At 41.8% G+C, this 210,781-nt stretch overlaps 2 protein-coding genes and 2 long non-coding RNA genes across 6 annotated transcripts; 2 read left to right on the top strand and 2 right to left on the bottom strand.

Annotated features, from left to right (window-relative positions):
- Positions 1 to 7,212: 7,212 nt before the first annotated feature.
- On the bottom strand, positions 7,213 to 56,129 carry DNAAF5 (dynein axonemal assembly factor 5). Of its 3 annotated transcripts, none has more exons than XM_065560042.1 (13): positions 56,039 to 56,129; positions 49,330 to 49,514; positions 47,240 to 47,364; positions 46,645 to 46,760; positions 37,846 to 38,078; positions 35,254 to 35,466; positions 32,405 to 32,548; positions 26,256 to 26,424; positions 21,994 to 22,141; positions 16,969 to 17,119; positions 13,944 to 14,100; positions 11,117 to 11,308; positions 7,213 to 8,598 (listed from the first exon to the last, which is right to left on the bottom strand). In XM_065560042.1, the coding sequence occupies exons 2-13, from the start codon at positions 49,501 to 49,503 to the stop codon at positions 8,468 to 8,470; spliced, it is 1,953 nt and encodes a 650-aa protein (XP_065416114.1). In that variant the 5' UTR covers positions 49,504 to 49,514; positions 56,039 to 56,129; the 3' UTR covers positions 7,213 to 8,467. The 3 variants fall into 3 exon arrangements, with proteins under 3 accessions (XP_065416114.1, XP_008162884.2, XP_005289213.2); XM_008164662.4 differs by lacking the exon at positions 56,039 to 56,129 and adding an exon at positions 50,069 to 50,719; XM_005289156.5 differs by lacking the exons at positions 7,213 to 8,598; positions 11,117 to 11,308; positions 56,039 to 56,129 and adding an exon at positions 50,069 to 50,719 and having other exon boundaries at positions 13,951 to 15,937.
- A 1,732-nt stretch (positions 56,130 to 57,861) lies between these two features.
- PRKAR1B (protein kinase cAMP-dependent type I regulatory subunit beta) lies at positions 57,862 to 185,925 on the top strand. The gene is made up of 11 exons (XM_005289159.5): positions 57,862 to 58,605; positions 59,990 to 60,173; positions 76,069 to 76,239; positions 82,021 to 82,112; positions 123,788 to 123,849; positions 124,634 to 124,680; positions 135,440 to 135,598; positions 145,702 to 145,762; positions 149,450 to 149,571; positions 182,811 to 182,892; positions 183,294 to 185,925. Exons 2-11 carry the CDS (start codon positions 59,997 to 59,999, stop codon positions 183,464 to 183,466), a joined length of 1,146 nt encoding a protein of 381 aa, XP_005289216.1. The 5' UTR covers positions 57,862 to 58,605; positions 59,990 to 59,996; the 3' UTR covers positions 183,467 to 185,925.
- A 1,671-nt stretch (positions 185,926 to 187,596) lies between these two features.
- LOC101939898 (uncharacterized) lies at positions 187,597 to 188,905 on the bottom strand. Its single transcript, XR_255425.2, has 2 exons — positions 188,578 to 188,905; positions 187,597 to 187,756 (listed from the first exon to the last, which is right to left on the bottom strand). It is a non-coding gene; the product is annotated as an uncharacterized LOC101939898 (long non-coding RNA).
- Positions 188,906 to 191,275: 2,370 nt separating this feature from the next.
- LOC135974069 (uncharacterized) lies at positions 191,276 to 207,093 on the top strand. The gene is made up of 4 exons (XR_010591197.1): positions 191,276 to 192,138; positions 195,170 to 195,255; positions 204,879 to 204,997; positions 206,998 to 207,093. It is a non-coding gene; the product is annotated as an uncharacterized LOC135974069 (long non-coding RNA).
- Positions 207,094 to 210,781: the final 3,688 nt, after the last annotated feature.

The raw sequence follows: 210,781 nt of genomic DNA, 5'->3' as shown, positions 1-210,781 counted from the left end.
TGTGCACCAGTGGGGTTTGATTCTGCCAATATACATGTGAGTATTTTTAAACATGTAAATAATCCAACTGAAGCCCATAGAGCTATTTATACGTTTTCAAGATAGGTTTGAAATGAGTCTGACTATTTGAATATTTGGGGGAAGGACTAGCTCAGTGGTTTGAGCATTGGCCCACTAAACCCAGGGTTGTGAGTTCAATCCTTGAGGGGGCCACTTAGGGATCTGGGGCAAAATCAGTACTTGGTCCTGCTAGTGAAGGCAGGGGGCTGGACTCAATGACCTTTCAACGTCCCTTCCAGTTCTCAGAGATGGGATATCTCCATTATTTTATTTATTTTTATTTATTTAGTAATACATTTTCATAAATTAAAGATGAAATCTGCATTTGAGTCACAACTTTAAAATCTTTAATATTTTCAAATGTTTATCAAAAATCAAAATAGCATTCTTACAGGCATCTCTGGGTGCACATTATCCCTTACCGGGAGAGATCAGAATTCTTTCAAGGCCATCCAAATGGAAATAACTGATCAGAAAAAATAGAATATGTGTAACTTGTATTTCTTGAGGAAGGGTATAATTAGGCCAACATTATTATTTACCTATGTGCTCAAGGGAAAATGACTCAGTTTGTTGAGGAGAGACTCACTAGGTGATAAATATAGAAATATGAAAGAAAAGAAAAGCAGGGAGAATCTGTTTCCTCCCATCCTAAGCAGTTTCAAGACGCAGAATGTTTGGATAAGAAATGGGCAAAAAGTTCATCCTGGAGAAACTGAGAAGTAGATTATGAACATAAAGACACTAGGACAGGCCAGGTTCATCTTTGGTGTAACTCAATTAAGTCATTGCAGATACACCCAACAATGAATTTGGCCCATTGTTGTTCCTTTCAAAAGTGCCTTGACTCTAGTCATGTATTTTATTTTAAAAAGTTGCTGTATGTAATATTGACATGATCCCATTAAGGCTCTGAAGTTAACACCTAGTTTAATAAAAAATGGAGCAGGGTATTAATAGCTCCCCTCTGCAGTCTGCTGAGGTACCTTTCAGAGACCCACCTCCAGCTCCTCACTCTTTCGACTGTCTTCTCGCTCTTCTTCTTATGTGACACCTGCTTCCTTCTCTTTGTGGGGAAGGGTAGTTGGAGGTTTAAGGGTATTAGACAGTCAAGACCTGGTCCTCAGCCTAAATCCCATGGGAATCCTCTGGTAGTGTAGAGCTGGAATAGCCAGCTCTATTACACTCATTCCTTCCTCCCAGGGGGCTGTGGCCAGGGCTGATGAGAGGGGAGACAGTTGTACTTGGGTCCCAAGCTCAAGTAGGTTCCCAAAATGTGTGTAATATCTGTGTAAAGTGGGAAGGAGTGGGGCCACAGTGAACACGAGGTACCAGGGCCCCACATATCTCTGGATGGGCTTGGACTTCGCTGTGCTCTGGCAACGCCGAGTGTAGAATGGGCCTTAGGAAACTGTTCCAACACTCATAGCTGCACTAACTTGTGCTGGGGTCCCTTTTGGCCACTGGCCAGCACCAACATCAAGGGAACAAGGGATGGTGAAGAAAGGTGACTCAGCACCAACTTTGCCTTTGCCCCTCAGTTGTGCGGGTACAGCCCTCAGGTTTTAGGGACATTGTTGAGTCAATTTTGGCCAAATATTTAGATTTTGTTAAAGATTCATAGATTCTAAGACCAGAAAGAGCCACTTTGATCAAAAGAAGCTTGTATATATAGTCCATGATTTAAAAAAAAAACAAACAAAAAAACTGAATAGAAACAGTTTTAAACCAAATAAACATTCCTCTGAAGTTTTTTGCATCTAAAACAATGCAGCAGTGAGTAAAGTGAAATCAAATGCAAGTAAAAGTGAAACTGACTGAGGAAGCCACAAAATAATCGACCAGAATAAACAAATAAAGTAAATCAGAAAGTTGTTAGTGATACAGGCAAAGAACTTTCTTTCTGACACCATATGATTAAATTGACAGGGTCCCCTTCTCTGTGCCATCAGTGAAGTCAGCCAAAGGTAATGCTGCTTCAGACCCTGGAATCAGGTCATCAGTGAAATGGGGGTGCATATCCCTTCCGTGCTATTTTACTATGAGATCCTGCCATCATCCTGACTTAAAGGGGATTTCAGATGTTAACAAGAAAAGCTGATTACAGATGATGAAGGCTGGCAGAGCAGCCTTGTTCCTGATACCTCTCTTCTGCTACTTCAGCTCAGTTACTGCTATTGCTAAACTTCCCTGGGGAATTGATCTCAGTAAGTGGACACAAGCCTGTTAACCGACTGTAAGTTTCGTTGATCCTTCAGCTCCCTAATAATAAATTCAGTGATTCAGAATAACTGGGGAAAGGAGGAGAGAACCTCTCCCAGGTTTCCATTTGAAGCTGGCAAACCTTTTAAGTTCCACATTCTGAGTGAGACAGATCATTTCAAGGTAGCTGTCAATGATGCTCACTTGCTGCAGTTCAACTACCGGATGAAGAACCTGAATGAAATCACCAAACTCAGCATTGCTGGGGACATCTCTTTCACCAGCGTTACTCCTGCTATGATATGAGTGGGGGTTTGTAGTGTAACCTTCACACCAAGGAACATACTCTGGCCATTTCTTGAATAGCAGTTAACCTTTAAAAAAAATTGCTGGCTTCATTTATCCTTTGTACAATAAACTTAATAAAAATACTTGTACTAGAAAAAATAATAATAATAAATACACATTCCAATGGCCATGCTTTATACTCTGTCTTTGTTTTCCATATAATTAAACACGTAAGGGCTATGGCTCCAATCCATCATGTGTCCAAAAGCTCAAACTCAAACCTCCTTTAGAGAGGCTAGCAGTTACTCACTTCCCTACTCTGTAGACCCCCTGGAAAGATTCTATGGATGAAATCCTGGCCCTACGGAAGTCAATGGCAAAACTTCCATTGATTTCAGTGGGGCCAGGATGTCACCCTTTATCCCGGGCAATGCTTTAACTGGTTTATTTTGTTTACAGTTAAATGGGCTTTATCTGTGAGATAAGGCCTGCTAGTCAACCAATAAGAACACTGGCATTCAGTTTCAGATGTTCCAGTAAGTTTTTAACTAATGGTTATATTTAATAAGACCAAGGTTTGCTCTTTGGGGAACTTATCCAACTCTCCATGAAGCCAATGGGAGTCTTTCCTCTGACTTCTGTGGGAATTGGATCATTATTCAGAATCTCCTTTCTGAAAGTGAACTTCACTACGTTATAGAGAAATTTCTGATTAAAAAACCCCCTTTTCATTTAAAAATAAAATCAAGAGAAGTCAACACCCATCTGTGGTTATAACTAAACAGCTAATAGGCAAGGTGTCAGCAGATAAGGCAGACAAAGCCAAAAATGCAAACAAACAGCTTCAGAAAATCTGCATTGTATCACAATAAACCATCAAAAATATTTAAGTGTTCAAGAAGAAGTCAGAGTCTGTGGGTAGGTCTATACTTACCTCTGGGTCCGGCGGTAAGCAATCGATCTTCTGGGATCGATTTATCACGTCTTGTCTAGACTCGATAAATCGATCCCGGATCGATCCCGGAAGTGCTCGCCGTCAATGCCGGTACTCCTGCTCCGCAAGAGGAGTATGCGGAGTCGACGGGGGAGCCTGCCTGCCACGTCTGGACCCGCGGTAAGTTCGAACTAAGGTACTTCAACTTCAGCTACGTTATTCACGTAGCTGAAGTTGAGTATCTTAGTTCGAAGTAGGGGGTTAGTGTGGACCAGGCTGTGGTAACTGCCACTAGGGTTATATTGTCAAAGGATGGGGTGGGGACAGAATGTGGCAACACTTCAATACAGCCATTTGACATCATAGTACTTGTCATACATGTCCTGTGTCTATAGAGATCAGCACCAACAGGGGCTATGCTACTGAAGTCTCAATGTCTGTCTGGGGTTCTTTACTGTCACTCATTTAATGCCCCAGTTCCTATTTTTACTTCAGATAGCAGGCAAACGTTTAGAAGACATCACATCCAGTGAGAAAAATGCATGCCACTTACCGAATATTTTCTTTCTTTGCGAATCCAGGTCCAAAGATTCTTCCAGACAGGTCTTATAGCCAGCACTGCAGAAAAATGCAGAACCATTGCTCTCCGTCACAGGCAGTGCAAGGGTAACCACACCCTCCTGAAGAGTCTGCCAACTGGAGATAACTTTCACAGCCAGGAAAAATTACTCTTGATTGAAAGTTACATGATAAATATTGCCATAAGAAATATCCAAAAATCCCCGATAAACCCGAGCAGGTAGAACAGCTGAACTAGCCAAACAGAAACATTGAATACATTTCAATTGCATCCAAACCAACACAATAAAAGTTGAATCTATAGACTAGGATTTTCTAATAAATTAATTTTTCAGAAAAGAGGATACATTTTCCCATTTCCCTGCAAATCCAGGTCTACAGATCCTCCACTATGGGATTTTAATAGCAGGATCTGTTTTTAGAGAGCTTTGGAAAAATTGGGATAGATAAAACTAGTAGCACCCCTTATCTCTGAAGTAATCATTTACATGTGCATTTCTCCTCACTGAGGGACCATCGCTTGGAGCATTCACCTAGGGTTACCATACGTCCGGATTTTCCCGGACATGTCCGGCTTTTGGGGGCTCAAATCCCCGTCCGGGGGGAAATCCCCAAAAGCCGGGCATGTCCGGGAAAATCGGGAGGGAGGGCTCGGCCGGGGCCTCTTTGGCCGGGGCCGGTGCGGGGCCGGGCCGGGGTCGCGGGGCCGGGGGCATGGTGCCGGGCCGGGAGCCGGGCCGGGCGCGCGGTGCCGGGCCGGGGTCCAGGGGCGCAGTGCCGGGCCGGGAGCCGGTCCGGGGTCGCGGGGCCGGGAGCCGGTCCGGGGTCGCGGGGCCGGGGGATGCGCTGGGCCGGCAGCTGGGGGGCCGGGCCGGGAGCCGGTCGGGGGGCCGGGGTCGCAGGGCCGGGCCGCCGGGGTGGGGCGCCGGGCCGCCGGGGGCCGGTAGTGCTGGGCGGGTCGGGGGTGGTCGGCCGGGGCCGGCACCCCAGGGCCTGAGCCGACCCCGGCTGGAGCCGCCGGGTGGGCCAGCCTGGGCCGCACCTCCTCCCCCCACACCCCCCCTTACCTGCTTCAGGCTTCCCGCGAATTAAATGTTCGCGGGAAGCAGGGGAGGGGGCGGAGACTTTGGGGAGGGGGCGGAGTTGGGGAGGGGGGCATGGGCGGGGCTGGGGGCGGGGCCGGGGCCCCGTGGCCCCGTGGAGTGTCCTCCATTTGGAGGCACAAAATATGGTAACCCTAATTCACCATCCAAAGGACACACTGGAGGATATGAGGATGTCCAGTTTGTGGAACATGGTGAGTGTTATGCTGGGAGGATCTAACTGTTGCTTTAAAAATTTCTTTATAAGGAACATAGGCATGTTCAGCTCATGAAGCCACCATGGCTCAGAGGGAATAAGTCCAGAAACTAGATGGAGGAATCAGGGACTTAGCTCGTTACGCTTGCAAAAAGGCTCTCCTGTGGAAGCCTTGCTAAAGAAACATTTAACATTTGTATGTACAGCAAACCTTTCCCAAATACTCAAGATGGGTGATCAGGCTGACGCTTGAGCTTTCGAAGTGGCTACTTTGGACACCAAGCTTTGGACATCCTGGAGAAACTTTAACTATATTTCACTTCCATCAAAGAAGGTACATCTCTCTCTCCCCCTAACCCAGCATCTCAAGTGAAGCCAGGTCTCAAAATACCCATTTAAATGATACAGTGGTAAAAATACCTGCTCAATATCTACACTATCTACATGGTTGCTGCCACTGGTGGAGATAAAGAAGTATGAATTTTGCCATTGTAGATGCTTTCTTAAGAAGTTGTGTCTTTGGCACAGAAGTTGCAATGTGGTTGCATTATCTGGCAGGTCTTTAAGAAAACTTTACAGTTAGAATTTGGGTCTGTGCTGATGCCTGGGGAACAGAACTTGGTGTACACTGCAGTAGACTAATGTTTGCTAGTAGTTCGTTGATACATTTCCTTGGCTTCTGAAGTTTCAGTATGGTACACAAGTGACATATGCTTTAGTAGGATGGTTGTATAACTATTTCACAACTATGTGAAATATGACATCCCACGTACATCACACCTCCCTTTCCACCTTTAAATAGCATCTGATAACCCTCCTGTTCCACAATGTCTCACCACTCACTGCTCTGTGTTTGTAATAAACTCATTCTTTTAGAATCTAAGCTTTTCAGTGCAGGACTTCATTTGACACATTTTACTTTTTATATAACACAAATGTATGCTTACAGCACTATGTAAATAAGAATAATAGAGCTGGGCAAAAGTATTCCCAGAACAATAGTTGGTGTCGGCATCAGGAAAAATCACAGTGAATCATCACCAGTCCTCCTGCAAGAGGAACTCAGATACTACAGCGATGAGCATGGTATAAGAACCTATTAAGAATAGTTGGATCAACTGTTTAATTTTGAAGGCAGGTTCCAGAAGCCGGGGGAGGAACTAAATTTTGGCTTCTGCAGAGGGAACTCTAGTGGATGGAAAGTGGCCCATAGTACAGGGAATCTGGTCTATAGCTCAATTCGGTCTGATCCAAACCCCCTGTAATTAACAAAAGTGCAGGGGCGGGGGTGTGTGAACAAAATCTCTTGGAAGCAAGATGGTCAGTTTCCCAGTTCCACCTGCTTCCTGGTCTTGTTCTTCACTAGGTTGGGAGGATAAGGAATAAGAGAACCTTCTGTTCCCCCGTGGGGCTTTCCCCCAGCCTTATGCTGCCTCCATGGTATAGACCTGATTCAAAGAGATTCCCACGGTCTTCAACGGATTTTGGATCATACCCTACATCCTTGCTCTAATGAGCCCCTAGTTAACCCCTTACTTGCCTACATTAATCATAGGAAAAGCCCCTCACAAGCTGTTTTAATTATTTTAGTAATTTCCACACTAGCTACTCCTTCCTACCTATCCACCCCAAAATAATAAAAATAAAAAGGCACTTCTCCTCCAGGCCAAGAAAATAATACAAATGTGGAGTGTGTAAGCCAAGCCGTTTTGGGAGATGAGCCTAATAATGTCAGAAAAATCTTCAGTTAATAACAGGAACGTTTTTAGAAACCAAGGCCACCATGGTCTTGCACTTTGTTAATTTCCCTCCATGGAAAAGGAACACCACTCTATAATAATTCACAAAGACACTGTAAATATAGTTTTTAATTATACAGCTCAACATACAGAAAGAAACCATACAGTATACACTAAAAAAAAAAAAAATCTTAAAAAAACCCCCAAACCGGTTACCTGAAATCAGATTCAACACGATACCCAAAGACAAAATTCTTGTTCGTTTAAGGCACTACAGTGTAAACAATAAAAAATACAGATGCCATGTAATTAATGAGTACAAAAATAAAAATACTATTGATCTAAGTATATTTTTGTAACAAAAGAGCATTGTTTTTAATGTCATGTAAAATCCTTAATTCCTTATCTTATATTTCTAAATATATTCTCATTAAATTCTTCTCTATTCAGACAGTGCAATACCGTGACAATACGAAGCATTTTTTAAAAGACATATGTGCTCAGAATAGTATAGGCTCATTTTATATACTGCAAGAAGTAAACATAGTAGAAAGAGATTCACTCAATTTACAAGTACTGTGGAAAAATAAACTTTTTCCCCTCTGGGTTAATGGTTTTATTTTAAAAATTGCAAAATGTGATGCCAGTTACAACGGAGGCATGTTGGAAACTAAGGGTCCTATTCTGCAAATGCTGTCAAGTATGATGCTTATGTGACTAATATACCTTTAATTTGAATAGCGCTGCTCTAAGAAATAACCTTGTCACTCTGTGGTGTTTGCTGGGTCAGCTGCTCTGCTTTTAACTAATCCAGTACTTTAAGAGCATCAGTACACAAAATGGTGTAAAAATTCTGTTGCTTGATGCAATTTAAATTGAGCATGGGTAGCAATGGCAGGGCTTGATGCTGTGCAAGGTGTTGAGCAATTCCCAGAGCTTGAGGTACTCAGCAGCTTGCAGGATTGAGGCCTACATGAGCTTCACTAATACAATTTTAGGCCTGAGGGTACATTACACAGAGGTTAGTTTGTAAAATAAGTTAGCTTTCTCAACAATAAATATTGATGGATAAATTCACAAAGAGCATTCTTGCCCCAGCCCAAAGACTTTCAATAAGGAATTAATTCAATTAAAACATTCTGTTTTGTATGACTAATTGTAAGTATGCACAGTCCTGTTGAAATTGCAATGCAAGCGGTCAGACTGTGTTGATTTCACTTTTAAAGAAGACACTATTTGCAAAGGAGCCACACATCTATTGCTCAACTTATTTTAATTGTAGAGTTGAAAATGAGACAATTCCAGTTCATATAAAGTTCAAACAAGGCTCTTTAGAGACAACGTTGCCACTCCTGATTCAGAAATTCTACTCCCCGCTTGACTGAACGTGCTGTAGTAGCTGATTACAGTACGCTGGAGTTCGATGCTTATGTTCAACTGCTTCTATTTCTGTCACCAGTAATTCTGGATATAAAACACTTCCTTCTTTTAAAACTTCTGTAAAACAAGAACATACATTCATAATGATCAAAAGATATGTCCTTCTCTACATATGCTTTAAAGTGCCTGAAACCTGACCTGGAAGGACAACATTTAGAGGTGAGAAACCAATATTCAGGCTTCATGCTAATTTAATCCCTGTACTCTTTGGGGCTGTTCATAAATTACATAACACATTTTCTGGTGATTTTCAAGACCCATTCCTACCCCTTGTAACACTGAAACAAACATGGAAAATTAAGGACTCCTCCAGTGCATGATGTAAATTATGGATAGCCCCTTTGCTGATATTGGTATTTGCAATGTTGATAACCATCTGCTTGAAAATGGACTGAAGGTACCAATTCATTTCATGTAGACCATGAAACAGCTATCATACGGTAGTATATTGCAGTGACGACTAACTTCTGACAGATCTGAGGCAGTGACTTAGTGGTGAAAAAGTTCTATACCCCATTACATTTCCCTACTCTATCGAGTTATTGGAAGGTGTAAGCAAACAAGGGAAACATGGACAAGCAACTATTACAGGAAAAGCGTAAACAAGGCAAGCCTGCTGGGAAAGCAGAAGAAGTTAAAGAATTGTGCAAAATGGAGAAGAAATCACAAAGATCGGACAAGAAAAAGTTCTGGAAAGAAGAGGCTCAACAACTAGAGGAGGTGTCAACAAAACAAGATCTGAAAGTGATATACAAGAACGTTAAGTTGTCTGGAAACAATTAGGCCAACGATGTGAGCAGTAACCAAGGCTACCACTGAACTGACAGCAAATACAGATTATGTGCTGGAAGTACGGAAGGAGCATTTTGACAAAATGCTGAACCATGTAGTTCATCCAGATACAAGCATTCTATACAAGCTAGATGAACAGGGCAGCTTAAAAGGGAGAATGGATATCAGTATTGAACCACCATCAGAAGGAGGACTAGAAAGTGCAGGGAAGCGGTTAAAAAATGGGAAAGCTGAAGGAACAGACAATATAACAGTTGAGCTGCAAAAAATGCCAGCCGGACAAGTGCTATCACAAGATTTGGAAAAATATACCAGAAGCTATGGGAACAAGAGGAGATACCGGATAACTGGCTAAAGACACTAGTTGTACCAATCCTGAAGAAAGGAGATCCCACCAGTCTGAATATTTATAGAGGTATAAGCTTATTATCAGTGCTGGGGAAAATCACGAGGAAAGTAATTAACAGATTAAGGCCAGTTTTAGAGGAAGTAGTAGGTGAGGAACAGTGTGGCTTCAGACCAGTCCAAAGTTGCATGGATCAGATATTCATGCTCGAACAGTTGATGGAAAAAAAGCAAGAATGGGGACTAACAATGTTTGCTGTTTTCATCGACTTCAAGTAGGCATTTGATTTGGTTTGGAAGAAAGCACTATGGAAAGTAGTAAAACCATATGGAGTCCCAGATAGGATAATTTCAATTATAAAACTTACGTAAGAAATCTCCTCTTGTGCCGTAAGAATTGGTGAAAAATTAAGCAGCTGGTTCAAGCTGAAGTTTGGTGTAAGACAAGGGGGCATGGAATCACCAAGTTCTTAAACTGGGAATTAAGAATGTTTGACAAATTTGAGGGTGTGATATTGGGTGATCTAGAGTTAAGCTCTTTAGCTGATGCAGATGACATTGTACAACTGGCAGACACCTCTGAATTCATGATGATACTCTTCCTTACTTTGGAAAATTGGTGTAGTCGACTTGGACTTACAATAAATGCTAAGGAGATTAAGTGGTTGCATCTTGAAAAGGGACAATAGACAAAATGGTGAAATGCAGCAGCAGTGAAGCTATAGAACAAGTAAAATCATATGTGCATCTAGGAAGCTTGATCAGTGCCGATGGTTCTATCAAGGACGAGGTTAAAAAGAGATGTGCTTCAGCTACAAATGCTGCACAGAAGTTGATGAAATTATGGACTGAAAAACATCATGTTGGTACCAAAGTGAAAATTTATCAAGCCAGTATATTAACAATATTACTCTAATGAAGCAGCTGCATTAAATGAAACAGACATCAGAAGGCTGGAGGCAGTAAAAATGAGAGTTGTTTGGAAGATGGCAGGTGTAAAAGTGGAATGATTTAAAAAGAAATGATGAAATGATGAAGTTAGATGGAGAGTAGGGTGTAAAAGCAGGGTATAGGATTGGCTGCAACTGAAAAGATTACAATGGTGCTGACACTGTAGAAGACAAACTGAAAATATGGTGCCAAAGAAAATAATGCAACACAACCAAGGTCAGTCTGACCGAAGGTCAACCACTGACTAGATGGTGGAACATTGTATGCAGAGGTATGACCAGAGTGGGCTTAAAGGAGGAACAAGTAGTGGACAGGAATGAATGGTGTCACTAGTGCTTCCTGTGTCTGTAAAGATGCTTTGGGATGAGAAGAAGCTATCTAGTTTCCAGAGAGGACAAATACAAATACACTCACCCACCTATTTGTATCCAACACTGAATATTCAATCTAAATTGCTCATTAACCTCTAGCTCATTAAATGACTTACCTAAGACTGCCCGTTGGATGTTTTGGTCAGGGTCATCCAGATGAATCAACAGTTCTCGGTAAAGAAACTCAATATTACTTTTAAGTACAGTTTTTTCATCATCATTTCTTATACATTTAAACCAGTTAGTTAAGGCTTGAGCAGCTGCCAGTCGTACATCGTGTGCAGCATCATCCAGCCGCTTTAAGAGTTCTAAAAAGAAGCATATACATAATTGAACAAGTAACATTGGACAGATGTGAGAAATCATAAAATAAAAGACAAATCTTCAAATCTTCAAATGGTTTCTTCTTCTTTTATATTGCGAGACACTGCAAAATACAAATGAACTTCATGATTGTTAAAAGCTAAAGTTTATAATGTTGCTTCTGTCACCATTCTTTGAGTTCCTGGAATATATCAAATATACTGCATGATTATTAGGTACAGTGTATCATTATTCGATTGCTACTGATTTAGCTGATTTTTATTTAAAAGCAAATCTCCATAAAGCTATTATGAATTTATACTCAGGCATTACAAAAATACAGATGGAAATTTAATTAGAACTTGAAGCATCAACACTTGTTTCAGCAAAATATTTCTGTCACTTATTGTTATTTGAGCTAATATTGTATATTAAATTACTATGAGTTTGAGACTATCTAAATGTGTACAGGACTGAGGTACTGCATTCACGCAGTCCAGTAGGATGTGAAGAGGAAATCCTTTGATAATTGTTCAGTGATAGTACTGTATATTTATGCCTATAAAATGAGTTGCTGGTTTCCTGCTGTGCTATGTGGCAAACACATTAATGACTATAGCGCCCTACTTGGGAAAAAGACACATTTAAAATCACCATTCCCGATACCCACTCCCCAGCAGATTGTGCTGAGGACCACTTAGTTCAGCACTTAGCTACTATGCTGATGGGTGCTATAGAAAATCCTAAGAAAGTCAAATAGTAAAGCTATTCGACTGTATGGAGTTGCAGATTCTTTTTTAATACAAATGCACATTATCCATTCCTTCTGGCTTTTTTTTTGCATGTACATCTACACATTTGTCTGTATAGAACAGTACTACCATTACTCTTTGAAGTGGAGTCTATTTATAGCATTACCTCATGGTGTGCTGTCAGCATGATTTTGAACAGTATTGGCAAGAAGCAGAGCATAGCTACTGTTTGCATAATGTATTTCTATTCTGCCTGCTCTACAGTTAAAATTAGGGTTGCCAACTTTCTAACTGCACGAAACTGAACATCCTTGCCCCGCCCCGTTTCTGAAGCTCCACCCCTGCTCACTCCATGCCCCCTCCCTCCTTCTCTCTCTCTCTCCCTCCCACCCTCATTCAACAGGGTGGGGGGAGGGGTTGGGGTGTGGGAGGGGGTGAGTGTAGGCTCCAGGGTGGGGCCACAAATGAGGGGTTCAGGGTGCGGGAGAGGACTCAGGGCTGGGGCAAGGGGATGGGGTGTGGGCTCCAGCTGGGGGTGTGGTCTCTGGGGTGGGGCTAGGGATGAGGGATTTGGGGTTCTGGACGGGGCTCAGGGCTGGGGTAGGGAGTTGGGGTATGTGTGGGGGGTGGATTCTGGGAGGGAGTTTGGAGGCGGGAGGGGGCTCAGGGCTGGGGCAGAAGGTTGGGGTACTGGAGGGCATGTGGGGTGCAAGCTCTGGGATGGATTTTGGGTGTGAGAGGAGGTTCCGACCTGGGGCAGAGGGTTTTGGGTATGGGCTCCGGCCAGGCGGTGCTTACCTCAGGCAGCTCCCGGAAGCGACCGGCACGTCCGGCTCCTAGGTGGAGGGACCAGGGGGCTCTGCACACCGCCCCCGCAGCTCCCATTGGCCTCGGTTCCCGGCCAATGGGAACTGCAGTGCTGGCGCTCGGGAGCCTGCCTTTAGCCCCACTGACCAGACTTTTAGCAGCCTGGTTAGCAGTGCTGACCGGAGCCACCAGGGCCCCTTTTCGATCGGGCATTCCGGTGGAAAACCGGATGCCTGGGACCCCTAGTTAAAATGCGCACTATTTGATGCCATCTAAGTTGGGAATGATGCAGATGAGGAGCAGGCAGGTCTTGAAGAGGAGAGGATACTATAGAGTAAGGTTCCATCTAGTGGGCAAACACACAATAGCACTATGATACATTAGGCTTTGATTCTGCAAAAATTTTATGCATGTTCTTCACTTTACACACCATAAGTAGACCCAGTGACCCTAAGTGAAACTATTTAAAGCTGATAAAGTTAAGCACATGTGCAAGTCTTGGCAGGATCAGGACATTAGAGTGCATCCTGTCAAACAAAAATGCTGAAAAATGCACAAAACTGTACAGCCTCTTCCCAAAGTTTGTATGTTTATGAAATTATTAGAGGAAAAATGTTACCCATGAGCCCTGATAAAATACCAGATCAAAGAATGTAGAAATTGGCTTCCTTTAGATAGTGCATGTGTACAGGACAGTGAAGGAATGAATGGCTGGGAAAGCAATTTATTCACTCAGGGTAACACTTACCTCTATGTAGAGAACCAGCACAAGATCTATGCACTGTTTAAATTTCACTTAAGCCATATCTGGGCCTCATACTGGCCCTGTACAGAGGTTCAAGGCTGGAGGACAGTGATAGAAACTGCAGAAGGGCTAGACAGATTGTGAAAAAAGTCTTAGGGTCAGCCTGTGACCTGCCTAATGCACCAGTCCCATATTTTTCATGCTCAAAAACTCTGCTTTAGGTGAAAAAGCAAATGCAATGTTAGCTATGGAGTTGCTGACATCTCCTCTATAAGGAAGAATTAAAATATTATTTTAAATTCTAAGAATATTTACAGCATTTAAAAAAAAACATACCAGGATAAATGTTGTTGAGTTTATCTAGATCAAACTGCTTCCCACAGATATTTAAAATAACACTGACAATGCGACAAGCCATTAATCGAGTCATTTTAGAATCTTCATCCAATGTGGCGATTACCTGAGGCATCAGTGCATCTTCTAGTTTAAAAATCTACAATCAATAAAAAAGTCATATTAAAATAGTAGCTTTTCAGTCACTTGCAATCCGCGTACTAATTAGTTATTTTAACATTCAGGAGATCTGTCAAAGATGCTATCTGCTTTAAAATCATTTTTGAAAAGCCAATTGCTAGCTAATATTTATAATACTACTTAATTTTTGCTGTTTTATTTTTTGCATTTCATTCAGCATGGAGAATGAAAATAGACTAGCAGACCGTCTTTTGATGAGCACTTTCGGGGAAACATGCAGTTGAATCTTGTGTAAGGGGCAAAGGCATATGTTTAACTTACTTTCATGTATTTTAAAAAACATTTTGATAAGACTTCCATATTTTGGAGATGATTATTTTTCTACACTAGTAGATAATGCTCATGATCTAAATGGAAAATTTAAATAAAGGCCTTTGTAATACAGCATGCTTGTAGTTGAATTTCATATTTTTGTCTTTTGTAATATGTATATTCTGTACTGCATATTACTGTAGCAAGGTACAATGGTCTTGATACAGCAAAACACTTAAGCATGTGCTTAATTTAGGCATGTAAGTAGTCCCTTCGAAGTCAGTGGGAGCAGGAGTGGCGCCAGGGTTTTTGCCGCCCTATGCGGCAGCACGCCTCCTCTGAGCATTCAGGGGGCCTGGGGTCTTTGGTGGCTCCGCATCTTCAGGGCACTTCGGCGGCGGGTCCCAGAGCGAGTGAAGGACCTGCCGCCGAATTTCCGCCAAAGACCGGAGCGGAAGGACCCCCCACCGCCGAATTTCCACCGAGGGCGGCAAAATGCCCCCCCCCCAATCCTGCCGTCCTAGGCGACTGCCTAGGGTCGCCTAGTGGAAGCGCCGGCCCCGAGTGGGAGTGCTTATGCATGTAGTTAAGTCTGTGCTTAAGCATTCTGCTGAATCAGGGCCTATCACAGACACCTCTCCCCCCAGATTAGGTAGTTTTAATAGCACTTTTAATGTCACTTGTTTCTTTATTTTAAAAAGCAATTCTTTATAGTTAATTAAATGTTAAACAGAATGAGGGATGATGTTAATGAGACCAGTAGATTAACTGTGGCCCATAGTATTCTCAATGTGACCTGCACCATAACCAACCTCATCTTACAGTGAGCTGTATAAGAAAAAACAATATGATTCAAAGATGCCACTTGGACCTAGATGAAGCTTTGCCTAAACCTGCTCCCTTTTCCCAGTATTCGTCCACAGGTGATAGAAAAATAATAAAAGACAAAAATACTCTATGTGAGTTCATTCACAAGCATAGTTATTGTTTGGTTTCACCCACATAGTTGTTACTGGGACATTTGACATACTGGATGAGGTACACCACACATTTTGATAGGCATGGGTAGGACCCCAGAATCTCGAAAGGTGTATTGTGGAGGGTATTGATCATCGTAGCGGTGGAGATATGTCTGCAGATTTTTTTTTCTGTTATTCAGGCAGGGTCTGGTGTCACTTTGACTTCTTGTGTCCTGGTCTGTTGGGAGCTTGCTTCTGATGATGAGCTTGGTGAGGCTGGGGGTTGTTTGAAGGCCAGAAGAGGAGGATCAGTAAAGATTTCTTTCAAGATGTTGTGCCCATCAAGTATAGGTTGTAATTGTTTGATGATAACCCATATGGGTTCCAGTGTGGGGTGACAGCTAGGGATGTGAGGTTGGAGGAAGGTTTCTGTACAGAAGCAGGTTCTCTTGGGAGTATTTGGGTGGCCCGTTTCATGATATGATCTATTTCTCTGGCAGAAAGTGTCCTTTTTTGGTGAAGGTGGTTTTAAGTGAGTTAAGGTGTGTATCCTTTGCAGATACTCTGTGGTAACTGAGTGCCTGCCTAGAGACAAAACATTTCTTGGTTACCCCACACTGGAAGCCATACAGAGTCAAAACAATTACAACTCATACTTGATGGGGTCCACTTCCTGAAATAAACCTTTCCCGAACCTCCAATCCCCCAACCTCACCAAGTTCAGCATTAGAAGCAAGCTCCCCACACAGCAGGACACAAGAAGTCAAAGTGACACCAGACCCTGCCTGAATAACAGAAAAAAAAATCTGCAGCCATAGCTCCACTCTACGAAGATCAATACCTCCCCAACACAGCTTTCAAAATTCATGGGTCCGATACATGCCTATCATAACACGTGGTGTACTTCATCCAGTGCATCAAATGTCCCCAAACAATTATGTGGGTGAAAACAAAAAATCACTATGCTCTCAGATGAACTCACATAGGAAAATGGTAAGAGACCAAAACATCATATCACCCATGGGTAAATACTTTTCACAAAGTGATCATTCCACATTTGACCCCTCAGTCCTTGTCCTCAAAGAAAACCTGCACAACACCTTCAAAAGACAAGCCTGGGAACTTAAATTAACAACTCTGCTGGACACTAAAAATCATGGACTTAAGAGAGACACTGGTTTTATGGCTCATTACAATGAGTAAAATACCCTACTGCCTACTACCTTCCTTTGCCCTAAGTCTGTAGCAGTGTTAACAGCCCACTTCATTTTAAGTGGTCTCCTACAATGAATGTGTACCCCTTATGCTTACCAATCTGTCACCCTTATATTTAGCTGGTTACCTTCCCCTGAATTGAGGAAGAACTCTGTCAAGCTCAAAAGCTTGCCCTTCTACCAACAGAAGTTGGTCCAATAAAATATATTACCTCACCCATCCATATTACCTCTCAGTCACATCCTGGGACCAACATGGCTACAACAATATTGCAAACATCTTAAAACATTACATTTTTTAAAGGATTAATTTTGTAAAGGGTAAGTTTGTGTTTACTGTGTGTGTCCTGTGTTTTCCTGCCTTGGTTTTAAAGTACATTCGTTGGGGAAGGAGGAGTTTACCTCTTTTGATGAAAGCATTTCACTGTAAATAAGAGCCCAAAGGCATGATACAGCTGTAGTGCGGATGGCAGCTGCTGTTCTTCCAGCATGCCACTGCAGATTAGGAGCCAATATGTCTTTTATCACGATCTCAAGGTAGCTAAGAAACTGCCTAAAGCCCAAAAAAAAAAAAAAAAAAGCAAATAAAGGTTCATGAGAAAGTGGTAAAGAGATTTAAAGGCTGAAATGGAGAGTTTTCAGTATTGGAAACGAAAGAGAGAGAATAGGAAGAACATAACATAAAAAAATTAAAAATATATGTATCCAATATGATTATATAAATATATTAATATAATTTAATTGCTTATCTTTTTTCAGCTAAATATCTGGACTTCCAACAAATAACTAGCATATTCAGGGAAAGAGGAGTCTGGACATTTTTCCATTTCAGACTCTGCTAATGACTTGCTGTGTTAATCTTGGTAAGCTGTTTACTTTCTCTGTGTATGAATTTACCAACTGTGGAGATAATACACGCCCAACTCACACAAGTGCTGTGAAGGTTCATTAAAGTTTGTGCAGCCCTTTGAGATAGTCCAATGAACGATGTTATATACAGTGAGAACTGTATTTGCTACTGATGAGACCCATATTACTGATATTACACCAAATCCACACTGGAATAATTCAACTTTTCCTTCGCTCAGAAGCCACTCTCCCTAGGATAAGAGCTTTGTAGGATTTTCTGGTGGTGCCAGCATCAATGCAAGGGTTTTTTTGGATTCTGGGGATGTCCACCATGCTTGTGTGTAGTGGGTGCCACCTACATGCAGTACACCCATTTCATTATACAAATGAATGAAATTATATGTAAATCAGTGATGCCTTTGATCATGAACAAGAATTAAACCATTTCTTCCTCCTTCTCCTCTGTTGAATAAGCTCTTAAAATACCCAAAGCTGTTGTAAATCTAAACAACTATACCTGATTGCTCATCTAATTCCAGCTAAAACAATCCTCATTTTAAATTGAGTATAAAAAGTGTATAGACTTTGGACACCAGCCCCCCCCCCCCCCCCCTTCTCTCTCTCTCGCACACACACACACACACACGCCGCTGCTGACCTCCCCAAAAGTCCCTTTGGCTTCAGGGTGAAGTAAGTGGCTCCTATAAAGATAGGACATGGATTGGAGGTACACAGTGTGCAGATGTCAGTGACAAACACTAATCCCCAAACATTAAAAAAAAGTGACAAAGATTTCCTTAGTGGCCATGTATCAGTCCAACAGGGACTGCTAGTGACCTTTTGCCACAGGAATGTAACTATTACTGCCAGTCCTTACTAGATGGATAGGAAGGGCCTTATCAGGTAGGTATAATCTGAATAGAATATGGAGAGTTGATTTAAATAATCTGATTGGCTAGCGTGCCAGGCATTAATTCTCTAGCACACTGATTCTCTAGTTCTCTATACATACAAATTGGAAATCTATATCTTCTATATGATTAAAAAAAAAAACGTGTGTGGATTTTAACTGTTTCAGTTTATAATAGCAATCAGAATTAGAGACATGCATGATTATGTTCTCATTTCTGCTTCTTGCCCAGCAGGTGGCACTTAAGAATCAGCAATAAAAAAGAAACATAACCTCTAAAATCAAATAAATATCTGACAAAAACCTTTGATTTACAGTTTCTACAATTTACACATTTTAATGCATTTGTAAAGTTTTTTCAAAAGATAATTGTCATTTTCTACACAACACGTTACTAGGAAAGCCCTAAGTGTGGACCATTATTACTTCAAATTTCCTTTTAGCTCTAAGGTGGTCTGTGCTAAGTGACCCTTAGCTACTTTAGTGTTTTTGGTAAGGCCTTCTTTAAACAGTTAAAGAAAATCTGTCAAAACATAAAGGTAGATTCCAGCAGCCTTTCCTACTTACTATAATGGCATGCTATCTGTGAAGAATAATTTCTTCAAAAAATGCCTTGTATTTGGTATCAGTGAAGCAAATCAGGGCTAATATTGTAAGACTTTTAGACAAAATGAGATGGCCACACAAAAGCTGCTATTAAGGTACATGTCAATCTGAATAATTAAAATGTGTAAGAAGAAGAAAGCAAATTACTTTCACATAATGAATGCTATTATATGACTGAAAGAAAGTGAACACCATTTTCTAGGATGAGGTAGTAGTTCAAACATTGGACTCTCTCTGGTTACTTCTACAATGATACTACGTATTTATGCATTTTCATTACTATATGTATAACAGTAAGAATGTACTTTATACAATGCTAAAATCTCAATCATATTTGTACAGGCCCACTTCTAAATATGAGCTATCTCCATTCAATGAGATTTTTTTTCCTCTTTGTTGATAGCATTCACTAATTTGAGACTTCGTCTTCACTTGTTTATAAAACTAACATGATTCTATGTCCATAATAATACCTAGCTCTTACATACCAGTTATCATCAGTAGATCTCAAAGTGCTATTACAGAGTAAAAAAATCATTATTTCCATTTTACATATGCAAATAGTTATACTCTACCCTTATTTTCTTTAGATGTCAATTATTTTAATACTTTTTCTTCTAGATTTATCCTTTTTCTCCATTTTCTGCTCTACAACTGTAATTAGCAAATTCAATTTACTATTAAATTGAATTATTTACAGTTTATTTTATAAACAATATTAATATGCTATACCCAAATCAATTTTAACAAAATACAAGTCATTTCCATATGAGAGGGCAGAAGCATATCATCGTAATTTCCACAGTATCCACCTGAGGTGGTGGGCCAGAAACTCAAGAAACATTGCTGGCGCTAACTACAATCTAAGACGTGAACTGGGGTGCAGGTGGCTGAGAAAGTTTCAGTAGAGCAGTTTATCCTGATCATCCCAATATGGGGGAAGAGACTTAGTGGTATGTCATTGGCCTGAGATACTGGCCAAGTCCCTAAGCTTGATGGGCAATTACATGGCTGCAGACAGACCCCCTTCCAAGAAAGCAGGTGGTAGATATACTGGGTCCAGAACGCTCTGAAGCATGTGCCAGACAAGGAGGCTAGCCTAATTGGAACTAGGCCTCTGAATGTTTCCAACGGCCCAAGGTCACAGCAAGTCTGCTGGTCCCAGGTCCAACCTGGAACAGAAACCCAGAGAATATTCGGGCCTACAGAGAAGGACTTCTGGGGAGGGGTGGGAGGAGAGAGAGAGAGACTTTCCCTGAGTAATGAACAGGCTATGACCTCTACTTTAGGGAACACTTCTGCCTTTGGGAAATAGGGTCACTTCTGCTGTGACTGCCCCTTTACAGAGTGTAACTATGGGCAAGTCCGGACAGCTGAAAACTGGGCAAAAAACGAGGCCCTGCTAAAAATGGTAGTCTCTGTACAAATTAACAGGGTGGAAGTGTAAGGGCCAGGTGAGTCAGAATGCAGCCAGACATGGCTTAAAGAACAGTTGATGGACAGTCGGGGTATCCCAGGAGAAGCTGTCTTCCTCCAGTGTGTGCACGGAGATGTACAACCATTACAGAAGTGCAGTATTGGTGGGGAAACCTATGGGAAACCTCTTTGTAGCACTAGCATCTAACCTGACATACCCAGTAATCCTAAACAGAGACTGGAGATATTTTAGGGAAGTCATAAAGGAGTGGGGCATTCACTCACTTGAGAGGATTACCCTGATCACAGAGACCCAAAGATCTGAGGGTCCAAAGGAATTGGTGGGGTTAGGTGAAACAGACAACCCCAGGGAAGGGACTTCCCACCAGGCAAAAGACTCTCTGGTAAGAAGTGAGGCAGGGAGGCAGCTGCATAGCATCCTAAGGTGCAGGGCTTAGCTGCCAACCATTACTTACCTGCCCAGATGGGGCCCAGGCTCCCCTACCAACACCTAAAGAAGCTCAACTACTAAAGCCTAACCTTTGGCGGGGAACCTAATTGATGGAAGACCCTGAAGATACAAGGATCTGGACCACAAGGCCCTAACCCAAGAGAGAAGCCCTGAACCTCCTAGTTGATCCTGAAGACCTCATTACTGGACTTTTTATTTATACCCTGAAAGGGCTGGACTTGCAAACATGACCTGGCCAGAGGGCTGAGTCATTGAGGACAGACGTCTGCAGGATAGAGCAGTGGTGAGAAAGGGGAACACCTGGGAAGAAACAATCCACCACACCCCCGCCCAACCAGTAGGTGGCATTGGCAGTGAGTGTTTCCTGTCACATGGGGTGCTGGGCATTCAGAGTTTAGCCTAACAATAAGTAACTAATAAAGTTACTAAGCACCCTGAGAGAGCTAAGGACAGTATAAAACAAATGGAAGATATGGTACTGGCCCCAAGGACCTTGCACTCTAAATTACAGGTCAGGGATGTAGTGCATCAGCATACAGCAAATGGTTAAATCTCAGATCAATGCAAATGCTTTCCAAATTGCTTCTGACCTCCCTTATTTTTAGCGGAAAAAGACTTACAAATCTTGTGCCTGATCCTGTAACCACTCATGGGAGAAGAAGTCCTTATTCACATAAGTAGTCTCACAGACTTCAATAGGATTATTCACATGATTAAGTGTTGCAGTTCAGGCCCCAGAGTGGTCTGAATATACAACGTAGGCAGAGATGTTTAGAAACATGGCTTAAAACCTTTCAGTTCAAAAAGGAGGGTATAAATCTTCAGTCCTTGCTTGTAACAGCCAGCCAGTAAGACACAGTTCCATTCCTAAAATTCTCATCTCAGCTCTCACAGCAACCATAGCCTTTCTACAGTAGGTTTTTGTTTTTAAAAACAAACAAAACCAAACCATCCACCGTTGCCCAACCAGAGTTTTTTACTTCTGTGTCATTCCAAACTCTCCTGAGCAGGGTTAGATAATATGACAGTAAAAATGTCAGAGAACTGTAGTACACGGTGAGAGTTCCCCTGAAACGCTAATGCAGCCACAGCGGTTAAATAACTACCATGAACTTGATTTTTGAATAACATTGTACTGTTCAGGTGGTACGTGTGAAATCAGAGCTGTACCTACCCCTGAGAGTTGATGGTCTCATTTGCTTTCTGGAGCAACTGTGATAAAATTGTGAAAATCTTTAAGCGCATTAGTGGGTCTTTGGTTGGCTGAAGACACGTCTTAAGGATGAGAATGAAATCTTGAAGGGCTTCACCTATTATAGGACCTAGAAAATAAATATTTAAATCTTGATTGAATTGTATTGAAATATTTATTTATTTTAATCTTGCATTTAAATGTTTAGCATATAAATCCAGTAAAATCTGTAAGGTCAGCTACTTCTTTTCTTTTCAACCCTTAGCCGAATAGTCGGCTGTAGCAACAGTTCGCCATTTGGTCTGTTCCTGTGCGGCCGAAAGGGCTTGATGGGCCAAGAGTCCAACATCGGAACAGACTTGATGCACCCATTTAATAAGGGGTCTCTGGTGTTAAATTAATATTTTACTTTGTGTACTGCATCAGTCCTTGCAAAATAACTATGACACAACGTATCAGTTATCAGAGTCCTGAGTGGGACAGAAGAGTGGCTATGTTAGAAAGCCCTTCCACTGCCCACTGGAATGACAAAGGTTACAACTGCCAAGCCACGAAGCAGCTGGAGCCTGTTAACTATCCTGATTTATTTGTAAGAAAGAGGTCAACTCCTGGGAGGGTTTTAAGCAGCTAGTGTGACCAAGCCACTACTGACCTGGTTGTAAACTTCCAGTAGGTTTCAATCTGTATTTGATTCAGACTATTTACAGGCTGGGCTGTATTTTGTTTTACATTGCTCTGAGGAAGAAAGAGCAGAAGACTGTTTTTAGGTTGCCTAGAAGCCAGGTGATACTCTACTCTGCTCTGGCAAAGAAAAAAAAAAATCAAAGAAATATTATGGTTCACGAGCAGCCTTATTTTTATATTGTTTGGAGCAAGTGAAAGCTTCCAATGACTATTGTGAGGAGGTTAGCTGAGAACTTTACTACACCTTGGTGTTGAAGACCTGGGGAAGAAGTATTCTCATGAAGGTATTGATGTTTGGTGGAATCAATCCTGATGGCTGGGTAGCTTTCAGAGCCTGAGTGTAAGCTGCTGGGGCATGGGCAGCCTACCTAGTGGGTGCAGCAATTGAACAGCGCTGTTGCCCAAGTCCCACGAACCGGAGTCAGCTGACATGGGCCAGTTGCGGGTGTTTAACTGCAGACTGAAATCAATGATAATATTACCACTGAATTCAATGGGGCCATGATTTCATCCCAAGATTCCAGACAGCAGGATGGTCTGGAGTCCCCTCTTCCCTGAAGGCCCTCCTTTACAGAAACCAAGAAGATCCTTAATGTCTCCTGTCTCCAAAGTATTTATATAAAAGGGCTTGTTCAGGATGGTGAACCTCAAAACATTGGACAGAACAATTATAGAAGTGCTATTTCTTCTCTTTTCTATCTTATCTCAGGCTTTTTGCATTTTGAAGATTGTTATGAATGTTTTAGTTTACTATTCTATTTGAAATAAGTTCATACTTTTCAAATTTTCTAGTCTGTTAATACTTTAAAATTTCAGCATGGGAGATTACATAAATAATCTATTCTTCACTCCTAAACAATACACAAACAGTGTTAACCCAGTATTTTTAAAGCTAGCCTCCTCAAAAGGGAAATTAAAGTTTGTGCCTATTTTTGATTCATTGTGATGATTAAGACCAGAAAGGTTTTGGTCTTTTTATTCAAAAGAATTCTTCCTTCTGCATCTGTGTTCACCTCAGAAATACTAAGGCCAATCTACACTAGAAAATTAGGTCTGTTTACCTACATCAGTCAGGAGTGTGAAAAATCCATACCTCTGAATGGCTTAGTTAAACTGACCAAAGTCCCTATGTAGATAGTGGTAGGTCACTGGAAGAATTCTTCCATTGACCTAGCTATCATCTCTTGGGGAAATGGATTACCTATGCCAATGGGAAAAACCCTCCTGTTGGCATAGGTAGTATCTACACTGAAGCGCTGCAGTGGTGCCTTTGCACCGCTGTAGCATTTTAAGTGTAGACAAGACCTTAGTCTTGCCCTCTTTGTATTTGCAGAAGAACTAGAGAACTACAGTAGGAGCTCCCTCAATCCTACCTGAAAGGAGAGAGGTATCTGCATTTTTAGCAAGAACCCTTCTCCCAAGTGATTATCAGGAGCTTGTTTATGTCTGCTTTCATTAACATTATTTTAGTCACAGGATTGTGAACAGTCTGACTAAAATCTACTTTCCCTTAGCAACTGCTCAGGTTTTAGTTTCTTGCGGATGTCTATCCCAATAATTTTCCAGTCATTCAAAGAATCCTCCAGCAAACACAGGTTCAAAAATACCGGATATTTCTAAGGCCAACATAAGCAGAAAACACTTTGGAAAGGGGTTTTTTTAAAGAAGTTTTTCATTATGTCATAATCAAGAAATTCTTTTTCTGTATAGGTCAAGTTTAAACACTTGTGATGCAGTCTTCTTCCAAAGTAGCAGTTAAATCTCCACTATTATCCAAGTGAGAGCAACAATATTATGTCACATGAAGAACTGCCTGATTAAAGTATTCAGGCTCCAAAAGAAGTTCAGCACCACTTAGTATCTGGAAGTGTGTTGTCTCAAACTTGGAACAAAATAATAATCTCAGATGTCTAGATTTAAACACAGGGCATAAAAAACACCTTGGTAAGTTTCCATGCCCTAAGTAAGGTTTTATTTATGTAACAATTATTCAGATGCATTGCTCTATGCTAGACCTGAGGTATTGTTATAAACAATGCCATTACATCATATTTTGATAATAGCAAGTTAAATAGACGGAGAACAAAATAATCTACACCACTTATTTCAACAGAAATTCCAATTCCAGCAAAGTTAAAAAAAAAGGGTGGAATTGGAAAGGAGTAAACCTCATTAAATTGATTAAATGCAACATTATGTGTGGGAATGAAAAGAAAATGGGAATAGTACTAGGAGTTGCTGTTTTGGACAAGACAGAAAACACAGAAAAGAGCATATCACCACTATGGATGAAAGCCAAAATATTTGCCCAGACATTTTATGATTTATTTTTCATTAAGCAAAACAGACAAATGTCTAGAAATTCCATAAATCAGGGAAAGGAGGAGGAGGACTGTTGGCCTCTTGATATTTGTATTGGACAGTTGTTGTTTTTCTCGAAGGGCTAGTCTACATTTTAAAGTTAACTAGGATTAAGGTAGATGTGAATTCAAAGCGCAAAAGCTATTATGGAATAACTCCATGTGTAGACAAGTCCTAAGAGTGAGGAGAATTTTTAGTGAGGCTGGTCTCTGTGCAAAGCAAAAGAGGTACCTCAGGTAGGCTTCTTGAGGCACTTTTGGAGATGAAGGGAGATTGAGTAATTTATCACTGGAAGTCTTAACAGTTAGGATGGTGCCACTTGTCCCTAAAAGACCATAGAGGATTTTACCAGATATAATAGGGGGAATTATGTTGGGGTACCTGTTCCAGCAGGAGACTAGAAAAATCATAGATGCATGACAAGGAGAAATGGTGATAGAGAAGGCCTTATGACACATTTAAGGATGGCACTGTGAGAAGGTCACTAAGTAATTCTTCTTCCATTGAGGAATGTCCACCACTCCTGTCTTTTCAAGCAATTTCAGTTGAGATAAGCAATTAGCTTATGCATCAGAACAACAGCTAGAGCAAGGAACTGGTTATATTTTATTTTTTATAAAATTAAAATACTGAGATTCCCTTCTACAAAATGCCTGAGTGAGTTTATTTATACAAGTTTAGATAGCGATTATCCAAAATATGAATTTGTAGGTAATTTTTTTATAGCTGCATTCAGGTAAATAATTATCTGTGTTAACAAGAAAAAAATACTTCTAGAATATCAGATTTTTAAGGCCCCAATCCTGCGAAGACGAAGGCATGTGTTTAACTTCATACATATGGGTAGTCTCATTGACTTCAGTGGGATTATTCAAATGCTTAAAATTAAGCACCTGCTTGCATGCTCTGCTGGATTGGAGCATAAACGTAAAACATACGGTTTAAAATAAGTACACAAGTTGTTTCATTACACTAAAAATTCAAGTGTTAAATGAATATGTTTGTTATTCTCCGGGCGGACCACACATTCTGAAATGCTCCTTAAATAATTCAAAACTTCATTCCTTTTCTTGCATCATGAACTTGTGAAGTTTCTGAATGTTAAACTTATAAAATACAGCATGTTCGAAAGGCATGGAGACTGTTGTAGAACATAAGAAATCTCTACCATCACCATTACCTTGGTTAATGAGTCATACCTGAATGAGTGGCAATGACATCTAACTGGAATACTTCTGGAGAATAGCAGTTCCAGCGATCATGCGATACAGATACCCATTCCATAAGCTGATCTATATGTTGTTTATAGAGATCAAGAAAACCACTCAAATGTTGCACCTGAGCTAATGAACACATTGATGCCTCTACCTGTTTAAAAACAAACAAAAACCAAAGTAGGTGAAGTTAACCAAAGTGTCGGTTTTAAAAAAACTTTTTTGGAAATTTTTGATGAAGCTGACCATAATGTCATCACCATCAAGAATTCAGAGAACAGCATAGGCACATATGTAAGTATCAGTTATTTTTAGTTTTTAAATAAAATATAAGAAAATTCAAGAGACAAAAAAACCCTCACGGTTTCTTAATAGGGCAGTCATGGTCAATATTTAAACATCGTTTATCACAGTATTATACCAGTTAACTTCAGTTTTAAAATGGAATTTTTTTTTGACTTCCCTATGACATCACACAGAACACTGCAATGCAACATCAAAACTGATGAAACTCACAGTGTCACATAAAAGGACCTCACAGCCAACCAAAATTGTAAAACAGTTATTTTTCCATGCAGGTAAGTAGTGGTTTCCTCCGCAACTCAATAATGCTTAAAACACTTATATAGGTGACCTCTCTCCAGCAAAAATAGCTGGATGTGGTTGCCTCCAAAGCCTATCACTACTACTTCTTGGCTCAGCCAGAATGTTTTTTTAGAAAAACATGCTAGGTGCTCCATCTTCCCAGAGGCTGAGCATGCTGATTTTGCAGCACTCCCAACTCCTGCCAGTTTGGGGACAGTATTGACATTAACCTTCTTCATTTTTACAATTCACAATTTTTACCAATTCCATTAATTCAGTGAGGAAAAAGTGAAACATGTAAATAAAGAAACACCAGATGAACATGCAAGCTACAGTTATGTGTTTTGCAAGAAAGCATAAGGATTTTCATAGTAATCTATAACAGAGGTGTATTCATGCATAAAATTGTTTGCTTTTATAGCTCCTTAAGTCTCTTATCCAAAGTACATGTCCACTAAAGATGTGATTCAAAGCTCACTGAAGTCAATGGATACACTCTCACTGACTTCAGTAAGCTTTGGATCAGGCCCTATGGGCCAGATTGTGATATCCTCACATTGAGCAGTACCTTAACTTCACAAGGAGCCCCACTGACTCCAATAGGACTACTTATGGTGTAAGACTGAATTCATTGTGAATATGGGTGACATAATTTGGCCTTAAACAGTTAACTGCAATTAAAATTACATGCATTTGTTTTGCTGTTTTTAAACTGTACTCAACTGTTCTGGTGTCTGGCCCCTTTAGAATTTTGAAGATAGATCGCTGGCCTGACAAGTCATTATGGAAGTGCCAGATGTGAAAAGATTTTAGAAAAGGCAGGATTTGCTAAGTACAAAGATTATACTTTAAGCGACTTTGCCTGCACCCAAGACAATGGATTGCTCCTTTCTGTAGGATCTTTGCATTCTAGTCAAAATTATTCAATACTTGTGTTCTAAAGTATTTTTGTTGATCTGTAAATAAATCATACCATTCCACAAGACTGAGCTGTGTATCTGAGATCAAAACCGTTGTCTATCATTACGTATATAAACAATCACAATAAACTTTTCCTTTTTCCATGAAAAAAAAATAAAGTACAAAATGAAGTAATTCCAGTCAAGGATACAATAGAAGCATTGTTCACAGGTGGTTTACAATAAACTGTTCAAACTTTCCATTTGTGCTAGTAACATAGGAGGGTACACGTTAAATCCACAGATAGGCAAATGTGCAGCATTAGCTTCACAGCCTTGTAATACATTTGACTGAGTCTCTTAAGAAAACCGGCAAGGGTTTTAATTTCTATAAATATTCAAAGAGATGAACTTACAGTACTGTGACATAGACCTACCTGTAAGTACAAATACTGAATTATCCTCATACCAACAATCAAAATGGACCTGATGAAAGGACTAGATGACTCACAAGAGTGGTAAAGGAATATAAAGCCTTTAAACTGCTATATCACCAGTTCAAATCTGGACAAGTTCAGTATTGATCTGACAGAGCTGCTATCTGATGGCTGAAATGAGTTCCATCCATCTAGAAAATGGAGGACTACCAACTAAGCACTGTGCTTAATATAGTGCTTAGTAGGTGGTCTTACCCCATTTTCATGGTGCTTAGTTGATGGCCTGTCTCCATTTTCTATAGGACAAGTAAATAATGTAAAATCTAGCTCTTATTTAGTGCTTTTCATTGATAGATTTTAAAGCACTTTACAAAAGAAGCTCAGTATCATTATCCCCATTTTACAGATGGGGAAACCGAGGCACAACATAGTGACATGGCTTGCCTGAGTTCGCTCAGCAGGCCAGCGGCAGAGCTGGGCATAGAATCCAGATCTCGGAGTCACAGTCCAAAGCTCTATGCACTAGGCTTCACTGCCTCCTGCAAAGAAATCAGTGCCATCGCTAACTGATCAGCAGAGGAGCTAAAATCGAGTATGAAGAGTAGAATGCACTATTCTCTTACAATTAGAAGCACATGAGAGAATCATTGATGCCCCACCAGTGTCTCTCTGCAGCCTCCTTAAATAATAACCTGGAGGTTTAGTAATTCAAAGGTTCAGGTATATTCACAAGATCTTTTGATCCTGAATAAGGAACTCTTCTCAGAGCAACATATTTCTACTTTTAAGCTAGTTGTAAGCCATTTGTATTCTACGGACAAACTATTTCAATAGGGTATTTTGCTTTTTGGAGTTGTTTATATGGATTGTATAGCAGCCTAGGGCACAAAGCATGAAATGCATTATGTAAAAAAAGCATTTTATTGTCCTTTGTGGAGGTTTTGGAAGAAATACACAAGAAATATATTGAAATTCTTAGATCATTTAAGGTAGAATTTATGGGGCTTCACAAAACATAAGCAATGCTCTTCCTTTTAAGTGTGGAACAGATTAATAATGAGGGAAGAAGAATCTGAAGATATACAAACCACAGTTGAATAAATTCTTGACATAGCCTTAAGCATTATGAGGCTGATATTTAGAGATACTGAATGCGGCAGCCCATTTTGAAGTTGTTGGGAGTTAGGTACTCAGTAACTGAAAAATCAGGCTATATTTGTCTTTGTGACAAACCTGAAATATTGGAACTACCCAATCTCATCTGTCTTGCTGAAAAAAAGCTAACGAGAACAAAGAATTTCATCCAAAGTAATGTCAACTGGAAAAAAAAATCTGTAAATATAATATCCAAAGCCTTTAATAATTGTAGGGGATTTTCTTTGTTTTATGCAAGAACCAGAATTTATCTCCATGAAACTGCTTTACTTCTAGGACTATGGATTTGCAAAGTTTGGAAAGTGGGCGTGTCCACACTATTGCCCATTCTGTAGCCAAAAACTGCAGAGATGCGTAACATACAAGTATTTTTGTTTGGGGACTCACCCATTCACAATTAAGTTTATAAAAATGTATCCCAGATTAGTTCCTTGTGTAATTTGACTTTGAGTTTGAAAGAATCTCTTGCACCTTGTTTCAATACTTGTGTAAGCTTTGTTTCATTTCTCCCTTTCAGATTAACTTTCAAAGGATATGTCGCTTTGGAAGAAGACTGCTGGTAACAGGACCATAATTACTGGTAAAACACAGGTCTTTGGACTATAATGCCTGAAAGCAATACAAGAGGAAGTAGAACAGCTATCAAATTAAGGAGCAGGTTAAACAAAAAACAGACTTGGGTAGGCCACCACGGAGTTATAGTGAGTAAGGATGGCTTTCTGATTTAATTGGCATTTAACTTTTTGGGGGGAGGATTTGAAGGAGGGGAAGAGAATGAAGGAGATGAGATAATGGTTAGAAAAAAGGACTACTTATTATCACAGCCTCTTTAGATGTTGTCCTTGATGTTAGAGAATGACTGCAACACCTCTTAAGATTTCTTATGAGAGGTGAATAGGTCAACTACTGTAAAAGCCTCAATGTTTGGTGAAGGACAGAAAAAAAATCCATTTTGAAACTCATTTTTTTGTACTAGTAGTTTGATTGTTCTTCTGTGGCCAGAAGAGAACTTGGGTCCAGTCTCAAAGGAATGTATTGTTAAGCAGGGCCCCCCTAATGCCACATGATTGATTGCCTTAGACCACACTTGGGGGTGCCCTGCTTTCAGCCTTCACCAGGATGACTCTCTGCAAAACTTCTTTGCTTTTTTCATCAATATCTGGTCTAGAAGACTAACAATCTTGGATTTGAGGTCCTTTTTAGGGGTTACCTTTTCCCTTCAGATGAACCCCTTCTCCCAACATTAAAGGTTTGGTTCTGTAGTTTCTTTATGACAGTGGGTTATTCAGAACACCTTTAAAGGAAAGATTCCTGTTCATCTCACCAAAACAGAGTCCTTGATGTGGCAAAATAAAAAGCAGCTCAAGTAAGGCATCTCTCGACTAGTTCATGGTTCTCTACAGGCAACTTTGGAGATTTTGCAGTTGAAGCCGTGAAAGGATATGAAAGCAAAAGGCCACCATAATCAAATGGTACAGCCCAAACTTCCCTTATTTAGTTCTCTTCCCCTTCCGGGATGCAATTATAATGCTTTACTGGCCACTTGTACATATATAGGAGAGCTTGCTTTGAGTCAAAAACAATATTGCGAGGAGAATATGTTTAGACGGTTTGAATTTCTTTCTAGCCTGGTGAAAAAATTGTGGCTGAATCAAGCTGTTATAATCTTCTTTAGCTACACATTATAGTAAAACAGATTTCTGAACGTTAGTCTCCAGGCCAGACAGTATTGCCTCATGGACTCATCAGTTTAGGCATACAATTGAGAAATGTTGACTTTTTGGGAATAGAGATACAATGGGGAAAATTTGTTCCTGGAGCATCTTTGAGAAGGACTTAGATGAAACAGGAAAATTCTGAGGGATTTTCACTGCTATCTTTAAAAGAGAAAGTTAGATTAATTTCTAACAGGAAGAGTGAACTGGGTGAAGAGTCTAACCTGTGGATGCTTAACTTATGATGCCTAAAATAAAAAGTTGTTTGATCTTATAAGATATTCATAGTCAGTAATGCATCTTCTGATAAGAATTCCCCTCTTTAAAAGTGTTACATAAAGTGGTTATAATACCTACCTGTCTTGTAATAAAATAGGATTTGGCTCCCTCACAAGGGTGTTATAAGACTTTAATTGAATGTTTGATAAGCAATTTGAGATCCTGGGATGAAAGGCACTATATGACTATAGTGTACTACATATGATGATAATAATTAGGGTTTTTTTAAAAAGAAAAACAAAACAAAAAACCTCTAGAAGAAGAGCACAGCAGTTATGAGGGGCTTCTGGTAAGAGAATCAGGAAATAACAGAGTTACAGAACACCTTAGAGCTGCTTGATATATTAAAACAGGAAATTTCAGTGTCTGGACTGGTGACTAACAATAATACTCTCTTATACAGCTGTCTTAAATCCTCAGAATGCTTTCAAAACATTAGGCAACCTTAGCAACAGCCCTGTGAAGATAGCTGGGAACAGAAAAGTTTAAGGACTTGCTCAAGACCAAAGTCCTAAATCAGAGCTGCAATTAAGAACTAAGGAATTCCACAGTTTCACTCCTATGCTAAGATAATTAGTCCATGCCAACCTCTCACTCTTGCAACAATAGACAGAATATGCTGAACTTGAAAGAACTGTAAAAATAAATAAATAAAACCACTACTGTCCTACGGTTCAGATCCTCGGCTGGTATAAATCATGTTTTTAATTGAGCTATAACGATTTATGCCAGTCAAAGATCTGGCTCTAGGTATTTCAGTAAGGGTCTTTACTCAAACTAAAACCAAAGGAACTTTTGGGGAAATGAATGAGCAGACAGACAGCGTTTATAGCATTCTATGTGCGCCCCTGGGGCCACACATTGACTGAATCTTCTGAACTCTTTAATCTTTACTGCTCAGCTCTGAGTTAAGCGCTTGCAAGGCTTGAAGCCTAAGAGCAGGGAAATTTATTGAGGTTACTTACATTACATTTAGACAAAATCGTCTTACCAATAGTAAAAACAAACCAACCAACCAACCAGGATTTTACTCATTTAAAACACCCATTCACAGTTAGTGTCACCTTTTCATGAAGATGTTCGATGCGTGGTATTGCCATTATTGTCACCAAAACTTTCATTAGCTGCAGGCTAATTTCTTTGCAGTCTTCTTGGCACACTTCAGTTATCGCTTGTACGCAACAAAGCAATTGTTCCATATAAAAGTTCTACAAACAAAAAGCATTAAATGTGTGAGTTTTGTTAGACAACGTTAGACACCCTTTCTGTCACAGGCCAGTAAAATGGACACAATCCTCTTTAAAAGTCAGGTATTAGTAGATGACAGTAATAAATAAGATAAATTCTACATATCCTGCTAAATCGGATGCCTATTTATTGTTCCAAACATAGACTCCACAATTCACTCCGTTTTATAATGATTGATGGGGCATTTTTTGTAGAGCAACAAATTAACACTCTCTTCCCATGCTTTTTGCTTGTAGAAGTGGTTACCTTGTCCTGTTAAGAAAAAATAAGGATCATCCTGCTAGCCACACAATGACTGCTATATGCTGGATAAATACATTAAAGAATTTTGGGGTTCCTAGGAAGATGTTCATCTTATCCTGAAATGGAACTCTAACTTCTAATGTTTCTGCTGTGCCAATTTCAAATGTTGTTCAAATTTCTGAACATATCAAGTAGCATAGTGATATTGAAATACACAGAAACAAGGAAACCTGAAGGTCTGTCTCCCACCTAATTATTGCAACATACTGCATAAAATCCTGGCCTCACTGAAGTCAATGGGAGTTTTGCCATTGACTTCAATGGGGCCAGAATTTCACTCAAAATTCTTGTCAGTTTGCAAGTCTTCTGTAACAAAGCATAGAAAACCACAGTAGGCAGACGTTCCAAGATTTGCTATACTCTATCAGTGAGAGAGACCATTGTCATACGACTGGTTGGCTCCACTTCCAAAAAGAAAATAAATAAAACTGGAGAATACTCTTACCTATAAATGGTATTTATCTGATGTAATTTATATAGCACTCTCTCACGATGATAGAGAAGAATTATTTCTCAAATAGAAAAGTTAGGACAACTCTGCCAAAAGCTGCACTGACAAATGAACGTGGGTGTGTCTACTCTCTATATTGTCTAATAGAGAGAATTTATAGAAGATCACGTGGCACTTTTTGCAGATCTGTCCTATGGACTCATTGCTTGAACACCCGGAGGTGGTGCTTCCAGTGAAGTAGATCCCTAAGAATAATGTATTTCAGTGTGATTAAGGCCAATTCTGAGCATTCTAAGCATCGTTCCATTAAAACAAGGACTTAAAGAACTACACTGTCTCAAAGGGAGAATTAAACAGATCCTGTAACACTAGAATAATCTTCTTAAAAGGAATTATAAATCTGACAATAGGCTACAAAATCTTCTGGAGACAAGGTATTGGCCAACTGCATATCCCTGAAGATCCCCTGCTAGTCATTCTAAGGGCAGAGACTTAACATTTCAAACTCCTGCTGGAAAGAAAGCTAGAATTTTAATTAAGAAGGCTTGGTAGACTGTATGGATTTTTCTTGTATACCAATAACAGAACACGTTGCAGATCCAGAAACAGAAGAAAGGGGTGAAGAACTCCTGAATTTCTGTAATTTCAACTGTTACACTAGAGAGCCCACTCCATATTGGAGAAAGAAACTGTCATACACCAAGCTGAAAGGGTCAAGATACTGAGATCTAAGGGTCCTTTCAGCTGAACTCTTTCAGGTGAACAGTTACATTTCCTTCGCCTGTGTTAATTATTCTGTATGTAACAGGAGAGGAAGTACACCAAAGGAAAAAAAAAATACATGCAATGCCTTAATGCTAATTAATTGTACACATCACTTTAACTATATGGCTCACAAAGAATACAGGCACTTCAAAATAGTATAGTAAGAACTGCCTTCAGGCTCACATCCCATGAAATCCATCTACTGCACGTTAGTTATGTGTGTGCATAAGAGCAATTTTATCATGTTGGAAGTGTCTTCATCCTGCATTTTTAGGATGAAGGAACCCAAACCTAGGAAGCTTAAATCCTAAAGTTTTTTTGCAAAGAGTGTTCCTAAATGCACATTTAAACATACTGACCATTGCCTTTTAAAAATCAAATATTAATATCCAAAAAAACTAGCATTAATAAAAGGAAGCACTTCTCTTTGTGAAATATAACATGCCAATCACTATTGCCAAGAAAATGCTTTGTATCAATCATTTTTATTTAGCTGGACTGCAGGGCTGGGAAGGGTCAAAGTACATTCATTTGTTTGGATTCTGTACACGATGAACTTATCAAAACAAGGGCCAAATGGTGCTTTCGGAATAATCCAATTGACTCCCACTGCAGTACATGGGAATGATGTTCATAGGTTTAAAAGCAGAAAGTTAGCCTAATGTAGATAACTTGAAGTTCTGATGTCAGGGAAAATATCAATATCTTATAACAATATTAACTAAGACCTAAATAACCCAGTGTAGTTTGAACTGATCATATGCAAGACTGTGTGCAGACTGACAATCACAAATGAAAGACTTGTTTGCACAATAATTTAAACAGAACTTCTATTATTTTGGTATTTCCATGGTACGAAAAGGGGACTTGTCACTTTAGAAAATTTTACACACAATTTTGCAGATTGAAAAAAATAAAGTTATATTAAGGTAAGGTACAGTCTAACTCAGTGGTTCGCAAATTATGGTATGTGGGCCACAATCAGGAGGCACCCAGGTGGATTTGAAGTATAGTATGAGTACACTTAAAAACAACAAAAGTGGTTTGCCAGTCACTTTTGGCTTTTAGATTTGGTATGCTAAGACTTAAAATCTGAGAACCAGTGGTCTAAGTCCTGGCTGTTTTGGATTTTCCATTTATCCTTACCTCTTCAGATCGCTGACAGATCTCAGGTTGTGAGAGTGTGTTGGCAAGATAAGACAAATGAGGCTTTAAGACTTGTCTTGGGCAACCTCGTATCACTGCAGCTAGAATCATGAGATAAGAAGGCATAGGTGTTTTTTCAAGGGCTGACATCAGTAACTTCAGAGATACCTTAGGGCTAACAAATGTTCCAATCAACTCTGCTGCTTTCACACACTGTAAAAGAGAATAAATATAACTTGAGGATTATTTTGAAAACACAAAGACCATTCATCATATCCTGGCCCTTCCTCTTTTTATGATTCCAGCTGTTTTTTAAATACTTCAGCAATTGGCTTATAGGCCTTTCCGCTCACTCAGTAATGACTACATGCTTGAAAAAATTTTCTTGACATGTGTTCAGAAAGCTCATAATAAGGCATGCAAGCACCCTTCTCAGCATCAGACTCAAACTTTCATGAGAAAGTTGTAAAGCACAGTGTAATAGATCTCTAGCTTAGGGTGACCAGATGTCCCAGATTTCCTGGTTCAGGGTCCCCCCGACCTCTGCAAAAACAGGTCTGAGGCACTGCCCCCACCCTGATTTTTATTTTTATTTATATTTATATATATATATATATATATATATATATATAACCAACTCAAAAAAGAAGTAATCCATTTTTTGTTGCATTCACACTCTTCTCAAAACTGTGTTTTAGAGAAGCACCTTTGTATCCCTCTCTGGCATGCGGAGGAGTCAAGTATACGCGGCAGCCTAGTGATAGCATTGTGTACTCCATACAGGAAGAGCCTGCTGCTTTCAATCTTTCATTCTTGTAGCTAGCAGGGCTGCCAAGTACTATGTATCCCTCTCTGGCATGCAGAGGAGTCCCAGGATCCAGGCTCCAGCACAAGCCTGAACGTGTACACAGCAACTGAACAGCCCCGCAGCCCGATCCCGAGTCAGTTGACACAGGCCAACCATGGATGTTTAACTGCAGTGTAGACATACCCTTAGAATCCCCTAACCCAATGCTCAGGCATTGGTTCAGTGATGACTCACAGGGCAGAGAATGCCCCTAATTGAATTACCAGTACTGCTTCCTACAGCATTCTGAGTTTTGCTTCCTCCAAGTACTGATCAGGTGCACCTCTGCTTAGCTTGTGAGAACAGACTCAACTTCAGCCTAAAGTGGTATGGCTCAGGACCAGACACGTGGAGAGAATGGGTGTGAAGAGATCTAAAATCTAGTATATGGGAGGAGGGTGCAGTCTGTGAGAAGAGAAGGAATGCAGAGGGTGCAGAGAGAAGTAAGGATAAGAAATGGGATCCAGACTCCATTTGGCTTCAATCATAGCACTAACCCATATAGAAGCTTGATTTGGAAAACCAACCTTTGTTGACATTGCCTGGACTATCTGCAGCCAGTATATGTGAAAGTAACAAAACCTGGAAATTGGCAATGGAACTTTTTGCTACAGCTTATTTTTCGTGTGTTCTGGTGGCAGTAAAAAGAAATAAACGGGAACAAGATTTAGTTCTTAAAATTATTAAAAAAATCTGTCCTTTATACCCTTTGAAAAATTTGGTTTAATTATTTTGTAAATGCGGCCATGACTGTTAATCTATAAAAGTTTTGCCTGTTGATAAAAATCAATAAGAACTGTGTATTTTAAGGCACTGGCTTACATAAATCTATTAGAAAAAGTGTTCTATTTCTTGTCTAAACACAACAGTGGGAAGGAAGCATTTACTTGTATAACTGATGTATCTGAACACTGATGGCAATCAGACGAAATAAACATACCTTAATGTTATGGTTAGATTATGCACTAAGAGATAACAAGTGAAATTAACTAGAAAGGGCATGAACTGCACATATTTTTAAAATGGAATGTGTTGCCCCAAGGCATTGACACTTAAATCTGCTGCTTATGATTTTTAAGAGGCTGTTAATGCTTCACTTGTTGGCATCAGAGGTGAAATAGTCTCAGTTTTGGTCTTCACACGAATCATACAAAAATAAAATTTATTTTAACAAATACACATAAAATCTACAAAATGTTTAACATCCTCCCTAAAAACATTTAAAACTACTGGGGGTCTTGATCATGCATCTGGCAAAACTCTTACTGAGTTCAACATAATCACTAGCATCATCTTTTCCCATAACAATATTTCTTTGAAACATTTTGTAAAAGAAATTCAAAGCTCTATTAACAAGTGGCAATTGTAACATTATTTTATATCCTGTGGGAAGAGTGAGATGGCAACTCATCAGTTTAGGACCCTTGAAAGAAACGAGAGGGGAGAGAAATTATAGGCCCAGTTCACTCATGTTGTTAATTGTTTGTGTGTCGAATGCTCCTTTGAGCCCAATTACAAGATGGGGACTTTTCCCAACATGTTAAATTTTAAAATATCATTTTACTTATTTTCAGTTCATTAAAAATAGTTTAATTTAAGCCATATGGACCCAATCCTGAGCACTTCCCTCTCCTCCCCTAGACTTCAGTGAGAACTGAAGGAAGTAGCCCCATACAGGACACACTCAAGACTATTTAAGATTGGGTCTCTAGGGTATTGTAGATATCTAAAAAAGTCAAACTTACATTTCTAACCACATTATTCTCTTCATCTAAGCATACTCGGTACAAAGTTCTAAGCAGTAGCTCCATATGCTGTGTAATGTGATCCTCTGCATGTAGCAACAATATAAACAGAAGCTGAGATGCTTTTATTCTGGTGCCTTCAACCCAGTCTGTTACATCGTGACAGAGACCTGGAAGAATTTTGGAGAGGTTTCTTGTAACAAGCTCCCGACATCCCAATTCTGGTCGAACCACTAGAAGAAGAAAAGAAAAGAAAAAAACAAAACAAAACAGAAGAAAAGTTCAGGAAAAGCACTACAAATGCTTTGCAGAAAATTTTAGAAAAAGTTAATGGTGTTGATTCATAACAAAAGTAATGTCTTCTCTGCTTCTACGTGAAGTACATGATTCAAAGCACTGCATGTGGCTTTATCTGAGAGAGTGCCATTGACTTCAGTAGCATTGCTCAATTAAAAACTCCATTTTACACTTTGAAAATGTAGTTATTTAATAAGTAATATTAATACCACCCAGGTGTTATATAGCAATTTTCATTAGTAGAGCTCAAAGCACTTATATGATTGGAAAGTTGGTGTTTACATTACATGCTTTATTTAAAAAAAAAATTATAAAGGAGAGAGGAAGGAAAATAAGAAGCTCACCACCCAACATGGCAAATGCATTTTAGCCAATCTCAAAGCATATAACACAAAAAGATAATCTCCTTTTTACTGTTATAATGCCAGAGAGGTTTGATTTTAAAAATCAAACAGAAGCAAACAAAGAAAAACAAGAAAAGCTGGACTTTTTCAAAACAAGCTTGGTGGTGTCAGTGGCTCAGACATAATCTGAGACAGCAAGCAGCAGTCAGAAGACTTTGAAATAGCATGAGAAACATTATATACAGGTTTCAAAAAAGAAAAAAAAATTCTTTTCAGGGTGTCAGAACAGAGCAGGAATTGGCGAATGTGCCTCCTTGTACTTCATATTACTGATATCGTAATCATGTCTAAACCCCCTAAAATAAATTCTTCAATTGTCTCAGGGCATTTTGCTTATATGGCTTTAAAAAAAAAATGCTTATCATAGGTAAACTGCATTGGGTATAAAAAAAAGATTGAAATCGGACAAGGTGAAGAAAGGTTTATTAAAAATGCCTATGAAGTACCTATTTAAAATAAAATTCTTTAAAACATAAGAGACTGTTTGATTATTGCTTCTTTTGTGTATGGAAGAGAGCACTTGGGATTATAAAAATTGACAATGAATAGCAAAGGTCAAATGAAGAAATCTGCTTGAGAAAACAAATATGGAGTGGCATTCTATTTGACCTGAGGCAGAAGGTTTTTTAAAGGATTCTGACCATTCCTTTTCAATAGTTCCTTCATTTCAGATGTTCAAATGCAGACATTTAATCCCTGTAGCTACCTGCTGTCAAAGAATTTTTCCCCTTCACTATAAACTGTTTGCACCTGTATCCCAAGGCAATGGTTGCTCAATGGAAAGTCATTCAGTTGTTAAGATGGCATTGAATATTAGGGCAGTCTTCAACCTCCCTCCCGCCCCTCCCCCTCCCGCACCTGCAGTGTCTGTCATCATGAGATCAAAGCACAATAAGGCTGAGGTGTCAGGTTCATTAGCTTGCGAGTACAAAAGGGTGGTTAAAGAAAATGCATTATAGCCCATAATGGAAAAGGAGGAATTCTAGATGTTGAAATATAGATTTACAATGAATCACTCATTATCATGGAATTCTTTTTAAAATACGTTTTGAAAAGGAAGCAAATAGAGGCAAGTGTTAAAACATAATTACAAAGAATAAAAAGGAACTTAAAATACCAGAAACTGAAATATAAAACATATGGTACAGATACATAGCTAAATACAAATCTTGCAACAAGACACCACAAATTCCTAATCTTATTTCAAGACATACATAAGACTCAGTGGTAAATCATCCTTTTCTCTTTTATCATGCATAGCTAGAGAGACACTATCAGATGCAATTTGGCAGTAAAAGTAAATGGCAGGAAGGAATCTTAAAGTAATTATTAACTTCTTAGGACTGAAGTACAAAATTACTAGGTAATTTCCTCAGAATGCTCTGCAATTATCTATTAATCTTTTCATTGAAGACTTAAATGCAAAACTTTAGCAAGCAAGATGAATACAAAAACTGATGCAACTGGGCAGCATGGGCGGTGGGGGGTGCGGTTTGCCCAACATTGCGAAACACTTTTGTTGTGATCAGAACATTGTCTCATACAGCTCTGTAGCAAAGACTGGCTCATGAAGTAGCTCACTTTCCTACCAGTGGTAAATGCCATTAAAATAATTCCACTAGAAACAAGTTAAAAAAATGATGCAATTAAATACTAACAAAAATGTTATTTTAACTAATATGTTGCGCCAAGGTTCCCTCTTGTGGTATGTTTTATCTTTCATGGTAGGAACACCAAAACTGATCCCGCTTTGCTGTTCCCCCATCAATCTCACTCATGAGATGCTATACTATAACACATTTCAGAGTAGCAGCTGTGTTAGTCTGTATCTGCAAAAAGAACAGGAGTACTTGTGGCACCTTAGAGACTAACAAATTTATTAGAGCATAAGCTTTCGTGGACTACAGCCCACTTCTTCGGATGCATCCGAAGTCCACGATGCAGTAGTCCACGAAAGCTTATGCTCTAATAAATTTGTTAGTCTCTAAGGTGCCACAAGTACTCCTATCCTATAACACATATCCCTGACGATATGCATTAATTCATAGGAGATGCCTGAATTTGCCCCTTATCTGAAAATGGTGTAGGTAAATACAACACTGAAGAGGACACCAAAGAAGGTCCTGGAAACAGGACCAGTAATGTAGATGGTGCCAATATTGAATGGTGAACTGCTCTTAGTACCAATTTTTGAAGGTGCATCTTCACTGATCTTGGCATTTTAAAGATGTGTTGCCACCCATTCTAGAATATAAAACATTCGTGAAGATGTTGCACATAGTGTAGGAGGAGGTTATTTCCTAAAAACAGTAATCTGGGATGATAACATTTGAAGCAAAGTCTGATCCGGTTCAAGAGTTTGGTGCAGATTCTGTGAGGTCTCCAGTGGCTGTAATGGTTCCTAGAATAGCAACTTCTTTTTCTCAGGGAATTCCTAGATTCTTCAAGTGAAAACTATCAACGTATCAGAGGGACTGAGTAGTATAAAGGGACCCATTCCAGAGTTGTTGAGCTTAACAATAGGATAAGAAACCTTAGTATGTTTGAATGCTTCTGAAGGAAAATTTAATAGCCTCACTTTCACTTATTTAAGTTTTCAGGAAAAGAGATTTGGGAATCCAGTGCTAAAGAGAAGGCAGAGGAGAAAAAAAATAAAACAGAAGCCGATGAATACTATTCATTTTAGCTCTGGAGAACATTTTGGACTATATTCTGAGATAACATGTAATAACTCCAAAAACGCAAGGCTCATACAAAATTCAACTAAGGCCTTTAATAAGAGAGCAAGCAAGAGGAGAATTAGTCAGGCCTTGGCTACACTGGCGCTGTACAGCGCTGCAACTTGCTGTGCTCAGGGGTGTGAAAACACCCCCCCCCCGCCGAGTGCAACGAGTGCAGCAGTGTAAAGCGCTAGTGTAATCAGAGCCTGCAGCGCTGCACGCTCGCTCACAGCACCGCAAGCTACTCCCCTCGGAGAGGTGGAGTACATACAGTGCTGTGAGAGCTCTCTCGCAGCGCTGCCGGGGCAGCGCTGTGAATTCCCGAGTGTAGCCAAGGCCTCAGACTCATCAGGCTTTTGGAAACCAAGCGATAATAGGCAGGATGTGCTGTCATGGTTATAGTTTCTTTTCTGATTCATGAACCATTGGATGATAAAGTACCCACAGGTATTCAATAGGGTGCTAAGCATGATGTGCTGTAATGCAAAGTAGGCAATGGCCTCTGCATGGAGACTCAAGGACAAAATTCATTGAGCAAGCATAAGTACTCTTTCAGAGGTATGATCACCTTTCATGCCAGTGGCAGCTCCTTCATTCAAAATTGTGAGGAAGTTGCAGACTGCTTATGTGACTTGAGACAGGTCACTTACTTTCTGTGTCTCAGTTCCCCCTTTGTCAAAGGATATAACACATCCTTTCACCCACCTTTTGTATATCTTGTCTATTTATATTGTAACCTTTCTATGTGTTTGTAAAGATCCTAACACAATAGGGCTCTTGTCTCAACTGTGGCCTCAGGCAATACCATACCACAAATAACTACTTATAACAATGAGGATAAAGTATATCCTTTCCATGACAATCCTTTCCAAAGGTAAATTAAAATGTTTTAGAATCAATTAGGAGAAAAGTCATACTAGTTTCTGTTATTCTTGTTTTTATTACTGAACTTTCTTCTTCCTCCATCCTACCCTAATTTTAATATGGATAACAAACAGCAGCCTTATTTCACAACTATTAAGATTGCTTTAGACTGCTCTTTTACATTCAGAATACCGACCACAACATTCATGAAAAGGGCAAAAATTTCCCTCAACCTTCATTGCAGATATTTTTAAAAACCTATCATGATCTTTACAAAGGAAAAATATGAGTGATGGGTAATTATATAAAAATTCATGAGGTTGACCATCTATTAATATGAACAGCCTGTGACACGACAAATATTTCTCTTATCACTAGAGGAAGCAAAAGCATTCTTTACCATTTACATGTCCCAAAGCTAATATAACTTACATCACAGAAAGAAAAAATAAAAAGAACAACAGATCAACTTGACTGCCTTGAAAGCTAAGCAGATCTGTCAAGTCAGTTACCATTATGAAATGTTTCCCCTTTCATTCAAGCATTACCAAGTAAAACAATTTGAACAAAAATATAATTTCAAAAGAGAAAGAACTCCGGAACCCACTGTCATCGAAAGGATTTTGCTGCTGGGGATTCTGTGACGTGATTGGCAGGTAGGGACAAGTCAAGCATGATCTTGTTCTTTCACACCATAAGAGCGTTTTGTTCTGTTAAATCTGAGTGTACAAATCAATAAATTACCCACTTTAACCCTCTCTCTCACCAACATCCATATGCATAGTATTAAACATTAACTTTACAAACCTAAGACAGGAAACAAGCTTCATATCACAACAGAAATGTTAAAGCTACCTATAAATAACTAGGTTGCACACCTAATTTTCCTTGGAAAATAGAGAAGGTACAATAGTTTCCCTTAACTGCTTCCATTTTCTCCCCTTCTGCTGGCCGACTTTACATTTGCTTACAAGTTTCATATAATTTTGAAGCCAGCTTTTCCTCCATTCAATTTCTTTTTGTGCTTCATACTATTCCATGAATGCTGTGTCTCAGTCTCACTGTTCAGGAAGGATATATGCCATCATGTGCCAGCAATGCCCCTCTGCCATGTACATTGGCCAAACCGGACAGTCTCTACGCAAAAGAATTAATGGACACAAATCTGACATCAGGAATCAAAATACTCAAAAACCAGTGGGAGAACACTTTAACCTGTCTAGTCATTCAGTGACAGACCTGCGGGTGGCTATATTACAACAGAAAAACTTCAAAAACAGACTCCAAGGAGAGACTGCTGAGCTAGAATTGATATGCAAACTAGACACAATCAACTCCGGTTTGAATAAGGACTGGGAATGGCTGAGCCATTACAAACATTGATTCTATCTCCCCTTGTAAGTATGCTCACACTTCTTATCAAACTGTCTGTACTGGGCTATCTTGATTATCACTTCAAAAGTTTTTTTTTTCTCTTAATTAATTGGCCTCTCAGAGTTGGTAAGACAACTCCCACCTGTTTATGCTCTCTGTATGTGTGTATATATATCTCCTCAATATATGTTCCATTCTATATGCATCCGAAGAAGTGGGCTGTAGTCCACGAAAGCTTATGCTCTAATAAATTTGTTAGTCTCTAAGGTGCCACAAGTACTCCTGTTCTTCTTTTTGAAGGACTTAATGTTTCAGAGTCTCTCACTCCCCCACCCGCCCTTTTCATCTCTTCTCCCTCTCTCCACATGATTTCTGCCTTAAAAACAGCTTAACATAAATATAAGAATGGCCATATTGGGTCTGTCCATCTATCCCAGTATCCTGTCTTCCGACAGAAGCCAATGCCAGATGCTTCAGGGGAAAATGAACAGGACAATTACCAAGCGATCCATGCCATGCTATCCAGTCCCATCTTATTGCTGAGTGGAGGGGATTGCAATATCGTTTCATCCCTTTTTCAATGTGCAGTAATTGCAAATGGTAATGAGTCCTACCCCACTCTCTTCAATTATTTTGGGCCAGAGTTGTGATAATTTATACTCCGTGTGAGAGAGGCTATTTTATGTGACGTCCCATTGAGGCCAACGGGACTATTTTCAGGGTAAAGTACTACCAAACGTGAATAAAGGTATCACAATTTAGCCTTATATGACTATATCCCTCATCATCTACTTTTATTTGTGATAACAACAGAACAGCATTGACTCAGGTGGAAAAATATGACTCCTGAGGTTACAGGAAAACCTGAAATGATGCCATTCAATAAATCTGAATTTTGCAAGAGAGCTGCAATACTGTGGATGTACATCTAACCATATGGCTCCTGGGACTGAGAAAGAGCAGCACTACTTCTAAATTCACTGAACTGCAACTAGTGGATGGGTTTTATTTTTAATTAAAAAAAAAGAAAATGGCTCCTATATTATAGGAAAATATTAACAGATGTTGAAACTGGGTCTAGGATAACACTTTTAGGAGAAGATGGAAATGTCTATATTTATTTATGAATTAATTCTAGCCATCAGCCCAAGCTGTTGTGCATTCTGACCACGAGATGTGCCAAGAATAATTTTGGCCTTATCTTCTGACTTTAATCCTAAATTTTTCTGAAGTGTAGATATTCCCCAACCACATTTTGCAAGTATGTAAGTCTCCTTACTAATGAAAACACAATCTGGGTTTTGTTTATTTTAAGGTTAACAGTACAGTTTACTTATATATTCTCATTTTCAGGTACTGCCTCTTCTTTTTGAGAGTGTGGGCATATTCTGCCAATGACTGCAGCGGTCAGAGTAAAGGTACTAGCGTTGTATAATACTTCTGAAATAGTCTCAATTATTAACAGATTCCTCTTCCTCCAGCTCAGGGAAGATGAGGGATCCAAAATTCTGGAGGCTGAGGAGAGGGTAAAGAGATCCCTACGGCTGATTAAGGCAGTGATTATGGTAACTAATTAAAACGGAGATGCAAGTCTGAATAGATGAATAGCAGTAGAAAAGGTAAGCGAGCAGGAGACAGAAATGCAGATGACGAACAGGAATTCCCAAGGCTGGATTAAGTGCCTCTCTGAACCCTCTTCTACAGAGAGAGGGAAGTACCTTTTATTTAGTGAATAAGATCCAACTTACATTTTCATAGATGTTTACTGAAATAACATCTAGTTACTAGTCATCATTGACGCTCCTGTTTGGAGGATCATGCAAGAATTAGATTACCGGAAACACTCAAATACACCAGACTTGGTCTTTGTTGCATTTTCTTTCCTCCTCTTGTACTAATTTTAGTTGTTACCCTGGGGGAGTTGGCTATGTGATGAATGGCAAACCCCATTATATCTGAAAGCTACTGTTCAGCAGTGGTTGAGGCACTTGTCATACAGACTGACAAGTCTGAAAACTACTTCATGTTGACCTCATATCTAGCTCAAACCATAAAATTCAAACCAAGAAAGTATATTCAGTAAACCAGATTAAACTACTTTACACACAGACTTGGCATCCAGGAGTCATTTTAATATCACAGCCTAGGGCGGTGGTAGAAAGACTGCATCCATGCTAGAAAAGTATTCAGTTTTCCAAATCATCCACAGTATTGAACAATAGCCCATAGCGGTCTTTGTTTTCATAGATGCTATATGGCTATGTCCGCACACTGTGTCACAACACTGCTATTTATGTTCATGCTAACTCTCACAGAGCTAGCACAAGTATGTGTACTTGAGCCTATAATTTAATGGTTTAGTTTTCATTAGATGTGATAGCTTGGTAGACCAAGGTATTTTAATATTAAGAGATATGAATAGAATGTTGCAAAGACATACACTACAATAAAACATGACAGACTGACAAAAATGAGTTCTGTATCAATACAGAACAAAGGAATTGTTGAAGTTTCTTTATTAAAGTCTGCATAACCTATGAATGCTAACCAAATACAAAGTCATGTGGTTTTGTTTTATTTTTTAATTCAGGCTGATATCTAGGGTATTTTTTTCATGGAGAAACAAGTTTCTTATTGGGGGAAAAGGAAAAATATCTTCTGTAGTAAACTTGTGAAGCCTATCTGTGCACATGCACCAATTCTATACGATCTTTATAGCTACAAGTAAGATTTATGTAAAGTTTGTGGTTAAGTTCATTAAAATGGGATTTTCTAATGCACTCAGTGTAGGCCTAACTCTGCTTTCATTGAAGTCAATGGGAGTTTCGCCACTGAAATAATGCTCTAATTGAAACCAATGCTGAACAGCTTCTAAAAATCCTACCCTTAAGCAAATATATACATAGAGCTTAACTCTGAGTGCCTTCAGCTCCCATTTAACTTAGTGGGCGCTGAGGGCACTCAGCACCTCACAAGATCAGCCCAATAGACAACTATGACTGCTTCAACTGCCTTCAAGTACTTATTTTTCACATCCTCTTCTTCCCTTTTCTTAATATATTTTATGCAAACATAGCTACTGAAGAGGAGCTTCTTGAGCCAGTTATTTTGCATCCTGAATGCTTTTCTACGATACTCACCTCCTTCAGGATAATGAGATGGTGCTGAATAAAAGTCAAGCTTATCCTTAAGGTCTTCTTCATTCTCTTTTTCCCACTGCAAGCCTATCCTCTCCCAATAGCTCACAGCCAGTTGCCTAAAGTGTAAAACCAAAGTGTTTGAACCACCATCTTTACATACATACAGAACAAAAGCATTTTTAAATGAGACAGATGGAAAACGAGAAGCCCCTCTACACTCAACTGGAAGACTTCTTTGAATACACTGGGATAAACACTAACTTCAGATACATTTATGCAACTGTAATGGCTAGAAGCTTTTTTTTTTTTTTTTTAATGAAGCTTAAGTTCTACAGAAATAAACAATGTGGATCTCAACTAGCTGGGGAAAAAACCCTTTTGTTTTGAGAAGAATACAACCTCCTCTACCCTTTTTATAATCACACTTATTTGAATGCAGCACTAACCAAAAAAAAAAAAATTACTGAAGAGTTGTGTATAGAAATAAGCAAATCAGCTAAATAGAAGAGCAGGACATTTTCCTGAACTCCGACCTGAGCGTAGAAGCACTTTAATACAAGTTATCTATAAAAACTGGATCCTTTGTTCTGCTTACTTGTTCTCAGGCATTTCATCAGTAAAGCTGCTGAGTAATAAAGGAATCAACTTGTGAAAGTAAGAATATCTATCCCGCAGGTGCAATAGCCATTCTCCAACAACACTAGTAACAGCTCGCCGAACCTAGGAAGGTGAAAGAAACAACACACTGCAAATTTTACTATGAAGTCCCATAACTTGAAGGGAAAAACTCTGAAAACAAAAACCTTAGAGTAAACTTTAGCAAAGTGTCTAGAAGATCCATTTATGAAATGTATTTACAAAAACAATAAAACACACAAATAATGAACTTTCATACAAGACAAGTAAGCTTTGCGGGAAAAAAAAAAAAATCAGGCAAACTGCGGTAGTAGACTGCCTACATTTCCTGCCTACATGTCCTGATCATCATTATCTTAGCTCATCATTACCTGAAGTACAGCCCCAACATAGGATATATCTTCACTAGCAATGTTAAAGTGCTGCCGTGGCCACTTTACAGGGCTGAAACTTGCAGCACTCAGGTGTGTTTTTTCACACCCCTGAGCGAGAAAGTGGCAGTGCAGACTAGGCCATAGAGTATTTCCATTTAAATGGTAGATAAAGTCCAACTCATTCTAAATCACAGTAGTACTTAGAGGGAGTACATTATGAAATTAGGTAAAAACATGGCACCCTTTGCTAATAAAAAAATATTTTATAAAATAATATCCTTCATTTATACAGCACATTTTAAGCAAGGCTCTCAAAGCCTAACAAATGTGATGTAGATATGGTAAAATCTAGATTTTATGAAACTCCATTTAACCTAAAATGCTTGTGATCCCCCATCCTGAGATAACATTCTTCACAGGCACTCAGTCCTGCTAGATGGCCAATCCAGCAAGTACCGTATATATTCATTCATAAGCCGAATATTTTTGGTAAAAATGTGACACAAAGAGTGGAGGTCGTCTTATAAACGGGTCTACACCAAAATTTGATGATTTTAAACTCTATGGAATCATTGAATTGAATATCTAATACACTGTCATTTTGTTTACTTGGAACATTTGCAGGCATGGAGCCCCTCAGCTCCCTGTGTCCGCAGTTCGCCATTCCACAGGGAGCTGAGGGGCTCCATGCTTGCAGACGCTCCAGGTAAACAAAACGTCCTGACCCACCAGCGGCTTACCCTGACAGGCTTGGAGCCAAAGTTTTCCAATCCCTGAAATATAGGGTCGGCTTATGAAAGGGTCATACAGTTTTTGCTATTTTTACCTATCCATTTTGGGTGGTCGGCTTATAAATGAATGGGCTAATGAACGAGTATATACGGTACTTAAGGGTGTGCTTAACTTTATGTATATGAATAATCCCACTAAAAGTCAATGGAACCAATCATATGCTTAAACATTTACATATGTGTTTTGCTGGAACAGACCGGAGTGCTCAGTCCCTTGCTGGATCAAGCCCTAAGAGTGCAGGGAGAACATAAATGCTATCATTCAACTCTGCCAACAAACACTTTAGATTTTCTGGTTTACATGGTCTTCAAATATCCTATCTGCTAAATACTACTGTGCTGAAGGATTATTGCAAATCCTTTTGATATTACAAAGATTTCTGTCCGCCCCCTGAAAGACCTTCATAAAACAAAACAAAAAGAGTTCTCTTCAATTATACACATATTACTGAGGGACAAAAGAGCTAAAGGACTAGATTTTTAGAAATATTTAAGCACCTAACTCCCATAAAAATCTGGTCCTAAGTGACTTCTTCAAAGTTATGTAGCTAGGAGTAGCACAGACTGGAACACAATCCAGAACTTCTGATACTAGACTGCACATCCTTCCCCCAAAAGTTGAGTATTACAGTTTTATTCACAAGAACATGCCATCCTCCCTCGTTTTTGAGGATCCCTCCTTGGTGGCTAATTTTTACTTGGTCAACTTTATACATTAATGTACAAATACTTATATTCAGCTGAAGCCGAAAATCTTAATGAAGCTAGGAACACAATTTTGCTGGTGTTAAGAAGTGAACAGATATTTTATTACATTATTTTTACCCCTAGACATATGTTAATGAAGACAGGGGCAAAATCTAGACAAAAGAAAGTAGAGTTACCTGAGGAATCTCATCAAAAAGTCGCTGGGCCAGATGAGAGAGAACATCATCTACAGACCTTCCGTTGCCAAACTGTATCACCGTTCCTGTGGCCTGAATCACAGCAACACGGACTCGGAAGTGCTGGTGTGAAACTGTTTGCATTAAGGGTTTTATCAAAAATTCTGACTGCATATGAAAGTGTTCTGTTAGAGGAGAAAGAGAGAAAGCTCAGCTCTGTCTTCATATATATGCATACAGCAGACCTTATGCAAACATGCATTTATGTAGCACCTTCTGGACATGGGTCTGATTTATATCACTATGTTTATGTATATATATGGTCTCATTTGGCACAGTGTGTTAGACTGGGATAACAACACATTTACGTCTCTGCCACTGTCGTCCCAGTCCCATGACCATCCCAGCACCCTCCTCCTGCTGCAGCTTGTTCCCTGTAATTCTGATCCCATTCTTTCTACCCTGCCCTATACTCCCCCATGCCCAGTTAGGATGGCCAGAGCAGCACTGTCCACATACCTGCAACTCCTTCAGCCAGGTGCCCGGCATCCTGAGTTCCACCCCCAATTCACCCTCTTCATCCTCAGGGCCACTAACAACGCTCCTGCAGATCCCTCATCCTCCCTGGCTTCCTCCCCCATCTCTCTCTTCCCCAGGCACTAACCCCGAGCACAGGACCCTGTGCACCTGCAGCTCGCAGCCCACTCCAGGCCCCCTGGCTCCCTTCCCCGGGTCCCACCTGGCATAGCCCTGGCGCTGGCGGCCGCACACCTGCAGCTCTCACGCTTGACCTCGGGGTAGGGGTCGAGGAGGGTGGCCTGCAGGATGCGGATGATCTCGGGCAGGTAGGGGGCCAGGGCGGCCTCGCAGAGCTCCAGCAGGAGGCTCAGGAGCTGGATCAGGGCCAGGCGCAGCTCCTCGCAGGGCTCGTGCGATTGCCCCTGCGGCGAGCAGAGGCGCTGGGCCAGGGCCGGCAGCAAGCAGGGCAGGGCCTCAGCGGGCCGGCCGCCGTGACGCAGGCCGTGGCAGGTGAGCTGGACGGCCAGCTCCCGGCAGCGCTCGGCCGGATCCCCCACCAGGCACCGCACCAGCGGCCGCAGCAGCTGCTTGGCGAAGACCTCCTGCAGCACCAGGGCCGAGAGCGGCCGCTCCTGCACCTCGGCCCGGATGGCGCGCAGAGCCCGCAGCCGCGCATCCCGGTCGGGCTCCTGCAGGCCGCGCAGGTGCCGGCCCAGCGCCTTGACCACGTCCGCGGCCAGGAGGTGGTCACCCGAAGCCCCGTCCTCAGCCATGCTGGATCGTCGCTAGGGAGGCTCGGGCCGCTCGCTGCGGCCCGTTACTAAGGACTCTGCTCGTCTAGCGGCCGCTTTCACGGCAGTAAACAAATGCTTTACGGCAATTTCAACATGCAAGAAACTTTATTGGCAGGGGGCTCTGCCGGACACTGGCACTAAGACTGGCGTGGGTCTCACCCAGCAAAGCGCTCCAGCGCCGCAGAGACAGTTTGAGGGAGTGATACGGGGTTATAGAGGGAGTATGGGTCAGTGGTTAAAGTGCACAGCAGAGAGCCAGCTCTGCTGGGTTTAATTCCCATGGGGCCTTGGGCAAGTCATTCTACAGCTTCCCTGCCTCAGTTTCCCCATGTTAGCTGGCGCTAACAGTGTTTGCAGTGCAGTTGATGCCTCTGATGCGGTGCAGCACAAAGGCTGCCCCTTAGCTAGCTGTTGCCAGCCCTCTGGGATTGGCCTGGAGACTCTTGGAATCGGCATTGATCTCCCGGTGACTATTGAAAGCAATCCAGGAGATTTTAATAGGATATTTTAAGAAAATGATATTATGTCACGGGAGGAATCTCCCGGAATAGCTTCAGTCAGAGTTGGCAACCCTACCCTTAGTTGGTGCCTAATATTCAGTCTCCTGGGTGAAGGGCTTGCTTTGTGTTAGCATACACCACTAATCAGAGTGAAATACTGATTGCGTAGCTTAAGTAAATGTAGGGTACAGTTCTTTAAAAGTAAGCATCTGAGAATTAAAAAAGCCAAAGCTCTGTCCTTTGCTTGTTCATATAATTACCCTATCTTTGGATGGAAGGTACTATCAAAGTGCAGAGTATCATTACACCAGTGTATTGATATTAATCCCCAAAATAACTGCATCACCCATATCCTGAAAGGGGATTGCTGCTTTAAATGTTAAAAAGGACCCCAAAGGAACTTTTGGAGACTTGGGAAACTTTGCAAGGTGATGTTGACGAATGTCAAAGCTTTTAAAATTGCTTACTAATTGTTGGCCCCAATACTGTGATTAGACCCGTGGGGGGTGATTCAAGTGCAGGTTCAGGGCCTTTTTTGTAGTGTTGTACAGCAGTGCTTGCACGGTGCTTTGAAGATGTAAAGTGCTAATTAAAAGGTGAAGGCTACATGCTTCAGAAATTGAGTGTGTCACAATAGGTATCTAAATCCCCATAATCTCGCAGAGATCTGGCCTTCCTCCAATCACTCGCTGCATTCAAAAGCAGCATTGCATGCTCTTTGGCCATGTCACCAGGATGGACAAAAATACCCCAGCATGCTGCTCTCAGACTCTACATCAGGGGTCGGCAGCGTTTGGCACGCGGCCGCCAGGGTAAGCACCCTAGCGGGCCGGGCCAGTTTATTTACCTGCTGATGCGGCAGGTTTGGCCGATCGCGGCCCCCACTGGCCGCGGTTCGCCGTCCCGGGCCAATGGGGGCGGCGGGAAGCGGCGCGGGCCGAGGGATGTGCTGGCCGCCGCTTCCCGCCACCCCCATTGGCCTGGGACAGCAAACCGCGGCCAGTGGGGGCCGCGATCGGCCAAACCTGCTGCGTCAGTGGGTAAATAAACTGGCCCGGCCCGCTGGGGTGCTTACTCTGGCGAGCTGCATGCCAAACGTTGCTGACCCCTGCTCTACATCGATGTGCGAAGGGATATATGCCTTGACCCTACCTGGCATCACCCGTGAGGCTGTCCCAGAGATTTGTGGATTTGCAGGATTGAGCTAGATCTGGGAACTTCATTCTATGATGCCTGGTACAATGTCATCATCTTGGTCACTGTGGCTGGTGCATCGGTCCTCAGACTATGCACATTTGAAAATTAGGGCATATACATAATCGAAGATGCCGAGTTACCCACCTTTGGGCATTTTGGCCTAAGTGTGATGTAATTAAAAAAATATGACAGTGATCATATTGTCTTCCTCCAATGATCAAGTGGTGCTAGGCAGCTCTGACTATTGAAGCATGAAACATTGGGGAAATGTTTATACTGGCTCAATCAGGGGCTGCCCAAACTTTGCCCAGTCAAGGGGCTGCATTGGCAACTTGCTGGAATTAGTGGGAGGCATCTCATTTGTATGATATCAAACAGATTGAGATATATTCACACTGCCCCATCCTCCATGCAAACTCCCAACAAATCTCCGTGGTCCCTATGCATATCTCTCATTTGACCAATTAACATCCACTTTGTGGTGGCATTACAGTAAAACTACAATTGGGCCACAGTTCTGCAGTTTGTTGCTCACCAGCAGACCTCTGCACCTGTGTTGAGCCCCATTCACTACCACAGGACTCTGCACAGATGTAGGGATCCACCCACGCACAATGGCTTGCGGGCCAGGAGCAAAGACTGTAATGTAAAGGGATAATGGTTTCAATGTATGACTTGATTTTAAAGCCAGGGCAAAGCTGTGGCTTACTGAGGCAATCATCAGTATACAAAGACAAGAAGCACAAAGTGCAGTTAGGAGTTAGTATAGTCAGCTGGCACAGTAAGACTTATTTCATTGCGTATTCTTGGGATGCTGACAATTTGGCTTAGTTTGAAAATCCAGCAAACAGGCAGCATGAAGTGGATTCAGACCCCCATGAAAGCTGAATTTCCAGACAAAATGCCTTACACAAACCATTAGAAAGCATCACAAAAAAGCCACTGTAAAATGCATTGACACAACTACAGCACAGGTTATTGGGACTGCAATGCTTTGAGGTGAGTATAAGGTACTGCCCAGGAAAGTCACAACAGAGATGGCTCTGGGGAATAGAACAGTTTCTTTCTGAGGCCCCCCCAACATGCTATAGAAACTCTATGGCCCCACTGTGCCACAATAACTGTTTTTCTGCATATAAAAGCCAGGGCCAGCATTAGGGGGTAGCAAACAGGGCAGTTGCCCAGGGCCCCACGTCAGAGGGGGCATCATGAAGCTAAGTTGCTCAGGCTTTGGCTTTAGCCCCGGGTGGTGGGGCTTGGGGCTCCAGACTGCAGTCCTGCACAGCAGGACTTTGGTTTTCTGTCCTCGGCCTTAGCAAGTCTCACACCAGCCATGCTTGACGGACCCCCTGAAACCTGCCTGCGCCCTCCCCCAGGGGGCCCCGGATTCCTGGTTGAGAACGACTGGAATAGGAGATAGTCTATCATCATGCTACAATACTTTTGCATATCTGGTGGGAGGCTCCAGGCAATCCACCACCAAAGCATTGAACAGGATGGGATGCTACCGGGAGTAAAACAATACTTCAAGGGTGGCCAGATTGCCAGGCGGAAGAGCCACAGGAGGTTACCCTCTATCACTGGGAAAGGATGAGGTATGTGTGCAAGATGGGATTTTGCTTAAAGGGGACAAAGCAATAAACCCAGCAGATTTAAGACCTAACATCATGAGACAGATACATAATACACTCTTGGATATTAAGCATGCCTGAGATGAACCCAGCAGTGGATCTACTGGCCAGGCATGAATGGCTATGGAACAGTGCGAGCTGTGCAGAGTGTAGTGATCAACAACAGAAGGAGAGTACATACAGCCTAACCTGATCCCGAGAAAAGGCCAGAACAGTCCTGTCTGTGTAGAGGATAAAATTTTCAAAAGTGCCCAAGTCACTTAGTGACTTTCAATGGGACTTTGGCTCCTTAGATACTTATGAAAATGTTACCTTTAGTCTTTTAATTGTGTCTATCCCATACTCTAGGCACATTACACACATTCAAAAAATAAACATGTAAATAAAAATTTACAAAATGCATCAAATGAAACAGAGACCATAGGATCTGCCTTATTAGGTAAGAACAGTTGTCTATCTAGTGTATTATCTGTTTCTAACAGTAGCCATTACCAGATGTTTCTAAAAGAGTTGCATGATATCCCATAGTGAACAGTTATGGAACAACTGGCCCATAAGGGAAAACAACGAAAACACTTCATCAGATGCATGGAGTGGAAAATACAGGTATAAATACATGAAAAGATGTGAGTCCAGTTTGCAAATTAATTCCAGTTCTGCAGACACCATCAGATTAGGCCTGAATAAAGACTGGGAGTGGTTGGGTCATTACAAAAACCTAAACCTAATTTTCCACAATACTAATTTCCCCCTACTGTTACTCACACCTTCTTGTCAACTCTCTGAAATGGGCCACTCTCATTACCACTTCAAAAGTTATTTTTCCTCCCTTGGTAGCCTGCTGTCAATTGAATTGTCTCATTAGACTGACCTCACACTTGCTAAGGCAACTCACATCTTTTCATGTATTTATACCTGCTCCTGTATTAGTGTCTCTTTCATTCTTTATGCAGCATAGTGCTTGTCTGACCACTTCTGTGCACTGGGAAGATGTGTGACTGGTATGAACCAGATACCAAAGTATCTGAGTGGTTGCAATTAATTTAGAACCTAGCAATTTTTATGAGTAATTCAAATTACTCTTTTCAAATGACCTTGCATTTACTGATACTGAATTTCATCTGCCATTATGCTGCTCATTTGCCTAGCTTGCTTAGGACTCTGGAGTTTTTTTTAGAGTCTTGCCTACTATTGACTAGCCTAAATAATGTTGTGTTATCTGCCAGTTTTGCCACTTAATTGTTGTTGCCTTTTTCTAAACCATTAATGGGTTTATTAAACACCAGCTGTCCTAGTTTATATCCTTGAGATATCCTCTTATTAACCTTTTACCCTGTGATTATTGAGGGTATGTCTATACTGGGAAAATGGAGGTGTGTTAGAAAAAGTGTTCTCACATGTTTTAATTAGCATGTTGTTAACACCACTTACTGCCATCCATTGTGGACAAAACACATTAGCTGACTGTGGCTAAGCCTCCATCACAGCTTCCTTTCACCCCCAATTAATTGCCCTTCCCCACACCTCCCAAAAAGCCTGGGAGAATAGACTGCATGTCCTGCAGGTTACCAAATCTGGTCTTTGGAGACAGAGCTTTCTCAGGGTCTGGTTTGAGAGACTGGAATTAACTCCCCCAGGGAATTGAGGACCATCACAAACATTCCCACCTTCTGTTCCAAGTGCAAGACACACTTTTCTGACACTGCAACTACATAGCAGCACATATATTTAAAAGACCAAAACAAAGCCCTACCAAAACAAAATCCTATTGTGACCGATGAACCCTTCACTGTCAGCTGGCAAGATTTCTGGTATGTGCATTCTGGTTCAACAAAATATGGCATGTGAGGTCTTAAAGAAAAGCCATGTATGTATCGATACTATGCAAGGAGTTATGTATGTCTACTGAAAATTTGCTTTAAAGTGTGTATCAAGGCAGAGTTGACAAACTGGCTTTCTGTCATGCAAAAGAAGTTTATTCACCTGTCTGTTGGCACGTAAATTAAACATTGTAAGTTAACAGCATAGAGAGTCATTTACAGGGGTGAAAGTAACTTAAAGGACTTACCAGTACGCTGGAGTCCTGAGCAGGGGTGTGGCCTCAACTGGAAGAGGCAGGGCCTCAACCAGAAGAGGTGGGGCCTTTCAAGATTTAAAGGCCCTGGGGCTCCGGCTGTGGCTGTGAACCCCAGGGCCTTTAAATTACACCGGAGCTCCGGCGGCGCTTTAAAGGGCCCAGGGCTCCCCACAGCAGCGGCGCTTTAAAGGGCCCGGGGCTCCCCACAGCGGCTGGAGCCCTGGGCCCTTTAAATCACCGCCATGGAAGCCGGTCCTGTCCGGTACGGCATACTGGCTCTTGCCGGTACGCCGTACTGGACAATACCGCCTTCTTTCACCTCTGGTCATTTACATATAAAGTCAATGGGAGGAGGTGAAATCAACTGAGAGGCAGCACAATGGAAACTAAGCCACAGAGGTTATCTTGATTCTGGTACAGACAGTGAACTTTTTGGGATATAAGGAGAAGGCAAGTAAAACACCAGATCATTCTCCTCCTAGGAAGCAATCAGGCCGTGTGATTACGTTCATGAAAACGGGATCACAAAGGGCCTTGGTTAAAAAGCTGCAAAGGACATTTGCGGTGAGATAAATTCCTTTAGACAGAAGGTTAGCTTGTTAAGTTTAGTCTCTAGAAATCATGTTATGATTTTGTTCTATATGTAACCTTTGGTTTTCATTATTCTTACTATTTCTTAACTTTGATAATAAACATATTGTTGTTTTCACTATAAATATATCCAAGTGTTGGGATATTAAGCAGGGGCTGATCCCGAGTTGAATCATACAAGCTGGTGTGTACACTTTCCTCTTGGGGACAGCAGACCTGCTGTTTCTGGGAGTGTTTGGTGGATAAGGAGCTGGACGCTATAGGGAAATGCTTCAAAGGGGCTCTGGGATGGGATGCACCTATTGTTAACCTGCAAGGCAAAGTAAGGGCTGGCATAGTCCAGAGGAGAGTGCTTGGGTGGCTCACAGGCTGGTAGCATCAGGGAGCTGACACCCAGTTAAGCTCAAGCAAGTCTCTCTCATGCTTGGGGCAGGGGGTAACAAGGTGATGTCCAGGCCTGGGTACCCCAAGAACCTATACTGTGCACACGGTTCCACTCCTGGAAAGAAAATGTATCTCATGACACAGATTAGTCACGTTCCTTATGGCACTACTGGAAGGCACTCAGGTACTATGCTGATGTGGGTTGTATAAGAAGTTATGTAGAGCAGAATGGTAGCACATTGGAATTCTGAGCCAGAGCACCTCACAGGATGACAACTGCTGCAATATCACAGGGTAGAGAGGCAGTTTCTGAAAGTGACAAGCCCCAAACCAGGTAGAGCTTTATAGGTCAAACTCAGCCCCTTCAGCTTGATCCGGACATTAGCTGGTGATTGTGGAGCACAGGTGTCATGTGCACATCGAGGGTGACAAGTATCAGAGGGGTAGCCGTGTTAGTCTGAATCTGTAAAAAGCAACAGAGGGTCCTGTGGCACCTTTGAGACTAACAGAAGTACTGGGAGCATAAGCTTTCGTGGGTAAGAACCTCACTTCTTCAGATGCAAGAGAATAAGCAGCCCCCTCCCCTGCCTCCACCACTAGCACCAGGCTTTGTGCTGCAATAAACCCATTGTTGCTGGGGAGCAGCTCCACAGCCGGGGGGAACTGGGGGGATGGAGAAGAAGAAGTGAGGTTCTTGCATCTGAAGAAGTGAGGTTCTTACCCACGAAAGCTTATGCTCCCAGTACTTCTGTTAGTCTCAAAGGTGCCACAGGACCCTCTGTTGCTTTTATCGAGGGTGACGTTGCTGATAAGCCACCGCTTTCTGCACGAGAAGTTTCAAGGCGTAACTCCAAGTCAAGGGCACTACTGTAATCTAATCCGGGGTGACAAAGGCACAGGCAACCAAAAGGATGCAGCCCCGGTGCCAAGAGCAGCTCATAAGCACCCCTGGCAACTGCTGCTATTGGGGCAGCTGGGGATGCAGCAAGACTCCCAGGTTATGAGCCATAGAAACAGAGGATGGGTATACCTGTCACAGAGAGGCCATTTCCTCTGGCCCTTTTCTCCATCTCCTAAGCACCACCCCAAAAATCAAGATCCAGATGTCCAGGGCACTTTGACAATTAGGGACCGCAGGCTGGGGGGAGGGGGCGCCCCTCCCCGGACGTATCTGTCTGCCTCTCCCACACACGCTGCGGCCCCTGGGGCAGGCTGCGTGCCCCTCCTTTGGTGCCTCGCCCCCCTCGCCTGCCCCCGAGCCCCCCAGAATCAGAGCCTGCTTTGCCTGCAGGAGGTGGGGAGGGAGGCTGTGCTTAGGCGTGACTGACAGCAGACGGGACTTCCTGCAGGGGAGCTGCTGCAGCGCCCTAACGCTTTGTAGGCGAGCTCTCTGGGTTGGGGGGCAGGGCGGTGAAGGGGAACCCTCAGCTGGAGACCTTCCAGTGCTGTCAAGGAAGAGGAAGGGTAGCAGCAGCGGCCAGGGAAGGAGGCGGCGACTGCACCGCAGAATAACAGGAGCCCCCACCCCCCTGCGTAAGGGAAGAGAGAGAAGAGCCGCTGCTGTCACTGCTCCAGCCACTCAGGTATTTATATAGGGCCCTCTGACTCCACATCCTTCCCCCACGGCTCCTCTGGTCCCCTAGCCTGGTTTGGCACCGTTCCTCGTCCTCCTTCCTCTGTGGTTTTGACAGCCCCTTTCCCTCTCCATCCCCCCAGTTCTCCCCGGCTATGGAGCTGCTCCCCAGCAACAATGGGTTTATTGCAGCACAAAGCCTGGTGCTAGTGGTGGAGGCAGGGGAGGGGGCTGCTTATTCTCCCTCCCCCCCATGGTGCCATTCACAAAGGCTGGGAGATGCTCTGAGGGAGGGGATGTCGTCTCTGGCACTGGGACAATTGAAAGGAGAGGAGATGCCCCCTTTTCTATCCCCACCCCCATCCGAAAACAAATCCCACTCCAGCATGAGATTCTCCCACTTCATTGTAAAACGCACAGCTAAATTCTCTCCCATTGGAGGGAGATGCTTTAAAATGAATTCTTGGGAGGAAGGGGTTTCCCTCCAAATCAGCTTTAAGACATAATCCCCAACCTTAGCCCAAATTTCAGTTAGTTAGAGGGAGAATTGTCTCGTTTCAGATTCATTTTGAGCCAGGTTTATAAGAGCATCTGGCTCTTGTGATGAAGGATTTTGCTGTGTCGTTTTTGTTCCAAGGGAGCATTTAAGCATCTCATCTATTGTTTTTCTTTTTTTAAAAAAATCCCTCTTGTTTGAAATTGTCCCCTCATGAAACATTCCTGCGGGTTGAAAGTAAACCTCAAAAGATGCTCTGATGCTGGGAATTGAGAAGAGGTGATGAAACTTAAATTATCTTCTGATATAAGTTAATATAAATCTAATAGACCACAAACATATGTCCTTTTCTTTTGTAGTGGGTGAACACACATTAATTGGAGGAATCAAACATGTTTTTCCTTCGTCACCAAACTCCTCTTTGGTGCAAGAGAGCTGCCCCATATATATTTTTTAAAAAGAGTGTTAAAGTATTTTACTAGAGACCGATGCCCCTCCATCTTCTACAGAAATCTAGGACCCTGAAGAGAGGGACCTAGACTCCATTTGTATACCGACGGGGACAGTACTCTAAATTGTCATCTGGCAGATATCTTTAAAACTCATATTGTACATGATTTATTGCACCATTGTTTTCAAATGTTAAAGAATGTCTAATAATTTGAATGCTCTCTTTGTAATTCCTGGTATGTTGATTGTGTAGAGATGACATGATTCAGTATTTGCATGTGAAGTGCCACAACATTGAAATGTGCTGAATCGTTAGCTTGTGAAGAGAAGATGTACAATATTAAAATACTTTAGTTCTCTCAAATTGCTTTGACAAAAGACTTCAGGAATTCTCTTTGATATCTTAATTGCACCATTTTCTTACCTACGTTTGTTTTCTGTTTACAAGCCTGAAGATGGCTGCTTCTTCCTCCTGCAATGTGGAAGAAGATGAGAGTCTGAAGGGATGTGAACTCTATGTTCAGAAGCATAACATCCAACAGATTTTGAAAGAGTGCATTGTAAACCTTTGCATCGCAAAACCAGACCGGCCAATGAAGTTCCTCAGAGAACATTTTGAAAAATTAGAAAAGGTCAGTGACTTTCATGTGGCTTCTATTTTCAGTTTCCAAGTGTATGAATGTTCTTAAAGTTTCGTATATTTGGGTGCATTTTTTCTTAGCATTCTGCTTTAGTAGTTACCCTTTAAAAAAAGCTCTTAAGAAACAAACTTTTGTTTGCATACGTCCAGTGCAGTATCTGATATCAGGCACAACTTCTTTTTGTGGGATAAGGGTTATAATTTCTCAGCAGATTGCAAGGACAATTGCGCTGACTGGTAAAATTGATCCAGAGATTTATAAAAATTTATAGCATTATAACATACAGGGCCCTTTTCCCCCTTCTATCAGAAGGACCTGCAGAGCAACGTGTGGATTCTTCCTATTCATTCCGATGTCAGGAGGTGTAGTTTGCCCTTACCCCCATCATGGAGTCTCCAAGTTCTGGGTAGATCTTGGGAAATGTGCAGGGGCCAATCTGCTACTTGACCACACTGACTCGTGTCCATACTGGAGAGCACAAGTCCCGCAGGAGTGGTGCTTATAGGGACTGTCTATACTTTGACTGCTCTGAAAAGGCATGTTGCACAGTGTAGAGGCATGTCATCCTGCTAGGCTGATCTGGTGTGTCCCCTCACAGATGAACCCTTACTTGATTTTTCCCACGCGCGTGGGAATCAAGAAGTCCAAACAGACTGTTGGATGCTAAGAAGCACCTCCTTGTGGAGGGTCTCATTTATTAACAGAAAAGCCAGTACAGAGCATAAACAAAACTTTCACCCCAACATCTCAGCTGCATGACTGGGTCATTCTTAGTCAATCTGTCTCTCACCTGATTCTAGTGCTCACCTTTACCCAGACTCTTCAAGGGTTCTCTCAGTTCCAGTCTTTGCCTCTGGAGTTAGGACTCTTGTCCCTACCAGAGTAAAAGCCTTCTCTGGAGTGAGGGGAGGTTAGTCCACTGTGACTCTTCCCCAGGGACAGCAGGTGATCCCTGCCAGGCGAACCCTCTGACCACTGTCTAGTAGACCCTGGCTGAGACCAGGCCCTCTAGGATACCTGCTGACTGCATCCCTCTTCCTACAAGGCTCCCCTCTCTAAGAGCACCTCTTACAGGTTCCCCATTCTGGTGGGTTCCACAGACAGCTCACCCTCTAAGCTCCTCCCTACTAGAGCTTCCTGTCTCCATTTAGAGTTTTCCTCTAACTAAGCTTGGATAATCTTTAGTAAATGAGCACCTGGACCTAATAATCAGCCACCTGGGGTAGACAGTTACCCCCTGATAAGGCTTTCATAAGGTGGTCACAGGCAGACTTGGTCCTAAATTCCCATAAAGGGCAGTTGCCCTTTATGTGGAAAAGCAGCACTGATAAACACATCCTCAGCTGGAACGCAACAGAGCTTGCCAAAAGCTATCTTGGCATGAGAAGGAAGAGTGGAAGCATGTTGCAAAGAACTTTCTCCTCTGTGGAGACAGGATTCCCTCCAAGCATAGATGCAGAAGGGAGCATGGGGCCCTGGATCTTTAAATGTGCAATCATCCTAGATCCAACTGAGCTGTGTGGTCCCTCAGTGATTAGAAGCATTTAGGGTGATCAGGTCCAATATGTTATTAGCAACATAAGCTTCTCAGCCCTGCAATGTGCACAAGTGCATAGAATCATAGAATCATAGAATATCAGGGGTGGAAGGGACCTCAGGAAGTCATCTAGTCCAACCCCCTGCTCAAAGCAGGACCAATCCCCAACTAAATCATCCCAGCCAGGGCTTTGTCAAGCCTGACCTTAAAAACCTCTAAGGAAGGAGATTCCACCACCTCCCTAGGTAACCCATTCCAGTGCTTCACCACCCTCCTAGTGAAAAAGTTTTTCCTAATATCCAACCTAAACCTCCCCCACTGCAACTTGAGACCATTACTCCTTGTTCTGTTATCCGGTACCACTGAGAACAGTCTAGATCCATCCTTTTTGGAATCCCCTATCAGGTTGTTGAAAGCAGCTATCAAATCCCCCCTTATTCTTCTCTTCTGCAGACTAAACAATCCCAGTTCCCTCAGCCTCTCCTCATAAGTCATGTGCTCCAGCCCCCTAATCATTTTTGTTGCTCTCCGCTGGACTCTTTCCAATTTTTCCACATCCTTCTTGTAGTGTGCGGCCCAAAACTGGACACAGTACTCCAGATGAGGCCTCACCAATGTCGAATAGAGGGGAATGATCATGTCCCTTGATCTGCCGGCAGTGCCCCTACTTATACAGCCCAAAATGCCGTTAGCCTTCTTGACAACAAGGGCACACTGTTGACTCATATCCAGCTTCTTATCCTTTGTAACCGCTAGGTCCTTTTCTGCAGAACTGCTGCCCAGCCATTCGGTCCCCAGTCTGTAGCAGTGCATGGGATTCTTCCGTCCTAAGTGCAGGACTCTGCACTTGTCCTTGTTGAACCTCATCAGGTTTCTTTTGGCCCAATCCTCTAATTTGTCTAGGTCCCTCTGTATCCTATTCCTACCCTCCAGCATATCTACCACTCCTCCCAGTTTTGTGTCATCTGCAAACTTGCTGAGGGTGCAGTCCACACCATCCTCTAGATCATTAATGAAGATATTGAACAAAACCGGCCCAGGACCGACCCTTGGGGCACTCCGCTTGATACCGGCTGCCAACCAGACATGGAGCCATTGATCACTACCCATTGAGCCTGACGATCTAGCCAGCTTTCTATCTACCTTATAGTCCATTCATCCAGCCCATACTTCTTTAACTTGCCAGCAAGAATACTGTGGGAGACCGTAACAAAAGCTTTGCTAAAGTCAAGGAATAACACGTCCACTGCTTTCCCCTCATCCACAGAGCCAGTTATCTCGTCATAGAATCCCTATCCCCATATGGAACCTCATTAAAGTAGTGAGGTTCCATATGGGTTCGGGGCATCACATGCAGAATCAGGACCCAAGAGTGCAAAACTGGTGAATCCTGCACTTTGATGGCTTGTGATGGCTCGATTTATAATTCGTAAACAAAAGTCAAGAGAATTACTTCAAAAAGCTTCTATCCTGTTTTTAATACAAACTAGAATAAAATAGCCTAACCAATAATGAGTACAGCCCCAAACAGTCCATTTCTTCCAAGCCACCTCCTCCCCAAATGCCCAAGGGAAGAAAAAGTGGACTTTGCAGCATTCCTGGAATGTAAACAAATCCTGGGTCTGTTGGATCAAAGGTGCAGTTGTCTAAGCCAAACATTAGTCACAGAGAACACACCTATAGTGTTGCTAAGGGAATATCTCTTGCCCAACAAAGGATAAAATGTTAATAAAACCCTTGTTTACTGTTATAGTATTAAACCGTTAAGTGTGGTCTGGGGTTCCATGGAAAGTTCTTGCTGACTTATTCACATTGAAACAACGGCCATTAAAAATTTTTAACCTTTTGTTAAACACACAAGCAAGGACAGAAAACAGTTAAAGCATTTGGAACTTAAAGAATTAATTAAGGTTTTCATTTGAACAATTTCCCTTATTCCCATTCTCTTTAGCTATATAGAATCTTTTACAGGGGGATACCTCTGCTTGATGGACTTTTTAGATGGTATTAACTGTCCTTTTTGCGGAAAAGAGAAATAACTTGTCTGGTTTCCTTTAGGACAAAACCAAGCAAACACACACACCAAGGAAGAAAGAAAGGATACCAAAAGAGCGAACCTAGTTTCTGTCTCTAATGTTCTTTCTTGCTTGCATCCTAGCTGCTGGAAATGGCAGGCAGAGCATACTATCTTATCAGCCACTCTGTGTATGTCTACACACTGCAATTAAACACCAGAGGCTGGCCCATATCAGCTGATTTGGGCTTGCAGGGCTTGGGCTGCGGGGCTGTAAAATTGCTACGTAGATGCTCGGGCTGGAGCCTGGGCTCTTGGACCCTCCCCACTTTGAGGGGTCCCAGGGCCGCCCGGGGGGGGGGCAAGTGATGCAATTTGCCCCGGGCCCTGCAGGGGCCCCCACGAGAGTTTTTAAGGGCCCCTGGAGCGGGGTCCTTTACTCGCTCCGGGGCCCCCGGAAAACTCTAGTGGGGCCCGGGCACCTGGAGCTTCTTCTGCTCCAGGTCTTCAGCAGCAATTCGGCGGTGGGGGGGTCCTTCCACTCTGGGACCCGCCACCGAAGTGCCCCAAAGACCCGCAGTGGAGGGTCCTTCCGCCCCAGGACCTGCCGCCGAAGTGCCCCTGCCGCCGAAGACCCCAGGCCCCCTGAATCCTCTGGGCGGCCCTGAGGGGTCCCAGAGCTTGGGCTCCAGTCTGAGCCCAAACATCTGCACTGCAGTTTTACAGACCCATCGCCCAAGTCAGCTGACCCAGGCTGTTTAAAGGCATTGCTTTTAGCTTGCGTTTCTGGTCAGACTTACAGCAATGTTGCAAAGGATGGAGTTGTCTTGTCTGGCTAAGCAAGGCTTTTGTTAAACAGAAGGGGGAAAAAAAGAGGAGAAACAAGATGGGGAGAAAAATGACACATTTAGAAGGGGGCAGCTGTAGGAACTTTGGGGCTTACTTTTTAGATATGATTAGGATTTAGGTGAATCCCGTTTCTACCAATATTTGTCTCTAACTTTTTCTTGCTTTCATAAACAATTTTATATAGCTGGCTGAGTTGCACTTTTGTTACCTTGGATAATTTAGAATATGGATAGTCACTGCACAACACACTCTTTGAAATTGAGGGGGCTCAAGTTTGAGCATGTTAACTGATTGCTGCTGTGGCAATATCACACAAGGAGAGAGGAGGTCTCTGTTAAGTAAAGCAATACATATTAGTTGTAGTAATTTATTTTACTTGTTAGGAAAACCTGAATCTCTGAAATTGTGCTCTTAAGAACCATGTGTCAGAAATAAATTAGAGCATCACTTAACTCCCTGTCTTAGTTTACATTTGTCCTTGTGACAATACCTTCCCAATTCTCTAAGTGGGGAATTGCTAGACCGGAATTCATTGGCAAACTCTGAGGGAAAGTTGCTCATTATCTGCCCTTACTTTGAGATGTATCCTTTGCTTTTAGTTTCTGATTATCAAGTGTTTTAAAGCCCTAATACAGAACGGTGCTTAAGCACATGCCTATCTTTAAGCATGAGTAGTCCCATTGACTTTCAAAAAACATTGACTTCAATGAGACAAGCATATAAGTAACTTGAAGCACATGAGTGAAGTACCTTGCTGAATTAAGGTAATAAAGTCCAAAAGAAATGCTGGATCTGTCATTGTCCAGTGGCAGAATTTCATCAGTTTGTGATAGAATTTTAAGACTTGTTTAAATATCTTGCCAGCTCCTGATTCCCTCAGTGGCCTCTGCTATTTTGAAAGGGGTTTACAACCTCATGTGACCCAGCTCTCTTCAAGTGTAGTGATTTCATTTTGGGGTTTTAATTGTTTTTCGGCATTAGCACAATGGTATTTGCAACATCTTCCCTATTCAATGGCCCTAGCAGTGCCACCATAGCACGGATTAGAAAATGATTTAATTTCTAGTGGAAAACTGGATTGGGGGTTGGCTAGCTTGATAAGGAGTAACATCACTGTTGCTTGGGGTAATTTATATCTGGAGAAAAGCTACGGCAATATTTTTTGTTAATTCTTCAAACAAAAGATAAGCAGCTATTGACTCATTTCTCGAGTATACAAAATTCTACCTAAACTAAAGTGCCTCAAAATAAGCATTTTAAGGGCACAAGCATCAGTTCAGAAATATCCACGGATCTGACAAGAGTCATTCATACTCAAATTAAAGTAATAAGAACATAAGAACGGCCAACCTGGGTCAGACCAAAGGTCCATCTATCCCAGAATCCTGTCTTCTGACACTGGCCAATGCTGGGTGCTTCAGAGGGAAGTCAGCTGGTCGCAGCTCATAGTCTGCTTGAAACTGTTTAAATGCAAACGTACCATTGTTAAAATTTATAGGGCAAGTTCACACCTCTCTTGGTGCTATTCCTTCATTCTGTCTTGTTGCAGTCTCAGTAAAATGGCAGTAATTTGATTTACATTGCGACAGCTATTTTTGCATTCAGAACAGCTAAAAGCTTCAGTTTTTTTAAAAAGAAAGCTGAAATTGAAGAGCATACAGCAAAATATCTGGGAATTGCATAAGCATGCAGATTCAATGCAGGCCTAGTTTGCCCTAAGTAGTGGATGAGATTTTTAATGTTTATAATCGACAGTCTTGGAGACTGTTGTCTTTTATTTATCTATAGCAAAGGCAGAAGTGGTGCAAGCACTCAGAATGCCCCCCCATTGTTTTAGAGAGACCACTTCTAAGGTCTTGTCTACATTAGGGAACCTCACACCCATTTTTTAGCTCCAGTATAAGCTCTTGCATAGACTGGGCAAAGGTATTTTTACAGCCATGGTTAGATGTTACAGTGGCAAAAATCCCTATGCTAGGTTTATGCTAGAATTTATACCACTGGTAAAAGCATTGCATGATTGCTTAAAAACTGATCAAGGATTCCTAGTATAGATTTATCTTGGTACAAGGGCAATTCAGTCTTTATTCTAATTCAGTGCCTGGTCTGCCTGCTGTGAATACCAGCACAGGTACTGCTTGTGATAATTAATTTCAAAAGAGTTCAGCATTGGTCGAACACTCCTCTTATTGATGTCACTGGTGCTAGAACTACGCTGATTTTTCTTGTCAAGGATTTGGTTCTGTTACTTTACATGGCTTAGCTGTTCTTTCACTAATTTGGTTTGCTGTTGCATGTGAAATGCCTGTGACTATATAATACCGACTCTTCATGTAAGGTCAAAGTTTAGGATGCAGACAGATGAAAGATTCCATTCCTTTCTCCTGTGATGCATGTTAAATTGTCTTTCCCCATATCCTTTCTGTCAGTGTGTTGGGCAAGGCTTCCCAAGAGCCTTTTAAGTAAGGCTGCAGCTAGTTTAGTCATGGCCAAAAGATCATTGTCTTTAATCAAGGACACTAACCTAATTTCTAAATTACTTTATTTCATTTTCTTCTGGTTGTAGAAGATGCTTTGGGAAAAGTCTGGATCAGGCTATTAAAGCGGTGTCAAACAGCTTTGCGCATATTAACCACTCTAAATAAAGTGCATGGGAGATAGAAATAATAACAAATAAAATGGAAATGTAAAATTGGTATAAATTGGATCTACCTTGAAACATGTTTAAGAAACTGGGCAAGACTGAGAGAGTTTGGTTTTAAAGTAAACAGACACTATCAAGTGCTTTTAAACAATATTTCTCTAACCATTGTGCCAGGTGGTGTCAGCAGCAACAAGAGACAGGTTTAATATGTAGGGGTTCCTCTTAAAATTACAAAATCTACCCCTCTCTTGAGTTCCCACCCAGAAATCTAACTAACTGCCTCCACTCGGTGCCTCTAATAGGCCGTACTTGCTCACTTTCAAGCACTGAGTCTGTGTAAGAACAAAAAAGAAAACTTTTTTTCTGGTTCACCAACATCAAATCTACTCTGGAGGAATATTGTTTAGCTATAAGAATAGCATTTAGAGAAGCACCAGAAGCTTATGACAGTTGTGCTTTAAAAAAAAAAAAATTAAGTAAATCTGGATTTTTCAAAGGAAAAATCTTAAAGACACATGGCACCAAATTATGTCTGTTTTGATCAGTGACATTTTAAAAGAAAGGTCTGTTGCAAAACCTTGTGAGCTTAATAGTTTGCAGCCTTTCTGGGTAAATATTAGTGATAAAAGGATATTAATGAAGAACTAGGGTTACCATACTTAACACATAAAAAAAGAGGACCCTCCTTGGGGTCCTGGCCCCGCCCATTTCCCCACCCCCAGCCCTGCTCCAACTCCGCCCTTCCCCGCCCCAACCCCGCCCTAACTCCGCCCCCTCCTCCCTCCCACTCCCAGCCACACGGAAAGGGCTGCCCGAGCGCTACCGGCTTCACGGTTTGCCGGGCAGCCCCCAGACCCTGCGTCCCTGGCCGGCGCTTCCCCAGTGCAGTTGGAGCCCGGGAGGGGAAGCGCCCAGCCGGGGGCGCAGGGTCTGGAGGCTTCCCGGCAAACCGTGAAGCCGGTAGCGCTTGGACTTCGCACAGCCCCTATGCCTCTGGACCCTGCGCCCCCAGCCGGGCACTTCCCCTCCCGGGCTCCGGCGGCGCAGGGTCCGGAGGCATGGGGGCTGCCCAAAGCCCGTAGTGCTCGGCTCTTAAACAGAGCCGAAGAGTCGGGGAGGAGCAGAGCCACCGTGGCCGGAGGCTCTGCTCCTCCCCTGACTCTTCGGCTCTGTTTAAGAGCCGGGTTGCCCGAGCGCTACCGGCTTCGGGCAGCCCCCATGCCTCCGGACCCTGCGCCCCCGGCCGGGCACTTCCCCTCCCGGGCTCCGGCGGTGCAGGGTCCGGAGGTATGGGGGCTGCCCAAAGCCCGTAGTGCTCGGCTCTTAAACAGAGCCGAAGAGTCGGGGAGGAGCAGAGCCGCCGCGGCCGGAGGCTCTGCTCCTCCCCTGACTCTTCGGCTCTGTTTAAGAGCCGAGCTGCCCCAGCGCTACCGGCTTCGGGCAGCCCCCGTGCCTCCGGACCCTGCGCCGCTGGAGCCCGGGAGGGGAAGTGCCCGGCCGGCGGCTGGGGTCCGGAGGCAAGGGGGTTGCCTGAAGCCCATAGCGCTCGGGCAGCTCGGCTCTTAAACAGAGCCGAAGAGTCAGGGGAGGAGCAGAGCAGCCGCGGGAGGGGAAGTGCCCGGCCGCATTTTCCCGGACATGTTCGGCTTTTTGGCAATTCCCCCCGGACAGGGGTTTGATTGCCGAAAAGCCGGACATGTCCGGGAAAAACCGGACGTATGGTAACCCTAGAAGAACAAGTCTACTCAACCCTGACCCCATTTAAAGGCCCCTGGCACCTTTACTAATTACTCTTTTTTTACTGATCCATCTCCCATCTTTATGTCTTCTTCCATACGGCCTACTATTCATGAATCCTCAACCCAGCCTACTGTGGGCCAACAGCCTCCTACTTTAAATTCCTTCTTAGAATTCACTTAATCCAAAAACCCATTTAACCCTAGCTCCCTTCCCCCTACACCATGAAGTGATAGTGAATCAGAGAGAAACTAAACCAACCTGTGGAACTATTGAGATGTTTTTAAAGCAAATGGTGAAATTATCAACTTACTTTTCTTGCATCCTGTCCGCCACATACCTAGTGTCTATATGTGAGTGCTATATAAATAATACATGATAGTAATTTACTGTGTAATTTTGTTTCTAAAACATTCTGAAATGCCACAGGGACTTGGGGATGGAGATTATCTACAGAACATGAAAAAGAAATTTGTCTCTAAGCCTGATGAGTTTCCAGGAAGTAGTGTCACAGACTTAATGTGTCATTTTCTATCCATAATTTTGTTTTTTTCTCTCCATTTATTAGTCTTCGCTTTTCAGCAGTATCATTTAATCAGTAAACGCAAGCAAAGAAATTTAGGAACTGATTTTTCAGGATGCCAATTTGATTTGCAGAGTGTTATCAGATCAGAACCACATCTTTTTGGTACCTCCATCATTTACGAACGCACTGTAAATACATCGGAAGCATGTTGGGGGAGAACAGTGAGGTGTCGTGGAACATGGATAACTGAGGAGCGATACCACAAATAGGAGTTTTTGAGGCGCCCTCATAGTTTACCTCACAGAAATTATCATTTTTTCTTCCTGTGCTCTAAGGGCCAATTTCTGCCACCCTTACACTAAATAAATCCTTATTCCTCAGATAGTCTCACTGAGTTCAATGGCGTTATTTGTGGATTTAGGTATTCCCCAGTATAAATGAGAATAACAGAATTTGGCTGTAAGTAAACAGCTGTGGATTTGGCATTGTACATCCTGTAATATTGGCAAAGTTGAAAACTTTCACGGAGAAGCATTGATGTTGCTGAAAGTGCAGCAAAATATCCTTGCAGTTCAGTCTGAAGTGATGTTTATCTATTAGAAGTGAAGCTGTTTTAGGTGATTTTTTCTTCACATACTAGATATATATACAGATGTATACTTGGCTTGGATTTTAAAAAGCAGAACCTTTGGCTACAGTTCTCTCTGTTTCGTAATATGAGTTTTTAAACATTGAAAATATCTTCTGTCTTTTGTAACATAACCTTGCTACTTTATAGTGAAGTATATATAAAAAACTAGGGCAATGGTGGTGATGGAATGAGATTCTGCAAGGCATTGAAGTGGAAGACAAGTTTTAATGCGATACAAGAGGTAAGAGGAAGCCAGTGAAGGGATTCAAAGATGAACGGGATGTAGGCAGAATCAAAGAAGAGAGTATCAGAGGGGTAGCCATGTTAGTCTGAATCTGTAAAAAGCAACAGAGGGTCCTGTGGCACCTTTAAGACTAACAGAAGTATTGGGAGCATAAGCTTTTGTGGATAAGAACCTCACTTCTTCAGATGCAAGTAATGGAAATCTCCAGAGGCAGGTATAAATCAGTATGGAAGATTTCCATTACTTGCATCTGAAGAAGTGAGGTTCTTACCCACGAAAGCTTATGCTCCCAATACTTCTGTTAGTCTTAAAGGTGCCACAGGACCCTCTGTTGCTTTTCAAAGAAGAGAGGAATGTTTTGGCAATAGTATTTTGCTTAGATCATTGTATTGGTACAGCTGCGCCTCTGCAACGCATCTGGTGAAGACGCTCTGCCGACGGGAGAGCTCTCTCTTGTTGGAATAATAAAACCACCTCCACAAGCGGCAGAAGCTATGTTGGCGGGAGATGCTCTCCCACTGACATAGCGCTGTGCACACAGGCACTTGTGTCGGTGTAACTTATGTCACGCAGGGAGGTGGTTTATTCACACTCCTGAGCAACATAAATTCTGCCGACATAGGCTGTAGTGTAGACATAGCGTAAGAAATGGATAAGGACATTAGTGGTAGGGGATGGATATTAAAAGACAGATTTCAGAGATGCCATAGAAGAAGAAATGACAGCATTTAACAGCCTGGCTGTAGGTGGGGCAATGCTAAGGATTGGGTCAAAAAGCCCCACTAAAGTTACAAGCCCATATGATGGGGCAGATAGTGGAGTTGTCTGTGGTGATGATGACAGGATTGGATGGGAAGATAAGTTCATTTTTCTCCCTGTTGAGATGTAGATGGAGGGGGGACATCTGTGAGGAGCTGACAGAAAGGCAGTCAGAGACGTGAGGACTGCAGAGTCAGAGGAATGGGGTAGAGAACTCCAAAATTCCTATCAACTTCAATAGGCTTGGAATGAATCCCATAATGAGATCAATCCGCACTGCCAGCAAAGTGAATAGTTTGACCTAATAAGTCTTTTGCAGTTCTAATCTTTATAATTCCAGGTGGCAGTCTCTAGCAATAACTGAATGGTCATGAAAACTGAATTACTTTCTCCTTCCTAGCGGTGATCACTCCGGGTCAGTTCTGGGGGCAAAAATCAGGAAGATTGATCAGTCATTAACAGTGTTGTACATTGTCTGTGGATAAATAGGACACAGACTTCAGGGCCATCAATTAGGAAACTTTCTTGAGGACTAAACTTGGAAAACGAGAAAATATTTCAGTTGGAGAGCACTCTCTGTGGGTGGCAGTTTTAGAACGAAGTGAATAACTTGTGGGGAGCAAAGTGGAAATCACTTAATGAAACTTAATGGGCAGCGTTGCTTTTGAAAGTCTTTCTGGAATGTTATTGTAAAGCTATATACTGATTTGGACCTTGTCAAGTGTCATAGGTCTCTATGCTTTCACATTGTGAGTTTTCAGACAATGACTGAGCATGAAAAGCAGATACAGGAGGAGGAACTACTGAAAATGAATATCTCCTTGAAAATGTACCAACTCAGAAAGAAGAGAGTCTGTGGGTCAGGAAACATACTCTTGAACTGAAGTATGAAAGGAAGGAACTAACTCAAACACTTGTTCAGCATTGTGACTAGTTGCAATGCTTTGGCTCATACCCTATGAAAACACTAATTGGAGAACTAAATGACCTATTATTTTGAGGTCAGCACACTAAATTCTTTTGTGTCATGCTCCAAAACCTCTCAGGACAAGTTCCTTAGCTACAGTCACACATACATTAGATAAACAGGCCACTGCAGACATTTACATTTTTATTTTTTTAAATTCTAGGCAAGGATGACATTTCTTGTTTCCTTTCCAATTTTTGTTCCTAATCCTACATCCACCCAAGCTGCCAACTGCAGTACTCCAAGTTCACAGTCCAACTCCCTTTGAATTTGCTGGCAATATTATGGACTGCCTTGAATTTTATGATATTTGATCAGGACCCAGATGATTTTGGTGGCAGTAGGATCACACTCCTTGTAGATGAAATGGTTTATATTATTGTAAGGCAGTGATGTGGATTTGTAACTTCTGGGTGTGTTGATGTGGTTCCACTATAGTCGTGACTTAACACATTTCAGGCCCAAGTCTCCTTTTGCTACCTCAGTGTAAGTTTGGAGTAATTCCATTGAAGTCAGTGCAGTTACTAGTGTAAAAGTCAAGAAAATAAGGTGCTTGCTATTGGATTTGATCCTATACTACCACCTGTTATACAGTGGTCTAGTGTGTATGCCTATTTTCTCCATAGACTATCATTTTAAATTGGAAATATGATTTCCCTGCTGTTGTGAATTCTCTGTGCCATTCCAATAGAGAGTGAGAGAGCCTGTTGTCATGCCAACAAAAGAATGGTGAGGTGTTTACTTGAAAGTGAGTTCTGTACAAGCATTCATAGCAAGCTATGTCTGATGATCAGTGTTTGAACTAACCTTAAGAGAGTCTGTTCTTCCTTCAAAATATTTGCTCTGTTTATGTAGTTTTACCCCAGGATATAAGGAAGATGGCTATTTGAGAGCAATACCCTGGACACAGTGTATGCTTTTGTTTTCAAAAAGCACTCTTGAGTTCAGTAATGGAAAGCATACCTAGACTACAAATAGCGGCACATGGAAAAGCCAACCAGTCAACTGTCTGCTGCTTATATAAAGAGAGTTTGTAGCGAAGAGACTTCTTTTTAAAACGAATCCTATGGTAACTCACTTTTATAATTATTTAATATTTTTTGTTGTATACTGTATTTGGGTTTAAGAGGAGTGTGAATTGTGATATTTTACCTCACTGAGCCTTTTACGAATTTGTACTGTACTAGGGGACATATTAGTTATTAATTCTTCACAAATGCCTATTATACAATATACAAAAAACAAGAAAAAGCATGTGTGTAATATTCAGACATTGCAAATAAATCATTTTCTGTAGTAATATATGTCATGTATGAAAAGAAAGTGTAAGTGCAAAGTAACATTATATAATTATTTACCTGACTATCTGGTTTTAATAGTGTACCTTTTATTGTACTTTCAGAATTAAAGTGTTTACTAGCAGAATATTGTCTTCTTAGAAGGAGTATGGATTTTTAGGTTTGCAATCAAGTGTCTGGAGAAACTGTATATAGTTTTGGCCACTCTGAATGAACAGAGTTTATTATACAACTGAAGAATTACATGAAGTTAAAAACGCAGTGTGGGTTATTAATATTTGAAATTCTGCAAAAATATATCAGTTTGATGTTGGTAAACAGGTATTAATTAAAATTAGAGATGCACAGAACTTTTGTATGTTCTTTAAGAATGTTTGCTTTGCTGTCACTGGATACTTCTACTCAATAAGACAGTGCATCCAGACCCTTACTGTGTGTGTTGTGGGGAGGAATCTGGTGAGAATGTTCTGTATGATTAATTGTTCTGAGAGTGTATGAAAATCTAGTCTAGCCATCCTCTAAGCACATGATTTATAGTTTGAGATAGAATTGAAGAAATTTTCATAGCTTGGAGCTCTATTTTGCAAGTTGGTGAATACTCCCATAAAATCAGTTTGTTCTGTGCCTGTACAGCACCAAGCACAATGGGTCTTGCAGTAGTGCCTAGGATTCCAAATAATAAAGGGAGCTCGTCTCCCACAGGAGCACACTCGGCATGCTGCAGAATCAAGCCTTTCGTCAGCCCAGAAGTTGTATTTCTCTGTTGGTCTCCAGAAAAGTTCAGTAATCTAGATCTTAAAAATTATCTTTGACCAAAACAGGGATGTGCTGGGAGCTGTCATTTTGAATTATGCAGCTTGAGAAATAATAATTTTATGCCTTAACCCAGCCACCAGCAATATAATCAGTGTTGATGTAAAAAGTACTTTTGGATTAAGAAAGGACACCGTATCAGTGAGAGTGGGGAAAGTGACTAGCACAAGACCAGAAATGATAAGCAGCATAGCTGGATTTGTCAGACATTCATAAACATCGATGGCAAATCATGTATTAATCATCTGTTTTTCTTACAAGCTTTAAAGTTGTGGACATGTGCCAGTAAAACAGGACACATTTTATGTAGCACACTCTTTTCTGGTGTCATACCTGATGAGCTAACCGTAACTCATTTCCTGTGTCAACAAAACCAACTGGTTAAGATGGTAATTAACCACATGTCTATCACTGGTACCCTCATCCTTCCTCCTCCACTCCCTCCATGTGTTGCACACAAATTAGATAAGAATTTCCAAGACAGGGGCTGTTTTTTGGTATCCCCATCCAGCACAATGGGGCACTAATCTTACTGGGGACTTTGAGTGCTACTGTGAAAGTAGTTTTGTTAAATTAAATTCTGGGGAAGTTAAACAAATTCAGTGGATCGGGATACATTTTGATAAACATCACTGACTGCCACACACATTTGTAACTCCCAGGATTTCTCCCCCATACTGTTTCTCTCCCCTGTTAGTCCCTCTTCAGGGATTCCCCATCGTTTTCTATATTGTTTTCCAGGAGTGGCAATTTGGAACACAGCCTTTCTTTTGGCCAGCTGGCGCTAAACCAGCCATCAATTTTCATTGTACTCCAGGGACTGACTCAGATCTCATTTATTCAGTTTTTACATGGATGTAACTCTATTGACTTCAGGGGAGTTGCTTACACTGTCATAAATCAGGAGTGAGATTAGAATTGGTCCCCAGCAGTGGAGATTCCAGAATATGCAACCTCTTGAAAAAGGTCAGCCAGCATTTTTGCTGTGTTCTGGTGAGAGAGAGAGAGTCAGGTCTAGCAGTATGGCACTTTATTATGCATAATAGAGTCCTTGATGGGTTAGGTGGCCCAGTGGTTAGCAAACCCAGTGCCACCTCCTGGTACCACCCCTTCCCAGAGGCCACGCCCCCCACACTACATTCCCCCCCGCTCGGTGGCTCGCTCTCCCCCACCCTCACTTACTTTCACTGGGCTGGGGTAGGGGGTTGAGGTGTGGGAGGGGGTGAGGACTATAACTGGGAGTGCAGGCTCCAGGGTGGGGCCAGAAATGAGGGGTTCAGGGTGCAGGAGGGGGCTCCGGGCTGGGGCAGGGAGCTGGGATGGAGGAGGGGGTGAGGACTCTGGCTGGGGGTGCATGCTCTGGGGTGGGGGTGGGGATGAGGGATTTGGAGTGTGGGAGGAGGCTGCAGGTTAAGGCAGGGGGTTAGGGTGTGGGAGGGGATGAGGGCTCTGGGCTGGGGGTGATGGCTCTGCAGTGGGGCCAGGCATGAGGGGTTTGGGGTGCAGGAAGGGGCTCCAGGCTGGGGAGTGGGGCCGAGGGATTTGGAGTGTGGGAGGGAGCTGCGGGTTGAGGCAGGGGGTTGGAATGGGGCCAGGGATGAGGGGTTTGGGGTGCAGGAAGGTGCTCCAGGTTTTGGGGGGGAGCTCAGGGCTGGGGCAGGAGGTTGGGGCTTGGTGTTGGGGCGTGGGATTACCTCGGGCAGCTCCTGATCAGCGATGCAGCATGCTGCCTGTCCTGGCACCACACTGCGCACGCCCTGGAAGCAGCCAGCAGGTCCGGGTCCTAGGCAGGGGGGCCAGGACCCAGGAGGCACAGCCCCCCCAGCTCCCATTGGAAAATAAATCTCTGTCTTCTTTTCGCTTACAGGAAGAATGCAAACAAATATTGGCTCGGCAGAAATCTAATTCTCAGTCAGATTCTCATGATGATGAGATTTCTCCTCCTCCTCCAAACCCGGTGGTGAAAGCTCGACGCAGAAGGGGAGGTGTCAGTGCTGAGGTGTACACTGAGGAAGATGCTGTTTCTTATGTTAGAAAGGTAACGTGTTTGTAACATAGACTTCAGAATCAAATAGTTGCTATCAAGTGATCTGTTTACATTTTACTCTGTAAAACATCATTTGCAATGGTTGGGTCATTTTATATTGCCACTGTTTCTGAAGAAATGCCAAGCACAAATTAAGAATAAACAAAGCAAGAACTAGAAGTTTACAGTCTGTGGAAGCCCTGGACTCTACTTCATGGAGCTCTTTCAACCAAATCAATTTATGTTTATAAAATTGAATGTGTTTAATCTTTGGCTGGTGGTCCCAAGAGCATGGACTTTTGCTCATCTTGCCATTAACAGACATAGGCTTTAGCCCCATCATAATCTTAAATTCCCCTCCAGCCATTATTTCAGAGTGCCATGAGATGTGCATGGCAATTTGTAGGCTAATCTAAGACAAGGAGATCAGTCCCTGCAGAGCTTTCATGAAAAAGCAGATAAGATTTACCACACCAGTGCTCCTGTTTGGGTCAGTTTGCTGTGGAAATTCCCAATGGAAGCACCTGAGGGTATAAATAGTGCTTAACCTAGTCAGATATGGTGGTTCAGTTCTGTGATCTGTAATCAAGCAAGACTCCTATTGGGCAGAATTTGACTCATATGAGCTTTCCCCAATGCTTTAAACTGAGGATGTATCTCAACGTGCACTATTCAGAAGTTATCAGCCCCCTCTGACATTTCCTTCAGAAATTTTAAGGTCATTTCTACAGAGACAAGGTGGGTGAGGTAATATGTTTTATTGGACCAAGTTCTGTTGGTGGAGCAGATAAGCTTTCAAGCTTCACAGAACTCTTCCTCAGGACTGGAAAAGGTAGCCATAGTGTGACAGCTAAGTACATGGCGGGACAGATTGTTGAGCATAAGGAGTTTGCACATGTTATAGGAGACCACGTAAAATGAAGTGGGCACTTAAACACATTTGCAGTCCTATGGCAAAGGAGGTGTGGTAGGCAGAAGAGTGCATTACAAATTGTTGGCATGGGCCATAAAACTTGCGTCTCTGTTAAATCCATGGTTTTTAGTTCCCAGGCTCATCTTTTGAAGGTGTTGTGCAGATTATTTCTGAGCATGTAGGTCAACTCTTACATCACTGGCATGGATTTATTTTTATTTTCATTAGATGAGGTCTTTCATTATTTAATTAGACTTCCCACATTAATCTTCAGGTATTTCTAATGTTATATTAGAGATTCATAAAGTATTAAACTTGGCTTTGCAGAAGCTTTGCATATCTTAGATGAATCAATAAGTGACACCAGAAATACTGGACATTATGGGCCAGATTTTCAAGCGCTCAGTCCCCACAGTTGGGCTCAGGTGTACAAAACAGCTCTGCACCCACCATTTCCTATTGTGACATTTATTGACAAATTTTAAGAATAACTGAGCATCCAGTGTGTAGAAGATCTGGCCCTAATTGTGGATTCTGAGCTCTCTAAAAACCATTGGCCTATAATACATAGTACGGTAGTATTTTTAATTAGAAATATTAACTTGTTAAAAATCAACATGAATATTTGTTGTCCTGCAAGGGATCCACATAGGCTGCCTGGCTCCCTTTCCAGGATTGGCCCATGAATGCCAATTTACACATGTGCAACTGTTTCAATAATTTCATTGCTTTTGGGTGTCAACATTATTGTAGGCATCTGGTGTCAATGGGTGGAAAGATTTTTTTTCTTCACTAGCAAATGTTGGCTAACAGTTACCTCCAGCAACAGCTGTTGCTCCAATGTCTGAAGTAGCTCTCCCACCAAAAAGAGTTTATTTTATAGGAACACATTTTGTCAACCATTACTTTTGGGCAGAGTATTTTTTTCTGTTCGTGGTTGTGCATGCCTTTGTCATCCTTTTATGGTATGAGCTCACTGCCTGCTATTGCATCTTCCCTCACAAGAAACAGACACCTGGGAGAGCTTTCAGCCTAAAGCCAATTAGAGAAGAGTATTCTCCCAGCATTTAAGTCAAATAATGCTGGCAACTATCCAGCACATTTTATCCAGTACATTTTAAAAAACGCTATAGTTAAACTGTTAATGCATGGTACTGTTTAAAAAAGCATTTACATGATATTTTAAAAGGCACTTTCAACTACTTAGTATTTTCTCTCCACAGTTCTTAATATCTCCTTTAGAAACTTTAACCCCTCCCCCCACATTTATCTCTGCTCATTACGGGCCCAATCCAACTCTTCTGAAGATCAGTGGAAGTGTTCCTCCATATTCCTTTGGATTGTTTTCTTATGTTCCTAACTGAACCTGAAATTAACACAACTTTGTTTGTTTCCTTCTATCAACAATGATGTCAGGACAGGCTCACAGTGAGTCTTGACAGGCAGTTGCTGCAAAGCTTGAAGTACAGTACAGATTATTTACTGTGTTCTGCATAGAGATGATATGAAATTAATTTCTTAGAAGCAGACTGTGTTTAAATAATATTCTAGGGGGATATTTGTAATGCTAAGAAATAAAGAACTAGGAGGTTGTGTTGGAATACTTTCTTCAGTGTCATCAGCACATGAATCTACTCAGGATGGGTGACAGAGCCACCTACAATGCAGATATGAAAGGAGAAAATGACATATGGAACATCCAGGATGTTTCCAGCCTCTCTAGAATCATGCAGCAAGAGACCAGGACTAGAACTCACACCAGTGTTTCTCTGGCAGGATAGGACACTAACAATAAGCTCTGAGCTTTTCTCATAGTGAGCTAGCTTGCGTCTAACTCTTATTTTGATATTAGGAATTCTGACTCTCTACTCAAGTGAAGGTGAAATGTTGCCCTCTGGTAAGTATATGTGCTTCCATTGACTTCTCTACACCTTTGACTAGAGGAAATCAATGGGAGCTGAAACAACGAGGAGTCCTTGTGGCACCTTAGAGACTAACAAATTTATTTGGGCATAAGCGTTCGTGGGCTAAAACCCACCTCATCAGATGCATGGAGTGAAAAATACAGTAAGCAGTGTATATATCACAACACAGGAAAAGATGGGAGCTGTGTTGGTGAAGATAGAATTCAGTCTTTGAGCCTTTACCAAGGTGGCTGTCACATTATTCTGTACCAGATATGTACTGGCTACAGAGCTTGCTTATACAGACCAGATGTGTTCATCATAAGATCCTTTAATGCTCTGCCAGCTATGGCAGAAGTTTGTTTAAATAAGGTATTTTACACATAGTGCCACCTAGTGACTAAACCATATACTATAGAAGGGGTCGGCAACCTTTCAGAAGCGGTGTGCCGAGTCTTCATTTATTCACTCTAATTTAAGGTTTCGCGTGTCAGTAATACATTTTAATGTTTTTAGAAGGTCTCTTTCTATAAGTCTATAATATATAACTAAACTATTGTTGTATGTAAAGTAAATAAGGTTTTTAAAATGTTTAAGAAGCTTCATTTAAAATTAAATTAAAATGCAGAGCCCCCCGGACCGGTGGCCAGGACCTGGGCAGTGTGAGTGCCACTGAAAATCAGCTCGCGTGCCGCCTTCGGCCTGCGTGCCATAGGTTGCCTACCCCTGTACTATAGTTTAGCATACCATTATAGCAGGCTCTCAAACTTTTTTACTGGTGACCCCTTTCACATAGCAAGTCTCTGAATGTGACCCCCCCTTATAAATTAAAAACACTTTTTTATATATTTAACACCATTATAAATGCTGGAGGCAAAGTGGGGTTTGGGGTGGAGGCTGACAGCTTGCGACCCCCCATGTAATAACCTTGTGACCCCCTGAGGGGTCCTGACCCCCAGTTTGAGAATCTCTGCATTATAGACAATGGCACTTTTCCTTAAAATAATTCTAGGGTTGTTCTTTGTTCGACACCTCAAGAGGGTTGTCATGCATCATTCCCCCCACTGGAAATAGCCTTCTTCTGTCTGGGTTGGCAATATGGCTCTCTGGCCTAATCAAGATCCCTTCCCTGCCAGATTAATAAGGGAAGGGACGAACAGCTGAAAACAACCCTTTCTCCCACTGGGAAAATGGCTTACTTCTGCCTAAATTAAGGAGGGGTTAGGGAAAAAACAACAATAAAAGCCCCCAGCCCAAGGCCTGCTCTTCACTCTTGTCTCTTGGGATTTTCCCCCCGCGCAGTTTGAAAGGGATAACAAAAAGAAGTTGTTCAGTCTTTTTAGGCTTCCTCTCACTCACAGCCTCTGTGGGGTCAAAGAGATTCTAAACTAAGCAAAATAAAGCTCATCCCTTTTGAGTGGAGGAAGGACCGTACAGAAGCATATCTCCCGTCCTCACTTATTTCTTCCCCTGTACTCCCTTAAGGGCCCTTTTACATGGAATGAAAGGAAGACTTCCCGTCTTCTCACCTGTCTCCACCCCTCCTGAGTGTCTGTGGCTCATCCTATGGCAAATTGTTAACCCTTTCCCTGCTAGATCAGGATAATGTCTGTCTGTCACAGACACATCCTAAAATACTGTCAGATGCTTTACTTTTCAGACTATAGACTTCACTGGTGATATGAAGGCCAGCTCTTTGTTCTGTGGGATTTCTGCAAAAATGTAGATTGCTCTTCCTTTTGATTATACTCCAGAACTCAAAATATTTTCCTTTTGCTTAATTAACTTCTTTTCTTTAATTAATTTTTTGGTGGGAGATTGGAGACGCTTCCGACATAGGAATGTGTACAGTAACTGAAATAATGCAGGAGTTCTGTTTGCTTCATAAGATTGTGTCAATTGCCAGAATATTTTTTCACCATTATTCATCCTGGAGCATCTTTAAGACAAGGGGAGCAGTAAAGCATTGCCATATATTCCTGTCTCTGACTTGTCTTTCCATTACACCCAGTCTGGTCCTGTCCCTGCATATGATGTCCCGCATCTAGTCAGTGGTCAGCCCGTAGGTCGGACTGACCTTGGTTGCACTTGCATTATTTTCTCTGGCATCCTATCATCTGTTTGATACGGTGTCTCCACCATTGTAATCTTTTTGATTGCAGCCAATCCCAAACCCTGGTTTCACATCCTACTCTCCCTCTAACTTCTTCATTTGTCTTACAATCAATCATTCCATGTTACATCTGCCATCTTCTGAATATCTCTACTGCCTCCAGCCTTCTGATGTCTGCTTCCTTTAATGCAGCTGCTTCCAGACCATACAGTAATACTGTTAATACACTGGTTTGATGTTATGGACTGATAAAGAAAAAAATTTCACAATAAAAAATGAATAGGTCACATGTTTGTATTTTGTAAGGCAGAGAAACATCACTCACGTTTTATGTTTAGAGGTAGACTGCTTCTGATGTTGCTTTGGGGAGAGGAAGTGTATGGAAAGTGTTTTCCTCAGTCTATTAAAAAAATACATGAAATATGAAAGAAGTCTGCGTAGCTACTGTCAGTTCCTGCTGAATTTTTGCCCTGTACTGTATAAGGATATTTTATGAGGTGAGGAGGGGCAAGAGGAGGAGAGACTACCATACATATCTGTTCTCATTGTTATATTAGTAACATTAATTCTTGTACCCAGGCTGTCGAAATTGGAATGTATTGCTTTCTTGGTGGTTTTATATTAAATTATAAATTTGACTCAGCAATGTGAAACAAGCTGCATCCATCATATTGACAAGTATCAGGGGGTAGCCGTGTTCATCTGTATCCACAAAAACAACAAGGAGTCCGGTGGCACCTTAAAGACTAACAGATTTATTTGGGCATAAGCTTTATTAAGTAATGCAGCAATCTTTTAGACATCAAGATATATAATGAAACAAATCCACAACTGTAACTTTGTGTGTTTCTTTTCCCCCACAGGTTATTCCAAAGGACTATAAAACAATGACTGCTCTGGCAAAAGCCATCTCCAAGAATGTGCTCTTTGCTCACCTTGATGACAATGAGAGAAGGTATGAGGAGGTGTTCTTATTATCTCAGCTTTTTGGATTAGTGGAATACATTACTTGAACTAAAGACAAATCCTCCATAAAACTTGATGCATATGCTATTGCAGCCTAGAAAGCTTTATGGGACTTAGAGCCTCTCCCATGGGGTATTGGTGGATTTGGATTGTGGCCAGAGTCTACCCAGCCCTTATGCAGGGACATAGAGGGGGTGAGTAAGGAGGGGATGGCCAGTGGAGCTTCTCTCCCTTCCATGAGCCGTGTAAGATCCATTCGGAATAGCAGTTCCTGAATTCAGGGGGGTGCAGGGATTGCTTTGTTCCTACCTTCTGGGAGAACATGGCAGCCTGGAGGGGCAGGGAGCATAGGAAGGAGTGAAGCTATGGACAGGTGCTGGCCAGGTATACAGGGCAGAGAGTGTGTGTGTGTGTGTGTAATGCTGAATCACAGAGCAGCTGCAGAGCCTCTCCCCAAAGGGTCCTTCAGGCTCCAAGCCCCTTCTATGGTTTTGCCAAAAAGTGGAGAATTGGATCCCCTTTTCCACACTCTGCCTTTTCCTCACCTTCCCAGGCAGGGAAGCCCTACAGATCGTGTGTGCGGAGGGTGCACAGCTCTCTCAGATTCAGTGAGCACTCCCTTCTCCTTTCAGAGCAGACCTGCTTCTGTTTCCAAGGATTCTTAGGATTTGCCCCTCAGTGGGATTTCTTACTCTGTTTTCTTTCTAATTCATATTGTTTATCAGTAAGGCTAAGACTCTGGCGTGATTATTTTTAGTAAAAGTCATGGACGGGTCACAGGCAATAAACAAACATTCACGGAAGCTGTGACCTATCTGTGACTTTTGCTGCTGCGGCTCCATGGTTTCTCACCACGGTGGTGGCTGGGAGCTATGGGGTTTCCCCTCTGCCCACAGCAGCTGGAAGCTGCACGGGGTCCCCCCTCCACCCACAGTGGCTGGGAGCTGCAGGGATATTTCCCAAAGAGAAAATGGGACACCCCAAACACTCGCCCGAGGTGTCCCCCTTGCCTCCCACCACCCCACATGGCTGTCGCCCATCGCTGGAACCCTGAGGAGGGCCCCCTCAGGAGTCTGTCACCTTTCGCTGGAACTTGCAGGGGGGCCCCCTGTTGCTGCTGTCACCTGTCGCTGGGACCCTGCCAGGACCCCGCTAGCTGCCAGCTCCAGAGTCCCGCGGCCCCTGGGGCTGAAGCAGAGAATGTCAAGGGGGTCTCTGGAAGTCACAGGTCTCTGGAAGTCACAGATTCCGTGGGGCTCCATGCCACAATCAAGCCCCGTAGCGTGTACGACAAGCTCTCATCCACATCCAAAGAGATGGAAGTCTCAGAAGGACGGATACATTCTGCTTTTTTCAGACAAGGCTGCTGTCTGCAGTTGGTTGGTCTTTGAATCTTAATGAATTTCCTCTTGACATCATACCTCGTTGCTCTAGTCCGGTCTCATGCTGTCAAGTGCTGAGATGTCAGCAAACCGGGATACACTACCGTCATTGCTGCCACTCTGCATCTTACTGATGCAAGCATGTAGCTAAGCAAAAGCAAGAGTGTATGACTTGTATTTTGTCCTCTTCAGAAATATCTATGTTCCTGAATGACTGGCCATCTTGGGGATAATATTTCCTCTCCTACGCAGCAGTGGGTTTTTTTTCTGCAATCAGCGTCTCATCCTGCGGTGTCTGTGATCACTGGATCATTATTTTATTGTCATCCCTCTTCCAGAATTGGGTGCTAGATAACCGTTGTCACCCACAAAACAAACCAACCAACAAATACAGTGTAGAGCTGTTGGTCTCTTGCACTTTTCCTTCTTGTCAGAATCAATTCTGCAAGAGAACTTTGTTTTTATCTGCTTCATGGCTGAGTAGTCGAGGAGACCTGTGGATTATTCATTGGTCAGAAGCTGTGGAGGTTTGATGTAAGACCCCAATTCAGCATGGTAGTGCAATGTACATTTTCCCATTTCTCATGTATACTTTGACTTCTATGGGACTACTCACATGCTTAAAATTAGGCATGTACCTTGCTGAACTGGGGCCTAAAATAGCATCATTCATGACATAATTGTGGAGAATCTGTAATAGCATCCTTTCCCAAATATGGTGCTATGAGTAACAGGGATCTACCTCACCCCTATACACTAAGTAATGTAATGGTATACAGAAAAGGGCTACAAGCAGCAGATAAAATGCAACTGCATTGGTATTAAACGGTGCTCAGTTTAAAATCCAGGGGTTGGTTTCCCAGCAGTGCTATTGGTGAAATGTTCTGACTTATCTAGACAGCCTACAACAGGGGTGGGCAAACAACAGCCCGTGGGCTGGCTCTGGCCCGTCAGGGCTTTGGATCCGGCCTGTGGGATTGTCAGCCCCGCTCCCAGAAGTGCCCAGCACCACGTCCCTGCGGCCCGGGGCGGGAGGAAGAGGGGAAGGGCTCCACGCACTGCCCTCGCCTGCAGGCACCGCCCCTCGCAGCTCCCATTGGCTGGGAACAGAGAACCGTGGCCAATGGGAGCTTCGGAGGAGGTACCCGCAGGCGAGGGCAGCGCATGGAGCCCTCTGCCGCCCCCTCCCCCAGGGGCTGCAGGGACGTGGTGCTGGCTGCTTCCGGGAGCAGCGCGGGGCCAGGGCAGCCAGGGAGCCTGCCTTAGTCCTGCTGCATGCTGCTGCCACCCCAGAGCTGCTCAAGGTAAGCGGCGCTGGGCTAGAGCCCCCTGCCGCACTCTGCACCCCTCTTGCACCCCAGCACCCTACCCTGAGCCCTCTGCCGCACCCTGCACCCCTCCTGCACCCAAACACCCTGCCCTGAGCCCCCTGCTGCACCCCGAACCTCTTCTGCACCGTAACCCCCTGCCCTGAGCCCCCTGCTGCACCCCTCCTACACCCCAACCCCCTGCCCTGAGCCCTCTGCTGCACCCTGCACCCCTCCTGCACCCAAACACCCTGCCCTGAGCCCCCTGCCGCACCCCGAACCTCTTCTGCACCGTAACCCCCTGCCCTGAGCCCCCTGCTGCACCCTGCACCCCTCCTGCGCCCCAACCCCCTGCTCTGAGCCCCCTCCTGCACCCCACACACCTCCATCACCCCAACCCCTTGCCCTGAGCCCCTTCCTGCACCCCACGCCCCCTCCCATATCCCGCACTCCCTCCCTCACCCCAAGCCCTTGTCCCAGCCCTACATTCATGGCCCTGCATGCAATTTCCCCACTCAGATGTGGCCCTCGGGCCAAAAAGTTTGCCCACCCCTGGCCTACAAGCTTAAAATGACTAAGAGCTTGGTCCTGTGTCATTGGAGTGAATGGGAGAAGGATTTCACCCCTAAGTGCGCTGCTGGTCTCACTTGGCACAGGAGGACTACCTCAGCATAGAGGCTATAGCAGGATTAGAGGAAAACGAAGATTAGCTTTAAACCATGTGTGCACATGCACTCATACACACTCATATTGTGCTACCTGCACATCATCCTTAGCCAATGATCTGGCCTATTAAACACACAGCACGACCCCACATACACTTACTCTGATGTCCCAGAGACCCATTACTGACTTCTTGTTAAATTGGCAAGAAAATTAACAAACAGTAAAACCTAAAGGTAAAGCAATGACAGTGCTTCACAAAACACACTCATTACACCTTGACAAGTGTTGTCTAGTTTTAATTATTTATCAGAATATTGCATAATGAACTAGCAAATGCACTAGGGTACATTTTTATAAGAATAATGAAGTCTTAGTAATGTGCAAACTCATCACAGGCTAACATCTTAAATCTTTGCTGAGACTGTTTTTTTGTGTGTGAATTATAAATGAAATAGATTAGTGAGTTGCTACAGACACATGGAGATTAAAATGAGAAAAAGGTTCCTTCCACCGTTAACAGATGATCTTTAGTTGCTGTCCTGTCACTCCCATGTTAAAATATTTGTTGAAATTTCTGTTGATTAATGGATTTCAAGGGAATTATGACTGTTATAAACTTTATTCACTACTGCATAAGATCATAGTTTATTAAAATACTGGTTGCAGTCCAGCTGGAATGCTTCATAGATGTTGAAGAAACCTAATACAGCACCGTTCAGGAGCAAGGTATTTAAGCAACAGGACACCACAGCTATGCTGTTTTCATTACACACCCTGTAGTTTCATTGCATTTGTAACTTTACTCTTCGTTAAAAACAAATAAATAGAGGGCAGATTTTGCTTGGCCAGTATACAGACATGCAGTGAACAGGGTGGTGTGAGCAGGGCCAGTGCAATCCATTAGGTGGCCTACGCGGTCGCCTAGGGCACTACAATTTGTGGGGCTACGACTGCGGCAGTATTTCGGCGGCGGGACCTTCCACCGCCTCTGTGGGGGGCAGCATTTCGGGGCGGGACCTTCCGCCGCCTAGGGTGGCAGAAAAGCTGGTGGCGCTCCTGGGTGTGAGGAACCTTTCTCTCCCTTGATGGTCCATGTAGAACCCAGGAAGAATTGTTATTATTTATATTACTGTAGTGCCTAGAAGCCCAAGCCACGACTGTGGGCCCCATTGTGCTAGACATCACATGGACACATAGTGAGAGACTTTCCCTGCCCCAAAGAGATTACTGTGCAATCAGACAAGACCATCAAAGGGTGGGAGGGGAAAGAAAAGCATAGGGAGGTGAAGCGACTTGCACAAAGTGACACAGCAGGTCAGTGGCCAAGCCAGGAATGGAAGCCAGGTCTTACAATTGCCCATTGAGTGCTTTATCCAGTACACAACACTGCTTCCTCAGAATTGCAGGTCATTCGCTCAGGGAAGTGCAGGGTTTGATCCTGTTCTACTCCTTTGGGATTAATAGTGCATCAAAGAGGGTGGGGAAAGGCAGGACCATAGCCCTGACCCATCTGCATTAGCTTGAAGAGTATAACTGGTAATTAGGAGGAGCAGGCTGCGTCTCTAAAGGCATATAGTAATGGGTGTTCTCTCCCTACATCCGGAGAATTTTGGGAGACAGTCCGCAGACTATGGCAATTTGGAAGAAATAAATATATGCATTCCCAAATTCTCTCCTCTGAGTTGTACTATGTGGTCAGACTTGGGTGAGACTGCAGCTTTTAGTCATGTATCTGACGTTATTTTAGAACATTGCAGCTCTCACAGTTTATCACGACTTCAGTTCTTGATTCCCTTTTTAAATGAAACTACGAAGGTTGAAATTGATGCATTGCCTGATCTAAAATAAAACTTGCCTTTATTACTGGACTGGCTCTATCCCTTTGTATTGTGATGATGCAGTTCACTGATGTAGCCTACTGAACTCATTTGGTGTTTTCTTTTATTAACATAAGAATAGCAGCATACAATGATAACCTGAAACTGAAGACACAGTGATTATACCCATAGCCAAATGTAACACATTCTAGTCTAAAAGTGACCAATATTGAACTATGATGAATGGGATGGATTTTGTTCTTGGAGATTGGTCATTTTAGATAATTAAAGGAAGCTGGCTTCTTCCCATGAACACAAAGTCTGGCCTTTGAATTCCACCTGTAATCTGCCAAGAAAGAGGAAGACAATAGTCAAACCTATCTCTCGAAAGCCTTCTGTGAACTAAACAAAGCTTTTATTTCTTTTGAGTAATGCTGAAGGTATTGTCCAGGTAGATACCAACACTGGCTCCCTTATAGTCCAGCTTCTCAGAGTTTTTCTGCTTGATGAATCCTATTGGTGGCCCTGATTCAGCATGGTACTTAAGCATGTGCCTAACTTTAAGCACAAGGATAGTTCCCATGTCTTCCCACTGATTTCAGTTGAATTATTCACATGCTTAAATTTAGGTTTGTGCTTCAGCATCTTGCCAACAAAGAATACTTCTTATACTAGGAAAAGTTTGTGGATTTTGGAAACCATAGCTATTTGGCAGCAGAAATGGAAACGGAACGAGGTGGAATTGCCCAGCCATTTGGAAAATAAATTCTCCAATTCTCCATTCAAGGATTAGACACAAATTCAACAATGACATATTTTCAGGCATATCCATCTTGTTAACCCAAGCACTATTGTCTTTTATCAGACAGGTGTCTGGAGGCAGTATTTTCTGGGTTAGTTTGCAGCTTTCAGGAGATTCTATCAACTTCGCTATCTCTGTCCAATCAAAACTTTTGTGATGGCAGGTTTTTGGTTTTGTAAGACAGACTTTGCTCCTAAACATAACTAAAGTCTCTGACATTTGATAGTCTCAGTCTTTCATCTTTAAAGAGAAGTATTCTCACACTGAAAAAAATAATTATAAGAACTTAGTTTTTACTTTCACTGTTTTGTTCAACAATTCATATTCTTCATCACAAATACTGGTGATTCTGAAGGCAGACTTTTAAAAATCTGTATCCATTATTATCCCAGTGGTTTACCAAAAGGCAGTCTATCACCCGTTCCTCGTAAGTATTTCAGATAAACAGAGTTTAAGTAGAGCATTAGTTTATCTGGTTTCTTTCTAGAGTATTTGATTCAAAGAATGTAGAGTTAGGCTGTTAACATTCTTGCACACGTAGGATGGTATCTTCATCCTAAACTCAGTGTATTGCAGCTGCTGTACAAGGATATTTTAATACAGCGGCGTTTAAATGTGAAATGATTATTTAAATAATATAGAAAAAGAATAAACTCCTGTTTACTGCTGAATTTATTAACTATTGTGAAATCTTTCAGTGTATATTACAGTACCTTTGTGTGCTTCTTCTTTACACAGCAATTAACTGGCAATAATTCTGTAAACATAGCCATTCCTTGATGTAAAGGAGTACAAAATTTAAAAACAAAGGTTGAGTCTTTATTCAATATCCAGTCTTCTCAGTGTGGCAATATTTTGTCTTTGTCTTTCTCATTCAAAGTGGATGACAGCTTGTTGGAAGTGGTAATTTGTCTCTGTGCACTGAAGAACAATGGCTTATTTCAGAGCTGCTGAAAGCAGTGTTTACCTTTTTGTTTTTAGAAAGGAGGTATGTAACTTGTTCAGTTACTCTTACTGTAATATTTCTTGATTTGGGAACAGATCTTGCAGTCCTTCATAGGCAAGATTTCTTCAAGTGGGAGTTTTACCTGTGCCTGGGTTGAAGCCTCAACTATCTGAGTTGCTCAGTTGTTGGTTTAGGTTGGGATTTCCAAAGAGCTTAAAAGAATTAGACATCCAAATTGATTGAAATGTAATGGGATTTGAACACTTAACTCCCTTAGGTTATTCTGAAAATCCCAGTTGTATATTTTGACATTTAGGCATACAAATGTGCATTACTAAAGTACGTCTGCTTAATAATCTTACCATTTTTGAAAGAAAGAAATTAGCTTAATGGCAAAAAGCCTTAAAAACCAACAACAACAAAAAATCTACAATACTCTGAGTTCAAATGTTATTTTAGAAATAGAAGATCCAGTTTAGTAACCATACGAAGTTTCTCTGTCACTCCAATGCACTAATGGAAATTCTGAGTGTAAATTATTTTACTGTTAGGCTCCAAAGACTGTTCTAATGGGAAAAAAATCTGACAAACCCAAACAATGATTTAGTTCTTGTTTTACAAGTTGGTTACTAAAGAATATGACCTGAACTACATTGCATCTTGTGAGGTAACAGCTGGTCTATCATTGTCCTTGGAAAAAAGTAACAGTTGCTAATATTTCAAGAAACAAAGATGGTCTTTGAATCTACTGGAACAGCTGTAAGAGACTGACACACCATGCACTGTCAGCTGCTAAATTCATATATTCAGACTGACCGAAACAGAATACTTTAACCCTTTGGCACCACCAGATTACTACTTTCTTTCTTTAAAATTTAGTTTAAATTTTAAATTTAGTTTTCAATTGCTTTTTGCTTTCTCCTCCCAGAATTTTTTTTTTAAATTTCCATACAATTTAGAACAATTTGACTTTTCTATTTATCCAACCCTTATTAACACTTGTTTCCCAACCTGCTATTGTACAGTTGAAGTTTGTATTAGGTATGTATTACCTGATTTTCTGCGTGGTGTACAAAACTGGACAAACACAATGTTTTAGACTGGGTGAAATATCAGGGTGAAAATGTCAAACACAATGTTAAAGCCCTTAGCATCTGCCTTTTCTTTCTTTCCTCCCAACAGTGTAATAGAAGCTCAATAGATACTTAGCTTATCCAAGTAGACTTAGAGGTGGCTTGATCACAATCTAGAAGTACTGATGCAATGAGAGAATATCTGATACCAAAGGTCTCTTTAATCCAGACAAAGGCATAAGGGATCCAGTGGCTAGCAGTACATGCGAGTTGGAAAAAGGTGATTTTTTTTTTTTAGCAATGTCAGCAAATTAACCCTTGGAACAATGTAACCAAGGATGTGGCAGATTTACCATCTCTTGAAGTCTTCAAATCAGAGTTCCATTGTTGCCAGCTCTTACAATCTTATCACGAATCTTGCCATGTTTGGTGTTTCCCCAACTCCTGGAGTCAGGTGATTACATGAAAATCTCTGCTTTCATTTATTAAAAGTACATTTCTAACCCTCGTGCTTGTTTGGAAACACTTGAAAACATGAAGTGAGTGCACCCTAAAGGCTCAAAAAGCAGAGGCAAACAAAAAGGGTTTAAAATTTACTATTTTAAAACACCTTATGAGTTCTAAGCCAATATTATGATTTTTGGGGCCTGACTTAAGGTTTTTGAATTCTTGGGGTTGGCAATACAGGATGTCTATAACCTATGTGCTCTAGTGCAGCTACAAGTTACTGAGCTTGATGCAGGAGTTATTTGGAGAAAATCTGTGGCCTCTGTTATGCAGGAGTTCTAGGAGGTCATCATGCTCCCTTCCCTTAAAATCAGTTAATCTATCTACTCCTATTACCTTCTGCACAGCAAAGTCACCCCTATTACTAAGGAGAAGTGTGTAAAGCCTCACAATATTGCTGTTTATTTGGCTAGAGGGCTTATGGTTGGCTGAGTGATATGAGGTACATACAGAACACTGATCGTTCTTACATATAGGAGATTTATAAGCTACCTCATTGTAGTTGAATACAATACTGCCCCAAGTCTAATTTTGCTCACTCTCTTCCCCTCCTCCCCCATTATTATTTCAACTCAAGATGAATTCTTGTAATTCTTCTACTGGTGTGAAGGGTTTTCTCCTAGTACAATGGTGAGTGTCCTTCCCTCTAAACAAATGGTACCCCATGATCTGCACAGGGGCAAAGGGAAACTATGGTGAGTCCCCTTGACTCTGTATCATAGCTTCCCACAGACCCTGGGTAGCACAGTTGCGGCATGAGCCTTGCTGGGTCAGGGGTTCCCCCAGCTGAGGTGGTCTATGGGACCCTCACTAATAACAATTGCAATATAACAGTGGGTCAAGTCATTACAGATTCTATTTGCTGTAACATGCTCTAACTTACCCTGTACCTTTGGGTGCTGGGTGGGGGCCCCTGCTCCTGCTCTCTCTGCCTGCAGGGCTGAGAGCACTACAAGGGGCATATGCTGTGGAATCAGCTTCCCCACCCCCAAGTCTGGATCTGCAATCTCAGGTTCCTATGTGCACTCCGAAGTAGAGGGAAGCGTGAGGCTTTAAACACTGCATGGCTTGGTAGTTTAGTTTTTATTTATGTCCTTACAAGTGATTTGCAAAGACATTCGTATGCACTGGAAGGCCCTCTGAACCCATCTGGGCCCTCGGCAGTAATGTGTCGTTTTAATTGACCTCTTCTCTTCAATATTCTTAACATTATACCTTATATGTAAAGGTAAAGCAAAGACCAGAAAGTCTCAGAGAACCCCTGGCTATAGAGCAGCGAGGGTGGGGAGCAATAGGCCTGATCCCCATAGGCCGACCTTCCCCAGAGTGGTCCTACAGGGTTATGACACTGCCAACACTATGCATAGATGGGAATCTTATCTAAGATGCTGTGGTTGGGGAACAGGCTGATTTTTCATGGTGCTATTTCCTCCTCCTCCACCCCTTTATTTCTACATTAGAAGTGTTGTTTCAGTATTCAGCTGCTAATGCTTAGGGATGGAGCTTTTTATAAAAGAAAAAAATCCCTTTGCAGATCACCTTAAACTTTTCGGATTGTGTTCCGTGTTATGCTTTTAAGCCATGACCCTTCACTGTTCAAGTCAATGGGAGTTTTGCCTTTGACTTGAGTGGTTGTGGGATCAGATGCTTACAAGGTTAATGTACTTATTACTGATTATTATTATTTTATTATTTATTAATTTGTATTATCATACAGCGCCTATGAGGCTCAGTCATGGACCAGCCCCCCATTGTGCTAGGTGCTGTACCAACACAAAACAGAAAGACCGTCCCTGCCCCCAAAGAGCTTACAATCTGTGCTATTATCATCAGCTTGGGAAATATAACTCAAATCAGGCCACCAGAGGATCTGAGAGTGCTTTGCTACTGTTAAGGTATACCTTACACATGAGGCAGGTGTAATTATCCTAATTTTTACAGATGTGAAAACTGGGCATAGAGAGATTGGCCAAGGCCACACAGGAAACTTGTGACAAAGTCAGTACAGAATCCAAAGATTTGATTCTCATTTATACTAAACCCACTTTACACCACTCTGGTAGGGCCAGATCTCCTGACTTACAGCCCTGTTCCTTTTATAACTGCTGCATTTAAGCACAAGACGCACCTTGCTCTCTTTGGATCTAACTTCACCTCAAATTTCCACTGTCTTGTTTTTCATGTTTTCCAAAAATCAGCAAGCTGAGGATTGAGAAGACGTCAAAAGAAACAAAATTAAAACAGCATTCTGCTTGTTTCATACACTTTCTGGATTTATTTTCTTCTCTGATTCCTTCTTAATAACAGTATCCACAAAACATCATAATATTTACATTTTTGTGTTCATCATCTTTTTCCTTTTGCATTGTCCTCACCTGAAAGCCTCTGGTCCAACACTTTTCCTCAGACAGCCATGTGCATGCTCCACTGAGGTCAGTGGGAGCTGTATTTGCACGTCTGAGGTCAGAATTTGGCCTTTTGACATCTTAATAATTCCCACAACAGCCAACAAATTTTGGCTCCCCTATTCTAATACTGTAATGTCATTGTGTTCTTAATTCATGATCACAGTTTATCAGCACAGTGAATCTGTTCCTTTTATAACTGCTGCATTTCAACTTTTTTGGTACAACATTCAGTGCAGCACATTGAATTTTTCTTTTTCCAGAAGCTAGATTTAAAATAATCAGAGCATAGTTTGTCTTTGGTCCAGCTTTATTTGGTATTCCTTAGTGGTATGGCTTGTCCTATCTTTCTCTCCTGCTTGTTAATTTCTGTAATTCAATAGATAAGTACTTTTTAAACAAGAATTTGAAAATATCGCTCTATTACAGTTATATTATTTGAACACAGAACTTGATTCGGTGAAGTGCTCAGAGGAGGTTCTCAGCATCTTTGCAGGATCAGGCTTTTACAGTCAAAACTGGACCCAGTGAATTCAATGAGCGTTTGGCCACTAACTTCAATACCAGGACTTTGGTCCTAAAATGGAGGTTAAATAAAACTATTCAGTTGGCTAAGCAATACATTGTGGCATCTGGGTTTTAATCTTTCTCCTCTACAAACTTTCTCTGCATGCTAATGCTGACATGCTATTATTCTAGGGAAGTAGACTTTATTATGTCCGACTCCTTATATACAATACCTGACTGTATTTCTTAAAGATTATAATGTGTTCAATGGAGCAATTAAGGTTTTCTTGACCATGCTAGGCCATATCAAAAAATTACCTGGTTGTACTACCTCCTGACATATTTTGGTGTTAAGTAAATTTGCATTTATTATAAAAAATACATCTAAATTGTTTGGCTTACCTTGACATCCTCCTTGTGCCTTATATTTTAAATTCAAATGTACTAAACCTTAGAGGAGCCCATAGTTATTAGTACAAGACCTATGTGCTAACTTCTGAGAGCTTTCATTTAGTGTGCTCTTTGGTTTTGGAACTCCCTTCCTGTTATGGTTAGCCAAATCCAGCCCGTTAAATCTGGAGTTTATTTGAATTTGTTTAATGTGGCTTGGTCTTAATTACCTGGTCTGTATAGCATTGTGTCACAAAATTTAGATTTCTTTTGCGGCAACTTCCTATGAAAACAATTGCCTTCTGAATACAAATATGGTGAGAGTGAACGGTTTATATTTAGAAGGCTGGTTTCATTTTCAAATGATGCTTTCATGGAAAACAAGGTTTAATTGTGTGGGAACAATGGAGATTCTGCAAACAGCTCTAATAGGTACTGCTTCTTTTTTCTCTCCAATAGTTTTATAAATTGGATTAGCTAGAACACAAGAGATACAGTGAGAAAAAGAAAAAACAAAGCCATATTATTCTCAGAATCCATAACTGTTTTCTTAATGGTTCAAATTATGAACAATTCATCCAAAGTTTACTTAGAGCTTATTTCTAGCACATAACCTCACACTTCTTATTTATCAGTCTGATTTGTTTTGCTGCTCTTTCTGGTGCCGTAGTGACACCCTCTGGCAATGGCAAGATAGCAGAACTCTTTTACAGCGGATCAGTGATGTAACTATAAGGGTACTGTGGCATATCCAGTGATTCCTACACACTCAAAGTTTGCTTTGTCTAGTGATTAAAGATCATATATACCTTTGTATATGAGTGTAACCTGTTAAACTGCTGTGAGATAAACCGTGCAGTTAGCTGGGTTAGTTGATGAGTGAATTTAGTGCTCATGGAAGTGAGGGGCAGATAGCCTTACTTTGAATCAAGCATGATAGGAGCAGGCATTGTGCAGAGCAAACATGTAAACATATATAGTCAAACCTGATCTAAAACCAGGGCCGGTCTGGCTTTTTTGCCGCCCAGGCAAAAAAGCCTCCCGCTGCCCCCCGGCGGGGAGCGCGGCAGGGTAGGGCGCCAAGCCCGGCCGCGGACCCGCTCTCCCCAGCCAGCCGGAGCGCTGGGAGGAGGCCGGAGCGCAGGGGGGCGGCCCCACTCTCCCCGGCCGGCCGGAGCGCCGGGGGGAGGGCGGCGAGCCCGGCTGCGGCCCCACTCTCCCCGGCCAGCCAGAGCGCCGGGGGAGGGCGGGGAGCCCGCCGCGGCTCCGTTCTCCCCGACCGGCCGGAGTGCCAGGGGAGGGCGGCAAGCCCGGGCACGGCCCCGCTCTCCCCGGGTGAGCGCCGCCTCCCTCCAGGTGCCGCCCCAAGCACATGCTTGGAGGGCTGGTGCCTGGAGCCAGCCCTGTCTAAAACACCCCCTGCCATTCTAGTAGTAAGCCTCTGAGCAAAGTCTTACAGTTGTGCCAACTATGGTAGGTTTTGTGATATGCACCAATAAGGACTAGAATGAGAACTATCAAACTCATGTTGCTTGTGAACTAAATCATTTTTTTGACTCATGTTTTCAAAGGTGAAAAGCCTAGTATATTAACCTCCTGTGCCAGTTACTCTCATACTGCCAGTTTATACTGTAACTGCGTAATGCTTTTGCCTCCAGTGTTTTGCATGATCATGTATGGCTCACATAACTCAGACATTTATGGAGATGCAAGTTTTTCAAGAGATACGGGAACACTGAGAAATTGTTGGAGTAAAATTTTCAAAAGCACCTAGGTGACTTAGGAGCCTAAGTCCCATTTTCAGAAGCAACTTTGGCAGCCTCTATCTTATTGAGAGTCCATGGGAATTTTGGCTCCTAAGTGTCTGAGTTGCTTTTTAAAATGGGACTGAGGCAGGTTTGAAAATGTTACACACTATCCCTTTGTCATCTCTATATTTAGTTATAAAACTTTTCCCACAAGATTTTTGAGTAGTGATTCTAGTGGAAAAAAAATCTTTGTACAGTCTGCATATAGGCCATCAATGTGACTGGTCAGACTGTCCTTGCCACTGTGAAATTCCCACGCATGGTGGAAAATAGCTGTGGCAGATCAGAGAAAGGGATGATATTTATTTTCTGCAGTGATGAAGAAGAACCAGAGCACAGTTTTATACAGACCAGGCTGTAGTTTAGACTGTTAGCAAAACTTTTGCATATCAATTAGGGTTGTGGTTCTCAACCCGTACCATACCAGGACCTACTTCTCTATCCCCTGAGAGCTCTCTCCTATCTAGTTAGAATATGGCTCGGAGGGACCCTGAACCATTTCACAATATATGAAGGGTGGTCAAGACTTCAAGGCTGAGAACCCTTCAATTATGGAACTGGGGATTTTGAGCCTATTGTTTGTAGGAGAGTGTAGGTTTAACTCAGATCATGAGAGCAGCCATCATGGTACCTGCCACCTGGGGTCACTGTGTTCAAGGTTATTAAAGGATGCATAACAAAGAAAATATAATCAGCAAATAACCCTGAGGCTAACATTTTGATTGCCAGCGATGCACACATTATTTGAAATAGAAGACTGTATAAAATGTAACTTACTTTGGAAGAAATAGAAAATCTGTATTTTAATGCATAAAAACACATTTGCATTAACACAAGGTTATTTTAGAATAAACTAACACAGGGAAAGCACTGGATCTCTCGAACTTTCCCATAATACACATTTTCTAAGCTCTGTGCTCATTTGTGTTTAACACAACAGAGTATGAACAATTTGAAAGACCCACTATCTCTCATGTAATTCAATATGTATTTTGAGGGTGAAAAATGTATCCTGGCTTGATTCTGATCTTGAACTGGTTTCATATACTAATATTGCTACATTGACAACAGCGGAGTTATTGTTGATTTACATTGGTATAGGTGAGATCAGAATCAGACCCAATATATATATTTTTAATTGTATCTACTTTATAACATCTCTTAAATCTACTCTGTATTAAAATCTGTGTCTTAGCTAAAACTACAATACAGTAAGCCTACATCCTCAGGCACATGAAGACCATGCACTTTAGTTTTCAAGTTGACTGGCCTAGAGTAACAAAATTGCTTCAATAGAGTTGATTGCATGTCGGAGAGAGGACAGGGCTGATGTGCTCAGGAGAGCATTCTGCCCCAGCTAATGACATGCAAAATACAACCCCCCCGCCTCCCCACATGAAGCAGTATCAGCAGCTTGTGTGTTTGTAAGGGCTGGTCTACACTGGGGGTGGGATCGATCCAAGATATGCAACTTCAGCTACGCGAATAGCGTAGCTGAAGTCGAAGTATCTTGGATCGAATTACCTGGGGTCCAGACAGCATGGGATCGATGGCCGCGGCTCCCCCGTCGACTGCACTACAGCCGCTCGCTCTGGTGGAGTTCTGGAGTCGACGGTGAGAGCTTTCGGGGATCGATATATCGCGTCTTAATGAGACGCGATATATCGATCCCGGATAAATCGATTGCTACCCGCCGTTACGGCAGGTAGTGAAGACATACCCAGAGGAGCACAATATCTCTAGTGCTCTCTCTGGGGTATTACAACTCTGCACCACTTATGGCATAGTATAATTGTCACATTATAGCCTGAAATGTCTTAGATATAGCTTTCATAGCCTTAAAGCTAAGGTGGTTGGACACTGAAACCCTAATTCAGATATTTTTTTCTATTCACAGGCAGTGATTCATGTATAAAGACCTTATAGTTGACCAAAGGAGTATATTCCTTGCAACCTTTTTGCTGTAGTTGGCCACAGGGTGGCCTCCGTAATATATGTCTATTTCTTTCTTGTCTAAATATTCTTTAAAGTTGCTACACAGCTGCATTATACGTGATATTCCCCCATTAAATCCAGGATGTTTTTTAATACTGAAAATTGGCATCTGAGTATTAGGACACTCTCTGACACTGATAATTAGAGTATATGCATGATCTATCTTTCATTTTGCTGTTGGTATATCTTTTCACTGAACTACACTCAGAAGTACTCCAATTATAGGAATAAATGAAAGAGAAAAGTACACTGAAATTATTATTCAGGTGCTTCACAATACTTGCTCTATGGCTGTATAAACTGAAAAGCGATACAACTCAGGCAATGCACAACAATTACCAATTCAGTAGTATACTGTAGAGTCCCAAATGAACTCTGCATAATCCATCAGCATCTCAAACTAAAATTGGTGTCCACCATCCTTTGTGTTTGAACTAGACTGTATGTGCTTTAAAACAGACATACAGACCAGGTTCTCTTCTCCGTTGCACCAGTGTTATACTGGTCTAACATCTTGGATTTCATTGGAGTTCCTCATGATTTACACCAGTGTTAATGAGACCAGAAGCAGGGTCTGTCTAGGTTCTTAAATTACATTCATCACTGGTGCATCTGAATGCTTTGCACACAGTTGGTGCTGAATAAAGAATGTAAATTAAAATGTTAGTTATGACAGAAATGGCTCATGGGGTTAGAAAGACATAATGGATAAGTTTAATAGTGCAAATATTACTCTTATTTTTTAACTTCCTTCACTCCCTCCCTGCCACCATACAAATTATTGAGCTAAACATATGGCAGAGGTGTCTTTTTTTTTTAGATGTAAGAAAATGTCTGGACTGTGGAGCAGTGGAGAAAACTGAGCTCTTTTCGGCAAGAATACGTCACCTTTAGTTGCCGCTCAGTGCTTAGGGTCTCATCTTGTGAGCACTTATAGCAAAGTCTAGTGAGTTCAATGGTATTACTTGCAGTCATAAGCACTACAAGGTTCAGGCCCTCAGACACCCCAATGATAGGTATGTTAGAGATAGCATAGATTTGATGGGTAGGTTTTGTTGTAGCTGAATGTGCACTGAAGTTGTACTGCTCATCACAACTGGACAGTCTCCTTTCCCCCACTATTGTCTGGGTTCTTTTAAACCATGTTGATCAGTCTCTAAAAGAACATTGTCTTGCCATCAGCTAACTGTGATACTAGAAGACCAGAGAGCAGATATGGACAGAAGTAAAGGGTGTTGTTGAGCTAACTCAATATGAGTGGTTCATTGATAACACCTGCCTGGTTTTAGACTCAGTAGTAGAAGAGGAAACAGCTGTGTGAATTGTAGGATGACTAGAGACACAGCGCTGGAGAGTAACAAAATGTCTATGACAGTGACTTGGTAACTGCAAGGTAGATAGTAGAGGGTTTAGTAAAGTACTTGTATAATAATAATAATAATAATTAATACTTAGGTCTTACATAGTGCTTTTCAAAAGTAAGATCTCTTGGCTCTTTAAAAAGGAGGCTATTTATCTTTTGTTCAACCAGTTTCAGATATTGTATGGCATTGGTGATGACTGATAGGATAAAATTACAAACCAAAGCCCCAATCCTACAATTGGATCAATGTAAAGTTGCATGTGGGTGAAATTCAGCTGACTCCATTGGGGCTTTGCGTGGTTGTGAGCATCCATCCAATTCCATGGAGATTCGACTGCAGAATTGGTGCCAAATGGATAAAGAAGCTGTGAACCATAAAACAAAATTAGAAAAATATTGGTAGAAGAGAATTTAAAGATGCTCTCTTGCGATAGCCGTTTTTGTAAAACAAACCGAATGAATAGAACAATGATTAGATTTCTCATTAGTCAGCCACAATTCTAAGTTGGCCACATTTCACATTTACTGAAAAACTTACATAGAATAGTGCATATGTGTAATGTGATCAAGTTAATGTTGCTGTTGGAATCTTTACTTTTGCATTTCCTGACTTTTTACGATTTCATCTGGGCAAAGTTAATCTTGCATCGGCACAAAGCTTTTTGTGTTTAATTTCCTAAATTTTAGCCCTGGTAGATTGCAGGATACTGGACTGTAAAATCAATCTATAATTATACATAGAAAAGCTAGGGGTTTCTAAAATGTAACTAGTTCTAGAAAGTAGTTTCTATCTCTGAGTTGGACTCCTGCTAGTAAGAGGGCCTGGCTTTGCAATCAAAAGGGTATGAAAATCAAACCAATTTTTTTCCAAAGCTGTTTAGAACACATCTAAAGAAGTGTTTTGTAAGTCTGTGGCATATGCACATTATACAATATCGATGTGGTATAAGGGCCTGATCCTCATCTGATGTAGTCAGTGCTGCTACACCAATTTACACAAGCCGAGAGTCTGATTGGCATAAACTACATAATAGTTTTGCAGCTTTGCCACTTGTGAGTAATGTACCCATCCCAACTTATGTTGATAAAACCTTTTTACCACCCAGGCCACTGTATTCACTTTCTCTTTCTCTACTTTATGTGAGTATGTGTGTTTACCCTTATACCACAACTCACTATACTATATATTTGTGTGTGGGGAATACACACAGACACATGCACATGTCTGCACAATCATACACAAGTTCTTTTTGAGTTGGGATGAATTCAAATACCTGAACTCCTTACAGTCTGATAATGTACAAGTCTGATGCCTCAAATCTGAGTCAATCCTTAGGGGTTTTGGTTCCAGGCCAGATTCTGGAAAAAGATGCAGGCGAAATCTCTTGAGAAAAGTCATTCTAGCAATATTTTTGACCAAGATGATGAGAATTTTATGAGAATTCTCATGAATTTTTTTCCATTGAGGTAAAAATCTTAGGAAAATAACTGTGATCCCACTGAGATATTGCTGTTCTCTAACTGTTGGTAGCTGTTCATTAAAAAAAAAATATAGCCACAGTATGTTGCCATTTCTGTAGCTTTTTCCATCAGTGGATCTCAAAGCACTGGGGGAGGTAAGTAGATGAGGAAATTGAGGCAAAGAGAGGTGAAGTTACTCACAAAGCATTTTTTCTTAAACCAATAAGCATAGAAGAACTTTAATCATGGGACATTCTAATTTTCAAAGACTCTGATTAGTATAACAGCAACACACACAAAACTGGCGGTGAATATGTTTCTAGGGATTTTGCAAATGGCTGGTTTATACATTTTCTTTAGCGGCCTACACAGTTGGTGATAATTCAGAATTTAACTGAGCCAAGCATCAAGAATATTTTGACCACATTTAGGGATGGGTGAAATGTTTTGATTACAAGAATTCCACCAATGCCCGTACCTTTGTCTGCCCCTCAAACTGGTCAAAGAAGGAGATAGGGAGAGTACCCCAACTTTACTTCCTATCCCTCCTGCCAGTCCCTCTATCAGTTGGGTGTTAATCATCTCTTGCCACCTACCCTGCCTCATAATCTTCTCCCTTCCACATATATCTTGTTGCAGAGCCCACTCCTTTAGCAAGCATTCTATTAGTTCATGATAGTAGCTTAACTTCACTATTACTTGATCTTGGTCATGCAAGACACCTTGTGGCATGTGATCCTACGGCATTCTAGATTTGAGTTAAGCAGCATCAGGCACTAGCCAAGAAGGTTCTGGGCCTTGCCCCAATTGTGTTAGTTTTTGGAAAGAGGAAAAGTAGAGTGGAGAAAATCAGGAGATTTGCTGCTGAAAAGGCAAAGATGGTGGCAGCAGTTAGGTCTTGGATTTTCCTTCTTACTGTCCAGAGTAGCAGAAAGGCCACTGACCTTCCCTATCTTCCATCATTGCCTCAAGCATCTTTTCCTACCTATATGGCACACTGGTTGGTGTACAGCAATGTCTTTGTCTAAGTTTGGAATGTGCCAAATGCAGTGTGGGTGCTACTGCAGTTTAAATAATAACTAATAATAGATGAAGGTGAATAGTGGAAGGGCTAGAGAAGGACATCCAGGGAATGATGAGAAAGGCAGTCTGAAGTCACATCTGTAATAATAGAATTCTTACAATAATTGTAGACAGTATGTTCCCAGTATGAACCATGATACACAGTGTTACCCGAGCATGTGCTAAGGGACTGGAATTACACATTTCCTGAGATGCTGCAATCCAGTTTAATACATCTAGTTGGATGGGTCCCACAACTCTGATTTTTAGACATGAAGGTTTTCTAGAGAGTGTTAGGAACATTGCTAAAACAGACAATACTACAGAGCATTCTGAAGTGCTTTTGTGACTTCAGAGACATAGGAGATGGATTATGAGAGCTGCCAGTGCAAAATGGAAGGTTGTTTTTGAAGAATGATATGTCTCCTGCCTGACCCCTTTACCTAACATGCAAGCCAGGAGAAAAACAGTGATGCCAATCTAATAGGCATGCTCAGCAGAGAATCTCCAAGTTTCTGTTTTATATCAAGTGATGCTAAAGGTTGTTTATAAAGGCAAGGCATTATTATTTTGAATTGTTGGCACCGCCTCACATCTTTTAAAGTTGACAGAAGCAAGTCTGATGAGGTTTCCAGCTCCTTGGTCTCAGTTACAAGAGTGTGCTGTTGGAGATCATTTGTGCCTTCTTTGACAATGATCTTGCACTTGCTGCATTCCTCTTTGCCTTGTTAGGAAACATTTATTTTCTTGTCTTTAAATTACTCAGCCTGGCATTTGGATATAATCCAGAATAGTAGACTGAACTGGTAGAATGTTAAATGCAGTAGGACCTCACTTAATCTAAACGTTGCTAATCTCCACACTATTGTTTTTCCAAGGAAAAGTCACTCATCCCACTTGTCAGCAAAGATGCAATACAGTAGCAGTGTAGAGTAGCGAGTTCAAGATGTGCATATTTCAAAATTTAGGACTTGTCCATGTCGGAAGTTAGTGTGAAATAAGCTAGTGTGGAATTTAAAGTGCGATAGCTATTCCGCACAACTTCCTGTGTGGGTACTCTTATTCTGTACTAGAAGTTCCTTTGTGCAGTTTAGCTTAGTCTGCTAAGTAACTGAATGATCTTATTCTTGTAACACTTGTCCTTCCCTTCTCCATTCCTCGTATTGCTTGTTACTTTCCCTTGTCCTGTTTATATTGTAAATTCTTTGGGCCAGGGAACATGTTATGCCTTTCTATTTGTTGTGTAAAGTGCCTAGCACGTTTTTTTTGGTGCTGTATAATTAATAAATACTAATTATTACTAATAGTGGGGTTTCCTATTACTAAGACTTCATTACTTTTGCAAAATATTGTACAGATATTCAGTAATATGCAGAGAAATATGATGACATCAATATACAGCTGTCAAGGAACATGAACAAAGTGCATTTTATGATGCAGTATCCTTGCTTTTTATTGTTTATTCACTTACCAGCTGATTCATAAAAAATCAGTCATTCACAAGGATTCACCCATTCATTAGTTCATATTAGCAAAGTTATATCATCAATAGATTTTCTGTATGTGAATTTCAGATTGTGTAGCTCATTTTAGGTGTTCAAGCAGATTTTACTTTTAACCTACTTTCACACACAAGTGTTTTCAAGTATTTCTCTACTTCTCAGAGGAAAGTGTTTAGAAATTATTTTAACAATGGTTTTTCCTAATAACAAAATCAGATTGAATTCTGCTTGTGCTGCTCCATCTGTCTGAAAATGCCTCTCCTATCCAGCTACTGAGTCACCTAAAAACTTTCCTCTTTGCATTAAACAACTAACTGGAAACCATAGTCACCGTTCCCTCTCCTCATTATTACATCCTGACATTCGTCCCTTGCTGTAAGTAGTCAGCAAGAATAGTAGAATCTTTACTGTTTTTAAATTTCAGCTCCCTTGTTTATTTCTTCTCCTTTCATTATTTTTTGCTTTCTACCTTTGAGATTCTCTGTATTCAGCTCTCTAAAGCATTTTATAAGGCAATGTCCTATGAAGCATGTTACATAAAATATACATTATATTGTACAGACCTTCCCTGATGACTGCATCTTGACATGGTGGAAAGGCTTGTGTGATCCAGTGACCCTAAGAGCTATGCCAGGCAGGGAATTTTAACTCCTGGTAGGGTCACCCAAGCTGGACGGGTCAAAGGGTAGTAACCAGATGAAAAGCAGCCCACTGGTCCTCCAGATTGGGGGGGTTGAACAATAGACTAACAACCTATCCTTGTAAACAAGATGCGGAAAACACAACAAGGTAGCCATTCCAGCAAAAAGCATGGTAGACAGGGATGGCAGAGCCTTATTCCTGTCCTCATCAATGTCTGCTAGTGTGGGAAGGATTCAGATTCAGATCTTGTACTGAGCCCTCATTACATCTCTTCACACCAACCAGCAGACTTAGCTCTTAAGAAATTATTTTTGAGCTCTTTCAAGTTACCTCCCTGGTTTGGTTTAGGAATGACACTAAAGGACGTGAATACTCTGAATATTGTGAACTGTTATCACTGTTATTATCCTGTAAACACATCCTCTTTGAACATCCCAGATGGGATATGGTAGATGTTTCCATTCAAGATATGAGCTTTCCCTAACCTCCAGAGATAGACACCATATCCTAGACATAGATTCCCATTCTGGGGGGGACAACACTCTGTTTAACTGGCATTTCAGGGCCACTTTTCCTGAGTCACTCCATTTTGACATATTTTTCTTCACAGAATTATCCTGAGGTGCTCAGCACTTTTGAAAATCCTAAAATGGATTTAGGAGCCCATTAGGCTTCTATTTTTGAAAATCTTGGCAATGTTTTATATACCTAGTTCTGTGACTTGAAAACATTTAACTCCTAAATCTCACCTAGATCCTGAAGACAGTCTGCTAAAGAGAGCTTGCTTTTCTGTTAGCCAGTGTATTATCTTCCTCCTTTCATCCCATTTTTATAAGGTCTCAGATCAACTTCTCTTCTTTGTGTTTTAGGAAATAAATTCTACCGAAGAATGCAGTAATACTTAACATCACTGATTTACTAAGAGGGTTGCTTAAAATAGTTCTAGATAAACTGTTCATATTAATGAGGTTTCTAAAACTTAAGTATTTGGGACCGTAATGTTTTGACTGAGTGTTCTGCAGCACTCGCCACTGAAATCAACAATATGATCAGAAGAGATTAACAGTAATAAGACGGCCTTAGGAAACCAGTATAAAAATAAACCCCACAACTTTGATAGTAAGAGTAGTAAACAGCAAATTGAGGCAGAACCATTCCATTCAAACCCCAGAAAACCATAAGTGAAGCCATTAAAACAAATAGTATAAATAAGCTTGAGACAGCTCTAAGAGAGAGATAGGGTGATTGATGGCTCTAGTGGCAAGTTGGGGGCACAGAAGTGGATTAGAGATTGAGTTAAAGGTAATAGTGCTAACACACCTTTTCCTGTCCAGCAGTTCTAATTGGTCTTCCTTCCTGCGAATTCAACATACAATAGTATATATAGCAATATTTCCTTACAGTTTTTGGATTGGTAGATCAATGGGTTTTGTCCGCTCTGTTCTTTCAGTAATAAAGTTTAGTTTTATACTGGATGCATGGGGAAATTGAGGGGTGATGTGTAAACTACGCTTTACATGAACTTAGACTCCCATAGTTCAGTTAGACTCCCTTAGAGACATTTGTACACCGACTATACAAATGTCTAAAGGAGTCTAAATAGGTGTGACTTGTGCTGAGGAACCAGAAGGAGATGTAAAATTAAGATTACACATTTTTCTCATGAGGATTTCCAGAACAATTGCACAAAGGCAAAATAACCCCTCCCAGCAAACCATTAGGGCATAGTTGTGGCATATCTACAACCTTATTTGCAGAAGGTTTTAACACTTGACCTGCAAAGTCAACAAAAGAATCACCATCTCCCATCTTAATAAATTGGGTTCTATCTGCTCTAATCACATCCTGCAAATACACCAAGTCATCTGTTTCCTTTTTGCTTAGATCTTGCATACTCTTTGGAGGAAGAAGGTCTACTGTTGTCAGCACTCCTGTTAAATTTATTTGCTTTTGTAGTGCAGGGAAGATATGTGTATAACTCTAAAGGTCACATTCTACATTTATTTATTTATTTGATGTCTTTTGATTTATAGAAGTGTCCCTGTAATCTTTGTGCGAGAAACATGTACAAAATTTACCAGAACAACAATAAAATGGGAAGTGTATCTTGAACAAAGGCCTCCCAGAATATTCACTAAGGTCCTGATCTTGCATTTGTTCTCTGTGAGCAGAACCCTACACTCACTTCACACACTGTGAAGCCCCAGGTGATGCTCTTTGCAGGATCAGAACCTAAAACCTTGAGCTTTTACCTTCCTTCTTCACTGCTATGTTTCTTGGACAATTATTCAGAATGATTTAATGTATGTAAAATTACAGTTTAAATTATAGCAGTCAAAGGTTCCAATTCAGCAAGGTACTTAAGTATATACTTAATTTTAAGCAGGTGCTTAAATCTATCTCTGTTCAGGAAAGCAATTAAGCATGTGCTTAAGTCCCATTGATATCACTAGCATGAGTAAGAGTTTGCAGGACTGGGTGAAAAAATTGGGTGAGGTTTAATTTGGCTCTTCAGTCAATTTTTTTAGAAGTATAAACCCCAAGTCAGTCTGAAGCGTCAGAAAATTATTTGCTTCCCATTAAAATTTCAGGATAGTATGAAAACAGAATGCAATTTAGCTGATTGGCTTTTCCATTTTATTTCTAAAATAATGACAATAATCCCTCAGCAGTTTTTCTTTAATCCAATTAGAAGCTTCCTGTAAATATCAACAGCCTATCAATATATATCTAACCATCCTTTATTCTTGAGAACTGAAAGTAATGCATTTAACAAATGTATCCCTTTAAGAAATTATGAGTTTTACATACAAAAAGGAAAAATGCAGGGGGGATACTTTCAGAACACAAATGGGAATTAAGCACCCAATTTTCAATGACTGAGTTAGGGCCCTACCTGTCATTTGTGCCTTTGAAAAATCTTACCTCCGACTCATTGGGTGAAAACAGTCCCATGATGAAGCATTACTGTTGACTCCAGAGGTCAGTAATGCTGACATGCTCAAATGACTAAATTGGCTCATCAGTGATCATCAGATTTTTTTAAGCCGTTAACTTTATCTATGTCTTAGAGAACTACGTGTTTCTTTTAAAAGTTATATGTAAGAAATTCATGGTCAAAAGGAAGACATTTGTAAGCATTTCTGATGAAGAAAGAATGCGTGTAACAATATATATATAAACTGACTTCGTGTTTCACTGGCCATCTAGATTTATTGTCTTTGGTGGTAAATATTGACCTTGGATTTATCTCAGTCAGTGTTTACCTCTTAGGTCAATAAATCTGAGGTTCACCTCAGCAGAAGTCAATATCTGCTTAGTGTTCTGTTTCATTATTAATATAAATATTTTGGTGACCTTTACATGTATTAAGTAGTCTAGTTTTTTTAAAGTCTTTCTCTTGATATGCTTATTTCTTGAAGTATATTTTTACACCATCTCCCATATTACTTTGAAATCTGTTAATGCAGAGAATTACTATCCTTTTTTTCTAAGGGGATCTCAGATTTTCAATGTGTTTTTCTGGACATAACAGGTGCTCCATAGTATAATAATATAAAATTGACTACATGGATCACCATTCACTTGTCTACTAGTAGGGCATAATGGTTACTCCTTTCTCTAGTTTCCTTATATGAGAAATCTTTTCTATGATAAGGTATTTCCTTTTTTCCTTATATGAGAAATCTTTTCTGTGATAAGGTATTTCCTTTTTTGCATCTTTCATAGAGTTTAGAGCCAGAAGGCACCATTAGACCATCTAGTCTGTCCTCCTTTATCTCCTGACCATCTTTATCTTATTCATCGAATAAACACTTCTTTCAGCTTTCACAGAAATTAGTCTGGGGTGGTTTTTTTAGGTTTAGGTTTAATATTTGCTTTGTGTGTCTGCCTTCCCATGTAGTCTCAAACTGAAGCACCTCAGAAATTTCAAGTTCTGCTTTCATGACTCTCTTTGGACTGTCTCAGCCATAAACATATACAAATATTGCCTTTTCTGCTTCTGAATAGGTTGTGGATGTGAGAACTGCATCTGAGTATTATCTCAAGCCATTAGATAATAGATGGAGTCCCTTAGTTTCCTTCCTTAGTTTCCTCCTTTCCTTCCCCAGAAAGCTTCCTAGAAGTAAGCTGCAAAGTTGACACAGACGGCTTCATGAATCCTCCTTTTTATTCTCATGGGGGGCAGGGGAGCATGCAAGGGAGAGCATACAAGCCAGAGCTTGAGGGTTCAGAAGCAGGTCCACAGCTACTCAGCAGACTTGAGACAAGATTTTCCATTGGGCCCTTACAGTATCTAGGCCAGCTACTTGAATTGGGTGCTTGGCTCAAGATTTTTTCCATTATTATTGCTGTATTTCAAAACGTTTATGTAATACTATAAATTACGTGGCATATCAGAGACATAGATAAGATACATCTTCCCCCCCCCCCCCGGCCAATCTCCGAAGAGAGTTCACAGTCTAAAGGCCTGATTCTGCCAACCCATTTTCATGAGATTAGTTCTTACGCTATTACCATGAGTAATGACTGTTCACATAAGTAAAAGATTATGGGGGCTGGTCCTTTGTGATCACATAAAAATCAGTGTTGACTGTATGAAGATTTTGGGTTATTCATTGTAAGGGTATGCTGGGTTTAAATGGTTTTAGAATGTTGTGCTATGGAAAATTCTGATCCCTGTCACATGGAAAAGCATAAACCTAAGCATATGGATTTATATGAATATTTCTTACAGAGACCCAGATACAAGGTATTTATAGTTCTCTTTTCCTGTTTATTCCTTTAATTGGATTTATTTTAAGCGGGCTTTAGTGTAGAAATTTCTGCTGAACTTCTTTCATATATTCTGGTATTTCACATGAGCACAAATAAAGGCTATTGACCCCTACATTAAAAAAAACGTGTATTTACGTGAATGGTAGTGCTGTACTTAAACAATAGGCAAAAACTTGTTTTGTCCATCTTTTCTTTATCCTAATGTATACCAATCCCTTCTTCATTTAATGGGCACAATATTTTAAAATTGCTTTGTCAAAAGCAATCCAGAGTAATATATCTAGTTTGGATTTAAGATTCTGTTGAGAGGAATTATACTTGGTGATTTTTCCATCATTTCAGTATATTCAGAAATAAATGTCAAAGCTGTGTTTGTGTTGAGATAATTTGGCTCAGCAATATATCAAGTCTTCAGCATTTTTTCTTCCTAAAGTTATCATTTGGAGGGATTTGAATGCTACAGGCCATGTAATAGCTGGCTTATATATAAGGCCTGATAGAGCAAGTAAAGCGCTTGGCTGTTTTTCTGTGATGCATACCTTTAAGTCAGATTGAAGAGCAGCTTACTGTTGTCAACTTTTGATTCATAGAGTTGTGTAAATGGGGAAAAAATTCCTTTCTGACATGCCAGAGGCCAAATTAAACAGAAATCTGTGAACTGGGATGGTTATGTGGTTGTGGGGAAACAACATGGATTGTATAACACATTTCTGCATGTTTTTGTGATTTGTTTGCATTGAGTTTTGATCTTATTTTATTTAACTCCATAAAATATAATTCTGCCTATTTGTTAAACTGCTGTAAATATGATTACTGCATTAAGGAAAACATGTAGTCAGCAGAGATAGGCAGAAAAAGTGTTAACACTACATATTATGTGTAGGCTGAATAAGAGTGACTTTAAACATTTCAGTGTTAAGGATAAGGAGTACTTGTGGCACCTTAGGGTACATCTACACTACAGGGGGGAGTCGATTTAAGATACGCAAATTCAGCTACGTGAATAGCGTAGCTGAATTCGACGTATCGCAGCCGACTTACCCCGCTGTGAGGACGGCGGCAAAATCGACTTCTGCGGCTTTCTGTCGGCGGCGCTTACTCCCACCTCTGCTGGTGGAGTAAGAGCGCCGATTCGGGGATCGATTGTCGCGTCCCAACGGGACGCGATAAATCGATCCCCGAGAGGTCGATTTCTACCCGCCGATTCAGGCGGGTAGTGTAGACCTAGCCTTTGAGACTAACAAATTTATTAGAGCATAAGCTTTTGTGGCCTACAGCCCAGTTCTTCGGATGCATATAGAGTGAAACATATATTGAGGAGATATATATACACACACATGCATACTCTATATGCATCCGAAGAAGTGGGCTGTAGTCCACAAAAGCTTATGCTCTAATAAATTTGTTAGTCTCTAAGATGCCACAAGTACTCCTGTTCTTTTTGCGGATACAGACTAACACGGCTGCTACTCTGAAACCAGTGTTAATGATGTTGTCGTACTAGACTGCCTGCAGAGTTCTCCATATTCCATTTCAAAAAAGCATTTAAAAATGTCCTATAGATACTCAGTAAGGCATATACAATAGTGCTTTTTTCCTCCTCTCAATGTTAATGAAAGCCCAGCATATTTGAGACTTAAAGGCACTTTGGAAACCCGAATCTTAATGATTGTAGCACCGTGGAAAGGTGGAATACACTAAGGCATGCAATATCTAAAAATGGTCTTTCTTTTTTAATTTTTATGGCAGAGTGAAGAAAAAGCAAGATTAGATTTGTGACATGTTTACTAGGCAGATTTTTAAAACACCACAAAATCACAGAAAACTAGTGCTCTGAGGTTAAAAGTACCAGGTGTTCCTGCTAGTAATATTATAGGTAGGGCCCTACCAAATTCACGGCCGTGAAAAACGTGTCATGGACCGTGAAATCTGGTCCTTTCTGTACTTTTACCCTATAGTATACAGATTTCACCAGTGTTTCTCAAACTGGGAATCCCAACCCTAAAGGGGGCCACAGGAGGATTGCAAGGTTATTGTAGGAGAGTCGTGGTATTGCCACCCTTCTGCACTGCCTGCAGAGCTGGGTGGGCTGAGAGAGGCAGCTGCTGTTCTAGGTTCCCAGCTCTAAAGGTAGTGCACCGCCAGCAGCAGTGCAGAAGTGAGGGCGGCAATACCATACCTGCCACCCTTACTTCTGCGCTGCTGCCTTCAGAGCTGGACAACCAGAGAGTGGCAGCTGCTGGGCTGGAGAGGGACCAAGCTCTGAAGTAAGGGTGACAATACCACACCATGCCCTCCTTACTTCTGCGCTGCTGCTGGCAGCGGCTCTGCCTTCAGAGCTGGGCTCCTGGCCAGCAGCTGCCGCTCTCCAGCTGCCCAGCTCTGATGGCAGTGCTGCCATCAGTAGCAGCACAAAAGTAGGGGTGACAATACCATGACCCCACCCCCCAATAACCCTGCAAACCCCCACCCACCCTTTTGGGTCAGGACCCCTACAGTTACAACACTATGGAATCTCAGATTTAAATAGCTGAAATGAAATGTTTGGTTTTAAAAATCCTATGACCATGAAACTGACCAAAAGGGACTGTGAATTTGGTAGGGCTCTAATTATAAGGTGTCTCAAAGATTTATTTGATGTTCATTTTAATGGTTGGTGAAGGTTCTGAACCACAGTGACTGAGTAAGAGGGAAGAAATAATGCATTATGTGTCTTAATGTATGTGGATATTTAGGGTGAAACGATGCATTTAGCTCTGTATATGTACATTCTATAAAGGGAACAGCTTGTGTTTCTTCAGACTTAACCCCCCACTCCTCCAATCTGTCCAAATACTGAAATACTGACCTCCTGAAAGACAAAGATGCATATCATCTGATCGTATTGACCTCTATTTTCTAATTGAGCTACTGGAGCTTCGAAAAGGGGAACTGTTTAACTCAAAATTGATGAGGCACAACACGCAAGAAACAAAACCCGGAAGGGACCATCTGAAAAAAAATGGATCTCTAATTCATTTTCTGTTCCAGAAGTGCAGGAAATTAGGGGGAGAATATGAAGCTCTAGGGAAAAATAAGGAAAATGGGTGGGTGCATGAGTTTGCACATATCTGTCAGCTACATTGGCTATGCAAATATAAAATCAAGTGCTTGCTGATGTGTGGTTTTGTGACAGTTATGGAAGGATCCTCAAATTAGTGGATAAATTAGACTCATCTAATTTTAAAGAAAAAACCTGACACTTTTTATAGATAACCTGTATCAGAATATTTTATAATCATTTCACTGATCCAAATATAAATTATAATTGAATCTTAGGTACTAATACATCTTTTTATTGTGCTTAGCTGTTTGGTATCTCCAAGAGTGGTAGAACACAACAGAATGGAAAGACAAAATCTGGGAGATGGTTGCAGCCATATGTAACATGCCTGTCAGGAAAGGGAGAGGCATGTCAAACATTAGTTGATCAGTTGCAACATACGTTTCTCTGACATTCATGATGCTTGCCACAGAAATCTGTACTACTCTCCAATCTCTGGATGACAGTAACTGCAATTTGATGGAGGATTGTTCTATGGGACAGAGGCTATCTCTTCCTCTTTGTCTTTACCGAATCAAGCACACTGGTGGCAAACAATAGATAATACAATTAGTTGATGATAATCATGGGAATTTTCTGGCACACAAAACTACTTTGCAGAAAGCTAAAAACAAGAAATGAGAGCAAATTAAATTTAAACTCTGAATCTAGCCAATGCTTCCTATAGTAACCTAATTTTTATAGTAACGATGCCTCAGACAAGAGCTATCTGGCACAGAAAGGAAAAAGTTAAAAAATATTCCCTGGTTCTTCTTATTTTCTATCTTTTTCTATACTATCACTGCTGCCTGTGAGAATCATCAATCTCTGGTGGCTTTTTCAAACCGTCCTCCTGATTATGGGAGTTACATTCATGCAATCAGGAGAGGGAAGCAATACCATGTGATTCATCTGAATGATCACAGTTAACAAACATAACTCAAATTTTGAATACCGCATATTGAATGTTTGTGACAAATCCACAGAGTAAAAAAAAAAATTGTAAACAATGTTTCTGAGTGAGTATAAATAGATCTGTACCAATTGCTTGTTTGTTCACCCACATACCATGAGTAGAAGAACAGGTTTAAGTCTGTAGAGTGAATTCTCTATCAATTGTTTATTCATCTTTAATATTCATAGAAATATCCGGCTGGCAAACAAAAATCATTTATTTTCTATGTAATTTGTCTGTCTCATTAAACAATTTCATCTAAACTTTCACCTCAAATGTTAATAAAGTGCTAACTGAAAACATTAGCAGGGGTTGAGGGGGATCTACTTATATGTACTAAGAAAAAAGAACAGGAGTACTTGTGGCACCTTACAGACTAACAAATTTATTTGAGCATAAGCTTTCGTGGGCTACAGCCCACTTCTTCGGATGCATAGAATGGAACATATATTGAGGAGACATATTTACACATACAGAGAGCATGAAAAGGTGGGAGTTGTCTTACCAACTCTGAGAGGCCAATTAAGTAAGAGAAAAAAACTTTTTAAGTGATAATCAAGATAGCCCTGTACAGACAGTTTGATAAGAAGTGTGAGAATACTTACATGGGGAGATAGATTCAATGTTTGTAATGGCTCAGCCATTCCCAGTCTCTATTCAAGCCTAAATTGTTTGTATCTAGTTTGCATATCAATTCAAGCTCAGCAGTTTCTCGTTGGAGTCTGTTTTTGAAGCTTTTCTGTTGCAAAATTGCCACCTGTAGGTCTGTCATTGAATGACCAGACAGGTTAAAGTGTTCTCCTACTGGTTTTTGAATGTTATGATTCCTGATGTCAGATTTGTGTCCATTAATTCTTTCGCGTAGAGACTGTCCGGTTTGGCCAATGTACATGGCAGAGGGGCATTGCTGGCACATGATGGCATATATCGCATTGGTAGATGTGCAGGTGAACGAGCCTCTGATAGCATGGCTGATGTGATTAGGTCCTATGATGATGTCACTTGAATAGATATGTGGCCAGAATTGGCATCGGGCTTTGTTGCAAGGATAGGTTCCTGGGTCAGTGTTTTTGTTCAGTGGTGTGTGGTTGCTGGTGAGTATTTGCTTCAGGTTGGGGGGTTGTCTGTAAGCGAGGACAGGTCTGTCTCCCCAGATCTGTGAGAATGAGGGATCATCTTTCAGGATAGGTTGTAGATCTTTGATGATGCGCTGGAGAGGTTTTAGTTGGGGGCTGAAGGTAACAGCTAGTAGTGTTCTGTTATTTTCTTTGTTGGGCCTGTCTTGTAGGAGGTGACTTCTGGGTACTTGTCTGGCTCTGTCAATCTGTTTTTTCACTTCAGCAGGTGGGTATTGTAGCTTTAAGAATGCTTGATAGAGATCTTGTAGGTGCTTGTCGCTGTCTGAGGGATTGGAGCAAATGCGGTTGTATTTTAGAGCTTGGCTGTAGACAATGGATCGTGTGGTGTGTCCTGGATGGAAGCTGGAAGCATGTAGGTAAGTATAGTGGTCAGTAGGTTTCCGGTATAGGGTGGTATTTATGTGACCATCGCTTATTAGCACAGTAGTGTCCAGGAAATGGATCGATTGTGTGGATTGGTCTAGGCTGAGGTTGATGGTGGGATGGAAATTATTGAAATCATGGTGGAATTCCTCAAGGATGTGCAGGTGACCCATTCTTTTCCATGGGTCCAGATGATGAAGATGTCATCAATGTAGCGCAAGTAGAGTAGGGGCGTTAGGGGACAAGAGCTAAGGAAGCGTTGTTCTAAGTCAGCCATAAAAATGTTGGCATACTGTGGGGCCATGCGGGTACCCATAGCAGTGCCGCTGACTTGAAGGTATATATTGTCCCCAAATGTGAAATAGTTGTGGGTGAGGACAAAGTCATAAAGTTCAGCCACCAGGTTAGCTGTGACATTATCGGGGATACTGTTCCTGATAGCTTGTAGTCCATCTTTGTGTGGAATATTGGTGTAGAGGCCTTCTACATCCATAGTGGCCAGGATGGTGTTTTCTGGAAGATCACCGATGGATTGTAGTTTCCTCAGGAAGTCAGTGGTGTCTCGAAGATAGCTGGGAGTGCTGGTAGCGTAGGGCCTGGGGAGAGAGTCCACATAGCCAGACAATCCTGATGTTAGGGTGCCAGTGCCTGAGATGATGGGGCGTCCAGGATATCCAGGTTTATGGTCTTGGGTAGCAAATAGAATACCCCTGGTCGGGGTTCTAGGCATGTGTCTGTACAGATTTGTTCCTGTGCTTCGTCAGGGAGTTTTTTTTAGCAGATGGTGTAGTTTCTTTAGGTAATCCTCAGTGGGATCAGAGGATAATGGCCTGTAGAATGTGGTGTTAGAGAGCTGTCTAGCAGCCTCTTGGTCATATTCCAATTTATTCATGATGACGACAGCACCTCCTTTGTCAGCCTTTTTGATTATGGTGTCAGAGTTGTTCCTGATGCTGTAGATGGTGTTGTGTTCAGCATGGGTGAGGTTATGGGGCAAGTGATGTTGCTTTTCCACAATTTCAGCCTTTGCATGTTGACGGAAGCAATCTATATTGAAGTCCAGTCTGTTGTTTCAACCATCTGGAGGAGTCCATGCAGAATCCTTTTTTTTGTAGTGCTGGTACGGAGGATGCTGTTCAGAGGTATGTTGGAAATATTCTTTGAGTTGGAGACGTCGAAAGTAGGATTCTAGGTCACTGCAGAACTGTATCATGTTCATGGGTCTGGAGGGACAAAAGGAGAGGCCCCGAGATAGGACAGACGCTTCTGCTGGGCTAAGAGTATAGCTGGAAAGATTAACAATATTGTTGGGTGGGTTACGGGAACTACTGTTGTGGCTCCTTGTGGCATGTAGCAGTTTAGATAGTTTAGTGTCCTTTTTCCTTTGTAGAGAGGCAAAGTTGGTGTTGTAAATGGCTTGTCTAGTTTTTGTAAAGTCTATCCATGAGGAAATGTGTGTGGAAGGTTGTTTTTTTATGAGCGTATCCAGTTTTGAGAGTTCAGTCTTAATCTTTCCCTGTTTGCTGTATAGGATGCTGATCAGGTGGTTGCGCAGTTTCTTTGAGTGTGTGTGACACAGTCTCTCAGCATAGTCTGTGTGGTATGTAGATTGTAACGGATTTTTTACCTTTAGTCCTTTTGGTATGATGTCCATCTGTTTGCATTTGGAAAGGAAGATGATGTCTGTCTGTATCTGCATGAGTTTTTTCATGAAGTTAATGGATTTCCAGTCCATACGGCTAAATGCAGTGCCTTGCATAATGACAGGTTTCAGAGTAGCAGCCGTGTTAGTCTGTATCCGCATATCCTGAACAATAAGTACAAAGCTAATGCACATAGTACAGTATTTGTTTGTGTGTAAATTGTAATTTATTTAGATAGTTATTTAAAATAATGTGCAAGGTTCCTATTACTTTCTTAACATGTAGGATATTTAGCCCATGCAACTGGCTAGTAGTGCATTTTGTACTTAATATTAAATTGAAAAACTGGCAAATCGCAAATGACCATCTTCAGATATGTCACTTATAAAGAGTGTTAGCCTACCATCTGAGTATTGAACTATATCTGATTGGCTGAGGGGTGAAAACATTATATAGTAACTCTTCTTACTTAGTTGGAATAGTCCAGAAGAGGGAGCTTGGAATTAAAGAGTAAGTATGCTTAAAAGTACATGAAGAATAAGATGCTTAAATATGGTAACTTTTTATGGTTGCCATTTACCATTGGTGGAACCTTGTTTTATATTAAATAAATATAAAAAAGATTTGCTTTTAGGATGCTATAATGTTTTTATATTGCTGTTCCATCATAGTTTTAAAGCAATTTTCTATTAGAGATTCATTCTAAATATTTTGCTTTTATTACACTAGCAAGCATCGTTTCTAAGCGTGTTTGATAAAGAAACAAGGAAAGTAGTAAACGCATGATGATGGTTAGATCATAAAAAAACAAATCCCATATACTCATATACAGCGCATAGGACTATATTTATCTTTGGTTGACTCAAATCTATTGACCTCATTCTAGTTACACTAGAGATGAATTTGGCCTACTTTGCCTAAACTATATTATTTTTCATTCCGATAACATGTCCCCGGGATACTTATAGAATGCCGATGCATACCAACATTGGCTTTGACTTTGTTACAATGTCCTTCTGTGCATCTAATAAAAATGTATTTGGAGCCTTCTCTAAATAAAAGATCCAGTACTGTATGCCTGCAGCCAAAATGAAGCTGTAGTGCATTCTTACAGTATATAACCTCCATCTCTAGAGTGTGGTCACTCTTTATCTGACCTATCAGTTCTCATCCTCAAAGGAAACCTGCACAACACTTTGGAAAGATGAGCCTGGGAGTTTAAATTCATAACTCTACTAGACACTAAAAATCATGGTCTTAATAAAGACACTGGATTTATGGCTTATTACAACAGTCTGTAAACTAACCCTCCCCTTTTGTCCTATGACTATATGGATGTTAACTAGCTAGTTAGGGTTGCCAACTCTCCAGGATTGTCCTGGAGAGTTGGAATTAAAGATTAATCTTGAATTAAAGATTATGTCAAATGATGAAACCTCCAGGAATGTGTCCAACCAAAATTGGCAACCCCAGGGCCACTTCACCTTAAATGATCCCTTAGAATACGTGCTAACTACTTATCTTAAACGATCTGTTGCATCTTGTATTTACTTGTGACAACTCTTAGGGTACGTCTATACTTACCTCCGGGTTCGGCGGTAAGCAATCGATCTTCTGGGATCGATTTATCGCATCTTGTCTAGACACAATAAATCGATCCCGGAAGTGCTCACCATCGACACCGGTACTCCTGCTCCGCGAGAGGAGTACGCAGAGTTGATGGGGGAGCCTGCCTGCCACGTGTGGACCTGCGGTAAGTACCTTGTAGTTCGAACTAAGATACTTCGACTTCAACTACATTATTCACGTAGCTGAAATTGCGTATCTTAGTTCGAACTGGGGGGGTTAGTGTGGACCACCCCTTTGTACTTTTCCAGACCTGAAGAAGTGCTCTGTGTAGCTCGAAAGCTTATGTCTCTCACCAACAGAAATTGTGCCAATAAATGGTTTTACCTCACCCACCTTGTCTCTCTAATATCCTGAGACCGACATAGCTGCAGCACTGAACAGATCATAGAATCATAAAATATTAGGGTTGGAAGAGACCTCGGGAGGTCATCTAGTCCAACCCCCTGCTCAAAGCAGGACCGACACCAACTAAATCATCACAACAGATCAGCACAACACTGAAGCCTGAACAGATCAGCACAAGACTAAAATAAATGGCAGAAACTGGTGAATGCCTGTAAAATCTGAGGGTGCAAGAAGATAAACAAGAATAATTAAAGAATAGAACGAAGCCTTATATTTAGGTGGTTTGCTGCACAGGGCAGGAACCTTCACATTTTATTTGCTTGTAAAACACTGTCCAAGTCTGCACTGTATGAACATTAATGAGACGAGCTCAGAACTCTGTCTTACAAATGAAAAAATAAAATAAGACAAAAAACCTACTATAGTACTTGGATATAACAGAATAGGACTAAACAAAGAATTTGAAATGCAGGATTCCCATGGAACATGTTTGCTCAACTCTTAGTACACCTCTACTTCGATATAACGCTGTCCTCGGGAGCCAAAAAATCTTACCGTGTTATAGGTGAAACTGTGTTATATCAAACTTGCTTTGATCCACCAGAGTGCGCAGCCCCACCCCTCCGGAACACTGCTTTACCACATTATATCCAAATTTGTGTTATATCGGGTCGCGTTATATCGGGGTAGAGGTGTACATGAAAACAGGGAGGCTCAACACAACTGAGTAAGAAGTGATACTGGTTTTTACAAGTATTATGCTGAGAGAGTGTTGCAGAGTTTTTATGGAACTATGCCGGATCAGCTTAATATTTTTTCAAACCTACCCTCAACCATATTGATTTTTTGGTAACGTGATAAAGGAAGAGAAAGTAGGTATAGCACACGCACACTGAATGTTTTCTGTTTGCCTGCACAATGAAATAATTCTGATTGAAGTCTGACAATACCTGAAGGTATAATAAGGATTTTCCATTTGTGTCATGGATTCTCTACAATGTATACATTTGATCTATCTCCATCTTCCTTTTGTGTGATCTACTCACCATAGTAAGGGCTGAAAACAAATCTGATTTTGAAACTGATAAATTTTGTTCCATAGTTTTCTTGTATAGCCATTGCCATGTCTGATTTTGAAATCCTGTTCTCTCACTTGGCTTTAACAAGCTTGTTCTCAATTGTCTATTGCCAGAATTGCGTTACCTACAGTAGACATTGCTTTTTTTTCCCCTTTCTCACTTTCTATGTTGATTCAAAATAACCTCATTGCAACAGCAAATGAGATTATTTATTTTTACCATTTTTTTTTCATTATATAGAAAATCTCTTAGGCCTTCCTGCCTACTGCCTTTCACCTTGTGTTGTGCGTTACACCTGGGCCGGCGGATGTGAAAGACTACCAAATCAAAATGGTGTAGTGTGTTATACCCACCTGGCATTCACTGGGCCAAATTCTCTGCGGGTGTAAATGGGTGCAGCTCCAAAGACTTCAGTGGAATTTTGCTCAGTACAGCAGCAGTGAAATTGACCCACCTTGTACAGGTGTAAATACTTATATAAGGTGGAAGCCAACAGAGAAATCAGGCCCTTTGGTCTCAGAGCTGACTTAAGTTGTTTGCAATCCTCTTGTATGCTTTATGGAAATCCTCGACATGTTAACACTTGCTGTGAGTCTTTGAAATTTGCAACCCTTAAAAAAAATCCTTTAAATTTTGATATTCTGAGACAAGACAGATGGCATTTTTTGATGGAATAGATAGAGATTTCAGGTCTAAACATATTCCTCAGTTTCACCTTGTTGGACTAGTTAATAATCAAGTTTTATATTATGTGCAGCTCAGAATCTTTGCTTGTAATTTCATTTACTGTTTTAGATTATATTATCACAAAGTTACTAAAAATTAAATCTGCATAACCCTCTGTGGAGTTTATCATTGATGGCTGAGTCCTGCCAGTCTTTCCCTGAAGCGCCAATGGGAGCCTCAAGTACATAGAGTCCCATCTGCATCAGTGGTTCCATGCCAAAAACTGCCCCCAAAGCCTTTTGATTGGAGCACTGGTTTTGGCTCCAACTGCCATAGCAACGAGAACTCACCTTTTCAAGAGGTAGCCAGTAGAGACTGTGGAAGATCAACTGAATAGACCTAAAGCTTTTCCCCCTCGGGACAGGGGAGTAAAAGGCTGAGGAGAAGCAGTATTGACATTAGAGTTGAGTGAACTAAGAAGCTTTGAGGGAAATATTGTGTAGGGAGCTGAGGCAGCAGTGGTGGAGGAACCCTTCAGGTGTAGGTGCCTGGATGCAGAGGCACTGGGCATCCCTCTTCCCTCCCCCCATCTTAGGGGTTGTCCATAAATAACATAACACATTTTCTGGAGATTTTCAAGACCCACCGGCCCCTTGTAACTCTTTGTAACACTGAAACAAACATGCAAAATTAAGGACCCACCTACCTTCTAATGTGTTATGTAATTTATGGACAGCCTTGTAACTCCAACCACCAATATCAGCAATTGAAAAACCCAAACATAACACGGCTGCTACTCTGAAACCCTACATCCTGATTCCATCACCTAAATAACACATTACAAAGGATACATTTAAAAACAAGTAATACCCCGTGTTAGCAATTCTCCCACACCACACACTGATACACAAAGGCATTGAGTAAAAATCTACCCCATGCACATTAACCATCTACTTCAGCATTCCGTACCATTCAAAAACTTGGTTGGAGTCAGCATTTGGTGGAGAGGTGGTGAGTGGAGTCGTGTGCTGTAGAAGCAGTAGATAGGGAAAGACTGTAATATGGAGAAGATGAAATCATGGTTCAGGAGTAGGTTTCAAAGTTTGGGTGAAGATTTAGCTAGTGATTTCCTAGCTTTTTATATCATTGTGTTACTGTGCTTCAGTGTCTGCACTTAAACAACCACAGACTGTTTTTTTAATAAAAAATTTTGTTTGGAGAAATTTGTGTGTGTATGTTCAATATATATAAATAATAGCAACTTGGAAACAAAAATTCAGATCCCCTCCACACATCTGTTACAATTCTACTACACAGGCAGGGCTGTTTATAACACTTCTATGTTTATGCCTTTCGTGGACAAAAGACTCTTGTGAACCATTCTAAAAATAACATGTACATTTTGTAGCAAAAAGAAGAAGGTCAAAATCTGGGCCTTGACCATATTATCTCTTTAGTGAGTGCCACTAGTTTTCCTTAGTCCATCTATTTTTTAAAACCGGCTTTGTTTCCTACACATCACTCCTACTCAGGTTTTCTAGCATGAAATTGTATATTGAACATGAAAATATATATTGATAGAAAATTAGTGTTGTATTTTCAGATGCCAGCTTGAACAGATCATGACCAAACTTTTTAACTTAAAAAAATAATTGGCATGCTCTCTCAGGGAAACTTTTCTTTTTATTTTAGTCTATTTTGTATGTTGTAAATCAAAATCAATAAATTATATCTGTCATTTCAACATCAATTCCATAGTAGCCTAAATTAAATCAAAGGTCAGTTTTGGTGCAATGAAGGTATGAGTTTGGTAGGTTATTAGGCCAAGATTTTCAGAAGGGCTTTGTGAGGTATTGTGTACCTCAATTTTGGGGGTCCCAACTTAAGACGTGTTAAAGGAGACTGATTTTCAGAGGGTGGATGTTCAGCATTTTCTGAAAATCAGGTCCATTTAATGTGTCTTAAATTGGGGATCCAAAAATTGAAACACTTAAAATCATAGTCATTTTTGAAAATGTCAGCCTTTCCGTATACCTTAGGAACAACAGTTCCATGATGGACCAGAAATGTAAATAACTATTTTCAGTGACATTCACATAATGGTTGATCACTTAAATTTGTCCATCAGTTATACCCACATATTGCTGTCTGGAAATGCAAATCAATATCAACATTGGTTTTGTTGACTTGCTTGCTTGCTTGCTTGCTAACATTTACCCCACAATTATGTGTGTTTATAAAGTTTCTGTTAAAAAATCAAAGATTTGCTTTAGTAAAGAGAAGATCATGTTAAAATACACAATGTATTCCTGTATATTTAAGCAGGGCAGTATTAGTTTAGTAATGCTAAACAGTTATTTCTGAAAATCTAATTCATTACTTCTTTGACAATCTTTGTAGCAGTAGTTTTTAACCTAGGAGTTTGAAAACATTTTTGATAAAAGGAAGAGATGTTCAGAAATCTGTTAACAAACCATTTTGGAGAAGGGTGCAGTGCTATACATAATTTATCAGCCACTATTTGTACAGTCAGTTGTTAAGATATAAATAAAACACAACCTTCAAACAAGAGATAAAAAGCTGACATAGTGCGTGGTTATTTCTCTGTATTTAGTCCAAAAATGGTTTCCAAATCTGTTCAGTCACATTTTCTTTTTGATTATTTGTGTCCACGTTCTGATTTCTCCATTTAGTGGCATAATCTTTCAGGGCCTGATCCTCTGAAGCACAAAGTGCCTTCAATTCTAGTGAGAGCTCTCCACATCTTGCAGAAGTGGGCTCTTAGATCTCTGCCTGGGCACACAGGAGGGGGTAACCCAGGGAGCCAGTTGACGCTCCGTGATCCCAACCTGGCCCCAGCATAAGACAGAGCTACTGAGAGTACACCACCTGTGGGCACACTGGGGAGCTCCGAGAGAGGCACAGTCCCTGCCAGTTCTCCCCTAGGTGTGGTGCAGTTCTGCATTGCCCCCTACACAGGACTGCATGCTAATCACATCATCTAGCCCTAGCAGTGGAAATGTACTGACTGCTCAGGAGGAAAGATATGCCCTGCTTGAGTAATGAGTGAACATTTCCTATAACTGCATCTGAGTGGACTGTGGAACTGTTGGACAGGAAATAAGCTCATAATGGGATTTTACAATGTGCATTTCCCATATAAGGGATTGAAATCCACCACAGGTTTGTTGCCGACTTCCTGGCTATTTTGATGAACCTTTTAAATTTCTTCATTGTTTTCACTTATTTGTGATTGAGAGGAATTTGCTCCATTTTATGGGCTAGACAGAGAGTGTATGTCTCACTCTGTGGGAGGGGCAGTAAGTTGATGCACCACTCCAGGAGAAGCCAGTCACAATTCCTCCCCTATGCTGGTGGTGGGAAGTGGTTTCCTTCAGCCCTTTACACTGATGAATTGGTGGGGGGGAATAGTGCAAGCTCTACCCAGTCCTTGCTCCCCATCCTCCACCTGTGTGGGGAGGGGAAGCAGTGGTTCTGTGGAACCTGCTCTCTCTCCAACATGGGCAGGCAGCCTAAAGTGATTGTGGAGGGGGGGTTATGTCCCTTACCGCCCAGCCTGGACGTGTAAGGGCAAGTGACAAGCGTGCCTTATATGTTTAAAATCATGGTGCTGTGTAGAGTTCGGGAAAGATGAATTAGTGCAGTGCTCTTGTATTGCTTGAGTGTTTCCATAGCATTGGCCGAATTTTCGTCACACTAGTAACTCTGCTAAAGTCACGGAGCGTAACTAAAGTCAGAATTTGGCTTCATATATTTACCTCTGCACTGGAAGTGTAATCCCTTGCCAGCTCTTATGCTGTCTTAATTTAGTCCTTTATATTTCCGAATGCATCCTGCTTTGTTCAATGGGCTTTGCTGGTAAAAATGGAGCCTCATTTTCAAAAGGTGCTGTGGTTCTATTTCGGGCTTCCAACAGCTTCCATTGTGACACACACTGGGCTGTTTTGAAAATCTGACCACTTTACGGTGCCTAAAAGGGAACTGAGGTCTTTTGAAAATTCTTAGAGAATAAAAAGCCTGAGCTGACTAGTTTGTAGAATGCTTTAATTTAAGAATGGGTCTGTACACATAAATTTTGGAAGTTCTTTCAAAATAGCATGAGTGGGTTGAGTCACTGTCTGACTTAGTTTTAAACTATGGCTTCCACAGAACTAGCTTTTCTGGTGTTTTGCCAGCTGGGGACTCCATGTGCTGCTGCAATTAACCTTTTTCTTTTTTTTTTTGCAAAATCTGTTAATGAAGGATTAACAAAGCAGAGTGACTTCAGTACTAGTGACTCAATAAGGAACAAGTTTGACTCAACAGTGGATGTTTATTTTCTTTTATAGTGACATATTTGATGCCATGTTCCCTGTTATGCACATTGCCGGAGAAACGGTCATACAGCAGGGTAAATTTCCATACTTTTTTCCTTATAAATTTGCTCAGATTGTGTAATTTATGCCACTCTTTCTGATGTTCAGAAAATTATAGGGCCAGAGATGTTACCATCTTTGCTGACAGGCAGCAGTATCTTATACCACAAGTATCTAAGTATTTATTTATATTGTAAGCTCTTTGGAGCACGGGAATGTCTTATTCTGCAGAATCCAGCACCTAGCATAATGGTGTCCTGGTCCATGACTAAGGCTCTTAGGTGCTACCACAATCTAAATAAATAAAGATTATTCTAATAAAAAAGTATACACATTGATTTAAATGGGGGCTACTCACGGAGTAAAGTACTACTCAGCATGAATAAAGGGGGCGGACTCTGGCACAGGGTAATAAAAGGTGGAAAATATTTTCAATGGTCGTTGAGAGTGCTCAGCACCTCACTATATTGTGTCCATAGTTACCAGACTTGGCAACTTACTTGCAAGCTTAGAGCAAGTCAAGCAGGACTTTAGTATCCTGAGGGTATTCAAAGTTTCTAATGTGTTTGCCTTCATTTTAAATAAATCAAAATGGATAAACTAATACAACTGAGAAAAAAATATAAATAATCACTCTTGATATTTCTGTTCATGAGCGAAACGAGGCATGGATGTTAAGGACATGATTTTCTCTTTAAATAATCAGCTCTGCAAACCTGTGCAAATATGTGTAGAATCAAATATGGGGATTGGAAATTATTTGTATAACCATCCACCAGACATTATGAAAACAATCATCATTTATATTTTTGCTTCCAGGTGACGAAGGAGACAACTTCTATGTAATTGATCAAGGAGAAGTGGATGTAAGTTTTAATTAACTTCCGATTTGGAGTTGCTTCCCCTTCTTATTTATTTTAATCAGACTGTTGCAATAGGATGCTCATTCTAAGTTTACATGGTAAAATTTCATGCTCATGATACTTGCTCATGCTCATGAAAGGGATCTGGGGGTCATAGTGGATCACAAGCTAAATATGAGTCAACAGTGTAACGCTGTTGCAAAAAAAGCAAACATCATTCTGGGATGTATTAGCAGGAGTATTGTAAGCAAGACACAAGAAGTAATTCTTCCGCTCTACTCCGTGCTGATTAGGCCTCAACTGGAGTATTGTGTCCAGTTCTGGGTGCCACATTTCAGGAAAGATGTGGACAAACTGGAGAATGTCCAGAGAAAAGCAACAAAAATGACTAACGGTCTAGAAAACATGACCTATGAGGGAAGATTGAAAAAATTGGGTTTGTGTAGTCTGGAGAAGAGAAGACTGGGGGGGGGGACATGATAACAGTTTCCAAGTACATAAAAGGTTATTACAAGGAGGAGGGAGAAAAATTGTTTTTCTTAACCTCTGAGGATAGGACAAGAAGCAATGGGCTTAAATTGCAGCAAGGACAGTTTAGGTTGGACATCAGGAAAAACTTCCTAACTGTCAGAGTGGTTAAGCACTGGAATAAATTGCCTAGGGAGGTGGGGGAATCTCCATCATTGGGGATTTTTAAGAGCAGGTTGGACAAACACCTGTCACGGATGGTCTAGATAATACTTAGTCCTGCCTTGAGTGCAGGGGACTGGACTAGATGACCTCTTGAGGTCCCTTCCAGTTCTATGATTCTACTTGCCTAGGGCCTGATCCAGCAATGTTCTGTGACTCTGCACTCCTGTTGAATTGAGGGAGCTCAGCATTTCACAGGATTGGTCACCTTGTTAGATTTTGTTGCTTTAGGTCTTTTATGTATAATATTATAAGTGGTATATTTACAGCCACATTTATTTGTCCATTCAAAGCAGTATAATATGGTATCATAATCAAGCAAATTACTTTATCTCTAGAACCCTACCCACACCTGTAAGTGTGCTGCCTTTAGTGGAGCAGGCCACCATGACGGAATGCACCTGAGGGGCCATATGAAACATAAAGAAAATATTTTCTTTAATCACTTATCTGAGCTCATGTGCATTTCTTTTCAAATCAAGGGAGAGCCCCAGGCTGCTAGTTTCCATTTTGAAACCTTAATTTGCTTTTTAAACTAGATCTGAATAACCAAGCAATGCATTGTATTGATAAAGCAAGGATTCCTAAAAAGTATAAATTGAGTTCTTAAATCACAAAATGCCCATCAGAGTTTGCAATGGTTTTGTCAGGAAGTGTTTGAAAGGAAGCTACCCTCTGAATCTGGTTTCCAGTTCTAATCTGTACATGTCTGATCAAGGAGTGGTATGAAATCAACCCCCTTTGCAGCTTTCATTTGGTACAGTCTTCTCATCTCATTGAATTCTCTGGAAGCCACGTCTTACATATCAACAGTTGTTAGATAGGACAGGCTGGCTCATTAGCAGTGTTGCTATGCAGACTCCCAGATGAATTCTGTTTGGATTATTTAAAGAAGGCAGTGATTTATTTTGAATCCAGCCAGCAGGCATACAGTTATTTTAGTGAAAGTTGTTTTTTTTTTTTTTAGAGGTTTGTTTGTGTCAGGGGACCATCTAATTGGTATTGTTGGGAATCGAGAAACCTCACACTCTGCCTCTGGAAGTTACTCCTCAGGAAATCCGTGTGACTCATTGTTCCTATCAAGCGGGGTAGCGTGCCTCAATAGCAAACATTGCCACATCGGCAGTGCCAGAAAATAACAAGTGCAGTATTTATAGTGTGTGGTAAAAATTACTTTTTAAAAATTCATTTAGGGCCTGATCCAAAACTCACTGACTTCATGATGATATGCAGAAAATAGACAGATATTGGAATCTTACCGTAGTCCTCCTTAAAAGTACCGTGCCCGCCTTTGGAAGTTTTAGGGAATAGTTAGCTGCATTTTCTGTCACTGAAGATGGTGTCTTAGTCCCCGTCCTCCCACTACCTCCCGTGATCCCCCACCTTAGCAGCTCTTTTACACAACATTAAGCAAATTCTTACTGAGAGAATGACACCTTTTCATACATAATCCTGACTATAGGTAGTCCAAGGAGGGACCTAAATGCAAAGATTGTTTTGACTGAATATTGAGTACATGAAAGCCTGATTTAAAGTAACCTCCATGTGCAGGTACCAGATGGTTTTATGGGCAGTTACAGCTTCTGGGGAGGTGTACAATTTTCAAAAGCAATTTAGTGGCTTAGGAGCTGTGAGGGGGTGTTCTCCTCACACCACCCCTGAAGGGGGATACGGTGGCTCAGAAGGGGCTAATTAACCCATAGGCTGCATCTGGAGAGAGACTTAAGCTTGAGGACAAGGGAAGTGTGAAGACCCATAGTAGGAAAAGGACAGGAAAAAAGGGACTATGGAGCCACCATGTATGGGGGCCTTCTTTGCAGAGGGCAGATATACTCTCCTGAGCTGGTCCCCAGATTTAAACACGCCCCCTGAAGGGGACCGACAGGCAACAGAGAGGAATCCAAACCAGAGGTGCTGGAACTAGGAGTACTGGGGTACTGCTGCACCTCATGGCTTGAAGTGGTTTCCATCAGATACAGAGTTTATGGTTTGGTTCAATGGCTCTCAGCACCCCCACTATGCAAATTGTTCCAGCACCCCTGATCCGAGCCCTACTTTCGCAGGCCCTGGAGAACCAGTGAAGACAATGGGAGGCGCAGATATACCTACAGGGTTATTTGATGAAGTTAGCTGAACAGCAGCAATATTTACTTAAAATTCTCCAGGAAGCGAGCAGGGGCCAAAGGGGCAGAGAATGGAAAAGAGGTTCCGGGCCAGGAGGTCAGAAGCCCGGCCAAGGTAGTGCTATGTCTGTGATCAGAAGGGATACATTAAAAGTGGATGTGCCTCCGGGGATGGAGACGAGAAGCCCTACCCTGAAGGCAGGAAGACAGGAAAGCCCTGAGGCGTCCCACTTGTTGAGAGAGAAGAAAAGGGCTTGTGCTTGTTTTTCCTTTGGGGAATTAGGGAGTTGCCCTGACAAAGAGCAGAACCACGGCCGAGGGAAGGGCAGGGTCCTGACTAAGGGCTGGAAGAAAGGGTTAGTAGACTTCAGCTTGTGCAACTGTCATAGAGAAAGCTGAAGGGGCAGTGATGATAGAGGGTGAGAAAGAACTGGAGGAGAGAAAGGCACCTGCAAAGACTCACCTGAAGGAGGTGAGGTAGACAGTGAGACCAGTCAGTATACAGTGGGAACTCAGGTGCTCAGGGAGAGGGTTTTGAAGGTGTCTGCAGAGCACGAGAAGAGGCTACAAGAGAAATTGATAGCCATGGAGCAGACTTTACAAGTAGCTGTACAAGACCTACAGTTCCAGAGGGAAAAGTACCAGCAGAAGGGCAAACTGCTTCTCTGAGCAGGTGAACTAGAGCAGGAGTGGGATGACCTGTGAGCCCAGCTTCGGCAGACGCGCAGGGTAGGAGGCATCCATACCCCGGAGGATTGCAATCTTGAGGGGGAGAGTATGTGATAGGGTGCTCAACCCACACCACCTTTGAAGTACTGGATGGGCTAATTAATCTTATAGACTGCACTTGCGGGGTGCGGGGAGTTAGGCTGGAGGACAAGCACTAATTGAAGATGGAACCCACCTTGGCAGGAGTAGGCAGGGCTTTTATAAAGCCAGGAAGGGAGAGTAGAAAAGGGTGGCAGTGTGAAAGTCTGCAGTCACTCTCCGGGCACAGTGAGGAGAGCAGGAAACTGGGCGGAGCGGAAGCCCTGGGATCCTCATCCTGAGGGAAGGGTTTACCCAGAGAGGTGGTAGAGAAGGAGGCCTGCAGAGGGCAGCGTAGGAAGAAGACCAGGGAAGCGGCAGCAAGGCTTGAGAAAGTGCTGACCTTGGCTGCTCATTGTAGGATCCTTGGACTGGAACTTGGAATAGTGGTTGGGTCTGGGTTCCCCTACCAGCTGTGGGGAAAGTAGCACAGTCTTGAATGGAAAGACTGCCTGGAATGACACCTGATCAGCTAGTCTGGTGAGACTTTGATACCCTGGAAGGGGAAAACTGTACAGTGACGTGGCTGGAGGGCCACAGCGTGAACTGAGAGTAAGGAAGTCAGAGCTAATCCCCAGACCCAGCCACAAGGAGGTGCCTCAGCAGTGAGTGAACCTCGTTACAGGGGCGTAAATACCATTGAAACTCAAAGAGACTTAAGCTCCTGAGTGCCTAAGTCTCTTTTGAAAATGGGACTTAGGCTCCTATGCTTCTTACACACTTTTGAAAATTTTACCCCAGACCTATAGCCCAACAAAATACATCAATACATGTCTAACTTTAACCCCAGGTGAGTGGTGTTGGGCTAACAGCTTTCAGTGTTCCCGGGGTCTGCACAGCACAGATAAGTGCGTGACCCCAAGATGGTGGATCCGTGGAGCAATATATTCTGAGAATGTCAATGACTGATATGGAACCTGATTTGCTGTACAAATGCAAAGATACACGGTAATGGTACTTGCAATTGCTATCATTAAAAATATCAGATGCTATCTGCAAAAATATCATGCAGTTTTTTGAGGAAGAAACTCTTTAGATCACAGGGAGTATATGGTTAGAGTTATAGGAATATGTACTCCAATTAGTAAGTACAAGAGTTATGATGAATTGCCTTACGGATAATTTTGCAAATCTATGAAGAACAAAATAAAAGGACAGTCTAACACTATGTCTGACCATCTCTACATATGCGGGATAGGGTGACCAGACAGCAAATGTGAAAAATCGGGACAGGAAGGGGTAATAGGAGCCTATATAAGAAAAAGACCCAAATATCGGGACTGTCTCTATAAAATCAAGACATCTGGTTACCCTAATGCGGGAGGATAAATGAGAAACATTAAATACAAATAACTTAATGTTATATATCCATAACTTTTCTGTCTATGGTCACTGTGGGCGACAGAATAAAATCAAATGCAACACCACATAGTTTACAGGAGCAGTGGGCCAAAGGGATTGTCAGAGGAGAAACTTTCTTTTCTAGTATGTGAGTTTTTGTATTATCTTCCCTTTGGCAAGGATGGCGACGTACAAGTATACACCTCTACCCCGATATAACGCTGTCCTCAGGAGCCAAAAAATCTTACCGCGTTATAGGTGAAACTGGGATTGGGAGACAGGGCATGGCTCACTTGATGATAACCTGTCTGTTCATTTCAGAGGACAGGATACTGGGCTTGATGAACCTTTGGTCTGACCCAGTATGGCCGTTCTTATGTTCTTAAGAGCCTATACAGCACCGGTGTCTTACTGTGGATCATTATTTCAAGATAATTTACTGTGAGCTAGATTGTGGCCTGGCTTGTATGTCCACACAAGATAGTAAAGGGGGTAGAGGTAGTAAAGGGGGTACAGGTAGTAAAGGGCACTACCTGTAGTGCCACTCACAATGCAGGAGGGGAAACACAAAAGGCTAGAGCCTTGGCTTTGCCTCCAATGCATGAGGCATCATATCTGTACCAGGTACAAACCTGGCATGGTGTACTCCTTCAACCAGAGCAGCAGGGAGACTGGGAGAGAGATTGTGACTCAATAGGTCATAGTCAGAATCTCATTATTGGGCTTCTGCACGGGTAGCACATATTGCCACTGTCTCAGGGAAGTTTGTTAACTCATGGTCTAGCCCTGTATGACGAATAACTTTCTGCTAGCTAGATTATGGCTTGAGGCTTTAAGTCTCAGAGGTCATCTGTCTACTGGAAGCTCTACTACTTGGAAAAATGTGGATGTATGCCAAAAATGTATCTAGTGAGGTTTATATTATGGTTTCCAGTAAAGATGTTGAAAGTACCTGCTAAAATATGTGTTTCTTGCAGAAATCTCTAATCCATATTTCTAAATATAAAACTGTCCTCCTGTTTATTATTTTAATCTTATAACCTCACATTTTGCTTAAAAACCACCATCAACTATCCTTTTAAAATATATTTTTTAAAACAACAACTTCCTATTGTATTTAATAGGGTTGTAACTCTTTTTGCAATCATTTTCGGGTGTTTTCTTCTTGTAAAACAACAGCCAAATGCACTATGGTGAAAAACCAAGTAAAAACGTGCCAGTTGTCCAGATAACTAAATAGTATTTGTGCTTAAATAATTTGAATATTTATCATATTCAGGGTATTTCCTACAGCATTATATAATAGACAAGTACAAAGAAATATTGTAGACACTAAGGTAATCTTATCTGTTCATCTTGGGTAAAACTGGCAAGTTTACAGAGGCCACACCCACCCTTGTATGGAGAAATATAAAGATAAAACAAAGTGAAACAAACAAAAGTTACACAGCAGCTGGTCTATGAATATTGCTGGATCTTTAAGAGTTAGGTAGACTTAATACTAACCTATTGGTCAATGAGACCTAATGGTATTGCCTTTGCTGAAGAGCCTCCCTACCCCTTTTTTTCTCTGTATTTAATTAAATGTATCCATGACAACTAGAATTCCTCAATCATTAACATTGCCCATGTTTCACATCTTTGTATTTTCTAATGGATGATTTTTAAAAATCTAATAAGTACATTCTCTGGGTTACAATTTTCAAGATGCCACTTTGAGTTTTTGAGGATTTTAAAGATAGTTCCAAATTTTGATAGCATCGTGTGAGAAAGTCACCCACATGTATAAAAACGTCATGTTTAAGACTCATGTAGATTTCCAAGAAGAAATGAGCCTCATTTCTATTTTGGGAACAGAAATATTTGGATCTGCTGTATCCAGACAAGACACAGAGCTGAAGTTATTGCATAACATAATGGGATGCTGAAAGTTGCAATACCGGGATAATTTCAATACACAAATGTATTAAATGAGTGAGATTGCCTCCATAGGGTGTAGAGGGGCAGCAAGAAATGCAAATGGTTAATAAGAAATCAACAATATAAAACTGAGGACTGAAAAGCAGAAGTACATTCACTACTTCCCAGGCAAATGGGGGAGTTACTATTATTGGTAAGATTAAATCCTATTTTTATAAGTAACCTGAAGATGAACGAAACGAAGATGTGCTCCTAGACCACTGAGCCTTGTGTGAGTTGCTTCGATTTTCTCTCATGATTAGTGCCTAATGCATATCACAGCCTGTGAGAAAAGGAATTGGAGAGTACAATATCACACAAGATTTCCCCCCCAACCTTCTATATAAAAAATAGAAAGTGAGCCTACTTGGGTAATTTTTCTTGCTAACAAAAATTGCAGTGTTCATACCAACAGAGATGAAAAACAATAGAAATCTAGAATGCCTTTGATCTCCAGAAAGTAGCAGGCTCTGGCAGCATGATTGCCCTTCATATTTGGGCATCTGCGGCTATGCATTCCTTTACAGCTACATGAAAGTAAAAAGTTCCCACTACTGTGCAGCTGGGTCAGCTGTCCAAGTAACAACTCGGACTGTTTTGATTGTGTACTCTCTACACTGGTGAGGGTTCATAAATATATAAAATGTATAAGCCAGATCCTATGACCAGTATTTTTTTGGAGGGAGAGAAAGGGGATCTGACAAGCTGCTGCCATGCAACACATATTTCTTTCCCAAAATAGCCTCATCTTCACCTTTTCTTTCCTCTTTTTTTTTTAACTCCACCTAAAGAAAGGAATCTTAGTGGGGTTGAACTTTCAGCTAAAGGACAGAATGACAGTATAATATATCATCAATTCACTTTATCATCATCATGAAGACAAAAGTTTATTGTTGTCTTAGGGAGCATTCTGGAGAGTGTAGTACAATGGCTTTCCTCTTAAAGGACAATAGTTGTTCTTGTGTTGTTTTGTCTTCAGGAGATTGAAATTGGAAAATGGTGTTTTTACTGGGGAAGAGAGTGCTGGGCCCAGTGATCATGTCATCGGATCAAGATTTGGTTTCAGTTCAGAATGCTTTAAACCTGACACACTTAGTGGGGTTTGACCATTTTCATAAACTGTTTACAAATCATATGTCAGACATGTTTTGTGGAGTCTAGTCAAGTGGGATAGTAAAATTAAAGATGGCTTGGAGTGGATTAACTTCAGCCTTTTTTATTGCAGTGCAACTATTATAAATGTCAGTACTTCACTCACTCTACTTTGAGTTTCACCAGATTAATTTCCCCCTTTGGTTTGCCACTTATTGACTTAACAAGAATTTCCATGTTACATTTTTAAAATGTGGGTGCTGGAGAGAGCTCACTTCCCATTTATAGTTCAGATGCTGTCATTTCCGTCCTAAAGAAACACCCATCATGTTAGCAAGTCATCTTACCACACTTTTACGCAATAATAGAAATTCAGCTCAACAGCAAGACACCGTATACAAAATAACTTTCTGTCCTGAGTGTAAATTCAGGATGAGAGATCAGCTGACATTCAGGGCCTAACCCAAAACTCATTGAGTGGATTTTACCTTTGGATCAGACCCTCATTGGGGACATAAGAGTTGCCTTATTGGAGCAGACCGATGGGGCAGTGTAGTGCAGTGTCTACCTCTGCTGGTTGTCTATTCCTGATGCTTCACAATAAGAAGACACCTACCCACCATCTCTAAGAAAAATGCATCTGGCCAATTTTGCAATGTTTAAATATGGAAGGTGTTTTGTTTTTTAAGATTTACTTTCATTAGGTTACCAAACTTTATAGGCCCCTCATTTTATTCATCCACCTTCCCTGCTTTTGACATGTAGGGGTTCCAGGATTCACACTTCAACTAGACTTTGGACCTTTAAAAACTCTTTTGTGTGTAAGTTTCGCATCATGAGAAGAATTAACGATTGACCCAACATTCCATTTGGTTTTCCTTTCAAAGCCTATGTCACAGATCAAAAGAAACCCTGCTATTATTTAATGTGACATTCTCCCGTAGTAACGAAGAAATTCAGCTACAAATGACCTTCATGGCTTGCATTCATGGCTTGGTTACTGCCTGCCTATTTTGGTTTATTTTTTACCTTTTGCTTCTATCCCTTGATCTCCAGGATGCTCCTGGAATACAGAGACCCACAACACTGGCTCTTCAGCTATAGTTCAGCATTAGGGCTAATAGAAATCCCACGCAGGCCTTACATTCATACAAGGTCTCTGATCAGTTAAGCTGCCCCATGCCCTGAAGGTTTGTTCCAATTCCTATTGAAGTCAGTGGAAATGCCTCAATGGGAGCTGGATCAGGGCTTGAATGAGTATTGGGAAAAACAAACTGAGATTGATTTGGGCTTTAGCACAAGGGACATCTTTTCAGCATAAGAGTTAGATAGATAGATAGATAGATAGATTAGATATACATACACACACACACACACACACACACACACAAAATATACTGAAACTTATTTTTATTTTTGGGAAAAGACCAAATATCCATATATTTTGCCCCATATTAGACACCTTGTTTTTTTCATTCCTAAGTAATACAGGGTCTTAATTTATATTTAAAAAATTGCATGAATCCATTATTTGCACTAGGTTATGTGAAATTATTTTGGTTTTCTTTTTTCTTTTTTCCTGTTTGAGTACAGAATAATTGTATGGTTTTTTTATTACATTTTTCTTTATAGAGCTGTTACAGCGCTAATGTTCAGTCTCATTGATTTCTATTGTTACTGCTCCATAATACATTAGGAGATATTCTGCACTTGATATGTGCATGCAGTGTGTGCTGTTCTTTAAACTTCTTAACACATTAACAGCCTAAAAAGGATGCCCCTTATGTCAGTGTATAGTGACAAAACTACATGCATGCTGCAAAATACACAATCAATCCCATTCTCTGAATGCAATTTAATGCCTCAGAAGCTGAACTGTCAGTGGATAGCAGGAGGAATTCACCCTAGTGTAGGGACCCTGCCCACACCCTGTCTACTCAAGGGAAGGTCTTACATGATGCAGAGGAACTTGGGTAGGCCCTCCGTACTGGGTTGTATTTCACACAGTAAAAATGTTGTGCGATAACTACATCAATCAATAATATTTTCTGATCTAAAATAGCTTTGGATCTGATCCATTTCATCAGCAGGATCATAATGGTAGTTTAATAAATTAATTATGGGTCCTGGAGACCCATAGAGCTGGTACATGAGTGGAAGGAAAAGGATAGTTATATTTACATGCTATCAAATCCAAAGTAGTCAGTAACCCACTAAGTCAATGGGAGACTTTGAAAACTATCCTTGGATAATTGATAAAGAGAATAAACTTAAAAAAGAAAAATCTCCCCTTTCAGAAGATGTTTTCCTTGTTTTGTTCTGGTTTTCAGTTCACAGCTATAGCGCTTCCCGACAAATCTCATTACAGTTTTTAACAAATCTCCTTCCTTTCAAGTTTGACAGTGTTAATAAAAAGCCAAAGTTGTGACAGTTCTGCTTGTCGATTCTCTGAGTGCTGAACACAAGGAAGGAAAACTTGATGCCAGTTAACCACAGGAGCTGAAAACTCAGAGAGTAAATACAATTATTGTGCTGAAGCAAGAAGACTTGAAATTCTGTCCACAAAGCAGGTTGTCACCCTCTTTTGTAACCGAGCGAGGAAACTGTTAGGCTACTGTTTCCTTTCTGTGCCTCCAGCACTATCCAACTTAGATAGATAGGAAATTATGAATGGGTTTTTAGGTAACTGGAAGTAGAAGGAAAAAGCACAGATAAGTCCCCCGATTATTTTTTCCCTCTTCCTTTTGTAGGTTTATGTAAATGGAGAATGGGTGACCAGCATTGGAGAAGGAGGCAGCTTTGGGGAGCTTGCATTGATCTATGGAACACCAAGAGCTGCCACTGTCAAGGCCAAGACAGACCTCAAACTTTGGGGCATCGACAGGGACAGCTACAGACGCATTTTAATGGTGAGTTTTAAATGTTATGACTTATTCACATTACTGGTACTATTAAAAGTTTTATGCAGTGCCATAAATGTGCACAACATTTCTATTTTACATTCAAATTATATCAGTGCTAAAACCGCTGCAGTTTAAGGCTCTAAAACAAACAAATGCACATTAAAATAAAACTGTGGGTCTGTGTGCCAGGAGTGAGCATGGGGCTGTGTGCCAGGAACCCCTGAGTACTTCCCCTATCATACATCAGTAATTATTTAAAACTGTGAAACCCTCAGGAGGTCCACATTACTCCTCTAAGCTACCACACATCATCTTCTTGTTGCCAACCCTCTCCTACCCTCCCTCAACACCATCCCATGCTTGTTGCCTTGTGTTGTCTTCATTCTAACTTACACTATAAGCTCTTCTTGGCAGGAGCTCTGAATGAGCTCTTGGCTCCATTACAGTCAGTGGGAAAACTCCCATTGACTTCAGTGAGTCTAGGAAATGAACCCCCTACCTCCCCTGCATCCTTGTTTGTCAACAAAGTGCCACGTTTGTCCATGGCACAATATAAATAAATAACACTGCACGGCCCTAAAACTGCAGGAGCAGCTGCAGAAAGCTCTGTGACTTCGGGAAAAGATTCCTTTCCACACACACACACACACCCCCAAGTCTTTTCAGAGAAGCCTGTCATAGAAGCTGGCCACCTGCAGCATGTGTTAGGCTGTTGATTTGTCGTTAGACCTTGAGTCGTGGATTTATAATGGAAACTTTGACATACGCTTAGCTAAAGCAATGTCTTAGTTTCACCACAATTATTTGTTTTTCTGATGTGAATGTACATACTCTTTTCTCCTCCACAAAATATTCCCTTCCTGCAGATAGTTTACACTCGAATAATGTTATTTAAAGCATCTTTCTTGATAGGAACTTTTCTTCATTGGTTACAATATTTCATTCTGGCCTGGAGCAAATGTTACTATGATTTCTTGGTAAGAAAAGAATGTGTATTAAAAATATATACAGTACAAATGGAATTACTGGGTGGGTAGCTTAAGAGTTTAGCAAAGGGATACAATGGCTTTCAGTGTCAGGGTCATTAGTTCACATCCAACTGAGTTCAGCTGTGATGTAATATTTATGCCATTTGATGATTGGTGGGTGCCTGAGTGAAGTGAGTTTGTGGCATACATCTAGTTCTTCATGGACTGGTGTCCACATCACAAAAATCACCAGCACAGCTGGCACTCTCAGTAGAGGAGCTAAAGACTCATTGGAGAAGTAGATGAAATTATTCTTCCATCCTTAGAGATAGGGGGTGGCCCATGCAGGACGGGATTGAGGTTCATTGACAAGCAGCTAGTAATGCCACTGAAGATGCTGTATCAGTTCTGTGGATGAATAGGATGAATACTATTTGAAAGCTGCCTAGTACAGGAGCAGCATTCATTCGTTGACCTTCAATAAGACATTTATTTAAAACTTTTTTTAAACTCATAGGGAAGGAGAACATAACTTGTCCACCAGTACTTGACTAAGGCAATCAAGACAGGTATCTAGAATACTGCTTGAGATGAATCTGCTTGGTGCAAATATGATTCAAAAGTACAAAAGTGAAATTGTACAAGAGAGAAATAAACAGCACAACTGATGTGTTCTCTGGCTTTTTAAGAAAGATTAAAGTAAGAACCAAACGGCCTATCTAATGCCGTTACACAAGAATAGAGAGGAAAATTTCACAGTCATCTTTGCTTTTGAGGCCCCTTTGGTCTAAAACTTGATGAAAATGGCAATAACTAATCACATTGAAGCTTGTGAACCAGTCAGGTTTGATCACTCAGTCAGATGCCCATCTCCATTTGATAACTATCTTCAAAAGCTGGGTGGGCATTTCTGGTGCCAGAAGGAATTTTACTAAAAAGGCATATAACCTGCAGCAGAGGTTGCTGGTGCAAGTATGCTAAACATAGATACAGCTTGACTATCGTGAACATTTATCTGATTCTAATATATAGATAACTGCCTTTAAAATGCATTTGGAATCCCTTGCTGCTTTCGGTCACTAGGTTCATAGCAAGATGATTTTGTGTATGAGCACTTTGTTGTTTTTACATTTCAGGGTTGTTGGTTTTTTTTTTTAAAGTGGTATCGTTGGTGCCATTAAAAATAGAATGTCTACTGCCCTCCATCAGAGAGTTGCTTAGTATTTTAGATGTCCCACATATTGTCTGGTCTCTTAGCCATTACTTCTGCTCATTGCCATTTTTGTTATCCACTTAAGCATCTCAGTGATGCTTTTAGATTTACTGTATCCATAAATGTAACTATTTTTTTTCTTGAAGTGGACTAAAGTCTGATGCACACAGTCCATCTAGTTTTTGATTTCATTTGCCATCCATTTGTTGCTTCAGCCTGTCTTGAAAGAACCATGTTAAAACAGATGTATTTCTGCATATTTCATCGTCTCTTCCTAGGCAGCTTAGTGCTTGAGGGTCATATTTAAACTCACTCAACTAGCTGTGATGATAGCAAGCCTCAGGTCAGTTCCTTCAGTTGAGATGTGTAAAGAAACTGCTTGGCATTCATTGCAGTCTTTCACAAAGCATTATAACTTTGAAATTCTATGGGGGTAAAAAAAGTTCTTCTAAACCAGTCAACTCTCCCCGTCACCTCCCCAAATGTTCTTTCGGAGCACACCACCCATCCTCTGTCTAGGAAAGTTATCTGTGTTGTATGTTGCTTGCCTTATCTATGTAACACGTTTGTGGGTATCTTTGCTTTTATGTTTATATCTTCCTGAGTGTGGGTAGTAAGGAATCTATGGCTTGGAATTGTCATGCAGCTTAAGTTGCTAAAATGTTGCTGCTGTCTTTGCCATTTGGATTGAAAACCTTTGGGGACAGGGAGCTCCCCAAAATTGCATACAGAGAATGCCACATATACAAGGATAAAAAGAGACAAATGTCCATTTTCTAATAGTGCCCCATACTAAAACACCAAGTCCATCCCCCAGCCAAATCAGCCCTCAGGCTGAGGATATAACACATATTAACCTGTTAAAAAGGTGTTATAATGTCTCCTTTCAGAGATCAAAGGGGTAGCCGTGTTAGTCTGGATCTGTAAAAGCAGCAAAGAGTCCTGTGGCACCTTATAGACTAACAGACGTATAGGAGCATGAGCTTTCGTGGGTGAATACCCACTTCTTCGGATGCATGCATACTCTCCTTTCAGAGAGTAATTTACCCACCCTCCAACTCACTCGACCTGGCAGTGAGGAGGAGGAGTTACAGGCTGGACACACACATTTTGGTCTAATCAGCCACAACATCACTGAAGTTGTCCACATGAGCCATCTGGCCAATTGTGACCTTCTCACCTCTGATCTGAATGGCTACAAACCCCAAAACCCCCTTTGTCCTGCAGTCGCTGGGGTCTGTCTATGGCATGACAAACCGGCCCTGCTTATACACAGTGAGTTATGTAGGATTGGAAGGGACTTCCCTGATCATCAGGGATTGCAGGCAACCCCATCATATAATCCCATGGATAAATTTATCAAGCTCCATTTTAAAACTGGTTAGGTTGTTTGCTCCCAACACTCGTATTGGGAGGCTGTTCCAGGACCTCACCTCTCTGATGGTTAGAAGCCTTCTTCTAATTCCCAGCCTCAATTTATTCACAGCTAGTTACTTATATCCACGGGCTATACTATTGGGACACAACTAATGATCAATCAAGGTTAGTCCCTCCCTACTGTAATGTCTGACTTCATTTATTTTGTTCTGACCTTGTTTTACCAGCAACGCTTCATACTGCTTTGGATCTGAGAACACTGTTTCTTTTACCACTCAGAAAAATTAAGTCACATCAACTGCACATTTTTGTACAATGTACATTGCATGGTGGCCAAAACATAAACCAAATTTAAAGCCTGCATTCCATTTAACATCTGTGCAATATAGCAGTAGGAGCTTATGGAATACTTTGTTTTCATGGTTAGTATGCATTGTTTCAGTGACTTTTTTTTTGTGCTCCTTTAAGAATGTACATTTTAAGTATAATTCAATATCAGTTTTATGTAGGGATTAAAACGGAGATGGAATGGTCGCCATTCCAGCACCTCCTGCCAGCATAACCCTTTTATTTGAAACTTGAACCTTGTTCTACCATTCGGTAGCCGTTTATTTGGCTTGTCATTCAAGGCGGGGCTTTTTAGGAAATACCCAATCAACTCCAGCCAGCCCAGCTGTACTTCTGAAAATAAATAAATAAAAGGAGCTGGAGAAGGAAAGCAAAGAGGCGAGCAGAGGGGAAGAATGGGATAGATTGGAGTGGGAAGAGAGAAAGTAGAGGAGGAAGGGGCAATTTGAGTACCTGTTTGGGGGCATCAGATGCCCTGGCTACCCTAATGTATACAGAACAATGACCAGCCCTGCCCCCATGGGACCTGTTTACAATCTCTGAGTCTATGGCATTTGTTTTTCCCAAGCTGTGTGCTGCTTAAACTAAGTTGGGAGCCTGCTAAGTCTTGAACTCCTCTAAACCATAGGGATTTGAGCCCCTTTCTGGGATGGAGTTGGTGAACTAATCTGGTCTTGCTTCTACTGACTGACACCAATAGGAACACTGTAGCTTAGAATTTAAAGGGAGACACTGCCCTTTCCATATTAAAGATTTCTTCTTGTAAATGGGAACAGTAATCTTTTAAGTATGAACTTGTGAATGAGTATTCTGCTTCAGAGAAGGAGGGAGAGGAGGGTGGGTGGAAAGAAGCAGAAGGAGGTGGAGGGGAGACAGATCAGATCAGTTTGTCAAGCTCCCTATTAGTGTAGAATTGTTCCCTAAAGTACACTTACTAGTGTTTTTATCTGTCCCGGTTTTAAGTGTCCCAAACAATGAGACTTTTCCACTTCCTTTGGGAAACTTTTCCACGGGCTAATAGATCTCACAGTCAGGAAGATTTTCCTGATATTCGTCTTAAATTACTCCTTTCTTAACTTCCTCCCATTACTCCTAGTTATGCCTCCTTGTATCCTACATTGTAGTTTCTGTGCCTCCTTGGAATTTACATCCTTTAGATATTTGTAGATCATTTTCATTTCCTCTCCTTAAAACTCTCTTATTTGTTGATCAGCTAAACAACACATATTTAAACTGTTAATATTTCCTTACAAGCCATTCCTAAATGTGTCAGTTAATTCTTCCCTGAATTCCTTACAATTTGTCTATGTCTTTCTGGTAAGGAGGGACCAGACAGATCACAACATGCTAGGTATAGTTACACCAAAACCATATATGTTAAGACTATTATCTCTCTGCTCTGTGGTAGGATGTCTTTGCATATACAGATCAAAATTGTATTGGACTTGTTTTTGCTGCAGTATCACATTGCGAACTCACGTCTGACTGTCCATAAATCTCTTTCAGCATTACTACTTTCCAGGTTTCTCTGTCCCGTTGAATATTTGTGCCTTGGATTGCTTTCCCTAGATCTCTTAGCTGTATTTTCCAAACTGAATCTCATTATTTTTCCTACCCCTGTTTCAAATCTCTCTAGGCCCCTTGGTGGTATTTCCCCATTCTGCCAGGTTTTCACTATGTTTCCCAACCTGCAGATTTCATTAGTGTATTATTGGCTAGATAGGTCTCCTAGATCATTAACGAGGAGCTTATAAAAGAACAGGCCTAACCCAGATCCCTGCAACATTCCACTTGGCACCTCTCTGATTCTCAAGTAGACAGGAAACTAATGGAAAGGTTAGATAGTGCAAAGGATTATGATAGTGTTCATATTCTGTCTGATTTACATCGACTCTCTGAGGAATGTTTTATGGGACAATCCAGTGCTTTCTTAAAATCTAGATATATTACCCATGACACTTTTCTTCATCCGCCGGTTTTGTAATTCTACCACCCTCCTATCCGCAATCAAACTGTGGCCAGTAGCTAAGGCAGGCTACTATACTAAATAGACAAGTTATAAAAAGCAGATGAGATGGCACAAAACAAATGGAAGAATGTGAGGAGAAGGCTGGAGATGGGGATTAAGGGAGGCAGAGAAGTAGGAAATCAAAAATTCTCTCTCTGCCTGTTTCCATGTGGTATAAAGGTCAACAATACTGATCTGAATACCAGAACAAATAACCATGTGTTTGTGTTGTAATAATACTGTAGTAATGTTTTCTCTAAAGTATCCCTCTGCTCTACCCTGGAGGCAGTCAAAACACAGAAGGATATCCTAAAGTAACAACAAAACATTCTGAACTAAGTTTTATGCCCATACCTGGGCAAGTGTTTTGGAAGTGGTGAGAGGAAGCGGAGAATCTTTTCTTCTGTAATTGGACAGAGTGCAAGAGCTGATGGCCAAGTAGGGTTGCCTGAAGAACTCAAGACTCATGTGAGGGCATTGCTTTGCCCTGCTTTCCTGATGGACAGTGGGGGGATGTACTGGCTCTTGTACATCATAGCAACGGGAGCAGCCCTAGCCATTTTGCCAGCCAGGGTGGAAAACGTTTTTGGCTCCTCCCCACTCTCACCCCCAAATGGCAGACCAAAAACAACAACAAAAAAGCAGAGCCAGCCCAATCAGCAGAGCAAAAATGGCCAGCCAATCACAGCAGAGTAACAACAACAACAACAAAAAGCCGAACAGCACAGTGGTCTGGCACCTGAAGGTGGCGCCCAGGGTGACTGCCTATGCTCGCCCACCCCTAGAACCGGCCCTGCATTGCAACTCCCACAGCTCAGCATGCTCTCTCCAGCACCCAAGCAGAGTTATGCTTGTCCAAGCACCATGAAATGGCATCCAATTTCAGCATTAATACCTCACTGAGATAAATCGAAGCAATTCCTACATCTCAGAACTATTGTTCCAGGTTGGCTGCAGACTCAGGCACATTTAGTTCATACTTTAAAGCAGGGGTTGGCAACCTTTCAGAAGTGGTGTGCCGAGTCTTCATTTATTCACTCTCATTTAAGGTTCCGCGTGCCAGTAATACATTTTAACCTTTTCAGAAGGTCTCTTTCTATAAGTCTATAATATATAACTAAACTATTGTTGTATGTAAAGTAAATAAGGTTTTTAAAATGTTTAAGAATCTTCATTTAAAATTAAATTTAAATGCAGAGCCCCCTGGACTGGTGGCCAGGCCCAGGAAGTGTGAGTGCCACTGAAAATCAACTCGCGTGCCGCTTTCGGCACCTGTGCCATAGGTTGCCTACCCCTGCTTTAAAGGTTTCTTTCCCAAACACATGAACTAGGCCCTCTCTACACTAGAAAAAAATTGTAACCATATTTAATAGGTGTGACGCAGGGATGCACCTGCCTGATAATACGGATCTCTTAAGCTGTGTGTAGACAGGGTGCAGGCTTTTTAATATGTGGCAGCTAGCCTTGCTCCTTTTTTATTTCTACCAATTGTGTTCCTTCGTTCTAGGTCCTTAGGATGAGGTCTAGGGAAATCATTGGGACTTTTTGTTGCTAGAATGAATTGTCTCGTTTCTTTTGAAGAACTGTCTCCTTGGTATAGTGGGAGTCAGGAAAATTGATCTCCACTTCTAGCTTGCCACCGGCTCTGTGTAACCTTGAGCAAGGCCATTTTCCTCTCTTTTCTCTCCTCCCTTTTGTCTGTTGTATCTATTTAGACCATAGGATCTTTGGCCTATATGGACTATCTCTCACTATGTTTCTGTACATGACCTGGTACAAATGGAATCTCAGTCTTGATTCTGGTCTCTAGGTGCTATCACAATCATAATAATAAATAATAATAATTAATAATAAACTTCCATTTAATTCTTCACACTTACAATATTCCAGTCAGGCTAGCTTTGTCTGAGAATTCTATAGAACTGCATTGGCATTGTTATAATCTTACAGAATCAAGAGTTTACACACACATTTCTTAAAGAAATTGATGGGCTCTTTGTCCTCAGTGCCAGTCAGGATGTCTAGAGCTCTTACCTTTCTGTCTCTCGTCTAGTTCTCTAAATACTTCAGGCTGTGGTCAGGCAGCCTTTCATGGCTTCTGATTACTGCTTCTTAAAATTCATCTGTGTCCACAGTAATTTGAAAAGCATTTTCCACATCTGTCTCTACATGCCCTGGCCCATCGATCTAAACCACCAATCTGGTTTTCCACAGCTGTCAATTTTGCTGGTCTGGTTTCCACTCTGGATTGCAGGGAGGAGAGCAGGGAGTACACAAGGTCCAGTTTTCCATTCATTGTCTTACAGTGAGCTGTCAGGATTTGGCAAGGTTTGCAGAAACTCCTCCATTTAGTTTGTGTTTTTACTCTTGGCATTTCCAGTACTCTGAGGGCCTCTGAGGTAGAGAACATAGTTAGTCAGATGAAGAGGTCAGGTGAAGTTTACGAGTGCTATCTCAGCATGTGAGGAGAGATCCTGGGAGACAAAGGATCATCAGGGGACTATACAATTGTGAAGGATGGGAGCGATGATGTTGGCGGCTGCTGCTGCTTCTTCTGTGGTGCAAAGACACCTGGTAGAACGTGGCAGCCACTACTGGTCTGGTGGTTCTACTCCAGTACAGAAGGAGCCTAGGAGAGGAACAAAAATGACAATGACTGCTGCTCTGATGCGCAGTGGACCCAGAAGGAGCGTGATTAGCCGTTACTGCTGGTGCTGATGCGTCTATCCCACTGCAGAGCTCGTGTAGGAGTAGAGAGAAGGTGGCAGTAACTGCTGGTGCTGTTATTCTGGGACCAAATCCAAATCCTGTTGAAATCACTAGAAAGACTCCCCTTGACTTCAGTGAGTTTTGGATCAGACCTATGGGTGGGTGTAGGACGAGAGAAGTTTAGTTCTTAGTTGTTTGTGTAATTGAATAGAGGTATCTGGCTCTGTTCTTTCCAGAGTTTTGTCCCAGTTTTATATTTTCACCCTTACTGGATGCTTTGACAATGGAGATTATTATACAGCCCTTTTCTTTTCTCTTCCCAGCACCCATCAACACTCTCCCCTTATGGGAGGACAAGACAAGTGGCTTTTTCTACAGCAAACACTATTTATTTATTTATGGCTTATCCACTCACGGTGTGAGTAAATGTGGCCTGGGTTTCCCCATTCCTCAAAAGATTAGCATGTCCTCCCTGCACTGGGCTCTGCCTTCATAGCTCTGGCTAGCAGGTGCACCTTCTACCAAGATCTTTCACACAGCTGGAAAATGGGCTTGATTCTTATACAGCTCTGCAGAGTGAATAATTGTAAACCAAGCAAATATTGAATGATGGCAAGAACAACCATTTTCTATGGCTTGCTGTTTGTTACCAGGGACGGGACTTGTTCTTTTAGATCACCTATGACTATACAATGCGGGGAGAAGAGGTGAGATTACTGATGTGTGGGTAAAACTGTTGGGAAAGTTCTGTAGGGCAGGACACCTTTTCTTATGCAAAGAGTAATCTGGGTGCAGTGCATCTTGTATTTGAAAAGTCTAGGGTCATAACTGAATCCCTTTCTGATGTTCTGAAAACTCTTTATGATGGCTGCATGTAACCAGATAAAATGCTACATCATCATAACTTTTTTTCAATAATAACAATAGTAATTTTGTTTGTTTGTATTCCACATGCACCTAGAGGGCCTAACTAGGTTGGGGCACCATTATAGAAGGTGCTGTAAAGATATATATAAAAATAATATAAAATAATACTTAATAATAAACCCTTGATGAGCCCCATTGAAGCCAAAGGTGTCTGAGCAGGCAGATCAGACTGAATCTGTAATGGGTTTCCTCCCATTTTTTAATTGTAAGCTCACTACTGGTGGGCCTCATGCATAATAATATAAAAAAAATTAACGGAGAGATGCAGCTGCTTAAAATTAATTGCTGAAAAGGAACCAAATTCATCCTTGGTGTCCAGTAACTTCACACAAGTCAGTGGAGTTATATGAGGGATGAATTTGATCCTTACTGACGTTACTTATCAAGGATACGGCTTACCCAGACATTTTATGAAGAAAATCTTGCCATAGGCTATTTATACTGGCTGTGTTTAAGTTTCAGAAAGAAAAAAAAATCAGAAAGAGCAGCTGGAGGAGCAAATCACAAAAATACTTTGTGTAATGTTCTGCCTTTTCTCTCTCTCTCTCTTTAATAACAGGGCAGCACACTGAGAAAGCGAAAGATGTATGAAGAATTCCTGAGCAAGGTCTCCATTTTAGGTCAGTTGCCCTTTGGACTTCAGTGTTCATTTTTCTGTCACACATGTTGTCTGAATACATTTTGGTCTTTGAGGAGATGATGAAAGTGGCAAGTGGTTGAACAGAAGACCTCACAGTATCATCGCCGGCCAAAGAAAAGCATGTAAAAAAATGCAAATGGTTCTTCTCATTAGGACTCATTTTTCTCACCCTTACTGTGTACCAAATTGGAATTAGGTGGGTGAAGTCTTTCCTTGAAAATCTCAGTAGGCACTTTGCTAGTAACTTTCTAAGGAATGGTGTCACAAGTGAGCAGTTGAAGAGGGATTTTTGTAATATGAATGTGTTATAAAGTGCTGTTAAATCTTTCCAGCTGACAGGTGAGAAACTTCTTTTTCCTGCAGGAATGATCTTGTAGCCTCTTATATGCATTTAGGTGGGCTAAACAAGCTGACACTACAGATCTAAGTGGGCTTAGATTGTTTTTGTCCTGTTCTTATATAACCCAGGTCTTACATTCTTAAAACATCTGTTTAGCCTCTTGTCCTTGGATTTTGTATCCCTTTGATTAATGTGATAGCCACGAAATTTGGACGTGTTCTTGATGGCCTTCAGTAGGAAAAACAACAACCCCCTAATGCCTGACCAATCAATCACCATTAGGAGAACAATTTCTAATAAGGAGGACAGTGTTAGATGATACAGTGAGATGCTGATTCTGTGGGAAATGCATCAAGTTCCCGCTTGAAGTCTATCTTTGGCTATTTTAAAAAAATATATAGGTTAATATACTATATAATTGAATAAAACTCTTCATAGTTTCTATTTAAACAATTTAAGTTTGCTTATTTATGATATTCCGATACCATTTTAGTTGATACGATCCTGCAAAAAATATACTTAGTGAAAATGTACTTGAACTTCTCAGAAGATCTGGCGTGAGAAATTTGCAATTACACTTGTAATCTTTGATTAATGTCAGGTAAATCATTCATTTATATTCTCATCTTTTCCGGCAGGATGCAAAAGAGCCTTCTCCATTACTTAATTTAAGTCTTCATAAATTAGAAATGCAAATTATGCCAAATTATATGAAATGTTTAAGGAAAAAAAATCTCTGCACCTGCACTAATGAGTACAATTACAGCAATGAGACATTTAAAAGTAATTTCAGAGATTGAAGTTATTCAGAAATGAACTCCCTTAAGCATGCAAGTTGACACTGTAATCTTATACTCAGTCCTCACTTCAGCAAAACTCCCATAGACTTCAGCTCAGACGCTTTAAAATGCACCGTTATTTCCTGTAGGAGTTTTTCCTCAGTAAGTACTGAATGAAGACTTCAAATTTGGCTTTATTTTCAGTGCAGAAAGTTATTAGACAACATATGTAGTGCTGTGGAGGCTTTGAGAATTTAGCTGAAATATCTAAGAATATTTTGTGTTTTAATAGTAGATGACAGCTGGCAAACGCAATAGTCATTTGAGACATCTCAACAATACAGTACTGATAAATCAACCCCATTTCCCAGAACTCAGTAATTTATTAATATAAACATTTGATGTTTTGAATATAACTTTTCTGGGTTTGAATACTTTCTCTAACTAGTCAACTATGACATTTTAGAAGTAATGTTTTAAAAATTGCATTCAGACTTATTTAGATTATGATGCGCAGGTTCAATGTATATTTCAAGATATGAGAACATTAATATTTTGAAAACTTTCCTCTGAGGCTGTTTAAATGTGAGATCAAGATTTGCTATGCAAAATTTGGAGATTACAAATCTGCATATAATCTACTTTATCTGCATGGTATAAATTTACCTCTGGAACGAAAAGAACTTTAAACAGTTACTTCATGTAAATTCCTCTATAAAGTTTTTATTTGCAAGAACCATTAACCAATGTATTTGTAATGGTAATCAATCCCTTTAGACAAGAGAGAGACTTCGTGACTAGAGCTACAATTAGCTTTGAATTTTTCATAAAGCCAACTGAAGAAAAAGTTTAAAGGGACTCTTTCTTTTCATTGTTAATTACTGCCTCCTTTTTTTTTTTCAATCAGAAAGCCAGTTCTTCCAGTCTTTACAAAAGGGTTTTATGCATATTTTTAATTAAGCTGTATACTTTTTGAATATTGTATTTACAATATTTTTATGGGCTATGTTTGCAAAGTAAAGGTCATAAATGATATAGGAAAGTAACTTAGTATGTAACCATGGAACAAAATAATTGAAACCATTATTTTTAAGTGCATATGAGGAAAAACAACAACAGAAAATGCTCAGTTATATATACCAAATAACTCTGAACTTACTGCCCCATAGTTTTGTTAAACCCAGTACATACTTCTGATTTCTGCCACAGGTTTATTTTAATATGCTTAATTTCAGCAACAAAACTTTTCTTTTTTCATGATGCTTCTAAACAACTTTTTGAATAGCAAGAAGAGGAAGCAGGGTAGAGTTTAATAAAGAATAGGCCAAATTAAGCCCTAACATCAGCAGTTGTGACTCTTGACTTCAAGTAATTCAGTAATTCATACTAAAACTTCCGTTTACCCATCATTAGTGAAGTCGTGTTGCATGCATTTTAATGTTTACTAGCAAATTCTGCTTTGAAGACATACAACATTTTTAGGTCATCCTTGGAAAACAAAAGATCCATTCCTGCATTCCTTGTGCACTTCAATTGGCCAAAATTGTCACTGAAATTAGGTTACAACCTTAAACATAACCATGCTAAAACAGCCTGATCTTGAGGCCCTCATCACAATGGGAGTTTTTCCATTGGCTTTAATGGGACACTGATGAGATGCTTGGAACCAGGTTCTCATCTCTCATTGTCTCCTTTGGAGCACAAAGCATACGCCTACACTGCGAGTGACAGTGAGTCTCCGAGCCCAGCTCTACAAACTCAGGCTCACAGGGCTTGTACCATGGCGCTAAAAACAGCCGTGCAGACATTTGGGCTCAGGCTGGAGCTCGGAGCCTAGGAGGGGAGCGGGGCTTCAGAGCCCAAGCTCCAGCCCAAGCCAGCAAGCCTGCACGGCTGTTTTTAGCGTTGTGGTACAAGCCTCAGGCTGTAGACCCGAGCTCTGAGTCTCACGGCTGCGGGGCTGCCATGTGCAGCGTAAATGTACCCTCAGAAAACAGGCTGTAAATAGGCAATTGAGAATCCCCTCAGCAGGGAGGAACTCTCACTGGTGTAGCCAGTAGCACTTGCTCCTGCATTAACTTTCTCTCTGGTGCTGTGGAGTTCATCAGAGGCAGTGGAACTCCGCTCTGCCCTTTCGCAGCTGGGCTCATACACCGCTCATATCATAGGATAGCTCCTAGTCTGCTCAAATACACTGCGGGTCAGGGGCAGCACAGACCAGACTCTGGAATTGGGGAGATATAACTGTCTGTTGCTACCTAACTTTTAAAATTATTCACTTCATCTTGAGCATCAGAAATCACACAGATAGTCAATACTTTCATGTTTCCTGAATAGAGATTCAGGCAGAAGGCACCGATGAAATAAAAGTGAACATTTACTCTCCCCCAGGGTTTCCTCCTTTCCCTCTCTAAGTAAATAAAAGTGAAAATTTCATTGTCTTCTAATATTTCTTTTTAAATAGAACCAGAAGTATCGGGTTAGATGTGAATCCTGTGTCGAAGTTAGACACTTTTACAGTAAAGCTGTATCATCTTTTATATTTTAGAATCATTGGACAAATGGGAACGCCTTACAGTAGCGGATGCACTAGAACCCGTCCAGTTTGAAGATGGAGAAAAAATTGTTGTGCAGGGAGAGCCAGGGGATGACTTTTTCATCATCACAGAAGTAAGTGTGGCTTTCTGACAGAATTTCCCCCGGTGTGGTTATGTTCAAGCGATTGGAATGAAAAAAGTTGGCCAAATTTAATCTCAGTTCATCCATTGTAAATCTGGAATAACTCGACTGAGGTTAGGAGAGTTACTCCAGAATCAACTGAGATCAGAATCTGTACCATTGGCTTCTAGGGGGAAGTGTGGCAGAGGTGGAGCTGCTATGTAATAATCTAAGAATACTGATCTGTAATGTTATGAATACTGTATGTGGCATGGTCAGTAAGGTAGAGATACTGTATAGCTGTGCTGGGTTATTAGATTTCCTGTATGAATGTATTGATCTAGCTTAAGAGGGGGATGTTGTCAAAACAAGCAAGAAGGCAACACAATGGCTCTAGATAATTGTGATGGGGTGTTAATCTTTTCCAAGCTAATGTGGGGTGACTGAGACTCAGAAGGGTCTAATTAACCTGATAGGCCACACCTGAGGGAGGGATTAGGCTGACAGGCAATCTCTAAGGATAGAGCCTGCTGAGCAGGAGCCGGAAGGGCTGGTATAAGGCCAAGAAGAGAGGACAGAAGAGGCTGTACTGTGGGTTTAGAGAGGGAAAGGAGGAAACCCTGGGGGAGAGTAGAAGCCCTGAGATCCAGGCCCCGAAGAAAGAGATTACCCAGGAGGGTGGTGGAGTGAAAACCTGATAGAGGTGGAGTAGGAAAAGGCTTGGGGTAACTGCAGTAAGGTTTGGGACAGTGCAGACCTTGGCCCAGCGGGTCCTGGAGCTGGAACCTGAAGTAGAGGGAGGGCACAGGTTCCCCTACCAGACACTGAGGAAGTGGTATAGCCTTGGATTGGAGGGCTGCTGATACCCGAGAAGGGGAAAACTATAGTGACCTGACCAGAGGGCCAAGCCATGAAGAGGGAGCAACTGAGTCACAAAAGAGGAAGCACAGAAACTCCTGGTGCGCAAGAGGGGCTGCAGCAGGAACAAGAGAGAGATCAGGGCAACAGACAGAGTGGAGTTACTCCCCAGACACAGCCACCCCAGCGATGAGTGAACCCTGTGACAATAAGCATCCTCCTAACAAATGCTTGGGGGGCAATTCCAAGACACTGGCTATTAGTGGTGAAGATGACTTCCAGGCTCCAGCCCAAAGTTCCTCAGCTGTTTTGCCAAGGTTGGGACCGTAGAGATCAAAAGCACCCTGAATAGTGAAAAGGACTCTCTCGGGAGAGAAAGGGAGTGGAAGCTGAGTGTCTGCTGTCTTTGGAGACATGGAATACAGACACTGGTCTTGTGGGAGTGGCTGAAGCAGTTGGGGCCTTCCCTAGCCCTGGGCTTATGCCTCAGGGAAAGATAGGCATGTGTATAGACTATATGTTGTTTTAAGATCTGTTTTCTCTGAAATGCTTGAGTTCTAAATAAACAGTACTTTTGCTTTAAGAAGGTGCTCCCAGAAGGAACAGAACTGCAGGTACTGAACCAAACTCGGGTCTGCTGAGATACTCACAGTTAACACCAGAGATCTGCAGCCCAAAGTCTGGTCCAAGAGTGAGAGAATCATGGGATTCCCTCCTCACTTCCTCCCCACCCAAGAGAGGTGAAAGCTTGAGGCCTGAGGTGGGGCGGGAGGCACTCAAAGAGACCAGGAGGGGTCAGAGGTGCAGTTAGCCCAGCAACTGTGACAGGTGGTAGCGGTAATCTGTTCCTCTACTTTGCTTAAACCAAATCTGGGTGGCTTTCTCACTTGCTCTCACACAGGCAGTCAGACCAGTCAGGCAGCTGAGACATCCTTTGGGAGGTCATCTGACACTTCCCTTTCAGCTCCATCATCTCCCTTCTGCCTCACAAGCAAGCAGATGTTGATGGGTATTTTACACACACACACAAATATAATGTGACTTGGAGCAAGAAGATAATGTAAAAATGACTCAAAAATACAAAAACAGCTTTAGTGTGTGACCATATTCTTACAGTATTAGGAACCCTCACTCCATCTATCTACATCCAAGAGTTTTGGCTGCATAGTTTCTATTGCTAGCTCAGGGAACATACATATACAAAGGTATAGACCCTACCCATTAAGCCCCACTCTAGAATCATTAGGGGCCTGCAAAGCAGCATCTCAGAATTTTGTGAGGGCAGCCAGAGCTCCCTTGGCTCCCTCAGGGCCGCCCAGAGAGGGGGGCAAGTGGGGCAATTTGCTCCAGGCCCCGAGCCCCGCAGGGGCCCCCACGAGAGTTTTTCAGGGCCCCTGAAGCGGGGTCCTTCACTCGCTCCGGAGGCCCCGAAAACTCTCGCGGGCCCCGGGAGCTTCTTCCGCTCCGGGTCTTTGGCGGCAATTTGGCAGCGGGGGGTCCTTCCGCCCCGGGACCCGCCACCGAAGTGCCCTGAAGACCCGCGGTGGGGAGTCCTTCCGTCCCGGGACCCGCCGCCGAAGACCCCAGGCCCCCTGAATCCTCTGGGCGGCCCTGGGCTCCCTCCTCGCTCGGATTTTTGGGCAGGTGCCTCTGCATAAGGCAGCCAGCATGTGGCCCACAGTGAATCTAGTGTGTATAAAATGCCTTTTTTTCTTCCTTTTTATGCGGGTGCTGAAGCAGTGAAGAAACTTTGGACCTGGCTTCCGCACTTTTGATGCCCACAAAATTTTGAGTGCAAGTCATTGCATCTGCATATCAAGTAGTTAAAATGTCTAAATGACATTAATTGTGCCCACAAAAAACTGTGGGTGCAAAAAGGGAGGACAGATTTTAAAAATCCAGCCCTTACTATATTTTTAGTTAGTAAAACAGCTTGTATGTAAGCAGCATTTAGAAAATATATCTCTTTGTCAAACAACACAGTGTACATTTCTACAAGTTTTCTAAAAAATTTGTGGCTCTGTGGAGCAGCAAAAGGCTACAGTACTAACTAAGTTTTCTTAGCCATCAAATCCAGTGTGGAAAATTGGCAGCCTGCTTAAGAGTTACCAAAGGCCTTTATTTTCCTCCTCTTAACCGAACAGCTGCGAAGACTTGAATGGGTAGCAAAGCACTAGCACTGCATACTCATGTACTATCTGTTCTTCTATCCCTCCAGCCATTCATCCATTCACTCCTAGAATTTCATCTACATGTTTCTCACTTTGGAAGCTGCCTGTGTTTTTCTGCGTTAAAGAATGAAATCCCCTTACCAGTTATTTTATATACAAGTTACACTTGTGCCTGCTTGTGCTGCTGTAGTTCTGGGTTTGTAGTTTGAACTTCATTTCACAGAGGTTTATGGCTCAGATATAAAACTTTTTTCAGGAGATGTGAGCAGAGCCATCAGGAACAAATTATTTTGCAAACTTTGGTTGAAAGTAGTTTGGCTGGTTTGCAGTTACATATGTCCAAAAAATATTAGCTCCTTTCATATTCTTTTTTTTTATTTATGGCCTTACATCCACAAATACTCTACAAACATTACCGAGTTATTTGCATGCTATAAATACAGGAATAATTTCACGTGCAACTGAAATGCAGTCACTTTTGGGGTGTGATATGGCAGCTGTTTAACAGTACACAGTGACACTATGCAGAAGCAATTTTAGACTGGATTTTTATTATACATTATACTAATGCAAAGTGAAAATGAGTCAACAATGTGATGCAGTTACAAAAAGGGTTACTATCATTCTGGGGCATATTAATAGGAGTATCATACGTAAGACACTGGAGGTGATTGTCCCCCTCTACTCAGCAGTAGGGCCTCAGCTGTGTCCAATTCTGGGCACCACATTTTAGGATAGATGTGGACAAGCTAGAGAGTCCAGTGGAGACAAATGGAGAGTCCAGTGGAGACCTGTGGGGAAAGGTAAAAACAACTGGACATGTTTAGTCCTGAGAAAAGGAGGCTGATGGGGGACCTGATAATCTTCAAATATGTTAAGAACTGTTATAAAGAGGATGTGGATCGATTGTTCTTCATGTCCAAGTAGGACAAGAAGTGATGGGCCTAATCTAGGGTTACAATTCGTCCGGATTCCCCCGGACATGTCCGGCTTTTTGAGCTAAAAATAGCGTCTGGGGGAATTTGTAAATGTCCGGACTCCTCCCCCTCCCCGCAGAGCGCGCGCGGCTAACAGGGCAGCTGGCTGGATGGTGCCACTTACATGGGGCTCCGACAGCCAGAGAGAGCCCCTCCTCCTCTCCCCTGCAGCAGAGATCACTCTCTCCCTCCCTGCATTAGCAGATCGCCTCCGGCAGTCTGGAGCTCCTCCCCCGCTCCTCCTCCCCGGCACGCTGTTCTGAGCGGCAGGGTAAGGGGGCCAGGGGGTCGGAGAAGGGGCAGGGAGGTTCTGGAGGGGGCAGTCAAGAGATGGGGGGGGGTCGGGAGTTCGGGGGGAGCTTTTTGGGGGGTATGGATAAGGTTTTGGGCAGTCAGGGTACAGGTAGGGGGTAGGGTCCTGGGGGGCTGTTAGGGTGGGGGGGGGTCCTCAGGAGGGGGCAGATAGGGGACAAGGAACAGGGAGGCTTAGGTAGGGGGTGGGGTTCTGGAGGGCAGTTAGGAGCAGGGGTCCCAGGAGGGGGCAGTCAGGGGACAAGGAGCGGGGGTGGGGGTTGGGAGTTCTGGGGGCGGGGCTGTCAGGGGGCAGGGGTGGGGAGAGGGATCGGAGCAGTCAGGGGACAGGGAGCAGAGGGGTTTAGATGGGTCGGAGGTTCTGGGGGGGGGGCTGTCAGGGGGTGGGGAGTGGTTGGATGGGGCATGGGAGTCCCAGGGGTCTGTCTGGGGGTGGGGGTGTGGATAAGGGTTGGGGCAGTCAGGGGACAGGTAGGGGGATACGGTCCAAGGGGGCCAGTTAGGATGGGGGGAGGGTCTCAGGAGGGGGCAGTTAGGGGACAAGGAACAGGGAGGCTTAGGTAGGGGGTGGAGTCCTGGGGGGCAGTTAGGGGCAGGGGTCCCAGGAGGGGGCAGTCAGGGGACAAGGAGCGGGGGGAGGGTTGGGGGTTCTGGGGGCGGGGCTGTCAGGGGGCAGGGGTGGGGAGAGGGATCGGAGCAGTCAGGGGACAGGGAGCTGATTATTATGTACAATAGGTGTGTACTTAGAAAAAGCAATGGCCCAGCTTCTGAAGCTTTGAAACAATCACAGGGACTTCTGGGATTGATGTCCCAAAGGGTGTCTCCAAGTTTATATAGGTTTGTAGCTCTCACCATATAAGGTTCCCTAGGAGTGTCAGTCCTACCACAGATTTTAAATAGTTGGCACCATAGTTTTTGTTAACCTGCTAGATAAGCCACCCATGTTTTGTTAACCTTCATAGTTGTTTTCCTCTATAACGTTACTTTGAGGTGCTAACATTCCGACCAGGTTGGCCCTTCACAGGAACATTCCTGGTACATGAGGTAGCACCTGACATGATTTGTCCAAAGAAATGTATACATTCAGCAGCGCTCAAATGGTAACTTGAATTTTTGATTAGCCTAGTTAGTATGTTATGCCTCTTACACTTGACATTCCAACTGTTTTCTGATGCTGTTGGTTTGGCAATCATCTGCGTTGATTTTTGTGGCCAGTCGTAATTATATGTTTATTTAGCTGTGAGTTTGCAGCCCTGTTTTGATTCCAGGAAATAATAATGTTGTTCTGTAAACTATTGTATAGTATCTGCCTGATACAATACCAGCTGTTCAATATGAAGAGGAAGATATTATTGAGTTGGTTGGATTTTCATTTGTTGTAATAACCAATTTGCAGCACCTAGATATGGTGTCTATGACAAATAAATTAATAAAACCAATAGATTATTTTGTGACAATATAGACAGTATTTGTTACAAAACAATTCAAATGTCTTGTGGTTCAGTGCAGCTATAACTTTGTATTTCAAATATACAAATACCCATACACACAGTTATTGACAATACATGCTTTTATGCTTTTTTATTTAACCTAATATCTATGGCTACTTTCCTCCAAGGATCTCTGCACACTTTAAAAGGTTGATTAAACCTCACAACAACACTACAAAGTAGATAACCATTATTCCCATGTTACCGACGGGTGACCTGAGTCACAGAGAGGTTAAGGGCAGTGTCCATTAATTGAGAGTGCCTCCATTTTTTCCTGAAGTGCTGAGTACCCACCGCTCCCATTGACTTCAGCTGGAGATATCAGTCCTCAGCACATCTGCAAATGTCTCAGACTGGATGCCAAAAAAAGGGTAAAGTAACTAAATTAGTGCCCACTTGTGAAAAACAGGGCCTAGATGCTTTGGGTCAAAGTGAGTCAGTGGCTAAGTAAGGAACAGAACTCAGGATTCCTTTCTCCCACTCTACTAACATGGCCCCACCCTGTCGACATAAGGCACTTCCGTTTTCTAACTCATTCTGGCCTTTTCTCTGTCCCTGAAGGGGCAAGGTATGTGGCGCCCTCCAAAACCAGTGAATGTTTGCAGATTTGCTATAAATTAGCTGTCTGGCCTTCCTCCTGCAATCAAAACTTTCACACTCCAGGATGATCAGAAAAGCAACCACAAAGTAAACCATGAATAATTTTCTGCTGACAGCGTACGGTGATGGAGTCCATCTTTCTCTTAACAGGCGCATTGAGTATTTTTGTCACCTGGAATAATCTCCACTGCCTTGCATTTGTTCACTCATCCTGCTAGTACCATAGCACTCTTTCCACACAATCCTTTGGCTTATTTTGTTACTTATATTATCAGTGTTCAAGCCGCAGTTCAGGAAAGCATCCCTGTTATGCATTACAGTATTTAGCATTCCTAAGCACGTGTTCACGTCCCATTTGAAATCAAAGTCAAGCACTTTTAAGTGCTTTCATGAACAGGGATGGCCTATGCAGGCATTTAAGTGCTTTCCTGAATGATAGTTGTGATCATTAAAGAGATTTATTAAAAAAAATACATATCTACACTGACACAATATGTCATACACCAGATAAAGATGAGCATTGGGGGCCCATTTCTTCCCTTAGTTATATCTGTGTGACTCCGCTGACTCCAGCAGGATTGCACTGATGGGAAAGAGGGAAGAATGTTGCTCAAGAAGTGAGAGAGACTCTAGTTTTACTGTCTGCACTAATAATTTTAGCCTCTTTTGAGATCTATGGAAGAAGAGTGCCACAAAAGTGCTAAGCATCGTCATCCATACTTTACAGAAGAGGAAACAATAATTTATATTCCAGTACTCCCTAGAGGCTTCAACCAGTCAGGACTCTGTTGTGTTAGGCCCTGCCCCAAAGAAGGGTTCACATGACTTTGGTGTGTCTACACAAACATTTAGTTTGTGGCCAGCTGCACTAGTGTACTGCACAATGAGTCTCTGTGTGGACCCTGCTGACATGCTCTAACAGTTCCTTCATGCACTTTGATCTATCCTGCTTTGAAATAGGAGTAGATCAAAAATGTGTTAAGGAACTGTTACTGCACTTCAGCGCGCTCCATACAGACACTCTTGTGCGACAGGCTAGTGTAGGATAGGTTCGCATCCCAGCTTGCTGCAAACTAAATGTTCGTGTAGACAAGCCCTTACTTGCACAAAGTCAATGTCACAACCACGATAAAAACCCTGGCCCATATCTAATACATCTATCCTCATTGTCTGCCAAATGAGTAGCATAGCCCCTCTCTGTCCCCATTTCCTTATATGCAAAACTGAGGTAATGATACTAGTAACAGAAAAACCCTACCCATTTAAGATGTCCGTAGCCACATGTACTGGAGGTAGGAAAGTATTATTAGCCCCATTTTGCAGCTAGGCAAACAGACACAGAGCGCGTATGTGTGCATTTGTGTCTGTCTGTCTCTCTCTCTCTAGTGATAAATATATCTTCAGGATTCCAGGACAATTAAACTTTTCTTCCACCCTAAATTTTCATAAACACCCATACGATGTCTTCCTGCATTAGATGTAATTTTTTTTTTACCTTCTGTACCATACTTCATAATTTAAAGATACAAGAAATCAGTAGTGATTTTATCCTTTAATAGTAATGAAATAACTATTGGCCCCAGATTTATTTACTACTGAGTTGAAACTGTTTTAAAAAAAATCAAAACGGCAGGCTCTGTATTTTCAGACATTTACAGATCTTGTTTTCCACTACGCTTTTCACACAACAAACTCAGGCTTTCTCAGACTAGACAGATGTGGAATGTATCTGTTGGATTCCAAGGTCATGGAATTATTCCATATGAGATTCCTGGCACAGAGGTGCAAAACTTTAAGCACCATGCAGCAATTGTTACCATAAAAGAATTATATTTTGGCAAGTGTAACTCATAACAGATGTACAGTTTCTAACAAATAAATTGCACTTGTATCATAAACTACCCAACACTAGGAAGGCTTTATTCATTTGACTTCATGTAAAGCAAGTATTTTTAACTACCATTTTAAAGTAGGAGCCTGCTAAGTTAAAACTCCAGTAAAAAAAAATGTAAATCTAAATAAAATGTCATTCAAATGGGGCCTAATTCAGCTGAGTTCAATTAGTGCTTTGCCATTAACTTCAGTGGGAGCGGGATCAGGGCCATGATACCAGGAGAAAGGACTGTTATAGTTGTCTGCTATTCAGGCTACTGGAAAAGTTAACAGGCAACAGTAGTGAGAGAGGAAGTTGTTTTCATATGCTGGTCTGTAAATTCAGCCCAAAACTTGGCACAGTGGTGCAGTACCTAAAAGAAAGTTTTTCTGATTCAGCTGCCAGAAAATGCAGGGTCCACAGCTGCGAAGTACTATGTTGCGTCTTTCAGCTCCCACCATTCCCTATATCAGACTCTTTGGATCCACTTATCAGTACTAAGCACCGCATATGGCATAGAGTTATGTCATGGAACTGCCCTGAGTATGCTCAGAATGTCCTCTGAGTTCAGTTGCATACTGAGAGCTTATCATGTCTGGTTGGTAACTGAGCCGCTGCCATATGCCTGTGGCAGTCCTTAAAGCTTGGAAAGGCTTAAGGAACATATACATACCCACAGAAAAAGATACATCAGGAAAAGTTAGTGAAAGGTTTAGGGTGATGCCAAATTATAGTCATGTAAGACAACTTACTGGAGCTCTTTGCATGGGTTCTCTTCTATCTCCCAACCCTGCTAAGTCTTTCTTAGGCACAGGAAATAAAACTGTGTGCATTATGCAGCTTGACATGCGATAAAGTTCAAGGAAAACTGGAGAATATGATATTAGATGTAATAATGAGCAGTTGCATATTGGACAATAGTTTTAAAATCCAGTATAAAAGTCATCCATTTAATAATAGTAGCTTTTGATGAGTAAAAGAGAGATGGGATGATACTGACTTCCTTTGTAAAGCCCTCTGAGATCTACTGATGAAAAGCTCTATATAAGAGCGAGGTATTATCATTATTATTATTTATTATTATTATTATTATCATCTTAGTGGTAAGAAAAGGAGATGATGTCAGGTCTCCTGGTTCGATTCTCAGCTCTGCCAGTAATTCACAGTATGGACAAAATTTTAACATCCTTGTGTCTCTATCCCTATTATATAGATCAGAGAAAATAATAAATCTTACAGCACTTTACAAAGGTGGGTGAAAGATGCTCTTTAAGCACCAAATATTATTATTACTATGAAAACCAGGCAAATGAGAAATTGCATAATTACAGGAAGTGACATAGAGTCCTGTGGCACCTTATAGACTAACAGAAGTATTGGAGCATAAGCTTTCGTGGGTGAATACCCACATGCGTCTGACGAAGTGGGTATTCACCCACAAAAGCTTATGCTCCAATACTTCTGTTAGTCTATAAGGTGCCACACGACTCTTTGTCGCTTTTTACAGATCCAGACTAACACGGTTACACCTTTGATACTTGACGTAATTGCAAGGTGGGTCCTAAATAAGGAATGAACAGAAATGATTTGTCTACCGTGTAAAGGCTGAGTTCAATTAGTGCTTTGCCATTAACTTCAGTGGGAGTGGGATCAAGGCCATGATACCAGGAGAAAGGGCTGTTACAGTTGTCTGCTATTCAGGCTACTGGAAAAGTTAACAGGCAACAGTGTAAAGGCTATTGAAAATGAATGCATACAGCAGGACACTTGACAGAACTGATATGTAGAACTGTGCTTGAACGATTATCTTCAAGCACAACTATAGCTATCATGGGAACCATTCCTATTGACTTGGACATTTCAATCAGGGCCTCGGTTTGATGCTCCTGTCTGGGCAGGGACATATTGTGAACAATCATGACCGCTGAAAAGTGTTTGAGATTAGAACTCCATAGATTCCATATGGTTGCAAACCATGTTCAAACCATGGTTAGATTGAACAAGGTTTGCACTCTGGTTAAAAACACTAACATGGAGGGGCCCTGTATAGTAGGAGTTAAGGGGGACTCAGCACCTTGCAGGATTAGGGCTTTTTGTGGTAAATGTAGGCTTGTGTATTATTGCAAAACAGGCTTTTGAAGATTTATGGAGTAAAAGCTGTTTAACAAAAAAAAGAAAGAAAGAAAGAAAGAAAGAAAGAAAGAAAGAAAGAAAGAAAAAAATAATAATGGTCCAATTGTTTCCTGCTTTAAATTGTTACCCTTTGACACTATAACCTAAAAGAGACCCCTTTGGCACATACCCCTACAACAAGCAGGAGAACTACAAAGTAAACCTCTTCCGTAGGGTTAATGAAGTCACTGCCTTAGGCACACTCCGCTATCACATATGATAATCTCTTTAAAATACAACGTGATTAATTATTAATTAGGAAGATGAATGTTGTCTAGAAAAGGAGTTTCAAAGGCTACAATCAGAACTGCTTAGTGTCACCAGGATTTGGTTGATAGTGAATATGTTTGTCAAGGGCTGCGCAGTACAGCAACTTCTACTATACCTAAAACAGTAAATGAAAGAAACCAAAATAACAATAAGTGCCTGAATTTCCTGGGCTGTAGCTGGTTTAATAACAAAAGAATTATTTTACCCAGAGTTCTTGCAACACGGGTTGATTCTGTTTCCATCTGATGTCACCACTTGAGCTTAAATATTACAGCTCACATGAGCTCCAGTTCAGCATTCCATCCCTTCTGTGTTTGTACAGTAGGGTCCTGGTCTGTGACTAGCTCTCCTAAGCACTATGGTAATACTAATAATAATTCAGGACAGTACTTAAGCATGTGCCTAACTTTAAGCATGTGCTTAAGTCCCTTTGAGGTCAAACACTTAAAGTTTAGGCATGTGCTTAGTAGTTGCTGTCCTAAATAGGGATGTGATTAAGTACATGCTGCAGTGCTTTGTTGAATTCAGCAATCCAATCCAGCAATATATGGGCCCGATCCAGCTGTTGGTGATGTCAGTGGGAATCTTTCCATTGAATTTAGTGAGCATTGGATCAGGCCCTATAGTTGTAACCTGGAGTGCATTCTGGCTGTGTGGGAGGCTGACCTCTTCTGAAGAATGGAGGCACAAAATAGGTTATAAAATAACCGACCTAGCTCTCTGAACCATGACCAAGTGGGAAAAGCCTATGCAAACAAGCTTTGCTACCCTTAATTCTCAAGATCATCCCTCCCCACCTACCACCACCATGGAGCAAGAGAAAGAAAGGAGCCACTCCTTCTCATCAGGAACACCATCTTTGTGGTAATTGACCAGTGGGTCAGTCTAAAGCAGCTGGTTGCTTCTGTCCTCTCCCCACCCGGGTCCCAGTGTCAAAGGACCTGAATCACCCCTCTCAGCTGCCACAGCTTCTGGCTTTTCCTCCTTGCTTCCTGTCTTCCCATCTCCTTCCTCCACCCCACATATTTATGACTGCTGCAATACGGTTGTGTATTTTAAACTCGGCAACAAATCAAAACCTGAGTTGGATCATTTTAACTATTCATTTGCTAAAACTCATGATTGTGGGCATTTCCCATCTATTTTACCATGTCTGTTGTAGATTTCATTGTTGGTGTATGGTAGAAACCAGGACCTCTGAATTTAAGTTCCATGAGTTGCTCTGCACCCTGGGCCTTGACAATAATGTGTAATGGTAAAAATAACATGCAGTGAATGCACTGTTAACACTGCAGAGAACACCATGGTTTGTCACATAAATAAATGCAAAACTCTTTAGCTCACAATCAAAATTAACTCCTGTTGAGCCACCCATTGCTGATAACACATACATCAGCGAGTTGCCTGTAAACTAACTGTGAAAATAAAGATTTTTTTAAAAGAGATAATGTAAAGAGGAGAATAATGTAAAAAAACATGTTCACATCTGACATTATTACAGAAAATATTCCCAGCCAGTCTGGCCAATGCAGGGCATTTGTGTCAAATTTCTGAGCGCAATAACTTTCAAAAAATGAGACATTATAACCTAAAATCACATAGTAAAAGTATTATACATAACATTTAAACAAACACATTCTGTCTTAGCTACTTAGTTGTCTTATATGGCCCCTATTACTGAACGCATCACAATCTTCAGCGTATTTATTCTCACAACAATAGTGCAGTGTTGTTATCCCTCTTATACACGAGGGACTGAGGCTTAGGGAGACTAAGGGCAGGTCTTCACTACAGGGGGGGTGTCGATTTAAGATACGCAAATTCAGCTACGCGAATAGCATAGCTGAATTTGACGTATCGGAGCCAACTTACCCCGCTGTGAGGACGGCGGCAAAATCGACCTCCGCGGCTCCCCGTCGACGGCGCTTACTCCTACCTCCGCTGGTGGAGTAAGCGCGTCGATTCGGGGATCGATTGTCGCGTCCCGATGGGACGTGATAAATCGATCCCCGAGAGATCGATTTCTACCCGCCGATTCAGGCGGGTAGTGTAGACCTAGCCTATGTGACTTGCTCACTTAGGAAGTCCCTGGCAGAGAAGAAAATGGAATCCCATCTTCTGACCCCCGAGCTAGTGCCCAAACTGGTCCATCCTTCCTCCTCCCTCTGAAGCTTTACGTTTTCAAAAAGCTTCACACACATTTATCAGATTAATGTAATCGCAAATTAAGGTTTTCATAAATAGCTAGTGTGAAGCAACAGGATTTGGGGGGGTTGGTTTTGTTTTTTTAAACGAGACCAACATTTTCAGTGTCGGGTGCCTGAAGTTATGCACCAAAACATAAGTGGGCTATTTTTCAGAGAGGCAGTCTCACAGCAACATCCACTGAGGTATTTTATACTTCAAAATTACTGGCCGCAATTTGTAACTTTTTATAAACTATTATTTCCCCCAAATTTTAAGATCCAGATCCTTGGCTACATCTGAGGAGTACAGAGATCGAAGGGTGTGCTTTATGCCCTTCACCTTGGCATTCCCTTGAACATGGGGCTAGTTTGGGAATATCTGATCCCCAGGTATAAATTAAAGCAACCTCAGGGGTGCTGTAATTTAAGCCTCCTGTCAATGGTCCCAAAGGACAAAATGCATCAAGGAACTGGTGCAGAGGTGGGGTGTCCTGATTGCTCCCACTTGCTCTGATGACCCCCAGTGATAGCATCAGGGTGTGTGTATAGGGGGCCTTTATGCTGCTTCTGTGTCACTGAAGGATATCCTGTGGGTTATGCCTGCTTTATGATCAGATTCCATCCACAGTGCAGCACAAAGCAGCTCTGGAAGATCTAGCCCCCAAATACCTAAAAGTATTTAAAAAAACCCAACCTTTTTGCACGCTTTATGCACAGCACAACAAATTTGCATTGAATTGTCTTAATTCACATCTGGGATGACAGCTTGTATAGAGTGTTCAGACTCATTCAGCTGTAATTTAAACCATCTGATTCTTAAATCCCTTAAAATTGAGATTTATACTGGAAATACTGACATACCCTTGATGATAATGGCCCTGCCAATTGCCAGTATGGGACACACTGAAAACTAGGAGGAAAGTTGGTACTGAGATGTAAATCCAATGTTAATCGTTGCCTAGTAACATGCAGTATATACAATTCCATTTTCAAACGCTGGGTCTTTTTAAGATTCTTTCCTCCATGTACAACGTTTCCCAGGACCGTATGTTTAGTTAGAACATATTGTTTGTTCTTTTTGGGTATGTTTTGGGCCTGATTCTGCTACCTTTATCCTCTCAAGTTGTACCTCACTCAAGTCAAGAAGTCTCATTGAAATCCCCTCAATAAAGAATTGCTCAGAATGAGCAATCAGGCTGTCTGTCTGTGAAGGTTTTCAGGAGGTTGTCAGGATATGTGTTAAGGCTTTTGGGGATTGAAGCATTTGCTCACAGACCATTACAAACTATTTACTCGATATGGTCAAGAACATTGTGGCTCTGAGTGCTTTAAATCTAAACTACAGGTGCCCACAGTCCCAGCAGTACTAGCTCTGTGTTTACTGCACCTGAGTATTGTCTCCTATAAACGTGTAAACAGTATTTGACATATACCTATATAAACAGTATTCAAACTGATGGGAAGGGGGGATGTGGGATTTCCCAGACTCTGGAGGAATTCATCTATCTTTCTGGATCCTAAAAACCGTGCCTTGCAGGGATAGCTTTTAGCCCTGGTTCATAAAGATACTGTTCAGATGGCTATGGATTTTGCAAGATTTTGCCTGCCCGGTAGAGCAGGGCAAGTGGCTTTATAATGTAGATTTCCATAGGATTTGCAGAATGTACACAGCTTTCTCTGTAAGAAAAGGCAACTTTGGGGGGATGTATTTTACGGTATTCCAGAATTGCAACATTTTATTTTTGAATGCACCAGGTTCAGCAAACTGAAGGTATTGTAAAAAAAAAAAAAAAATCCCCTAGGGAAGCATATCACCAAACCCCACGAGGGGTATTTTATTCCATTCCCACTGCAAATTATTCAACGTTTTGTTTGTTGCTTAGAAGCTCCTGCCCTAGCTGGTTGCAGCTGCTAGCCCAGTTCTGGTCACAGTATTAGTTATGAGACTTTAATTATGATGTCTGTCTCAGACTTTTGCTTGGTCTGGTTACTTCAATATCTACAGAATGTTTTCACAAAGTAGCAGATGGTGGTAGGAGTAACTGGGCCATAAAACAACATTAACAGCTAAAAATGATTTTCACCAGAAAGGAGTTTGGGAGTGAGGGGAGGGGAATTTAGCACTTTTTTTTTGTTTTCTCTCTTTTGCATTCAATATTGCCCATTCCGTAGGTGGTGGTATTCTATGCTGTCGGCTCCCGAGACATGATAACTATTAAGGTCAGTCACAAATATGAACAGTTGATGAATAACCCATTATAGAGTCACTTTTATGTTGACTCAGTGGACATTTCCTGGCTTCAGAGAGAGAAAAGATAATGGCAAGCTTTGTAGAAAGAAAGAATCTTTAAAATGCAATATTTTTTTTCTTTGTGACTTTTATTGCCTTGTACGCTGCCTTGTCTGAAGGAGGAAAACAGTGCATTGTTGGCAATCGTCCACAGCGCTTGGCACAAACGGCCCTTAAAATCTGGCATCAGGATGAATATTAATTCTGTTGTTTTCCCACAGAAGCTACAGAATAGTCAAGGCCAAATATCTTTAAGATCATTCCTTAAAAATTGACACCTGGACCTACCTTTACAGTTCGCCTATTGAAATAGGTAATTTTTCTGCCACCGGTACGATAGAGGGACTGGGTATATAAAAAAAGCAACTAAAACGTTAAAACTAGGTAGAGATAAAAAGCATATAGGCCCAGATCCTGAGCTGTGATGGAGCCACTTAGCATCATACCGCCTACAGGATCTGGGCTAGTGATCTCCATTCTGGTCCCAATTGGCAGCTGGTATAACATAGTACAGCCTTAGGGTTGGCCCAGCAAACAGCTGGCCTAGAATCAGAACGTACAAAGGTCACCTTTGCATCCTTCTATCTGCACTGCTCTATATGCTTTTCGGCTATAGGTGAAGACCTGAGCAGCAATATTGTGCAGATATGCATTTATCAGACACCTGTCTACTGTACCCTGATCTTGTTTACTGTGGTGTAAATCACTGTAACATTTCTGAAGTCAGAAGACTATAGGCCCAGGTTCAGAAAGCATTTCCACTGGTAATAAACTTACCCTATTGTAAGGAGTGAGAAATACTTGGTAAGGAAGATCACCTACTGAGCAGAGACGACTTAATTTATATTTTCACCTAAGTATTTCAGGGGTCTCTGTACACTCTCTGTATCCATTCTGATTGACAGAGAATATTCTGCTCCTTTTGGCAATGTGCCAGGTTTGCAGGTCTCTCTCACACAGCAGTTCTCATCCTGCTCCCATCGAAGTTAATAGTAAAACTAGTTGGCTACAATGAGACCATGTTTGGACTCAGTACAGGATTAATGCCGACTTTCTCACCATTGCAGAGCAAGATTGTCTCTGAGACCGTGATGGGGGTGGACAAGATGATGTAAAAGGTCTTTCTATCTCAAATGTACTATGATTTTAAATAGTAAATGATCAAGACAAAGGCATTTCCTGGTGATTAATGACTGACTGGGTGTAGTCATGTCTGGGCCTTAACCCTGATCTCTTCTATATCCCTAGGAAATGCCCTGTGGCTCAGTTGTTTGTGCTGTTTTAAGCTACTCTTAGTGTATGATTGATTGTCATTTTTAAAGCACCTTCATAGTTGTGGCTATTTTGGTGCCTATGTGAAACAGCTTTTGTTCCTCTCTCTCTTGAGGGTGTGGATGTTATTCCTAACTTTATATAAATGGTACCCACTTGGTGATGGGAGCTTAGAAACACACATAATTTTATGCATGTGTGATATTGCTGGCACACATCACATTGCACATTGTACAGTACCAGGCATAGCTGGAGAGCTAATGTCTAGAACATGTGCCAGTCAGATATCACAGTTTGTTTTCTAGTTGTCCTCTCTAGCTTGTAATATGCGATAATGTTGCTGAGAATTTTGTGTAAGAATATTGTGCATTAATGTTACCAAGCTTATAGAATGTCAGTACAATTGTATTAACAATATAAAGGCCCCTTCTGAACCATTGTTCTGTCAAGACAAGTGTATGGGAAGCACAGTGCTTCCATTATTACTATAATGCCGTCTTTCGAGCTCATTCAATGATAGGGGAATTTTTAAGGCTTAATCCTGCCAGGTGCTGAGTGGCTTCAAATCCCTTTGAAATCAGTGGGATTTGAAGGCACTCTGTGCTTCTCAGGGTCAGGCCCATAATTAGCAAAGCCTGTGTACATACTGCATAAAATAGCTGAACAGGTTTTAAAATGTTGTTAGTAAAGGCTACTGTTACTTAGCAGCTGCCTTTTCTGCATATTGAGAACTGTAATCTACAGTCAATCCTAACGTGCCAAGAGAAGAATTCAGTTGATGGACATAGCTCAAAAAGGGAATTATTTTCTGCAGACATGGGGCCTGATTCTATAGCCCTTACTCACATACGTAATCATTATAACAGATAAGTAGTAAAGATGGTCATGAGAGTAATGGTTGCAGAACTGGACTAAAGACAATTGAAAATTATAGTTTTTAAATTAAAAAGAGCTGAATTGATTTAAATTATTAAATTATTATTTTAAAAATAACGTTGAAGTTGTCTGAAACAGTTGCCGATAGATCGCTGTGGATCCGCTGGACTTATCAGACTGTCAATGTTTCTAGTGTGTTTGTTGCCCTAGAAGAGGAACTAAAGCTTCTGAATTTCCTTAATTTGAACTAATGACAGAGTGATTTAAACTGTACATTAATTTTATGAATGATCAAGTAAGGGGGTAAAGGTGATTAAATAAAACCCCTATGGATACTGCATCATAAATATTCTTTGTTCATTTCAGGCCCAAACCAACTTCCATTGAAACCACTGACTGTGCTGTGATTTGACTGGAGCTGTTATTTGGCACATGTGCAGTAGTTTTCTGAAATTACTCCATAGCATACTAATAAATATTCAGTAGCTTGTAATAGCTTAGCAAAGATTTAATCGAACTGCTGTCATGAGGTCTCATGTTTCTGAGAACTGGGGAGAGGCTTACCTTCTGAATGTGTGAATCATGGGGTGAGTGGATTAGCAAAGTGTGAAAGAGCGAGGGTCTGCTGTGCATGGTTAGCAGTTGATAGTGCAATGGTTTAACAGCAGTAGCAGAGGGAAAGAGACTACAACGGATACCTATATCTACACTACAGCACCTACAGCAGCGCCGCTGTAGCACTTGTGGTAGAGACAATTTGAGCCAATGAGAGAGAGCTCTCCCATCGGCTTAATAGCTCCTGCCTCCACAAGAGGCGGTAGCTATGTTGGCGGGAGAAGCTCTCCCACCGACATAGCGCTGTCCGCACTGGCTGTCCATTACTTATGTCGGTGCAATTTACGTTGCCCAGGAGTGTGGATTACTCACACCCCCTGAGCAACGTAAATTATACCCAAGTAACCTGTGGCGTAGACAAGGTCTAGATCTTTTCCATCTCTTGTATGTGCAGGCCACATACCCTTTTCTGATGCATGATGCAGAGGGAAGCAAAATGGGTCAGAAAAGCCTTCAAAACTGGGAAGTAGGAGCAACTCCTTTGCTTCATGCGTCCCTTAACAGGATGGAAGAGCCCCCAATTGTTTAAATATATATTTTCAAGATGACACTAGGCTAGTTTCTCCAGTGTGTGTGTTTGATCTTTTTCCATTATTACTTTCCATGAAAAAAGGTGCAGTCAAGCACAAAAAGGGATTCAGGGAGAATTGTACAAGCCAGATAGGAATGTTCAGCATTGTAATCCTGACTGTAAGGGCTCAGCTACACACAAAACGTGTACCTCTAACTATATTGGTAAAGTTAAAGCAATACAACCCCCCAGTGCAGACACAGTTATACTGGTATAAAGATGCTTATGCTGGTATAGCTTATTCCCATAAGGAAAGGGGAATAAGCTATACTGGTATACAGCAACTTTATACTAGTGTAACTGCATCCATCCTAGGGGTTGCACCAATGTAACTATTTCAGCAGAAAATCACGCCCTTAACTGAAATAGTTAAATTGGTACAAAAACTGTACATGCACCATACGCCTGAGCTTTCTCGCTTTTGTGGTCTGTGGTCTGCTCTCTGACAGTACTGGTTAGTAATCAGTAAGTGGAAGTGTGTTCCACAGGGGGGCTCCTAAATTCACAAGCGATGACTCTCCCATTCAGAAGCTCCTTTCATGGATCAGTCCATTCAGCGTTAGTGAGGTGAAGGGAAGTGAAATAGACAGAACATAAAAAAGGTAATTAAAAAAAACATACAAAGCAAAATGCAGTACTAGGTTTTATACCCATTTTCAGATGACTGAACACAGTGGTGTGCAATGCAGCTGATACTATGCTAGCATTTTGCCTAAAGCCTTGTAGTATTATTTACCACACCTCCTTGCACTGATAACATCAATTGTATGAAAAGAGCAGACTGAATTCATACGATTTACAGAACATTATTTATAATGAGCCTGGGAGTTTTACCCAGTAGACGATGGATTAGGCATATGTACACACAGAACCTAAATTCGTTGTCAAAGGCAAGCAATAAGATACTGTGATTTATTTTCCTGTTAAAGGAAATGGTGCAAGCCCCATCTCACATGAATGAAGGTATAAAGAAGGATTGTCAGGATCTAGCTCAAAGTGACGGGAACTTGACCCCTTTACACAGGGCTCATCCTGTAGTAGATTAGTAGTTTCCACAGTCTGGCCAAGTTCAGTATATTTCCATCTCTAACTCCAAGTATAGGATACTTCCCATCTAATACTCTTTAATCAAACTGCAAGAAGTGGGAAGATAGACAAATATTTTAATGACTCATTAAAATTACAGCATGCCACCAATTCCTACCAATCCATCTAATAATATTTAGTCACCCAGGGCTATAATTTATGCCTGACTCGGTTTTTATTATTTGAAAATTCCAGCTCCACATCTCCTTTTTCACCTATCATCCTGAATAAAACTGTATATTGTAGTTTACAGCCTATCCTATTATAACAGGAACATCTCAGCAACTTAGAGCCTTTAGATGCTCTCTGCACAGACAATAATCCCATCTTCATGGAGAACAAGTAGGGGGCTGCCAAACCCCCTCCAGCAGATTAGCCTTCATGGGATGGTTCTGCAGCTGCTTCACATCCTAGTGAGAAGGAGTCACTTCTTCACCACCTCCCTGAACATCTGCCTAATATGCCAGGCTGCTTGGGCCAGCTGCTGGGCACAGTATTTGTTCTGATTGGTCAAATCCTGAGATCTTTTCCCAGCTTTTACTTTGGTAAACTCCCATTGATTTCAATGAATAAGTAGTGAGCATGAAATTCACATGCTTAAAGCCCTCTGCATTGCTAAAGCCATGCCTTGGAGCTATTAGGGGTTGATGAACTGGTAGAGAGGCAGTGAAGGGGGCCTGCTTTACTAAAGGACCTCCATGCCCACCCTGTGTAGGCTGGCAAGCAAAGTGGTGATGGGGGCAGACACTGTGTGGTTGGAGCCCACGTTTATGCAAAGCCATTGGCCCTAATGTTCGGTGCAGGAGCATGGATGGGCTGGCATGGATAGGCTGCATAGCAGTTTTTCTAGAGGTGTTGGTTTGGGGTGTGTGTGTGGTAGATTTCAACTGCTACACTTCCCCAACATAAAACCTGAAGAACTAGGTTTTAAGAAGGTAAAGTGAAATTCACACTAGTAAAGACTGAGTCAGGAGCCAGGATTACAAGAATATCAGAATGGCCAGACTGGGTCAGACCAATGGTCCATCTAGCCCAGTATCCTGTCTTCTGACACCGGCCAATGCCAGGTGCTTCTGAGGGGATGAACAGAACAGGCAATCATTGAGTGATCCTTCCCCAGTTATCCACTCTCAGCTTCTGGCAAACAGAGGCTAGGGACACTGAGAGCATGGTGTTGCATCTCTGCCCATCCTGGCTAAGAGCCATTGATGGACCCATTCTCCATGAACTTTAGGTTTTTTTTTTTTTAACCCTATTATAATTTTGGCCTTTACAACATCCCGAGTTCCATAGGTTGACTGTGTGTTGTGTGAAGAAGTACTTCCTTTTGTTTGTTTTAAACCAACTGCCTATTAATTTAATTGGGTGACCCCTGGTTCTTGTGTTATGTGAAGGAGTTAATAATACTTTCTTATTCACTTTCTCCACAGCAGTCACAATTGTATAGACCTCTATCATATCCCTTCTTAGTCATCTCTTTTCCAAGCTGAAAAGCCTGTCTTTTTTATATCTCCTGTTATAGAAGCTGTTCCATACCCTTAATCATTTTTGTTGCCTTTCTCTGTACCTTTTCCAATTCTAGTATATCTTTTTTGAGATGGGGTGACCAGAACTGCATGCAGTATTCCAGGCGTGCGTGTACCATGGATTTATATAGTGGCATTATGATATTTTCTGTCTTATTATCTATCCCTTTCCTAATGGCTCCTAAAATTCTGTTGGCTTTTTTGACTGCTGCCGCACGTTGAGCGGATGTTATTCACAATGACTCCAAGATCTCTTTCTTGAGCGGTAACAGCTAATTTAGACCATTTTGTATGTGTAGTTAGGATTACGTTTCCATCATGCATTACTTTGCATTGATCATAGTATAGAATTTCATCTGCTATTTTGTTGCCCCGTCACCCAGTTTTGTGAGATCCCTTTGTAACTCTTCACAGTCTGCTTTGGACTTAACTATCTTGAGTAATTTTGTATCGTCTGCAAATTTTGCCACCTTACTGTTTACCCCTTTTTCCAGATCATTTAGGAATATGTTGAACAGCACTGGTCCCAGTGCAGATCCCTGGATGACACCACTATTTACCTTTCCCCATTCTGAAAATTGACCATTTATCCCTTCCCTTTGTTTTCTATTTTTTAACCAGTTACTGATCCATGAAAGGATCTTCCCTCTTATCCCATGACTGCATACTTTGCTTAAGAGACTTTGGTGAGGACTCTTGTCAAAGGCTTTCTGAAAATCTAAGTACACTATATCCACTGGATCACCCGTGTCCACATATTTGTTGACCCCCCTCAAAGAAATCTAAGATTGGTGAGGCATGATTTCCCTTTACAAAAGCTATGTTGACTCTTCCCCAACAAGTTGTGTTCATCTATGTGTCTGATAATTCTATTCTTTACTATAGTTTCAACCAATTTGCCTGGTACTGAAGTTACTCTTACCAGACAGTAATTGCCAGGATTGCCTTTGGAGCCTTTTTAAAAAAATTGTGTCACATTAGCTTTCCTCCTATCATCTGGTACAGAAGCTTATTTAAATGATAGATTACATATCACTGTTAGTAGTTCTGCAACTTCATATTTGACTTCCTTCAGAACTCTTGGGTGAATATCATCTGTTCCTGGTGACTTATTACTGTTTAATTTATCAATTTGTTCCAAAACCTCCTGTACTGACACCTCAATCTAGAATACTTCCTCAGATTTGTCACCTAAAAAGAATAGCTCAGGTGTGGGAATCTTTTTCACATCCTCTGCATTGAAGACCAATGCAAAGAATTCATTTAGCTTCTCTACAATTGCCTTATCTTCCTTGAGTGCTCCTTCAGCACATTGATCGTCCAGTGGCCCAATGACTGTTTGGCAGGCTTCCTGCTTCTGTTGTACTTAAAAAAAATTTGCTGTTAGTTTATGAATCTTTGGCTAGTAGCTTTTCAAATTCTTTTTTGTCCTGCCTAATTATACTTTTACACTGGATTTTTCAGAGTTTATGCTCCCCCAAAAACTGTAACACATTTTACATAGCCATAAACCATTTTAAACTACCCCCAAATTGCAAACCTTATTACAGTTCATTAATTTTTCTTCTTTCCTACCTTTATTTTTACGGGTTGTAGCCAGGGCCGGCTCTGGCTTTTTTGCCGCCCTAGGCAAAAAAGCCCCCCGCCGCCCCCCCCCACCCCCCGCCAGCGCGGCAGGGGAGGGTGCCGAGCAATCCCCCATCGGCGCCGAGCAATCCCCCGCCAGAGCGCCGGGGGGAAGGCGGAGAGTCCCCGGCGGCCAGAGCGCCGGGAGGAGGGCGGAGAGCCCGGCTGGGGATCTCCACTCTCCCCGACGGCCAGAGCGCTGGGAGGAGGGCGGCGAGCCCGGCTGTGGCTCTCCGCTCTCCCCGGCGGCCAGAGTGCCGAGGGGAGGGCGGAGAGCCCCCGGCGGCAGGAGCGCCGCGGGGAGGGTGGCGAGCCCAGTCGTGGCCCTGCTCTCGGGCCGGAGCGCCCCGCCGCGCCGCCCCCCTCCAGGCGCCGCCCCAGGCACATGCTTGGTGGGCTGGTGCCTGGAGCCGGCCCTGGTTGTAGCATACCAGTTTGTCTTGCATTGTTCATTACATTGATCATACCTCAGGACCAACATATCTGGAAAGTAAAAACTTTAATGCCAGTGATTTTTAATAAAGATTCTCCCACCATTAATGGGCCTGATCTAAATTCCACTGAGGTCGACAGAAGATCTCCTATTGATATCATTAGACTTTGGATCTGGCCAAATATGAAAAGAATATCAGAATATAAAGATTCTCCCACAATTAATTAGTCTGATCCTCAGCCTGAGCCTATAGATGAGTCATTTTATTCTTACCAACTGTCCTACTGAAGCCAGAGGGGCCACTCGTGTGAGTAAAATGACTCAGGTGTGTAAGAATGTGAAGGATGAGGCCCTATCAATGCTACTGGGGTGCCTTGATCCCAGATGGACGATATGTGTGGTTAACTTTCTGGGATGTCTAATCCATCCGTATGGTCAGATAGTAAAACATCTATCAAAAACTCATTACATTGGAGAGGAGGGAAGTTCGTGGATTATAAAATTTAATTTACCTTTTACATCTTAAATTATGGTGCCATATCTAAGTTATAAATTTTTGCAAAGCAAATTGCTGGTGCATCTGAAAGGCATTTCCCCCTACTGCCACAGAACTGCTACAGAGGGAGGAACTTGGTGTGTGGGGTGACGATGGTGGATGGTGATGGCACATTGCTTTGAGAACTGCTACGCCTGTTGTTTTTGCAATAAGATGCCTGTATTTACTTGGAGGAAAGGAGAGGAGGTTAATGATATCAGTTACTGGGAAGACAGAGACCCCTCAGTGCGTGAATGAGAAAATTCCTAGATCCACTAAAGATTTATCATTTCACTCTCAAACTTCTGCTAGCGAGGAGACATGCCTGTCTGCTTTCAGTTTCATATAATCACAAAATACTGATTTATTAAATGGTGTCAAACGTCTTCCTGCTGCCTACAATGTATACTCTAAAGGTTTTGTTCCACAATGGAGGAGGCTGAAATAACTATCAGTGTACAAGATGCCGTTTTAAACCGAACAGCATTAAAGGGCTTGATCCTGCAAAACTTTGATCAAGTGAGTTGTCCCGTGGAGCCCAATCCTGCAAACTGTTATGTTTCACTTAAAGGGAAGTGTTTGCCCATTGAAATCAAATACTTTGGGGGAGGAGAGGGCACACAGGCTCTCTGAACACACCTCATGAAATGCTTCTGCTTCCCAGGATTGGGACAAATTCCACTGTTCATGCAGCTGAGGACTTCTGTTGGGAGTCAGGGGTTGCAAGGCTAGGCACAATGGATGTAGACATCTGAGAAATCATACTGTGAACATCTGAAAAGTAAGCTAAGATGAATTATGTCTGTGAAACCTTGGGGTGGAGGTGGAGGCTGGGGAGACTAATACCTAATTAGTTTTGGTATTGTTGACTTAATTTACAATAACTTATGGAGAATAAAGGGTTGTGGGTTTTTTATGATTTATTTTATTTCTGCATTGGGCCTGTTATACATGTACAATTAGAGTCTCCTCTGTGTCAGAGCAGAATGGGTTCCTGGTGACAAAAGCTACTGCAATATTTATCCATAATGTAAAATGGAGGTGTTATGGATGGATAATTATAAGCACCCTCTTCTTTTAGCCATAATGTGGGCTGTTTTCCTGGACAGACACTACCCCAAAGATGTACGTGTGGAATGTGCATCTATTGCAAAAAGAGACAAATCAGCTCTTACATCTGGGTGCTGCTGTCAGGGTTTCAGGAAACTTCTTTGAGTCTATTATAGACCTGTTTTCGCTGAGCAGCGGGAAGAGCGTATGTGACTGTTAAAACAAGAGTGGAAAAATATGTATCTGGAATATGCTTTATCCTGCCAAGCTGAGTGTTTATTGTGGAGCCCAGACACATCTCTGCTTCTTCAGCAGATATCACAGTGTTTCTAAAAAGGCAGACTGCAATGGAACGGTGGAAGCAATTGCTTCAGAAAACTCTGACTTATTGAAGTTTTATATCACGTGGCCCCTATCAAAAATATTAACAATATTAAAAGAGGCCCATAAAAGGTGATACCAGGAGAGATAGAAGTAGTACTGCTTGGTATTGTAATTACCTCAGGATGGGTAGTTGGGAACTTTAATCTGGAGGGTCAGTACTCATCTCATTTTGTTTATCAGGTTTTCATTTGTCATAAATGTTGAAAAAAGTACAGTGGAAAAGAGAATGGAGACTTAGATTTCAGATAAATGCTCTGGTGGAGGAGTGAGGGTTTGGCCATTTTTCAGGTTGGGATGCGGGTTGAAATAATGAGAGGAGCACAGGGGCTGGAAATCATCATGGAAGCTGATCTTGGAGGCTTTGCACATCAAATTGGGTGCTAACGGAATGCAGACCTGGGGGCCCATGGGTTCCAGCTGATCTGGAACTTAGTGAGAGAGGGGTTATTCTATTCCCATTAGTTGCTTTGGAGAGTGGAGCATTCTGTGCGTGTGTATGTGCACACACACACAAACACACACACACACACGTGCACTTTGTGAGAACTACTCTAGTCAGTGTGGTGAAAAAAAAGTCAGTACACTCACTGCATTTCCAGCCTCTTACAGGTTGACTTGAAAGGCTTGGAATACAGCAGCTTTGGCTAAACAGTTTAGTTATATCAAGGATAAAGAATTTTTGCTGGAAATTGACAATTCACCAGATCACTTTAGTATATTCAGTCTTCCTGTCCAGTTTACTTTGATCCTTAAATTTGCTGCCAACAGTTTTATGTGCACGGCTGTGTTTTGACAGGCAAAAAAATAGTTGTAAGCCTAGCTTATTTAAAAACAATATGGACACTGATCCTTCAAGCTCTTGCCCATGTCAGTTTCCCTTACTCAGGGGAGAAGTGTCTATAGCATGTTTGTGAATTTCATGTCTTTGCCACTCCTGCTCTTTAGGGGTGATCTCCTGGCCCTGTTGAAGCCAATGAGAGTTTTGCCATTGACTTCATAGATTCTAGGACTGGAAGGGACCTCGAGAGAGTCCAGTCCCCTGCCCTCATGGCAGGACCAAATACTGTCTAGATCATCCCTGATAGACATTTATCTAACCTACTCTTAAATATCTCCAGAGATGGAGATTCCACAACCTCCTTAGGCAATTTATTCCAGTGTTAAACCACCCTGACAGTTAGGAACTTTTTCCTAATGTCCAACCTAAACCTCCCTTGCTGCAGTTTAAGCCCATTGCTTCTTGTTCTATCCTTTGAGACTAAGGTGAACAAGTTTTTTCCCTCCTCCTTATGACACCGTTTTAGATACCTGAAAACTGCTATCATGTCCCCTCTCAGTCTTCTCTTTTCCAAACTAAACAAACCCAATTCTTTCAGCCTTCCTTCATAGGTCATGTTCTCAAGACCTTTAATCATTCTTGTTGCTCTTCTCTGGACCCTCTCCAATTTCTCCACATCTTTCTTGAAATGCAGTGCCCAGAACTGGACACAATACTCCAGTTGAGGCCTAACCAGCGCAGAGTAGAGCAGAAGAATGACTTCTCGTGTCTTGCTCACAACACACCTGTTAATACATCCCAGAATCACGTTTGCTTTTTTTGCAACAGCATCACACTGTTGACTCATATTTAGCTTGTGGTCCACTATAACCCCTAGATCCCTTTCTGCCGTACTCCTTCCTAGACAGTCTCTTCCCATTCTGTATGTGTGAAACTGATTTTTCCTTCCTAAGTGGAGCACTTTGACCATTTCTCCAATTTGACCAGATAATTTTGAATTATGACCCTGTCCTCCAAAGCAGTTGCAATCCCTACCAGTTTGGTATCATCTGCAGACTTAATAAGCGTACTTTCTATGCCAATATCTAAGTCGTTAATGAAGATATTGAACAGAGCCGGTCCCAAAACAGACCCCTGTGGAACCCCACTTGTTATGCCTTTCCAGCAGGATTGGGAACCATTAATAACAACTCTCTGAGTACGGTTATCCAGCCAGTTATGCACCCACCTTATAGTAGCCCCATCTAAGTTGTATTTTCCTAGTTTATCGATAAGAATATCATGCAAGACCATATCAAATGCCTTACTAAAGTCTAGGTATACCACATCCACAGCTTCTCCCTTATCCATAAGACTCGTTATCCTATCAAAGAAAGCTATCAGATTGGTTTGACACGATTTGTTCTTTACAAATCCATGCTGGCTATTCCCTATCACCTTACCACCTTCCAAGTGTTTGCAGATGATTTCCTTAATTACTTGCTCCATTATCTTCCCTGGCACAGAAGTTAAACTAACTGGTCTGTAGTTTCCTGGGTTGTTTTTATTTCCCTTTTTATAGATGGGCACTATATTTGCCCTTTTCCAGTCTTCTGGAATTTCTCCCATCTCCCATGATTTTCCAAAGATAATAGCTAGAGGCTCAGATACCTCCTCTATTAGATCCTTGAGTATTCTAGGATGCATTTCATCAGGCCCTGGTGACTTGCAGGCATCTAATTTTTCTAAGTGATTTTTAACTTGTTCTTTTTTTATTTTATCTGCTAAACCTACCCCCTTCCCATTAGCATTCACTATGTTAGGCATTCCTTCAGACTTCTCGGTGAAGACCGAAACAAAGAAGTCATTAAGCATCTCTGCCATTTCCAAGTTTCCTGTTACTGTTTCTCCCTCTTCACTGAGCAGTGGGCCTACCCTGTCTTTGGTCTTCCTCTTGCTTCTAATGTATTGATAAAAAGTCTTCTTGTTTCCCTTTATTCCTGTAGCTAGTTTGAGCTCATTTTGTGCCTTTGCCTTTCTAATCTTGCCCCTGCATTCCTGTGTGGTTTGTCTATATTCATCCTTTGTAATCTGTCCTAGTTTCCATTTTTTATATGACTCCTTTTTATTTTTTAGATCATGCAAGATCTCGTGGTTAAGCCAAGGTGATCTTTTGCCACATTTTCTATCTTTCCTAACCAGCGGAATAGCTTGCTTTTGGGCCCTTAATAGTGTCCCTTTGAAAAACTGCCAACTCTCCTCAGTTGTTTTTCCCTTCAGTCTTGATTCCCGTGGGACCTTACCTATCAGCTCTCTGAGCTTACCAAAATCCGCCTTCCTGAAATCCATTGTCTCTATTTTGCTGTACTCCCTTCTACCTTTCCTTAGAATTGCAAACTCTATGATTTCATGATCACTTTCACCCAAGCTGCCTTCTACTTTCAAATTCACAATGAGTTCCTCCCTATTTGTTAAAATCAAGTCTAGAACAGCTTTCCCCCTAGTAGCTTTTTCAACCTTCTGAAATAAAAAGTTGTCTGCAATGCAGTCCAAGAATTTGTTGGATAGTCTGTGCCCCGCTGTGTTATTTTCCCAACATATATTTGGATAGTTGAAGGCCCCCATCACCACCAAATCTTGGGCTTTGGATGATTTTGTTAGTTGTTTAAAAAAAGCCTCATCCACCTCTTCCACCTGGTTAGGTGGCCTGTAGTAGACTCCTAGCATGACATCACCCTTGTTTTTTACCCCTTTTAGCCTAACCCAGAGACTCTCAACACTTCCGTCTCGTATGTCCATCTCCACCTCAGTCCAAGTGTGTACATTTTTAATATATAAGGCAATGCCTCCGCCCTTTTTCCCCTGTCTATCCTTCCTGAGCAAGCTGTACCCATCCACACCAACATTCCAATCATGTGTATTATCCCGCCAAGTTTCAGTGATGCCAACAATGTCATAGTTGTATTTATTTATTAGCACTTCCAGTTCTTCCTGCTTATTACCCATACTTCTCGCATTTGTATATAGGCATCTAAGATACTGGTTTGATCTTGCCTCCCAGTTTTGCCCTGACCCTCCTTTCTCTCTGCCATTATAGCCCATGCTCCCTCTTGTTTCCGACCCATCTCCCAGGTCTCCAGGTTCACCACTTACCTGTGGGCTTTGCTCACCTGTCCCCGTCGAACCTGGTTTAAATCCCTCCTCACTGGGTTAGCCAGTCTGTGTCCAAATAGGGTCTTTCCTGTCCTCGAAAGGTGAACGCCATCTCTGCCTAGCAGTCCTTCCTCGAATAGCTTCCCGTGGTCGAGGAATCCAAATCCCTCCTGGCGACACCATCTTCGCAGCCAGGCATTCACCTCCATGATGCATCTGTCTCTGCCCTGGCCCCTACCTTTGACAGGAAGAATCGAAGAGAATACCACCTGTGCTCCAAACTCCTTCACCCGTACTCCCAGAGCCCTGTAGTCACTCTTGATCTGCTCAGTGTCACACCTCGCAGTATCATTTGTGCCCACATGGATGAGTAGCAGGGGGTAGTAGTCAGAGGGCTGGATAATCCTTGACAATGCCTCCGTAACATTTCGGATACGGGCCCCCGGCAGGAAGCATACCTCCCGAGATGAAATGTCAGGGCGACAGATGGGCGCCTCCATCCCCCTCAGCAGAGAGTCTCCGACCACCACTACCCTACGTTTCCTATTCTCAGTGGTGGCAGCAGACCTCCCAGCCTTAGGGGTACGAGGCTTCTCCTCCTTTACTGTAGGGGGTGATTCCTTCTCTCCTGTATCAAGAAGAGCATAACGGTTACTTATTACCACGGCGGGAGGGTTCGGAGCAGGGGTGGAGTACTGCCTGCTGCCACAAGTAACCAGCTGCCAGTGTCCACCCTGAGCCATCTCCTATTCCACCAGTGGTGTATCAGCAGTCCTGTGTACTGGGACAGGTACCTCAGCTGTCTCCACATGGACACTGTCCAGGAATTGCTCGTGGATTCGGATGCTCCTCAACATAGCCACCTCCTCCTGTAGCTCTCCCACCTGCTGCCTGAGAGATTCCACCAGCAGGCACCTTTCACATTGGATGGTCCCCCCAGCCTGGATATCAGTAAGTGGAAATTGCAAGTTACAGTCTCTGCAAAACCACACCAGGATCTGAGTAGAAGCGTCCATGCTCAGGCGCTCTGTCTGGCTACAGGCGCAGGTGGAGGAGACAGAAGCAGTGCTGGCACAGGTGTTACGGGTCTTCCTAACCATCGTAAGCCTCCCTCTGTCAAACTCCCTCTCAAACTCCCCTGTCTGCAGCCCCCGGTCTGCTGAAAGGGTTGTTTAAGCAAGAAGTTTTGAATGTAGTTGGTTTATAGGTTTTAAGGGGAATAAAGGGAAAACAGATAGAACTGACAAGGGACCCTCGCCCCCTTCCCGCTCTCCTTCTAAACCCCCTTGCGAAACTCCCTGTTAGCAGCCCCTGTTCGCAAAAGCTCCCTGGTCACTTGTGCAGTGCTTTATAAAGCCCTGGCCTGTATGAATGCCCCGCCCACTGATTAAGGCTCAGCCTATTACCAGAGGCTTCTAGCTTTCAGACCTTCCTTTGAAGCTCACAGCTTCCAACTGCCAGCCACAGCACACGGTCCTTCAAACAACCAAACAAACAAACAGACTGACAAACACAAGCTCAGCACACAGCAAGTAACCCCCAAACACAAACAAACATACACTACAGACAGTCACTTACCCCAAGGATGCTGTATTGCTGTATACACACTGGGGGCCAGGATTTTACCAGTAGAGCTTATTCTTTTTTTGAAATACTGTTGAAGCAAGCATTTGACATGGTAAATTGTGACGCCCAGGAGAACACGTTGATAGTGCTATATAGTAGTTTATACTAAGCACACGCTACTGGTAAGGAAGCAGCAGGGGAGAGCGTAACTTTTAATGTGCCGGCTTAATTTGATAAATGACAAACAGCAACAGATGCTGGGGACTTGTGAAATAATGCTCAAACCTTATTTAATATTTGCATGCGGTTTCTGGCATGATTAGAAACAAGACTTGCCTTCTGATTTATGCACTGTGTAAAGGTTAAGGTTATAAATTAACCTAGCGAATAGCCCACTATTTAAGAAGTGTCTGAGCTTTTAAAAAAAGAAATCTATTGTGAAATAAGGCATGATGCAAGAAAACTGTGTGGGACATTTCCTTATCTATGTAGCACTTGTTTGGAGGAAGGCAAATTATGCTAATCTTTTACATAACACTGAATATTCCATTGCTGTTTGTTGTTACTGTGCCGTCCTACCCTGGAAAAACAAAGATCAGTAGTTAACTAACCATATATTTCTGTTCCGATTTGTAATCCACTGGAATAAAACACAAGGACGAAGGCCCAGTCCTCTAAGGTGCTCTGTGCCCTCAACTCCCATTGAAGCCAATGGGAATTGAGGTTGCTCAGTAGCTTGTCCGATCAGACCCTAAATCCGGCCCCGTGGTAGCTTAGAGAGACTCTTCCCTCGACGAACGCAAGGAACTGCTAGCAGAGCTGCAGGGAGCTGGCTAGCAGGCTGTTTGGGGGTGGGACTAGTCTGCAGTTTGGGGTTGTCTGCATCTCAAGAACCATCGTGCAACTAGGTTATATTCAGCAATAAGTACTAATCAAGCTATTGATTGGAGTAGCAGCAAAATGTGTCCACACATGGTGCCCTGTAGATCTTCCCCAGCTGGCAGAATCCCTCTAGTACAAGATACACCAGACAGTGTGTCTGCTCCCCTTCCCTGCCCTGGCTAGGGCAGGATTTGGCTTCAAGTATTATTTTTCCAAAAGTGAAAACATAAACCTATTTATTCATGCCCTATCCTCTTATAATAAGGCCCATTGTTGTCTGTTGGGGGTGATTTGGAAAGGATGGAAAAGTTGCAGTTTCAGATCAATCATATATTATGGATGCTCCACACTTAGATTACAAAGCATCCTTTTCCCCTGCACTGTCCTTACAGTATCATCATCATTCTTGTCTCAACTAATTGTGTCTCTGGGTTATTTATCGATTTTTAATTTTTTTTTATCAATTTCAGTTGAAAATAAATATAGTTCCTCTTTGCATTATCCTTTTGCATTGTATTTTTATAGCACAGACTTGAATGTTCCTTTGTCAATCCTTTTCTGTTACTGCAAAAGAATAGGTGGCATGAAGCCAGAGATGTCCTCTTTATTTCATCTATGAGAACTTTGTGGTGTGCATTGAAAATATTATGAGATTTCCTTCAAGAAAGGGTATTTAAATATGCCAAGAACCTCTTTGAAGGCTTGTCTGTGCTACAGATTGTAACCGTGTTTTAACATGTGTTAACTAACAGGTGTTAACTAGCACAATTGTTAAGTGTAGTGTAGACAAGGAACAATGTTCATTTGACATGTTTATCCATAGGGCTACTCTGATAACACAATTACAAACTGTCGTGTAGACAAGCCTTGAGAATAGAATCTGGTATCATTAAACCTAGTCTCTAAGAGGAATATTGTATGGTATGGAATTTGGGGGGGATGGATGTTCCATTTAAAATGCTTCCCCTTTAGCCAAATTTTATTAAAATGTGTAATTCATCAGATAATTGGATGATTTATGGGATTGCTAATGTGGTATGGAGATTTTCACCTCTTAAATTTCCAGCTCATATGTATCCTAGGTTAGATCAAGTGTTGTTACAACATGATGGGTGTTTGGTGGGTTCATGTAAAAGGAGTTTGGTGGACCTCGTTCAGCTTTGCAGGTAGCACCGTTGGTCCCCTTGTTGACAATCTCAGCAGCGATCCAATGACTGAACAGGCATGAGGACTGAAATGCTCTCCTTCAGGGCAATAAGGGAAGCTTATTCTCTTGCTGCCTGTGATGTAAATGTTCTGAGAATGTTAGCCTTCAAGTGTGTCAATCCAGCCCCTTTCACAAGGCCCTGCATTCATTCAAAACACATTTTTGAATAGTAGATTGTATATTTATGCAAGTCACTGTTGTAGTGCTTAAGGACAGAACTACAGGATCCGATCTTGCTTCTAATGATTTCAGTAAGAGCTCCACATGTACAATAGCTGCACTCGTAAAAGTGTATCCAACCGTGCAGTATTATTGAATTTTTTCTTCTTTGTTACTTCCATTAAAATTTGAGTAATGTAGACTGAGATTGCCATCTCTTTCTGCCCAGTATTCTAAGAACATGGCTGATGCACTGCCAAAGGAAATACTCTGGATTTAAGTTTTTTACAAGCATAGTATGCCGTATTCAAGCGAAGGGATATAACTGTTCAAGTTTTTAATTATGTTTTCTAGGGCACAGCTTCTGTTCTTCAGCGCAGATCTGATAATGAGGAGTATGTAGAAGTTGGAAGACTTGGTCCATCGGATTATTTTGGTAAGAAAAATTCAACGTAATAAAATAAAACATTGTTTGGAAAGACATGTGGAAGATAATTAGTCTCTTTCAAAATTAGTTTTATAAGCTTCAGTCAACCACAGGGATATATAGGGTCAGATTTTGCTCTCAGCTGTCTTGGTGTATATCCTGAGTAACTTCACCGAAGACGGTTTTATTCTGGATCTGCACCAGTGTAAATGAGAATCGTTAAAACATTATGAATGTTAAACTTCTGAGTAATTTTAAATGGCACAAGCATGTATAATACAACAGTATCTGCAACCGAATTATGTAAAGTGTCTATCAAGATCTTTGTTAAGGAATGTATGATATCTCTAGTGCACACTGAAGAAAAGGAAACAGAGACTATGTGACAGTATATTTATTCCTGCTTCCAGGTGAGATAGCACTGTTGCTCAATCGTCCCAGGGCAGCCACTGTAGTGGCACGTGGGCCACTGAAGTGTGTAAAGCTGGATCGTCCTCGCTTTGAACGAGTGCTTGGTCCTTGTTCTGAAATCCTGAAGAGAAACATTCAGAGATACAACAGTTTCATTTCTCTTACCGTCTAAGCTATTCCTTTGGGAACGCTGCCTTTGTGTGACCCTGTGCACTTAAATTTGACCTGTGCAGCTCAATAGCTTTATGAAGAGAAAAAAGTGTGCATTTTATGTGTCTTTTTCTGTCTATGTCTGATGCACTGGATATAAAGTCAGATGTTATGTGTCATTAAAGTAGGACAACAAGCTTTTGGATAAGACTAGCTGTTAGGATTGTTTATGAATGGTTAGGTTTTCGGCTTCCAGGTAAGATTGCTCTGTGTTACCCTGTAAAATACTTTCATTGTGCATTTTTAGCTACTTAAAAATACATCTGAGTCTCTATTTCTCCATTTATTTTAGCTTAGTCTCCTGAAAGTTAGTCCTATCCATCTTTTGTCAATTTTTTTTACGAATATACATCCCCCTCTGCCCTTCAGTTTAAAATGCTCTTCACTTGTTACGGGAAGTTTACAAAACACCGCATGACAAAGGACAGTTGCACAATTTGAGGGGGAAGGCAAGAGGAAGATTTTGATCATTCCAATACTCCAAGAAAGAGTAGAACTTTGAATCATTTTGTCTGTTAAATATACTGGGCCAGATTTGTCCCTGATGCAAATTCTTTGAAGGCAGTGGAGTTACACCAGGGATAAATTTGGCCATGCTCCATTTCAATTTTGAAAGTGAAGATTTCCAGGTGTTTGGGGGATTTTTTTGTAAGCATTTAAGTGTAGCCATTAGTTCCCAAAGTGGGTTGCCCTGAGCCTTTTCAACTAAGAGCCTGAGCCAAAGCCCACTGATGTCAATAGGAGCTTTTCCATTGACTTTAGTGGGCTTTGAATCAGGTCCTAAGACTTTTGAAGCATCATTCTATACACCAAAATATCATCATCAGCGTTTTCTGAATAGTATATAAAAAGCTTGAGCGATCATGCTAGAAAGCACATCAAAGATATTCAATGGTAGTTTGGTATGAAAATGTTTTACATACAGTCCATTTACTCCAGTTAAAATACCTTTGCTTTTGTATATGATCGAGGTTTTTCGAAAGCCAGACATATACTTTCAAACGAATCATCCCGGAATTTACTATGCTGCCTCTTGTCAAAAAGACGAGCACTGTGCAAGAGACTAGTCAGGCCCTGATCCTGCAATGAACGGCATGTGCTTGGACCCCTGCCCCTGGGCACAGCCCCACTGACTTTGTTGTGGCTCTGCACAGGCACAGGTACCCTCTTGTGTAGAAAGCAACAAAGAGTCCTGTGGCACATTATAGACTAACAAATGTATTGGAGCATAAGCTTTCGTGGGTGAATACTCACTTCGTCAGACTAGCACGGCTACCCTCTGATACCTGCCTCTTGTGTAGGGCTTTCTGCAGAACCAGGCCTTAGCCTGCTGTGCAGCCCTCCAAGATTTGAACATTTTAGATCATTCCTTTGGGGAAATTTTCCATTGAAGGAAAACTCAGTTTGATCACTGTGGCAAAGAGTGCATCCAACTACCATAAATACACCTTTTGATTATGGTAAAGCCATATTTCTCTGTTTATTAAAGCATCCTCCTATTTGATGACAGTAAGAATTTTTAATATCCTTCCTTCATTATGTGCTGAAATTACAAATTAAACAAGGCAGACAGAACCTTTTTTAAATCAAAGGGGCTAGTCAAGAATATGGCTAAATTAACTAAAACTGAAAAAGTTCATTATGCTCTTTTAACCTAAATTTACAAAAATTCCTTTTGGAATTTTCCCATCAAGAAAACTCCTTGGGCTCACTACTACAACCCTCAGAATAATCTTCGCTGAGCTACATAAATCCACGGACTTCAGGATCAGGCCTATCATAATTTCAATCTATTTAATTGATTTCAGTATGTTTTTAGTGATCCCAGTAATCTCTATTTATTACTATTATTTATTATGAGTGTTATGCTTCTTGCATGGATTATGAAATGTGACCAGTCAAAGTGTTTTGTTTTCCAACTTGCAATTTCATGACAAAACATTTATATAGACAAAAATCCACCAGACACGTACATTCATGTAAAAAACTCATTCTTTGCTTAACCATTTTTGTATTTTCCTATTCTGTGCAATTAAAAAAAAAATGTAAAGGTTACCACTCACTCATGTATGCTGTTTTATCTCTTGCGTTTCTGCTGCTGTATTGGTAAAAATCTGTGAGCGTTTGGAATAAAATGCAGGAAACATTTCAGCATTACTTAGACATTGAGTGTATTAATCTCACTGTTGAGAGTTAAATATACACACATACAAAACAGATACTTTGCTTTGAACTTTTAAAGATAATGAAAATCCGATTTGAATTACAATTCTGTTGTAAACAATCTGAAAAGACGTAACCATTTAACAGCAGAATTCCTTTGATGTAAGGGGAACAGTCTATTCCATTTTAAAGAGTATTGTAATATTTGATATGGATGATGCGACAGAATCATGGTATGAATAAAATTCTTGTACGTTATATGTGGCGCTTGTGAACTTCTTAACAATGGAAGTTGTTGTATTTAAAAATCTGAATATTGTAATAAAAAATTTGAGCTCTATTGGAAAAAAAAAACCCAGGGAGCAGACTAATGTATTGGGTAATGTAATGTAAAAACAATCAGAGTAGGGAAGAGGCAGATAATCCCAATGCTGTACAGAAAGGGAGACTGCTCTGTTTCTCTCTGCACTCAGTAAGGGAAAAAACTCATGCTTAAATGTTATATAAGCAAATGGGCACCATACTCCCTCAAGCTGTACTTGAGTATTTAGGGTATTTAGGCCCCAAATCAGCAAGGTGCTTAAGCACATGCCTAACTTTACATATGTGAACAGACTCATTGAAGTTTTAGAGACCCTGTACTAAGCCAGGAGGACTGAAATCCATGGGACTGCCCATGTGCGAGGCATAGGCTTAAATACCTTGTTGAATCAGGGCTTTAATTGGACGGAAAATCTTTCTCAGGGCCAAATGCTGCCCTCTTTCCCCCAACACGTACAAAGCCCAAGGCCTTGCCCGCAGTGGGGATTTGTGCTGACCACACCTTTTGATGGCCAGCCACCTATGTATCGGCACCCTCGTTCAAATCCCTAGTGGAGACAGGCAGAGCCACTTTTTGCAGCAGTGAAGCATCTCAGGCCAAGCTGCGTCCATGCCAATGGCAGAGTATAGTGGTTTACCCTGTTTAAGCTAGCCGTCCTGGGGGCTGAAATCGGGACAAATCCCCAACGGAGACAAGGCCCCCAAATGAACTGCCTTTAGGCAGGACATCTAAGAGGGGCCAGAGGAAACTTTCTGCCCGTCTAACCTGGTGTCTTGGTGAGGAGCAGCTATTCAGTAACCCACTGCCACCAGCAGCTCATTGGCTGTAGTATCAGATGGGCTCCCTGTGCATCCCCTAAAAGGTGGGCGGGTTCTCCAGCCTGCCACCCAGCATTTCTGCCATCAGTGAGGAGCAGCATGAAGAGTCACTCTGATGCCTCTCTGTGATGTCCCACATACACTGGGATCATGGGTGGTTCCTCTGTGTCTAGGGCTTTCCACCTTACCATTTTGGAGTATCTTATTTTCTCCCCTTTGCTATGATTCAGGCTGCAAGGATTCATCTTTCCTGAGAATTACTCACATTACATAGTAATCAGAAGTGACCGCTTTCTCTGAGCTTCTTCCAGAATGGCATTACTATCATATGCTCCCAGAAGAGGATCTTACCGCCTCTCATTGTCCCTGGGTTTTTTTCACCTTCCTCTGCAGCATGGGGCATGGGTCACTTGCAGGTTTAAACTTGTGTAAATGGTGAATTCCCTGTAACTTGAAGTCTTTAAACCATGATTTGAGGAGTTCAGTAACTCAGCCAGAGGTGAGGGGTCTATTACAGGAGTGGGTGGGTGAGGTTCTGTGGCCTGTGATGTGCGGGAATTCAGACTAGATGATCATGATGTTCCCTTCTGACCTTTAAATCTATGAGTCACTCCCAGGATTCTTGTTTTGGCTGGCTTTGTTTATGCCATAGTCATTTGAGCAGTACTCCAGTACAGATGGTAGAGGATTTTTTTCCTGTGGAATTGTAACCCTAGAATTTTTTTTTAAACAGACATACATGGTTGAACGTGGTTTAGTCTATAGTTGTTGTATGATCTATGTATGTACTTTTGGAAATGTATGCTGCTTTCTACAGATCGGTGTACAAGGCCCCTAAAACTGTGTAATTGTGTCAAACCCTTTAATCTTCAGTTTCTTTTTTCTCCCAAACGGAGTTGGACTCTTTGCCATCAAGGGTGGTGGGGATGTCTGGGAGAACCAGAGTTTTCTGAGGATAATAAAAAACTTTGATTAGTTTCATGTTTGGATTTTTTGCAACAAATGTCCACTAGGGTTTCAGATGGGATTGTACTTGGGCAGTGCCAGAGAGCCTATGCTTCTATTTTTAGCACACTAGCTCAATCACAGCTAGCGTGGGACTGTCTTCTTGAGCTGGAAATTACACCTCCAGTATAGCCATCACCTAAGGGTGAAATACATCCCTGTGCAGAATCTTAGCACGAGGCCTATGCATCCTGTACGTTCTTTTTTGAGTTCTTAAGTGGTGCCAAGCCCTGGTGGTGGCCTCCTTGGCACAGAGGTGAGTTTCACCCCAATGCACATTTATGTGTAATGTCAGAGGAAGGAAATATTATCTCTTGTTATAAGTGCAGAGGCAAAACCAAGACATGCCTTGTAAAAATAGCCATAGATTTTATGGTCATTTTACTGTGATGACTATATCACTATTGTACTGACTTTGGTGTCTGGATGTACGAGCAAGTAGGATGACAATGTTTCGCTGTACTCTTGCTGACACATTGATTGCTAACTGCTTTACAGAGCATGCCTATTATATATTTCAGCTAATCAAAGAGCAGCGTATTCATTTAAGGGTCAGAATGGAGTTTCCCCACAATCCACCTTAAACTCCCAGGCATGCTTTTTTCAGAGTGATCCTGGCAATTCGGAGTCTGTCCATTCCCACCCTGTACCCAAAATACACACACCTGCCCACAAGCTCTCACGGATGTGATCACAGCTGCAATAACTCCTGCAGATCTCACTGCCCTGGGGGACAATGGGTGTGCATTGGCCTTGAGTACGTACGTGTGTATGGGCTTGAGAATCCAACTGTGAAACTTGGGAGTCATGGGAGCTCATCTGCTTGAGCTCTTCACCACCTGGGCTTTTTCACAGCTTCTTGTTGGGGAGTAGGGTTTTATCTGAGGAGTGTGGCTTGCACGACAAACTGGCCTTTCCTCTGAAAAAGCTGGCTAGCCACAGCACCAGCATCTGCAGCCATCTGTGCTTTGCCGGGAAGGCTGAGGATGTTTTGTGCTTGGTTAGATTCCAATACCAGAGTGATCTTGCTGATGTCTAACAGTCTGGATTCAACTTTTTAAAAGAGGCAGCACTTTGCCAGCATCCTCATAAGCTGCAAATGCAAAGCAAAGTATGAATATCTCATCCTATACGGTAGGGTCGCCTACTAGAACTACACAGGTAATCAATTTTGGCGTCACAATTCTCTAACTTCTCCGGAACCGTTTTTTGCTTTTGTTTTAAGTTAAGACAGCACAACTGAGAGTATGTGAATCAAGGAAGAGTCTACAGTCTACATCAACTGGAAGCCCAAGTAACCCACGTTCCTGTATTTACTCAAGTTTAAATTAAATCTGCAGATTTCTCTTTAAAAACATGAATTTTCATGAAGGAAAAACCCCCCAAAAATTGCATTACCCAAGACAACTGCTCATATTCCAGTGTAGAACATATCCAAACATGGAACAACAACATGCCATCTTGTTACAAATGCCAACAATGCTGAATGAATTGGCAGATCCAGTGTTTCTACATAATCTCTAGTCACTACAATATTAGGATAGTGCCATATTTTTTACATTTTCCACTTTACTTGCTATTTTGGTTGAAATGAAAAAGAATCCTCTTTGCAAAAAAACAGATCCAAATAAGGTTAGCTGACTGCATTAGCGTTGGGTGAGAACAGTTTCCTGTCTTTTGCAAGAATTCGCACTTAGACCTGGAAACTATAGATGGATGATGAGATAGGGATTTTCTCACCACTGCTTGCTGTTGCTGGCTGTGGATGTGTATGCTAGTGGCTCTAGGGAAATCAAGCTGAATGCCTTTCAGGGAAGTGGCTACTCCCTATCCTCTTTATACAGAAAATGTATTGTCATTATTTGAAAGAACTTTTGTATTGCCCTTAGACTACAAGTATGGTGATTGTTCCATTAGAAGACATCATGGTGCATAGCAGTGAAATACGACGTACAGTACCATGCATGTGTATTTTCCAGATAAACCGTGAACATGGTGAAATGGCCCTGCAAAGAGTTTGGGCACAATAGCTGCTTTACATTCTTTCATACGTGTGGAATTTATATGGACTGTACTGCAGAATGACTCTGTTACATTACCATGTGTTTAAGATAATGGGATGATTAACTAGCTTTCGAGTGGTTTTCTCTTCTAAGTTAGAGTTGTGGTCCAAAGACAAAATAGCACAGACCTCAAATCAGGCTATGGTCTGCTACTGGCTAAATCCCTCACAATCCCACTAAGAAAGAAAGCGAGAAACCAACAGACTTACACTTTAACAGTGTGGTGGCGTGTGGGATTCCTTTTCCCCTTCCCTCTGGGGAACTGCTAGCTAAGTTGCACTGGGCTAAGGATTTGGCCCCAGCTGAAGACTGTCTGAGTCTTTCCAATATTATATATATATGGACTATGCCCCCACCCTTAATCTGAAATGTGAGCGTTGTCTGTCGCTCCACACAAGTTAGCCTGTGTAACAATGATTGCAAGCCCATGGCTTCAAGCAAAAATCAGTTTCTGTTGTGACCCTCCTCTTGCATACAGCATAAAATCCAGGTGCAAGCGGTGGGTCATACAGTTGGGCAGAAGGCACCTTGTCATGGTGCAAAAGTACGTGTTGGTAGGCCTGGCCTCTGATTGCAAGGTGGGTATGGCTACCTGGGAAGGAGACATGGCTGCTCGTCTACCTGGCAAAGCTGTAAATTGCCAGCAGCAGCCAGTGCTAGCCAGCAGCAGCAGCATCCCGCATATTGCTCCTACTGAGACAATCAGTCAGATGCCCCCACCACATATTGTGATGGCCCAGTGTGGGAAACTCTGTTATTAAATGGCAGGAGCAATGTATCCTGTCCTGGACACGTGGCCAGCTAAGCACTGGACCCTCCCTTGGCACTTGGGTTTTAGGCTCTAAGCCCAGAGTTTAGCCCTTAATGAAATAAGACAGGACAATATCAGATGAGCAGGATTTTTTTTTTTTTTGGAACATCAGTTTCCATCAGTTCTCGAGGAGCATGAGAATTGGCACGACAAAGGCATATTTGTAAGGGCTGACGAGATGTAGTGGAACCTGTGCTTGGGTAAACTTTGCCCCATCAAAATAGCCGTAAAGAAACCGCCTCCTCATTACAGAAAAGCTGTTATGCCCGGAGCATATTAAATTGTATATGCTTTTTCTCAAGGCTAAAGAATTGCAGCAGTGACAGCAGCTGTGGCTGCTGGAACCAAGCCACCGCATTCAGCTAATGAAGGCCTTGCTGAGGATGAGGTGGGGGAAGGAACACAGCTGAATGTATTATTCAGAGACCCACGCTGAAATAATGTGCTAGTATTTAGCCTGTGTAGTATGAAAAAGGTTACTGCACAGTCACCAAGTAGCAGTGTCTTGGCCAGAGAGAGCAGCAAAGATGATTAGTTGACTCATTCGCCAAGTTTGATTCTTAATGCCTGGAGGTTCTGATTCCTACTTGTAAAGATGAGGGAGGAGTTTTCCCCCTGGTTCCCCGAAGAAAGCACTAGCACTCAGCCGTGGTAGCAGAGCTGTGCTGTGAGGTAAGGGTTTGGCCCATGGTTACTGGATTGGCTTGATCCTGCACAACACCGACAAATGCAAAGCACAGTGCATATAAGCAGAAGATTAAAAGTAGCAAGCAAGCGGGATCTGCAGGGCAAGCCATTCCTTCACGAACGTGAGCTCTGCCGACAGCTATCCCAGTACAGCTGCTTGGTAGCAAGTGCAGCCCAAGAAGGAAGAATGCAGCCTCATTAGTGTGATGAGGATCACACTTAAACCCATGTCACCTCAGGCAATTCCACTCTCCACCTTCACTGTGCCCCTTTCCCTCTGCACACTTGAGAAAAAGGGAGTGGGGGTACAACAGGCTTGGGACTGTCGTCCAGCCAGCTGTCAGGCTATGGCAAGCGCTTAACCTCACCTGAGCCCACATTTGTTGTCGATCACAGCAACTCCCTGCACTACGCCTGGATTTGCAGAACTCTCCCTGTCACTAAACACTGTGGAAGTAGAGCTTTTTCTCCGACAACACCCTTGTACTCTACATGCAGAGGATACACAACAGGATCTAAAGATCTCTCATCACCGCTTCACACAACCTTGGCCTCTTTGTGCACGAGTCTTATCACTGACATTCAAAGTCAATTACTTTTTCCTTAGTAGTCAGATCTCTGAGCCTCGATCTCCGGCCCAATTTTTTCTGGACTTCCCTGATCCTAGAAGGCCTCATGTTAGCGCTACAGCCATTGCAGCAGAGGGGAGCCGGACATGTCACCTTCTGGAGCCTAAGTCCATTTGAGGGATTGTTCTGGGATGTGGTGAGTAGCTGAAAACTTCTTATGTTTCTCCTGCATTACAGTTTCCTTGAGAGTAGATCTGAATTGATTGGGAGGTGGTGGGGGAATCCTATTTATCCTGTACTTTTGGAAAATAAAGAAAAAACAGCATGAAGCTTCCCTTGGTAACCCATGAGCATTTTAGCAGAGACGGGCTCATCGCAGCATCTCCCAAGCAATAGAGGGCAAAACAAGACAAAATAAATTAGAAATGAGCATTTTTATGATAACGTATTGCAAGTGTCTTACTAATGATGAGTTAGGCTCATAGTTCACACCTTACAACCAAGAAATAAAAGTAAAGATCATGCCTCTGAATGCCCATTTCAGTTTACCTCCAGCCATTCTAGCTGTCCATTCTTTAAAGCAGAGAAGAGATTCATGGCTCTTCTCCAATGCAAGCAACTTTCTTTTATAGCCTATGGGATAAGGAACCTTTCGCATTGTGTAGGTATGGATAAAATGATTCAGTAAAATAAAATTCATATTCAGCTGCTTTTAAAGAAGATTATGGCAGATTAGCTAACTAATCTACAGTGAATCCCTTCTTCAGTGATTTCAAAATGTAAACAAATCCAGCCACTTGTCTTTTGTGTATAAATATTTACCATGGATTATATTAAGATTAATGGTAGGTGATATTTGCAACAGTGGTTTTACTTTGTGACATGCGACATTTGGTAATATAAAACCTACTAAAGGAAAAATGTCTTCAAGAAAGCATTTAATTTAAGCAGATGGGTTGTACAGTTATAACACAGCATGTTAACAGTTTGAAATAGGCAGTTACTATTACCTAAAACGGAGGGAAGCTGCTTGCTTGGTATAGAGTACAATTGACTGGGATTATTAAAATGCATTTGTAAAATCTGCACTAGACCATAGGTTTAAATTCATTTTAGCGAATGATGACATAACTACCAGCAGCGTGGGTAATATGGAGCATGTATACATATAGAGTATGATTTTCAAAAACTCTAAGCATTAATCTAACTGCTCCCAGAGAAATCAATGGAAATTTTACTACAAATTTTATAGGATCAGTTGAACAAAGGCTCTGTGCTTTTAAAAAATCCCACTCGTAATCTATAAAATGCTTCAATAAATAACAACAATAAAAATGACCAAATTACCTTTCTCTCAGAACTTTACAGTTCAGTTTTTTCCCTAATCAGGCTACTGGAACAAGACATCTAAGACCTTTTTATTAAGGGTGAGGTTAATTATGAGAAACTGATGAGTTCTACTAATTGATCTTACCTTTGTAAATTAATACAATTCTAGCAATCTACCAAAACTTGACTGTTTTTTGCCTTGGAGACCATGGGCATCATTCATACGTTATAACTTCCAGGCCGCTCATCAGATCTGAGCCCTTATTAAACATCTGGAGCAAACTACTTTACAATTAATATATGGCATTACCTTTAACCCTTATAAGTCTATGGGAGTTAAATCTAACTGGTCATACATTCAGAAGGGCCACAGACATACAGCAGACCATTGCTAATCTTCACAGACCAATGAAATTCTGATACTGGGCTGGAGTATAGGTAGTTTGGATGATGTCATAGCCAGTGTGGGAGCAGCAAGACACCTCCTGGCCCCTTTCTCTTTCATTCATTAATGTACTGAAACAGATCAAGGACATTTATACTTGGCTGGTGTTGTGCCTGCTCCTCCCCCGCTGCAGCACGCATTAGTCCGCAAACCTCTCCAATATACCAATAACCAGTACAAGTCAGTGAGGCTCCACGTTCTATGGTTTTAGATCAGACTTGAGCTTTAGATGCAAATCATGCCTGTGAAAGCAGGACGCGGCTACCACAAAGGCAGGATTGAGCCTTAGGGCTGGAACACCAGCGATAACAGTAGCTTCACATTTTGTAAGCGGATAAATATGATTTTGGTCTGTTCAAAGTCATTTTCTGCAGGTACTGGTCCCTCAACTGAGTGGCACCTGTGAAAGAGAAATCCATAAAGAGTTGGGTGTAATGTGAAAGCTGAAAATGCTTAATATTTTGGGACTTCACCTTTCCAGGACTTTCAGCAGGACTGTGAACCTGAGCCATTCATTGGCAAGTCTATTTTTCCTACGAGAGCAGAAAATGCGGAAATCTTTGTAGACTAGTGGTGCATTTTCCTGCAGATGTGGGATTTTTCACTGACTCACCGGCTGTATAGAGAACTCTTTAGTGTATGAGATAAAAGACCCTGTAGCTGACCCCTAAGAGAACTGCATATGCCAGTAACTCTACTGTATGAAAGCTCCTGTGTATGCTGTATTCCAAATACAAAATTTAATTGGAGAGGGAGGCAAAAAATCCCTGTGTGAATATCGTGCAGCTCTCTGGAGCAGGGAGTTAAAGGTCAACAAGTACAATTCTCTTGCTGTGACACGTGCTCTGGTGCCAAATCTCATTTAATCTGCAGACCTTGTGCAGTGAGGGGGAAGAGCTGGAAGGGGAGTGAGGTTATGTGCAGTAGGTGTCAGGAGCAGAGCTTACACTTCAAAAAACAAGGCACAAGATGCAGTTTCTGAAGGAGCAGAGCCTAAAAGCCAGTGCTTCATAACCTTTGGCAGCAGCATCACAGCATGCCTACACCGTGGTGTTTAGAGGAGTGTCTGACACTGATCAGGTGTGGGCCTTTCATCATGGTGGCTTTGTCTGAGGAGGACCAGGTAGGCCCACAGAGCAGTACCACTTCTACTGTTACTTCCCAAAGAGTGAGGCGGGGCTCGTGAAGCTTTGGGTTGTGTCTCGGAGGATTTTGTGTCTATTACGCTATCAGTGGAGCATCTAGTTACAATGAAAACAGCTGTTAGGAACCTAGGAAAAGAGAAACCACCTTTCCATATGGAAGCGAGCCCCTTCCCACCCATAGCATAATGAGCACCATTTCATCCTCTTATTGAAGCGACAATCTGTTTAAAATAAGAGATTTCTAGAGTCTTCTCAGACACACTCTTTTGCTAAATGACTTCTGATATGGTTTCTGTTCTCTTTGTTAGATTACGTTATAGGAATCTAGGTTGGAGAAACAATGATTCATATTTAGATCATCCATCCACCATCTGATATGTGTTGTCATCCAAAGGTAAAGGAGGAAATGATATTGTTATTCTCTGTTGTGTTAATGCTGGGAACTTGAAATGCTTGATGGTGATTTATCATCACAATCAAATTACTATACGCAGAAAAGAAAAAGGGCTGGGTTTTGTAGCAGCCGTAGTTATCAGAAGACGAACATTTGAATGGTTGGCAATTTATTATTTAATTTATACAATGTAATGTTTATATTTGCAGTAATGCCCAGAGATGTCAAGCTGGGGCCCCAGTGTGGTAGGGTCTGTACAAACACATAAGAAAACATGGCCTCCACCAAGGCTTATGATAATTATTTGATGATAACAGTGCATTATGGACCCAAGCATGTACAGTTTGCTTTACCAACAAATAGTTTATCATTACATGTTTGTTGCCCAGCCTAAAATGACCATGTGTTTCTTCCATGCTGGAAAATGAGGCTTATGCTCCCACTGGCTTCAGTGGGAGTTTTGCCTGAGAAAGAGTTGCAGGATCAGGCCCTTTGATTTTAACAGACAGAAAAAAATCTGTCTCCTCCCCATTTTTGCCTCTGGTCTAATATTCTGAAAGGCTGTCTGGATCTGTAGAATCTAAATCAGACATAGGGGTAGTGGGGGTCTCAGAAACCTCCTTGGCAAGACTAAATGGAGCATTGCCCTTTGATGTGGTTTATTGCATCCCCTGTCTCGAGAGATGAACCTTTTTTGGGGGGTGGGGGGTGGGAGGAAAATCCTACTTCCAGCATGAGTAACTGTTACCCAAGCAAATGCTGGCTAGAGTGCCAATTACATGGTACATAGTCTTATTTCAGAAGGATCTACAAAGCCAAAGTATTGAAAGCCTTCTGTATTGTAATTTTGGAAAGTGTGATATTCTCTTACAGTGGGAAATTTGGGGCGTGATTTTCAAAAGCACTCACAGTTGGCCTAATTCGGCCCTTGCTGAAGTCAATAGCATGACTTTCACTGACTTCAGTGAGAGCAGAGTTAGGCTTTGAAAATCCTGCCTTTAACTTTTCCCCATTATTTCCTCATACAATGAACAAAATAGCTCAATAGGTTGTCCCCCCCCCCCAGCTCTGCTCATACATTTTGACTATTCATAAAAAGAGAGAACCAACCCGCCCTCTGTTTTCCCAAATGCTGGGATTGATGTGGGATGTTGCTGACCATTTCGTTTGTATTTGTTTACATCACGAGTAACTCAGAGTCACAATAGTTTATTGTAGAGCAGGGGTCGGCAACCTTTCAGAAGTGGGGTGCCGAGTCTTCATTTATTCACTCTAATTTAAGGTTTCGCGTGCCAGTCATACATTTGCACATTTTTAGAAGGTCTCTTTCTATAAGGCTATAATATATAAGTAAACTATTGTTGTATGTCAAGTTAATAAGGTTTTTAAAATGTTTAAGAAGCTTCATTTAAAATTAAATTAAAATGCAGAGCCCCCCCGGACTGGTGGCCAGGCCCCGGGCAGTGTGAGCGCCACTGAAAATCAGCTCGTGTGCCACCTTTGGCACGTGTGCCATAGATTGCCTACCCCTGCTGTCGTGTATAGGAATTGGATAGTATCTCTTTAAGTAGTTCAGGAGCCCTTTTGCATGCCATCCTGTCTCTATAGCTGAAGCCACCAGAACCCAAGAGAATAGCAGTGTTTATAAGTAGCTGGTCATGTATGTTTGTCTGTAGGCAGTAAACACAGTTATTTGGTACTCAACAGTGTCGGCATATTCTTAATGTTGTGTAGGGAATAAAGACCCAGCAATTGGCAATGAGGATGAGATACTACCCAATTCCTATACAGTACAATTACAGACTTGTAAGGATATCACACGGGGTAAAGCAACAATATTCAGGATAAAAATTAAACCAAGGAAAACTTGCCCAGCTAACGAGAAGATCGCCAGAGAGCCCTTTTGGCCAGTGCTAGCAGTTCCGTCGTTATATAACTCAGTGTGTGTTAAAGATTTATTGTCCTTATCCCACCTTATTGCCAAGCTGAAAGTTTCAATTATCTTTTTATGTCTGGCCTTTCCCTAATATGCAATGTTACATTGTTGCTCCTCTTTCTGCAGAGACAGAAAGGGCCTTGTTTTTCAATCATTACACGCACACACTGAACAGCTAGGGGAAGATAACAGAGCATATGTGGCCTGCCTTGATGATTTTAAAGGTTACCAGTCGACCTCTATCTCATCACCTTACCCCCGTCAATCTAGTTAATGGCTCTATCCTTAGCTCTTCAGAAATGTATCCAGCTTCCTCGGCAATGGACTCATGATTTTATTGCTGACCTTAGCAATTAATACCCTTATTTCATTCATCTTGAGTTTCAAGCTAATCTGTACCCCATCTTGACTCTATAGGGCCAAATTCAGCCTTGGTGTAATTCCACTGATTTTGAGACAGTTACACCAGCAGTGAATTTTAGTCCATGATTTCTGCTTTTTGAATCTATTAGGATCTCAAACAGCATACTGGCATCAAGCGATTCTTTTCAAGAACTCAAATTCCTCCAAGACTTTCCCTTAAGCCAGTGGTTTTCAACCTTTTTTCATTGGAAGACCCCTAAAAAATGTCAAATGGAGGTGCAGACCCCTTTGGAAATTCAATGTGTGGTCTCCTGACCCCTACCATAGATGTCTTAGGCTGAAAACTGAACAGAATTCAACTATAAATGTTCCATGGGCTTGGCACGGCATTTGATGCAGCATAAAAAAGAGCACTAAACTGCGGGTTTCTATGGTAACAACAACACTTCCAGGTTTTGACCTGTAGATGGGGATATTCACATACTTTTGATTGATCAGAAAAACGGTATGCCTTTTCTGGGATCTGACCCTTTATTTGGTGGACCTCTTAGACCTAGCCTGTGGACCTCCAAGGGTCCATGGACCACAGGTTGAAAACCACTACCTTAGGGCTTTTGTCCCCAATACTGTGTATACAGATAATAGGCTAATAAATTAATGGAGATATCCTATCTTCTAGAACTGGAAGGGACCTTGAAAGGTCATTGAGTCCAGTCCAGTCCAGTCCAGCCCTCTGCCTTCACTAGCAGGACCAAGTACTGATTTTGCCCCAGATCCCTAAGTGGCCCCCTCAAAGACTGAACTCACAACCCTGGGTTTAGCAGGCCAATGTTCAAACCACTGAGCTATCCCTCCCCCCCCGAATCACCGCACAGAACTCACCCTGTCATTTAAAGAGCTAGTCAAATTCTTTTCGTCCATTTCTTTTTCAGTACAAAATACCTTATTGACCAAATAGAAATTTTTGTGAAAAAAGGTCCACTTTGGGCAAAAATGTTCTGAGTTGTCATCAAAAAATTGAAAACGGATGGAGTGGGTGGGGCTTGTGCTCTGACTCCGCCCATGCCCCTACACACCAGTGAGCACAACAGAGCAGCTGAAAGAGAGGGAAGTCATCTCTGCAAGGGATAAGGTTGATTCAGATTCCTTCCCCCTGGAGTAAGGGAAGAACCTTACACAGGACTTGTGACAAAGTCCTGACTGAGCCCTATGAGAGTCACATGAATTAACCTCTGATAGAGCAGGCGAGGTGGAATGCTGTAAGCAGCATTGCATCAACCCATGGTAGCCAAAAGCCTTTGCCTTTTTAACGTTAAAAACATTGCACCCAATGACTTGCTCTGCTGAGTGGTGCACAGGTAATGACATTTCTTTCTACTGAACAGTGTGTGCCTCAAGCTGCTGTTAAACTCATTTTTTAAATACAGCATTTTTGATTATTTCCTATTCACTTGATATGTGACCAAAAGCGATCCAGTCTTCCCCTGTTTTAGCATCTGCTAAAACCCTCGGACCAATCTCCTCCTCTAACAAAAAGTATGTGGAATTGGCTACAAAAGAAAAATTCCTCTTCTGACAACACTTAAAAAAGCAACAAAACTCCTTTTTTGCTTAAAAAAAGAAAAAGCAGGTAAAGAACTCTGTTCCACTGCGGCTGTCCAGCGGGCTCCATCCTAAATGAGATCTGCAGTGTCCCTTTAACCATTGCTTTCCCAGGCCTTATTTTAATTGATTAATCCTCCAAAAATAGCGGCAGAAAGAGGAAGCTACTGGGAAGGCTGGTGACAGCAATACACACGACATAATTGATTTTGATCTTTCAGAAAGTCTTGCCTGGAGCCTGCAGCTGAAAGTCTGAGCTTTAAGGATTCAGGGTAGGACATGGAAATGATAAAATACATGGTTTAAAATAGAAAACTGAGCAATGGAGATCAGTTAACAGTGTGTCCGCCTGTGTGGGGGGAGGGTGGGAAATAGGGGTCAGTAGGAAAGACTTTTCCTCTTTTTTATTCTGAATAAATGACCCACAGAAAAAGAGAGAGCGCACGCAGGTAAACTTGCAAATGCTGATGGCACTAAATCAAAATAAAGGCAAATGCAAATTTATATCCGTGCTTATAAAGACATATAATGGCAGTCATATATGCAAACCAGAGAGAGAGAGAGATTGTAATGGGTTATACTGGCCCTTTAAGCCCAGAAGGGTAAATCTCAGGGGCCAGGCTACCCCATTCCAGGCGTTTTGCAGCAGACAGAGACTCAGGGACCGACAGAGGCAGATGCTGGGAGAGAGGAAGCAGTCCCAGGGTAACAGCTGGTGTCTGGAAAACCCCATGCTAGTGTTCTCTTCGGAGTCTGGGACCAGGAGTCTTGTGGTATAAGGTGGGGTAAGGTTCCTTTTCTCAGCCAGTCAGGAAAGTTCTGGGAAAGATGGTCTCATATAATGTGCCTCTTCCCTCAGAATGGGGAGAGGCTGCTTTCCAGCTAATCTCTCCCTGGCCAGAGAGAATGAGACTGAATTGTTTTGACTCTGCTGCAAGCAGTGGAGGAGTGTCAGGAAAACGGTGCCCAACACTGATGCCTAGGGAGAGGAGAACATGTTGTTGTGAAGGTTTTTTCCAAGTTTCATTTCTCAGCGCGGCTTTGTAGCCAGTGTGGATGGAAGCAGTTGAAAGGGCCGGCTCTGGCTCTCAGCGTGATACATAGCGATAAACCAAACACAACTCCTAATGGTAAAAAAACATAGTCTGACGCAGACCATTATCCCATTATGTACAGCATGAAAAGACTGAAAGGACATACAAAGGCATTGTAAATGCCTTGTGTGGTGCATGCACCGCGGTGCTATTAACATTCATGGGATCTGTGTGGGCATCAAGAGAGGGCACTCCTGAGTGAGGGCAAAGGAGATGAAATGGAACTGACACGGGAGGTGTGTAGGCTCCTGAAGAGAGCAGCCTAAAACTATCCAATTAAACAACCTGTCTGACTCGGTGGCTCCTTTGGGAGTTTTGTCCCCGCGAGGATCACTGGAAATGGCCCTTAGCTGGGTGACAGAGCACCTGTGCGACTCTCTAGCAAGTCCTCCAGATGACTCCAGGAGCAGGGTTTGGCTTGGTGAACTCACACTCCAGCCCTCCTCATTATGAGGGAAGGGCGCTGTGAGATGCAGCCTTTATAGGGGGGAAGAGAGATAAGGGGAAAATGGGGATCAGAAGATTCAGTGGACATGACGTATCCCCTCAGAGGTGAAAATGTTGGAAACTGACAAAAGCCAAGGAACCTCTGAAGTAAAATACTGAAAATCCCCCTTAATCTGCTCTGTTGCACCTAAATCCTGCAGGGAGAGATTTCAAATGCCACCCTTACCGTACAGCTTAGACAAAATAGAATAATAACGGGACAAAATTCAGCATCAAGGCTGAATGGCTTGTCTTGTATTCACTTACATTCGATCCTTAGTAGCATGTAATGCTGCCTCGTCTTGTGTACATTCATCTTCCTTCTTAATTTGCAGCTAGATTAAAAAATAATTATAAAAACTCTGCTGTGAAAGTGAATTGGCCACAATAAATTGACATTTTGGATCTATTACAGCCTCTTGTGTCATGTGCCTAGGACTAGAGTCTGATCGCACACTGGGTTTATGCTACTATAACTCCACTGACTTCAATGGGATTATTTCTTATTTAGGATCTGTTACAAAACCTATTGAAATCAATGGAAAGACCCTCCCAGACATCAACTGATCCAGGATCAGACCTTTAAACCAGCATAAGTGGGATCAGAATTAGGTCTTTGGTGTATGTAGTTACAATCCTTATGAGAATTAGCTATTCTAAAAATGGCTGAGAAAGTTAACTTTGAAAAAAAAATGAAGTGTATTCCCTGTGGAAGCTGGCAGCCTGACAGCACTGGAAACTGAATTTCCCTAACCACAGAGCAGGCAAAGTATGGCGAGTGCCACTCTGAGCCCATTCTGCCATTGAGCTCTAATCCTGTTCTGGGAAGACCACCTGGAGTGCCGAGAAGGTAATTTGTGCCTTCATGCCTCTTTAGTCCTGGGCCTCTCTGCCAAAGGTGTTATGTCATGGGGGTGTTTTTTCTGATGTGAACATATGTATGCTAGAAATTGGACTGAGACCCCATAGGTCACCGAAGATCAAAGCTGAATTTTGAAGCAGTGACACAGAAGTAAAAGCCTCCTGATCTTATTACCTGTCCCTCGAGCCATCTGGTCTCCCATCTCAGCCATTTCACTTCTTTTCCAAATGCCAAAAATGATTAGCCCCCATTATGAAGTAAGGGCTTTTCAAATGGAATTTACAGCCACTTTTGAGCTCTCTGAGCCCAAAATAAAGAATTGCAAGATGCGATACAGAGAGTTAGTCATAGCAAAAGGTTTTTCTGATGACATTTAGGGTGAATGAATGACTCTGGGACTTAGAGGGAGGAACAGAAACTGAATTCCAGACAGTTGGGAAAGCAGAAATGAAATAGCAAACTCCTACTGTAGGGCGGGACCAGGAATCCAAGATATGGGGAACATAGAAGTTGGGGAATGTGCGGTTATGAGGTCAGAAAGCTGGGCTGGAGAGAGCTTCTTCCGCTCCGGGTCTTCGGCGGCAATTTGGCAGCGGGTCCTTCACTCGCTCCGGGACCCGCCGCCGAAGACCCCAGGCCCCCTGAATTCTTTGGGCGGCCCTGGTAGCTGAGCAGAGATTTGGGAATGAAAAGCAAGGAAGGCAAGTGAGGCAGGACAAAGGATTATAGATGTAGGGAGAGGAGGAAGGAAGGGAATGGAAAGAAAGAAACAGAATGGGTACAGAGTAGAAAAGAAGAAATGGGAGACATAGACTGTGTTATAAACAGGAGTGTAGTTAGCGATTTGAAATGCATGCACACAGTGTCTGGTGTGTTGCCTATAACCTTGCAAGCTACAGCAGCCATTATACATCACACAATCATTAACGCAACAGATGCCATCAAAGATACCTAGCAGGGTGTTAATATAATGCCTGATGAAGAAACCACCTGCCAGTTTGGCATGGTGTCCCAGGAAAGATACACAAGTCCTAGTGATTTTGCATTATTTAATAAAGCATCTATTGCTCTCTCAACACACGCATCATTCCCATTTACCTTAATGGGAATTATACACATCAGAGGTGAAACAGAGACATAAGCCCAAAATCTCGACCAACAGGCAAAACTCCATTGCACCCATTTACACCAGCAGAGAATCTGACCCCTAAATATTCTATTCTATCCTATGTAGGGTATTGAGAGGATTTCTGTCTTTATAGATCCTAGACACCAAGGACTTCTTGATCACACTGGTGTAAACCTGGAGTAACTGCAGTGAGTGATGTCAATGGAATTATACTGGTGGGAGAGGAGAATTGGCTTCTACATGTTTGCTACAGAATGGGATTTTATGGAGAAAAGAACAGTTTGCTGTCTTGTTTTTATATTGAAAACATCATAGCAATAAAACTGAAGTGTATCATTATTCATTATTTAATACTGAGAAGTGCTGCAGCCCCTTACAGACATGCAGGAGAAAGTATCCCAAGGAGCTAAAGGTTGCATAAGCAACTTGCAATCCAGCCCCTGGAAGAGCTAGCATGCAGGTGTGTTTTGCCAGAGGCAGAGCATGGACTGAGACTCACAATTCACTCCCTTTTCCCCCCTTGCTCCATGAGAAGTAAGTTGTACCAGTTCCTTTCTGGGTTTACTTCCCCCTTTGCACTGGCTTAGATGTGCTGGCTAGCATGTTGGGGATGGAGAAGACTCTGCCCACTTTGCACATATCTGCACGGTATGGCAACAATCCCCTGACAGCTACTCTCCCTGCCATGTTACAGGTAGCCTGTGCAGGGTCTTAAGGGACTTTTATATCCCTTTACTTCTCTGCATGGGCCCATAGCCAGAGATGCAAAGCAGAGATTTAGGGAGAGACTTATGTTATCTTCTGACCTTCTTCTTTTAACCCTTGCTTCTTTGCTCATGTTTTTATTTTAACACAAGGTAACTGTAGCATCTTACTAGCCTTCCCCCATCCATCTCCTCCCTTGGCCTTATTCCCTCAAACCTTGCAGAGCCATCCCTGTGCTTTGCCTCCTCCCAGTTTCATGGAAGAATTCAGTCATGTGGATAACAGAATTATTTATCATCCGCTCCCATTCCAGGATAACTTGCTGCTTATGGAAAGCACTCAGGAGCACGAGAGATCACACTACAGTTAAACACAGACAGAGCTTAAAGGGTCATATCCTCCCATCGACTTTTACACCGCTCTCCTCATTGATTTCCAACAGGGAAGGAATTCAGCAGGCAGATCAATGGCAGGATCTATTAGTCAAATGTCACCCATTTAAAGGTGAACAAATGCTGAATTCTACAAAGCCAAGGGAGGATGCTGGGGGTGGCTCATCTTTTGCAGAAAAATAGGAAATCCATTTTTCGTGCAGATCCGAATAGAGAATGTATCCTTTCTGATATCTGACCTTTCAGCTATGCTGCTTCGTCGGCTGATTTATAAATAGGTAACACAGGCCACAAGACCAAAGAAACAAGGATCGAGACAACCACATGTGACATAGTTGAAATGGTTTGAATGTTTTGTGCTTCTTTACAAGTTTGTTAACAGCACTTTGTGATATGGCAATCCTAACACTCCCCGGAATATCCATTCAAGTTTTCGCTATGAAAAACAGAAGTGTGTGGAGTCAAGGGTCTGGAATGGGGCCCATGACAGTGAATAGGAATTAGGCTCCTAAGTGCCTGCCTTTTGAAAATGAGATTTTAGGCTCCTAAATCTGTTAGGTGTTACAATGCTGAGTGCCGCAATGCCTAAATGCATGTTAACATCTGAGCCTACATGGCTCTTTGTATTTCAGATTACCAGCTTGTCAAGTGGATATAAAGGAGCAGTGTTGGATTCAGAAAGTGCTTTGAGTAAGATACTAGACAGGGGCAAAGTATTCTTATTCTTATTGAGTTGTGTGACTCAGCAGTTCTTACGCAGAATGCCCCATTGAATTCAATGCCGAAGAACTGACGGCACATGGGCCATTGTTATTATGTATTGTGTTGTGTGTCTGTAGTTTGGACTGAAATGGGCAGTGTTATCATTACCCACAATGTAATAATTTGAGAGCTCACAACAGCTAGAAAGATGGATTAAGAGAAGATTACCTTCAGAAGGACTTTGTTGTTGGCCCCAATCCAGCAAAGTATTTGAGCACATACTTCATTTTAAGCAGAGGGATTCCAATGGGGATACTCCTTTAAGTAGAGTTAAACGTGTGCTGTTTTGCAGGATTGGGAACTTGGGGCTAGATCTTCAGCCACAGCAAATTGATTTACTCCAGCTGAGAATCAGGCCCCCAGGCTTTAAGAAAAAGCCAAAATATGCTTCCAAAAAGGAGCTGTGTAGTGGTAAGATGCACAGCAGTGTTGTCATTGTATCCTTTGAATTACTGTCTCCCCCATCTCTGCATGTTGCCTTAGGATCAGTGGATCAAAGGGCCAGAGATCCAACTATGGAATTTCACAGTCACGACAAACATCTCCAGCTCACCACAAATTAGCCACTTCCATGAAAATGCTCATTGTCCCTGTTAATTTGGTGTCTGTGGACCTGATCCTGCAAGCCCTTACGTGTGCAGTCCCTCCTTCAGTGGGGCTATCCACGTATGGATGGTGTAGCTCTGCTGAGTTACAGGGTAGCATGGATGCAGGAGAGTAAGAATTTAGACTTGCAGCTTTAGCTTTTTAGGCAAGAACTGTCCTGCTGTTTTTATATGGTGCCTAGCACAATGGACCTGAGCTGGGTCAGGTGCTACCAAAATACAAATAATAAGAAATAATATTGCAGTGTTATGGTAGATACCAGGGCTGAGTTACATCCTGGATTCAAATCAAAATGAGAATGATGGTGTTTCCCACTGACTTTGCACTGGTATAAATGACGACACAAGGAGCACAACTATGGAGGATCAGGCCCCAGGGAGTAAGATATATTTACATCCTATAACTATATTTTATACCTTAAACTGTGTTGGCACTCTTACAGGTATTCAGCTAAATGCGCTAACTATCAATGACAAAACACAGGGCACTTTTAATAGATCTCTCCAGTAGGCATGTTAGTTTGACTTGCTGTCATTCCATTGTTCTGTGGAGAAGGGGAGTAGGGAACAGCTTAATATACCACTAAAATAGTGTGCTGCTATGCAAACAACTTGGTTTAATGCCAAACAATGTATCTCACTATCCAGTCTGGCAACCCAGCCACTTCATACACTCAGTCCTGAAGGTGAACTTCGTGTCACTCAGTAGTGATTCCTATCCACCAGGATCCTTTATCCTTGTCTCTAGAGTGGAAATATTATTTGCATATTATACAAATCCTGCCCATAGATTTCTATGTAACAAGGATTTGATCCTGTTCCCATGGAGGTCAATGGCAAAATGCCCATTAATTTCAATGGCACAAGATCAGGCTCTGAATGCAGAAACCATCCCATTAGAAAAGACACTAGTCCATCTCCATAAACACTTTGACTTAAAATACAGGCACCGGAACAGGTTGTACAGACCAGAGGGTCTCTGTACATTCATTGGATAGATCATGTGAAAATTCAGTGGACTCCACCTTACTGATCACTTTTTCTTACCAAAACATTTCAATTGATTTGCATGTGTGATTTTTTGAAGTACCTGTCTCCCATGAAAGTATCTGGAATGCTGTGCAAAATAATAATAAACACAGAGCTCAGTCCAGAACAAATAGGCCAACAGAAGAGCCCAAAAGTAAGATCTGAAAAGGGCGGCATGAATTCCATAGGTGTTACAACTGGATGAGGGCAAAAACCGTCCTTGTTTGCTCTCTTCAGTTCTTGTGTGGTCCCTTGTCACAGGCCACATTTTAAAAGGGGTGACCTTCCACACTGTGCACTTGTAATTTTTTTGCCCATAAACCTGCTGCAGACCTTGAGCCTGTCTCTATGTGACTACAGGAACAAATCAGGCAGTCAACAGTACCGGTAGGTAGGATGATTTGCGCATGTAATTTATTTATGCAGTGTCAAAGCTACAGGAGCAAATTTTGAAGAACCAAACAATGAGCCCCTGGAGAGGGAGGACAGGCCTCAGGCCATCTTAAAACATAGGCCAAAAAAATGAGTGTTCAAAGTCTGACTTCTTTCTCCTTTTAAGAAGTGGGTGAGCTGCCTTTTAAATGCACTCCTTATTTAAAGCCATTTGCCTATGTCGCTTTCCGGATTGTGCTTTTTAGACTGTCCATGGCTTTTATAAATGTTTGGGATTGTTGCTGAAAGACCTGGGATCCTATTCTCTGAGACTGCTCTTTATGGTCTATTTCTGGAGCCATGATGCTTTCTGCTCTAAGTAATTTTGCATCTGCTTTGTGACAGAGCCTTTGTTACAGAATGTGCCCCGTAAATTTCAGCGTTGGTGTCCTTCCGCCTTCAGTAAAACAAATAGGCCATCCAAAGAAGAACAAACAAAACAGGTGACTAATGTTTTTATTATTTTTTTAACATGATTAAGAAGCAGACAAATCCCCAAACTGAAATCAATTTGTACATTAATCTGGGAGGTTTGGCAGGATTAACTTTCACATTTGATTACAAAAATGTAAACTTGTTTTAGATACTTAAAATTCATTCATTAATGTTTGTCAGGCACTCGGATACCAGAGCAATGAGGTTCCACAGAAATGCCTATGAATAAATCAAATCATTAGAGTGGCTGCAGCCAGTTGGTTGGTGGCCATTTTAAAATTGTCCTAAGTCTCACCTGCTGCCTCCAGCCCTTCCTTTAGTTCTCTCTGGCTAACATGTCGGAACCCAGAGGTGCCTTCCCTCCCACTCCTCCCCACTGCAGCTTCTTCCTGCTCTCTCCCAATACTCTGAGACCACTTCCCTCCCAATCCCCGTCACAGCCCCTTGGCCTCTCTCATCACGAACTAAGTCAGGGCACACTTTGTAAAAACATGATTTGGTTTCATTATACCAGTTGACCTAGCCCTGTTTATACTAACTTAGCCTGCACTGGTTTAAAATGGTGTTTGAACTGGGTACAGCAAAGATGATTTGGGCCACAGTGTGAAAAGAACTTTATGTGCAGCTCAGGACTCCACTGTGCTAGGTGCTGTACAAATACAGAACAAAAAGATCGTGTCTGCCCCCAAAAGTTTACAAATTAAGTAAAAATATAATTCAGAACTCTTGTGTCTTCTGAAGTATGGAGAGTCGCTGTTGTCCATAAAAGCCAAAAAAGTGTCCTACTTAATTCAATGGCGTCTTATAATTTGCAAAAAGAAGAACAGGAGGACTTGTGGCACCTTAGAGACTAACAAATTTATTAGAGCATAAGCTTTCGTGGACTACAGCCCACTTCTCTAGTCTCTAAGGTGCCACAAGTCCTCCTGTTCTTCTTTTTGCGGATACAGACTAACACGGCTGCTACTCTGAAACCTTATAATTTGCACTAATCCTCATTCACACCCATTAAAACTCCTACATCATCCCTCCCTACATATAAATGGATATAGATATGACATAAAAATATAGCAATCCACCTCTGGTACACTTTTGTATAATAGACTTACATGGACAATACCACTGAACGCTCTACTGCATTGTATATTATTTTTGTGTGATATTTTCCATATAAAAGTGTCCTGGCCTGTTAGTAAGAATTCTTAAACAGAACATAGGGATTTTCATACAGAAGGCTACTTAGATACAGAATTTCCTTCATAAGCATAGAAATAACTTTGCAGAGAGGAATAAAACTGCATGCAGACGTTTCTGCAAGCTAGGCTCTGATCGTTGGTCTCTTTTGGCTCTTACATATTTTGCCCCATTATCAAATATTTGCTACGAACCATATAAACAGCCAACTGTAAATTGCTTCTAGAGGAAGGATGCCCATCTGATCACAATGATAGATTTTAAAAAGATGCAGATGCAGGAAATTTTTCATGAAACGACGCATACAAGAAATACGAAAGGCTTCTTATCACTAGATAACAGCTAAAATTACTTCTGAAGTTTTTTTTACTAAAGGTTCAACTTTTTAAGGAGTTACCACTGAATATCCAGCCAATTATGTTTCTAGATAAACATTAGCCAATGAACTAATGAGGGGGTGGAATAATTGCTCAATGAGATTTGCATTGTTAGACTCTTCGCAACCTTTTAGGGACATCGTTGTTATTATTACTATGACAACACTGACCACAGGTTTGATTTTAACCCCCACAAATGATTAGAAGAAATTAAACAGTTTAAAATGAAGTCATCACTTTTCTGCTTGTGTGATGTCACTCTCCCAACCAGGGATGGTAACCCACAATCCACCCTGCACAACTCCATATCTGCATCACTCTGCTGATTATACATCCATCCATCTGTGTGTGCTGCAAGGTGGCACTTGATTCGTCCCTTAGCACTAGACATTTGGAAATGGTTGCACCCCGGCTCATGGTTTTTCATCTCCAGAAAGAGCCCCCGTTTAAGTGCTTCCAAATCTTTCAAGGTTTTGTGGGTTTTTTTTTTTTTTTGGTCCTGAAGACCACCCAGTGGGTCTATAGGACACGCACTTGAAAGGCCACTTCTGTTTTGGTGGCAACTCCTATGCAATTGCAAAGTGCCCATTAAAGCACAGGTTGTTTCCTAGAAGCATGCCCAAGCCAGTAGCATGCAAAGCCCTTCAGGGGTTCTAGAAAACATTCCCTTTTGAAATGCTGCAGGAAACGCCGAGATGAAAGGATAAGTCTCCTGGCTGTGCAGTTACAGTCTATTGTCTTCCATGAAGGATAGTTATCACTCCTCAGTTGTGTTATTGCAGTTAATCCACTTAAAGGCTATTGGATTTGCAGATGAGCTGAATTCTTTGCTCCTGCTATTAAGATGCTTTGTGGAGACGAGAAAGGGCTGTTATTTCAATCACAATGAGTTCAGGGAGATGTCAGGGTGCAGCCGACACCTTGTGCCGGTTACAGCGGGGAAAGGGGGGTATTTTGTTTGCCCCCCTTTCCCCCCAGGAGGAGGCTAGAAACGCCTTTGACTTGAGCACTCCGAGAAAGCGCCCAAATCCCAGGCCAATTATTAATTGTTAACGAGGTCGCTCAATCCGGAGTGTAATTTGAACACTTGCACAAGGCGATCGGTTGTGTAAACTGTGGCCAAGGAACCCTGCCCTGCAGCTCCGTGGTATAAAACGCGGAAAGGAGGGGCTGAATCAATAGGGTACAGGTTTAATATGTAACCGAGTCAGCCCTTGAATAAGGGGCAGGGCACAAAACTGCTGCTGCGCGTTGACTTTGAACCTTTCCACTGGAGAGAGCTGCTCAAAGTCAAGCCACCCTGCGCGCTCCGCCAGGGCCTGACCCCCGACCAGACAGACACACACCCACGGCGCAACAAGCGGCGGCTCCAGCCCGTGGCAGTCTCCCGGCTACTGCACGGGGGCCCCAGTTCCCTATCCACCGCCTGCCTTTTGCAGGGGGGATTTGGGAGTGAGGCGGGGCAGGGGGTTGGTGTGTGTGTGAGGGGGGGAGAACGTGTGCCCACCCCAGTGATCGTCCTCACCCTCCCCACGCGATCACGAGCGCCTGGACTGCAGCAGACCTGGAAGAGCGCGCGGCTCCTGGGGAGGGAACCTTGCACTTCATACGTGTGCAAAGAAAAGGGGGGTGGGAGGGGAAAGGTGCCGCAGGCGTAGGGTGGAGACAACGGGGAAGTTCTGGCTCTAGTGGGGGGGGTCGACCCCAACCACTGCTCCCCTCCCTGAGGCAGAGACAGTCACCCCCAGAGCTTTTGCAAGCGCTTCCCTCTGAGCTTGGCATCCTCAGAGCAGCAGGACAATATTCTTTCCACACCCAAAATATTTGCAAGGTGGGGAAGTGGACCGTGTCAGTACCCATTAATAATCTCCTCCTTGCCCACTTGTATGGGAGACACTCGGCTCGCTCTGCTGTCTCCTTGGCGTGGCGATTGCGCCGTCGGGGACCCGACCCTCCCCAGACAGCCCTGGGGTTTTTGGAGGTGGGGAGGGAGTGTATGGGGGGGGGGAGGTTGCTGAATAATGGCGATTTTCCTTTGCCTTATAAGCGAGACAAGGTGGATGCTTTTAAGGTTGCAGCCTAGATCTGCGCAGAAGCTTTCTCAGCCTTTCCCTGTGCATTGG

Source organism: Chrysemys picta, chromosome 10 (assembly GCF_011386835.1).
Source record: "Chrysemys picta bellii isolate R12L10 chromosome 10, ASM1138683v2, whole genome shotgun sequence".
Lineage (NCBI taxonomy): Eukaryota > Metazoa > Chordata > Testudines > Emydidae > Chrysemys > Chrysemys picta.
This window is presented reverse-complemented; position numbering and strand designations above follow the sequence as displayed.

Bases quoted from the DNA above. Each gene is read 5' to 3' on its own strand.
- DNAAF5 (XM_008164662.4), bottom strand. From the start codon at position 50,621: ATGGCTGAGGACGGGGCTTCGGGTGACCACCTCCTGGCCGCGGACGTG. The intron at 26,425-32,404 runs GTGACACTAACT...GTTTTTAAACAG, and splicing joins TCGAACATCTTCATGAAAAG to GTAGAGGCATCAATGTGTTC. The intron at 11,309-13,943 runs GTATGTTTTTTT...GCTTCTTTTTAG, and splicing joins ACTCAACAACATTTATCCTG to AACTCTTAAAGCGGCTGGAT.
- PRKAR1B (XM_005289159.5), top strand. From the start codon at position 59,997: ATGGCTGCTTCTTCCTCCTGCAATGTGGAAGAAGATGAGAGTCTGAAG. The intron at 60,174-76,068 runs GTCAGTGACTTT...TTTCGCTTACAG, and splicing joins ATTTTGAAAAATTAGAAAAG to GAAGAATGCAAACAAATATT. The intron at 145,763-149,449 runs GTCAGTTGCCCT...TTTATATTTTAG, and splicing joins GAGCAAGGTCTCCATTTTAG to AATCATTGGACAAATGGGAA.